Raw genomic sequence first — 281768 nt, forward strand, 5'->3', positions numbered from 1 at the left:
TTTGCATGAGCGCCTGGCCAGCCCAGCATCCTCGCCGAGGGAGTTGCCTCCCACCTCCTTGTCGCACAAACCCTGCACAATAGTCAGCAAGAAAAAGTTGGCATGGTCATGCATTAGAGCGGACTTACGCTCTTCAAAAGCTCAAAGCTGGAAGTAAATTCTCTAAATGAAGCTCTTGAAGTTAAAACCGTATTTTGGAAAATGTGTCTTGTTATTTTACATGTGTTTCGGGTTCTTTCTCGAGGTCACATCCCATAAGACGCAGTTAGGAAAATGTCTGAGACACTCGGAGGTTGAGTATTCAGAGCTGCTAATAGTTGTCAGTCTTCTCAAACGTTCATAATGAGCACCCAGCCGCTGACCTAGCAGCCAGCAGGGTCCAGGGAGAGTGCGATCTACACAAGGAGCAGATGTCCCTGAAAATGGACAGGGTGGCAGCTGCACTTGTCCCTCGAGTAGCCGGGGTTCTGCACTCCTCATCCTCCCCAATGTCCCCATCTCTGGCACCATGAAAGGCCCTCGCTCTGGAGCACTTGACAGTCCTGTTTCCACGGCTGGGCTCCATTTGCATTCTTCATTGTCCATCAGCTGTATGCATAAACAAGGGTCCGCATGCCCAACGTGGTCTTTCTTTACACTTCTGCAGCCGTGGCCCCTCGTCAGCTTCCCAGAAAACACTCCCCCACCACCACCCAAACACAAATGCCCAGGTCCCTGCTCTGGCTCTCCAAGCCTGTCTGAATCTAGCCTTGCATTTCTGCGCCCAACCTCATGCTCACACTCCCCCTCCCACTCCTGAAGGCCTGACTCCGTTGGCTGGTATTGTCTTTGGCATCGTCTAGCTGGGGGGACTTGGATGAATGGCTCAGTGCTGCCCATCTCAGTTTCTTCTTCGGAAAATGATGGGGTTGAACAGAGAACGGAAAGATCCCTCCCAGTTCGGAAAGGCTGCCGTACTCTGTATGTCGGTTTTCCCTTGTCAATATCCTTCCTGATTAAGAACAAAGAGGAAAGTGCTGGCAGCTCACACCTATGGAGCACCGGCTCTATGCCAGGCGTGGCGCTAGGTGCCTGACGAGCATTTTGTTATTTGACCCCCCCGACTGACATACTAAAGGTGAATGAAGTAACTCTCCCTGATCTGCACCGAAGAAAGACCAGAATGTTAGCTTAAGATGCCCAAAGTAATGAAGACGACAGCCAGGACTAGCCGTGGAGGCTGACCCTGGAGCTCACGCTTGCTGCCCTTCTGCTGTCCCACGGTAGTGTCACGAGCCTGATGGTCGGGCGTTGGTGCCAGGGTCCTAGTTTCAAACTCTGATATCACCATTTACAAATAAAGTTTTGAAAACAGCATCAGCATTTAGGAAACAACCAATTACTATCAGCTATCATTCTTGTTGTTCCCCAAATTCTTTCCTTATTGTTTCCTCCTGGGAGCAATAGATTCCTTTCAGCCTCAAGGGACGGAGATCAGCTCTTAAAAACAGACAGCACAGAAGGGGGAACTCCAAGAAAAAAGCAACACTAAATGAGTCCTTGGGGGAACTTTTTTTTTCAAATCTTGACAGAATTCAAAGAACTGATTTAACAAGCATTTCAGTTCCCACTACAACCTCTGTGCTGGTAGCGGCAAGCTCGTGCTATTGGGGAAGGAGGTATAGCACCATGTTCCTAGGCAACAGACCACAGCCACAAAGGCCGAAGCAAACAGCTCGAGCTCAGGGGCTGTGGATGCCACCCCTCACTTTGCTTCTGTGATCTTGAGCACGCCACCAGCCCCACGAGCCTTCTGCTCCTTATTCTGTTAAATGGGGATAACAAGTTCAGCCCTGTATGGAGAAGGCCCCTTCTAAAAGCAAGCTGCCAATAAAATGCATAATTAAAATGTGTAAAGAATGTTATTTAGCCATTAACATAATTGTCTCTCCATTAATATACATGTGTGGTCTTGGCTTTTATGCATTAATTATTAAGAATTCTTCAATCAGAATCTGGCTGAATATAAATTGGGCCAAATACGTGTTCTATATTAAGGTTGAAAAATATGTAAATCTCAAGGGATCCTAGGTCTGAGAGCTATAATTTGTAGGAGGACACAAATACCTTTGATGTAGCTGTCCCACTGTCCATAGTTATTTCAGACTAAATTAGCTTTAATGTAGATAAATCCTGAAAGCTATTTAATATCTCAGCAGGAAGGATGACCTGTGATGTCTTAAGTTTCATGCATCACTCCTACATAACTAATTATTATCATCATCCCTATTATCGACCATAAAATAACAAAGACCTGACTAATGACTTAATAGAGGAGTCAGGCGTCAGTAAATATTATTTGATTCAGCAGCGAACGTAAAGTTCAACCTCACATTGTGATGGAGATGAAAGGAAAAGAATTCAGCCGAAATTAGAGATAGGACCTGCAGAATTAATGGCCCTTTCCTTCTGAGCAATCGCTTTTGTAAAGACTGCACAGGGTTTGACCTGGTTATTTCTGCATTGGGGAAACTGGAGGGCAGAGAGACACTGAAAATGACCCAAAAGAAAACATTGATTCCTAAAGATGAATAACTAGCTTAGCTATTTCCTTTAGTCATGGTAGTAACTTGGAATTTCCCTCCTGTGTTTGTATTTTCTTGGATTCCTCCTTCTCGAGGACGCATGTGGGGCTTATGAGCACCTTTGGAAAAAGACACTCAGTCAGAACGTTCACCTTAAAATAGATGGTTGAGTGGGATCACCTCGGAATAGCGAATGAGAACAGAATGTGTCAGGACTTCCTCGTTTCCTGTGCTGGGTTTTTTGTTTGCTTCCTTTTCTTTTTTATCCTTTTTTTTTAAAAACAAAATAAAGCCACATTGATTTGGAACACTTCCAACAAGCAGCCTTGTATTTGGAGATTTCTCTTTCCTCATTTTAAAGACGTCTCTGGTGAGCAGAATGCTGTTTAAATCAAAGCGAGATGGAAAATGTTAATTATTATTAATGGACCTGTCCCTTCAGTTACCCAGATATAATTCATAATGGCCACTCAAAGCAGACGCTCTGTCATTAGGAAGTTAGTAATCTATATGCTGGAGGTATCAAGTTGAACAGTGAAGTCAATATTTGTCTTAGTTGACATATCAAACCGGAAAATAAAACAAACAGCTCTTGTTATAACAAGTGAATTGGTCTTGGTAATTTTGTTACGTTGTTTTGATAGGGGTGGGTAGGGCCCCGGAAGGTATTTGCCGAAGAAGTAATAAACGCTTTGCGTAAGATCTCAAGTATTAAGAATACGTGGTACATCACAGCCTGCAACCCAAACCTCCCATTCCTTACGTGTTGACAGACACAGACAAGCACGGTGCACTAAGGACTGAGGCTGCTGCCCCGTTTACGTTCAGGTACCACGGGAAATTATTTGCACGCAGGAGGAAGCACGGTGGTTCTAGCTACTGGCATCTGTCTCCGAGAGGGGGAGCCGAGTGACCTCCCCGGAAACCTCCGCCTTGCTTGCTCCCTCCCAAGTACAGACCCACCTCTTGGCGGGGGAGGGGGGGGCGGGGGGGGGGGGCTAAGGAGTGCTCCCTAAAGACCCTTCATCATAGTAAAGGCTCTTGAAAAGGTTCACTTTCCAAACAAGGAATTCCTCTATTTCCTAACAAATTCGCTCCACGTTACGGCTCGATCCAAGGCGTATTTGTGAGTTTACCCAGAGACTCACACGTGGAATGATCAAGGATTGTGCTTCGCTTTTGGGTGCCCTCAAGACGTTCTGCTTTGGGTGGCTATGTCAGACGACAAGGATGAAGAAGTGGTATCTCCTGCCCTCCTCCACCCGTGGTGTGCAGACCCTGTCTCTTCACAGCACTTTCATCGGGTCTTCCTTTTGCCCGAGAGACGTTTGTCTCAGTTGTCATTTTGTTTTCTTGTGCAGTTTTTTTAACTGAAGTGTAATTAACATAGTGTTATATTAGTTTCCGGTGTACAATGTAATGATTCAATGATTCTGTGCATGCTCAGGGTTCCCAGAGATAGGCATACCTTTAATCCCCTTTATCACCTCCCCCCCAACCTACATCTTCTGGCAACCACCTGTTTGTCCTCTGAATTTAACAGTCTGGTTTTGGGTGCTGGGGATTGCCTCTCTCTCTTTTTTTTCTTTGTTTGTTTTGTTTCTTCAATTCCACATATGAGTGAAATCTTACGGTATTTGTGTTTCTCTGACTTATTTCACTTAGTCTTATACCATCTAGATCCACCTGTATTGTTGCAAATGGCAAGCTTTCACTCTTTTTTATGGCTGAGTAATATTTTACTTTATCTATTCATCTGTGGAGGGACACTTAAGTTGCTTCCATATCTTGGCTGTTGGAAATAATGCTGCAGAAAACATAGAGATGCATATATCTTTTTAAATTACTGCTTTCATTTTCTTTGGGTAAATAGCCAGCAGTAGAATTACTGGATCATATGGTAATTTTATTTTTAACCTTTTGAAGAAGCCCCATATTGTTTCGCACAGTGGCTGCACCAGTCTGTATTCCCACTGGTAGTGCACAAGGGTTCCTTCTTCTCCACATCCTCACCAACACTTGTTATTTCTTCTGTTTTTTTATTTTAGCCACTCTGACAGATATAAAATGATATCTCATTGTGGTTTTGATTTGCATTTCCCTGATGAGTGATGTTAAACATCTTTTCATGTGTCTGTTGGCCGTCTGTATGTCTTCTTTGGAAAAGTGTCTATTCGGGTCCTTTTGCCCATTTTTAAATTGGGTTATTTGGTTTTTTGGGTGTTGAGTTGTACCAGTTCTTTATCTATTTTGGATATTAACCCCTTATCAAATGTATCATTTGCAAATATGTTTTCCCATCCAGTAGGTTGCCTTTTTGTTTTGTTGATGGTTGGTTTTGTGCAGGATAGTCATGGGCCCCAAATAGGTTGAAAAGTGGGTGTAGAAAGTGGGGCAGAAGGAAGAATGTGCATTGCAGCATTCCAGGGAAAACTTTCTGGTGCCTCTCCTCCATCAACCACCATGAGCCATCACCTTTTCTTCCTTTTGAGGGACCATAAACCTTTCGAGCTCTATGTACAAACTGTATTAATAATCTTGAAATTATTCTTTAAAACCTACGTGAAAGTATCATTGTTCAATTGAAATGCTTTTCTATCCGTGCACATTGGGCACCTTGGCACTGTTCTCAAACACACTCGAATTTTTCCTATTAAAACTAATGGAAATTTTTTTCACTTCATTGTTTTTCACTCAACAGCAGGATTTGCGGGAAGGAATGACATTCTCTAAGGGAAGGAGAGGTGGGATCTGGTCTGACTTTCGTCTATGTAAACGCATTCTTGCACCTTCTCAGTGGACTCTCTTCTGTCTAATCCCTAACCTGGTACCTTTCTTGCTCTCCCCCCCCCCCCAGATGGCTCTGTTTCCCCTGCCTTTTTCTCTTGGGCAAGTTAGTCCTGTTCCTTGGAGTTCTTTACTTGAGAACACCCTATCCAAATCATGCGTGTGCTTCCCTACCCTACTGGAACACATCCAACGGCCACTGCTTTCTCTGACATCTGGACTGTCTTACTGGTTGTGCCATTCATTTTCTTACACAAGCACATCTTGCCGAATGTTTCCAGAAACCTGGTGCACAGATCCAAGTCCTTCCCCCAGTGAGACTGCAAATTTTAGTGGTTCTCCCCCCGTCTCCCGCCGTCCCTCCCATCGCAACCCACTCTCATAGCACCTAGCTGGAAGCTAGTTAGATGTTCGATAAATATTTATTGAAGTGGAATTCAATGGGATTCTTGTTTTCTAGTCCTGCATACGAGAGGGGCCAAATCTATGCACACACAAATAATTTTTAAAGAAGTGCCCTGTGTATTTCCAGATAGTCTGAAAATGCAAAGCTTTTTTGCCCTATAGACACAGGCATGGATAATAGTAATGCCTGAGTGCTTGGCATTGGAGCCAGCTCTGAGTGGGGCCCCGGCTCTCCTACTGCCTGGCTGTGGCACACTGAGCTAGTTTTTCATCTAAGCCTCAGATCCTTAATTCACAAAAGAACAAAATGACACTTCCTTTCCTAGTTATTGCAAGGTGTAAATAAATGCCTTTCCTGCCTCTGTCTTTTAATTTTAGACCTACTTGCTTTAAGGTCCTTTTCAGATTGGTCCATTATTTTCATTTCTTTGGGAGCAAATTCCAATTGTTGAACTTATTCCCTCTATTTTAGTGTCCACTTTCTTCATGTGCCTTCAACTCCCCAACTGGGGAGTAGGATTTTTTTTAATTGTATTTGTCTTTTCTTCTTTCTGGGTTAACCTCTCTTCCATAAGCCACCTCTATGCTTCCAGGGAGAGCCAGATCTTGTCAGAGAATCCCAGGGCTTCTGCATTAAGAGATAGTGAGGATATTGTAGAGGCATCGGCCGAGCCTCCCACAAACAGTTGGACCCCTTCCTCAAGTGAGGCTGAGTTGGCCTCCTCCTGCCACTAAGGCACGTAACTTTATAAACACTGCCCTTCCAGACAGTATCCATGCATCCTTCAGCCTCTGTTTGTAGGCCAGGGATTTGACAGAATTCCCCAGTTGTAGGCACTGTGCCTGATTCACTTTTCATGGGGTATTTTGGTTGCAATTACTCCACTGACGTTAAACTGTTCTCTCACACCCACAGACCAGCTGGCCTGGAGTTGAGCCCTGCTCACTGCTTTATGTATCTGTCCTGTGTTCAGATCTAGAGAGGTCTTTGTCTTGTCTGGGCATGCCTTTATTATTTATTTTTATATTTAATAGTTTGCTATTTTCATGTATCGCTGATGTGCTTTTGAAGCTAGAGTTAGGAGGAGAAAGAAAGCCAGCGGATTGTGGGTGTTTGAAATCACAATGCCACCTTAACCTGCAGGAGTACCCAAAATGACACCCTAGGGATGCCCGCTGAACTGCGCCTGCGACCATGGATGGCAAGAGGTGAAGAAGGACTGGAGGCCAACCCTGGGAAGGGGCACGGGCTCCAGTCTGAAGGAAGAAACACATAAGCCGTATGTCAGAGATGACAAAGGGATTGGTTTTAGTTGGTACACAGTGTGTGTGTGTGTGTGTGTGTGTGTGTGTGTGTAAGGGGATGTTGTGGGAGTTTAGGCTGAAGAGGGAGAAAAGAGGAAAATCAAAGCCCAAAGAAATGAAATGACCTACTTAGGTTGTTGTGCTCTGTTCCCCTGTAGGCACCTGACGCTGAACTAAATCACAGCGAACCATGGTGGGGACAGACAGCCCTGCGAAGAGAAGCAGGGGAGAAGGAAGAGGTCAAGGGCAAGGAGCAGAACGAGAAGGAAGACTGGGAAGAGGAGAAGAGGAGAATCAGGAGGAGGGGTCGTACCCTTTCTGCAGGGAGCTTAGCCTTCAGATCTGAATGGGCAACATTCATTAATAGCACACGTGCAGATTGGATTCTCAACATCTTTTACAAAGCAACAAATGGTAAAAAGCAAATTGTGATAATCACGTGTGGGAGTGGAGGGGTATGCCGGGAAGACGAGAAGGAGAAGAAGGACGGCCAGACATATGGTTGATCGTGGACTCCCGCCTCCTTGATTTATGGTTGCGGAAACTCAGACACAGAAGGACATAGTGACCTGCCTGAGGTCCGCATATTCAGAACCAAGACTAGCCTCCCAGACTCAACATTTTTTTCCTCATTTTATCCTCAGGGAGAAGTGGGGTTAATTGAGAAATACTTGCAGGAGCAGATATGTTTGGAACCAAATAAAAGGAAGCAGTATTTATAACGTTGGTTTTGTAGAATACAAGTTGGTGGGTCTGATGATTTGTAAAATGTAATTGACGTGTCTTTTGAGCAAATAAAATGCATTCTGTATGAATACTCTATATTCTTGGAAATGGCGTCATGAGAGGTTCATGAAATAAAAATGGGATGGCAAGAAGCCATCACTGGTCACGGAGAATCATTATGGTCCTCCGTGATGATAGACCAAAAATGCAGTTGACTCCTAACTGATTTCTTAGACTGTCAACTCTGACATTCTTAATTTATCTGTTCACCTTTGGGACTGAACTCCTGAAGAAGCAAATTAACTTCAAAACTGGACCCTATTTTCCCCCGAAACATAACCTTCATGTGTGGATTTTGCTTTCTGATCAGAAGCTGACCTTCTCTACAAAGCTTGTATTCATTGAGTAGTATTGATTTTTGACACTTTATTAAACCTGGGTTTGGTTTCTAAAGCAAAATTCACCACTTCACACCTCCTTTAGGAGACACTAATACAATAAAAGAATGTGTTGCCCTATCCCATCCATTCTGTATTTCTAGAAATACCGTTATTAGTAAGATGATCTTTTCACAGGAAAGGCTGTGTGATTTTGATCATTTTTCAAGTTCTGTTTTTTTAAAAGAAAGAAGTTTAGGTATTTCAAGTTAGTAATTCTCTTTCTAACAATCCTAAGGAAACAACCAGAAACACAGGTATGCTCATCACTTAATCATCTAACGTAACACAAAATTAAAATCAGTCTAATTGTCAAGCTATAGTATGACAATTCTATTATTACGTATACATACACTGGAATATTAGGTACTGTGGAATCCATCTTTTGAAGAATATTTAAGGACATGGAACAATACCTCCTGTAGAGGGTAAGCTCCAGGGACACCTGGGTGGCTCAAGTGGTTAAGCCTCTGCGTTTGGCTCAGGTCATGATCCTGGGATCAAGCTCAGCAAGGAGCCTGCTTCTCCCTCTGCCTCTCCCCCTGCTTGGGCACTTTCTCTCTCTTGGTCAAATAAATAAATGAGATCTTAAAAAAGAAAAAGAAAGAAAGAAAGAAAGAGAGAGAGAGAGAAAGAAAGAAAGAAAGAAAGCAAGCTCCGTGAGAATAGAGACCAAGTCAGAGTTTGCTCAATATCGTATTCCCAATTCCTAGCACAGTGGCTCAGTGAATATTTGTTGGATGAATGAATAGATGGATGGAAATATTAAGTGAAAAAAAGAAAGAATTCTAAGCTATGCGTATATTGCAAATTATATTATTTCTTCTCAAATAAAAGACTCCAAAGAGATGTTGTCACTATCATCACAAACAAAAGCAATATTACCAAAAGCTTTTCCTTTTTGTGGCTTTATACCATGTAAACATAATTAAAATGTGTTCGTTTTTGAGAGCAGAAATATGTTTCTTGGGTGTTCAAGCACAGTTTTGATGCCCGCAATAAATGAGTTGAGACTAAAACAAAAGACAAAGAGTCTTTTGATCCTAATCAATTTTTTCTCCCCTAATTCTGTTATATAGCACCGTATTTTTCAAAATTTGTTCTTTGTTGCCATAGTGATGAGCTCCCAATGCGAAATTATATCACACTGGCTTTCTTTCAAGTTTCAATAACATGCTGTCAACACCCACTTCTCCTTCAAATCCTCTAATCTCGGAGTACCTTAAGAGCCTCACTTTTGGGGAGCTCAAGTGGGAGTTTGGGGGGGTGGTTAGGAAAGGGTTGTGTATGGAGAGTGAGTGTGAAGTGACAGGAAAAAAGTGAAATTTGAAAATAAATTAATTTACCATATAAAATAAGATTTGGCCTTCTCCGTACAGCAATGTTCTCTTCCCATCTTCTGAAATTTTCATTTTGTAAATGATATGTCAACAGGTGAAGGGAGCCTTAACTTAAAATGAGAGTAATTTGAGAACAAAGGTATATGGTCTGTATTAGAATTTATAGGTTATCTTTAATATAGAAAGAGTCTTAACAAAGCAATAAGAAAATGTGTTCCAAGAGAAAAACAGGGGAAACATATAGATAGGCAATTTACCAAAGAAAATAGTAAAATGCTCAATAAACACATAAAAGGATGTTTCACCTTGCTAGCAGTCAAAGAAGTAAAAATTTAAAAATGTGTCATCTGTCTGGCAACCGGTAAAAATTTTAAAAGATGATAGCTGCCAACATAGCTGGAGTTTATTGGAGAAATGGACATTCTTGTACACCGTGATAAGAATGTAAATTGATACAGACTTTCTGAATATCTTTTGAGTTAGGATTTCCACATTCAGGAATTTATCTAAAAAAGGGGGGAAAATGGAGAAATAGGGATCTATGTTCACAAAAACATATGCAATGATCCTCAGCTTTGTTTCATACAATAAATGGAGTCAACCTCAACGCCTCTCAATAGGGAATAGTTCTATCCATCACGATTTAACCACGTAATGAAGTGCTCTGAAACCATTGAAAGTGATGATGGAGATCTGTATTTCCTGATACGAAAAGTTTTCATACTGACATGAAAAGATAGCTACATAACATATGGTGAAAAAAAAAAGTGGGGATTAGGAAAACTTCTGAACACACCCCAGGAAGAATAAATGTGTGTGAGTCTCCCCAGAAACAGGTCTCGATGATGGTACATCAAAGTGTGGATTGTGGTTATTGCTGAGACAGATGCTTTCAAGCGACTTCTCTTCTCTAAATTTCTGTGTTGTATGAATACTTATAATTGGCAAGCTGAAATCAGAACACAATAGAGGTGTGTATTTTTGTCACACACCAAGTAAGTTTCTTACAGAATTTTTGAAACCTCAGTTCCCAGGCACAGAAGGCAGCTGGGACTGGAACGGTCCTTAGAAATCAGATGGCCCTACAATGAAATAATGATTGGGTTGGGGAAGGATTGTGGAAATGCCGGCACAAATCTGTTACTCAACCAGTATCTTTGGATAGGAACCTGGATTTAGCCCCTTATTTTATAAGCCAGGAAAGGCAACGGTGTTTGCTTCCGGTCACGGTCATGCAGTGAGGGAGGGAGGAGCTCAGATTTCTCCTTTTCTGGGTCTCTTGGTACCCCCGCCCCACATGCCAACCCCACTGCACAAAGTTCAGATGCCAAATCCGGCAAGTTCAGGTGACTGCCTATTTCGTAGAGCAAAAGAAGATTTTTTTCGTTGTATGATAAATCTTGAACAAAGAAAGACATGGCATGACTCAGTGAGCTGAGTTTACACAGAAATTACAGGCTGTGCTGCAGTTTGGTAAGAGTTTGGAACTAATTACAAGGTATTCCCAAAACAACACCTCTTCGGGCATCACATGCGTTTCTGAAGAATTCCTGTGGATGACTGCTGGCCAAGGGCATTTCCTCCGTGAAAATCCAAACATTGCTTGTTTATTGTTATGCTCCAGTGCAAGACTTCTAAGAATGTTTCTAGGAACCAAAGACTTACCAGGATGCGTAGTCTCTCACCACCGAGCTGCCCCACTGAGGGACCTATCTGGCTAAGGAGGCATTTCCATTGCTAGTGTCAGTCACCATTTCTGAATCCAAGGGATTCCAGTCTGGTTGTCTTGAATACAAGAGATGAGTATACATGGAGTCATATTAATGGAGAAAGTCCACATTTCTCCAATTCTTGACCTGTTCGTAGAGCATGGAAGAGAGTCAAAGGCTACATTTGAGGGTCTCTGGCTGGTGTCTCTTCTGGGCTCCCAAACCTGACCCCTCAGCACCCCCCAAGGAGGACCACCTTCACATTCTTCCCCTCTGCCCGGTCTCTCCTCTGATGCTTTTTGGCCTCAGAGACCCTTGCCTCTACCCTTAGCATCAACCGGAGGAAGGTCGGAGTCTGTTCTCAGGCTGCCTCTTGGATGCTGCCTAGTGTGCCGAAACTCCCTGGAGAGTCTGGTGACATGTTCTCTGAAGACTGGGGAGAAAGCATCACAGACTCTGGGTCACAGTTTATCACCAGGAGCTGAAGGGAGCTGACTCTCTTACCAACGACTCCACAGGGCCAGCAAGGTAGAGGCCTGGCAGGTGCCAGACACCCTCCCCATACCCCTATCTCTCCCCTAGGCACACCAGAATCTGCCTCACCTCCCCAATACAAAAATCAGACCCAGAGCCATTCAAAGCTTATGCAAATCACCTCTTAACGACCCACCCCCTGCTCTTCAGATTGGTCTGGAGAAGTCTTCATCTTCTAACAGGCTCAAGTAGGGATCTCAACTACCTGCATTTCCCTTGTCGTTTTATATTGCAAAGCAAAAGCCTGTTTGTGGAAAATAAAACCAATTTCCATGATGCCAAAAGACATGTAGCTTCCGACTACTCTAGGAGGGTCTCTTGATTCGGGTCAAGTTCATCGGGAAAGAAATGCAAAGCAACACACGTAAATATTTGAATGTGCAAACCAAGAAAGACCCAAGAACCAGACAATGAAAATGTCACCCCTTCCCTTTTGCTTAATTTTGTCTTTTGGCTGAAATTAGTCACAGTTGTCAGAGCAGATCAAATCACTGTTTAGACAACTCCTAAAAAGTTAGCAACAGTTTAAGCTTAATTTTATTTCAATTTTCAGAGTGAACTTAAAAAATGCCTTCCGGGGTTTCCACAAATGGACCGAGCTCTGAGCACATGTCGCAGCCGCTGAAGGAGAAGGCCAGGCTCCCTTCTGATGATGTGCGGCCGGGCCCGCTCGAACCCGCTCGAACCCGCTCGAACCCGCCCAGCTCACGCTCAAAATAATGAAGGGATTATCTCCGCAAACACACAAAATTTAGCACCGCTGAATTTGACCACTCAGACATAAATGCAACTGTTCTCAGAGGAGATCAATGTTTATAGCCTTAAATTCATTCAATATTTAATTTAAATGCAAGCTGGTTTATGCCTGAAGCCAAGGCCTGACATTTCAGGGTTCCTTTTCTTTTCATCACTGATAGGCCAACCCAGCCAAAAAGCATCATGCCAATTCCCAGGTGCTAAGGTCTCAGGGCCTCAAGCACAGGGCCTACCTGGCCAGAGGGTTCCAGAAGGAGGGTAGGAAGGCACACCCTCATATCTGACCCCCGTCGTGGAAAGCCTGCTCACTGGTAGCACCAGCTTCTTGTTTTCTCTGCTCCCCCTGCCCCTGCCGCTCCCCGCAGTGGGTTTCTATGGGGCTGCTGGGACCAGACTTCTGGGGGCAAAGACAGGAAATACTCAACCCACCATTTAATTCAAGACCAAGTTAAACATTGAGGAAAACATTTCCAAAGAGCAGAGGAGACATACTTGGTTGAAAACCAAAAGCAGAAAAAAAAACCCTCCGAACCAATCTAGAGCCAACTCTGACATTCTTTTCTTTAATCGGGTTTTGTTTTATTAGCTTGCTTTTCAAATGCCATGCACACTAAGTACTCAAAATTCAGAAATAGGCACAAGCAAAAAGAGTATCTTCGTGTTCACTACTTGCATCTCCTGGGATGGCGTATTTGTCCGTGTCCTTCAAGATTCTTCCTGGTAGACATACGTACATTCATATAGATCGTATATTTTACAAAACTGGACATCTGAAGTATGTGCTGTTTCGTTACCTCAGTGTAGGTCTGTGGATCTTGGACCTGACGGCACATTACAATCACCTGGGAAGACTTTTAATGACTTGATAGACAGGACTCACTCTCTACCACTAAATTATTAGAATTTCTGGAATGAGACCCAGGCATCAGTATTTGTAAGAATCCCTAGGTGTATCCAAGGTATAAAAAAGTTTAGAACAATGGTCTTGCGAAGGGTAGCACACTTTACCACCCCAAATTATGCATATGCATCTCTGGTAAAAGGATTATCTTGGGAAAGTGCAGACACAGGAGAAGCTTTGAAAACAGGTTAGAAGTTACCTTTCACTAAGGGACATTTATATATATATACATATTTTTTTTAATCTGCATTTGTAGGGGTGACTCCCTCTCTGCACCAGGAAGAGCTGGCTAACCGTAAGTCGTAAGAAACTTTTATCAGTGGACAAAGCAACCCTGTCATCTGCATAACAACCTTGAGCCCTCTTACTATGCTTTTCCCATAACCAGCTCCCCTCCTGCCCACTCCCAACACCTTTCTTTTGTCTTTAACCAAAGATGGTATTGAAGGGGCGCCTGGGTGGCACAGCGGTTAAGCGTCTGCCTTCGGCTCAGGGCGTGATCCCGGCGTTATGGGATCGAGCCCCACATCAGGTTCCTCCACTATGAGCCTGCTTCTTCCTCTCCCACTCCCCCTGTTTGTGTTCCCTCTCTCGCTGGCTGTCTCTATCCTGTCAAATAAATAAATAAAATCTTAAAAAAAAAAAGATGGTATTGAAGGTGGTGGTTTGGGCCATTTGGGGGAGAGTTACTCAGCTTTCCTGGGTCTCCCCCATGTATACGTGAGGTATACATGTTAATAAACTTCTGTTTGTTTTTCTGTCATTAACCTATTTATTATGGGGGGCAGTAATCAGCCAAGAACCTAGAAGGGTGGGGGGAGAATTATTTTTCATCCCCTACACTCACATGAAAAACTGGGATAAGAAGACCAGGTGTGGGGTAAGGTAGGGCAGGGTTGTTGGACTTTGCTGTGTATCCGGACCAGCTGGGGGACCTGGGGAACATGCCCAGTCCCTGGCCAGCTCCTATGAGCCTTGGACTTGGGTTCTTCACTAACTTTCTAGGCACTTCAGGTATACACCAACCTGGAGAACCATCGGTTTAGGGGACCAACAATCTCCTATTGTGTGATTACCTCTTAGGTGACCTGCTCGTCCCTCCTACTCACCAGACTATAGGCTTCAGGAGCTGCTCTTCTCTGTGGGGGGAGCCCCTACCCACGTGCGGCTGTGGAACACTTGAAGCCGTGGCTGGTTCACGCTGAGAGGTGCTGCCAGTGTAAAAGGGACGCTGGATTGCGAAGTCATGGTATTTTGGCTGCGTTGGGTTCCTTTCTTTTTTATTTCTATTTTCAGTGTGGCTATTAGGAAACTGAAATTACACATGTGGCTCACTTGAGATTTCTAGAAGATAGGCTGCCCTTGGGGACAGGACCTATGTCTGTTCTCTGCTGTCTTTCTCGCATGGAGCTCGGTGATTTTGCATGAAATAGGCACTCCGTTAACATTTTTCTGAACGAGAGAATGATTCAATGAATGAATGCGTGAACCCAGACATATGGCACACCAGGCATACACAGTGCAATTCCATAGACAATGAGAAACTTCTGGAGAATAGATGTAATTTTGGTTTGGATTCCCCCAGAAGCAGTCCCTAAGACAAGAATTCAAGGTAAGTGATGTGTTTGGGAAGGGATCTCCAAAGCACCAAGAGGGGAGTGAAGAAGTGCGAAGGGTGGGGGGCAAAATAGGGTGTGTTCTTGAGCGAGTTACCCCTGTGGGCAACTGCAGCTCGGTCCTGCGGGGGAATTTGAGGGAACAATACAGGATTTGTGGCACAGACTGATCTCCCCCACCTAAGTGAGAGAGTCAGGGTATTTGTACACCATTTCCCAGTGGTCTTTAGTTGCAGTCTGCTGGGAGGGCTGGATGTGTGAATCCCAGGCCTCTGTGCCACCGTGTGGGGCCGACGGACAAAGCCTGTTGGCAAAGAGATGTCAGTGCTAGTAGGGGGCATGTGCTATGGCCAAGGGGGCAGGGCCATAGCCAGCGATAGCCAATGACAGCTCTTTTCTAAGCAAGCCTTTCCTTCCAGCATCTAATAATTAACATTGGCACCATCATCACACAGGTCTACACATCCCTCAAGGTGGTCAGGAAAGCACCTTTGGGATTATTTGCCAGCTCCTTCCTTGCTGACCCCATTTCCCACTCTCCCACCCTATGCTAGAGGCACGTAGGGGACATGGGGAAGAGGCTTCCAGCAAGGAGCCAGGTGTGGCTTAAGATTTGCCCACACTGATGAAAGGTGGCCTCAGCTCCTCTGTCACCAGGGTCATGGTTCTACCCCTCATCTCCTGTTAGTTCACCCTATGCAGATTTTCTTTCTTTGGTTTCTCCATTAGGGTGCAAACGCACCCGGGGATGTGGCCGGCCCTTGCCTTTGACTTGCCCAAAATACACACACACACACACACACACACACACACACACACACACGGGACTGACCTGGTGGCAGCTGGAGGTTCGAATCAAGCATCTCAGATTTCCTGTTTCAGAAAATAGAACTTCACTTCATATTAAGTCATTTCACAGACACCAGACCACAGTGGTTCCGTCTGGGGAGGTTCATTCAGTCTGGTTCTAATTTGAAATGAATCGGGAGAGGCTCCAGCCTAATTTCATTAAGCGCAGTGAAGCAAGGCAAAGAAGCCGGAAGTAGTAAACACAATCAAACCAGGAATGGTTGCTGCTGTTCTGTTCCAGGGGGCGTTGCCCTCAAAGTGGTCCCCAGTTGTGACGGTAACTTCACCGCGACTCGATACCACAGAAATGTATCCATGTGTCCTGAGGAACCGTCCATTTCAGTCACGACCGTGATTTACTCGGGTCGGGCCAAGCCACCCCCTGGATGGGTCACGCTGGAGTTCTGCATTCAAGGCCCTTGCCCCAGTCTGAGATTCTGGTATTCCCTTTCTCTCGGGAACGAAGGTGATATAATCATTGAGCTTATTTAATTAAGCGTTTAGGTTATAAATAATTAGGCTATTTAATTTAGATAGATGATGGAGAGAGAGAGGCATGCACAGATAATCTTAGAGTCCTGCATATAATTGGGCCACCACAAGTTTAAAAACAAAACTAGATACTCTAATAAAAATATGACAAAAAGAAATGGATCCCCCAGGCACGTCTTTCTTCCTTCCTCTCTTTCTTTCTTTCTTTCTTTCTTTCTTTCTTTCTTTCTTTCTTTTTTTCCTTCCTTCTTCCTTCCCTTCCTTCCTTCCTTCCTTCCTTCCTTCTTTCTCTCTTTCTTCTTTCTTTCTTCTTTCTTTCTTTCAACAAACACATATGGATCATCAAGCCCCATTTTACAGGGCCTGGAGTACCGCCTGGCAGTGGGTTGGAAGTCGGTTCATCTGATTGTGACCTTGTGCTCTGATCGCCCTGCACACTGCCTACCACCCTCCTCAGCTCCCGCTGGACAAAGGAGAATGTGTCAAGGGGTCTAGTTTATGTTCAACAGTGACCTACAAAAAGGGCTTCCATTCAAGGGAGAAAAAGCGTTGGGAGAACACCGGAAGCAACTTCTCGGTTGTCCATCAGAAAAATGGCGTGCGTACCTCAACTAGAGAAAGATAGGTTTCTCCTCCGAGATCCTGCTGCTTTCGACATTAACGTCCCCGAAGACCAGAGGGATTTCATTTCATGGAATGTGTGTGGAAACTGAATTTTGGTTATTGATTGGCAAGAATAAAAACACAGCACTTTGCACCCACACAGAAAACAACAGCAAAGTTGGCTTCCCTTAAATGAAAATATTTCCTTGGCTTCCTCTTAGCTACATATTTTTAGCAAAACTTAAACATACCCTGCAAATCGTGCCTTCATTTCTTGGGTAGGGAATAGACTCATTTCAATCGAACTTCAAAGGAGCAGCCAGAAGACTTTTCTTTCCTAGCCCACTTTGAAACCCTCCCACACTATTTTATCCTTTTCCCTCTGTGAGTTATTTTTTCCCCCTCGTCAGAACGTAGAGTATGTGAGAAATCTGTACTGTTCTATTTTTGCTGAGGAATGAGTTTTGAGCTCAGAAATTGTTAGCTGTTCGATTGTATTTCTTTCTCTAGACCTTTATACCAGAGTCAATGCCCAGTCTCTCCTCTTCCTGTGATTGTAACAATAACATGAGAGAGAGAATACAAGTTGAGCTATTGTCTAAGACGACATGATGCCCTGTAATTGTAAATATTATTTTTCACTTTAATTATATCTCTATAATAGCAATCATCCAAGCCCACATAATTTTATGTGGCGATCATGACATCACTGATCAAATAATAAAAATAAACGCTACATTTACTCAGCCTGAATAGGGGCCATCCGTACCTTTAAGACTCCCATTAACTCTGTTAGATGCTAATAGTTGTCCCTGTTTGTCCTTTGTCGAAGGAGAAATCTGAGGTACAGAGGACTCCCCTATCCTGCCCATGTTTACACAACGATGGGGCTGAGATTCAAAACTGCAGAGACCATCTGTGGTCATAACGATGTGAACAATTCCCACTAAAAATGAGAAGGTTTTATTTTTTGGTTTTACTCTTCCTTCCTGGGAGTTCAAACAACATTCTACAGAGGCAGAACAAATAAACGCAAATATTCTAAAGGGAGATACTGCCATCAAGCAGGTGGCCTCGTCCGTCATTCAGGGGAGCTGCCAGCCAAAAGGACGCAGTGAATCTACCCCTAAAAAAATGATGTAATGAGGTACAGACTGAAGGGATCTTTTACCCAAACCTCCAGACCTTATGGACCCAAACAGATATTTCTCGAATGTAGCAAACTTGATGAGAAAACGTAGAAACAGAGCCTGACACCTGCCGTAGTCCGTTCAGCCTGCTCGAACAAAATACTAAGACTGGGGGGCTTATAAGCAACAGGAATTTATTTTTCCTGGTTCAGGAGGCTGGAAGTCCAAGGTCAGGGTGCCAGCGTGGTGGGGTGCCTGTGAGAAACCTCTGGCGGGTCTCAGAGTGCCGACTTCTCACTGTGTCCTCACGTGGCAGAACAGAGGAGCTTTCTCGAACCTTGTATAAGGGCACGGATCCCACTCACGGCCCCGGCTCCTCCCAGTACCACCACACCAGGCTTTAGGGTTCAACATATGAATCTGGAGAGGGGACACGAATTTGGGTCCCTAGCAGCACCCCACTGCACTCCCTCTTTTTACCAAAGCAACAGCAGAAGCCTCAGGGGGGAGTGGCTTACCCAGATTCACCGCTCTTTTTGCTAAAACTAGAACCATTTATCCAGGTAACCAATGTCTCTCTGTCCCTCGCAGCTCAAGTATAACCCAGAAACAAGAGCAGCAATGCAGCAGACGTCCACTTTCTTTTTTTTTTTAAAGATTTATTTATATTTGACAGAGATAGAGACAGCCAGCGAGAGAGGGAACACAAGCAGGGGGAGTGGGAGAGGAAGAAGCAGGCTCCCAGCAGAGGAGCCTGATGTGGGACTCGATCCCAGAACGCCGGGATCATGCCCTGAGCCGAAGGCAGACGCTTAACCGCTGTGCCACCCAGGCGCCCCAGACGTCCACTTTCTACGCGGCTTTAGAGCAGGGGTAACTCAGGACCTCCACATCTTTGTTCACTGGAACGTCTATACAAGACGCTCTTAAATTCTTCAAGATCTCACGGTGCTTTTTGGATCATTACAGGAAAGATAAAATTGTGGTCAGTGCCGTTTTGCTGTTATGCAATCTATTTTATTCTGTCTCTCCATATGGCATTTTATTTTGTATCTCCTAAGCTCCGGAATATACTTTATTAACCAGAGCAGGCGGGCTGAGCAGAAGCGGTTTAAAGTCGACAGAGCCGGGTCGTCTTGTCGCTCCAGAAAAGTCAGAGGGTTCTAAGCACAACTGGAAGAAAACTGGGGCAAAATAACAGAGAGGAAATAACTGTAATACAGCATCAAGGTCTCTCCGGCAGAGGAAATATTATCATTTGTGCTTTCGTGCGGGCGGGGGAGAGGGGGGAAGCTTCTCTGAGCTTTCACATGAAACCTCAGTAAACTTACCTTCTTCCACAAAAGTCAAGCTGTGAAACCGAGTCCCATGTTGGGAAATACTCAGAAAGAAGGTGGCCAGAGTCTTGCCGGAGAATCCAGGTGGCTTGGAAGGCATGGGGCCAGAGAAGTGAAGGTGGTCCTTAACAGAAGTCACGGAGGCCCCCGGGTATACGGTGTGGGGCAGGTGGCATTCCCCCGGACCCTGAGCTGAAGGGCTTGGCCTGCAGGAGCTCAGTGAGTGGTGCTCTTGAGATCAACATCTGAGGAAGAGAGGGGCAGCAGATAGGATTGGCAGGGGGAGAAGATGAGCGGAGGCCATAGACAACCCCACCGGGACATCTGAAACTGCGGTGACACGTTTAGGGTTGTCCCAAGTTCCTGCAAATGAAATGGGCCTTCATAGCCCACCTGCAGTGGTCCCTGAATGCAGGCTACCCCAGCTAAGGCCAGGAGGCTCTCTGTAGCCGAGGAAAGTCCCCCAGTGGGCTGACAGCTAAAGGTTTTCTGCCAGGAGCACATCCAGCGGCTGGGAAGGGCAGTCCTTCAGTCCTGGAAGGGAGCCACTGAGGGGTGCATCACAGCACCATCCCAGGGTTATCAACATGCTCCTTGCCTGGGAGCAGGCCTTTACAGGAGGAGGAAAGGGCATCAGGGCTGCTGTCCCAACACCTTCCATCTCAAGAGAAGCGATGGGGGTGGGGTGCAGGGTGCCTGAGCCCTGGAAAATGAATCCGGGCTTTACAACAGAGCGCACACTAGACTCGGGCCGGTGACGGAGCCAACTGGGGGCTACGTGAGTGCTAGAGGTGTGGCATGGGTCCCCAGCCCTGCTGTCTTCTCTCCTAGGCCAGCTTGGTAATAAGGAAACCCACGGAAGTCCCTAGGAGCCTGGCAGGACTATCTGGGCCACAGACTCACAGTTTGGGGGGGTGCAGCTAAATCCAGGGGTGCAAGGTGATTTCTGACACATTGGGTGTGGAGTGCGGTGAGCCTGGTGGGGTGGGGGTGTGAGTGGGGATGGGAGGGGTGTACATCAGTCTCCCAGCTTTAAGGAGATCAGGAAGGCAGGAGAAATCTGGGGGGGGGGGGTGGAAAAATAATTAATTGATAATACTTGACATAATCAGGGTATTTTGTATCTTACAAAATTCTATGTGTGAGAGAGACCCCATTTTGCTAGTTAGTTCCGCCCCTAAGATGTTTATACAAAAAACCACAGTGAACGAATGTGATAAATGCTTGTATCAAAGCCGATCAGAATGCACCCTCGCCCCTCACTGCCTCTCTCAGGCCTCCAGAGGTATGAGCAACACCCCGGAGCATGTGGTTCTCGTGGTGGCTGAGACACCGTCGATCTCCTTGGCCAAGTGACCCTTCTTGTCCAGGAAATCGCCTCTAGTCGACTTTCTTCTCTTCATCCCTCTTTCCTTCACAATGTTAAATGGCATCACCACTCTTTGGAGACTCACCCAAACTGTGAAGATGACAAGGTCATGTCACCATTAACCCCACTGGCCACAGCACCGTCAGGCACTCACGACAACCCTCTGATGTCTCCCTTCATGTCCAGGCTACAGGACTGAAATAAGCATTTTGTGGGAGAAAACACAAGATAGGGAAAGATAAGACCTCAGCAGTCATAACTGCTGATCAAATGTTGACTTGCAAGAAGTGGTGTTAGAACAGAAACTGAATGCCTACTCCTGTCCTCTTGCTGTGGGGTCAAAGCATAAAGTAAAAGGCAATTCTTAGGGTTGCCTGTTTAAAAAAAGGGGGGGTGGGCCACATCCCCATTGCTGTAGACTGGTTTGAACACCTGCAGGGAAGGCAAGATGATGGAAAATCATCTACACACAACTTGAGGGACTGATGGGAAACTTCCATTGCTAGCTGCCCATAAGTGGGTCTTTGAGGGGCGCCTGGGTGGCTCAGTCATTAAGGGTCTGCCTTCAGCTCAGGTCGCGATCCCAGGGTCCTGGGATCGAGCCCCGCATGGGGCTCCCTGCTCAGCAGGGAGCCTGCTTTGCCCTCTCCCACTCCCCGTGCTTGTGTTCCCTCTCTCGCTGTGTCTCTCTCTGTCAAATAAATAAATAAAATCTTTAAAAAAGAAAAAAAATAAGCGGGTCTTTGAGGTTCACATCCTTATTATGTTAACAGGAGAAACGCAACCCTTCCATGCCAATTAACAAATGCTTTATTCAGGTATTTCACGCTTCTAACTATCGAGGAATGTCCTTGCCCGGCAGCATCTTGCTATCTATTTTTAGGTACTTAATTAATGGCCTTGCTCCAGGATAAACACATCATGTTTTCAATAAGATGATGAAAGCTTTCTTTAAAAATGTATCTTGCATGCCATTATACTTGAAACTGTCCTTCAACATAAAATCGTGAACAATTACTTTAAACAAAACCATTGTATGGGGCGCCTGGATGGCACAGTCGTTAAGCGTCTGCCTTCGGCTCAGGGCGTGATCCTGGAGTCCTGGGATCGAGCCCCACATCAGGCTCCTCAGCTATGAGCCTGCTTCTTCCTCTCCCACTGCCCCTGCTTGTGTTCCCTCTCTCGCTGGCCGTCTCTCTCTCTGTCAAATAAATAAATAAAATCTTTAAAAACAAAACAAAACAAAACAAAAAACCATTATAGTAACAATTGATGAGGGTGTTAATTCTGTCCGTTCTCTGGCGACAAATTCGGCCCTGTCTAGCAGATGCTGAGAAGATGCTCGTGCTCTAAATTGAGTGCAGGACGGTGTGGTCTGTCACGTCACAGCAATACTCTCAATACCACTGTGGATAAAATGGTGCGATTCCTTTTTTTTTTTTAACAGCATATTTGACATTCACTTGTTTTCAGAGTATAATTCAATGAGGTTTAGTACATTTTATGATTCCTTTGAACAGCGATTATCCCTGATAACAGCAATTATTGAGCTTTTTCCAATCATGTGAATCATTTCCAATTTAGGTATTTTGGCGGCTCCCGTATCTAGGTTACTCATTCGTACAGAGCTCACAGTTCCTGCTAGCTAGGAGAGAGAAAGGCCTGGGTTTCCCTGATGACAGATTGTTGACAAATATCTGGTTTGTTAGATCCGTACTGTAACGGGAACACCGAGAAATCTGCCCGGCTCTTGCTATTGGACATCCCCGAACACTCAGAGGGCAGGCCACGATACAGTCGACGTTTGCAGTGCTGCAGGAGTTCGTCTTGTGCAATCATAGTTCAAAATGGTTTATTCCACTGTCCAAATACAATGCATGTAGCCATCATTAAATCAATTTTTCTCTGCTGTTTTGGCTGGTGTCCAGCCTATCGGTCATTGGCAAAGAAGGCCGTGAGGCATAATTTGAAGGTGTTGTAAAGTTTGTGCCTTGGGAACACCTGTGCATTGGTGTGTCTCCACGGTTTGCAACGTGTGTAAGAAGCTAGCTGATCTAATTTGACACTACTGCGATCCACTTGGGAAATAAATGGAACCGTGATGCTTTCAATTAACACGTATTTAATCAAAAGGGGAAGGAAGGGAAGGGAAGGGAAGGGAAGGGAAGGGAAGGGAAGGGAAGGGAAGGGAAGGGAAGGAGGGAAGGAAGGAAGGAAGGAAGGAAGGAAGGAAGGAAGGAAGGAAGGAAGGAAGGAAGGAAGGAGGGAAGGAAGGAGGGAAGGAAGGAAGGAAGGAAGGAGACTATCAAGGGAACACATTTGGAGGTAAATCGCATAGATAAAACTAAAGGGTCAAAGCAGCTTAGAGAGAGATCAATGGAGACCTTCAACATCAGGGGAAGTTTCATGGAGATAAGCAGACATGAGCCGGACCTAAGGGATGGTTAATATTCTTAACAGAATGTTTCCAAATTTGGGAATACTCTGGTATGTACAGTCATAATTTTGATAGAGTGGCATAACCTATATTTACATCCACCTAAATTGACTTAGAAAGAGCACGTAAATAAAAATGTCTCCGTATGGCTACACACAAAACAATGGAACCGAATGATATAATAAGTAATTTGCCAACAACTGGTGTTCCTCGATGTCTCAAGTTCCTGAGCGAAAACGGGGGTCTGATCACTCAGAGAGACCTGACTTACCAAATTCCTGACTCAGAGCACACCCCACACGTTAGGGTATTAAAGGTCTGAGAACTCGTGCTGAAGAGAAACTGTTTAGGTCTGTTTACTTTAGAATTCCCCAAGCTCACCTGACCATGGAATGTTCTTTCTCACCGAATAGACGTGTCAAGGAACTGAACTCCACGGGACACAGATTGGGAAATACTAATCCACGACAAAGACAAGCAAACAATCCAATTTTTAAAATGGGCCGAAGACCTTCACAGACACTGCACCGAAGAAGACATACGGATGGGAAGGGAACATAGGAAAACATGCTCCACGTGGTATGGCATCAGGGAAATTCAGACTAAACAACAAGACGGCACCACACACCTATCAGAATGGCCCAGACCCAGAACACCGACAGCATCGAACACTGGTGATGAGGGAGGGATAGGAATTCCTGTTCATTGCTGGTGGGACTGCGAAAGGGTGCAGCCCGTTCAGAGGACAGTTTCTTGCAAAACCAAATGCAATTGAGCAACCGTACTCTGTGGTATTTGTTGAAAACTTATCTCCACACAGATATCTGCACGTAGATGTTTATAGCAGCTTTTTTCGTAGTTGCCAGAACGAGGAAGAAACCAAATGAGCCTCAGTAGATGAACGGATAAATAAGCTGTTGTATATCCAGACAGTAGAATATTATTCAGCTCTAAAAGCGAATGAATTAGGAAACTATGAAGAGATGTCAAGGAAACTTAAGTGCATATTACCAAGAGAAAATGCCAATCTGAAAAGGCGGCATACTGTAGGATTCCAACTATATGACATTCTAGAAAAGGCAAATCTGTGGAGACAGTAAGCTGATCAGGGGTTGCCAGAGGCTGTGAGGGGGGGAAGGTGAATAGGAGAAGCACAGAGGATTTTTAGGGCAGTGAAACTATTTGTATGATATTACAATGGTAGATACAGGTCATAAATTGGTCCCGGTCCATAGAGCGTATGGAAAGAAAGAACCCTAATGCAAACTATGGATTTTGGGTGACAAGGATGTATCAATGCAAATTCATTGACTGTAACAAATGTACTCCACTCTGGTGAAGGATGGTGATGATAGGGCGTGTGGTGAGGACGGGGGTAAAGGATGGTGATAATAGGTGCGTGTGGTGAGGACGGGGGTAAAGAGGAAATCTCTGTAGCTTTGCCGCCATGTTGCTATGAACCTGGAAATGCTCTAAAAAATACAGTCCATTTTTTTAAAAATGCAATCCAGTCAGGCAAGCAGTGCCGAGTGGAATCTGTTCCACACCCCTTTTTTTTTTCTTGCTACTTTACCTGTCTAGTGCAAAGCTTTGTTTAAAACAGAACAAAACCAAGAAAAAAGGAAAAATTGGCATCGAGAGTTATTATATGGCCGTTTGAACAGTCAGTGAGTGGTAGAACCCAGATCTGCTCAACTGTAGTCTGATGCTGGCTCTACAAAGTTCTATCTTACAGAAGCCTCCTTATCTACATCCTGAAACCCTCAGAAGGACTGATGAACAGATTGGGACAATGTCACAACTGATCTTGAGAGGAAAAAAATAGAAGCCTAAAGTTCAACCTATTCAAATGTGGCCAAATATACGTTTTTTAAATGACGAAAGAAAAATGCCTTCTGGTTGCAAAAATGGCGAAACTGTTCAAAGGCATAGAGAGGGTTCCAATAGGAATTTACAATCACTAACAAATTTGGTAAGAATTTCTGGTCTCCTTTTTAACCATACAAATTTGTGGTTTCTCCTTACAGATTGCGACACTTCCACCCAATTCTTACCTTGAAATAAGACACATTAAAGAAATGGGACTGAACTCTGCGAACGGAGAAAAATCCAACTTAGTCAAACACACATAAGACACGCAGCCCCCATGTTTCATCATACCGCCTGTCACCTGCCAACCCTTTTAAACGTTTGTCTCCGATCTTTTTTTTTTTTTAAAGTACGCTCTGGGCCCAAAGTGGGGCTTGTACTCACGACCCTGAGATCAAGAGTTGTACGCCCTACTGACTGAGTGGTAGGTCATGTTTAAGTTTGATTCCTTTGTTAATGTCATGAATCATTTTAAATATTCTTGTTTTACAGGCCTCTATTTCATCGTCTGGTTATCTGAAGTTCTCAGGAAGGAAGCTATCCCTGTTATTTATTAAATCTGATTTGGAGTTTTGCTGCTTTGGGTTCTCGAGGGTTTTACGGTTTTCAGTTGTGAGGCCATCTTGACAACAGCGGGTTTAGTATTCTCCGTGGCGTGGGACGAGGGTAAGTCCAGCCCGAGGAGTGGACCAGTACAGGACCAGTTTCCTGGTATAGGTGACTTTGGACGAACACGAAGTATGCATTTTATACTCAATTCCATTTGAGAAGGAGGCCCGAGGTTACGAATTCTCATGCACTTTATGACAGATCAGCCTTTTGTCATTGGCCCGTGTAAATGGTGAATTTTTTGTCCATCTCTTACTGAAGGTTTGATCTCTTGGAAAGTGTTCTATCCAGAATTGCCAAAAGTCTCATCCCCTGTCTCACTTGGGTATTAAAAATGCAATGCCTTATATTGCTGAAGCTGACACCATCCCTAGTGCTGTCAAGATCCACTTATATCTTCGTAATTTTTTCTTTGGTTGTGTCTTCCCTCCTTTCTTTTGGGTGCAGGTGTGCATTTAAATGATGTTTGTTATATGTTATTCGTGTTTCTAGAAGCTCACTGCTAGAGAGTTTTGCGGTTCCTTATTCCATATGCTACCAGGTTCAAATGCCCTTTGGCCTTCACTGTGTGACTTCTGTTAGAGACCGAGGGAACAGCTTAAGTTGGTTGGATTTTGGTGTAACCCTTGCTTGGCCACTCTGAGAATACATAAAACTACCGTGAGTTCGAAGTTTTCCAATAAACTGGGAAAAGCTGTTGTGTATTCTTTTTGGGAACTTTTCCTATATGTCATAATAAAAAGCACTTGCAAGTTAACGGTGGAAGCAGCAAACAGTGAAGGGAGATACTTTTGGTTAAATTTGAGATCCTTAAAAAAAAAAACTCTGTGCAGCAACCCTGAGTGTCAACAAATAACATGCGTTGAGTGCCTCATACCATCCTTTGAAGCAGCACTGATGAATTACAAAGATTCTTGTTGCTTTAAGGAACTTAAAAAAAAAGATTTATTTATTTATTTTAGAGAGAGAGAAAGAGAGAGACAGAGGGAACGGTCGAGTGGGGGGAGGGGTAGAGGGAGAGGGAGAGAGAATCCTCAAGCAGACTCCCTGTCGAGCATGGAGTCAGATGCGGGGCTTGATCCCAAAACCCTGAGATCATGACCTGAGCTGAAATTAAGAGTCGGCCACTGAGCCGACTGAGACACCCAGGCACCCTAGGAACTTCTCTAAGAGAGAAGCGGGAATCAGCTCAAACCTTCTCAGACAGATATTGGAAAACTGCCTCTTGCCAATAACCCCTCAAAAGTCCTTCCAGACTCTTACTGTCCCTTCCACACAATTATTAGTGATGAACTGATGCTTATTTTACTCACCTACAATTTTATCTAGAATGTATGTTACTGTAACAGAACAGTTTGTGTGATATTGTATACACACACGCACACACATACACACCTGCCTATTCCAACGGAGTGCTGGTAGACCTGCGCAGTGCATTCAGGCCCATTTTATTAGGCTTGGAGCAGAATTTTACTGTTTTGTATTTTCGGAGTTATAGTTGCTGAGTCTTGGCTTTTATGACATAGTTTTGTTTACTGCCACAATTTATTTCATGCCAAACCCTTGGTCAGGAGGACAACCTCCAATTATCCCGCTCTTCCCATGGAAAAGCACTGTTTTATCCTGGGCTGCAGGATGCTTCCGTTCCCTGAATGCATTTTGGTTAAAAGCAAACACTGTCTGCATATCAGAAGATTATTGTAGCTAATTAATTACACTACAAGGCAATCAATCCAGGAGAAAATATTCACTGTGTGCTACCACGTGCCTAGTACCGTGCTTTTTTAGTATTAGCTTTTCGAGATATTCTGAAAGACATAAAACATGGACTTCTAACACTAGAGGGACCTACAAGTATTTTACTTTATTATATAAAGATTTATTTATTTAAGAGAGAGAGAGACAGCACTCGTGTGCCAGTGGGGGAAGGGGCAGAGGGAGAGAGAGAATACCAAGCTCAGCACGGAGCCCCACACGGGACTCGATCTCACAGCCCATGAGATCACGGCCTGATGCTTGACTGACTGAACCACCCAGGCACTCCAGAGCCTACAAGTATTTAAAAGGTTATATAAATGCTGCTTGTAATCAAGTACCTAACCAAAAACCATTAAAAGACACGCTAAAGGGGCGCCTGGGTGGCGCAGTCGTTAAGCGTCTGCCTTCGGCTCAGGGCATGATCCCGGAGTTCTGGGATTGAGTCCCATATCGGGCTCCTCTGCTGGGAGCCTGCTTCTTCCTCTCCCACTCCCCTGCTGTGTTCCCTCTCTCGCTGGCTGTCTCTCTGTCAAATAAATAAATAAAATCTTTAAAAAAAAAAAAGACACGCTAAAGTCACTTAAGATGTATTTAAGTCCACCGAAATGTAATTTTTTTTAATATATGGAAGAATCTATTTAGTTAATATTTGAAAAATTAATCACCTATGCAAAAAGTTAGGATAGGATGGGGGATCTATGTTTTTTAAACCTTAAGAAGGTGAGGTAGACTGGAGGGAATAGGGTGGGCTTGTGCAAGAGAGATGGGAAATGCATTTTCAACTATTGTGGCTTTTTTGGGTAACCCTGGTGAGGGACTATTTTTATTGATTGTGGTTGGAAAGTTCCATTTAGGGATTTCTTCTAGGAAACCAGCCGGAAATAACAGAAGACCCAAGTAGATCCTCTCCTTAAGAGAATTCTAAAGAAATGCAAAATGTGGCTCCTTCTAAATCATCAATCCCTGGGTTTGTCTTACCTTTATTCTTATCATGCAATAATCAAGTTAATGATGAGCATTAGACTATGAAAAGTAATCCTGGATTTCTAAGATGTTATAAACCCAGTGTAGTGTTCTTGAGGGGTATTTTCTCAGAAAACGTCATCTCAAAATTTCTTAAAATTGAGAGAAAATTACAGAAATACTTAAGCAGCAAATTAAATTACACCTATTATTCGTACATAGTTCTTTTTTTAAAGAGTAAATTTAGACTCACTAAGTCCATACAAGCAGAAAACACCGATTTTATAGGTGTGTAAATTTTAAGTTCTTGGTGGGAGAATACAGCATTGAACGGGTCAAGGATTATTGCTCTATTTGCAAATCTTCACACTGACAGAACCTTCTGGAAAGATTTATGGCAAGTTTGTCCTTTTAAAAAAGCGATGTTTCTATAAATCTTACCAAACTGCTATGAATAAGGCTGTAAATCACTTCACTGACTTGAGTAATGGGACTTGTATTTCATGAAACCATGCCAAGAAACCCAGAGGTTTTCATTGATATTGAATCTCCTATAATATTTAATACCTATCTGCCCCCCAAAAGATAGATGTTGATACTGACTGAAGATGTTTTTTACCATAATTTTTGCTGAAAGGAAAAAGAAATAGAAATCAATGGTATTAAGTCTGATGCTTTATTAGTCACCAGCAGAGGAAAAAAAATTAGAAGCAATAGAAAATAAGTATAACTACATTCACTGACTCGATGTGGCTAGAAGTTCAGATTTTAACTGCAGTCATGATTGGTACATCCAGTTCTAATGGATGAATAATCTTGAGTGTTTCTTTCTGGATGATTTTTTTTTTTAAGTCTTGCTTTGAATTTGTTTGACAAAGGAGAAACTCCTTTGAATGTTCTACTCTTCTTTCCAATTATGACCACACATTGTCATAGGGAAATGTAGAATCTGGTAGTTGACTGCACTAAAAACCCACCAGTGGGTAACTCCTGTGGGGAGAGAAGGGTACATTGTCCCACAAATTCCACATTTGCATATAATCATCAAGAGAGCGAAGTGTATGCAGTGTAGAGGCAGGCCTGTGTCCCTTGAGTTAGGGACCTGACTGACATTCCGGGCCATGAGTTTGACAAGCGCTGTCAAGGGTTACCAATCTTTGTCTCGGGTCCTGTCAGAACCTTGAAGAAATTGGGCCAGGCACAAAAGAACTCAGGCTATGGGCAAGAGTAAACTTTGTAGCCCCAGATGTTTATAATGTCCTGTGGCCTTTCAGATCCTGGTCAGTGATTTGTGTGTTTATTTACACCCTACTTGTCTTCACGAAGGATTTGATGGGGGTCAGAGAAGCATTCAATACCCCAGGGTACAATAAATGAAAACTGGAAAGAAGCTGAGTCAGAGGGGAAGTAGGGGTAGAGAAGTAGGCAAAATCCATGCCATGGGCTCTTAGTCTGACGTCATGTACTCCAGCTCAGAGGGCCAGGGAGGCAAACGTGAAGCCCTAATCTTTATACCCATGCACTACAAAAAAGGTGAGTCTGGAGCAATGGTGGGAAAAGGGGTCAGAAAGGTGCTTTGAATAACTCACAGTTCAGAAGGATGTGTGTAACCTGCATTTGGTATTTTGTTTGTACATATTCAACTCTACAATAGAAAACAAGAAAATAAATGAGATGGATGAAATTCATAAGATGTATTAGCATAGATAAGGAAGTTAGTAACCTATTAGACCAAGAAGACAGCAAATATTCACGATTTACACACAGGCGTGTAAGACACTCAGGATTCACGAGGTCTTAATTCACTACCCACTGGTGATGCCCGCTCTGGCCCCAAGAAACACGAGTAAAACCCACAGCTGCTAGTTAGTTCGTTAGTTAGTTAGCTAGCTAGTTAGTTAGTTAGCTGGTTAGTTGGCAATCTACAGCTACTGACCAGGCATACTTACCCCTCTGTATTTGCTTGGGTAGATAGTTTCTGTTCCCAAGAGTTTGCCAGAGAGCTCTTTCTAGTCCTGCATCCTGTTCCTAGGTGGCCTCATCTACTTCATTCCCTGGCCTCCCTGGTGTTATGCCAGAATCGCCCTGTCTATCCCCCGACCCCCATCTCACCTGGATATCATCTAGATGCCCACGGCACCTCAAACTTTGTATCTCCAAGACTGACCTCGTCTTCTCTTCCCCAAACAACTTGTCCACCTGTATTTCAGCCTACATAGCAGTAATATCTACCTAATCACTTAACCAAAAGCTTGGATATTGCCCTGACTCTGTCCTTTTCCTCAAGTACAAAGTCCTGCGATTTCTACCTCCTTAAAGTATCTCGTTGTTTTTTTCCATCCACCATCTCTGAGCATATGCCAAATTAATGGCGTAATGGACAAGTCTAATGGACAAGGCTGCCCAAATCTACGCTGGTTTACCTCTCCGCTCTTATCCAAGTCCTGGGCATGGTGAGAAAGACCCTTCCTCCCTCTGCTCTTACTTTTTGCCATTTCACTGCCTGAGCTCTATTGTTTAGAGCTGAATGATCCATCATCTACCTCACATCTGTGATTTTATCCTCACTATTTTCTTCTGTCTAGATGCCCTTCTCTCCCACCCTTAGTGCCCGCCAACCCAGTCACACATCACCCACCATTTTATTCTGCTGACTCTTAATCTTTTTTTCATGTTTTATTAGGATGTCAGCTCCTCTAGGAAATTTCCCTAAAACCCCAGGCTCACCCCATCATCACCCTCCACCCTTGGCCTTTATCTGAATCAAGTGCCCTCGCTTCGTGTTTTCACAGCAGTCTGAGATTCCGCTCTCATTACACTAGCAATCAAGGTCCCAGAGGAAGGAGATGCCACACTCTAATTAGGATGATTCAAAGAGGTGTGGGAGAGGTGCAGGGGATCATAAGGGATAGGATAGGAACCCAGCTTAGTAACAGTTGATCTGGCACCAACTCTAGGTCCAAATAGACAAGGTAAGAGAGTGGTTACCAACAGCCTGGACAGAGAAAATCATGTGGAAGAGGTTATCTGATGAAGAGCAGTGACCTTTGTTAGACAGTGATGAAGGCAACCTTTCTACAAGGAAAACAGGAGAGTAACTCTCCTGGCTTCATTCTCCTCCCTTCTATTTGACTTCATACCAGGGTTCCCCACTGGCCAAACCAACCAGCGGGCAGAGGACAAGGACATGAGTTAAAATAATCTCACAGCCCAGCCTTCCGACCTGTAAGGTTGAAGAAAGGTCGAGACTGGCTCTGTAGAGAAGTGAATGGATTATATCTAGCACAATCACACCGTGATGGAACTGTCTTCTTTGTTCATTGGGCTCCCTCATTAGACTGAGTTACTTGAGGATAGAGAATGTTTCTTTCATCTCTGCATCCTCACTATCTAATATATACTAGATAACACATGCTTATTGATTGATTCCGAGAACATGGTGAATTGGATATTACTTAGAGGACTATACTTTCTGAGCTTGCCACCTGCTTTTTGGAATCCAGGGAGAGTGGAAAACAGAATGAGCTTTATGATTTTCATTGTCTCACAAAAAAGAAACATCATTTGTTCAAGAGAGATGAGTTATCTTAGTGCTCAGTACTGGGAAGGATTGGATCCAGTCATGTGACTTCCTGCATAAGAGATGCTTGGCTGCATAATGGGCAATCCCTCCAAGGGAAGCCACAGGTGCAGAAACATTTTTCACAGGGCTGTTTAAAAACATGAGCCCCTTGGGGGTGCCTTCGTGGCTCAGTTGGTTGAGCGTCAGACTCTTGGTTTTGGCTCCGGTCCTGATCCCAGGGTTGTGGAATTGTGCCCCACATAGGGCTCCGTGCTGGGCATTGAGTCTACTTGAGATTCTCTCCCTCTCCCTCTGCCCCTTCCTCTGCTCCTGCTCAGGCGTGTGCGCTCTCTCTCCCAAATAAATAAATCTTTTTAAAAAAACTTAAGGGACGCCTGGGTGGCTCAGTCAGTTAAGTGTCTGCCTTTGGCTTAGGTCATGATTCCAGACTCCTGGGATCGAGTCCTGCATCCAGCTCCTTGCTCAGGAGGGGGCCTCCTTCTCCTTCTGCCTGCTGCTCCCCCAGCTTGTACCCTCTCTCTTTCTCTTGCTGTCGCTCTCTCTCTGGCAAATAAATAAATAAAATCTTTTAAAAAACTCCAAAATTAAAATATAAGCCCCTGTACATCTGAAACTTACATAACACTGTATGTTAACTATACTGGAATTAATATTTTAAAAAAGCCCTTGATAAAAACCAAAGTCTTTTATTAAAAAGTAATTGAAAGATGAACTGAGTTAATGTGGTCCACTCTGATAGCTCTTAGAATATCTTGCCCCCAAATGGTTAGGCCTTAGACTTCAAACCCGATCTCATTAATAAGCTTCCAGTGTAGTCCTCTCTGGATTCTCTCTTCTCTTATCAGCCAATAGAAGGGAAGAATCAACAAAGAAGTCACACGCACTGAGGGAACATGGATCCATCAGAGAGCAGAAACTTGGCTCCCTGAATGATTATGGGGGACAGAGCCTTCTGTCTACCTTTCTACCTCCTACAAACCTCTGTGCTGAGAGCAAGAAATGAACTTTTAATTTGTTAGAACTGTAAGTTTTGTTGGGCTTTATAGCCGCAGTTTTTTTACCCTAATACAGATATGAAATAATGTCCCAAATTCTATATCTGAGTCTGTTTTAAATGCTGTTTCGCCATGACTATCATAATCCATTGTCCATATTCGTAATAACTATTTTCATAGAAGTCCTTTCCAGCTTAAATCTCATTATTTGAGGATTACTGCATTGCTGCCTCCTATCTGAGAGATGCTTCCTAGAGCCCTTCTTGGTCAGAACATGACAGAAAATATACAACACCCTGATGTCTTTTATACAAAGCCCTATTTCATGTGATGTCTCTCTATATTCTCCCAGCAAATCTGAGGAATGTTCAAGGGTCTGTTATCGTCCCCTTTTTGCAGGTGATGAAACTGACACTAAGATTAAGTATGAAATGGGGAAAAAAAGTGGAGACGGCTGATGTACAGAGTTCTTTGAAGATGAAGCGAGAGAATAATTTAGTCTACCTGGCATCTCGTATACATTAAGGCTTTTCTTATTTTCTTTCTAACTCGCTGATAAGTTATCTATTGCTGTGTAACAAACCACCCCAAAATAATGACTTAAAACAGTAACAATCATTGATTCTGCTCCCAGAGCCCGCGCTGCGAAAACACAAGTTGCTGGCGGTGGGGGTGGGGCTGGAACAGCTGGCTTCCTTGGGTTTCTTTCTTTCTGTGGTCTCTCCGCATGGTCTCTCCACATGGCAGCCCCAGGGTAACCATGGCAGCTGAAGGCTTCCAGCAGGAACAGAGGGAGTGAGAGAGTAGAGCGAGAAAGAGAGAGCCAGAGCTAGTTACAAAGAGGAGGGTGAGGCAGAAGCTTGTAATGCCTTATGACCTAGCCTTGGAAGGACATTTTGCTGTGTCATTTCCGTCACATTTTCTGAGAAGCAAAGCATTAGGGCCAGCTCACGGTCATGGGGAGAAAAATTAGACTCCACTTCTTGATTGAATTTTTGGCCATGTTTTTTTAACTACCACATTTTTCTTCTCTAAAGTGCTTGCCTAAATTAACGCAGACACAAAGCTCGGAGTGTAAGGAACACATCCAAGGTCATTCAGCCCTTAAATGGTTCCACCAATATTGGAGGTCCCACCTCCATGCACTCCCCAGGATCCCGGAAAATCTCATGTGATTAGCACGCGGAACATGGTAGGCAAGACATGTTAGCCCCCAAACAGAGCTAATCCTCATTGCCTTGGAAAACACACTTACATTTATTTTGCAGGAAAAAGATTACCCAGAAAGCAGTCGTCCATGAGCACTTTCCAAGTTTCTCCCAAACATCTGTGTTTAAAAATTTTCCCCCCAACAGATGTATTCATTTGCATTTCCCCCAGATGAATCACTTTTTTGTTGTTATTTTTTGACTATATTTCTCACCTCTCGAGATCCTTTGGTATTAACTCTCAAACCCACCACTTAGGTTGGTACCCTCTCCTGATTTGGAACCTTCCCTTACTTCTATCATCATGAACATTTGCCCTTCCTGTGGGTCACTAAATGAAATGTTAAAAGCCGATGGTCTGGGGGCCCTGGGTGGCACAGTGGGTTAAGCATCCCACTCCTGGTTTTGGCTCAGGTCGTAATCTCAGGGTGGTGAGATTGAGCCACACCTTGGGTTCCTGCTCAACAATGAGTCTGCAAGAGATTTTCACCCCCCCCCCCCGCCCTTCCCCTGCTCTTGCATGCGTGCCTCCCTTCCTAAAATAAAATAAGTAAAATCTTAAAAAAAAAAAAAAGAGGACAGTCTGATATAAGGTCTGAGGGGCATTTTTTTTTCTTTTCTTTTTTTTTTTTTTTTTTGCTAGTAGGCCAACATTTCTACAGTTGAAACTTCTGTTGACCCAAAGAGAGTCTAAACCTCATTTTAGAAAATCTGGGTTATTTGAACAGTGATATAACTCTGAAATCTCAGAGGGCTCACATAGTGCCTACAATGCTCGGCAGTAAGGTAGATTTCCCTGTAGGTGCTTTTCTGTTTGGGGATCCCCAGGAGTCCCTATGGGAAACCATCCTTTCTGTTTCCCAGACCCAAAGTGTTGGTGGGAGCATGGGGTAAGAAGAAGAAAGAGTGGATGAGGAGTCTCCGGGAGATAGGAGGTCTCTGTGTAGACTAGCACACTCCTCCTTTGCCCCAAAGGTGGTGTTATATTTTCTAGTAGCTGCATTTTTAAAAGTAAAAGGCGAAATTAATTTTAATAATAGATTTTATTTAACTCAGTATATCCAAAATACTATCATCTGAACATGTAGTTATTACAAAAATATTCACGAGATACTTTTCATTCTTATTTCTTTACCAAGTCTTGGAATCCGATGTGCAATTCACACTTCTTGAACACTTCATTTGGGACGAGCCATGTTTCAAGTCATCAATAGCCAATACCGTATTGAAAAGCCACATAAACACTTCCTTTCTGTTGCTCATTGGTCCTCTGAGACCTCAATCTTTCCTTCTCTGTTTGCATACCTTCTTATCATTCAGATCTCAGCTCAAAACACCTATTCCGGAGAGGAAAGGCAAGTAATGCGACCCACTCCCTCCCTCCCCTTCTCTATCCCGTTCTCCTGTGTTACTGTCTCCATAGAACTGATTTCGTCTAAACTGGTCTTATTCATTTGCTTACGTATTTCTTTTCTATCTTCTCCACTAGAGTGTAAGTTTCACGAGGGCAGGGATTTTTAAAAATCCATTTTGGTCTCTGAGTTCCCGGTGCCGAGCACCGTGCCTGGCACACGCCGGGAGCTCGGTACACATTTGCCGGACGAAGGAATCGCATTTCTCTGGAACACGGCCCAACGGGGCAGCCGAGCGGCGTGCACAGGTGGGGCGCCCACGACGCGCGCGGCTGCGCTCCCTCGGCTCCAGGGTGGGGGTGGGTGAGTGGGTGTGTGCGGGGGTGTGCGCGGTAGAGCGCGCCAGCGAGCCCGGAGCGCGGAGCGGGGAGGAGCAGTCAGCGCTGCGCAGAACCCGCAGCGCCCGCCCGGCTGGGCAGCTCGGAGGTGGGTGGGCCGTGCCGCCAGCCCGCCCGCGGGGTCCCCATTGGCCGCCTGCCGGCCGCCCTCCGTCAGGGAGGCGGCGAGGAGCCGAGGGGCTGCTCCCGAGCCGGAGGGGGAGCGCCCGACCGAGCCGACGCCAGGGCGGACGCGTGGGATCCGCGCCCCCCATTCGCCCCCTCCCCGCACTCCTGCCGCCGCCCCGCTCGGTCTCCGGCGCTGCCGCCCACGGTCGGCCTCCGACAGCTCCGGAGGGACCCGGGCAGCTCCCGGGAGCCCGGGTGAGTGGCCGCGCGCGCTCCCCGGCTCCTCCTGGGCCCCGCCGCCTGCTTTTGCTTTCGCGGCGGCGGCGCGGTGCGGTTTGCCCGGGCAGCGCCCAGGGCAACCAGGAAGGCCGAGACGGGGGCGGCGGGACTGCGGGGAGAAGTGGGGTCGCAGCCAGGAGGCTACCCCTGCCCCGCAGGCCGGGTGGGAACAGGTGGCGCGGGGCGGGCCGGGCGCTTTGTGTCGGGGCGCAGAGACCGGGAGCGGGTGGCCGCGCCTCCCTCGGCCGCTCCCTTTCCTCCCCTGCTCCCCCGGGCGGCCGTACGCCGGGTCGGCCGGGTAACGGAGCGGGAGTCGCCAGGAATGTGCCTCTGGGGACTGCCTGGCTCGAGGGAGGGGAGGGGATGGCCGCGGTGGCCGGGGAGTGCGGGAGCCGAGAGGTAGCGCGGGGGCCGCGGTGCCGCCGCAGGCTGGAGGGGGATGCTTCCAGCGAGGCGCGTTCCGCCCGGGCTAGGGCTTCATTCTTCCGCGGCGCCCCCGGAGGTGGGGAGCTGGGTGGGCGTGTGTGTGGAGAAAGGGGAGGCGGGGAGGCCAGTCACTTCCGGAGCCGGTTCTGATCCGCGCGGAGCGCCGTGCTTTCGGGGACGCGGACCTTGGGGTGCGGTTGTGCCCGGCCCCACGCGCGCGCGGGCGATGCGGGGCTGGGGACGTCCCTGGCGCGGGTTTAACAAAGGGTGCTCCTCTCCACCCGGCGGGGAGGGGCAGCTGGGGAGAGGTGGTCCTCGGCGAGCCGCTCTTAGCTGGGGACGTCTCCTTCCTTTTCGGGTTGTCATTTTATTATTATTATTGCTATTATTTTAAAGGACTGGAGACTGATGCATGAGGGGCCCAAGGAGGCGCAGGAGCGGTGGTGATGGTGTGGGAAGCGGAGCTGAAGTGCGCTGGGCTTTGGTGAGGCGTGACAGTTTATCATGACTGTGTTCAGGCAGGAAAACGTGGATGATTACTACGACACCGGCGAGGAACTTGGCAGGTACGCGGGGTGCCGGAAGCGCATGCTACCGGGTTGTGGGAATGCATAATATTGGGGGCAGTGGGCGGTAAACAAATGCAGTTTGAATCAGGCGGCTCCCTCTCCCTTCCAAGAGATGTGCAAATGATAGAGAAAAGAGTTACTAACCCAGCGCGGGCTGGGGTCCGGAAATAAACCACCGATCCAAGGGGCTCTGATGGAGAGGCAATTTCAGTGTTAGATTGTGTTGCAAAGGGTATTGATCAAGACCCCTGGACAGGAACAGGTTTAATTGTTCGCAGTAATTCCGTTCCGAGATGAGGCAAAAGCTAAGATGTATTTGCATCTGGTGTTAGGTCTTATATGTGATTTAAACAGAGTACAAACTCATTAGTAGGCTTTTAAAATCTTAATACTTCCTGTCTTTCTGAATTTTCAGAGTAACATGAGCAAGTATTGGTAGATCACATATGGCGACTTGCCAGATGTTGGTGTTGGGTTTGGATTTTGAAACTTCCTCCAACCAGGGATTTAATTACCCAGTTGGTGTTAGTGGTTGCTTTGGTTTCATTTACAATGTTAAATTTTTAACAAATAAATGATCGAGAGTCTAATATGGCTATCTGGATTCAGAGCATACTTCCATTGCTGTGGGAGCTGTGACTCTTGAGTGCAAAGTCGTTCAGTTTCTAGGTGAACAAAGAATGATTATTTTGAGGCGTCTCAGGGCTGGCTCAGTTTCCCCTTGACTGGGTATTTGACAGGATGTGTTGAGCTCTGGTCTAAGTAAGCACAAAACCCAGTTTTCACACCTAAATGTAGATTCAATGTAAGAATTTGATTTTTGTGGATTTGTATTGAGTAAAGGATCTTGAAACAAAGTGTGTATTTACTTGCACTTGTATCAAAATATGTATTTTCCATACTTACCTGATGTCTGATCCTAAGCTTTTCTTTTTATTAGAAGGAAATTCAAAAACACCCACACCCTGCGTTACCTAATGGGGATTTCCAGTGTGGAGCTTAACAAAATTTTTTTACAAGTTCAAGTAAGAGTGGGGAATAAAAGCCATTTTTAAAAGGTTACTGTAACAGAGTATTTCTGTATGTGTTTAGTATCAACTCAGGACATCACTGAGAGCCTGCACTTAGGAAGGGCTTATGATATATTGGAGATTTACTGAAGGAATAAGGAAGAAGGAAAGCTCTCAAAAATCATATTTCACGGATATGTTTAAGATTAAGGTTTAAGGGTATGTGGTTGAAGTACTTGGTTTAACTAGAATTAAATCACTTTGTCCTGTGGTTTTCAGCAAGACGAGTGGTATATGGAGTTTTCCTTTGAGTTTCCCTGCTGGGAAAAAAAGGTGAAAAAATATATTTTAATGCCATTTGTGTAGTGTGGCCTGATTATATAAATTCTCTTAGAAAGAAGGGTGATTAAAATGAGGTGAGCCGATTGCTTTATGGATTAGGTATGTGACCTTATTTTCAGTAAGGTCTTTTGGTAGAATTATGTGTTATGAGAAAGAAAAAAAATGAAGCCTCCCTGAGGTGGGGGAGTTCTCAATCTTGACTTCGTGGGCGGGATGACAGGTCCTCCGCCTCTGAGCTGGGAGGTGGCTTGCTCAGTTCTCACTACATTTAGCTTTGATTTTTGTTTCAGTCTCCGTTTCTGTGTAGAACTTTCTTCCCACCGTGCCAGACTAATTGATACCTCGTTGATGGGCTGATTGAATTTGGGTCATCTCTGCATTTGAGAGAAGGGCTCTGAGCAAGTGGGAGCTGGGGTTTGTTTTAAATGAAGTCTGTATGTCCATCCATCTGATAGAGCTGCTTTTGCTTGGCCTAAAAATGGGGAAAATGGTTGATTTGAGGGAGAAGTTTTTTTTCCAAGCCCTGTGATTTTCACGTCTGGCTTGGAAACAGCCACTTCCTGAAAACAAGTCCTGACCGAAGATACATATGAAGGAAACTTTTGAAAGAGGCTGCTTCACGTGTCACAGAAATGGAAATGGGCAGATACTGAGCGCAAAGGCAGGGCCCTCCGAGCAGTGAGTTATGCGCAGACCAGCATATACATTCAACACCTGACCTGCGTGTCTCTAGGAATCATCTCAGTAAGAGCTACTCTTCTAACGTGTGCCTTTGCTGAGACCAAGGCCATAGCCAGGGGAGCGAAGATGGGTGCGCTCAGTATCACTGCTATCACGACTTTACTTTTAGGAAAACCAAGAGAGTACGTATGTAGGAGCGTGTGTGTGTGTGTGTGTGTGTCTGTGTGTGTGTTAGTGTGTGTCTGTGTGTACTGCCAAGGACTGCTAAAAAGCTCTCTGTCGCAGTAAAGACCTTTGTAAAGTATTCTGATTGGTGCAATAGTGATCCGGCAGACAGACCACTGGACAGAGATCCTGGTTCAGAATGTGGCTCTGCAGTGTGCTCATCACCTCCAATAAGTCCCTCCCCCTCTCTGACCCTCAAGGTCTTCATTTTTAAAGTGAGGGGCTTAGGGGTGCTTGGCTGGCTCAGTCAAAAGAGCATGCAACTCCTGTTCTTGGGGTCATGAGTTTGGGCCTCATGTTGGATGTAGAGATTACTTAAATAAATGAATAAAGAAAAACTAAAAAAAAAAAAAAGTGAGAGGCTTAGTGCTTATGTCATGGGTGTTGTGAAAATCACATGATCTAACACATGTCAAGCTATTTAAATCAGCAGTGAGGAGTGACACCAGTGCAGGTATTATCTGCAGGCATGTGGGTGTTCCCGGCAGGCTAATAACTTGGCCTGCAAGTCAATTTTCGTTCAGGTATCTGTTTACCAATTTTGGGAAGGGAGGCCTTCTGGGAGAAGTCATGCATGGGGGAGGCACACTGATGTTGCCCTTGGCCTCCCCACTGTGAGTCCGAATAAAGCAGCTCTGAACTCAAGCATGCGCTTGGAGGAAAAAGAACTCCTGTAGTGAGCAGCCCTCCTGCCCCGCTTGGAGGAAAAAGAACTCCTGTAGTGAGCAGCCCTCCCGCCCCGGTTGGTGACCTTTTGTGTTGACTCCTGGGGCCTCACTCTCGGTCCCAGGAGGTGAAACCAAGCACTGCTTCCGTCCCATGGAGTGATTTCTGCGAGGAGTGCTTATGAATGCAGATTTCTCCATCTGCCATTATACCTGGGTGCCTTAGCCACTCTCATCAGCTGCCCCTTGGGAGGCTGCAGGCTGGCTTGTCCCTCCATCAGGCTCCCCTTAACATGGCTGGCGGTGGTTCAGCCTCACTGATGAGCCTTCTGGACAGCTCTCTGAGCACCACTTTCCTGGGGAACTGGCCTTCTTTCCTCTCCCGCTGTCTGACCTGACATGATCTTAAGACCCAGGCCCTACCTCCTGAAGAAATTGCCTCCACAATGATTTCTCCCTTCAGACTTGCATTCTCGAAGCACTCTGCTCTGTTGGTACACGACTGACTGCAGACTGCGTCGTGCCACGCCGTGTCCTTGCTTTGTGTTGTATTCAGTATTCTTGTGGGCTTCTTGTCGCCCGCTTGAGCTTTCCTTCTGGTGAGCTCCGTGGTCTTTTCTCCCCCGGGCATATGCAGTGTGCTGTAACAGCAGGTGCAAGCTCGAGCAGAGCCTGGACAAGCTAATGCAGGTTGGCAGGTGTGGTATGGGGACCAGAATGGGGACTTAAGACCTAAATGATGATGCGGGTGCTGATGCTGATAGAGAGGCAATGTGTGGTGTGAGATAGCCTCAGTACATGCATTGGGAAAGTGGGGAGACACCTACCTTTATAAGGTGTTGTGGGAACGAGAGACCGTGGCTGTAAACACCTGACACGCCGTCACTGCCTCAGGTATTAGTTTTAACAACCTGTTGTCCCCGTCTGTTTACCACATTGTAGAGTCATTGTTTATTTGCTTACCTGCTTTCCTCGCAGGTTGTCATAGGATCGTGACCTTGGACTTGCTCATCAGTTCGTATCTCTAAAGCCAACTTAGATACGTGTCAGTAGGGGCTCAATAAATGCTTGCTGATCGGATGACTGGATTGATATTTGTAAAGCACCGTGAACGTGCACGCCCACACGCGCACACACACACACGTACATACGTATGGCCCTCACTAAGTGATGGCCCCGGTGGATTTGAGCTTAGGATGTTAAGGGCTGCAGCTCATAAGAGTAAAAAGTGCTTTTCCTTTGTGTTCTCTGTGATTGGACAGAAATATGCCCACCAGCCAAAATGTCCAAGCACAAGACCAGTTTAAACAAACCAAAGTGGAGCATGAGATAATTTACATCGGTTTGGGTGGTGGCTAGACGCTTAATAATTCAAATTTAAAACTTTCTCATTCTAGCATACAATCCGTAGGCATTTGAAATAAGTAGGGCTTTGTCCTAGGCTCCAAGAGTCAGCACACGTGTTTCGTTTGGGTTACTGGGGACCACAGGGTGGGTCCTAAGAATTACGGCAATCCTGTGTGAATGGCAGGAGGAAAGACTTCTTGGCCTGTTTTCCCTTTGGAAGGGCGAATCGCAGGCCTGCCTGGTTGGCGAGTGAGATAATCCTGTAGGACGGCGCTGAATGGGATTTTCTTATTTGCTTTTCTGCTTCCATGTACCCTCAGATGTTACCTCTGATAAGAGAGGCTGCAAAGTTTTAAGAGAGATAAGGCTCAAATATATGTATGAGAGGTAGTGTCCAGCGACTTGATTTTATGAAAGTATAGCTGGCACCCAATGTTACGTTAATTTCAGGTGTACAACATAGTGATTGACAGCTCTGTGTGTTACGGGAATGCTCGCAGGTGCGGCTGCCCTCCGTCACCCGCTGTACGACACTGTTACGGCATCACCGACTGTGTCCTGCATTCAGTGATGTTTGAGTTGCATGCATTTTAGGAAGGTCTAATAATGGTCTTCCAGGCTGTGAAGGGAGGGCACGGTGATGGTGGTGAGTGGCAGTTTGGCTGGATGCTTGCTTGCCAGCCCTGGGAGGCATCTCCGGACCACCCAGGCAGGCATGATTTAGAAACATAGGGGGTTGAGGTTTTATTGATGGGGAGCCCAGAAGCCTCGAAGCTGACTCTCTCATGCCCCTATGCCCTGTTACCCCAAGCCCGTATCTTACCGAGCCACTTGGGAACCTAAGGCCCCATAACATCGTCTGCCCCTACAAAGCCATGGAAAACTCACGGTAGGCTTACAGAGATGGACGCTCGGATTAATTTCGGTAATTATATATGGGGGTTTTATCAGGAGAGGTGATAGTGTCCACATGTCCTCCCACCTCCTGGCAAAGTCGTGGCCCCTGAAAGGCAAAGACCACTTCCTCCCAGGTGGAGTGGAGGTGGGGAGGGCATCTGGGTGCAGAGGCACAGACGTGTGTGGCTGGATATCCTTGGAGGTGGTGTGGGGGGCGCAAGGCCTAAGCCCTGTGAGCTACAAGGTCAATTACACTGTCTGACCTCTTCGAATACCCCCATCTTCCTGCAGGGAAATGTGTTCTGAACTTTGACCCTTAATTCTCGCCAGCTGCTGTGTGTACCTAGCTAACCAGGCATTTTGTCTAAATGCAATAAAACATGAGTTTAGTAGAAACTTATTACTGAGCGAGAGACAAAGAAGCTGCTTACTGGTGGAAAGGAGGGGCTTGCCTTGGGGAGGGGCAGCCCAAAGACCCCTCGGGACCGGGATCTGGAAGAAGCTGGAGTGATCGTGGGTCCTCCCTTCTCACTTCATCCTGTCGGGGCTTAGACGAGTCAGGTGTCTCAAGCAGCTGGTTGGTAGGTAGCAAGAGGTGGGCCCTGAACCCTGGCCAGGCCTGCTTCGAACATTCTTTACACTAGTTAGGATTTGGCAAGATGTTTGAGAGTGGTGATTTGGGCAGCCAGCTAATGCCAATTTTTAATATCTGCCTTGGAGACGGTGGTTAGAACAGCTGGGGGCCAACTTCACTGAAGGTTTTATTCTGCCCCCAGCCAGAGGCTTCCTCTGAGCCCAGAACTCCCCTGGGCACTTTCCTGCACACGGAAACTTCTTTCCTTTTCCCTTGTGCCCCACGAATGATGTTAGCGAGTGGCATAGTTTCACCCAACTCCCAAAGTTAATGGTTCAGCTTTTTAGAAAGTTCACAGAGCACTTTCATTATTATTTAACCTTTGAGTAACGTAAGGTGTAAGAGTCATGGCCCTGCCCGGTGGACCATCCCCTGAATATCAAACAGTTTCTCGTTTCATGAAGCGACACTGGTCTGTCTGGTGTAGGGCTGCTGTGTGATTGCCTGAGACTTCATGTGGAAGGCAATACTTAATTGTTTTGCTTTGGTTTTTGGAGGTGAATTATATCACAAGAGAAAGCCTCATCTCTCAGCCTTGAAAGAGATGATATGACAGTACAATTATTTATAGTAAATCCAATTTATCACTTTGTTAACATTCTAAATGAATTCCTTTAAATGTGCAGTGAGGAGAGGGAGGTGGAAAAAAAAATTGCCGTTCGGTTTTTCTACAATATCTAAATAAATGGGATTAAAACAACTGGGTCTGAATAATAAATCTTTCATAGGTAAACCAAAAAGTGCTATACCCCTCTCCAGGTTTAATGTGCCAAGAGGGTTTTTACAGAGTCTAAAACCTAAAATGGTTTGTGTCTTATTTTCAATCGCAGTCCAAAGCAAAGCAAAACAAAACAAAAGAAAAACAGTCCTGTGCTAAGTCACTCGTCTCTGGCAATGGGTCGACTGGTGTGATCCTTGGTGACTCCTGTTTATCGCCTCTCTCTTTTGTAGGTGACATTAGAAGCTAGTGTGGCTTACAGATCACTCTGTGGTTCCTTAAGTATAATGTCGCCTCCCCCCTGAGAAATGACCGTGGGGCTCCCCGCTCTGTCCTACGACATCTCCGGTGTGAGCTGGAGGAATTTTATTCAGCATCCTAATGTATGTTCAGAGATGTCAGGAGAGGAGGTGGGGGAATGTCGTTGATTTTTTTTTCCCTTTATAAACACGTTCAACTTTGAATGAGGAGCATGATGTTTGAGCAAATGACTGCTGGAAACTGCTGATCTCTGGTGTTTGAAAAGTTTATATTCATGTGCTTATATTCATAAGCCCGGTGGTTTTCAGCTGGGAAATTTGGCTCTGAGTGTGGCCTCTCTTTTGGGACACATTTTCTGTCAAAACTACCTAATTGTTCTTATTTAGATCTGATGTGATGAACGAGGCTGGTTTATCTCAAGTACAGTGGATATTGTAAGCGTTCACCTGCAAGGAAGGAGCTAATTCCCATTCTTCCCCATTGTTCAATAGTTCTTTCTGCAGCTCGGCGTTTCCTGCCTTTGAAACCACGCACACTTTTCCTTTGTAACTTAAGTCGGGAGTTTTGAGACTTCACTTCCATCTTCCATGTTCATGGTTGAGGCCCTTGAGGGTAGAATTTTCCAGTTGAAAAAGACATGTAGGGAAAATAATCAATGCCCCTTTTTTCGTTCTGTCATGAAAAGCATCAGCTCTTCTCTGAGCAGCACGTCTGCCTGGGACCAGGCTGTGTATGCGGACAGGAGGTGGGACTTGGGTGAGACAAGGAACAGCGACCGAGGGATCTGTTGGGACAGAGAGGGAGTGGCTTGGGGCCGAAGAAATCAGTACTTGGAGCGGACGGAGGCCTCAGCTTCCCACCCTCCTTTGAGAAGTTACTTTACCTCCCCTGTGCGGAGCTCCGTTTTTGGGGGGGGGGTGGTATCTGTGGTTTCTGGGTGAGCAGTGTGCATGTCTCTGGGAAAGTGATGAAAAAGGCCGCAACCTTTTGAGCGTAGTTTTTGATAGGCCGGGAGCTACAAGCTGCTTCGCTTTACAAACAGCAACAGCAACCCACGAAGCCAGGGCCACTGCAGGTGGCCGGATGCTGTCGAGAACAGACTTTCACCCGCCAACTGCTGAGGTCTGAGATGCTGAGTTGCACACGATACACAGAGGAGCTGTCTGGAGAAACTGGTAAGCAAAACCCAAACCAAAAAAGCTAAGAGGTCACCTGCTACCTCACCAAGACCATTTTATTGGTATACAGATCAGCATAATTGCAAGCAGAGCCTGCCAGGGGTTTCTCCTGTGCACCTGGGGCAGCTATCCAAAGCCGGCTCTCGAAACGTCGTCTTCGCCACTCAGAGTATCTAGAATCAGCAAGTGAGCTGCTCTTCGTGAAGCCAGAAACTTCCGCCGAGTTTGCCCTCAGGAGCTCTTCTGACGCCTGATAATCACGGGTTGGCTTCCTTCCCCACTGCACGGGATGAGTAGCCCCTTTCCCGGCTTGCTGACGCCACTCTGCACCCGGGGGCTCAGGGCAAGGCCGGGCTGACTGCAGGCACGTCTGCTCCTTTTCCTCCCGAATGTCACTTTTTCCACATTGTGCCGCTGGAACGAAGTGGATTCCTCACCTGTCATCCCATCTGGCTGTGAGCCTACAAAGTGACTGCTTGGGGCTCTGTTCTTGGCATTTCTTTGCACCGTAATTCAACCAAGCTTCGGGATAGCTGGGGGATATTTACCGTTTTCCCTTCTAGAACTGATGAGGGCTGGCTGTAAGGACCGTCCTCTATTTTCCCTCACGTAGAGCTGCAGGCCGCTGATTCAGTTGATGGGAGAGGAAGTGAATGAGTACAAGTGGAATATTTTCCAGGATAAAGTTTTATCAGTCTGTGCTCTCCCCACCCCTCCCTTGGCACAGAGGCGGAGGGCTCGGCAAATACAGCAGCGCACAGGCAAGGGAAACCTAGGGGTGATGTTTGGGGAAGCACAAAGTCCCTGGGCTTTGCCAAATGTGGTTCTGGCGTTGAATGAGTATGTCCTGTTTTCTGAATAGGGCGAATTAATAGGGACCACCCTGTGTAGGGCTCATCTTCAGAAGCAATGTTTTCTCTTTGATGAAGAGAATTTTGAAAAATTATCTGCATTAGAGAGAAGTTATCACCTGGAGAGATAGGGGCAATAGGAAACGACCTGGCCGTTGTCAGCCCACAGTCTTCTCCAGAGCACGTCCCCGGCGATTCCACCAGGAAGGCTGTCTTTCTTCTTTTTATGTTCCTTAACAGCTTGGAGTGAAGAAGTGGCCACTCTGTGTCCTTCTGCAGTTGGCTTCTGCATGTGATTCTTGGCTCTCCCTATAGATTGTACGTTTTCTGAGAGTAGAGCACATGGCTTTTTGTGTCTTTTCCATTGGGTGGGATTAGGCTCAGCGCACAGTAGGTCTTGTTCATTTGCCTTATGAAGGGACATATGCAGAAATTAGAATATGGTTCAGAGCTTTGGACCCAAATCCGTGATTCCACAATGCACCAGCTGCTACCTTGGGAAACTCATTGGACTCGGTTTTTTCATCCGTTAAATGGGGATAGTAATCATACCTATCTCGTAAGTTCGTTGTGAGGTTGTAGATAATATGGGTGAAGTGCTTGGTCTGGTACCAGGCACATAGTAGATGCTTGAGAAGTGGGAGCTGGTTAACAAGATGGAGAGCGTGAGAGGGACCGAGGGAGAAGGGGACTGTATAACATGCTTCTGAATCTATGTGACAGAACCCTACCTTGTCTCCATTCATTCCTCCTTTCCCTGCTCAGGTTCTGGCCTGGACACCCAGCAGCAGGGTGGGGGTGAGGGCTCACGCCTTAGTTCATCCTTCCGCCTTCTCTTCTCCATTCTCCTCTACCTTTGGCTCAGCCCGCACGGTGGGTCATTCTACCAAATTCGACTTTGTTCATCTGATCCGTCCTTACAGGCGTGCCTTCCCCATGCTGGTGGGCGCTGACCCAGGACTCGGGCTATGTCCTGGGCTCCCTCAGCGAGTCTGCTTCATGCTGTGGTAGATGGTTCTTCAAGTTCCTGAGAAACGAATTAGGAGTTTAGCTATGCATTCAGAAGTGGGCTGCTGGGGATAAGATGCCATCTTGAAAGTCCACCCAGGGGCGCCTGGGTGGCTCAGTCGGTTAAGCATCTGCCTTTGGCTCAGGTCATGATCTCAGGGTCGTGAGATCAAGTCCCGCATCAGGCTCAGCAGGGAACCTGCTTTTCCCTCTGCCCCTCTTCCTCCTCCTGCTCGTGCTCTGTCTCTGTCTCTCAAATAAATAAATAAAATCCTTAAAAAAAAAAAGAAAGAAAGAAAGAAAGAAAGAAAGTCCATCCAGATGCCATGGGAAGAGGGAGGGGGAAGCTTCCGTTAAGGAGGTTCTGTTAAGATGGAAAGAGATGTGTCCAGGGAAGCCAGGGTGACGAAAGCGGCAAGACAGCCACGTCAGCTGCTCAGAGACACTCCGGGGGATAGCCCTCCTGGCATCATCGGGAACCCGGGACATGTCAGCACGCAAATTCAGCTTTCACATGCTGTCCTGGAGTTCCTGAAAAGCCTCTTTCATTTTTCTCACTGCTTTTTAAGTTAAAACTTGTGCTAAGCAGCCAGATAAGACCCCAGGAATTTGATCAGAGACACAAACCACTGCTTTGTGTTATAGATCTTTATGGTACAAGAGGTCTGAAATGAGTGTGTGGGCCCCCCGAGTTCCTGAGCAAGACGAGCTTGCCGCAGAACACAAGACCTATGGCAGATCGAGCCTCCATTCAGCTCTGACACGTACTGATTGAAGATGTGAAAATGAGTGTTTGGCCAAGCCCAAGTTGCCCGTGCCAAGAAAAGCCTATTAGGTTGGTGGCTGAAAGACTGAATTGTTAGGACTCGCTTCATGGCCAGGAGACTCTGCCAGCTGCTGGGAGTGAATGCCCACTTACACACTGGAGTGCCCGTCCTTGTTCCCCTGGGCCGGGGTCTCGTTTGTGCAGGGAACATGGCTGCTGCCCAAGAGGCCACTTTTAAAGGATGCTTCCTTATTCTTCAGGCCCATTGAGTGGATAACTTTAGTTTATAAAAGTGACATTAGATGCTCACGAATTTGAAAAGGAAACTACTTGGAAGCTGGGTCTAGAAGGTGAGTTCAGGTGAAATATCAGGGAGTGACATAGGTAAGTATAAACAGGCAGTGTACGTAGACCGTTACACAGAACCATCACGCGAGCCGTACTATCTGTTTGTCATTTATTCCTTCCTGCAGGGTTGGCTGGACATGTGAATGACTTGCTGAGGCGTTTGGCAGGACCCTTTATCTCAACAAGTTTCTAATCACGCAGAGTAGACAGACTTTACACAGCCAACGATAACAGAAAGCCCAAGTAAGAAGTGAGAGAAATCAAGTACGGAAACCTGCTTTTGGAGTTCGGGCAGGGAAAGCTCATTCTGACCTAGAGGGGTCATTGATTCTTTTCGTTCATGTGTTCAGATTCTTGTGGGGATGTAAAGATGTAGGCAGGTGGGTGCCTGAGCGGCTATGTGTGTGTGTGTCTACCCATATATTCCCTGGAAGCAAGTGGAAATCAGGCATGAAGCAGGAGACAAGGAAACAGAGATTTACTGGGAACCATCTAGACCGGGGATTGGAGGGTAGGTATTGTCGTCCACATTTTACAGGTCAGAAAACTGAGGTTCAGAAAGACATCGGCCTTGGATAATGTGTATAAAATGGCAGAGGCGACGGCGGGTTGCCCAGGGTTAAAGACCTTGAAAACACCCAGCATAGTGCCCGCTCCTCTAATACCTTCAGTGCAGGTGTCCTTTGTTCCTTCTATACCAGGCATTTCTCAGCTCTGGCGCCAGTGACCACGTGGGTGGGATACGTCTTTGTGGTGGGTGCCGTCTGGTACACTGGGGGATGTTTAGCAGCTCCCCCACCCCGGCCTCCACCCACTGGATGCCAGTAGCGCCCTCCATCCCCCAAGTTGTGACAACCCAAAATGTCTGCAAACATTGCTACATGGCTGTTGAGGGGCACCCCCTCCCCACTGCCCATTGAGAATGACTGGGCTCCAGGATCAAGGCAGGGAAGTGTTGGCCAGCGGGCCTAAGGGTTGGAGCTGGTAGTAGGCAGGCAGGATCCCGCACCCGACGGGCAAAGAAAACACCCTTGAAGGAAGCTATTGAAATTGGTGTCCAGAGCTGGGGAATGAATAGAGCGGGCGGCCAGGTGCTGTGAGCAGGCGGTCTGGGGCAGGTGGTGTCTGACGTACTGTCCCAGAGGCCTGGCATGGGCCTGACAGTGAGGAAGACCTAGAGAGGCTGCTGGTCAGACTTCCAGATGTCCCTCCCCTGGGCATGGGAGCCCCCCGTGGCTAACGTCTTGGTTTCTTCTGTGCCGCTCCTTGCTGACCAGGCTGCTGGGGACAGCCAGGCTCCCACTGCTGCCTGACCTCCATCCACCCTGCTGTCTCCCAAGGGTGGCATGCTGCTCCTGTCTTGAGGACTGTTTTTAACCTGCTTAATAGGTGTTGTCTTCTTTTTTTTTCTTTCAATATACTGATTGCTAATTTTAAGTCAAAGCTAGAGAACTCCTACTTTTTATTCACTTTTCATTTCTATCAGCCCCTGGTTCCTGCCTCTCTAGCAGAGCGGATGGTATAGCATGCTGTGTGACTGTGGGGGGCCCATATGGCTGAGTTACTGCCTCGGATCCCTTCCTCCTAGCAGGGGCTTTGAAAGGTCGAAGTGCAGGTCTGCCCCCCACCCCAACAGGAGGTGTGACGAGTGCTCTTCCCAGGCTCCCAGCTCCCTGGGGATGGGGCACTTGTGTGGAAGTCAGCTGGGGAAGCTGCCCAGTGGGGGAGGGTGTGGAAGGCCCCCGGTTTGGGGGTGTTGTGGAAAAGGGAAATGTGTCAGTCAGGGTGCTGGCAGGAAACGAGCCCACTCCCAAGGGTTCAGGCGAAGGTTGTGGGATGGCCAGGTACACAGCAGTCTGGGGATCTGACACCTGCCGAGGCTGAGCTGGAGCCCCCAAGAGAGCTACCGGCACACACCATTTTAGGGAAGAAACACCCCGACTTCTCTCTCCTTCCCTCCAACCTCTTGCCAGTGCCTCCTGTTAGCCACCCACCTGCGGGGAGACACAGTGATGCCATTTATGGGGGCGGCCGCCTGGCCGCTTAGAGAAGAGTAAAGAACGCATTGGGGGTGCGGGGTGGAGCTGGACCGGTGGAGGCGATGGAGAAGAATCAGGGAGGGGACATCCATCGGTGACAATGGTGAACTGATGCTGCGTTTGTATGTTACTGTTCCGCTCTGTAGCGCAGGTGATCGGAACCTGCCTTGTCAACATGCAGGACCCTCCTCGCTCCGCTGGATGCTGGGTTTATATGCTCTTTCCGCCAGGGGTCATCCTGACCACCCCACTTCAAAGCCATGCCCTCCCCTTGTAAACCTGTGGGCCATTTCCTCTTTGGCACATTCATACAACACTTAGACTCCCCACCATTGCATTGTTGGCCATCTGTGTGTGTGTGTGTGTGTGTGTGTGTGTGTGTGTGTATCTTCCCTGGACTGGAAGCCCTTCAAGATGTCACGATTCTTTTGTTCCCAGCATCTTGCAAGAAGATGTTCCAGAAATACCTGTTGTGTGGTGATCAATTCCCTTAACTGGTCATAAGCACAAAATTCTGCATTGAAGGACTGACCGTAGCCATAGTTTCTGAGTTTGGAAGGTGGACCAATAATCGCTCAAAAGGTCCCTAAAATGCATCGTGTGTTTTCATCCTTGGGATAACACTGAGAGGTGACAGCCTCTAATGTCCCCATATCACACCACGCTCTGCAGGGGAAGATGTGGACAGAGCAACTGTGTCTTTTCTACTGTCGCGCAGTGATGATGTCCCCAGACTCTGCTGGTGCTTTTGGCCATAACATATTCTCAGGGTTCTCTATATTTAAAAATGTGAAAGCATGGGGGCGGGAGGGGAGTCTAGTGGGAATAAAACGGGGTTGACCCCATTTCAGTGACAGAAGGGGAGGTAGGAAGTGAAGGCAATGCGTACCAGGTACCGATCTATCCCAGGTCACAGCGAGCGTGATTCTCGGACAACGCAGCGCACGGGGACAGAGCCTCTCCAGCACAGCTGTGTGCCCTGGAATATTTGCAGTTTCCGAGTGGAAACCGAAGGGACTTGCTGTTAAACCTGCTTGCAATCTGCAGTTGCCCTGCTGTCATGTCAGTTCTGTCAGATTCGCTCTCTTTTTTATAATGCTTGAAAATTGGGGCTTCACAAAGGAAAAAGGAAGTCTTAACCTAGAATCGACTTCTTCCTCGGTAGATGTGAATTGATTCTAGTACGTGTAGAAAGGTGTGTCATGTGTTCTGAAAGGATAGGGTTCAATTATGGTTTAAAATTAGTTCTACGGGAAGTGCCTGGAATTCCACCCAGAGAGAAGAGACGGCAGCTCTGGTGGGATCGTGTAAAGGGTTGATGGGAAAACAGGCATTGGCCGCACACGTTTCCCCTGCCAGGGCTGGGGCTCTGAAAGCACCTGCGGATGACCCCTGGCTGACCCCTGGGACCAGCTAGAGACAGTTTTCAGTGGGGTACAGCTCTTGTTCCCAGGGCTGCACTTCCTCTTTGGTGACAAAGAGATCGCAGGCAAGAAGACAGGTGCTCGAAAGCCCCACGACAAGGGGGAAGTGGTTGAGAGCGGGTATTTTAAAATCAGCCACTGCGGGGTGGGAAGAGTCAGGATATTGGTAACAACTGGAATTGAGCGTCTTGTTTCTTCTCGACCCTGGAAGGTAGGTGGGAAGTGTTTTTTTATGCTGCTTTTACAGATTGGGAAACAGAGCTGAAGGCAGCAGAGTTCAGTTCAGTGGTAGTTGAAATACGGGCATGTGTGTATAGGCATACATGTGTGTGCGTGTAATATATGTACAAATGCATACACTTGCTATAAATTCGACTGATCAAGGACGTATAACGCACATTTATAAGTAATAAAATATGCATAGTGCATTGTAAATTCCACATAGCCAGTTGAATCTCACGGGATACTTCCCTTGATTTTTGCGTTGGCTGACCTATGGTCCACAGTGTTTTGCTAAATGGAGTTGCATCCCTGTCTGCTAATCCCTTTCCCGATAAATTTATCACCATTAAATTTGACATGCGATCTCCTGTTGGACTCTCTCATCCTTGTACAAATTATATTCATTAAACTCAGCCGTTTTTCAACTTCACTGCCAACTGCAGTCATGCTAACTATCTTTTTAGCTTTCGGTGTCATCGCAGGGATTGGGACTTTGTTTGATTCTATATTATTATAACAGTGGCTGTGTTTAACCAGCAGCTCTCCAGATTCCTGCAGAATGAACAGGGCGCTCTCGTGAGCTGGCACAGGCAGGCTGGAACACTTCCCCTGTTCCATTGTTAAAATCCGAGAAGGAGGTGCTTGCCTGTCTCACTCAGTCCCCAGGATGGTGCTGAATGTCTGGTTGGAAACTCAGAAAGTATTGGTGGCTTGAGTGAGTGAGGTTTCGAAGCTGGGACTGGGAGCCAGTTCTTGAGACTCCATTTGTACCCCATTGTCCTTGATGGGCGATGAGGAAACTCAGGAAAGAAGGGGGTCCAGAAACAGAGCGTGTCCGTGGTCGGAACGGGCTGACAGAGTCCTGCCCTCTGGTGGGATGTCGGCGCTGGAGCAGTGTGATGCTAACAGGAGGGGAGAGGACAGCATCTCCTTCTGTGTCCCTTTCTCTCAGCTCACGAAACCTGACATTTTTCTTCCCCATCTTCTAGGAAAGGGAAGGCCATTTCATCTAGCAGGGTGGTGACTTCCCTTAGTCATCAGTAGCCAGTGGGGGATGACCGGTTATGGGGAACAAGAGAGTTCAATCCCTTAATGTCTTCTGTTATAGTTGGTATATTCACATGGCACGGAAATCAAAGAGGGTGGACGGGGAGAGGTAGTGTCCGTCTCTCTGTCTTCCAGGCACCAGCAGCTCAGCTTCTTGGGATCCATCCAGATACAGTCTCTGCACATTTAAGTCAATAAACATATAAATATTTTCATGTTTTTTACTGAAATGTATCATGCTGTTTGCTTTGTTCTGTACTTTGTTTTTTTCTCCTTATAACATATCTCAAAAATGGTTCTGTTACTGTACAAAAAGGAGTGCCTCTTTCTGTTCTGGGGGTTTACCATAATTTGTTTAACTCTCCCAGTCTATGAACTTTTAGGGTTCTTTTCCAATTTTTGTATTACATATGATGCTGCAATGAATACCTTTGTGTAAAATGTTATACTTATCTGTAGGATAAGTTTCTGAAAGTGGAATTGCTGGGTCGAAGGCTCCAAGCCCTTGTCATTCTCGTAGATGTTGCCAGGTGGTTCTTTTTAACCACCGTGCTACCCACAATCGAGAGCCGATTTCCCTACTATCTCCCACAACTATTGGGTTCTTGCCATTTGTTGAGTATGGTTTCATTAATTTTTGAATATGAAGGAGTGTAAGCTGCTTTTCATGTGTTTAAAAATTGTTTGCTGTGAACTTTCAATTCATACTATTTGCTCATTTTTTGATAGGTCTGTAGACTTCTATTAATTTATAGAGGCCCTTTATATATGAAAAATAGCTTTCATTGGTGCCTGGGTGGCTCAGTTGGTTAAACGTCCGACTCTTTTTTTTTTTAATTAATTTATTTGACAGAGAGACAGCCAGTGAGAGAGGGAACACAAGCAGGGGGAGTGGGAGAGGAAGAAGCAGGCTCCCAGCGGAGGAGTCTGATGTGGGGCTTGACCCCAGAACGCTGGGATCAGGCCTGGGCCGAAGGCAGACACTTAACGACTGAGCCACCCACGCGCCCCAAACGTCCGACTCTTGATTTCGGCTCAGTTTGGGATCTCAGGGTTGTGAGATCGAGCCCTGCATTGGGCTGTGTGCTGGGCATGGAGCCTGCTTAAGATTCTCTCTCTCCCTCTCCCTGTGCCCCTCTCCCCAACTCAAAAAAATAGCTTTATGTCTAGGACATGATTTGTACGTCTTTTTTCTAGGCTCTCATCTGTCTTATGACTTCGTTTCTAGTGTTTTTCCTCCCATGGATACATTTTTGTACTTTGGTAAAATTCCGTGAAACAACATTTTCCATTTTGACCATTTCCAAGTGTGTAGATTATTAAGTACATTCACATTGGTTGTGCAGCCATCACGCTACCCAGCTCCAGAACTCTTGTCATCATCTCAAACAGATGTTGTTTTAACATGCCAAATTTATCAAATTGCTTTTTTTCACATCTTTTGTGGGTTTTGTTTCGCAGTTAGAATGTCCTTTCCCACTTTGAGTTTATTAAATAGTCTCTATGGTTTCTTGTAGTAGTTCTGTGGTGTGTTACTTAAATTTAAATAGATGATCCATCTGGAGCTCATTTGGGTGTAAAGGATGAGGTTTGGTTCCAAATATATGTTTTCCAGATAGTGAGCCCTTTGATGGCCACTTGGTCATCAAACATGGTTTGAGAACAAACTGGATTCATTTTGGGGGGGGGAGGTGGTGTCTGGCACCTCAGTAGCTGTAAGGAAACAGCCAAGAAGCCATCTTGAGTAGTCCATGTGAATTGTGGGGGGCTTCAGAAATAAGCCTGACCTAGATTGGAGAAATCTCATTCTAGGAAAATTCGAGCTCCCGGGTGTTTATGTTTGCTAACCTCAAATAGAATCACAGACACGCTCGTCAGTACTTCGTCTGAACTTGCTGAAAGACAGTCTATTTGTATCCCTGCTGACACAGTTGGATAGGATCTGTGCAGCACGCAGGACAGAACTTCCCGTCTCTCGGGCAAGGACGAGCACTTCGTGTCCTGCCAGAGGCTCTAAAGGAGGCTAGGAAGGGGCGGGCATCAGGTGATGCTCAGGGGCTTCTGCCTGGAAGAGGGGGCACCTGTTTGTCATTCACCCAAAGGCTCCAAATAGGCCAGAGGTGCCCTAACCCTAGAACCCAGCTTGCTGAGTCTCTTGCTGTGCTAACAAGTACCCTCCTGGATCTGTCCTCCCAGGCTCCTCAAGACGAGCTTCAAGGAGCACCCCTGCATTCCGGGTGTGCTGGACTGCTGAGCCCCTCACCCTCAGGGCAGCTGGCGGGGCTGGGCCATCAGAGCCCCCAGGCTGGTTATCGCAGGTGGCAGGCAACAGAGACATCATTTCTGTGTGTTCCATGAGGTGGGGTAGGAAAGGTTGGGAAGCCTCGAACCTGCATCTTTCTCAGAAGCCTGAGGTGAAGCAGGGGTGGGTTACCTGATAGAAGCACTTTGTCCACGAATTCCAGGGGACACCAGTTACAATCTATTCACATCCCGAACAGTGTGACTGGTATGTCCTGTGGTTTCTCTGGGGGTCCCCTTTTATCCCATGGTAGCCTGTGGGTGGCCCTATGGAAGCAATTGGGGTGGAGGAATATGTCTTTCTGTGTGGGCGGGGAGTTCTAGGACTTTCTGCACTCTATTTTTCACTGTGCTTAGCTCAGAAATGAGTTGAATGAATGAATGACAAAATGCCAAGTTCCAAAATAAAGTAGAAATAGTTCTTTTGTCAAGACAGCTGTGTCTAGGTTGGGAACTTCTGGTCTACCTCCTTTTCTGTGTTTTCATTTCTCCCCTCCCCCCCCCCCCAAAGAGCTCTCCAAGGTCTGATACTGGGGCTGCTTTGCTCATTCCCCAGCTCTCTGCCCACTGCCTGGCATCCCTGGAAGCTTGAATGTTTGAGGAGCTTAATTCCCTGTCCCTGTTGCTGTCACCATGGGGTGAGAAGTCAGTTGTTCCAAAGGACATGACCAGTCAGTCGAGCCATAGCTGTACAGAGAGATGTGCGTTTGTTTTGAAATATTAAAATGAGATTTACCTGGAAACATTAAATATTTAAATTCTTTGTTGAGTTTTGCTTTTTTTGGTGATTACTAGATTTTTTTCTTTTGCCTTTTTTTTCCAGGTATAATTTGCATGCACTGACGCTATACTTGCTATGGTGCCGTTCTAAGAGTTTTAACAAATGCATGTTGTCACGTGACCTCTAGCGCAGTCAGAATTTACAGCGGTTCCCTTATCTCCCCCAATTCTCTTATGCCCCTTGTAGCTAGCACCCTGCCTCCCCCAGCGTCTGGCAATCACCCATCAATCTTCCGTTCCCATAGTCAGTCTCCTTTTTGAGAATGATGTAGGAATGGAGTCATACATAGCATATGTGCCTGTAAGTCTGGCTCGCGTAATGCGTTTGAGGTTCATCTGTGTTGCGGAGATAACAGTTCATCCCTTTTCTCATTGAGCAGCATTCTGTTGGCTGAATAGGCCATCGTTTATCCATTCAGCAACTGCAGGACATTCCGGGTTTTCCAGTATATTATTAGTATTTTGACTATTTCCATCTGTTAGTGGGTGGGAAGCTTTCTAGAGAATCGCTGTGGTGCTAACCAATTATGTTTGGTATCTTTCTTCGGGGTAGAGTTTTTTGGGTGGCATCCCCCAAGACACCCTGCATGATTGTGCCCTGAATGGTCCTTCAAGATGATGGTGGTAGTAGTGGTGTCACCGTGCCCCAGTCTGGTTGACACCTCACCACCTCAGCCATCCTCCATTATTCTCTACCGCTCTCTCTCGTGAGTGACATACGTCCTTTGATGTGGAGGCCAATTAGAAATGTTCTAAAAGCATTTCCCTGAAAACTCGGAACCCAAACGAAACCATCTCCATATGCTGTTTTCTACTTCAAAGACGGTTGGAGGATAGTTGGACACGGTTTCTTTCCTTTAGAACAGGGGAAGGCTCTTCACCGTGGGGCCAAGGAGGAGAGTCTAGGAAGAACCCCCTGAGGACATCCGTCTCGGGCAGGCTGGGGAAGCGGACACCTGAAGGGAGGAGGGCCAAGGATGTTGTTGGTTGTCTGTAATTATTTAGCTGATAGAAACAGAATTCCGTAGCAAAGCCTGGTATCCGGCTGCACGCTCCGGAGAGAACTGGTGTCTGCATACTTCACTGACAGGTTGTATCATTTCGAGCGACCCTCTGTCTCCCAGTGGCTGGAAACATCCCAAGAGTGGCATTGAGGAAACATAGATTTTGACCATGACAGTGTCGTCTTCAGCGCTGTGCGTACTTCAGTTAGGATGAGGGCCTTGGAAGGGATGGGCCTCTTGGGTCTCTGACGCTGGTCTCACCCTCTCAGATCCCAGCACATGGCTGCTCTTTGCATCTGCTGCGTCTGAGTCCAGAAACAACAGCTCGTACCTCGGGAATGCTGAGCTGCCCTCACTGCTCACCCGGCGTCTTGGGGGGTTCGTGCTCAGTTGCGGGACAAGCCTTCGCTGGCTAAGCCAGCCTTGCAAGTACAGATGTGCGTGCTTCCGCCGAGGTGAGCTTGGGGGAAACTTCTCAGAATCCAGGCCTGTAAGGAAGGCGATCTGAGAAAAGATCCCCAAAGACTTGAAAAGCCCATTTTATAGGTGCAATGCCGTCTTCCATTAGCAAATATATCAAAACACACACCTAGTGGCTGTGCCATCAAACAGAGCTTCCTTCCGAGCCGTTGCTGGCGGCGCGAGTGGGACTTCCCTCAGGTGGTTATTTCATATCCTCCTTGTCTTGCAAGTGACGCTTGAAATACTTCTCCTTTGAAGCACGCATGGGAGGCCAGGAGAAAACCTGAGAACGGGATGGGATCTTTTGGCCAAGATCTTACCGGCAAGTGATCATTGGCCAGCCAGACTGCAGAAATCATTAATCCTCCTTTGCCACGACATTTCTAATGACTTGGGAATGGAAAGTCAGATTCCAGAAGTTCCCGCATAGCGCCGATACGTCCCCGCATTATTTTCGTGCACCTGTAGACGGAGAGAGTTTGAATTCTGTACATGGATTCATCAAGCCGTGTTTGCCCAGAGCGTGCTGGTAGCTCTGATACCGTGTACAGTGTCACATCCTCGTTTAAACGCTCACCCCCGTTCGTCGGATTTTCGAGAACTTCAGCATGCCTAAGGTCCCCACGCTCTGTCCAGTTGGAAGCCTATTGTCAGACTGCGTCGTCTGTTCCTTCTTCCTGGTCTGTTCCTTCTTCCTGGTGTGCTCTTCGCACGGAGAGCTACCCGCCAACCCTCACCTCTTTCAGCCTTTGCTCAAGTGTCACTTTCTCAGTGAAGGCAAACTTCACTGCCTTCTAAAAATCAGCTCTCACTCCGCATCATACCCCATTTCCCGCCCTCCTTTTCCCCAGCACTTGGCACTTCCTAACGTACTACTAACAAAAGCTAACTACCTTGTCTTTTAAAAAGTTAAGGGCGTCATTTATGGTGCGACTGTCTCATCAGAGACCTTTGTCTGTTCTACCCCAGGTGTCTGGAACAGGGCCTGACGCACAGGAGATGCTCCCTAGAAAGTTACGGAGTGAACGCACGCGTGCGTGAGGGGATGTGTAGCGGAGTTCTTGGGTTATTCGTTTGCTTTCATTTCCTGACCGCAAAGCTGGAGGGAAGGCTCAGGTTGCGTTGGAGGAGACGGAGCTTTCACAGCACGTGGGCTGAAGCCTCCATCCCTTTTCCTGCAGGCCCAGCTAGAGCAGAGAAGCCTCCAGCCCCATCGGGCTCAGGCTGGCCCAGGAGAGCCCAGGAGGAGAGCTCTTGGTCGCCTGGCCCTCAGAGCAGGTCAGGCTCGCTCTGTCCTGCTGGGATCGGGTCTTCTGCTGCAGATCACCTCTGGCCCTTTAAATCTAGGGTTTCGTGAGAAATGTTGGAGTGAGGGAGTATCTGATGGCTCCCTAACTTCCTCATCTGCAAAGCAAAGATCAAGGGAACTGCCTTAGACATCTGTGGACATTACATCAGAGAATCTGCTTCACTTCTTACTGCAGTGCTGTTCTTAATTTGGAAGCCCCCCTCCCCACTATTGTCTGGTATTTAGAATGAACAAGCCCAGCCCGATCTTGCCCCTCCTCTTTGTCCCAGGAAGAACCTGTATGGTTTTTCTCATGTTCTGTTGTGATTATTACCTTTAGCACAACTTACACCAGAGCAACACAGCATTTCCAGAATGTGAGAAGTAAGCTGAACATGTGAAGTTGTCACTTTCAGGCAGTGTCAGAAGTCCAGAGGCAGCGTGGAGAGCTCTTGTAACTTTGGACATCAGCCTCAGAGACACTGTGTTGCCAGCCCAGGGCATAGCATCAGTTTATGCGTTCGAGTCCTTCACAAAGTAGCTTGATTTTAAATGTGCAAGTTGATTTCAAGTTTGAACAATTGATATGAAGCACATTACCAACCTCAGTCCTTCTGAGGGGCAAATAATGTCTGTTTTTCTGGACCCATTTTGAAATTGGAAGAGAAAGTCTGTATTCAGCTCAGCTGCGTGCACTGCATTTTAGTTTTAATAATTAATGGATGAAAAGTTCTTTCATCCACTGTGCTTCTTGGAACATTCTAGAATAATTCTCTTCTGTCTGAGGAATAGTAATTTGGCTCTTTAAAAAGATAAACATGCTATTTAATTTTTCAGTGAACCTTCATATGAATTCTGACGTTTTGGGAACAGACTGAATGAGCCAATTTCCCTTTATGTCAGCTGGGTTTGGGTGGTGCCATGTGGAAAGAATGTGCAGAGGGAAACCTTCTTGTGGCAGGTGGGAACAGACATCCAAGGAAATCCCCCAGGGGCCCTTTTAAAGGTCAGCATCCCTGGAACAAAGTAGTCATTGGGGCCAGACCAGTGACCTCTTCATATTCATGCAGGTCTCCCTTTCAAAGGAGGTTTTTAAGTAATTTCCTTCCCCAGGGGGCTTGGAGCAGCTGTGAGCCAAGGATTAGCATCAGGCCTTTTAAAAATAGAGAGTAATGAATTTAAGAAATGCTTAGCCTTCAGAAAGTGAAGTAGAGCCATAGATATGTTTTAAACTATCTATCCATCCATCCATCCATCCTTCCATCCCTCTCTTTTGAAGACAAAGGAGAGTGAGGGAGGTAGGAGAGCCAGAAACAGAGGGAGACAAACAGAGTGGGGGGGGGTGCATTTATGGGAAGAGTAGGGGGTAGGGAGGAGAGGAAAAGGGAAAGAGAGAGAGACTTTGTCAAAACAAAATTCAGGGAGAAAATGGTCTGATCTTTTCGTGTTGCATGCAGTTGGTTAGGCTCAGTGTGCTTGCATTTCTATCCTACGATGGATCTGGGCTTGCTTATGAGCATCCCTCTCAGGGTCCCCTCAGAGTGGAAGGCTGTGCCCCTCAGCCCACTGCCAGTAAGTAGCGGGGCTGGAGTTCACTCCCCGTGCCACCAGCCTCTGGCCTGTCATTCAAAGAAGAAACAACGTTTGAAAACAGGGCTGATTTTTTTCTGCGGGCTTTCCTGCGTTTTCTTCATTGAGTATGGATTATTTTGTGATTGGGGAAATCTTGCACGAGGAAGAGTCATGAGGTGAGACGGTCTTTGTCTGTGATGGGCAGGAAGGCTGGGGTGAGCGCCGTTCCCCTCTGTGCTTCAGACCAGCGCAGACCTCCTCTGAGGAGTGACCCACGACCAGAAGAGACAGATGCAGAAGCCTGTCCCTTCAGCAGAATGCTCAGAAAGACACCTCTCGCAGCAGAGGGCAGGAAACCCCTCCGGATTCCATGCAGGGACTGTATATGGCAAATAATTTGAAAGCCTCGTTGCTTGGAAGTTCAGCTCTGTCTTGTTCCTATGGCACACAGGCACGTCAGACACTGTGGGACGTCGGAAGAGCTGGGTGTCTGAGAGGTGGCTGTCCGCTCAGAGAGATCCCCGCAGACTGTCTTACTGATGCACTTTTCCTCCTGTGTGCCCCCGGGGTGGGCATTTGTACCCCAGAGCTCTTATGGGTAATGCTGGGAGTTTCCAGGGTGGCTCTTGGTTTTCCTTTGGCGAGGCACTGTCATCATCACCAGCGCGTCCCTAAACAGGCTTTAGAGCCGGCGGAGGCTTGCTCCCTTTCTGGCCAAATTGTGATTCATGACACCTTTGATCCTCTCCTGTTGGAAGCACACGTCCTGTGATTCACTGGTGTCAGACAGGGCCAAGGACCGGTGTTGACATCAGGGGTCACAAAGTGGGCCTCTCAGGCCAAGTCTGGCCCATGGCCTTTTTTGTACAGCCCATGCGCTCAGAATGGTTTTCATGTTTTTCAGTGATTGGGAAAAAATCAAAAGAGCAGGAATATTTTGTGACATGTAAAAATTCCGTGAGATTCAGATTTCAGTTTCTGTAAATAAAGTTTTATTGGAACATAGCCACGCCCATTTTAGGGTTGGTCTCTGGCTTCGTTCACATTATAGGAGCAGAGCTGAGCAGCTGTGACCAGAGACCTGGAGTCCTGAAAGGTGAAAGTGTTTCATTTCTACTCTTTACAGAAAAAGTTTGCCAATCCGTGGTTTACATCACTGGGCGAGGCGTGCTGTGCCATTATCCTATGCCGAATTTGTAAACGTTAAATTAATTCCATTCATAGTATAATGTAACGATTTTTACTTTGGTAGCCCGTGTCACCCCCCCTCTAAGAATCCAAAAATGCTAGTCAATGAAAGAATGTCTAAACTCTTGAATATACATAGCCAGACATCTGTAATTTCTGATGCTTTCACAGAAAAAAAAAAAGATCTCATGTCTCCTTGACCACCCTCTTCTTCTTTTCGTCTAACGTGTTCTGAAATTTTTCAAATATACGGAGAAGTTGATAGTTGAGAAGAACTTTTCAGTGAAAACCCTATGCCCACCGCTTACGTTCTACAATTGCTGACGTTTTGCTTTGTTTTATCTACCACGTGTTTGTTTTATCCATCTTTCCAGCTCATTTCTGATGCATTTCAAGATCAGTGGGATTGCATGTGAACTACGGGTTACTTTTATTTGCACGTTGATTAGGCATAGCCCAAAGGGTCTGGAATATCTGTACTCCCTGAATGGGATAAGAGGGAAGCGTTAAGAGCAAAATACAATGTAATTAAAGCCTGGGTTTAAAAATATATACATGTGTGTCCATATGTATGCATGTGCACATTGTAAAATTTTGCATCAGTGTGTGTATACATATGTGTCTGTGTGTGCATAGAGGTATGTATATGGGAGTGTGTGTGTGTGTCTTTAAATAAAGGAAGAAAGCTGTCCATAAAGCAGTGGAGTCTTCGGAGAGCAGATTCGGGAGCAGCTGCTGGGACACACCCGCCCCGGGGCAGTGTTGGGAAATTAAAGGTGCCCCAGGCCTGCCTCTGTGCGCCCCGTTTCTGGCCAGGCTGTGTGGCTTCACCAGGCCATCCTTGAGTCTCTTGCCCTTTGCTGGTGAATCCTCGAGAGAAGCTTGAGCTCGGGGCCCTAGTGCTGTGGCTCCCTGAACCTATTTGAGTCCGCTCAGGAGAGTGTCCTGGGAGGGCGGCGGAGGGGCAGGAAGAGTGGCCTCTGTGTGAATGTGATCCCTGGGAAAAATGTTTGAAATCCATTAGGCAGCCTGTCACCTAAAGGGTCAGTGAGGAACCAGTGCTGATCAGAGAGTCCTTTTATGACAGGAACGCTGTATCCTTAGTTGACCCATTGTGTTCGTCATTTTCTTCCAGCTGTTCTGAGAGTCCCTGTCCCTGAGGCCTATTGAAACGCACGTTTGCGTGGTGCTTTACAATGTTTCAAGCATTTTTCATAGGTAGTCCTGGCCCTCACTAAGATCCCATGGGCGTTATCATCCCAATTTCTTAAGAGAATGTTTTTTTTTAATTTTGCAACCTGCTTTGAATTTTGGGGGAAAAATAGGCCATGGGCACTGGGTCCTGTGTATCTGTCGGTGTGCAGCCTGCTGTTTGCCACACGCGGCCTGAATGCGGACGGCTTGCTTGGCTGTTGTGTTTCAAGACTGCAGTGCTGCCCCGCTAGTTTGGCCTGGAAGTTTTTTGTTTTTGGAAGTTTTTAAATTGACAGTTTTTGCTGCGCTTCCACCCCCTACCCCCCACCCCAGCCCTGAATTCTTGTTCCTGTAGGCAAGGGTACCATGTTGTAAATCTGAAGACCACATTGGCTTTATTCAACAATTTGCCAATTGGGCAACATCCCATCTAGCAATAGAAAGGAGCTCTGCTGAGCTGTAGAAGTGGAAGGGGGTGGACACAAGAAATTATTAGCAAACAATCACTGTTTCTGGCAAGGTCATCCTCTTACGGGGAATAGAAGGGTCTCTGGGGTGGAGTATCTCCCCAGTGCTGACCAGCTAGTTCCACGTTGACTGGTTAAAGATCACATTCCCAAGGAGATGAATATGCAGTTAAGTTAGGTTTTAAGTCTTGGTTTGCTAATAGTGGGGCTTGGCATGAGAGACTCCATTTTGGGCCTGCTCTCTCCTTTTAAACAGACATTTCATTGGATCTTCCAAGGCCCTTAACCAGTGCTGATCCCCGTGCAGATACTCGGTAAACGTTCACTTTCCATTGGGTTTATTTTGAGTGACTGGTAGGATGCCTTAGCTTTGATTCCATTTCTGACCCAAGAATCAGCAGAAGGCACTTCAGGCATATACTCTCTGCTCTTGTCAGTGGGTACTGTTGTGGACAAGTTAAATATTTTCCTGTTGGATACCCTTATTTTAAATGTGTGTTCTGTTCTTGATTTATCTTCTTCTTTTTTTTTTTTAGATTTTATTTATTTATTTGACAGAGATAGAGACAGCCAGTGAAAGAGGGAATACAAGCAGGGGGAGTGGGAGAGGAAGAAGCAGGCTCATAGCGGAGGAGCCTGATATGGGGCTCGATCCCAGAACGCCGGGATCACGCCCTGAGCCGAAGGCAGACGCTTAACCGCTGAGCCACCCACGCGCCCCTGTTCTTGATTTATCTTGTATCATTGATTCAACTTGCACAAATGTATTTGTGTATACAAAATATACATTGTGTATACACAAATACATTTGGTGTGGTATATATAGTTGACCCTAGAATAACACAGTAGTTAGGGGCACTGACCTCTCATGTAGTCAGAAAGAAAGCTTAAGAAGGCAGGTTATTTGGAAGATTAAAGAGTAAGTAAAAATACCTCCTGATTTCAAACCATACTGCAAAACTATCGTAGTCACAACAGCATGGTGCTGGCAGAACAACACTTACACAGATGAGTGGAACAGCATAGGGAACCCAGAAATAAACCCTCCCATTTATGGTCCATTTTCAACAAATGAGGCAATAGGGAAAGGACAGTGTCTTCAATAAATGATGCTGGGAAAACTGAACTGCCACATGCAAGGGAATGCTTACACCAAGCACGAAAATCAACTCAAAGGGAATTAAAGACTTGAAAGTAAGACCTGAGACCTAAAACATCCAGAAGAAAACATAGGTGGTAAATGTCTTGACATTGATCTTGGCTGTGAGTTTTTAAATTTTTTTTTTAAAGATTTTATTTATTTATTCAACAGAGATAGAGACAGCCAGCGAGAGAGGGAACACAAGCAGGGGGAGTGGGAGAGGAAGAAGCAGGCTCATAGCGGAGGAGCCTGATGTGGGGCTCGATCCCGTAACACCGGGATCACGCCCTGAGCCGAAGGCAGACGCTTAACCGCTGTGCCACCAGGCGCCCCTGTGATTTTTTAAATTTGACACCAAAAGCAAAAATAAATAAGTAGGACTACATCACACAAAAAAAGAAAAGGCAATCTAAGGAATGAGAGGGAATATTTACAGATCATATAGCCAATACCCAAAATATGTAAAGAACTCTTATAACTCACTAGCAGAAAACAATCTGATTAAAAAATGGGCAGAAGAACTGAATAGATGTGTTTTTAGAGAAGACATACAGATGGCCGACAGGTACATGAAACGGTGCCCAACATCACTCATCATCAGGGAATGCAAATCAAAACCCCAATGAAATATCACCTCACACCTGTTACAATGACTATTATCAGAAAGATAAGAGCTCACAAGTGTTGGCAAGGATGTGGCAAGAAGGGAACTCTTGTGCACTGTTGCTGGAAATGTAAATCGGTGTAGCCACTAGAAAACGGTATGGAGGGGCGCCTGGGTGGCACAGTGGTTAAGCGTCTGCCTTCGGCTCAGGGCGTGATCCCGGCGTTATGGGATCGAGCCTCACATCAGGCTCCTCCGCTATGAGCCTGCTTCTTCCTCTCCCACTCCCCCTGCTTGTGTTCCCTCTCTCGCTGGCTGTCTCTATCTCTGTCAAATAAATAAATAAAGTCTTAAAAAAAAAAAAAACGGGATGGAGGTTCCTCAAAAAATTAAAAATAGGACTGCCATGTGATCCAGCAATCCCACCTCTGGGTATGTATCCAAAGGAAATGAAAATAGGATATCGAAGAGATATATGCACCCCCATGTTCATTGCAGCACCATTCACAGTAGCCAAGGTATGGAACAACCTAAGTTGTTGGATGAATGAATAAAAAAGTGGTCTGTATAGTTGACCCTTGAACAACACAGTGGGGAGGGGCACTGACCTCTCATGTCGTCAGAAATTTCCACATAAGTGGTGCCTGGGTGGCTCAGTGGGTTAAGTGTCTGACTCTTGGTTTCAGTTCAGATCATGATCTCAGGGTCATGAGATCAGCCCTGTGTCAGGCTCTGCACTCAGGGTGAAGTCTGCTTGAAATTCTCTCTCTCTCCCTCTGCCCCTCCTGCTCGCGTGCTCTCTTTCTCTCTAAAATAAATAAGTCTTCTAAAAATATATATAAATAGGGGCACCTGGGTGGCTCAGTTGGTTAAGCGTCTGCCTTCGGCTCAGGTCATGACGGGATCGAGCCCCGTATCAGGCTCCCTGTTCAGCAGGGAGTCGCTTCTCCCTCTGCCCTTCACCCTGTTTGTGATCTCTCTCCCTCACGCTCCCTCAAATAAATAAAATCTTAAATATATATATAAATCTTTTAAAAAAAAGAAATTTCCATATAACTTTTGACTCCCCCAAAACTTAACTATTAATAGCCTCCTGTTGCCTGGGAAGCCTTACTGATAACATGAACAATTGATTAACACATATTTGGTGTGCTATATGCATTATATAATGTATTCTTATAATAAAGAAAAATTTTAAAAAGCTGGAGAAAAGAAATGTTAAAATCATAAGGAAGAGAAAATGTATTTGCAGTACTGAACTGTTACTTACTGAAAAAAATCCTCATATAAGTGGACCCATGCAGTTCAAACCTGTATTGTTTATGTACATGAATGAGTAAAATACGTACTTGCATGAATATTACTCTGCCACGAGAAAGAAGGAAATCTTGACATTTGCAACAACATGGAAACTCGAGGGCTTTAATGCTGAAATAAACCAGACACAGACAAAAACTGCATGGTATCACTTATATGTGGAATCTAAAAAAAAATAAGAAAAAAAGAAAAAAGAAGTTAAATTCGTAGAAACAGAGAGTAGAAAAGTGTCTCCCAGGACCTGGGGGTGGGGTGGGGGAAATGGGGAGAGGTTGGTAAAAGGGTACAAGCTTTATGCTGTAAGAGAAGTGAGGTCTGAGGATCTAACGTATCTCCTGGTGACTAGAGTTGATAACACTGTATTGTATAATTGACATTTGCTAAGGTGGGACCTAAATGTTCTCACATACGCACAAGAAAAATAAATAAAAACTATTCATCAGTTCTTAGCTTGTGGAAACTGCGTGATGTAAATGGATAATAGATGACACAGAGACCGTGCCGTTTTGTGTGTGTGTTCTCTGGGTGTTTCTAGCCCCAGGCAAATCCTGCTGCTGCCTGGGCTTTATTATAATGGCCCCTGTTCTGTGGTCACCACGGCTTATGAACTGCATTGCCATTAGCCCCCCTTTCCTGGGCTTACTTGACCCTGCATCATTGTTCCCTCAGCAGCTTCAAGCAGGAAATCAGCACAGAGAGGCTTGTGAACTTGCTGCATCACTGACATTAAGACTGATTTCATTTTCAGTTCTAGTATTTTATATGAAAGTAATCTGTTTTTGGTATGGAGTTACATAAAAATTCTAAGCCATGCTAAATTTTGAGTGTGGTTAAAAAAAAAAAAACCTGTACATTTGAAACTTACATGGGATCAGCGTTTTATATTATAAATTACAGGCACTCAGAATAACTCACAGCGTTCAGTTGCTCCTAACTTGGAGTTCTCATGTGTGAAGGTCCCCTTTGATGTGACATATATAATGTTCTTTAAATATGACACTGGCTACAGATCTGATTTTTTTTTTCCCTCTGGGATAGGTAGTAGATTCTGTTCTAGTTCATTTAAATATATCGTCCTTTAGAGTTTTATTTCTCTTTATATCATAGGAACATAATCCTAGATATCTTAGAGTATTTCCAGATCCATAAACTTTCCCCACAATTCTTTATAAAATTATTTATTATTTTTATTTATTTAAAAGATTTTATTGATTTGAGAGCGAAAGGGAGCACAAGCAGGGGAGAGAGGCAGAGGGAGAGGGAGAAGCAGGCTCTACGCCGAGCAGGTAGCACCGGGCGGGGCTTGATTTTAGGACCCTGGGATAAGGACCTGAGCCGAAGACAGACGCTTCACTGACCGAGCCCCTCAGGTGCTGCTATTACTCATTTTTAATAAAATAGATGACGGTATAGTAAATACCCTTTGCCTAAGGCACACAGCTAAGGCAACTTAATATGTTTGTATGTAAAGGGAAAAAGATAGGATTAGACAAATATTACCCAGAGGTCCGTGGTGGTTATCTTTTGGCAGAAAATTACAGCTTGGTGATCTTTGTTTCCCTTTTACTCATCAGTTTTCTCAAGTTTCCACAGTGGATATTTTATCTTGGGAGTAAGAAGCAAAATGATACTTGTTTGTTCTTTTAAATAAAGTCATTTATGCGAGCCCTTAGCCTCTCTCCCCTCCCAAGTGAGTCAGGGTGTGGGTGTGTATTTTTAAGCTTAACTGAAGTACAGTTGCCAACATTGTAAAATATTTAAACTGTACCTTGTGATGATTTGCCATACACATACACTGTGAAAGGATTTCTCTCACCTAGTTCATTCCATTCATCACTACACACACACACTTTTTTTATTTTCTTTTATTTTTTGGTGAGACCATGCAAGTTCTACTCTTAGATAAAGTGAGTTATCCATACAGTGTTATCAACTGTAGTCACCGCATGGGTTTTAACTTACATTCCTCATTGTCTCTAGGTTAGGTTACTGCTCAGATCAATCCCCAGGTGCTCAGGCAGCTCACCAAAGTGACCCCAATGGCAGACACTAGTGTGGAGAAGACTGCAGGGCTCACTGGGTTTTAAGTCAACGAACCCCTTTTGGTTGGTTCTGGGAACCCCGGCGTGCAGAGAGCGCCGGCTTTGGCTCTCCTGCAAGGGTGTTATCAAGATGAGCCCCAGGAGGGGCGCCTGGGTGGCTCAGTCGTTAAGCGTCTGCCTTCGGCTCAGGGCATGATCCAGTGTTATGGGATCGAGCCCTGCATCAGGCTCCTCCGCTATGAGCCTGCTTCTTCCTCTCCCACTCCCCCTGCTCGTGTTCCCTCTCTCGCTGGCTGTCTCTATCCTGTCAAATAAATAAATAAAATCTTTAAAAAAAAAAAAAGATGAGCCCCAGGAGATGTAAATCATAGCACACGCCTACAAGTAAAGTTGGTTTTAAGATACTCATGGTATGAATGAGTGTGACCCAAAGGTTGTTGAATAATACAGATTCTTTGCTCTAGAGAAATGCTAAATAATTAAAGCTTTTGTATGTTTGTACTGATTTTGAAAACCAAGAGCCTAAGATTCTGACAGCTTAATTAGTTAAAAAAAAAATGCAGGTCATGTGGAAGTTGTAAAAAAATAATCAATACCTGATTTTTCCTATCACTCTACCTTCCCATCGCTCCCTGTCCTTGTCAGCTTTGGATGAAATTAGTATAATGCAATATTCAGTTCATTTTGCAAATTATTGCATTTATAGCTACTCTTTCTGAGCCATTTGGCTTTAGGGCAAATGATATCCTCTTTGAATATTTTATTCTTATTTAAATTCTGAATGGTATTGAATAGGCACAATAGCAATAAATTTTTTCAAAATCCAAGGATAGGAAAGAATTTTAATTAACCTGATCGTTGTATAGTTTCGTAAGGGAGTAGCAGTGTTAGTTTTATTATCTGGACAATATGGTTGCTTTAAACTAATTTTAACTTTGAAAAACTTGATATTGGAGAAATGAGGTTTTAACATGTTTTGGAAGCCTTATTTAAATATTACATCAGCACCCTGTCTTAGCTCACTCGTCTTGACAGGTTTGGTGCCCAGGGGATGTTTCCGGGTGTGCTATTGCGGGTGTCTCCTGTGTGTGGGGTGCATGTAATGCACAAGGGGACTGCACATGTCTGTGTGGAACGCGGCTTAGGTAGGATGTGATGTGTGGGGTACGTGTGTTGTGTGTGTGCAGAGTAGGTGATATATGGGGCGTGTGCTTGTGCTTGTGGGGAACGTGGTGGATGTGTGTGTAGGTAGAATGGGGTCCGTGTGTGTGTGTGTAGTATGTGATATATATGGTGTGTGTTCACATGTTTTCGGAAGGAGCAGTGGAAGATGCCACAAAAGAGGCATTTCTCACTCTCTGCTCTTAATGGAGGTTTTTCTGGAAGCAGCAGATGGTATGACACGTGCAGCTGTAAAGTTAGAAGAAAATCTCGGTGAGGACCAGATTGGTTCTGAGGCCAAGGAAGGAGTATCCTCGTAAAATCAGCCCTTGAAAACTATAAAATCAGATAGCAGAGCCCAAGGACCACCCAGGGGGTTCAGAAGAGCTGAGCCGAGCACTCATTCACAAAGGTAGTGGCGGCCAGCTTTCATCCACAATCCCACAGGAATTGCAGTTGCTTTACTGCTCTAGGACGCTTTGTGATTCCGCAGAGGGCTTGAAGAAGTCAGTATCTTCCCATTTTTACTTTAAGGTCAAAGGGATTCTAATTAAAGCTAAAGCTACAATCTCAGTGTCATTGTTTGAATAAATTCACCAAGACTATAGCTGTGGACTTTTTTTAGAGGCAATTTAAGATGTTAATTGCCCGCGGAAGTATGGGGTGCTAATAATTGAGCCAAATAATGACACTAAGGAATGACTTAAGAATCTGCTCTCTCGGAGTACATATTTTTTAAAGGAAGAGTTTTTTTCCCCGCTCATTATAAAAGTAATACATGCTCATTGAAAAAAAGGAAGGAAGGAAGGAAGGAAGGAAGGGAGGAAGGAAAAGAAGAAAAAGAAAAGAAAAGAAAACCCCACTACTCAAAGCAATCAGTGAAAATATCGGTCAATTTCCCAATCACATATGTAGATGTCTGACTGTGTGTAGGTGTGTGGGTGGCGGTGGGCACGTTGGTTTAATTTGCAGATCTGGGCTTCATGTTGTATGTATAAAGACGAATTTGTTTCCATTCACCTTGAGATTGTATTATTTCCTCACTTTAAAAGGCCTTTATCTGAAGTCCACTGAAAGCCTCAATATATCACGTGTTGGAGACCTGCTGTTAGAACAAAAATTTAAGCAGAATTCTATTAAAATACTGAAATAAAGAGAGACCCAGTATTTAAGCAAGTGTGACTCTCTGCCCAGCTGTTTTGTTGCTGGCTGGTTCTACAGCAGTTGGCCACGTAACGAAAAAGAAATTGCGAGAGATTAAAAAAACAAAACCTCCATCTGGTTAATTAAAAATTTAACGGTATCTGCAATATTAAAAACTTAAATTACAAAACAACAATTTATAAACTGTTGGCTTTGTTTTTTTTTTTTAATTAATTTTAACTCTGTTTTTAAAAGTAGGTGTTTTTAAGTCTTTAGCTGTGACAGATCTCTGTACTTGCTAGATAATGCTTTTGGACTCTGAGAAGGGGCCAAACCCAAGTTGGAGCGTATACCTATTTGGACGCATTTTATGAAGATTCTTTGTGTGTTAGCTAACATTACATCTTCCAAAAGTGATGAGACTTCTCTTAGGATGGTTACTGATGTTTAAGAAATATAGATTTACATAGTTTTAAGATGCATAGATGCAGGGGCGCCTGGGTGGCACAGTGGTTAAGCGTCTGCCTTCGGCTCAGGGCGTGATCCCGGCGTTATAGGATCGAGCCCGCATCAGGCTCCTCTGCTATGAGCCTGCTTCTTCCTCTCCCACTCCCCCTGCCTGTGTTCCCTCTCTCGCTGGCTGTCTCTATCTCTGTCAAATAAATAAATAAAATCTTTAAAAAAAAAAAAGATGCATAGATGCATAGTGTAAAATATATAGATTATGTGTGCTGGTGAAAGCTAAGTGTAACCTATCCCTGACTGCCGTTAAATCAGTTTAACTAGACAAGTAATGCGAGCTGATAATAGATGCAATAATTCTGTTATTACACACATTATACCCCAATACAGATACTCACTTACCTGTCCTTCCCCGACATTGACCCTTGAGGGGAACCTGTGTCTTAAACAATTTTAATCCCTAGGGCTGATATGTACTTGAGATAAAAATAATTGTTGAGTTAATGAAAGGCCCTCTCATTGAACTATTTTCTCTTGAGCCAGATTCGTTTGGACGCAAAAATCTGTTTCCATTTTCCATACCCACCTTAAACCTTATTCAGAAATGAGAGTAATTTGAAAGTCTTCGCAGGAGCCTTCGCGTACTTTATCATATTTTAATTAAAATACTCCAGATTTTCTAAAAGGAATAATATTTATTATGTATAAATTATGGAAACTGTTTTTAGAAAAGACAAAATCAAGCGTTCAAACAGAACACCGCTTTCCTCCACGCTGAATACCGGTCACTCCGGTGATGCCTTGATCCGCAGTTGCTGGTGAGTGCTTTTATCTTATCCTGTGTAGTTCCGTCCAGCTCGAGTCAAAGCGCGTCTTCTTCCCACACTCAGAGAATGATGGAGAAAGACATTGTAAGGCGTCAGAACAGACTGCTTCCTACCAGAAGAAACATAGGACTTGCAGAAAAGTTCCTCAAAACACTGAGGTTAACCATTGAAGAAATGCAGAAGAGGAAATGTGAGATTTATTTTCAAATTGAAAGTAGAAGTGAGAAGAGTTAGAACCTCTCCAGGAGACACTTTGGTGAACTACTGTCTGTGTGTTACGTCTCAAAAGGTGTTCTTTGTGATTCGTTATTTCGTGAACCACTGTTACGTACTACGGATCGACAGGTGGCCATTCCTGGTACTACCGTGATTGGCTCATTTTTCTCTTATGTATCTATCATGTATCCGTGCAGCCCATATATATTTATGTTTTTCCTGTTTGTTACAATTAGATTTTGTAGTTTTCTGCTGCCCTTTGTGTCTCAGGTCTGAGTGTCTTTGCTCTTCTTTAAAATAGTACTGATAGCCCTACGGAATTTTAGTATTAAATTTTATTTAAATATACAGTTGCGTTGATATTTAAATTAAGTTTAAATTAATTAATAGTATGAATTTTTGAAGAAACAGAAATCAGCAGATTTAGGGCCCCAAACTTAAGGACCACAGCATTGATTATAAGCCCTCAGCTGTGATGCGTGAGTCAGGGGCTTACAGGAAAATGGCTTACAGGATTGGACAGCAAAGTTTCACACTAATCTGCAACTAAAGGACCTCATAATGGTTTAGCTCACTTTAATCATGGGCTAACAATGAAAAATTAATACTGTGTTCTGTAAGGCTTGGAAATTACTTATTAATAATAATAGGTAACATTTCCTGAACACGTAGGCAAGCCAGGCAGTGTTCGTGTTTGGCAGTGCTTTCTATGGGTTAATTCACGTGTCATTACAACAATCCTAAAGGGTCTAGCCAGTTCTGCCCATTTTACAGATGAGCAAACAGAGGCTTGGTGAGATGAAGGGATTTGTCAGTGGTCACACAGGGAACAAGGGATAAAGCTGGGCCCTGAGCCGCGGAGTGCCTGACATCCTGGTCCCTGGCTCTGTGCTCCACCCACCATTGCTAACTGAGTCAACAGTCCTGCAGGAAAGTGCAAGCAGTGTGCGTGTAATCACGTCCTGAGAGCCACCCCATGCTGTAGGGTTTCCAGCTGGGTTTTCCTAGCCATGTCCGTTCTCTCTTTCGTAAGACAAATCAGTATTTGTCAAACACTTACTCTGTTGGTTGGCTTGTCACTGATTTGTTGAAGCCTCCGCAAACCCTGTGGGATAAGAAGGCTCTTTCCCATTTTAAGGATGAAGACGCTGTGACTGAGGCCAAGTCGCCTAAAGCGAGATGGCCAGTGAGAGGTGAAACCCAAGTCCGTCTGATGCCAAGACGAACACCCTTGTCCTTGTGCAGGGCTGCCTAGCTGCAGAGTCCCGGGGAAGCCTCTCCATGCGGGGTGCGCACTCCCTTGTTCTCCCCACCCCAGCATCACTGAAGTACACGGAATATCCTCAGGGTCATGAATAGATGTTCAAGTGACTTGGTTCATTGTTAGTAAATATCTTCATGTGACCGACCGAAGGGGTGACAAATTGGAAAATAAATGTTATTGCTTCTACAGTAGACATAGACATTTTGTAAGAATTCTTTTCATAATTAAATATTTAAAATATGGCATAGGTTGTGGAGAACAAGTTAGGGAATGTTAACATAAAAGAGGTTTGTTTTTTTAAAGGTTTTAATTATTAGAGAGAGAGAACTCACAAGCGGAGCTGCAGGATAAGAGAGAAGCAGGCTCCCTGCCGAGCAAGGAGCCCGATGTGGGACTTGATCTCAGGACCCTGGGATCATGACCTGAGCCAAAGGCAGATGCTTAACCCACTGAGCCACCCAGGTGCCCCCATGAAAGAGGTTTAAAAAGTACTATTTAAGATTTCACATTTATGTACAAAATATGTACTGCTTGGCTGTCCAGTTCTGTTTTTCTGGAACAACTGGTCTGATAAGGAACATGTCTTATCTCTGAAGTGGGGGCAGGGAGAGAAAGCCTTTACGAAAAAATAAATTAAAATTTTGGTGGCCTTCTTAGTGGGCATATGGTTGAGTCTTTCTCAGTGCTCCTCACCTACAGATCAGTTTTCACAATTTCCATTGCTCACCAGCTAAGTATGACAGTTAATCATTTAGTACCCAGTTTTTTAAAAACGCGCTGTTATTAATAAAAATTTTATGGCAGCAGATAAGTGGATTCTGACATAGTTTATAAAAACAACGCAGTCAACCAAGGATTATCCGTTCATTTCATAGAACTTTCTGCAATTTCATCATTTGTCCTTATCTGGGGTTTTTCTGAAGTTGCTAAATTAAGTATTGCATTGCTTGGTAGACGAGATTGTGAGCTGATTGCAAACTTGGGAAAAATGCAAAAGCCTCATTTTTTAAAATACCCAGATTAAATGCATGATAGTCTTGTGTGTTTGGGTTTTATTTATTATACCATTGTGCTATAGGTTTAAGGACCGAGAACTTGGAAGACTTCATGCGATCTTAATTAGCGATCTGCCATATTTAAAAATTAGGTCGTGTGGAGATAATGGAGATAGGAGTTGTAAATACATAATCCCTCCGGAGGCAAGGATTCTGTCCATAAAATCATTTAAGGTAACGTTTCAGAAGAGGAATATGCATGATTAAGTATATAAATTTATTAGCTTCGGAAAAAATACAGAAGTAACATAATTCATTATCCACATTTTGGGAAAAGAGGAGAAATCACCCGTAGCCTCATTATTTCAATGAATTTCTCTGATGATTTTGGGTTAGTAAATGCTTTTTGACAATGCAGATAAACCAGTGAGCTCACCACATTTTCATTGTTAAATATTGCATGCTTGAGCAGGGAGGAATTTTAAGTGCCATCATATTCAAGAGTATATGGTACTTGAGATACATGCGTGTGTACGTGTATGTGTGTATCCACGTACACACGTATACACATTTCAGAAAATTAGGGGCGTCTGGGTGGCACAGCGGTTGAGCGTCTGCCTTGGGCTCAGGGCGTGATCCCAGCGTTATGGGATCGAGCCCCACATCAGGCTCCTCCGTTATGAGCCTGCTTCTTCCTCTCCCACTCCCCCTGCCTGTGTTCCCTCTCTCGCTGGCTGTCTCTATCTCTGTCAAATAAATAAATAAAATCTTAAAAAAAAAGAAAAGAAAAGAAAATTTGTCTAATGTTCCTTCCAAAACACAACCTGCACCTTTTGCAAGTAAGTGTTTTTAGTGACCGTAGCCTTTATTTTTAATGGCAGGACTTGGGTGGTCCCCACGGATAGCACTGTCCTCCAAGCTCTCCCGGGATAGATGGATTATGTATGCATTGCCTCAAACAGGGAAGGCGGGAGGACTGGATAATGGTAACTTTTATTTTTTTGATTTTTTCAAAGATTTTATTTTGAAGTAACCTGCACCCAACGTGGGGCTTGAACTCGCAACTCTGAGATCAAGCATCTCATGTTCTACCAACTCAGGATAATGATAACTTTTAGATGAGAGTTTAAGGTTGACGCGAAGCGCATTTCCCCACCAGTATTCAAAATGCAGGAAGAAAGGCATTTTTCAATGGAATGAAGTTGAAAGATGATTTTAATTTGCGCCTCCCCCCACCCCAGAGGAACTGGCAATGCAGCTCTGCCTTCTCCAGAGAAATGACTTCATGCCCCTTTGCAGCCCATTCCTGAGCCTCCCACACTGTGGGTGGTGTCCCCGCACACTCGAGGTTATTTTCAGCGTCTCATCGCTTGCTTTTGCAATCTGCCTTCCTCTCTGAAAGATGGTATCAGCTGCCTCCATACTTTGCATGCAGGGACAGCACTCCTGAGGAGCCGGGAAGCTCAGGACAACTGCTAACATGCCCAACACCTCTTCTTCAGAAAATCAGAGGCCTCCAGTAGCCTGGCCTCCCTGCCTCCCTTGCCTCCCTGCTGAGGCCTTAGGAAGTGCTTTAACTTTAAAAATGGTTCCTGAAGCAACAGCTGAACTGTTTATGAATAACATCACTTGGAATGAAGAGATCTTAATGGCTGATTTAATTAAAATACAGGTACTACTGGAGACCACAAGCAAGAATCTAAGTCACTTATTAGTTTCTTTGAATTTTAGATGAATGTGGAGTGGGCTGAAAAAAATATGCCCGATAGACATCAGTCAGAATGGTTTAAGTTCAAATGCTAGCTTTGCCTCTGCCTGTGAAGGGGACCTTGGGCCAGGCAGTTCAGCCGCGAGGCGAGGCTGTTTAGCTCATTCTGATTCCACATGGTCCCTAAGAGGGACCATTCCGGTGCATTCCCAGAAAGTGTGAAAGAAGAGGGGTTTTGTTTTCTGCTTTTGTTTTGTGGTACTTACATCTCCTCAGTACCTCTCCCAACACAGTCAAATAATCATCCAGCTTCTTGGCTGGGAAATTGATTTTCAGGTAAATCAATTTGAGATTTCCTATGGTGAGACTGGGTGTGATCAAGGAAACATTTATAAAATACAGATTTTATTTTTCTTCAGGTACAGTGAGCCCAACAGGTGGGAGATGACTGCCCTTGAAAAAAGAGTTTGTCACTCACTGTTCCTGAGAAGCCCGGAAGCACCTGGTCCTCCTGGGGTGGGTCAGGAGGCAGAGGGGGTGAGGGGAAAATGTGGGCAAGAGCCTCCTGCGGTTACTGCAGGAAGGGAGGAGTGAGCAAGCACGGTGAACGGATGCAGGGTGGGCTGGTTTGAATCGTTTCTGAAGGCTCAGGACCAGAGGGAAGGTCCTGAGTTGTCTGGTGCCTGGCCCTGGGGTGATTGAGAGGGAGGAATAGTGGCCCCAGGGGTGAGAGCCTGGTAGAGGAGGGGAGGGGTTTGAGCTCTGGGTTGGGGTTTTGCATGGGAAAGGTACACTGGCCACTGAGGTGTTTATCTCTAGGAGCTTCCAGGAGCAAGGCCCCAGAGGCCAAAGCATCAGAACATAAAATTAAAAAGGCATGAGTACTACAGACAACGTGTTGACTTTGGATGACAAAATGCATGTCCCCTCTCTCTTCTGACATCCTCTGTCTCTGCACCTCCCTTTCCTTTTTCCTGCCCATTCTCCCTCCCACCTCGTCTCTTTGTTTTCCTGCCCTTCCTTTTAACAGAGGACCGGGCGCTGACTGGAGCAATCTGCATTCCACTTTCCTTTTATAAGTAAAAACTTCACAGCGGGTATTAAACACCTGACAACGACGACAACGAGGAGGAGGAGGATGTTGATAAAGCCAAGACCCACACTGGCGTGCTAACACACCTTTTACCCATGATCCCCTGGCTGCTTCCTCGGGAACAGGTTAATTTCCTTCCCTAGATGAACGCTGTCCGGTGGAACTTTCGGTGATGATGGGAATGTTCTCAGGCTGCACCGTGCAATCCGCTAGCCACGGGCCACGTGTGGCTCTTGAGGATTTAAAATGTAACTAGTGAGACCGAGGAACCAAATTTTCAAGTTTGGCTCACATAAAGTTAAATTTCAGTAGCCACCCGTGGCTGGTGGCCACGCTGTGGACAGCGCAGGTGTAGAAACAGTCCGCCAGACATTCTTCTAAGCACTTCACTGGGGCTCCATCAGATAAGAGCTGTCATTATACTTTCTGTAGAAAACCTTAATGGAGCACAGGGGAGGTCACTTGCCCAAGGTCACACAGCTGGTCAGTCAGGAATCACGCCCAGGCAGCTTGGCAACAGACGTGCTTTACCATCACGTCTTTTGAGCCTCCCTTGGCTTTGAGGGGCTAACTTCTTTCCTAAACGCCAACTTTTTTTTTTTCTCACAGGGGCAGAAGCAAGAAGGCCTGTGAGCCTCTCTGACCCTCAGTATCGTCATCTGTGATACAGGAATGATCATTTTCTCCCCATGGATTTTTTTCAGAGGGAATGGGTGAGAGGGTTCTTGCTTTTTGTTTTCTCTCTCACCATTTTGGGGATTTTTTCTTTTTCCTGTGTCCATACTGCAAAAATATAAGCTTGATGACGTTCTCAGTCAGAGACATTTGGTTATTGACAAGTTGAATTGATTTACATCCTTTTTTTGGGAAGTGAATACTAAAGTGCTGGAATTGTTTCTTTGATTTTGCAACAACCAGAGTTGTGTATTCAGAAGTCCCTTGCTTAAAGGAAGGCATGGCACTGTTCTCATTCGTGTATGGGTTTTCTTGTGCGAAACCATTTCTGAGCCCGTGTTCCCTGTATCGGCCTGGGGAGCGCGGTGCTGATTCTCTGCTTGGTGGGCGTGCTCTGGGCTTCTCAGCCTCCAGAGCTTTCCCCTGTGTTTCGGAGTCTGGTTCTGCTTTGAGGGGCTGCTGTCCTTTCAAGGTTGTAAAGAATGGACTTAGGGGCTCACCACCTGCTGTAAATTCAATCTGTATGTGGGTGCTTGGTTTGGGCTGTCCTCAGGATACTTAAGAATAGACACCTCTGAAACGAAGAAACAGTTCTCCGTACTTCCCATACCATCTTCTGGCTTTAGAGAAGCATTTCCCAGAACTTTAGTTTTACCAGTAGGTTAGAGTGGGAAAATGTTTCTCGTCCTGAACAGTGAATGTTTCAGCATAAAGTACTGTTCCCTTCCTCCCAGAGTTCAGTTTCCTCTTGGAACACCTTTTATTAACTTGGCTTTTAGACCCTTTGCTGGCAACATCGTGCGATCATACCGTCAGTGGAGCCCTGAAAGAGATCAGGCTGTGGGCCCGGTAACTTTTCCACACTTTATTTGGAAGAGTGTTAACTATAGACAGAAATTGAAAAAGAAAAAAAAAAAAGCATGTATCATGAGTTCCCGTGGATACATGACCTAGGTTCCAGAATGAACGTTTGACTGTATTTACTTTATCACGTATCTGTTCATGCATCCAGCCGTGTTATCACACCATCTTTGATTTTAATGCATTTCAGAGTAAATTGTGGGTATCAGTCCACCTCACGCATTAACACTTCAGTGAGCGTATCGTCCCCTGGAGTTCGGTATGGTTCTTTTTATGTGGAGTACATTTTACACATAATGAAATACGTGAATCCTTGGTGCACCTGTCAATGAGCTTTGACAAATGCATCCCCTGTGTAACCCAAACCCCGGTCCAGAGAATCACAGAATATTCATTTTGCCCCCAGAAAATTCCCTCCTGCTCCTTAGGCATTCCCATCCCCTGCTCCAAAGGAAACCACTGTTCTGGGTTTTTTTCACAGTACTTTTGTTTAACCTGTTCTAGAACTCGATGCAAGTGAAATCATAGAGAATGTCCTGTTTTGTGGGGGACCTCTGTTGCCAACTGGGTGACTTTGCTGGGCCTGCCGTAACAGAGTACCTGAATGGAAGGCTTTAGGAGCAGAAATGTGTTGTCCCACAGTGCTGGAGGGTGGAAGTCCAAGGTCAAGTCCAAGGTCAAGGCACAGGCAAGGCCATGCTGCTCTGAAGGCACTAGGGAAGGCTGTATTTCAGACCTCTCCGCCGCCTTCTGGTGGCTCCTTGGCTTGTGATGCGTACCTTCAGTCCCCCCCCCCGGGGCGTTCTCCCTGTGCACGTGTCTCTGTGTCCAAATCTCCTCTTTTTATAAGGACACCAATCATACTGGATTAGGGCCCACCTTGGTACAGTGTGACCTCATCTAAACTAATTACATCTGCAACGACCTCATTTCCAAATGAGGTCACACTCTGAGGTGCTGCGGGTTAGGACTCAAGCATAGGAATTTGGGGGAACAAAATTCAACCCAGAACACCAACAAATGAGTTTGAGATTTGTCTTGGTGGGCGCCTGTGTCCATAATTTGTTTCTTATTGCTGCGTAGTTTCTCATTGTGTAAGGGAACAGTTTGTTTTTTATTTTAATTTTTATGCTTTTTAAAAATTTAAAAAATTTTTGAGTGTCACTGACACGCAATGTGACAGTAGTTTCAAGTGTACAACAGTGATTTGACAAGTTTATACATTATGCTATGCTCACCCCGAGTGTCACTACCATCTGTCCCCATACATGTCTGTTACCTTATCCTTGACTGTGATCCTTAGGCTGTGCCTTTTATGGCCATGAATTCTTCACTCCGTAGCTGGAAGCCTGTACCTCCCTCTCCCCTTCGCCCATTTTGCTCAACCCCCACCATCTCCTCCCCTTTGGCAACTATCCATTTGTTCTTAGTATATATGGGTCTGATTTCGCTTTTTGTTTATTTCATTTTTTCAATTGGCTGCACCCCTTTACCGTTCCCACCAGCAGTGCATGAGGGTTTCTTTTTCTCCACATCCTTGCCAACACTTGTTATTTCTTGCCTTTTTTATTTTAGCCATTCTAACAGGTGTAAGGTGATATCTTATCGTGGTTTTGATTTGCATTTCCTTGCTGATAAGTGATGTTGAGCGTCTTTTCATGTGTCTGTTGGCCATCTGTCTTCTTTGCAAAAAATATCTATCCAGATTCTCTGCCCATTTTTAATTGCGTTTTTTTGGTGTCGAGTTGCATACATTCTTTATATATTTCATATATTAACGCCTTACTGAATTTATCACTTGCAAATATCTTCTCCCATTCAGTAGGTTGTCTTTTTGTTTTGTTGATGGTTTCCTTTGCAGTGCAAAAGCTTTTTATTTTGATGTAGTCCCAATAGTTTATTTTTGCTTTTGTTTCCCTTGTCTTAGGAAACATCTAGGAAAATATTGCTATCGCCAATGTCTGAGAGATTATTCCCTGTATTCTCTTCTAGAATTTTTGTGGTTTCAGGTCTCACATTTAGGTCTTTAGTCCATTTTGAGTTTATTTTTGTGTCTGGTGTTAAAAGGTGATCCAGTTTCATTCTTTCATTCTTTTCACATGTCCATAAACTACAAGTTTGTTTAGTTGTTATCTTATTGGTGGACACTCGTTTTGGCTATTGTGAATAAAGCTGCTAGGAGCATTCCAGAACAAGCCTTTTAGTGGATACATGCTTTTGTTTCTCTTAGATACATACCTAGGTGTGGAATGGCTGGCTCATCCCCTTCCAGCTGTCACCTCCTGAGATTCAGTGCTGAATTTCTGGGCTTCTATTTCTACATGTGTGGAATGAAGATTATTAGACTAAATAATCAGTAAGAAAATAGCTCAAAACATGTATATTTTTCTGTAACTACAACCAAGAGATGGAGAATTCCCAGCATGTCAGGTCCTATCAGTTGGTCATCTCCACAATAGTCCTTGAATATTTGCTGTGAAGACAAAGAGAAAATGAAAGAACAAGTGAATTTCACATTTGCCGGAAAATGGCTCCTATACAATGATTCATGTTTGGCCACAAATATTTCTTTACAACATGGAAGGTACTTGATGAAATAGTGAGAAGGACAGTTTCTACTTGACCGATGGTAAGGAAGATTCAGTAGACTTGGTGGGCCGGTGGCTGATATGCATCGTATTTAGTGAGGGTTAATTTTGCCGGGTAAATAAAGCAGCCGGTAGATAAAGCATCCGGGGTTTGGAGTTGGGGGGAAGTGTGCCACAATGACCTTCTTTGTCCTTCCCGTAAATGAACCTAAATGCATTTGAGTTTCTTTTGGACTGAAGCAGGGCTTGCTTTAGGACTAAGCAGGGGTGTGGGATAGGGTGGGGGATGGCGCATGTGTTCCATCCCCTGAGACCCTGAGGAGGGGCTGGTGTGAATGCCAGGACAGCAGGGGCACTGAGCTGTGAACTGAAGCTATTTCTCACCTCTGAAATGGAAGATTCAGGGAAGGGAGAGTGCTTCGAGCCGGGGAAAGGAGAGACAAAATGGGCTAGGTGTGACGGTGGCCAGGGACCTGAGCTGGGGTGTGAAGTAAGCAGAACCTGAGGGAGGCTGAAGATGCCCAGCTTCACCTGGAGCTGAGCAGAGCAGAGCTCAGAGATGAGCAGAGAATGACTGGCGGCGGGGGAGTGGGGGGCGGTTTCCCAGGACCCACGAGGGGGCAGGGCCAGAGGAGAAGCCTGGGCCAGCAGGGGCTCCAGACTTCCAGACCAGCAGAGGAGAGTCTGAACCCCTGTGTCGTCTCAGAGATCTGGGACCAGGAGCAAGGGCGAGCTGTCCCAGCATCCGGTGCAGCAGTATTCAGGAAGGCAAAGACAAAGGTGGAACTCTTGGGGAGCCTAAGCGAGAAGGTCCCCCACCCACATGGAAGCCAGAGGAGCTGGCCCCAGGGGTGGGGGCTTACCCTGGGGTAGATGTGGCTGGGGGTTCCTTCCCAGGCCAGAGGAGCCCAGCGAGGGGAGGGGGGCGTCCCCCACCTGCCGTGGGCAGCAGCCTCGAGCACTGCTGGGCAGAGTCCAGTCAAGAGCGGCAATTACAAACCACAGATCCTACTTCTTAAAGCTGTGCAGAGTGTCCAAGACTTTATTTAGGTTCGAAGCCAGGACCTAGTGGTCTCCCTGTGATGAAATCCTTAAAAACCCAGTGGCTGAGGGCCTGTTACCTGGGACAGCAAAGATGAAGGGAGTTGGGGAGATTGTTCTGGTTCCCAGGGCTGCCGTGACAGCTGACGAAGGAAGGGATGCAGCCACCATCCCCCAGAGCTCTGGGGAAAAGGGGCACGAGGAACCCTGGGCACCCTTGGGGGCTGGCTCAGCAGGATACCCCCTGCACCTGCCAGGGAAAAGCGATCAGCGCCAGGAACTCCTTCAGGGCAGCTCAGGCCCTGAAACGTGGGCACAGAGAAGCTGTAACAAAACCAGAGGCGTAGCTGCAGGACCCCGATGGAGGATCTCGAAGATAAGCATCAGCAGGTGTTGTTGTCCTATCCCGGGGGTGGGGGGGTGCGCTGTGGGTAGACACGCGAGCCTGAGGCCGATGTGGGGTTTCAGGTGCCTCTGTGGGACTGCGATCCGCAGGTGACTCTGGATGAACTGCGCTCCGGGTAATCTCAGCTGCCAGTAAGCCCGGGGCCTCGGGGCGGGGGTCTCTGTGACAACCGTGATCAAGTTCTGGGCCGACCGAGAGGGCGTGTAACGCTTCTGTCCAAGCCCCCCCCACCCGGTGGCTCACTTTTCAGGCTGCTAATCATGGAAACGTGACACCCTCCGGGACCGGCAGGGAGCCCAGGCAGCGGGCAGGAGATCCTGAGGTTCGTGGCCGCTCCTGAGTTGTGGGGAGTGGGTTCGATGAAGCTTTCTGGAACAGCGCACCTGTGGTCTGAGGCTCCCGGGGCTTTCTTCCCAGCCCTGCTGCCATCCCACAGAAGAGAGGGGAGACGAGTGTGTTGGCTGGGTAGTGGCAGGGACACCTGTGTCTGGCAAATAGAGGAAGAACCTTGTGTAGCATCAGGGTTTGTGAAACTTTTCGCCCAGCACGCATTTCCCCCGGTACCGTAGCAGATCTGGGCTCCAATAACATCTCTTTTTGCCAAAAACATTCAGAAAAATCAAGATAACTTTTTAAAAATTTGTGGTAAGATGTACATTCCATAAAATCGATCACTTTGACCACTTGTAAGTCTACAGTTCGGTGCTGTTAAGTTCGTTCACAGCGTCGTGCATTGTGGTGGTAACGGCCATTCCACTCCCTGCCTCTGAATTTAAGACCACTCTTTTTTTTTTTTTTTTTTTAAAGATTTTATTTATTTATTTGACAGAGAGACAGCCAGCGAGAGGGGGAACACAAGCAGGGGGAGTGGGAGAGGAAGAAGCAGGCTCATAGTGGAGGAGCCTGATGTGGGGCTCGATCCCAGAACACCGGATCACGCCCTGAGCCGAAGGCAGACGCTTAACCGCTGTGCCACCCAGGCGCCCCTGAATTTAAGACCACTCTTGAGAAGACGTCTGCGTCTTGTTCTTGACGTTGGTATTGAAGTTCCAGCCAGTCAGCTAAGCCAAGCAAGACCCCTCTCATCAGACTCTTCAAGTACCTTCTTTCTTGACTTTTTGTCTGTGACGGTGGGGGGGTTTGGAGGACTGGGACTGTTTGATGTCTACGCAGCAGTCTCTGACCTCCCCCAGCATTCTGTCCATATGCCTCTCAGTAATTATGACACATGGCAGGTTATCCACTTATGTGGCCTTTTCTTCCCTCTGACTCTGAGCTCCTTACGAACAGGGACCCTGTCTCATGTGTCCTTGCATCCCCAACCGAGAGCACTATGTCTGGTACACACGGGGCTCGATATTTATTTATTTTTTCTAAAGCTCCATAGATGAGGAGGAGGGGATGAGTCATGCGGCCCATGGGTGGAAAGGGCGGGGGGGGGACAGGAAAACACCCCCAGCGTGTGCCTTCCACCGAGTTTTGTCATGTTCAACGGAATAAAAGGTTTGGGTTGGGAAACTTAGCTATACGTTAAGTGAACTCTAAACTTAACAATTTAGGGGACACCTTTAAGAATAGCGTAGAGCTCTATACCCCCTTCTCAGAAGACTGGCCTCAGATACTCAAACACAGAGCCCACAGTCTCAGGCGACGCACAGACCCCCCCCAGGTCAGAAACCCCGTGCCAGGGCGCACAATGTAAGCAACATGCTTATTTTCATCTGAGCTCCGTTCATAAAGAGCTCCTGATTCACTGCGATCTCGCGCTTGGTTTTGCCGTCAGTCATCTCTCCAACAAGTGCAGGGAAGTCAAAGGAAGTTATTCTCGAATGCAGCTGCTCTGAGGCTTTGAAGCGTTCTTGTTGCTGACTGCCGTTTTTTAAATTATTACTCCCATTTTTTGCAATGCCTCAAGGCATTTTTTTAGCTCAATAGTGATCATTAATTTAAACGATTGTGAAATACTGGAAGAAACTGTAGAAAGAAAATGTAATACCAAAAAAAAAGGGCATCTTCACTTCATGTAGAAAATTTAATTTAAAGGAAAAAAACCCTTCCCCTCTAGGCAGAAGTGACTGAGGCAGACCGCTCCCTCTGACCCAGCAGGACAGTGGGGGGCCCAACCTACCGCCTCTGTATGCTAAGCCCCCCCCCCCCCCCGCCGCCATGTGACTTAGCACCCTCTTCAGGAAAGTCCCAGGTGGTCCTCAGGGGGGGCCTCCAGGGACTCCGCTGGTCTCCATGGCCACCGGGGCCCAAGCTCGCAAAGCCCATGGACCATGCGGGGCCTGTTGACTAGTCTGGGAGGAATGGAGGTCGTGGGTCCTGCCCTGACTTCCTGCCTTACCCCCCCCCCCCCCCCGCAGGACACCTAGAGCAGGAGACTTCTGCTCTCGGCTTCAGCTGGTTCTCCAGGAGGTCTTTAAGGGGAAGCTCAGCTGGTGACAAGTTCTCTGGGACAACCTGAAGTGAGGTTATGACTGTGTCTCCCCAGACCGTTCAGCTTCCCCCCCAGTGGAGTGGGTGGGGTGAGCCGTGTGCTCAGGCAGCCTCACTATGATGACTTTGAGGGACTTGAGGGGTTTACATAACATCCCCTTTTCTCAGCAAAGCAAGTTCCTTATTTCTGAACCTCACGGTCCCAGAAGACACGGTTCCTGATCTTAGCCGTCCCGTTAGAGCATTTCCGTAATACGGCAGACATTCTGGGGAGATGTTCCGTCAGGAAGCCGTTAGGTCACAGCTAGGCCTGGTCTTAACCTTCTAAAGCAATGGATCTGTCCTTCCTCTTGTCCCCTGTGTTCTCTCTCACAGACACAGGGAGAACATGGGAATGACACCCGGGGGTCATCTGGTACTGTTCCTCAGGAAATATTAGTAGCATGAGAAACAAAAACCAGTAAAGACGATTACAGGTCATGATCTCAAGGTCCTGGGCTCCAGCCCTGCGTCGGGCTCTCCTTCTGCCTGCCACTCCCCCTGCTTGTGCTCTTTCTCTGTCTCTCTCTCTCTCTCAGATAAATAAATAATATCTTCAAAAAAAAAAATTAAACCCCACATTTAAAAAACCAAGCATTAGCAGGACCTTAACATTTACTGTTAAGCACAAATATGCAATCCTGCAAAAGCACACTATTAAACAATTGCTGGCTACTGCAAGGTGGGCGAGTTCCGTATCAGTGCAGTTCAGCAGGTGCATGGGGAAACGATTACTTAAAGGAATGGAGTCAGCGTGCTCCACTGTGGGAGATAGTGCTTTATTCTTAAAAAGACAAAGAAAATGAGGTATTATGGAGGAAGAAGAGCACAGGTGGTCATCATCATGTCTGCAGAAGGGCAGAGGAGGGGCTGTGTATTTGCATTTATCTTAGTCACGCGGACTCATCGTGTTTTGGATGCAGGACCCTCAAACAGGAGAAGGCAACCCGGGGTAGACGTTTATTTCATCAGCACCGACCGCCGTGGTCGAGCGCCTGTGTGGGTCGGGCCCTGTGCTAAGTGCTTTTCCATGTGTTACCTCATTTAATCCTTACAAGAGCCCTGGAGGTGAGGTATGGTGTTGTTTTTATGGGCGAGAAACTGAGGCACGGAGAGGTGAAGCGCTTGCTCAGGCTTCCCTCAGGAAAGGTGGCGGCACTCGGAGCTTCTCGTGCTCCCCTCAGGGGCTGTAGTCACGGGGTGCCGGTGGAGCTGTGCCGTGCCCTGGTCGGCCTGCCAGCCCTGGGGCTGACCCCCTGGTGCTCGTGTGTGGTGTGGCAGATGTCGCGGGCAGGGTAAGGCCTGCCGAGACCCTGTGAAGCCGCCTCAGCTGCCTTGTCTCAGAGGGGAGCCCTGGGCCCGGAGGAGTGAAGCCATTCGCCCAAGGCCACCTAGAACACGGAGGGGAGGACTCCCCCCAGGCCTGTGCGGCTCCCCAGCCCAGCCCCTCGGAAGGAGGGCTTGCCTCCTCAAGTTTTTACTTCAAGAGGTGGCAGAGTGGCCTTTCCCTGTCATTGCTCTCAGCAGAGGACGAGGAATGCAGAGGACTTGCCCCCGCCTGGTGGCGTGTGGGAGGGCTGAGTCACACTGGTACCACCCGTGGGCTTCTGGGCTTCGTCGCAGGCCCCTTCTGTCAGGACCAGCCCTGTTGGCGGGGCGGGGTGGAGGCCAGAAGCGCTTCCCCGAGCCTGGTGGAGGGGGTGGATGGATGACCTCTGGCCTTTAGCTGCTTACATCCCCTCAGGGGTAAAAAAGAGGAAGACAAGACCTGGTCTCTGTCCCCACTCTCCGGCCCCACCAGCTGCTTTGTGGCGGGGGAGGGGCGGTGCCTTCCTCAGCGGTGTGGCTTCTCCAGCTCGGTGTCTGGCTCTGTGAGACCTGGTGTTCAAACCCTCTCTGGTCCCAGAGCCCTTTATTCCAAGAGATCGTTACCTGGCAGCCTCACATCCGCCAGGCAGACCTCTGAGGAAAGCAGAACTCCTCTGAGAAGAGTCCGGAAACCTGGGATCTGCCTTTTCTACCACGACTGAGCCAGGGGAGAATCGTTGCCCTTCCCTGCCCCCCCTGCTCCCTACTCACTCCACGGGCCACCTCCTCGTCCTTCTGAATGCAGAGCCTTTTTCTCATGAAGAAAATTACAGTTTTCTTTCTGTGGCTCAAAGAATCCTCTTTTGTGATCTCATGCAGATTAGGAAATTATAAATTTAAGGAACATTGAATGTCCATAGTTCTTATCGACAAGTGATGTTGGGGACAAAGTCATTAGATTTTTTTCTCTTTCCTACAGAATCCACTACTTATTACATTTGAATCATTACTCCTTGTGAAATAATCTATTAACAGAAAAATGTATTGGGTTTTTAAGAATACCTAATCTTTTAGCCAAGTGTGTCTTGGAAAAGTCAGCTAGCAATCCTTTGAGTGTTTTCCTTCCTTCGTTTTCCTGGCTATCATCAATTTTTCATTTAAATTTTAACAGAATTGTGAGGACGAGCCCAGCGTGGTAACTGGTAGTTGGCCCTCCCGCGTCTGCTGATCGCAGAGCCCGGCCCTTGGAGGCCTAGTGCAGGAGGCTGGCGATCTGTCATGGTCCCGGAGTCTGATGGCTGGTGTCCTCTCTGCTCATTGGGTCTCAGCCTGTCAGTACCTTCCCTGAAGCGTCCCAGGAAGACCTGAAACAAAGTGGGTCATGCCCTTCTGTCACAAACAGCCCATCAAGCAGCACAACTCGAGGGTAAACCCACAGACCCATGGGAGATACAAATAAAGTTAGCCTAAGAAAAGAAATTAAGAGATATATTTTAATAAATCACAAAAAACCTTAAATGTATAAAGGATCTTGGAATCTCTTGAATATGCTCTGTATGCCCAAACAGACGTGTACACGTCCGCACACGAATACACTGACCAGTGTGCTCACACGCATGAACGTCACACACACACATACACGTGTACACGTCCACACACGAGCACACTGACCAGTGTGCTCACACGCATGAACGTCACACACACACATACACGTGTACACGTCCGCACACGAGTACACTGACCAGTGTGCTCACACGCATGAACGTCACACACACACACATACACGTGTACACGTCCGCACACGAATACACTGACCAGTGTGCTCACATGCATGAACGTCACACACACACATACACGTGTACACGTCCGCACACGAATACACTGACCAGTGTGCTCACACGCATGAACGTCGCACACACATACATGTATATATGTCTGCACACACGCGCGCATGTATGTAGCGGATCTTAGATAAGCAAGGTGCAGGACGGCCTTTGCACATAAGCATCTCCTGACAGAGATGAACAATTCCTGGTCCTAGCTGGTCCCTGGGATTCTGCCGTCTCTTCCTGCAGAGCCCTCCTGGGGAAAGGCTGGGATCCTGAAGATTTCTGTTGACACGGGCAGTTCTTTCCTTCTGTGACTCCCCCACTTGACTCACTGACGGGCCCGCTGGAGCCATGAGGGGGCTCACTCAGAGCCTGTTCTGGGCTTCACCCACCCCTGTGGGTTCCCACACGTGGTTCCTATTCCTGACAGGCAGGTGGGAGAAGGGAGGCGGGCCCACCCCGAGCCAGGTCACTGTGCCTGGTGGGCTCCCTGGAGGTGCCGTCCTTCTTCAGCACATCCTGGGGGTGGGGAGGGTGGATGATGGTACAAGTAAGTGTTTGGTGTTCTCTCTCTGTAAGTAGTCACAAGTGCACGTGAGTTTGTGTGCGTGTATACACCAGTTGCACCCCCTTCCCTCTCCCCAGAATAATAGTGAATATACATTGAGCCCTTATTGTGGGCCAGACATGTGTGCCCTGCAAGTATGATCTCATTTACTACACTTAGGTGCTAATGCTATCCTTATTTTACAAAAGAGGAAACGGAGGCCAGAGGGAGGTCATATGTCCTTATTAGAACTCCCCAGATTCCCGCTGCTCCGGGAAAGCTTCTTTTCATCATAGTATAGTGAATAGAGTAGAGTCCGCACCCATCCTATGCTGTGGAGCTTTCTGTGACTGTGGAAATGTTCTGTGCTGTCCACTTTGGTGGCCTAGACGGCCTTTTTTAAGGCTGACTAATATTCCATTATATGTATGCACCGCATTTCCTTTATCCATTCACACATTGGTGGACATATGGGTACCCTTCTACCGTTTCCTCCTTTTCCTCCCATTTTCCTCCAAATATAATATGTAATTAAAATATCGAGATAATTATTTTATTTGATGATGAGCAGTTTGTGCTTATTTCGTATTTTAAGAGCCACAAAAGCTAAGCCTATATGCTTTCTCCCATCATCACCCCAAAGTGTACCAAATATGTTTACTCAGAGTGGGTTTTTAGTTTAATGAAACTGCCCATTGACTTTTAAGTTCTTTGGGTCATTGACTTTCCATAGAAAAAAGGAATTCCCCAGGCCTGCCTAGGAGATGCCCCTGTTTGGACGGTAGGTCGGATAGACGTTGCACTTGGGTAGCGTTTCAGTGTTAGGTAGTAGCAGTTGAGTCAAGTTAAGGTTTTCTCTCTACGAGAATGGGGAGGCAGTGTGACATGGCAGTCTCTCGGTGCCATTGGAGACTCAGGCTCGTCCTGGGTTTCTGCGCTGCTGGCCTTAGGGGTCACTGGCATCTGTGAGGTTCCAGTGGCCACTGGAGCTCCATCCACTGTGCCCCTGGTTTAGGCAAGAGGAAGAGAAGTGTGAAGGGCAAGGACGGTGCAAACTTACTTCATCGGCCCCCTTAAAGGGCTTTCCTGGAAGTGCCACTGGGGCTGTGTTCGCTTCTCATCAGCCAGACTGTGACACCACGCACCCTGACCCCAGCCCCAGAGCGTGGGAGAAGCAGCACCTTGCTGCCTGGAATGCAGGTTGATTCTGATAGGAAGTCAGGAGGAGGGGAGCCCTGGGCAGGCGGCCAGCAGCTCCACATTCTCCTGGTGGTCTTCACCATCCAGCCTCTTGGGGTTTCGGTGATGGTTCCAAGAATTTGGGGCACAGGCCCCTTTCAAATGGCTTGACCTTGATACTTAGAGGCATCTGACGGCTTTGCTTTTGCTGGAGCGTGCCAGCTTCCCTTTGTGAGTGCGAGCTCTAACTTCGTCCAAAGATAGAGGAACGGGGTGTGTTGTATCTCTGTGAGGTCTCCGTTTCTTTGTGTCTGGTCATGGAGAAGTGTGGGATAAAGTCGCGGCCTGCGAGGACTCCTCTGCCTGGGTCTGTTTTAAAATTCTCCCATTTAAATGGGTTTTATAATGCGAAAGGGGAAGAAAGGGTTGGCCCCTTGAAGAAGTCTCTTTCAGATGATAGTTCATCAAACTGCAGTTTAATAAAGACGCTCATTCATGGTGCTCAGGCCTTCATGAGAAAGGATGGGGGAGAGTTACTGGAGCTGGTTTGCAGAGCCTGCGATCGCACAGATACCCAGGGTTGGAGCAGATGTGTAACTCAATCCTTCTGGACGCTTCAGTGTGGGTCTGTGAAGGAAGGAGAGCAGGGCTTCTTGGGACTGTAGGAAGTCCTGGCTCCTTATGGAAGTGAAACAGGAGCTGGGTGGTTGGCTTGAGCCCCTGAGTGTTCAGTGGGAGCGCTGGAGAATCCAATCACAGCTTGTTTCTGAGTGGCTGGAAGCAGAGGCGTTAGCCATCCAGGAGCTGGCCTTTGGAGAGATGTAGCTGTAGGACCAGCGGAAAGAAATCTCCTGGGGAGACTCAGGCCCGGGAGCCCACAGACCAGCTGTGCAGAGGCAGAAAAGGCCAAGTTCAGATTCCGGGGGAGGAAGAAGGCAGGCAGGAACTGGGGCTGCACACCGTGCACACACTAGTGGTGGGGGACGGGCTCGTCTCCAGGATCTGGCCCAGGAAAACAGCCTGGGTTTTAGACCCGGGTTTGCTACTTACTCTAGGCAAGCGGCCTACCCTTTGCCTGTCAGGGTCAAGATTATGAATGAGATGGCCTCAGTGGGCAACATCAGTGTCCTCTGGTCCCATGATCCAGACTTGGGGATGGCTATCAAAGGAGTCAAGGCAAAGGTCCTGTTGTAGGGAAGGAACTTGATATGCCCCAAGCTCTTTCCCTTACCCTAATAACTTCTGCGGCTTTCTTGCAAGGAAGGGAAAGAAAGCAGTTTCCTAACCTCAAGGCAAGCAAGAAGAGAGAAGTAGGAGTGACCGGCCAGAGGGAAATGAGGAGTAGAGTAGTTCCTAGCATTTAAACTACTCTAAAGACCGGAGCCATCTTGCTTAAAATGACCCATCCCTTTCTAAAATATAGCAGTTAAAGATAGTTACATGTCCATCGTAGTTATAGTAAGCTAGGGTGGGCAAAGTCATGCCACTGTGTGACGAACAACGCCCGTGGCTAAAGTGAGCTCGTTGGAGGCTCTGTCTCACATGTTCTGACTCGAGGACCACAGCTAATGGAGCGTTTACCCTCGGGAAAATCTCAGTCGTGTTGGTGAAGGGAGACCTTGTGGCACATTGAGCACTAGCTCTTGAAGCTTAAATTGGGAACCAACACAGGTACTTCAGCTCCCATTTCATTGACCGAAAGGAGTCACATGCCTCCCGTCACTTGAAGAACATGGAGGAGCCCTCCTGCCATGTGCTGGTAGAAAGGACTCTGAATAGTGATGGATAGCATGGCCATGGTAGTTATTTTTGTAAAGAGTTCTATTTTTACAGCAGAAGGGTCAGGAACTGGGTCGGTTGCTAACCCATGAACCTACATTATTTACACCTGAAGAAAGTTGAGATTGCCCATATAACCTCTTACCATATTATTTCACTTAATCTCAAGCACAGTGTCCAGAAGGAGATAAATCTTGCCAAGTCTAACTCCTAAAATGATAGCTTGTCAGCCGCCCAAATTAGGAAGACAGATTGAAACAGCGGCCTGCTCCTGGCGTGGAGCAAAGACAATTTGCTCTATATTAAGCTTAAAGAGTGATTTAAAGAGGATTCTGCCTGGGCATGATGACTTGCTCTGCTTTTTTATGGAACCTAAAGCGGACGCTGACCTCTTAAACTTTTTTATGTCCTTCCTGACAAATGATGGGATTTGGAGTGAAGGTCGGAAGGAGGGGAGCAGTCCGCCTGGAGACTTGTTCCTGGTGAATTTCAGGCCAGACGCTCTTTGTGAAATGGTCATGTTCTTTTTCTCAGTCTTCTGGACATTTTCTATAAGCAAAAGAGACTTTTTATTCTTTATGAACGGTTGCTTTGAGCAGTCTTTCTTGGTAAGCTCCAATTCCTAAGTTTATGAGTATGTGCATTAGTGAGAATTTAATTAATCCTCGAGTTTATTAAGCACCCACTAGAAAGAACCATGGGAATCGCCATTGGGGGTACAAAGGCAAACAGGACTTGAAGCTCCTTGAATGCTTCTGAATTTAAGGGGCTCACAGATAAAGTGTGAACACAGGCGCTAATCATATATCTTTCCACTCGGGTGGATTGTAATAGGCATGGTCCCCAAGGAACCATGCCTCCCCGTGCCCTACCCCTTAGCAGTTTGGCTCCACTGTTCTTCCGCACCCCTTGAATCCAGGCGGGCCTGTGACTTGCTCTGATCAGCCGAGTCCTGCAGAAGGGATGTTGTATGACTCCTAAGGCTAGGCGTTGCTCTCTTGGAACTCTTCACCACCACGTAAAGATGATCTGAGTAGCCTCCCTGGGGAAGGAGACACCTGTGGAGTGTGAGGCCCAGCTGACAGCCAGCACGCACCACCAGTCAGTCCCCCTGGACTGCAGACCCGTGGATGAGCTCAACCAGCACCACGAGGTGTGGGTGACCTGCCCAGCTGAGGCCAGCCCGTGCTGCAACCCACAGGACTGGGAGCCAGTCACAGTTTTTATTTGGGCCACTGAGTTGAGTGGTTTTGTGCCCAGTGATTGACCACGATGGCCATACAGACCTTCTTACCATTCCCCAGTATGTCATGATCCTTGGCATCTTCTTGCACGTGTTATTCCTTCAGTCTAGAATGTCCTTTCTTGGAACTTCTTCCTCTCTTTGAGACCCAGGTGCCTCTCCTGATTCTCCAAGGCCCTCGAGACACATCTCCATTATTGGCACTTTCTCCATGGCCCTGTGGTTGTTGACAGGTTAGTATCTCCCATCAGATGCTATCCTCCTAGGGGAGGAGACTGTTTCCGGTCCTTCGCTGATTCTTGGGCCCCTCCTCAGATCCTGGCACACAGCGGGCATGGGGGTCTGGTGGGTGATAAGGGGTGGGGGGTAACTACTATGTGAGGGTGAGCACTGCTCTGGGTGTTGGGACGTGGCTGTCAAGTCCCGGGTATAAATGGAGACCATTCAGCAGTGCTTCTCAAACTTTATGAATGTGCACACGAATCTCCTGGGATTTTGTCAAATGCGGGGTTTGATTTAGTACATCTGGAGAATCTGAGAGTCCTGAGACTCTGCGTGTCTGACAAATTCCCACAGTCCACACTTAGAGTAGCGAGGCCACGGAAGATAAGTCATATGCCTGAGAAAGACGATCAGTGGTAACATAGGTCCTCGGTGGCTGTTGGAGAAGACTAATAGGGATGAGCCTTGACAGCCGTACGCATGGCCACACAGTACAGAATATGATGACTAAAGGGAACCTGATCATTTTAAAGGTGCTCCAACTGGACAGAGATGATAGAAGGAGATAAATATTTCGGGGGAAAGGAATACTCTAAATAAAGGTCTACCAAAAATAAAGTGGGGAGCATCAATTATATAAGTATTGTTCACTGCAGAATTAGCTAGATGATACCTGGCTGATGGTGAGACATATAAATACAAAAACAAAACAGTTTTTTAGACCTATGTTCTGAACAAGAAGAACGAGGATGGGATGGATAGATACACTGGCTGGGGACTTAGAAGGATGAGAGGACAGCAGGGAACACGAGGGAGTGGTCATATCAGGCCAACCTGATTTTCTTCTTTTTTTTTTTTTTCCTGAAGATTTTATTTTTTTAAGGAAATTTCTACACCCGTTGTGGGGCTCCAACTCACAACTCTGAGATTAAGAGTCGTATGCTCTACCGACTGAGCCAGCCAGGCACCCCCAACCTGATTTCTTATTTGCAAACAGCAGGGGACAGCTGAATAGAGAAAAGTCATCCTGGCACACAGAGGGTGTCAGTAGGGTACCAGCATCCTTCCTGGGACAGATCCTTGTGGTCTTGTATGGAAAGAGTGTGAGCTGATACCTGGACCCTTGGGTGACTGGTTAAAAAGCAAAATAGCAGGAAAGCTGGTTAATGACGGTTTACCAATGCAAAGAAGAAGTGCCCGGTTTATCCGACGGTACAGATGGACTACAGAGTTTCTTCCAAAACAAATTATTATGAGATTAAGATACACTCTTTGTATTGGCAAAGCAGGTGAAGGCAAAGTGGAAGGGATGTGGCGGACTTTAGAAATGCCTGGTATCTCCTCCAGCGGTTGCCGGTGCCAAGTCAATCTGTAGCTGATTATTGTCTTGAATATGTACTCAAATTAGCTGTGTAGCAGGCCATCTGCTGTCTCCTCCAGACTCGGTGGATAGGCCCTGGAAAGGGGAAATCCTGCCAAAATGCAAATAACCTACTAAACTGATAATATAGAGAAAGATAAGGTCTGCTGGGGGGAGGGGAAGGACTAAGGGACTAGCTTCTCAGCTCTTCTGTGTCTTTCCTTGCTTCTCTTTCTTCCTTTTGGGCAAAGACCAGGTGTGGTTCAGGAGACCTTGCTGGATCGGAGATGCTGGGTCAGTCGGGAAGTAAGGAGGGAACTGGGAGGCTTGGTTGTGAGAATGCATTTTGCAGCCTCCCAAACTAGTTTCTTTGTTTGGGCTCAAGAGTGGGCATCCTCTTGATTTCCACTGGTGAGCTTGGTATGCTCAGCAGATTTGCATTCTTCTACGCATGGGGTTACAATCTCTGCTTTCGTGGGGCTACCACCTGGAGTCCCCAGGTTGCCTTCTCATTAATCCATGACCCACTCCACTGGGACCGCCCTCATGGTGTCCCCGCCCAGGCATGACTCACGTTTTCAAAATGGCGGCCTTGAATGATTGAACAACTGTCATTTACGTATGCATACTGCTTTATAGTTTCCAAACACTTTCATATTCACATTTAGTTCCTTTAATACTCGTAAACACCCCGAGAAGCCATCACTGTTCAAATAGAATAGTAATGCTAAAGAAATGGAGGCGCCATCCCAGGAGGAAACAGCGGCCATTCCAAGGTCTCACGGCTAATGAAGAGAAGACCAAACATGTGATTACAGATGCCATCGCCAGTTCTGCCCTGTTAGGGTCACTGATGAAAGAAGAGTTTGCCAACTCAGATGCCTGTAGTAAAGTAGATTAGATATAAGGCAATAGGGAACAGTGAGGCCCGCATCCAGCTGGAGAGCACAGGGCCATCCAGAGGGGCAGCCATTTTGTACCATGTGATTATTCCGCCAGCTCTTCCAAGTCTAGGCAATGCAGAGAATTAGGTTTTAAAATGTTGAGAGTGGATTTAGTTCTTTTCAAAACACTGTGGCTCAAAACAAAAATCATCCACATAACCCTGCAGTTTGGTCAGTGGGTTAAAGTAACAGTCCCTGGTGAATGAGGCTTAGCCTCTTTTGAGGATTACTCGCATTTTCAAAGAGTTTTTTGAAGCAAATTAATTTCTAATGAATCCAGTCCACGGGGGAGATGTTTTCTCAAGCGTGGCACCTTCATGTGCCTGCTCTGGTCTCCTGGCTTCAGTGAATCTTGGCTAAAGAAAGTGGGAAAACGAGGCGCAGTGTGCATGGTGGTGCCCTGCCGCTAAACCATGCTTCCCGCATCCTGTCTGCTCCCGGGACTGAACCCCGAAGGTGGCAGCCTGCCAGGATACGGGGGAAGCGGGGGGGCTTTTGAAATGTAATTCGGGTCATGCGCAGAACTCGTTTAAAAACCATTTTCTCAAATTCCTTGGGAAGGGGGAAAAAGAGCTGTCTGAGCCCTAGTTTATACTTTGGGGTTGTCACAGAACAGGTGCACTTTTTCACTGTGCTTTGTTCCCGGTCTCTGCCCTGCGTGTGAAGGAGGAGCTCTCCACGGGAAGGCGCTCCTTCTGATCCTGGGCTGCGGCTGTGGGCTGACGATGAGCAGGCATCATACCGAGAAAGGAGTCTTCATAGGAACACACATCAGCTACCGAAGGGAGGTGTCAGCCTAGCAGAAGTGACTAGAAACACATTTGAGGAGAGGGAGCTCCCCTTGATGGGGAGACCACATTTAGGCCATCCTTGTTTTGCATAAACAGTGCGAGTTTGTGTTAGCCTCTGTGGTTCTCAGCCAGGGCTTCGGGGGGGAATCTACTGGGAGCTTTAAAAGCCACTGCTCCCTGGGACCAGCCTCAGAGACTAGGATTTAATTGGTCCCAGGACTGCCTGGGCACCTGCATTCTCAGGTGGAGAACCTCTACTCCAGATCAGAGCACCTGGCAAGCTTGTGAAAATGCCCAGTGCTGGGCCCATGGAATCAGCCCCTGAGGGAAGCCCCAGAATCTGTATTTTTAAAGGCTCCACCTCCAGCCTTGCCCCAGATGATCGTGAGCTTAGGTCCTGAGTGGCTTTTCGTACTCGCTGGAGTGGGTGCCCATCTGCAAACACTCATCTGTGCCATCGACAACCGATAGATAGAAATTCTTTAGTGTTCTTCTTTGGGCAAATACTTGAGGGGAAACTAGAGTTCCTGAAACAGATGTCGATTAAGGTACAAAGGCTGTGGTGCCCTAGTTCCTTCCTGCTGAGGAAGTGGGGTCCGTCAGGCGGGGTGCATGGCAGCGGCTTTCTGGTTAAACGGAGGCTTTCCCTGGGAGAGGTTTTCCAGCCCACTGACCTTGTGGCCTTGCTTCCTGCCCGGAATGGTCCTTTTCAGACATGGTGCCAAATAGCTGTAAACACAAGACTGAGAGCTATTTATTCCTTTGCTTTGTTCTTTTTAAGACTCCAGACAACTTTGACCAGTATGGTAAGTCGCGTTGTAATTATTCTTTTTGGCTTAAAGAAATCACCATAAAATACAACTTGGAGACCTCTGAAAGTCATGCTTTCAGTTCCCGCGAGAGAATGTTTGTGTTTCTGGGTCTTAATGAGTTAGGAAAACTTAGAAAATAAAAGCGGTCTGTTTTTCCTGCATCTGCCTTTTTTACCCCTAATCTTGAAGGTTTGCGTCGTACTTTTCGTGACGGTCCTTACCTCACTGAGTCACTTGCTAAAATTTGTTATTGTTGTTGCTATTTTGTGATAAGAGAAGAATTTTTGTGAGTTGCCGTCCAGGAAGGAGCAGGTGTAAACACTGCGGCTCAAATCACCCAAGGCCGTGTGGACTCCTGACCTCATTGCCCTCCTGTGTTTGCAGGAGGCAGACTTTATTCTGACTGTGCAGACCTCTCTGTGTATGAGAACCCTCCCTCCTGATTCCAGCCTTGTCTAATTATTAACACTGAGAAATACTACAAGTTGGTGGTTAGAAAAGGAGAGAAAACTTATGTTTGGGGAACCGATTTTATTACATCTCAGAAGTGGCTTTGATTTAAATCTACCACGTGTGTCTTTTTATATGTTGTCAAACACTCTGCTTTAATGCCAATAATCCCGTCCTTTAGTTGGGCCATGCTCTTTTCCATCCTTGTTATTATTTTGTTATGCAAGTCAACAGCCAGTTGCGCAGGGTATAAATAATAGGTTTTACTCTGCGGGGCTGTGGTTCCCGCACCTACAAGCTAAGGGCTTCGGGCTGGGGACTGAAAAGCTCGTGGAACACATTGCCTCCCACGTGTTTCTCGATGGGAAACAGTCACCATTCATGGCAGCCACTTAGGACATTTGATTCCAAAGACTGAATCTCTTGTTCTAGTGTCCGAAATGCCTGATTCTCCGGATCCTGGGGCCAGGCCAGGGAGAGAAACCATTCTGGAGCACATAGGGTCTTGGATATGAGTCTCAGTGATTTTTTTTTTTTCCCATCCAGAGAGACATATGCTCAATTTGTTTTCCTTGCTTACATGACCCCTAAACGTGCTGATAACAGAAGAATAAGTAAGTCAACACTCAGGTTTCGAGGCTGATAGAAAAGTCACTTGGTTTCAGGGGACGGGGCTGGAACACGAGCCTTTTGTTTGCTGTTGAAAGTTTAGCACTTGAATTTCGGGTTGGGCTGTTCATTTCATTAAGGAAAATGTGGACACCTCATGCCAACGCCTGTTTTCTTTAGTCCCGGAGAATGGAAGGTATTGTGCATTGGGTACACACACACACACACACACACACACACAAACACACAAAGCAAACAGTGACTTAATTGTGCCCTGGGAACAAAAGCTATTACCTGGGACAGGATGGGAGACCCCAGGCTTTGGCTCACCCTCTTTCAGTCTCTTATAAAGGCAGCATTGCTGGGAACCCAGGAGCAAATATCTGAACTGTTGCTGGTGTTTGAAATTGTAATCCATGGACTCGTTTCTCCCTGGCACTTACAGATGAGAGGAACGTGGCGAAGTGGGGCTTGGCTTACTCGGAAGAGACCGAGAGTCCAGGCCCTAACCCCCTGCCCCCCCACCCCAAGACAAAGATCAGGTGTGAAGCAGGAGGAGGAGATTGGAAAGGGAAAAGAGGGAGTTGGGTTTCCCCCACCCAATCTTCCTCTCTGCAGAGCCCCAGGGACACAGATTGAGGGCTGTGTCCTGTGGGTGCCCATCTGCTTTCCCGCAGCTCAGCTTTGGTTAAACCCCTTCAAAAAGCATTTACCCACGGTTCCATATCTGCAGGCGATTGGGTATGTGCCAGGGTGAGAATTAGGGGAGCATTCAGTGCTTCACGTAGATAAGGGCAGTCCCTTGATTTTTCTGTCACATGAATGTGATGTCATTCTATCTCCTTGAACGGTGATGTCGAGGTCAGAAGCCTCTTTTCTCCTGAAAGTGGCCAACGAGTTGACTTTGCCGTTGGCTTGATTCAGTGCAGTGGTTGATGACCTCAAATCCTAGGCCACTGTGTTTTCGTTTGCCTTTGGGGTATCCGTCAAGACAAGATTTCAAGTGTTTTTTGTTCACTGGGAAGAATGTGGGCTTGCTAGGGGTTGGAAATAAAATGTCTCAAGTTAAGAAGACTTGATTCAGAATTTGAAATTCTTACTCCCCCAGTGGTTCTCTTGAGTTTTGGAAAAATAGAGGCCGATGAATATGGCAGCTAATAATAACAGTGGTAACAAAAGCAAAGCTAGAATTGATTGGCCATTCATACCCTTCATGCCATGGCCTGTATGCACATTATGACTTATGATCTCACAATAAGTGGATTTTATTTTTAAAATGAAGCAAAATGGAAAGCAAGTACTTACATTGGGTCCCAGGACAATGACTAAATATATTCGTCAGCTCATGATGTCACAGACCTAAGCCAGGTTCGCTGTGCACGTAAATCACCCGGGATCTCGTTAACACGCGGAGTCTGATTCCGTCAGCCCGAACGGGGCTGGGAGTCTGCATTTCGAGTCTGTGTGGTGCTGCAGGTCCACAGAACACACTGCGTGGCAAGTTCCTAAGTCAGAGTTGCCAAAGCTGGCAGATCACTGGAATCGCCTGGAAGGATTCTGCAACGCGCATCTTCCCTCCCACCTTCAAGATGCTAATTCTTAAGACACCAGCCTCGCTCTTATAAAACAGTCAGCACAGTGGGGGCCCCGAGAGCATGTGAGAGCATCTGTGATCTCTACAAGATCACACAGTGAGAACCCATCCCCCCGCGCCGGGGCTGGGAACTCGCTCTTTCCTCACACTACCTGTGGCTGGCATCACGTGATGAGAGGTGCACGCAAGTTCATGTCTTTCCTCCTCCCCGAGTCTGTGACAGCTGACAGACCACCCTGGCTGCCTGGGAAGAATGAGCCCCCCCTTCCTGCTGGATAACCTGAGCTGGTCTTCTTCCCTGGCAGGTCCATCACCTGCTGCACGTTTCTCCCCGAGCACACGGCTGTGGGGAGGAAGGGGCAGAGAGGGCGAAGGTGGGGTGAGTCTGGGGTAGGCATATGTGGCTCGGAAGGAGGCCTGCTGTGTTTGCAGAGACGGGCAGCACAGCTGGGGACTCCTTCCGACCCAGCTGCACTGTTGTTGCCCATCCCTGACCAGGAAGGCTCAGGCTTCCAGAAGTGCTCCCAACCCTAGCCAGCACTTCGTCTCAGTGCCCTGTGGCTGCAGGACTCACACCTTCTGTGGTCACCTCTATATAGTTCCAGTCCTTCCAAGTGTCCAGGATCTCAACAAGCTGTAAGGAATGGTCCCACAGGATTCATTTCATGTCCCTAATCTCTGTGATTCCAACCCAAGTTGTCCCCTGGCCATTTGAGGTTTTGAAGGTTTCTTTAGAAGTATTTTCATGACTGGATTTTTCTTAGTATTTGTTTTGGCTGCTCGTGACAGAAAACCCAAGATAATAATGGCTTAAAGAAAGTAGGGGTTTATTTCTACATCACGTAGAGGGGTCCCAAGCTGGCATGGCAGGTCTGTGATATTAAGGACTTTGCCTCCGTTTACAATGTCACTCTGCCATCCCGAGAATATGATTTTCACTTCATGGCTTAATGTAGCTGCTTGTGCTCCAGCCATCACATCTTCGTTCTACTCAGAAAGAAGAGAGGAAGAAGGGCAGGCCCTTTCATAAGGATATTCCTTGATTGTTGTGCACAGTACTTTTGCTTGCATCCTGTTGTCAGGAACATAGTTACATGGCCACAGCGAGGTGGTTACGTGGCCATAAGAAAGCCTAGAAAACGTCGTCTTTGTATCAGGTGGCCAGATTCACAGCTAAAAATGAGTAATTCTAGATTCAAGACAAAGGAATGATCAAATGTGTGATATGCAACTGTCCCTGCCTCACCTGGGTCTTCCGGTCATTTTCAAACCCAGGTAACATTTGAATTAAGTCCAAATGTTTCAGATTGATGCTTCCATGCAACTTTATATGCCACAGGAGGTTTGGGGTCATGGTGGATCTCTTAAGCATTCTTCCAAGAGAGCCAGAGCTGTCCCCTTACAGACTGCACTCAACTAATTATGGTTTAATAATTTAATTAATTAGGGCTGATGTGGATTGCAGAAAGAAGGAGAAAATTGCTGTCTATATTCAAAGCTTAAAGGTCGAAGGAAAGACTCATAGATTCATGGCTGTTCCCTTGGTACCACCTCCAGCTTGCTGGGAACGTTTGTACGTGTGTTTTGAGCCAGGCAAAGAGATGAACAGCCACGGTGAGAATAGAAAAATGGACCAAACCTCTCGGCACTGAAAGGATGGTTGGTTCTGAGTCAGCATTGAGGGCTTTCTGGGACATGATGAAGCCTTGGAATCTTCAGGAGTGTTCGGGTGCTGAGATCCTTTTTTTTTTTTTTAAGATTTTATTTATTTATTTGACGGAGAGAGACAGCCAGCGAGAGAGGGAACACAGCAGGGGGAGTGGGAGAGGAAGAAGCAGGCTCATAGGGGAAGAGCCTGATGTGGGGCTCGATCCCAGATCGCCAGGATCACGCCCTGAGCCGAAGGCAGACGCTTAACGACTGAGCCCCCCCAGGCGCCCCTGAGATCCTTATTTTGTAAAAAGAAAGCCTCGAGCTGGAGGTACCGGGCATGTCAGTCTTCAAGGGGTTACAAAGGAGCAGTTGGAGGAATGGCATCTGTATTATTTGAACATGGTAGTGGAATAGATTTCTAGAGCTGGTGTGGTGCTGACAGGGCTATTCTGTGTTTTTTCTAAAATGTTCCATCTTGTTCCTAGAAAATACCTAGAATAACTTCAGTACAGGTGAAGACTCCTAAGTGGGCTGAAGGTTATCACCTCCCCCACCCAAACCCGCCCCCCCTTTTGTTTTTTGCCTAATAGCGAACACGGAGTTCTCCTTTTAGCATAGAATGTGCCAAGAGAGGTGGAAGAAGAAGAATTTTCTTCCACCCAATCATCCCATACTTGAAGAAAACAACCCTCACGTTCACAGGCATCGAGGAGCTCCCCTGGCAAGTGAGATCTAGGGCAGAACAGGTGGGGGTAGGATGTGTACCCGGGGGGTGTGGAGGCGGCCCCGGCCATGCTTCGGGAGGGAGGCTGTGAATACAGTTAAGTCCTGAAATCAAAGTAGCCAGATCTCACACGTGTACAGCAGCTTTCCACGGTTGGGTGCTTTGCCTTTTGTAACTCGCTCGGGGTGTCTGTTTTAGTGTAATCCTCTTCAGTGTTAGTGTTCAGTGTATTTTAAACCCGACTGGATTTTGAAGGGTTCATTCTTCACGTACATAGACGCACACCGGCCAGAGGCAATGAAACTATGTTTGAATTTGTGATAAAGCCAGGGTGAGCAAATCTTTTCCTGTACTGAATGCTTGCTTCTTTCCCTGCACTAAGAATTGTAATAATGATGATAATAATAATAATAGCAATAAAAACCGTAATAATCTCATATCTGCTCCGACGTTTTCCCCATATTATTTAAGTGCTGTCTTTTTAGGCAGCGTGACGTTCGCCTAGAGGAAAGGTTTTTTCTTAGTCCAGTGAGTGTCTGTTCTCAGAAGGAAAAAGCCAGGACTTGGATGTTTGACAAGCCTTGGATGGTTGCTTCTCGGCCTCCACCCCTTATGAGCTGCCTGTCCCTGGCAAGTTACCATTACTCTAGATACCACTTGTCATTTTCCTACGATAGAAATGGCTATGCCGTCCTCACAAAAGCAGGGAATGAGCTCTAGAAGACGCGAAGGATTTCATTGAACTCCTGGTTCACTGCAGCTGCTCAAAGAACGGGCATTTCCTTTCTCTGTCTTGATTTTCCCTTTGCCATCTTTGGTAAAGAAGTCAGTGTTTGGGGGCAGAAATAATAACCTGGTTTGTCACTGAAATTTATCTGAGAACTTGTTGTGGAACTCAAGGTCACCAGGGCAAATCCTAGTTCTCAAAGCATGGTCAAAGCAGTAGCATCATTACCTGGGGCCCTGTTACAAATGCAAATATTTCAGGCCCCTTACAGACTGAGTGATCGGAACTAGGCGCAGAGCCCGTGATTTGTGTTTTAACTAGGCTTCTGGATGATTTGAATGCATACTAACATTTGAAAATCACTACATCTACATCTGGAAATTTCTTAGACCTTTGATTTCCCCGGAGAGCATTTTAAAATACTAACCTCAGGGCCCTGCTCCCAGAGACACTTAATTCAGCAAGTCGTGGATAGAGCCCAGGCTTGGAGATTCTTAAAAAATTTCCATGGGTGATTCCCAGTGCACCCAGGATTGAAACATTCTGCTTTAAGTGTTTCTGTCTTGTTTTGTCTTTCTCCTGCCTTCTTCCCCTACCTCCTCCTTTTCTCTCCTTCTTCATCTGGTCTTTGGGGTGGGGTGTTGGAAATAGGGGAAGGATTCTCTTGTGACTTGAGCTCAGAGGGGCTCCTGGGGATGAGGTGAGGTGCTATCCACAAGCCATAGAAAAGTTCTACTGCCTTTGCCTCATTCCTATGGCGCTCTGGTAGGTACTCTTAGCTGGGGGTCTTCTAATTTTAAATGTAAAAAGTTTGAAAAAAACCTCCGTAACTTTGAAGGAGAAAATAGAAATCTCCCGTAATCCTGTTCCTCCAAAGATCTGTGAAACGGTAACACTTTGCTATGGTAGCCTCATCTCCTACTTATATGTCATTGCTAATATAAAATTAGGATCACAATGATAGTTGCACATCTTGCTTTTCTACCCCACATTCTATTATGATAATTTCGCACGATATTCCTTGAACTCCATTTTCAAAGCGCGCATCAGCTCACACCGTGTGGGTTTGTCGTCATTGGCTCAGTCATTTTCCAGTTGTCTGTCCCCAAAGTTCAGATACCTTTGTAAATAAATCCTCGTTTTGCTGATTCTTTCCTTAGGATAGATTCCCGGAAGTAGGATCAGGGAGAGAAAGTTATAAATGTTTCCGAGGTTCTTGTGACACTGCGCTCCGTTTGTTTCCGGAAGAACCCTACCCTTTTCGCTCCTGCTCTGGGAGCTGCCTGTTCCCCTGTACTGTTGTTGACATTGATTATTATCTTAACAAACAAACAAATACAGTGTATCATTTTGCTGAGCCAAGTGGTGGTGTCCTTATTCTCTTGGGGTTTCTGGGCGTGGGATTTCTTTTTTCTTTTTTTTTTTTTTTTTTAAGATTTATTTATTTAGGGGCACCTGGGTGGCACAGCGGTTGAGCGTCTGCCTTCGGCTCAGGGCGTGATCCCGGCGTTGTGGGATCGAGCCCCACATCAGGCTCCTCCGCTATGAGCCTGCTTCTTCCTCTCCCACTCCCCCTGCTTGTGTTCCGTCTCTCGCTGGCTGTCTCTGTCTCTGTCGAATAAATAAATAAAAATCTTAAAAAAAAAAAAGATTTATTTATTTATTTTGGGGTGGGGGGAGGGAGGAGCAGAGGAAAGAGAGTCTCGAGCAGACTCCACACTGAGTGTGGAGCCCGATGTGGAGCTCGATCTCAGGACCCTGAGATCACAACTTGAGCTGAAACCAAGAGTTGGACGTGTAACCAGCTGTACCACCCAGGCGCCCCAGCGTTGGGATTTCTAAACCTACGTGTCTTTATCTTTCTTTCATTTATCCTTTTGGGATCATGTTTATGTTTTCATATCTGACAGCTCTGGTTTGGGGATTTTCATCTTATCTTGGGATTTCAGCTCTGCTCTCTTGTAACTCCGTCTTCATTGTGTCTGGGTTTCATCTTTAATACCTTTGTACTTCTAACCTGTTCCTATGCCGTGCACATCAGTGCTCACCAGGAAGACGTTCGGGACAACACCTTCAAGAGACCCTTACTAAATGCTCTGAGATATTGTGGCAAGGGCACACATAGCATCACAGTCAAGGCTAAATTATCTTAGATCCCAAGGTGTATGTCATCTGTTATCGAAGTGATACTGCACCCCACCCAACACACTCACACAGACACACACATACACGCACACTCAAGTGAACTTTTCAGTGCATCAAGCGAGGAAGTCTTTTTGGACCCCCAACTAAAATAGAGAATCTCTTTCCTTGGCCTTCCTTGACAAATGATATTTGATTGAAACACCAAATGACTTGTCATTGTGCTTTCGTTTCGAACTAAATGTACCTTAATCTGGTAGAGGAGGCGGTTGAGAACATTCCCACTGTCCACATTTAACATTTTGCAGCCATCCCCACTTGTCACAGCGGTTAAGCCATCTTGATGCAGCCAAGATAACGTGTCTTCAGGTTTGGGTTTCTCCTAGGAAAGCTTCCTGCAGGAAGGCCGTGGAAAAGTGTCATTGTTCTAATCCATGAGGCTTCTTCGGGCATCTTCCTCTCCTGTGTGCCCTACCTTTGAAAGTGTAGATGCCTGCTTGCCAGCCTGGATTCAGGCCTTAGCTGAGAGCACCTGGGGTCTAGGGAGAATAACATCAGAGGCCCCACTGTTGGTGACATCCAAGAAATTGGGCATTATTTGAGAGGTGGGGGAATTGGGGAGGGACGGGGGCAACAAGAAGGATTGAACCCTTCTTCTCCAGGGTCAAGGCCACATCTTTACACATTTCTTCTATTTCTTTGCAAAAGTGTTTCCACTTCTTCAGTTTGGGGAAATCAACAAACTAATGCTATAGGAATGAACTGATGGGCTTACCTTTATCCCTGTGGCTCCTGAGTGTGTCTGTCCATCCATCCATCCTTCCAATAAAATTTTATTGAACACCTGCAACTGGAAAGCAGCTGTGTTGGTCCATGGTTTTCTAGAGCATAGTGATAATGCCTGTGTATGTGAGTGTGTGCTAAGTATCCAGAAACCAGAGGTGACCTGGTGTGGACTCACTGGTATAAGTAGAGGTCTTTGTTTTGTTTTTTTCATTTAAACTGGACAAGATGACCAACAAATACAGAATTAGCCAATAATAAGCCCTTATCTGTTCAAAGACAGCGGTTGTAGCAGACATTAGCTATTGAGGAGACAGGCAGGGAAAACCTTTGCCTGGGGGTAAGAACCTCATGGTTATAAGGTCCCGTCTGCTTTTCCTTCTAGATAACTCCTTTTAGTTCCTAATTTTAAAAGTAAATAAATAAGAAGGTCTGTGATTATGGTTAGTTCGTTTGAGGGCTGTGGTAGGCGTAGATAATGGCCCTTGGTGATGTCCTCCTCCTAATAAGGCCTGGAACCCGTGACTAGTGACCTTGCATAGCAAAAGGGACTTTGCAGAGATGGCAAGAGGAAACTATCTGGGGTGGGGGGTCTAGTGCAGAAGCAATCTCAAATACTTTGTCCTCGTAAGTATAATTTGGTTTTTAGACTACATGCCCTAGTTTAGGTTTAGAAAATGAGATCTCCATAATATATACACAGTCATGAATTCTGTCCTTTATCCGTTTACCTTTGGAGGAATTTCTTTTTTTTTTCTAATTATTTTTTCATTATATTATGTTAGTCACCATATAGTACATCCCTGGTTTTTGATGTAAAGTTCGATGATTCATTAGTTTCGTATCACACCCAGTGCACCATGCAATACATGCCCTCCTTACTACCCATCACCAGCCTATCCCATTCCCCCACTCCCCTCCCCTCTGAAGCCCTCAGTTTGTTTCTCAGAGTCCATAGTCTCTCATGCTTCATTCCCCCTTCTGATTACCCCCCTTTCTTTATCCCTTTCTTCCCCTACCGATCTTCCTAGTTCTTATGTTCCATAGATGAGAGAAATCATATGATAGTTTTCTTTCTCTGCTTGACTTATTTCACTTAGCATTATCTCCTCCAGTGCCGTCCATGTTGCAGCAAATGTTGAGAACTCGTTCTTTCTGATAGCTGAGTAATATTCCATTGTATATATGGACCACAACTTCTTAATCCAGTCATCTGTTGAAGGGCATCTCGGCTCCTTCCATGATTTAGCTATTGTGGACAGAGCTGCTATGAACTCCAGAGTTCAGTTCATCAAATATTATTGAGCACTTACTGTGTACAAGGTTGTATCCAGGGCTAGTGTAAGTGTGACCACAAGGATTGATATCCGCTCCTGATCTAAGACTTCCTCTGTTGTGACTCTCCACGACATCTCAGTAGTGATCAGATGGCTCTCCCAGCTAGGACTGAGAGGTTAAACTTCTAAAGAGGTTTTCTGAAGTTTTAAGGAGAAGCAGGGCTGGGAGTGCGGTTCGAACAGCCCGTGAGGACATTTAATACGAACACTTGATCAGGATTTCGGTGTGTGGCCTTCATACAACGTGGATGTGGTCTCCGCTCTACAACGTAGATGACACGGAGCTCTGTGGGACCTCTACACTACTCCCCTAGGTCCAGAGTCGATGCAGACGGAGCGTCTGCCCCAGTTAGATAAAAATCAGGTAACTTATCCTCGTTGTTTCTCTCCACTTCTTTCAGACTCATCATGTAGCACTGTGGCGTATGGGCTGGTTTTCACTGCTGTCCAGACTAGCCTTCATAAACACGCAGCTTTTGGAGATGCACGGACATACTGCTTAGTGCTTGGACACAAGCTGTAGTCTTCAAATTGCATACTTTTATTATGCTTTTGTTTCCCTTTTTCCATCCAAAGGGAGGAGCTGGGAATAGCCATGAGTGGTGGTCTGGCTGGGATTTGCCTTCTGGCGCCGTCATTAGCACCCTCAGAGCTCTCGCGTCTGTAGGCAGATAGACTCAGGCCACTTGAGCAGGAGCCATGATGATGGCACGACGCTGTGACTTTTTAAAGAACATAGTTAATTTTACTTACAACAATATCCTGAAATCAAAATGGATATAAAATTGCACGGTTATCATTATCAGTAATAACGAATGCTGACTCTAGAGCCTGTGTTTCTGGAGGTGTGTAAGCCCATTTCAGTTGCGAGGCCCATGTTTTCTGCGTGTATTTGTGGCTAGGTTGGCATGTAAATTAGAACTGGATTCTTTTCCTGAACTGCTCCAGTTCCCTTTGGCCATGTGGAAAATAAGCTGTTGTGGGTCAGAAGCAATGTGCTCACATGACCAGCCTGCAAAACAGAGCCAGCCTTAAAAACCGGCCTGCCCGAACCAGCCTGGAGACTTGGAGACGCTTCACCGGTGGGGAGAGGGTCTGCGCCAAGGGAACAAGCCAGCCATTCATCTCACGTCCTTCACCTGGAGTCGATCATGTGCCTGGAGGTCATGTGTATTTTTCAGCATTCGTTCCCTCTCATTTTCGTTAATTTGAAACTCCTGGGCATACCGTAAAAAGAAATTTTGACCGAAATTTAATTTGGACGGGGGCTCACGTTGAGTCTGGTACTCTACAAAACATAACTGCACCTAAAAGCAAACAAATCTAGGAGGCCTTCAAAAGCTGTACCACTTAAAATCATTAACTTTATGTTTTCCACAAAGATGGGCTTTGTGCCCTGCTGGCATGTGGCCCCGTACCGGGTACGTCCTTCTCCGGTGCCCCTGTTAACGAGCTGGAGGATCTGGTAGGATCTGCAGTCCGTGTGCATAAAGAAATAGTGGAGGGATTGCTGGCATCCTGGCAGCCTTTCTGATTGTACCAAATGATTGAAAGCCAAGGGAGGTGGGAGGTGTGTATGAGTCAGCTCGGGCTGCCGTAACAAAACACTATGGACGGGGCTGAAACGACAGCAGTGTGTTTTCTCACAGCTCTGGAGGCTGAGAGTCTGAGATCGGGGTGCAGGGTGGTCCTGGATTACAGATGGCCACCTTCCTGCTGTGTCCTCACATGGCAGAGAGAGAAAGGGGGAGGGAGAGGGAGAAGAGAGAGAGAGACACAGAGAGAGAGAGAGAGAGAGAGAGAACAAGCTCTCTGGTGTCTTCCCTAGCAGGGCCACGGATCCCAGCATGAGGCCTCCACGGTCATGACCACATCTGAGGCCCAGAGGCCCAGAGGCCCCACCTCAATAGCCATCACACTGAGGGTCAGGGCTTCCATACACGAATTTGGGGTGGTGGACGGCAGAGTTCAGTCCATAACAAGGTGGGGTGAGTTTAAAAGTTGGATGTGTCCCAAAAACCCCAGTAAAGAAGGAGCCATCATCATTAGAGGCTCTGGGACTATAGCATCCAGCCTTTTGAGCCCAGTAATGGTTGACATCCCATGACAGTCTTCACTGCTCTTCAGTACAGGGGGAGAATCCTAAGAACTGTGGCCAGAAGTGGCCAGAACATCGTTGAGCACTCCATTTGTGTTGCTGCTGCCATGTTCTTGACCATGAAGATTTTCTCCCTACCACGGTCACACTTGTAACCGCCCCCACTTCTAATGGGGTCTCTGTGCTAGAAGGGTTCTTGTTGGTGAGAACCACAGCGGCCGCGGCACGGAATGTTCTCACTCTGTCAAGAAGTAGCTGATCCCCGGAATCATGGGACCTGTCTCCTCCTAGTCAGTGGTGGGTACAGTTGGCCGCTTTTAAAAATGGCGTGACGCTCACCTTTGTTATTTAATAGGGAGAAGGACGGAAGCAAAAGAATGGTAAATAGGGAGAAAGACTCCTAGAGATGGTGATTCTCAGCCCGGAGAGGGAAGAATAACATTTCATTGTTACAGATGCCCCCGTTTGGTGATATTTTGGATATTTTAAGACATTTTAGGAGCTATTTTAAGAAACAAAACAAAACAAAACCCAAACACCATACTGTGTCTGACATGGAGACAACGCTCACGAAATGCTCATTGAGTGAAAGAATAAATAGGTGCAGGTAGCAGTTACCCAGACTCAGGCAGAGAGCCCTATGGTACCCCACCCAGCATACTGAAACTTGCCATTGGGCTGGAGCACTGGGTGCTCTAAGCACAGGTGCCTATGCGTCCCGCCTGATAGGTTTGTTAATTCCCATGACTTTCACCAACACGGAGAAATAATGGACATCAGTACCGTGATGTCTCACCAGCCAGGTAGAAATGAATCAGCCCTGTATTTCAGAAATGTGGTGCAGAGGGAGGGCAGAAGTCTGTGAGCTGGGAAAATCTGGGCACGCAGACTTCTCTTTCACCTCCCCCCGCCCTCCCCCCCCACCCTCTTGTCACCAATTTTTACTTCCTTGCAGATGATGTAACCATTACCCTGCCCCTTACTTTTGGGCCCCCTCATTTTCCTCTGCTCCACATCACCTGAAAATCAAAATTATGATTGCTGATGGCCATTCCCATAGCACCTGCTCCCCTGACTTGTCCACCCCTTCTTCTGTGACCACTCTTTGGTCTCATGGGAAACTTCCAGTCCAGCCATTACTTTCGCTATCTAGCATTGCTCTCCTTTCTGTAGAGGAGCAGGGGGTGACTGTGAAATAAATAAGATCCACCTTGACTCTCAATTTACCAAATGGGATCAAACTTTTAAAATCAGCTGAATTGTAACCTGTATTCTCCGTGGGGCAGGATACATTGTAGCCTCCTGTAGAATACCGCTTCGAAATCTGCATAGAAATCTTTGCTGCCTAGAAATCCTTCTTGGAGTCATAAGCTCGTCTACACGAACCGGTGGTTATAGTGACAAGAATTTGCTAGAGAAGCTGAAAGGAGATTTGGTAAATGCCTTCAAGTACATAACCACTGGTTAGAGCATGTGGGTTGTCCGATTGACTTCCCTGCTCCATACGGCGGAATGCTTTTAAAAGGAAAACCATTTTAGTGCATAGAACTGAAAAGTTGAAAGTATAATCATATATTTTCAAGATAAAAATATCTAGAATACACGGTCTGGGTTTCCGAGAGACATTTGGTCTCTTTATTCTTCTAATAAGGTCAGCCCTAGTATCTTTCTTCTTCCAGTGATTAATGTGCCAGAGTAGCAATGGTTCACCTTCCAGTGACTTCACAACTGTCTTTTCCCCTTTCCTTCTGTAAATAAAATAATCAAGCTAGGTCCCAGTTTTATATTATAGCTATAAAATTAGCGTGAAGCTGTGCCGTTTGTCACAACAGCCATGAGCCGCTTGTGGGTGTCAAGTACTTGAAATATGGCTCATCCAAACTGAGATGTGATGTGTGTATAACACACCCACTGGGGTTTAAGTGCTACCCTCCACCCCCAAAATTAGTAAAATACGGCATCAGCATTTTAAATTATTGACTACATGTTGACATTATAATAGTTTGGTATGTTGGGATAAATAAAATACATTCTAAAAGTTCATTTTACCTGTTTCTTTCTACTTAATGTGGCTACTCAAAAATTGAAAATCGCACATGGCCGTGTACATTTGTGGCTTGCATTGTATCGCTTTTGGCCAGCTCTGTTCCAAAGAAGTCATTGTTTTAGTTTATAAATGTCCGTTGCTTAAAGCTTAAGTGTGCGTGTATGTCCTGATTATGAAGATTACATACTTATAATTCACTTCCTGTAGCCGAAAATTACTGGCCACATCTCTGAACAAATAACTGACACTAGTACTTAAACAGATTAACAGAAATTGAATTGACTTTAATATGGTCAGATTGTAAGTGTTCTAAGCTTTTCCGACCTGAAATTTTATTCTGTTTAAGTACGTCTGTTTGGAACCAGTGCAAAGTTCAATTCTGTTTGCTTTACCCTGAACCACTAACATGAACCCTTCTGAACCAGCTGTAGAGTGACATGTCACTCAACATTTCTAGAGTTAATTCGGCATCCTAAAAGTCACCTTCTTCAGCTTGCTTACATATGTCTTTAGCAAATTCTGTGGGTCTAGAGATGGAAAACATCCCATTAATATTCTTTTTAGTCATTGGGCCAATGAATCAAAAATTAACTAGAGAAATTTGGAATTCCAAGGCTGAACAAATCAATTCGTCTATCCCTACAGCAAACATTTGCTGGCGGAAGAGGGTGGGAAGGTGTGCGTCCTAGCAGGGTCAGAGCTCCCTCCTTGTCCTCATCGTGTGAGTTCCATGGATTTGTAGGCAGAGCGAAAGGTGTCGATTTAGGAAATGTGGGTTGTTCTAGTAGCTGCTCACATTGCCTGACTCATCGTTGTCAGGCACATGTGGACAGTTTCAAAGCTAGCTGGGGGCGTGGAGCTTTCCTCCATGTTTCCTGCCTTCGTTGCAGATGGATGGTAGTGTTTCACATTTACTCTGATAAAATGGAAGAACTGGATTATTTGGGGTTTTTTGTGTGTTGAGTTGTATAAATTATTTATATATTTTGGAAAATACTAATTCAAAAGAATATATCCAGAATATATTATACAATATATAATATTGTAGCATTATTTACAATCGCCAAATTATGGAAGCAGCCCAAGTGTCAATTGATAGATGAATGGATAAAGAAGTGGTGTATATATACATATATATGTATATATATATGTATATATACACACACATGTGTATATATATATATGTATACACACACACAATGGAATATTACTCAGCCATAAAAAAGAATGAAATGTCGTCATTTGCAATAACAGGGATGAAGCTGGGGAGTATAATGCTAAGTGAAATAAGTCAGTCAGAGAAAGACAAATACCATATGATTTCACTCATGTATGGAATTTAAGAAACAAAACAAACAAAGGGAAAAAATAAAAAGAGACAAACCAAAAAATAGACTCTTTACAATAGAGAACAAACAGGCCCACCAGAAGGGAGGTGGGTTGAGGGGGATGGGTGAAATAGGTGATGGGGGTTAAGGAGTGCATTTAGGCGAATTGTTGAATCACTACATTGTACACCTGAAACTAATATTTAACTGCATGTTAACTATACTGGAATTAAATACACACACGCACACACACACATACACACGATACTAATGGAAGAAAAAACAAGATTAGATCATTCTCTACTTTCTTTGCATATTTAAAATTTTCCTTTTAACCCTTCGTTTTCCAACAAGGAGCATTTCTGGAGAATGCTAATCTTATTTTTCTTATGCATGATGAATGTTGGGCTTGAGTGATCAAAGTTGCAAAGTTAACTGGAGAAATTTGAGCCTTCTTGGAACACGTGCAAACTTGAGTTAGCGACAGCCTCAGATGACCTCAGTTAGACTTTTTGCTCCATGGCTGTCCAAGAGATGGACCAACAGCCCATACTTGTCTTGGGGTGGGATCGCCTCATAGAATGTGACCATCCTCTCACTCCTGAGGCTGTTAGGCCAGAAAGACCTCGCAATATCAATTAAGGACCCAGGATGTGGAAATCTGCCATTTTTGTTCTCATACTTCCCTTCTCTTTACCCTGAATAGTTCAGTATTTTGTAAGTCCAAGCAGTTAACACCATACCCTTGTGCTAAGGTGTTCTGAAACCAGCAGCCTTCACGGAAGGTGCACTCAGCAGCCTGTGCTCAAGAAGGCTTTTCCAGAACAGGGTGGGGAAGAACTTGATAGGTTTTTCCTTCTCTTATTTTCTCTAATAGGACAATATACATGTCTTGACATGTGCCTGGGAGATGTAGATGGTTTTAAGCAATCATATGCAATAATAATAATTCTAATAGCAGTAGCAAGCATTTGGTCCATATTATGAGTCAGGCAGTATTGAAAGAGTTTGACATGTATAATTCATTTAATCCCTATAACAACTCTTTAATGTAGGTGCAGTTGTTATGCTCAGTGTGCTGATGAGAAACCCGAGCTATAGAGAGGTTGAGAGGTTGCCCAAGATCACACAGCTCTTACGTGAAGAAGTCAGAATTCAAACCCAGGCCCTCTTTCTGTAGAGTTTATGAGTCATAATGTCATGCAGAAGATTAATTTAATCTGTCTAGATATTTAATTTTGAGTTTGGGAAGACTTGAATTGGATGTTTCTAAATCCTGTTTCAAAGAATCCTTTCCTGGGGTGCCTGGGTGGTTCCGTCGGTTAAGTGTTGACTCTTGATTTCAGCTCAGGTCATGATCTCAGGGTTGTGAGATTGAACCCCATGTAGGGCTCCATGCTGGGTGTGGAACCTGCTTAAGATTCTGTCTCCCTCCGTCCCTCCCCCCACTTGTGTTCTTTCTTTCTCTCTGTCTCTTTCTAAAAAAAGAAGAAGAGAAGAAGAAGAAGAAGAATTCTTTCCTTCCTGCTTTCATATTAGAGACTGACCTGAACCCATTAGGAGTCTTTGGACATAAACATGGCGGTTTTATTCCCAGCTGTGATATCACTTAAATACTTCCAAATATTGATGTTATATTTGTTTGATAGTATGGAGTATATAAGACACAATTACATCTTTTACCACTTTTGAGTCTTAGAGCAGTCCTGTAAAGTAAGCATTATTGATCTCAATTTCTTTTTAATTTCCTAAATGACCACATTGAGTCTCAGAAGAGGCACTGAAGGATTAGATTAGCATTCCCACGGCTAGATGGCCCAGGGGTCAGTTATCTTGGGGCCTAGCACTCTATCCTCCCCAAGATACATTTCTGCTCAGGTTGCGGGTACTCTCTTGTCACTTTACAAAGTTAATCTTAAGGCACATGTGCATAAAATATATTTCTAAAAAAAGCCTAGAGCAGCTAATGGAAATATACTTTGAGTTTCAATACTTTGCGTTTCAATCTGGGGAGATCTTGAGGATAGTAGAGATTTAGAAAATGCATAGGGAAGAAATTCGGTCATAGGATTTCAACTGTACTCAGCCATATGTTTTGTTTTAGTTAAGTGAGAACAGTACAGCAGAGCCTCGATTTTTGCAGCCCATAGAAGCAGAGCATCTTAAGATTAGAAGGGATCTAAGAGACCGTTGTCCCACCTTCCACTCACTCCGGGCTGATGGCCTAATTCCTCTTGACAACCTTTCAGATAGCGACAATTCTCCTGCCTAGAAGCCAGACCTCCTTGTTGCCCTGCCCCCACCCCCTGACTGCCACCTACACTGAAAGCATCTTTCTTAGCAAGGGCAAGTGCCCAGCCTGGGGCCCAGACTCAGACTGAGTGCAGGAGCATTGCACCCTTTAAACCTGCTGGTGCCACACCCGTGGTGTTGGCAGTGACGTGGCTTGTGCCATTTGTGATCAGCTAGAACTGTCCGGTGTTTTCTGTATGAGCTGTTGTCATGTGAGGTTAATTTCTTTGAACATAAATATAGGGATTTGTGTTTTTCTTTCTTATAGATTTTCTTATTCAGTTGGGATCCCTTAGATCCTAGGTTCTATCAGTGAATATAACCATTGCTCTTAGACTAGTTCTTAAAAAGTGCAGTAAGTCTGCCCTCATCTGATATACTGAGAAACGTCTTACTAGGACAATGCAGAACTCAAGAGCTCTCTAGCTTGCCGCATGGTGAATCACCATTTCATCGACAAAAATATCATGAAAAATTATGTCACAGGCCTTGCCGAAATCAAAACATTTTCCTTGTCTCTATCATTCCTATTCCTGCTCGTCTTACAACCCAGTGGGAGGCGGGGAGAACGGTCTTGCTGATTGTGCTGTTTTGAATTCATCTGATCAATAATTGATTCTCGGTTTTTGCTGGAGACTAATAGCAAGCTAATTGATCTTAGAGACCGAGCTGGCTTGGTCTTCTTTTGAACATCGGTATAGCGTCGTTCCGTAACATTAGTCCAAGATTGCCAGCAAGGATTTGAGATTGCTTCGGCCACCCTGAGGTTTGACATTCTCAGACCTACGGACTGGAATTTCTGTTAAATGCCCAGCCAGGCAACCTTTCATTATCCCTTTTATTTACTCAAACTTCAGTTAGTCCCACCTTACCAAAGTTTTCCCAACCCTTTCCTAAGTAAAGATCATGGACCTCACATGTGAAAAAATGGAAGCTCAAAAGAAGTCATTTATTTCCTACTATGATACCATCCACTCTTAGCCCTTTTCCGTCCATCTTCTGTTAACGTGTTGATTTTTTCTTTCTTTCTCAGATCTTAGTTCATTCGGGCTTCCTGAATAATTTGTGCTCTTCTGTTGTATTCCTAGAAGATCGCGAGCCTTGCCTTCCTGTTTTCCATTCTTTAGGAATCTGACCTCATGGAGTTTGCAGATTGCATTGACCTCTCAAGGGCCTATGATTGCTTAATGCTATCGACAGTTCTTATTTAAAAAATATTTAGGTCGTGCTCACTTACCTAAAGTTATGGCCTAAGGCATCTGCTTACGTAAAACACTTAGGCCCAAGGAGACCTTAGCTCCAAGGAGACCGGGAGAACTCCCTTACGTGTCAGTAGCCCATATGAGGACTGTAATATACCTTTGCTTTTCAAATGAATGTGCAAGAGCAAATACACTGTCCCCTTGACAAGTTTCTGAGGCAGGTAGGCAACTGCCAGGGGGCCCGTTGGGACTGAGCACATGCCCGGAGCCCAGTAAATAAATGACGGAGGAAAGTGGATGCACATGGACTTCTCAGAGCTAGAGTATTCTTAAAGCAAATGATGAGACCTCTTTTGTGGCATTTCTAATTATTGGAGCAGTTTTTCTTCCAAGGGTAGAGGGTCAATGGAAACATTTAAATAGATGGGTAGTCAGCATATAGTTTTATTTATTTATTTATTTATTTATTTTTATTTATTTTTTTTTAAAGATTTTATTTATTTATTTGACAGAGATAGAGACAGCCAGCGAGAGAGGGAACACAAGCAGGGGGAGTGGGAGAGGAAGAAGCAGGCTCATAGCAGAGGAGCCTGATGTGGGGCTCGATCCCATAACGCCGGGATCACACCCTGAGCCGAAGGCAGACGCTTAACCGCTGTGCCACCCAGGCGCCCCAGCATATAGTTTTAAGGTGACCCATAAGGTCATGGAGTCAACAGGTACAGCTGACCCTTACACAACACGGATTTGAACTGTGTGGGTCCAATTATGCATGGGTTTATTTTTCCTCCAATAAGTACAATTTTTCCTCCAATAAGTACAGTGCAGTACCTTAAATATATTTTCTCTTCCTGATGATTTTCTTAACACCATTTCTTTTTTCTAGCTGACTTTATTATAAGAATACAGTATGTAATACACATGATATCCCCAAAATGTGTGATTCGACTGTGTATGTTATCGGTGAGGCCTGGTCAACAGTAGGTCAACTATTGGTAGTTAAGTTTTTGGGGAGTCAAAGTTAATACTTAGATTTTCAACTCCACGGGGGCCGGGGGGGAGGGTCGCTGCCCTAACCCGTATTGTTCAAGGGTCAACTGTATTAATTAAAAAAGGTTACTGAATACACCATATTAGACTCCTGGGTGTTAATTTTCGGAAAGAATTCTATGTACAGGCATGATAGGAACAATTTTTTTAAAGCTAATCTATTGGTAGAGTGTTACGAAGGGGATTAAAACTCACATTTGGTGAGCCCATTCTTCTAGTGTTACTTCTTTGTTGTTCTGAACAGAGTAACTAGTAGTGTATCTCTTATATTGTAAAGTAGCTGGAAACACGGGCTCTGTTGCTGTGCCAGTCGCTTGCTCAGTGGAAAACAAGCCGCAAATGCCATGTGTTGGCCTCTTACAGCTTTTTAGCCTCCCTCCCAATGTTCACCGTCACCGTGAAGCCACCTAACTCTACTGCGGACCAGCAGCCCTCACTTCTGGAGTTATCTAGAAGCCCTGGAAGTCAGTGCCTGGAATGGAAAGCCTAAACAAGCCGCCTGAGGTCGTGCGCCTGCCTCGGGCCATCACGAGTGTGTGTTCAGTTCTTGGCTGCCCCAGGCCTGTAGCCCTGGTTTCCTGTGGGCCTCATTGCCTGTGGGCAAGTTGTGGTGGATCTGAACGGGGTGGCCTGCCTGGCCTGGCTGTTTCCATGTGAGTGCAGAGAGGCACGGGCTCTTGATCCGAGTGGCAGGACCATGCAGGCCCTCGGGGGAGGCCTTTTGGTGGCCTCACGCAGCTCTGCGAAGTCAGAGGCCATCCGTGTGGTGAGGGGTGCGGGGCTCCCCAGCCCCCCACGCTGCAGCTGAGGAAGCGGGCACCCACAAGCAGAGGGGCTTCCCACCACACCTTGACAGGGGCCTTTGTAGAGGTCGGCGCCCCTTCTCTCGCGCAGTGCCTCCCTCCCCTGCCCTCCAGGAGGCTGTTTCCTATCAGTTTCTGAAGCTCTCTGTGGCCGATCCCTCCGACTCCCCCTGAGTTCAGATTCCACATTCTCTTAGGGAGTGACATCCCGCGAAAGGTGGTTGGGTGTGCAATCCCTGCTTCCGGAGGTCTCGCTTTCACCCCGTGAGGTGCTTTTCATTTTCTCTAGAGTTTGACCCAAGACCTGCTGGTGCCTCGTGCTCCTCAGAGGTCCCACGTCCAGGGAGAAGTCACGTCGTCTGTGTGCTCCGTCTCCCGGCTGAGGAATGCACAGCCCTCCCCCGCCTCTGATGATAATCTGCGAGCTTGCTCAGGTCCGATCACAGGGGTGAGGTCAGCCCATGTGGCAGGCTTCCAGGGACTTCTGCTTCCACCGAGGGAAGACTCAGACTTCCCGGGAGCTTGGGTTTCTCTTTAACTTATCATCTTTCAGTTTTATCTGCGTGGCTCTTTCTTCAGGTAACTCCAGCAGTGACTTTCCCTGCCAGCCTCTCCTTGCCTGGCCTGAGGTGACCCCCTCGGTCCTCTGCCTGTTTTCTCCTCTCCCCACACTTTCTCTGTGAGGTGAGTCCCCACCTGGTTTGGAGCCAAGGTGGTGGATCTGTAGGCATCCCGGGAAAGGACTTGGCCAAGAGTGCCACGAAAAGGATTCCTCCCAGCCGGGCTGATGGCCAGACACCACTGGCTGCCTTGTTGAGACGTGGGCCTGTGACTCTTGCAAGCCCTGGGAAGAAGAACCGTGAAGAAGCCTCTCCCCTCGGTTGTATTTAGTCTCCAGAGCCAGACGGGCCTGTGTACAGTGTCTCCCACTCGCATCGGTCATCAGAATGTGCTGGAAGCCACATCACACCGAGCATATTTGAATTTCTTCCAAAGGCACTCAAGTCCAAACCCTTCAGTATAGACCTGGCTTCTTGGGATAAGGTGGAGCTAATTCTTCCAGGGACAAAGCATGGCAGAGGGTCCCGAACCTGCCCATGACATGCTTACCTCGAAAGCACATATACCAAACCTGCCCATGAAAACACACAGGCAAATAGTGTTTCTACCTGAGCCGAGAAGGGAGATGTGCAAACATCCAGGCATCTTCGTGAAGCGCCTCTCATGCTCCAGAAACGGGCAGAGTACATATCAGGGAGGATTATCACCATTTCTAGAAGCTTCATTGAATCTATGCAACTCAGTGTATTTGCACAATTACGACGTGTGCCCGTTAGACTAGACTGAACTTTACCTTTCTTGTTACCTTTGGCTAGTTTTCCCCATCTTGAGTCTCCGCACTTTGAACGAATCTTTCTTTTTTCGTCATGGGATAAGGGACTTCAGCTCCGCTCGTTTGTCTTCCCTGCCCCATGAAGTTACAGGGACCTCCTGCTCTCTTTTTTAGCTCTTTTCCCCCCGAGAGCAGCTTGCTGGAGGACAGATCGTACCTTATGACCCAGTTAACTTTAGCCCAGAAGCTGAAAGGGGATGATATGACAAAGTCAGGCTGATCGCATAATGGGATTGGCCCAAGGCGTGCTGAAGTTGGAATGAGTGAGCAAGGGACTTACCCGTCCGAGTCTCAGCTGAGCAACCCAACCCCCCCTCCCACCCCATGTCTCGGACACAGTCTGGGGCAGGAAGCCCAGACCTGTAGTCCTGTTGTGGTCACCATTGGTTAAATGGGAGGGCTGAACCTGGCGTGACACCCCTCCTTACAAGGGCTTTGTGCTGTCCATAATACTGGACTCGAAGGGCAGTCCCGGTTCCAACGTGGGACTTGCTGTATTTGGAGAAAATATTTGGAGTATTGTTGTTTTGTCTGTTGAAGGTCGTCCTCTTTAGATTGTGTCAAGTGATTCTTTTCCAATACTTGTTTTCTTTTTTCCTTTCCCTTTGGCTTTAAAAACAAAAACCAGACACCAAGCATGTGTTCTGTGCCCAGCCCTGAGTTCGGTAGCCCAGGTGGTGCCAGTGGAGTGGGTGGAGTTGCCCCCAGCCCTCAGCTAACGCGGGACCCCCGCTCGCTCTGCACACCTCCGTCCATCATATGTACTCGCGGGTGGGTTACATGGAAATGTCCTGTTAAGCCCTGTGGGTTGTAAATTCCTAAAGTCACAGACCACATCTGAATCAGGCAAGATTAGGTATGGCCACAAGTGACAGTAACCAAAGGAGCTGCCCCCCCCCCCCCAGAACAAGATGGCAGTGCTGCTTCTAGGCCCATTTAAGTCAAGTGCCTGGGTGGCTGCTGAGGACTCGCTCTAAGGGGTTTGCAGGGTCCAGGCTCCTTCCCCTCATTGCCACACGCTTTCAGTGGTGGCTGTCATGGGCCAAGGCAGCAGGAGTTCCCCTGTGAACTGACCAGCAAATAGTACTGCACTCTGCCCTGGGACCTCCTCTCTCCACACCTACCCTGCCAGCTCTCAGTTCCTATGCACAATAGCCAACGCAGCTGACCATCCGAAAGAAAAGGAAACTTAGGCTCAAGCGGTGCTGGGCTTGTATCAGGACTAAGACACATTGTGCGTTTGCCGCTCTCCTCTAAGCAGCCAGACCAGTAGCCAGAAAGCAGCAGAGGAGCGCTCCAAAAGCAGCAGGAGGCTTCCTCTCCCTGGCCTGACTCAGTTGGTCCCCACCCTTCTAATGGACCAGAGTCCCAAAGGGTCTGAACCCTCCCAATGCCAGCTCTGCACCCAGCTCCACCCGGCCGCACCCCGAGGGGTTGTGCCTTGGGCAGCAACCTCAAAATGCAGCTCTGGGTTGAAAATTAAAGGGAAACTGTGCATACAGAGTCTAGTCCCAGCTCTGAAGAATTTAACTGGGAGAGAAGAATAAAGCAGACTTTCCTAAAAATAACTGGATTTCAAAATTTCAAAATGCTCCATGACAAAAAACAAGCAAAAAAAAAAAATCAAGAAAAGGTTTTGTGGTTAACAACCCAAACCCTCTGAAACGCTCAGTGCTGTCCCCGCTCTGCTGAGTCCTGCGTACAGAGACCTGTGTGACTCTCTTTACACGGTTTTCCCTAAACTTGCTTGACCACAACACCCTTTCTCCAGCAGCATCTGCTTATTTGGGAAATGCACTTCCAGGTGGATCTCAGACCTTTCCGCCCAAAGAGCTATCCCAGGGACAAGCGGAGTGAGCAAAGGCACGCACTGCTACCTTTCTAATCTTCCTTATTTCTGAGTCCTCCCTTGCTGGGGTTTGCTGATTCCTTAATTATAATGAGGCTGCCCGAGCTGCCCGATACTCTGTGTATTTGGTTTCTTTGACTCACTGGCAGCACCGCACTTGTGCTGGACGCCAGATCCTTGCCCACCCTTGCCTTGGGTCCTGGCTTTTGCCCTCTTCTCCTGGGCGTGGATTTCTCTGTGTGGTTCTGTCCTCCAGGAGGCTGCTCTCCCCAAGGGACCCGCTCTCTGCTCAGCTCTGCCACCCAGTGCGCTGCCCCAGCGTCTCCCAGACGCCCTTGGGCAGCACGTCTCCTTTGGCCTCTCACTCCTGACTCCGTGTGTTGTTCTGGTTCCTGGGGTGACAGGCTGGTGTTTACGCCCTTGGTAAACCCTGCCTCTCCCCGTCCCTACCCTGGCAACCTGCGCTGCTTTCTTACTGGTGGGGGAACCCTTCTTCTTCAGATCAGGTGCCATTTTTAAAAATTATTTATTTTTATTTGGGGGGGGAGGGGCAGGGGACAGAGAATCCTAAGTAGGCTCCACGCCCAGCGCAGAGCCCGATGCAGGGCTCGATCTTAGGCCCCTGAGATCATGACCTGAGCTGCAATCAAGAGTGGGACGCTTAACCGACTGAGCCACCCGGGTGCCCCGATCATGTGCCCTTTGGACGGAGCCTTGGTGGCGGTTTAAAATAATTTTTGAGGCGTTGTGTGTTTTTAACTATCATCACGATCACTGGCTTTGATGTTTTTGTAACAAGTGTTTTGTCCTGTCGCGTGTAGCTTCTCCCAGCGCAGAGAGAGGCAGTTCGGAGTGTGGGCTGAACCACGGAAGCCTTCCAAGGGAATTGAACTTGGTGCTGCAGTTCCCAGTCCCCAGACGGGGTGGGCTTCACCGTCTGCTGAGTTCCGTGCGCTGCTGGATGAGGATGGACGGGGAGGCTTCCACGGGGCGGGGTGAAGTGCTTCCTCCTCGGGGCGCTCCCGTGGGAACGCCCCGGGCGTGTGGACCGGTCGGAGCAAGGATTAGGTAGCAGCGTGTTCACAGAGGCTTGTTGGGCCAGGGGGTGTTGTGTTTCAGGGTGGGGACCTGCGTCCCCGCGGAGACTGGAGGAGGTGAACTGGAGCCGAGGGCACGCACAGCCCAGTCGGGGATCTGGGAAGGCATTGCAGCGAGAGCCTCTGGAGCTTGTCGTTGGTGTTTGGTTCTGACGCAGCCCTCCTCGCTGGTGCAGAGCTTTCCTTGAAAGATAGGGAACTGCGGCCAAGACGAAGCGTGAAGAACCAGAAACATGAGCCCCGCATGCGGGTGTGGGCCCGGGTTGGGGGGGGGCTGCCTTCAAGATGGCCTGGACATTCTTGCTCCTTCCCATGCCCTCCCATCATGCTGGGCTGTGCCCCTGGTCACCTGCTGGCCTCTCAGCCTCGGTATCGAATCCTTCCCCTATACAGCTTCCCAGGTCGTGGGTCAAACCCATCATCCCCAGTATTTTCGTGGCTGTTCCACCTGTCCACTGCCGCTAACAAATCACGCCAAAGTGGGCAGGCACAAAGCAGCAGGTTGCTGTGCTCTCTCATGCTTCCGTGGGTCGCCCGAGCGTTCCTGCTTGGGGTCTCTCGCGAGGTGGCACTGTGCTGTTGGCTGGGGCTGGAGCCATCTGAAGACCTGATGGGCCAGACGTTAATGTCCACTCACCTGGCCAACCTGTTCCAGCTGCTGTCGGCTTGGAGGGAGCTGCGGATGGGAACACCTCCACATTCTTGGGCTTCTCCCAGGGTGGTGGTGGGGTTCCAGGAGCGACGCCCAAGAATGTGTGCCCCAAGATCCAGGCAGAAGTCCTGGAATCACTTTTGCCACATTCTGTTGGTCAAACAAGGCTCAGATTCCAGGAGACCAGAATGAGAGTCCATCTCATGATGGGAGAGACGAGGTCACACGGCAGGAGAGCATGTGAGCTGGAAGACGTGACTGACGCCATCTTTGCAAAGGACGGTTTGCTTCCCCTCACTTAGCTGTGGACTAAAACTTCAGCATCTAAGTAAAGCCATAAGGTCTTTTTTTTTTCTTTTGTAAGATTTTATTTATATTTATTTATTTGACACAGAGAGAGAGACAGCCTGCAAGAGAGGGAACACAAGCACGGGGAGTGGGAGAGGAAGAAGCAGGCTCCCAGCAGAGGAGCCTGATGTGGGGCTCGATCCCAGAACGCCCGGATTACGCCCTGAGCTGAAGGCAGACACTTAACGACTGCGCCACCCAGGTGCCCCAAGCCACAAGGTCTTTTGAGGAGCAAAGGGGACAAATCAAATAGGTTTCATCCAAAATGGTTGAGTCCTAATGGGGGGAAAAAGTGTAGATACTTAATGCTGAGATTTCACAGTTGTTGCTTAGAAATATGCCAAGAAGAAGTTTGGTGCTGCTTTTCAGCCACTGAAACACTGTCCTCTGGGCTTTCTTGAGAACTACCAAACTGAGACAGCTTGTTAATTTTCATCCTTTACATGAGCTCGATGTGCTTAGAGATGCCGGCTCACATGCATGGCCTCATTTCGTGTTGGCATCACCCTCACACAGATGGGGAAACTGAGGCTCAGATGATGTTAGGGTTGGCATTGCTCCGTACTGGGCAGGGCCCTGTTTGTGGGCTGCCCTCACACTTCTCCACCACTCCCTCTTCTCTCAGAGGTACGGAGCAGTCTCTCTCATGCCTCTCCAGCTTGGCTCCCACTGTCTCGTCCCGGACCCTGTTCCTCCACACACTTTCTTCACCTCCCAGCTGGCGCTCAAACTTCAGGACACAGCCCAACCTCATGCTCTCCCCTGGAGCCTCACAGTGGCCGTGTCCTTTTTATGGCCCTTCCCATGCTATGGTGTTACGTGCTTGTCTGTCGCATTAGTCTAAACCCTTTGGGGTCTTTTCCCCTGCCATCAATGTGAACTCGTCCTTGAAAAATCATTTCTGTCACCTCATCTCTTATTTAAGACCTGTAATTCCAGTGTTCAGGCAGGATTCAAGCCACTGACACTCTTGCAAGAAAAATAAATGGTCCTCACATTGTGCCGGGGGTTGATACATGAATTCAAAAGTAGAAATTATTTTGCTTTAATTAGAAACCTTATTGCAAAGCCTTGGGAGGAAGGGAGAGATGGAGCTGATCATTTGATTGAAGCCAAATCTGTTTCCAGCATTAATAGAGGGAATTCATAATAATAAATAGTTACCATAAATAATTTTTTAACTTATATGTGCTGGGAAGAGACATATTTAAAATCAATGAAAAAATGGTATGCTGTTTTAGCCCCTTTGTTTTGAATTGGCACCTACCTGCCCGGGTGGGAGCTTGTTCCAACGTGGTGTCTAAATCAAGGTCAGCGATGGACATGTTAGTCCCTAGGTTAGGTGCCAGCACAAACGTACCCCACATCGTTCAGCCGGATTGCTCTTCCTCCCTTCTGAAAGCAACACCTCTGTACATTCATCCCATCTTTCCCCAAGTGAGCAAAACTCCCACAAATAAGTGAATTTGAGAATAAAACCCGACTGGATTAAACAGGGTTCAGCAGCTTTACTTGTAATGCGTTATGAAATATAATGGACCTGTGAAAGCCCACGAGCTTCACAGACGCGTGCGTGCCATCCTTGTGAGCTGACCTTGAGAATCTTTTGCGTCTTTCTAATTGTTAGTGTATGCTTCTGAAGCTCACACGCAAACATGACGAACTCTTTACTGCAGAGCACTTCAGAACGTGGTGACACAATGGTTTTAATTACTGAAAACACTCCCTGAGTCTTCAGGGGGGGAGGAGAAGGCAGCGCTGCCCAACTGCATTCAACCACAGCCCTCCTCTCTGTGCCTCCCCCTCGCAAAGCTTCTTCCTGGAATGATTTCTAGACCCGTCTGTAACTTCACAGGGGGGTGGCTTATATTTCAAACAAAATGGACACAAGCCCGGGACAGCAGCGGGGTTCAGTGAATAGAGCGTTGGAGGCAAATGCCCCTGGGATTCACTTCTCAAGTGTGGAACTTACTTGCAGGAAAGATTTGAGGCAACCAGAGGAAAAAATCTCTCTAAGGCTTGTTTTTTTTTTTTTCATTGATGGAAGAGTTGATGCTGATGTGAACCTCATAGGGTTGTGATAATAAACAAGGTAATATGTGTAAACCTCCTTGTATAGAATTCTGGTTACAGTTCATTGACTGCAAGGTGATCCAATTAGATACATCAGTGAGTTGGACAAAGACGTTAGATGGCAGGTGGTTCTTTATGAAGTTCTGCTCCTTTTATCCAAAGTTTTCTTTTGTTGATAAAATTTATGATTATTTTTGAATCAAAAAATTTTTTACTATAAAACTCTTTAAAATGGGATGTATCTCATTGGCTTTGTATGGATCTAGCCATTCGTGGTTAATACGTGTTGATTACATTTAACTGAAAGCTTTTGTGTCAAAATGAATTGGGCTGGCTGTACCTAGTCCAACAAACTGCTCCGTCAGTTATTAGGTGACGGAAAACGTGAGTACATTTTTAACAAACAGCATACAATCGATTCTCATTATTTGTGGTGTAGTTATGTTCGATGACTTTACCGCAAACACTAAATTAGCAAATAGTGGACCATTAGTTCTAGAGAAAATACAGGATTAAGTTTCTGTGAGCCTCTGTTCATAACGTTTCCGTCATCAGATCAGTGCATAACCTTGTCTCCTGTGTGTTTCTGTTTAAAGGGTCTTATGTCATACACATCGTTGATTCCTTAATGTTGGACTCACGGCCGACAGCACTGATATCCCTGCCCAGACAAGCTTATCTGTCCATGACACGTTTTCCCCACAAGTCCATCACAGCCTCTGTGCTTATGAGCACTGGACTGCACACTTTGGGGGCTATTTTAAATAGTGAAATCACCAACAAAAAGCAAAAACGAAAAAAGCCTGGCACTAGACAGACTATTGAAAGGACATTTGTTTACTCTACGGAAGCTGGCTTAGAAGGCAGTGTCGCCTTGGCCTGCCTCAGCTGGGCACGTGCACATGGGGTGACTCGGATCCTCAAACGACCGTGACCACACTGCCAGTGCCGATTGTGAAGTTACGAGTACATTTCAGCGAGGAGGAAGAATTTGCAGATAACGGCTCCTGTATTATGTGTTGTCACTTTACATGTGCTGGTATACAGTGAGTCTCTGTTTTCCAGGGACGAAGCTGCGTTCCCCCACCCGTGGACTGTCACTGCCGCTGTCGGGGGGGGGTGCTCGTTGCTGAGGAGCCTCCGGTGTTTGCAACAGGAGGGAGGCTGGAGCTCAAGCGGCCCCCCCATGTGTGCAGCCCCTGCCCCAAGGCAGAGCTGGCCTTGGCTTCTCTGTGTGCATTTAGTTTCCTCCCTGCCCAGAGCTCACCTTGGCAGCTGTATTGGATTGTTTCTCTAGGATCCCATGATATATAGAAGCTCTTGGCCAAAAAAGCCTACGCAAATTGGTTTTTTTTTTTTCTTTCAGTTGTTATTATTGGGGGAGGGGGATCGGGGAAGAGGAACTGGCCCAGCAAAGTGGGTATGAGGGAGCTGGGGGGGCCAAGGGCCAGCTGCTCAGGAAGGAAAGGGTGGGCGCAGCAATTAACCACCAGTCCAGCTCAAATTAGGCCTCACGAAGCAAATTACTGTGTTTAGAAAAGAATCTCTTCTCCGAGGAGTCTGCCTTCGGTTCACTGCAGATGTTGGGTAGTCAGATAAATAGGAAAGATGTCAGGAGAGGTGTCTTTAAAGAGGTAGCATTGAGATGGGTCTAGAAAAGTGGTCCTTGAAATGAGCCTACACCGTCTAGACCATGTGCAGCCAAGGTTAGTCGGGACACTAGCCACAGCTGTGGGGGTTAGAATCACACCTTCTCCTGGGCCGGGGAGGGTGTCCCATCCCACCCGCAGGCCGTGATCCCTGCCTGCTTTCCCTTCGTGGGGACCCGGAAGTGTGAGTGAGATCGACTGCCTGGGGAAGGAGTGGATTCCAGATGTTTGGCTGCAAATGTGGGCAATGCGGTCCGCTTGGGCCTACGCACACACTCCTGGCCTTGATGCACAGGCTTGCAGTGCCTCCCCTTGGCCCAGCCGCTAGGGTAGGTGGCCCTTGATGCTTTCGCCTTCCCATAATTAAAAGGGGAAAGGTCAACATGGAACATTTGGCGGGAAAAACAGTTTGCGATAGTCTTCGAATTTCGGCTTGCATTTACGTTCTTCGCCTCTCTTCTGGCTTTTTGGTTTTGTTGTTCAAAGCAACGTGATTCAGACCCGAGTCTGCCTGGAAGCTTTACGGCCCCTGAGAAAAGTCACAGTGCCTGCGTGAGAGGCGTGCATGGGCCCAGCCCCTGGAAGCATGGGTTGTGTGGGGGTCGGAGGTCCTGGGTTGGACCAGTGCCCTGCCCCACCGTGCATCCTGGGACCCTGGGGAGCCCTCAGCTGGGACGTGATACCCTCTTTGTGAGAAGGGGTACCATAAGCCCCACTTCACCGGACTCCGAAGGAGTAGCTGACTTTATTCTGTAGTCAGGCTGTTTTCCTCCCCCACCAGCCGCATCTCTGCTTCCCACCTCCACCCTCCAAGAGACAAAAAGCCCAATTCTTTGCTCTTCAGAAAAACGGAAAATGTCGTAATAAAGTCATAACAGATCCCATGGCGCTTTAAGGTCGTGAGTTTACAGGCCGTTGATGCTAGCGTTCTGGTGTGATTTCTCTCAGCCTCACTGCTATTCTGCTGCAGAGGGAGAGAGAGCCTTAACCTGTCCTGCAAAAATTTGGCAGTGCTAAAAAAATAATCCTTTACTATGTGTTTTTTTTTTCACTGACCCCTGCTGCTAAAGTAAATGAGTAATGTATTAAAGTATCCATTCTTTCACATTGAAGTGTTACTGTTCATTTGATTTTCTCTCCCCTTTTGTCTTCATGTGAGAATAAAGCTAGTTAAAAATAACTGTGATAATTCTCTATATAGCAGTTCTCCAGCATCTGCGAAGAAATATACAGATCCTGTGATGGGTGGATCCAACCTACTTTGGGCTCTGGGGAAGAAACAGGGTGCCAGCGTTGATACAGGAAAGGTTCTTTGTATTGTGTCTCACTTACTTCCAGGGTAGCTTACTTACTTTTCAAGACTTCCCCTGCTTACCTATTTATTTTATTATTTTGTGTTAGGTTCTGTTATTATATTCTTTTATACGTAGGTAGGAGGCTCTGGTTACATGCCGTGGCACAGGATATGGGGTGCTTTCCTCTGCAAGAAATTGAAAGCCCAAATCAAACTGGCTGTAGCCGTAAAGGGAAGTTATTGGCTTCTGTTGCTGAAAAATCCAAAGGCAGATGGCTTTCAGGCTAGGGTTGATCCAGCCATTTCACAGTGTTACCACAAACCTGGTTTCTCTTCTTCTCCTGGCTCTGCCTCTGCAATGGTTGGCTTTAAACCAAGAGTGGACCTCCTCCTGGTCCCAAGATGGCTGGAAGCAGCGACTGGGATCACGTAGTTAAGTGGTCACCTCCAGAGAAAGAAGAGTCTCAGAAAATGTCTTTGTCTCTGCATTCTCCAAAAGGTCTTATTTTGGTCAAGTGCCTGTCCCTGGAGCCAGGAAGATACAGTACCCCGATTGGCTTAGCCTAGGGCCACACAGTGTATATCTATCAGTGGGGGTGAAGTCAGCTTCCTCAGACCTGCAGGGCCCCTAGAAAGGAGAGAAGGAGGTGAGGCTGCAGAAGCCACCAACAAATGTCAAGTGTATATGGCTAATCAATCCCCGAGGTGTGGACAAAATACATAGCTTTTTTTTTATATTCTGGTTGTTTCAATCGATAAATATTGGTGCTAGAAATAGGTCCTTGAGAGCAGAGCTGTATATATGTTTCTATCAGTTCGCTCATCTTGATCCCCTGTTTTCCCTGGACATCCAGGAGAAAGGCTTGTCAGCAGGCCTTCCTGCTACCCCAGAGTCTGACATGGGAGGGAGGAAGGAAGCATGGAAATGGAGGCATCATTCCCCAGTCAATAAAATATTCTTCAAAACCAGAATCTGTACCGCTTGCAACATTATTCATAAAGAAACAGGTTTAATGAAACAGAAACGTAATAAGAAAGAACCCTGCTTAATTTGTTACCTTCCCACACCGTGGACTTTCGTACTCACCATCCCACGGCCCCTCCTTGCTCATGCCATGCCACATCCTTGTCATGTCCGTGCTCAAAAGCTGGGTTTTGTAGTGAGCAATAGAGAAATGTGCAAACGACCTGTAACCTCTCATCTTCTGTCTGCAGTGGGCAGTTTGCAGTGGTGAAGAAATGCCGGGAGAAGAGCACTGGTCTACAGTATGCCGCCAAGTTTATCAAGAAAAGGAGGACGAAATCCAGCCGGCGGGGCGTGAGCCGCGAGGACATCGAGCGGGAGGTCAGCATCCTGAAGGAGATCCAGCACCCCAACGTCATCACCCTGCATGAAGTTTACGAGAACAAGACAGACGTCATCCTGATCTTAGAACTGTGAGTGCTGTCCGTGTGGCTGTGGCGGGGCCGGGGAGGCACCGGCTGGGGGTCAGGGCGGTTGGGGTCAGCCCCGAGCCTCGTCAGGAATGAACTCCGCTTTGCCAAATTCGAGAACAGCCGTGTGCTGCCTGCCCCAAGACCCATCTGTGCTTATCTAGAATGATGCTAAGGAGCGGCTTCCATGAATGTAGTCCCCCCGACTTGGAAGAAGGTCCCCAAATCTTGGGGCTCCTCTTCCTTTGTCATGACGTCATCTGATTCCTGAGCCGTCTGATCAACTTTAAGCTTGTGTTCCTTTTCTCCTCTCGCTGTCCCTATGCCTTCCTCGGTTTTTCTCCTTCTCTTCTTCCTCCTTCCATCTTAACCCCCCACCTCCATTCTCAGCTGTTGGAACTGTCAACACTAATTACATGAGAGGGTAAAACTGAACCAGCATCACTCAGGGGTGATTATAGGCCTTGTTTTTAAAGCCTTTCGCTTGTTTTCTCCGGCAGGCCCTGCCTGTCGGATGTGGTCGTGGGCAACGGACTGTAGCGTGTTGTTCTGTGATGCGTCTCTGTCCCCGGGCCCCTGGCCTGAGTGCCCCACCCCTCGCAAAGAGGCCAGCGGCCGGGGGAGGGAGGAAGCTCCCAGGGGCACCTGGCTGGGAATGCCTCTGGGCTATTGGGACGGAGGGGAGGCATCAGTGCCTCGAGGGCAGGAAGCACGGATGGAGCAGAAGAGGCCGAGGTGACACACCAGTCCCGGGTGGTTCTTAAGTGTCCATAGGCCCTGCTCATTTCCTGGGGCCTCCAGAATTCAGATCTGCTCTTCTGCCAGCCAAACAGCTCCCCGTGTTTGCACATCCCTTAGGGTTAGGAGGGGATTTTTGAGACCAGATGGGATGGAAGGAAGTGAAGGGGGGTTTATGGAGGGCTCAGCCTAGCCCCGGGAGCAACAGGGGATTGGGGGTGCCAGCAGCTTCTCATCTGTCACGGGGGGGGGGGTACTTTTTCTATGAGTCTGAGCAACAACTTGCTTAATTATAAATTGAGATTAATAAGAGCTACCCCCGCAGGGTCTCGAGGAAATGAGTGAGTTAAGAATCTGACAATACCTGGCATAGTGTCTGATTCGTGGACATGTGTCCTTCCTCCCTTTAAACCAGAAGGTCTCCGCCTCTGTGCCCTAGAGACTTTGGGGGCTGGGTGATTCTTTGTCCAGGGGCCATCCTGGGGGCTGTGTGGTCTTTAGCAGGGCTCTGGCTTCTACCCACTAGGTGCTGGTGACGCCCTGCCCACGGGCTGGGACAACCAAAACAGCCTCCAGACAAGGCCACGTGTCCTCTGGGGGCAAAACACCCCCCTTCTCCCCATTGAGAACCCCTGCTTTACGGAAGAGCGGGGCTTTAAGAGCACAGGGGATTAAGGGGCTTGCTGGGGTGCAGCACAGGAAAGAGACGTGTCGCAGTGTAATCCTTGCTTTATGTGACAACTCGCGAACCAGACAGAACTGAGATCAAAATCCGGGCCAATCTTTTACCGTCCATAAGCCTGCATTTGCTTTCTTATGGCTGTTATAAGAGGCCATGAATACAAAATTCGTGGGAAGAAACGTTACAGATCACAGCTGTTTTGTCTTTTCAGAGACTTACTGGGTTGTGCCCAGTGACTCAGGAATGTCGCTTATCCTCTTTATACCCCGAGCTGTATGGTGATGCCTGTGCCTTCCAGCCCTTCTGGCTCCCCCCTGCCCATGCATGTCTGGACTCCGCTGCTGATGCCTGGGCCCAGCCCATAGAAATTTCCCCTAAGGTCCATTTATTCTGTGCATCGATTGGGTGACATACAATTACTTTTTTTTAACTACTTGATTTTTACAATTTTTAAAAAATATCATATAATTAATCTGATGCTGGAGGAGGGAGGGTTCAGAACAGTCCCGTTCCCCCCAGCTCCCTGTCTCATTCCTTTATACTCACACCACCTTCCGCCCCCTGCCTCCTCGCAGCCGCTAAGCTGTTCTGTCTTAAAAATGCCCTATACTGTGGTCCATATATACGATGGACTATTACTCAGCTATCAGAGAGAACGAGTTCTCAACATTTGCTGCAACATGGACGGCACTGGAGGAGATAATGCTAAGTGAAATAAGTCAAGCAGAGAAAGACAACTATCATATGATTTCTCTCATCTATGGAACATAAGAAGTAGGAAGATCGGTAGGGGAAAAGGGGGGTAATCAGAGGGGGAATGAAGCATGAGAGACTATGGACTCTGAGAAACAAACTGAGGGCTTCAGAGGGGAGGGGGGTGGGGAAATGGGATAGACCGGTGATGGGTAGTAAGGAGGGCACGTATTGCATGGTGCACTGGGTGTGATACGCAACTGATGAATCATCGAGCTTTACATCGGAAACCAGGGATGTACTGTGAAATAATATAATAAAAAAACATTTTTAAAAATGCCCTATAAATAGAGCGGTACAATGTTCAGCCTTTTGTGACTGGCTGCTTTCACTCAGCATATTACTTTTGAGATTCAGACACGCGTGTTTTGCTCCTTTTTATTGCTGAGTGGGATTCTGCTGCAGGGATGCGTGTTTGACCACTTACCCCCTGAAGGACATTTGGGTTGTTTCTAGTATTTGGTGATCATGAATAAAGCTGCTATAAACATTCACTTACAGGCTTTTGTACGATCTTAAGTTTTCATTTTTTCTTTTTAAGATTTTTATTTATTTGAGAGAGAGAGAGAGAGCAAGAGCAGGAGGGAGAGGGGGAGGAAGAGAGAATCTGAAACAGAGTCCCCGCTGAGCACAGAGCCCGCCACGGGGCTCAATCCCACGACCCTGAGATCATGACCTGAGCCAGAACCAAGAGTCGGAGGCTGAACCAGTGAGCCACCCAGGCGCCCCAAGATTTCATTTATTTGGGATAAATTCCCATGAGTGCATAGCTGCATGGTTAATTTTAGGAGAAACTGCTGAGCAGTTTGCTGAGTGGCTGCATGGATAGAAGTCCCTCCAGCAAAGGCTGGGAGGGCCAGTGGCCCCACCAGCACTTGGAAGTGTCAGTATTCGACAGTGTCCGCTCTAGGATGTAGTGGTTCAAGGAGGTGCACAGTGGCGCACAGCCTTCATCGTGCATTGCGCGGTGACCTTGACTAAAGGTTGAGCGAGCCCACCGAGAATGGCCGTTAGATGGAAAGAACAGAAGAGGCCCGAAAAGACGTCCCTTCCCCATGGGGTCAGCTGCATCTTTCTCCTCCCTGAGTATCTGCTCTTCACAGCTTCCAGCACCCCCGTGAGCAGATTGTCCCTGTCTTCACCTACCGGGCATGTGGGCGGTTGTGATGGTGACCTTTCTGTGTCAGTGGGGATGTTTGATCCAACATTATTCCGGGCTGTGTCTCTGAGGGCGTTTCTGAATGAGATTAACGTTTGAATCAGTAGACTGAGTAAAACAGATCCCCCTTCCCCAGGGTGGGTGGGCCTCATCTAATCAGTTGAGGGCCCCAGCAGCACAAAATGGAACCTTACCCATAATAAGAGGCATTTCCTCTTATCTGATGGCCTTGGAACCTAGGACATTGGTTTTTTCCTGCCTTAGGACCGCACTGGACCATTTGGCTCTCCTTGGTCTCTAGCCGGGTTCAGCCCACTCACCCTGCAGATCTGGACACTTGTCAGCTTCCATGATTATGTGAGCCAATTCCTTAGAATGAATCCCTGCTCTCTCCACGTATGTACACGTACCTCCTATTGATTCTGTTTCTCTGGAGACCCCTGACTAATGCAGTTAGGGGAAAGTATACGCTTATTTAGACAGCACAAGCCTGTCCCCTTTGTGTGTATTTACTTTGCCACGAAGAGGTATTTTAATTTTTAATAGACAATTCAAAATATTGGGTCTGCCTAGGAGAGACCTCAGTCATCTTTGTCTTGGAAGAAATTATCATTCTAAGTTCTATTAGCTTTAAGGGAAGATTAACCATCAGTGACACATTCCATCTCCTCTTTTCTTTCTTAAGAATGTTGAGGCAGGGGGTGCCTGGGTGGCTTGGTCGTTAAGCATCTGCCTTCGGCTCAGGGCCTGATCCCGGCGTTCTGGGGTCGAGCCCCACATCGGGCTCCTCTGCTGGGAGCCTGCTTCTTCCTCTCCCACTCCCCATGCTTGTGTTCCCTCTCTCGCTGGCTGTTTCTCTCTCTCTGTCAAATAAATAAAATAAAATCTTTAAAAAAAAAAAAAAGAATGTTGAGACATAGTGGTGGTTCAGGAGAGAATCAAATTTGAAGAATTTGTGAGAAAATAGCCCTATGATGGACTAGTGGCCACGTGTCTGAATCCCTGGGTTCAGTAATCTTTCAGTGGCTGTATTTGTCCGTGGTAAGAAGAGCTTCCTTCAGGCTTTCTGATGAAACGCGTTCCCTCCTTGAGACTTGTGCCTGATGGCACTTGTATGTGTAGCTGTCACCTCCAGACTCCCGGCCCGTCCTTACAGCTGAGCTGAAGAGACCCCAAACCACCGCTCTGCTTCCTGTCTTGCCAGCTGCCTCCTGTGACCTGGGTGGGGTACGGAAATGGCATCTTTTCTGTCGTTTGTGAAGAAACGACTTGGTGTCTGTGTCAAGGGCACAGTTGTCAAATCCTAGCCGAGGATCTGCCCTTTAAGAATTTTGTAAGCCTTGAAAGTAGCTTTAAAGAATATAGTCCCCCAGCCCCCGAACTTGTTCTGCTGGGAAAGCAACGTTTTTTTGTGGCTGACCTGCTTTTTGGCTCAGCACAGCACACGCACAAAGGAGGCATGTGTGATGTCTGATCACGGTTACGTGTCTTCCGCACCCCATTGTTCCCTATGAAGCCATGCCAGTCTGGAACTCTCCTCTGGCTGTGCTGTCACTCACCTGCACATTGTCCCGTGGGCAAGCCACTACGAAACTTTGAGGTCAGTACTTGACTCATTTCTTTTTTTTTTTTTAAGATTTTATTTATTTATTTGACAGAGACAGCCAGCGAGAGAGGGAACACAAGAAGGGGGAGTGGGAGAGGAAGAAGCAGGCTCATAGCAGAAGAGCCTGATGTGGGGCTCGATCCCATAATGCCGGGATCACGCCCTGAGCCGAAGGCAGACGCTTAACCGCTGTGCCACCCAGGCACCCCAGTACTTGACTCCTTTCTTAACTCTGTTACCTCATAGAAAGGGAAGCTAAGCTCTCAGAACTTAAAGTCAGTGCTAATCAGAGCCACCGGCTTCTAGAATTTTGTTCTAAAACTTGCTGTGTAGAAACAACCACGTATTTTAGGGTGTAGGTTGTGATGCATTTTTGTCTCTAGCTCTCCTCTCTCCAGACGTGGTTCAAGCCCAACGGCCGAAGGGGCCAGAGGGGTGATGTAAGTGAGCAAGTGTGGTCTGTATGAAGCCTCAGGGTTGGGGAGGCATCGGGGAGCAGTGAGGACTGTGGCTCAGCCAGAATCCCAGTGCTTCACGTCGGACCAGTCGGTTGACTGCTGTCATATGGAATTTTGGATTTAGTGTTGTCAAATCTTGTAATTTTTTCCAAGAAAAGTCTGTAATCTAGGCTTTCAATGTTGGCAGTTCACGGTATTCATTAAACAGAAAAACTAAAACCTATCTGAAGGCCACAGCTGCAGAGACCTGAGACTCCAGTCTGTTCTATTATAGCAGTGAGTATTAATTGATCACTGCCGTGGGGGAAGCAATGCGTGATGAACACCGTCGGAGACAGCCCAGAAGGGCAAGACGCACACTTGGCGTGGAAAATGGTTTTGTTTTGTTTTGTGTTTAATGTATAGTGTGGTTTAACACGGTGGCTCTCACACGTCAGCAGGCATCAGGATCTCCTGGAAGGCTGTGGAAGTGAACAGTATGTGGCTGCACTTCTAGAGTTTCTGACTCAGTGGGTCTGAGGGGGACCCAAGCATTGGCATTTTAAACAAATTCCCGGCTGCTGCTGGTCTGGTGGTCACCTTCCAGGCAGCTGTTATGGTTGACTTGTGGGCCTCCCGGTAAGATGTGTTGAAATCCTAATTCCCAGTACCTCAAAATGTGACCTTATTTGGAAACAGGATCTGTGCAGACGGATTTCGTTAGGACGAGGTCATTTTGGAGTAAGGTGGGCCCCTCCTCCACTATGGCTGGAAACATTGTAAGGAGGAGGCGTGTGAGGACCGAGACACGGGGAGAAGGCCATGGGAAGAAGGGGGCCTGGCATGATGTGTCCATAAGCTACGAGGAGAGAGGCATGGCGCCGCGTCTCCCTCAGAGCCCTCAGGAGGAAACAAGACGCCTTGGTTGTGGACTTCCGGCCTCCACACCCCTGCGAGGCCATCAGTGTCTGTGGTTTTCAGCCCCTCGGTATGTGCACCTTGTTAAGGCAGCCCTGGCAAACGAACACAGAAGTGCTAGTCGAGTAGAAAACTGCACTTCCTAGATGGGGAGCCACTCACATGTGAGTCTAAAGTTCTGCCAGCAGGTCAAAACTGGAACAGAACACCTGAGCGTGGCGGCTCCGTCTGGCGACGGGGCCACCACGTGATGCGTGAATCTCGCTCTCGGCTGCAGGCCTGGGCAGAAGAGGTGGCAAGGGTCTTAAGGCAGGAGCAGACATCACCGCATCCCCACCTGCTTTGGGATAGCCCTCCCCGTAGCTTTGAATCACCTATCTGAAAGTGACCGTGTAAAGATTTATAAAGTAAAAATGCTCTCAGGGCCAGGTAAGTAGTGGCGCCATGGGCTGTGACGGGGAATTCGACCCGGTGTGGGTATTTTCCAGTCTTACATTTTTCTCCGTATTTGTTCTGCTTGGAACTTAGAGCAGGTCTTGAACTCAGAGTAGCCTTTTCTCCGCAAGCTTGCATGCTCGCTTGCTCTCTCTTTTCCTGATGGGAGATTCAGTTTCATTAGTGCGCTGTGGTTGCACCCAAGTGCAGGCGCGGAATGAATAATGCATTCTGTTACTAATATTTTTTTTTAAATATTTTATTTATTTATTTGACAGAGATAGAGACAGCCAGCGAGGGAGGGAACACAAGCAGGGGGAGTGGGAGAGGAAGAAGCAGGCTCATAGCGGAGGAGCCTGATGTGGGGCTCGATCCCAGAACGCCGGGATCACGCCCTGAGCCGAAGGCAGACGCTTTAACTGCTGTGCCACCCAGGCGCCCCTGTTACTAATATTTTTTTAAACGTAGAAATGTAGATTATTTATTTTCTTTATTGGGTAAAAAACACGTGAAATTGACCCTCTGAACCACTTTCCACTGCGCAGTAACGTTAGTAGTTTGCACACTGTTGTGCAGATCTCTAGAACTTTTTCATCCTGCAAAAGCGAAAGTCTATGCCTTGGAAATAACAACTCCCCTTACAAGCTGACTTTTTGACTTTGGCCAGGTTAATAATTGCTGGAATTCAGTTTGCTCATTGCAAACGACCGCTGAGTTATATTCAAACATTTGTGCCATCTCAGGTCACTTTAGGCAGGATCCTTGTTAAGTTGGCTCCCTCTCTCTGTCATGGCCAAGCCGAGATGAATTTTTTTTGGTCATATGTCCGCACGGTGTATGCGGATGAACTCATGCCACACTGACCTCCACAGGTCTAGAATGACAAGAGCTCTTCAAAAAGAAAATGCAGTGATTGGAGCCATGGTCTCCTTACCTTAAAAGGGGCAAAGTTGTATGACGCAGAATGCAGTTGTACGGAAGTGTAATGCTGATAAGTGAGGTGTCTCTGATGCTGGGGGGCTGGCCAGCCCCCGCCCCCACCTATCCCCCTCCGCTGCTCTTGGTTCCACTCCTCTCCGGGTCCTCACAAGACACAAAAGCACACTCAGATTTCTTCAGTGCTTTTTTTTTTTTTTTTCCCTCTCTACCGCGGCTACATTTGTTCCCTCTTCTCTGAGCTCGCGGCAGCTCTTCTGACTTTTTGAACTTTGGGTTTTATTCGGAGAGGTAATTTCAAGAACTGTGCTGGATTGTGTTTTGGCACCTTTCTCCTCAGAGAGCTGCTAACAGGCAAGAGCGGAGCACCAAAGTGCATTTGGGCCGCAGCCTTACCTTTCCCAACAGAACGGGATCACATAAAATAGGTTTTTTCCCATTCAGGCGCTCTCTTGAGAAACAAAACCCTGCACGTACGTCTCCCCCCACACTCTCTCTTCTTGCTAGTGCGGTTGAAAAGTGTTCCCTTAGTGTTTACTCAGTGGGCATTTTTGCTCATGTAAGTGGGGTATTTGGTTGCTGGAAGGTCTTAGAAAATTTGGGAAAATGGAAATTATAAAAACTTCGGGTGGCATCTGAGCTGAAAGATCTGTGGTTTTTTTTTTTTTTTTTTAGATTTTATTTATTTATTCGACAGAGATAGAGACAGCCAGCGAGAGAGGGAACACAAGCAGGGGGAATGGGAGAGGAAGAAGCAGGCTCCTAGTGGAGGAGCCTGATGTGGGGCTCGATCCCAGAACGCTGGGATCACGCCCTGAGCCGAAGGAAGACGCTTAACCGTTGTGCCACCCAGGCGCCCCAAGATCTCTTGTTTTTATCACATATTCGTTCGCTGAGCATCTGGCTTGGTGTTCTCTGTGCCGTATACGTGAGTTAATCAGTATTTGCAATCTTTGCGTACCTCCAAGAAAGACCTATAGTGGCTGTGGTCTGGTGAATGGGTAGCACCGCCTCCTGTCAGCCTTACGGACGTCTGCAGCTCTGCCGACAGGTCCCTGGACCCCTCCCCAGGGACCACAGACTACTTTATGACACTCCGGGGTAATCCACATCCCTGGGAACTGTCCACCCTTCCTCTTGGGAGCCACAGAATGAAATCTTATTATTCTTCCTGTCTCGGTCGCCCACTCCACTAACCAGCACTTTGAGAGGATGGAACAGGGGACATCCTGTGGGATTGTGGCTTAACTGGCCCCTCAGACATTCTGATCGCCTCTCTCATCCCATTCCCACTTCCTGCTGGTCTGGTTTCTTCTCTGTGTGGCTTGGGCCATCCCAGGGACGGGTCACAGGCTCCTTGTGCTGCTTGGCTTCCTCTCTGCATCCAGAGACAGGTTCCTCCCAGGCCAAGGGCTGCCATTTTGGTGCTCCAGGCTCAGCCCAAACCTTCCACCTGGCTTTCCTCCATGCTAGCTGTGTGGCACCCACATCTAGACACACTGCGCTCAGAATTCTGGGATGGTAGTCGGGTTCAGCTTGGAGACAGGAGCCTGGGGGATCTCATCCCCAAAAGGGAGAGCATCCCAGCTCCAGGACCTGGGTGGCAGTCCCTTCTTAGGCCAGTGTCTGGGGCAGGTCAGTAACAACCACTCCCGATCATCCTTGCGCCTCTTAGAGCCTCCTTTCTGCCTCATGTCATTGCAAAATGTTGCTTAAAAACAAAGGGAAATACTTCTAAAACAACCTGGTATTTGCTTTTTCCTGCTAACTTACATTTTTGAGTAACTGAATGTTACCTGACCGTCTGATGTTTAGCGACTCCTTTTCTTTCCGTGGTTGGAACTTGTTTTTAATGCAGTCAGAGTCCTGTACTGAAGACAAGGGACCGCAGGGCTCCGGTGGCGTGGCAGGCGGTATTTGCACGTGCCATCCTCAAATGCCAGTTTCCTCTCCAGGCTGTGAACCAACGCGGTTCCCACGTGTGGCCACAGTGTGACCCGAATACTGCTGTGTGGACCAAGTTAGACGTGAGACATGGGCTCCCGGATCTGGACTTCCCTTGGTGACAAAAGTGTCGTGGGTTTTTTCCCCCAATATTTGGATGGGGAAGTTCAAGTAGCGTTGATCGTTTTGGAAACGTAGGGTAGGATGTTCACTTCTTCTAAGGTCCTTCCAGTTTGGTGTGGATCTTCGCCAACCGTCTGGAGAAAGAGGATGTAGGTGAAGGACGAGAGAGGCTTTTCTTGGAGAAGAGAGGGAAGCTGCACTTCACTTGACTCATTGGGTTAGCTGCGGTGGGACCCCTGCCTGGCGTTACCTCATTTCATCCTTGGGTGCAGCCCCAGATTATCGTCACCACCCTGCAGATTCGGGAAACTGGGTCCGTTCTGTCCAGATGCAGGCGTGGGGGATTCTCATTCTCAGACAGTAGCTTTTTGGGGAGGAAATATTTTTTGTCTGAGTCCTAAAATTCTGCCAGGCCCCTGTAGGACTTAGTCTACAAGGCCCATTGCCCATCTTTTAAATGCCGTCATCTTTGGAGGCTGTGGGGGAGGTGAAGGACATAAAGAAGATCCCCTGGGAGCACGAGGGCTCTCCAAGCCTGCCCCACTCACTGTCCTCCTCATCTAGGGCCCGGCCAGTCACCCTGACCGTTACCCCTGGGCAGTGATTCTCAGTTTTCAGTGGATCTAAGAGCTATATTTGCTCCTCCTCAATTTCCAAGCAGTGACGTTCTAGCTTTTGGACGCTAACCTGGACTCGGTGGACCTTTCTGTTTCTCCAGGGCTGCTTCTCCGGCAGCCATGTTGTTCTTGCCCCTCATTTCATAGCCTTTCCGCGACGCTGGGAGAGGGCAGAACATGGTCTAGTGTAGCTGGGTGGGGGGGCGGTGATGGAAGTCTGGGAGGCGGGATGGCCGTGTGGCAGCTTTTGGTATTATAGCTGCATGCGCATATTTGCCCCCCCCCCCCAATATGTTTTTTTGAGGGCAAGACCATGGCCTCCTCTGGCACGCACAGCCTCTAAGACTGTGGTCCAATAAATGTGGGAGAGTCAAAAAAGAGCAAGAAGAACATCATGGTGTAAGGCAAGGGTCACGGGGCTCTCAAAAGCCAGTTGACCCCTGACGTAGATTTTTTTTTTTTTAAAGATTTTATTTATTTATTTGACAGAGAGAGAGACAGCCAGCAAGAGAGGGAACACAAGCAGGGGGAGTGGGAGAGGAAGAAGCAGGCTCATAGCGGAAGAGCCTGATGTGGGGCTCGATCCCACAACGCCGGGATCACGCCCTGAGCCGAAGGCAGACGCTTAACCGCTGTGCCACCCAGGCGCCCCTGACGTAGATGCTTTTATTTATGAGTTGCTGATCTACTTGCTTGGGCTTCAGGAAACCTACTGTTGACTAAGTTTCCGAGAGCGTAAGGAATAAGACGTAGAATACGGCAGCCAAAAAGTGGAAGCAACCCAGTGTCTATCAGCTGATGAATGGATAAACACAACGTGGTCTGTCCATACAATGGACTGTTATTTGGCCATAAAAAAGAATAAGGTACAAATACTCGCTACACCATGGATGAACCCTGGAAATGTTATGCTAAGCGAAAGAAGCCAGTCTCAAAAGATCCGTCTATCGTATGACTGGATTGATAGGAAATGTCCAGAATAGGCAGATCTGTAGAGACACAAACTAAATGAGTGGTTGCCGAGAGCAGACGGGGTAGTGGTGACGGGGAATGGGAGTGGCTACTAATGGGCACAAGGTTTCTTTTGAGATGATGAATATTTCTAAAATTAGATTGTGGTGATAGTTGCACAGCTCTGCGAATACACTAAAAACCACTGGATTGTACACTCTCAGAGAGTCAGTTGCATAGTATGTGAGTTATGGCTCAATAAAACTTTAGAAAACATCTCTGATGGCTCCTTACCTCCCATAGAATGAGGCCATGATCCATAGAATGGTGTAGGATGTGTGAATCCATGTCCCGCCTCCTCCTTATACCCAACCATTTCTCCACGCCTCTCACCTCTGTCCCTGATGCTCAACCCACAGAGAAGCTCTTGCCTTTACTAGATTATTCCATGTTCTTACCCCCAGTCCATCGTTTATGTTTCACCTCTGCCTGACATCCCAAACCTTCCCCACCTGGAGAACTCCTACTCATCTCTCAAAGCCCAGCTCACACATCGTCCTCTCTCTCTTTGCCTAACCCACCTACCCCAGTTAGATTTAATTGTTTCCCTAATGTGTGTTTTCGTCAGCTTTTAGAAGTGTGTTGATGGTAGCACTTCCATACCATATTTTAAATGTTTGTGTGTATTTCTCCTGCAAGGGACTGTGAGCTTTTCAGGGGATGTGCCAGCCTTTAACGTATTTGTCTTTCTGCCTCTGTCTGCCTCTCTCTAGAAGACGGCATGAGTACTAGCACACAGTCCATGCCCGGTAAGGGTGGTTGAAACTGCATTCAGTCAAGGAGACCAGCAGGGAGATCCTGATGAACAGCAATGGGGGCCTTTCTAGAATAAGGACAGTGGGGATGACAAGAGGGAATGAGCTGAAAGTTCTGCATCATTTGTGATCTGCTGATAGTAGCCTCTCTCCTGAGAACAGAGCAGTGTGTCGCCCTACCCGATTTCCACGTTGGGCCTGAGAGGGCTGGGCCATCTTTGCGAGCTGGGTGCCTGGGATGAAGAAGGAGTAGACTGGAAGGGTAGCTGGTGGGATTCTGAGGGACAGGAACCTACGACGTGCCTGGCATTATGATGCTGGACATCAGTGACAGTCAGAAGTGGGCAGTTAGAATTAAAGCAGCGATTGTCACTGGCATCTGGTATCATAATGCCCATCACATGGCAGGGACTCAATCAACATTTATGCAAAAGGAAAAGAAAGAAAGAAAAGAGAGGACGTGAGCTCTTCGGACAATCAGAAGTCACCGTTGCCCAGCATAGCATTCCTTATAGAGCCAACCTTGCTCAAACCCTGGCATGGCCCCAGGCTGACTGTGCTGTTGAAAGAGATCCAGATCTCATCTGCATCTTTCTTAGAGGCCTCGGGTGGGGGTGGCTCTCTGCTCTCTGCTTCCTTTTCCAACAGAGCAGGGTTTCGGGCTCCCCCCCCTTCCCCTTCCCCAAGGTGTTCAGTAGGAGGCAGTCAGCTCTGTGCCCTCCTCTGCCCCGATGCCTGGCTTCTGCCAGTGGCTAGACTCTTTAGCGCTCCTGGAGGGAAACTGAGGCGGGAGGTGGTCTGACAGCTTCTCTACCTGCTGAGTGAATGTCCTCTCTTTCACCTTTCCCTCCTCTTCCTCTTCCAACTCTGCCAGCTCCTCAAGTCCATCCTGGGACTCAAAGGAAGGACCACTCTGCTTTAAGCCCATTTTCCGTCACAGCTTTCCATGTCTTGGGAGGTGGCTCAAGGACGGGCACGCCGTCCTTCAGATTGGCAGGTGTATCCGCTCTGATGGGCCAGTGGTCTATCATCCTGGGCTTTCCACGTCGTTAACAATTAGCAGCTTTCATCTGAGGCCTTTGGGCTGGATTGTCAGGGAGAATAAACCCTGTCAAGGAGTAGGAGGAGAGCTGGGTCCCTGTGCTTCCCTAGATAATAGCCGTCCGTTGTTTTCAACTAGGCGGGACTGACTGATTTTGGAATAAACCTCCATCTTTGGCTGCGCCGGCTTGGTGTACTTCCCACTGGCCTTTTGTTCCAGCACCTGTTTTAGTGGCCCGGGCTGAAGAGATGTCTGGCTGCCCCGGCGTTTCCGTTTGCCCCCATTTTGATTGGCCTCGTTATTTCTCTGGGTCTTCAAAGCTTGGATTGAAGCCATTCAAGTAAAAAGAGGCTGGGTGTATGCTGTTGAGTTTATTTCCCTTTATGTGAGTACTTTACTTCAAGACATCTGTGTGGACCGGTTGGAAGTAGAGCTGGCTTCTCTCTCAGCCCTTTCTCTCCCACCCACGTCCCCACCGTCTTGCCCACGGCAGCGCTTCTCATCCCTTGTCGTGTCATGTCGGTGTGCTTGCCCGTGGCCATTTGTTCGGAGCATGGGGGTAAATGGTTGAGGGTCTTTGTGGCTGGAGATGGCCACCCTTAAGGTTCAGCCAGGCACCCCTGGGCTCCATCCAGACACCAGAGGGCTGGGGCCCCCACACCTCTGCACGCTTGTACCCCATTTGTGGTACCCAGGTCGGCAGGCTCAGCCACTGAACTCTGGGATGCCATACCCAGAAGGCCATGCGTGGCCTGTCTCATGGGCTCCCTGCCTGAACCAGCCCAGCCAGGGATTCCTCCCTCTCTGGGGCCAGATGTGCCCAGCATTCCTGCATCTCTTGGCCACCCTAACGTCCCAAGGACTGGACGGTGTTTACAGCCAGCCTTGTGCATATCACCTTCATTGCTGGTGTGGCATTTCCCGAATGTTCTCCAGGATCCACATCTCTCTTGAAATGTAGGGCCCATGACTGTCTGCAGTCCTTAGGATGTTGGCCAGTGGGGGATGGGCCTCATGCTTCAGGTTCTAAATCCCCACTGCATTCCCTGCACTCGTATAAAGATCTGCTCTGACCCTGCGTTCCCTCTCCGGCATGCCAGCACCTGCTTTTTCCCATCTGAATTTGCTTATAATTTCACCAGGCGTGGGTACTGCTGACTCTCCTGCTTTACCCTCCCTTTCTTCTTCCCCACCACTCCCATCAGAACGGAAGCCTGAGTGTCTCCAGGTCCCCTCCTCATCACTCTAACCCAGAAACCTGAAATTCTGCAAGTGCCACACAGGGCTCCCAACACCGCCCTTTCTTGCACATTGTTCTCTCTCTTCAAGGGCGTGCTTTGGTCTCATGGAATTATTTGGGAAGCACATTGAGCCATTTTCTACAAAGGTTTTCATGCCTGTGGTCTTCCACTTTTCTCCTCTTTCCCTTCCTGAACTGATGGACTCCGTTGTCTTTGTTTCTAGAAGTTTTCTGGAAGCTCTAGACTGATTTTATCACTGTGGCATATTTTTATGCTCCCTCCTCCATCCGTTCCTCTTTCCCATTCTCTCTATCCAGGATGGAAACAAAACTGCACGTAGGGAATGAGAAAACAAGCAAGTGCTCAGAGTTGGGGGGAGTGCTGGGGAGGGAGCTGTGACAAACGGGAATCCGCCGTAGGAGTGATGACCACCTACGTGAGACATCCCGTGGGTGTGACGTGTCACCCCATTGGCTGGTCACCCAGAAAACAACCATCAGCGTTTTCTTCTCCAGGGAGCTGGCTCTAACCACCCGCGTCTCTGAACCATTAGCATGTTTTCCCGGGGTGCAGTCCTTTTGATCTAGTCCGTGGGCAGGGGGCAAGTCAATCCTGTCCCCTGAAAGAGGAAGAGAAACAGAATTGTTTTTGGTTTGTTGGCTTGTTTTATAAATGCTTCACTATATTCCTCATAAAGCTTCTTCAATTTAAAAAAAAAGTGGGTTTTTTCGGGGGGGGGGTTGTTTTGTTTGTTTTAGTAGCTCGTCTAGCTGAAACCCGCAGCCTCCTGTTTGAAAATCGGCCTCAGCACACCGTGGCCTTGGATTTGAGCATGCTGTCATTTAAGCGAGGGGGTGCGTAGTCCTGTATCAGGGAGCACTCGGACCGGAGCACAGCTGTCATTCAGCGGTGGCCACGGCCACCGGCCCCTTCTTCCCAGCTGGGAAATGCGGTCTGCTCCTGCCTGCTGGTATTGATAAATCATGATGCTTTTTTTTCGTTACCAGCCCAGTGTTCTGCTTCTGTCTCGGGCAGTAAAACAAATAGTCATGATTCTGCTCTTTCACTAATGAATGAAAGTGATTGCTTTCAAATGTGCATTTTCCCATGGAGGCCATGCTTTGATCCAGCTTCACAGAGTAGCCCCTCATGAGGATAGAAGATCAGATTTTTGAAGCAAGGGACCTTGGAGATCCCAACTTATTTCCAAATGTGGGTCTTTCTACAAGATTGGAACCTTCCTTTTCCCGCCCGACACTGGCAGAAGTCATGGGTTTGTTCCCTCACACAGAAAGCATACATCCCCAAAACCATATAGACCCTCTCTCCGTTTATTATTCAATACCATTTCAGGCTTTCTTGCCAATGACAGCCGTCTGTCCCCCTTGAATTGTGGAGGCCCCCATCTTGGCAGATACAAAGGAACTGAAATAAAATTAGCTTCTGGAGAGTTTGAGGATCAGACAGAGCCACCCAGATGGAGTGGTTACATGGTGGACTGGAGGCGGGTCGGGAGTGGAGGCTTGAGACAAGTTAGCGCTTCTGTGGAGGTTTCTGGACATCGAAGTAGAAGGAGTTTTGACGTTTCCCCAGCAACTACTATATGCCGTGCTCTGTGCTACGTGCTTTTCATTTCATCTCGTTTAATGAAGAAGCCCCGAGAAGCATCAGCCTCTTCAGGAAGCTTGGCCTGAGAAGCAGAACCTGTCGGATAAGGAGGTGAACCATTTCCCCTATACCTGGAAGGGAACTCAAGCAGCTGTGTTTTTTCTGAATAATTGCCATTCGTGGAGAACATTTTATGTGCCCTGTGTTGAACTGAGTACATTCTAAATGGCATGTCATTCAGTCCTCCCCGAAGCCCAAGGAGGTAGGGTTCTGAAGGCTCCATTCAGGGTGTCTTTTGCTTTATAACCAACCACCGCAAAGCTTCACGACTCGAAATGACGGCCGTTATTTGTTTACATCGTGGCTCTGCGGTGTGGGCGCGGGTTGACTGTGCCAGCTCATCTCTGCTCCCTGGAGCTGCTGCGGGGTGCTGCGTGGGGCTGGGTGTCCCCTTCCAGGGTGTCTCCCTCGCCTGAGCGGCAGGTGGTGCTGACCGTGGGCCGGGCGTCCGGTCAGGGGTGCTGGCTCTGCTCTGTGCGCACCACTCCCAGTGCAGCTCGGGGTCACCCACAGCAGGGCAGCTGGGTTCCTCGGCCAGGTGGTCCAAACAGGAAATGCAGGCTGTCGGCGTCTTAAGACGGACGCGGCATCACTTCTCTCATCTTCTGTCGGTCAGGCGGACACAGAGCGGCTCAGGCTCGAGGTGAGGAGGAAGAGACCAGCTCTCCATGGGTCGTGTAAGAATTCGTAGTTATTTTATTCTGCCAGAGGCCCAGGAAGGTGAAGTGCCTTGCCCTGAGTGCCACAGCAAGCACGTGGGTAGGTTCCCCTTCTTAGGGATTCTGTGACGCTCCTGAGTTGGCCTGAGCGCCTGACTGACCTCAGTCCAGATTTCTGTACCTTTTCCTGCCATGACCTAGGCCTGTATATCAGCCTCACCACATCTGCAGACACCCAGTAAAAAGCACATTCTAGAAACATTCCTAAATCACTTCACTTGGATTTGGAATTGGCTTTAGGAGCAAGCCCGGCAGAATCCTAGGCTTGAAAAGCAAAGACCCGTCTTTAGATTTGGGAACGATGACGTGTGGGTCACAGAGTGCCTTGTGTTCTGTGACCGTGTTGTTCCTGAGCAGGGCTTGGCGAGCTGCAGCCGGTGAGGCAAAGCCTGCTGCCTATTTATGCACAGCTCTGGGGGGCGGGGGGGGGGAGCTCTATGTTTTTAAATGGTTGAAGAAAAAAGCAAGAAGACTATATAGCAGAGTCGAAAAGTTGCAGCAGGGACCAAACAGTCCACAAAGCCTCTGACAAAAAAGTTCATTGACTCCTGTTCTAAAAGATAGGATCGGGACCTGTGTTACCAAAACTAGATTTCAGGTCTACGGAAGAAGGACTTTCCTGGCTAGAGTCGTCCGTGAGGAGTTGCAGCTCACAGCTGAAGGTTATGCAGGCAGGTGGCCGTGCCTAGGAAGCTATAGGTCTGTGGTGAGCTGGAAAAGAATGTGGTGAGCTGGAAAAGAATGTGTGACAGCCGGCTCTCCAGGCAAGGGAAGCCCTGATTTGTAATGTTTGTCTATTGCTATGGTCCAAATCCCACCATGGCCAGTTTCCAGTTCCAGCATGATGTCACTCCAGGCAGAGTGGGGAAGAGAGGCACTGAAGAGGCTCTTGGAGCCCCCGTTTACCACTACGACAGGTTCAGGAGATCGGCAGCATGTCACGCTGCCCCGCAGATAACTCCCAGTCTAGGGACACACGCGGGTTTGGGGAGGAACGATAGTGCTGGAACAGCCTTTGAAATTCCACCTGCCTCTCTGAGCTCACAGGCAGCGCTTGCTAAAATCTGCAAACTCGGAAAGATGAGGACTTGCCCCGGCTCCCCAGCTGCTAAGCTCCACCTGCTATTTCATTGTCCACCCATTTGGTTTCGAAAATCTTGATTTCTACAAAAAGTGATAAGTTTGACTGCATCCGAATTTTAAACTTTTCTAAAGCAGCGAAGTTACAAGACAAATGACAGATGGGGAGAAAACATTGGGAATCTAGAAGAGATCAAGGTGTAGAGTCGAGAGGACGATGGAACACTTGCCTACTGAATAAGATTAAAAAACAATTGACAGTCCAGTAGGAAAATGGGCAGAGTGTGTGGACAGCTTACACTCACGCAGATACAAAAGGCTGATAAACGTGGAAATTGAGCCGTCTTTCGATCTGAAAGAGCAGCCGTCTCGCTGCGAGCAGGGACACGTAGGGTAGGACAGTGAGTCATTAATGTCGTCCAATGGATTGGCCCAAAGTAATGCTACGAAACACACGAGGTTGTGAAGCCACAGCACGTTCACCTGCTACGAACTGAGGCTAAACACAGACATATCCCGGGGCCTGGGTGGCTCAGTCGGTTAAGCATCTGCCTTCAGCTCAGGTCATGATCCCAGGGTCCTGGGATCGAGCCCCTAGTCGGGCTCCCTGCTCAGTGGGAGTCTGCTTCTCCCTCTGCCCCTCCCTCTGCTTTCTCTCTCTCTCTCTCTCTCTCGCTCTGCACTCTCTCTCAAATAAATAAAATCTTTAAAAAAAATAAAAACAAGCATATCCAATGACCTAGAAATTCCAAATCAGCTATACATCTGAGGGTCTAGAAAAACTCTCATATCTTGAGGAGGCAACTACGCACACAAAAATCATGGCCTCAAGGGGCGCCTGGGTGGCACAGCGGTTAAGCGTCTGCCTTCGGCTCAGGGCGTGATCCCGGCATTGTGGGATCGAGCCCCACATCAGGCTCCTCCACTATGAGCCTGCTTCTTCCTCTCCCACTCCCCCTGCCTGTGTTCCCTCTCTCGCTGGCTGTCTCTATCTCTGTCGAATAAATAAATAAAATCTAAAAAAAAAAAAATCATGGCCTCGTAGTTTGTGACGTGAAAAATTAGAAACAACATAAAGCCCATCAGCCAGGGAATGGCTAAGAAAGCACAGGTCTGGACATCCTATGGCTGTCGGGCAGCAGCGAAGAAGGAGAACGCAAGAGCTCCGTACCGACGAGCATTGCCAAAGTGAGATAGCAGCTGGCGGAATGTATAGTCTGATACCATTTGTGTTCTTAAAACGTAGTGCTGTGTAGTTCACGAAACATACAGAGAAAGTGGTGGAGGGCTACTCAGCCTGTACACTTTGGAGGAGGGGGAGGGGGAGAGGGCCCGGACTGGGGAGGAGGGGAAGAGTCAGAAGGGACTTCAGTTTTATATATGGCTGTTTTCATTTTTCTTAAGGAGAATATATTCTTGTATTTCTTCAATAATATTTTTAAAAGACCAAGTCGAAGGGGCGCCTGGGTGGCTCAGTCGGTTGAGTGTCCCACTCTCAGTTTTGCCTCAGGTCATGATATCAGGGTTGTGAGACCGAGCCCTCCATCAGGCTCCGCACTCAGCGTAGAGCCTACTCGAGCCTCTCTCTCTCCCTCCGCCTCTGTCTCTCCCCCCTCACGGCGCTCACACTCTTTCTCTCTCTCTCTTCCTCCCTCAAACAAATAAATCTTAAAAAGAGAGAGAGAGAGAGACCAAGTTAAAGTTCTGTTCTGCCCAAATGGAGTGGCTTCTGTGAGAGAATGTGCCAGCTCCCTGAGTAAGCACAGACCTGTTAAGGTGGCCATCTGGGGGCTGCATGGCAGGGCGGGGGAGTGTCTGGGTGTGGGGGTCACTTTGGCCCCTGAGACTGAACTTCCCTGGAGGACTGTCCCTCATCACCTCTCTCACCTCCACACAGGCCTTGGTATTCCCTTTACGCTCTTGACTGAACAAGAAACCACTTTGTCCTGAATCTCCTGTTGCATGGGACCATGTCAGAGAGGTCTTTATTTGGCAGGAGAGAAATGGTCACAGTGAGTGGACGGTGTTGGGTTGGGACTGCCAGCATTTCTTCCTGCTTGCCTGCGCCCGCCTCCCCCCTCAGCACGCACTTTCTCCCGTGCCCCCTGGCTGCCCTCAGGCCCATCTAGGTTCCTCTGTGTCCAGACCTAAGGAAACAGAGACAAGGCCCACCTTCCAACTTAAATGTCTAAGAGCCCCCCTCTTCCCCAGGTTCGTGGTCTCAGGGACTGTCTCCTCATTTCAGGGAAACCTGCTTTTTAACCACAGTGAATAGCCTCACTGCCACATCAGAATCTCACCCCATAAGCTGGCATCTGGACAAGAGACCCAGCGAGTAGCTCACGGGTTTTCCTCACCAGACACCTGCGACTAAGTGCAGTGAAGGCCAGGGACAACTGCCTGGCGTAGTCATACACTTGCTGACTCATATCCTCAGTCATATTTGTCTCCTTTCATCTTCGTCCCCAGTAGTGATAATGAACGGTAGGTATTATCATCCCATTTTATAGACAGAGAAACTGCCTCTGAAAGTCACTTAACCTATCTGAAGTCACAGAGCCCAGACTGACCCAGAGTGCCTGCCTCCAACGCCATTTACAGTGTGAGTGAAGTTCTTCCCATAGGGATTTCATTCCAGAAACCCTCAGAAGGCTCCTCCCTGCTTCCGGCTCCGCCTCTCTGGGTAAACTGAAAGATCACCCTTCCCCCCATGAATTTTGAGTGCCAGCCATGCTGTTCTGGGAGAGTCCCCAGAACTCCTTTTAAGTTGTTTCTTGAACTTGAATTTGAGGTGAAAACAGAAAATGTATTTTCAGATACAGCTTATGTTTTGGAGTCAAAGGAGGCAGGGCTAATTCAGAGGAGGTGTGAGGATTAGGAACTCTTTGATGCTATTTATAAGGTGCATCCCAGTAAATAAGCAGAGAATGGTGTTCCCAGGCCCCCAGTCTACCGCAGGTCTTGAATTCACACCCATTTCACAAAATCCAGAAGGAGGGTATTGTATTCACCTTGCCGTCGGATTCCCAGCTTCACTTTTGCATTCCCCAAAGTCCTTAGTTACTCAGGGGATTTCAGTCGGAAGGTGAGAGGTCAGAGTGTGGAAACCCTCCAGGGCTCTCCCTAGATTAACAAGAAAGAACATTCTGCAAGTAGTGAAGACAGTAGAGCTCAGAGCTCTGATTTTTATCCCCAGGCAGAGCCGGGAAGTGGCTGGGCACTTGCCCTCAACCTTGATGTCACATCTGCTATGAGAGTCTCATCACATCGCAGTGTTGGGGGAATTATTCGGGACAGGACCAGATATGCATTTCTCCCCCCACATTTGCCGGACTTGGATTTAAAAGTTTTTCTAACAATGTGTGAAGGAATCCTGCCTTCCTAGGGGAACGTGAAAGCGAGGCTAAGGGGAAACATCAGGGGATTCTAATTACTTGCGCTGAGTCTCACTGGCTCTAGCCATCCTGTAACATTTTGCTTGCAGCCCGTGGGCTGCTGTCCATTAGGGGTCAGATTGTACCCCCCTCCCGAAAAAAAAAGAGAGATGTTGAAGTCCCAACCCCCAGCACCTCAGAATATGACCTTCTTTGAAAATAGAGCCTTCATGGATGTCGTCAAGGGACAATGAAGCCGCTAGGGTGGGCACTCATCCGGTCGGGCTGGTGTCCTTATAAGAGGGGAAATTGAGGCACAGACACAGACATGCGCAGAGAGACGGCCATGTGAGGGCAGAGGCCTGGAGTGGTGCATCTCCAGCCAAGGACACCAGAGGTTGCCAGCACACCGCTAAGAGCTAGGAGAAGCAAGGAAGATCCCTCTAGACGGTTCAGAGGGAACACAGTGCTGCTGACACCTTGTTTTTGGACTTGGAGCCAAAGAAACTTGAGACGAGAAATTTCTTTTTTTTTTTTTTGTAAGATTTATTTATTTGAGAGAGAGCGAGAACAGTGGGGGGAGGGACAGAGGGAGAGAGAGGGAGAGACTCCCAAGCAGACTTCCTGCTGAGCGGGGAGCCTGTCGAGGGGCTCGATCCCACAACCCATGAGGTTACGACCTGAGCTGAAATCATGAGTCTGTCACTTAACCAACTGAGCCACCCAGGTGCCCCAAGAAATTTCTGTTAATTTGAGCCACCTGTTTGTTGGTGTGATCCTAACAAATTGATATAACTACTGTACCTCAGCCCTGTAAAATGTACATTTCAGTGAAGTAAGATCGAGCATTTCAGTTCGTCAGTCATAGATAATGTGACATTACATTTTCCAAAGATGATTGCAGCATCCTCTCCTGTCCTACGTATTGTCGAGAGCCTTGAAGCTACCCCATCAAGAGAAGAGTACTAAACCCCATCCTCTTGAATCTGGAGGAGCTGTGGACTTGCTTTTAGTGCTGCGTGACTGCTGAGACAGCTTCCATTATGTTGCTAGGACACTGGTCCTGGAGCCCGGAACTTCCGTGTCAGCGGTCTCCTTGTCTTGAGTCCGCCATGCTGTGAGGAAGCCCAGACTAGCCCAAATGGAGAGGCCGCATGGGGCCGTGAGTTCACATGGAGCGAGGTGCCCAGACAGCCCCCCCAAGGCGGTCCAGCGTCTCTGTAGTCCCAGCTGCTGCTCCTGTCTGCTTGCCACCCCTGTGACAGACCCTAAGCCAGTGCTACCCAGCCAAGCCTTCCCGGATTCCTGATCCATAGAAACCGTAGGACATAAGAAAATGATTATCATGTTTAGCGTACTGTGTGCTCTGCATTGGTTGTTTTCCTTTCATTTTAATTTTAAAAATACATTGTATTCTTACTTCTGATTAAGTAGATTTGTATTTAGAGCAGATGGAACAAAATTGCAAAATCTCGGTGGCTTAACATAATAGGATTTCTCTCTCCCTCAGAGTCCAATGTGAATGTTACAGGTTGGGTGGCTGTCCTCCAGGCAGTGACTCAGGGATCCATATTCTTTCTTCTTAATATCTCTGCTGCCTCTGGTCCCCCTCGAGGTCCTCTGCTGGGTCATTGGTGTTCAGGTAGCCAAAGAGGGAGGGGAGAGAGTGCGCGGAGGATAGTACGGGATATGACGGGGGCCAGACCTGAAAGTGGCAGTCAGCATTTTGGTCCACATTCCACTGGCTAGAACAGGCTGTGGCCTCAAGAGCGCTGGGAGGTGCAGATGAGCTGTGTGCCCGGGCGGGAAAGGCAAGGATGGTGTGAGCACAGCGGTAGCCCTGCCGTACCCCCACACTGGCTCGCAGGATCTTAAGTTGTCAGAGGCGGCCGGGTCTGAGAGAGCTGCTTCTCTGAGTGCGGTCCATTGGCACCAGGATCACTGGAGTGACTTGTTCAACTGCAGATTCTGGGGCCCCACCTGCTGAGTCAGAACCTCAGGAAGTAGGTTCTAGGAAATTCTATTTTTACCAAATTCCCCCAGTTATGATGCACAGGAAGGTTAGAGAGTCACTTGGCCCAGTTGTTCAACCCTCTCATTTGACAGATGGCAAAGTTGAGGCCCAGAGAAGTGCTGGGAGCTCCATACTTTCCTCCACGCCACCCACAGCCTAGGGCCAGAGCCAGGGTTGGGGTCCCGCGTGCTGAAGCCCCTCCAGCCCTCTTACCATGCCACCTCCCAGGGCCCGTGTCATAGCAGGCCAGGACCCTGAGAGTGTGCCCTCAGTTGCTCCAGTGGCCCCCCATTCACCAAATGGGGAAACGAGCCCAACACTGATGAATCATAGCATATGCCTTGAAATAACTCATCGGGTGTACTTAGCTTGTAGCCAAGAGTCCCCTGCAGTTTAGCTTATGACCAGATCTAGTCCAGGAGACACCTCGGACAATTCCTAGCAAAAGCCAGGAACCCTGAGTAGTGTTATAAGTTAGAAATTGGAATTCTGTAATGATTTCTCTATGTCACTCTGAAGGCCCCCTTTGTTTTTAAAATTCTCACGTGTCCTCACTACATTCCATGACAGCTACCTTTTAGGGGAGGCATCGGCAGTAGAGGAAGGCATGGGGAGGAGAGGGAACCTTCCTATTTTCCAGCTTTCTTGGTGAACACAGCAATGCTTATTAGCATGCATTTCACACAATTTCCATGATAATGCTATAATTTCAAACACTCTGAGTCAAAGACCTAATAATGGAGGTTAGACTGGCTTTCTCATTTTGCTGCACAGATTGCTCACCTCTCTCTCCCCATCAATCTTCCTTCTCCTAAGCAAAATGTAAAATTTGAAACAAAGAGTGGAAATATCATGGTTTTGGCTGATCTTATTAACATTACCCCGCTGTTCGCCAACAACATCGTAAGCATTTGTGTTCTGGTTCTGAGCATTGATATGGAAAAAAAATCCTCTGGTCACTTTCAACCCTCTGAGATTTGGGGCGAAAATGAGGTAAAATAGCCAATAATGCTTATTGTGTCCCCAAACCTTAGCTGAAGTCATTTAGTGTTGATTACCTCAATTAATGACTAAATATTGCTAAGTTATATTTAAAATGGATGGATAGACTATGGACTCTGGGTAACAAACTGAGGGCCTCAGAGGGGAGGGGGGTGGGGGAATGGGATAGGCTGGTGATGGGTAGTAAGGAGGGCACGTATTGCATGGTGCACTGGGTGTTATACGCAACTAATGAATCATCGAGCTTTACATCAGAAACCAGGGATGTACTGTATGGTGACTAGCATAATATAATAAAAAATATTATTATAATAAAAAAATAAAATAAAATGGATGGCTAGAACATCTGCCTTCCTGTCCTGGTGTGAAGGAGAATGTATATATGTGTCATGGCCTTCAAGGCAGCAGGAAACCAGTGATGGGTCCAGGCGCAGTGAGGTGGGGGCCCTCCCAACACTGCTGAAGTCCAGCTGAATGATTCCCTGGATGAGCCACAGCATGGACCTTACCACGAACACCATGAGATTGACCAGTGCCTGCAGAAGGGTGACGGAGAAATCAGACATGACTCATGCCTCCTTCCTCTCAGTCTTGGTCAGGCACTGCCACTTTGCAGGCTGGTCCCTCACTCTCCTTCACTCTGTGGGCCCCAGAGTTGTTCCTGGTTCTCACTAATGTGGTCAGGAAGCACTGCGGGAGTCGAGTTGCTGAAGACAGCAATACTGAACGGGGCAAGGGGTGACCAGGCCCAGAGAAAAGCAAACCTGGTTTCTGTTGGCTGAACCAGGTAAACAGACCCAGTTCAAGATAGTGTTCTGGTCACTATTGCTGTGCAGCAAACTACCCCAAATCTGGTGGGAGGCAGGGTAGGTTCCCCGGGAAGCAAACTTTGAGATGGAGAGGAGTGTACAGGATGTTTATTAAGAACTGCCCTTAGGATCAAGACATGGAACAGAGGGGAAGGGGCAGGCTGTGTTGGCTTACAGCTCAGTGTCAGCCCCAGCGGGCCCAGCAGAACATTTTGTGAGTCAGGAATTCTAGAAGGACTCAGATGGAGTCTGACTTCCATGGCGTCGGCTGGACTAAAGGATCCACTCCCAAGATTTCCTCCTTGCCTAATGCACCTTGGCCTCTTTCTGTCTTTATGGGGCGTCCCGTCTTCCGGGGTTTCTTCATACCGCATGGCGGTTTGGGGATCATCACACTGCTTCGTGAGGGCTTCAGCGTGTGGTAGCCACGGGCCTACGGAGACCCACACCGAGGCCGGCAGAGTCACTCTGCCGTGTCTTATTGGTCAGAGCGGCCTCAGGATCTGCTGAGAGTCAAGGTGGGAGCCACAGAGGCACCATCACAGCTCCGAAGAGCCTGTGGCAGGACACGTCCTTGGAAAATACGGACTGCTTCAGTGGGCCCCGTAGCTGGCTCGCCTCGGTCACAGAGCTCCTCGTGCTTCCCGGCCCCACGGTCACCATCATCCCGAGGGTGGCTTGAAATGGCCATGAGAGGAATAGGACACCTCGGGAATGGACTGGACTGGGCCTCGTCCCCGCCCCCAACCCCAGAGAGCCCGTTGTTGACTATGGACCAGTACACCACTGCCACTGTGAAAGGCTTTTAGTTTGAAGCCAGAGGAGAAGAAAAACAGTATTTATTGAGCGCCAAGGGGCTCTGCGTGCCCTGGCCCCTCAGAACAACTCTGTGGTATGCGGTTGTGTCTTATTTTACAGAAGAGGAATCCCAGGCTCAGCGAGGTGGGGTCATGGGACAGGATTTGAACTGGGGTCTCTTCACCCCCTACTGTCCTGTCTCACAGAGCCTAGAGCCCTCAGGAGAATGAAATGGTTGCTCTTCACTGACCCAAAGGAAGCTCAGGTCAGATGTGAGGTGGGGAAAGCTGCCTGAGAGAAAAGGAACAAAAGACTGGCCTGGAGTGGCAGCGGGGTTTCTAGGAAAGACCTAGGCCCTCACCTTGCACCGCGATTTGGGGTACTAACGGGTTCACCCCGTCACCAGGCATCCAACCCCCAGCCACTTCTCACTGTCGGAAAACTTCGCGTGTGTCTAGAGGCATAAGTGGTCCCTTCTTTTCCACCCCGCTAGAGTTGAAGGAATCCCTCCCCCTGTTTTGTTGGTTTTAAGAGGAATAAGAAGACAGGAAAGTGAGGAGTGGTGGGCACCCAGTGTGGAGTTCATGGCCAAGGGCTCCATGGAGAGGAGAGGGCAGCAAGGCCGGGGGCGCAGGCAGGGGAGGCCCCTACCTCAGGAGTGTCGGTGCCTCCTGCAGGCCCCTGCTGTCCGGGTGGGGCTCCTGGCCTTCCTGGCTGGCTCGGGCTCCGGGGTCTGCTCGGGTCCCAGGAGTCACCTCGCCTTCTGGATAAACAGCCAGATGTTAAATATCAGAGGAAGGCCATGCATCAGGAGAATGCAATGAAAACTTTGGAAAATGGTCCTCACTTTTTAGTGTGCTAAGACTCCCCTGGGGCGCTGGTTAGATATTCTGCGTTTCTCCGTTCCCGTTCTCGGAAACTCAGGCAGCAGGCTGGAACGGAGGTCCAGAATTTCCATTTTTGAAAGACCCCAAGCAGTCCTGATGCTAGTGGACCTGGGGCCAATCTAGGAAAAGCAACAACTTAGAGGATGAAGGGGCAGGATCTGACCCTTTTCTTTAAGACGTCGGCTTTTATGTCAGTAGAGTTGAATCTCATAAGCACCAGTTTTCTTTTCTGGATGCGGGAGTGGTAGGTATGTTTATGGAGCTGTCTTGCTGAAAGAAAGATAATGAACGCAGCATTTATGCGCATAATTGCCGTTAATTATTATGTTGTGAATGTATGGTTAAACTTGAGAAAAGATGAACTTATAAAAACTCTTATTAAAAGTTCCCTGTTATTTGCCGTTAATTACTGCCGTGGATTTCTTCGGGGAGTTTGAGTTTGTTCGTTTACCCACTGGCTATAACAAGGTTTTGAGCTCTTGCTGTGTGGCTGGCACAATGTGAGGACCGGGGCACAGCCGGGGGCTGACCTCTGCCCATCAGGGATTTACAGTCTGGCCAGGGAGACCGAGTCATAAATCCCTACACATAAATCCCTCGTGCATTTCAAATTAATATATGTTTATTTTTATTAGTGAAGGTATTTGTTAAATTCATTACTGAATAGGACTGTTTTATAAACATACAAGTATTTATGTAAACAGATACAAAACAACAATAAGAAAATCCTTGTAGGCCATATATTGTGATTTGGGGCTTAAAAGCATTGATTAGCATACAGATTATGAACTTTCCAGGCATTCTCTGATTGCACGAGGAAGATATGTTCTATAAATTCTGCACAAAGTTGGCTTATCGTTTTGTTTTTAAATCAGTGAGTTAAGACTTCACCTGTACGTATGTGTAAGTAAGATGTTTTGAAGATACGTTTCTCCCCCCATCACATCTCTGCTCCCTGCCCGCACCTGTGAACCCAGCCAGCACATGAGAAGCATGGTACCCAGGTGCTTTCCAGCACAAATGTACCTGGAGGCCGAATTCCCATCCAGGGGTGAGAAACGGGGAGAATTCTGATCCTCGCTTAGCAGTCTCAGCTTGCTGTTCTCTTGCCTGACATTTGAGCACGCCAGTCGTCTACATAAGAGAACAGATTGGTAGGAAACCGAACTGTCCCCAGTAACCTCTGCTTCCTGGTTTTCAGAGTTGCAGGTGGCGAGCTGTTTGACTTCTTGGCTGAAAAGGAATCTCTGACTGAAGAGGAAGCAACCGAGTTTCTCAAACAAATTCTGAATGGTGTTTACTACCTGCACTCCCTTCAGATTGCCCATTTTGATCTTAAGGTATGTTTTGCTGAGTGTGAACCTGAAAGAAGGTTATGCAAATCACAGCATTGGTTGGTTGGTTGTTAAGAAAAATTGAGGCATCTGAAAGACATACTTTTTTTTTTTTTTTAATCCTGTGTGGGTGTAAAAGATGGAATTAGGAAGATAAATCAGCAGGTATGTCGTGCATACCTACTCAAGGATTCTACCCTTCTGTGGGATAGAGGCTGAAGATGAATGATGACATTCAGGAGTCCTTGGGGAAGAATCAAAGGGTTTTTCCAGCCGGATCTCTAAGCAGCGGGGGGCTGCTGTTGCTTATGGGGTGTTTTCAGCCTAGAGTGGCCCCTGGCTGCCCAGTTGCCGACCCCTATAGCTGCCGGGCATGTAAGGAGGAAGATGTCTTTTTTTTTTTTTAAGATTGTATTTATTTATCCGACAGAGATAGAGACAGCCAGCGAGAGAGGGAACACAAACAGGGGGAGTGGGAGAGGAAGAAGCAGACTCATAGCGGAGGAGCCTGATGTGGGGCTCAATCCCATAACGCTGGGATCACGCCCTGAGCCGAAGGCAGACGCTTAACCGCTGTGCCACCCAGGCGCCCCTGGGAGGAAGATGTCTTGATCTCTCCTCTCCCTCTTGAGGCAAAGGCCCGACTCTGTCACTGGCAGTTGATCAACACAAACTCTGAGATTGGCTAATTGGGGCCTTTGCCTGCTTGGAGGCAAACCACTGTGGGAGATAAAAAGGCATGTCACTCTTGTAACTGTCGGAGAAGTTACGGTCTCTTGAGGAAAGGAAGGCATATACACGAGCAACAGAATGTAAGATTCAAGGTACAGTCCAAGGCATTGAGAAGTGATCACAAAGATGGCCAAGTGAATGATTCAGGTCATCGGAGCTAGGACGAGACTGCAGAGGAGGGAGGACTTTCTCCATATTTATTGTCGCAGAGCTGTCAAGGCCCCATCCGGATCCCGCCAACACTCTCTAACACACACCCCGAACACTGCTGTTGCACACTCTTGTGGCTCTCCGCCTGCCACCTGGTTTCTGGCCCCGGGAGCTGCAGGTTCCAGGGTAAATGCCCACAGAAGCCGCTCTTAGCAAGGGAGGTTGGGGAGATGGTGGGTAAATACCCTGACTCCCTTGTGCTTCAGTTGGAAAACTCAGTTCTACTCCCCTTGTCGTCCCCCAAAGGGATTGCCCTCCAGTCACCCCCCACCTTGACAAGACACTGTATATGGCTTTCCTTCCTCCTGCTTCCTGTCTCCCCGTCCCCTACCAAGTAATCCCTGCGGCCCCCTCCCACATAAGCCACTTACACCTGAATCCTTCTCACGGGTCTGCTCCTGGGAGAAGCTAAACCAAGACATTCCTTTTTCCTGGCGTTCTCTTGCAACGACCCTTTCGTCCTCCCGTTTTGGTGGTTTTTTCAGGGGAGGAGACGAATAATTCTGCCACTTCGTCTTCAGCATAATATATCAGCGCTTTTTTTTTATTGTGGTAAAGTGAACATAGTATAAGAATGACCATTTTAACCATTTCTAAGTGTTCAGTTCAGTGGCATTAAGTATGTGCACACTGTTGTCCAACCATCACCACCATCCATCTCTAGAACCGACTGGTCTTCCCAAACTGAAACTCTGTACCCGTTAAACCCCAGCTCCTCATCCCTCCTCCCGCAGCGGCTAGCAGCCACATCCCTACTTTCTCTCAGTGGATTTGCCCTATTCCAGGTCCTTCTGATAAGTGGAATCATAGAGTATTTGTCCTCTGTGGTCTGACTTACTTCAGTTAGCAGAATATTTCCAAGGTACATCATGTTGTAGCATGTGTCAGAATTTGCTTCCTTTCTAAGGCTGAATAATATTCATACACACACACACACACACACACACACACACACACATACATATTATCCACTGATCAGTTGATGGACATTGCATTGTTTCCACCTTTTGGTTATGTGAATACGCTGTTTTGAGTACTATTTCTCTCTCTTTTTTTAAGCCCGAAAACATAATGCTTTTGGATAGAAATGTCCCGAAACCTCGGATCAAGATCATTGATTTTGGGTTGGCCCATAAAATTGACTTTGGAAATGAATTCAAAAACATATTTGGGACACCAGAGTTTGTTGGTAAGTTTTTTCGCTCCTGGGCTCCTTTATTTCTCATAAATAAAATGAATTTTGCTGGCAAAATGTCCCCTGTTGTAACATCATCTGTTGCCCTGGTGCATATTTCTGGTTTATACCTGACGATAGAATCTGTTGATTCACTTTCTTTCAAAAACGAAACACGTGTTTGTTTCCTCCTAGCTCCTGAGATAGTCAACTATGAACCTCTTGGTCTCGAGGCAGATATGTGGTAAGGAGCATGCCCTTGATGCTGTCATCTTTCTGATTTACTTTTCAATTCTTCTGACATTTGCTTCTGTTTTTGTTTCTGTGTCTAGGAGTATTGGGGTAATAACCTATATTCTGTAAGTACCAAAATCCATGTCTCATATTCTTTTCCTCTTTCTTTGAGACCATATGTCTTATTAACCATCTATGTGTCATGTTGATCTCTTCAGTTTATGCATGCTTTTTATGTAAACATATTCATTTTACACCCCCAGAACACGTTTAGTTTATACTAATTAAACATTTTCTTCTAATTCGCAATGAGTCATCAGAAAGTGCAGCATGATTGCGGAAAGCCAGCGTGGCTGTCCATCACTGCTGAGAACATAGGAAAGGGATGTTTTTTTTAACACTAGATGCTGTTCCAAATCGACTTTTTAAATGCATCCTAGGCATTAAGCTGGAGCTTTTGTGCATGACAATTAAATGCCCTATAAAATGTAATTGGATTCTGAACTAACTGCCCAAGCACCAGATTATAACCTAATACTTCACTTCCCTTATCAGCTATTATAGGAATGGCATGATGACCCAAGAGGTAATTATTCATGTTCTGCACCCCATTTTATTAACAGCCTAAGTGGGGCCTCCCCATTTCTCGGAGACACTAAGCAAGAAACGTTAGCAAACGTATCGGCCGTCAACTACGAATTTGAGGAAGAATACTTCAGTAATACCAGTGCCCTAGCCAAAGATTTCATAAGAAGACTCCTCGTCAAGGATCCAAAGTGAGTGTCCGTTATTCCTGAAGGGTACCTGGCCGTGGCTTCAGCTGGACCAGGGCTGGCACCTGTGCTGTGCGTGCGGCCACGTTTACGAGAGCCTGGTTGGTTCTGCGTGGCAAAGGAAAGCATGCCGTGTGGAACAGCTTTGGAAAATGCAGGCAGGGCCCTTTGGACCTGCTCAGTCAGTCCCTGCAGGCACAGTAGAATGGTCACAGAAAGACCAATGTTCTTTCCGGCTTTCTTCCATGAAGCAGGCCCTGAACTGCATTTTCCAGAGCATCTGCTTAGTAGGCCCAGCCGGCATGGAAACAACCTTAGTGTTTGCTTCTATGGTCACAGCATTTTTTTTCTTTCCCCTCCCCCTACAAAGGAAGAGAATGACAATTCAAGATAGTTTGCAGCATCCCTGGATCAAGGTAAGTTGCCTATTGTGATTGGTTTGGTGTTACAAGGCATTCTGGAATGCATTTGCCCTAGGGTATTACTAGTTACTCTGGGGTCTCAACACAGATCACGTCTGGAGTATTGGTTTTGATATCGGCGCCATATTTGAAGATGGCTGACAGATGGGAATGTCCTAATGATCATGGAGGTGGAGAAGAGTAAGCTGTCACAATGCAGGATTCCAAACAGGGAGTTGAAGGTCAAGTCTACTCAACAGCCATATTTGGTTTGACCTATGGGATGGTGGCCCAGAGAATATTTTGAATTTTTTGGAATTGATTTCCAGCATAAGTATCATATCAACTCTGGATTTCCCGTGTCTGTTGTAAAATCTAAAGATCTACCAATACTGGGCCCTCATTCCATAAGGTCATCCAAACCCTGCACAGCTGTCTTTGTGCCAGAGCATGTGGCCGCCCCTGGCATATCTGTATTCCCTGAGACACCCATTGGCATTTGGGTTAAAGAACTGAAGTTGCTCCAGCTAGAGCAGAAAGGACTAAGGGTAGGGAATATGGCAGTTACAGAATAAAATCATGCAACTGGTAAGGGGATTGCAATGTAACAACTTGCATTGGAGAAGTAGGTTTAGGGCATCCAGAGAGTTCTGCTGTGTGAACTCCTAGCAGTTGTCTGGGCTCCCTGAGGAGGCAATGGTGTCTCCTTCTCTTGCTAGTGGAACTAATGGCTTCCTAAAAAAGATGTGGTACAAGGGATTCTAATGCTGTCAGACAGTCCAGATTTGCTGACCAATGAGTCCCCTGCCCGCTCTCAATTACTTGATAATATTAAGTTCACATGACCGCACCATGAATCTCGCCATTCCCAAACCCTCCGTGTGGACCCAGACATTCAGCCTGGTCTAAGCTCAACTCTTCAACTTTTCCCAAGATCCAGTCTTTATGGATTTTATCAAACCCTCAGCCACAAGAGTTGGCCTCCAGAGAGTCGATCCCTAGCTCTGTGTATTATCCCAACTTGAGTTATTTTAGTAAGGTGAGAGTGTACGCAACCCAAATAGTTAGAGGTTTCCAGAAGTTGTCATGGAACACATTTCCATCGTTTGAGTGCTCTAAATTTGCTTTTTGGACTTTGATTTTAGCCTAAAGATACCCAACAAGCACTTAGCAGAAAGGCGTCGGCAGTCAACATGGAGAAGTTCAAGAAGTTCGCAGCCCGGAAGAAGTGGAAAGTAAGAGTGTTTGACAGGGAAGGATTAACTAATTTCTTTCCTCTGCGGCACTGCCTCTGGCCAGTCTCATCTCTTCCGATACTGGCCAAACAAAAACGCGTCCTTTTTTTGTCTGTTTAAATTTACTCTATAGTCTTCTGTGCCGTTATGCTATTTTCAAAAGATAAAGCAAAAATATTACTTCAGTCCTCTTTAACTCATGCTTTCATATGTAATTTTGCATTTTTTTAAAGAATCAAAACCATTCCCAAGGCAGATTTTTAAATCGGCACAGCAAAATTATAGTGCAGTCTTTTCCTAAATACAACAAGCCACATTTTAAACAAATCTGTTCTTTGTGGTAAGCAGCATGGGATTGCATTTATAGCAGAACTTGTGTAAATGGCTCTCTAAATCCAGCCAGTCTGTGAATGGTGGGGCTAGGCGTGGGGTGGGGCCATGAGCATTTGTGGTCGCTTGTACTTTTTCAGTGTGGACGGCCTCTGTAGGGGCTGTGTGGGGCATGGCCCTAAGAGGCATTCCAGTCAACCTTGAACAAATAAAAATTCCAGGTTAACAAGGTGACAGGATGTCTTCCTAGGCCCAGGGCCATGTGAAGCCCAGAGGAAACAGGTACCTGCCATGCCTCTGAGCACTGGGCCAGAAATGTACCTCATTTTCACACCCATCAAGTTCGGGGTGACGTGATAGGGCTGAGGAGGGCCACAGCACTAGGTTACTTAAGACTTAACACTTGGTCTGAAGGAAGCCCTGAGAATAGGCTTAAAATGTAGAGAGAACTGCATAAGTTTCTCTCTTTTTTCCCTCTTTTTCTCTCTCTCACACACACACACACACACATACACGTTATTTATTGTTGCTTTTGCCTTTGAGAGTAAATGCAGGGGTGTTTGTCCTACAGGCTAAGGAGTTCCCCACTCTGTGTTTCCAACAACTATATGAATTTTGATAGTCACATTACTACTATTACTAGCTTACCTGGGCGGAAGGACATAGGATAAGACCCTTGCATACCATGCTTCTCTGAGTGGAGATGTGCAAGGGGTTTGTTAGGGTAAGATCCCACTGCTCGAAAAGTGGAGAAGAATCTATTAAGAGAAGGGATGCAGGCTGTGCGATTGCAGAATTAGTAACGAAATGTGGAAGGAGACTCTCTCTCCTGTTGTTTTGATTTCTTGAAGCAAATCTAATCCAACCTGCTTAGAAGACCTCCCACCCCTGAAGAACATGCTGTCAGCAGTGAATGCTAGCTCAAAGACTTTGCCATTTGCACTAATTTAAGTATCCTTATATAAGCTCTCTTTCTTCCTCTCCCCCTGCTTTTTTTTTTTTTTTTTTTGCCCTTTTTCTTTTTTTAAAGCAATCCGTTCGCTTGATATCACTGTGCCAAAGATTATCCAGGTCGTTCTTGTCCAGGAGTAACATGAGTGTTGCCAGAAGCGATGATACTCTGGTAAGCGAACCTGTTTGCCTTTGTGCGGTTCTTTCTTAGCCCCGTGTATTTCACATGTTCAGGTTGTTTGATTGTTCAACAACCCAGAAAACCTGAAGTCACGGAAGCGTCAGGCTTGTTCTTCCTCCGCTCGAGGGAGGGAGTTGGGTGGCTGATTTGATGTACTCTGTTGATTCTTTTGTCCTTTTTTCTCTTTGTTTGGATTGGCGCTATACCCACTCCCACCCACTACCTCTAACACTACCCCCCCCACTCACACTTTGATGAGTGACTGGCCAGCAGAAGAGGAAAATTTATTCTAATTTTCATGAATAAAATGAGAGTCCTCTATTGCCACTGACCTTGGAAAATACTGGGTCGTGATAGTACAAAAGGGGCACACACTCCTCCTGCCAACACACACACGCACGCACACACACCCAAAAATCAGGGCAAATACTGTGGGGCTTGCTGAGGGAGTTCGTGGTAGACCAGAAGGCCAAACCCACTTCCTCTGTTGACATTGTATTAACTGTGTAATGCCCTTGAGAACAAGTCCGTAATTTTTTCCCCTTAATCCCGACTGAAACCTAATCACAGATTAACTCTTCAGATATGACTGGACACATCTGAATTCACTAAGACTCTCCCCTGACAGACAACAGGGCTTTGGGAGCCCTGGAGGTAAAGGGAGCTCCAGAGAAGGCAGAAAGGGTGGTTCTGTGGGAACCAGCCTGCTCCCATGACTACATAGTGAGTGTTTCCTGAGCGGCTCCGGGGACTCCCCGGGCAGGATCACACATCAGCAGACACCAGCTCTTCTTTTCCTCCTGACGCTAGTTGCTTCGCTGAGGCTCCAGGTGTAGCCTTGCAGAGTAGAAAGAGATAGAAAATGTTAGGAAGAAAACAAGAGTGGGAGAGAAGCAAGGTCGGAAAAAGAGGAGGTGGAGGAGAAAGTTTGGGTTTGGGAATTGTTGGAGGGTAACAGTGGAACCAGAGACAAGACAAAAACTATTAATCTAAGTAAGATGAGAACAATTACATGTTATAAATCAAAATCATCTTGAATAATCACCTAAGGGAAAATCTAAGTGTCGTAATGCGAAGTTTAGGGTAGGAGAGGGCTTTGGGGTGTGTGGGGGCTCCGGGTGGGCTGACCCCTCCCACAACTCAGGTTCTTTCATCGTCCTGATGTCCTGCTAATCATGGGGACCACAATCTGCTTCTTCCTCCCATTCACCCCATTTCTCTTGACTGTACTTTCATGCAAATGTCTCTTAATCATCAACTTGAATTGTGATGGAAAAGCAAGACCAGTGGCATTCTGAACATGGGCTCTGTACGAATATTATTAAAACCCTCATGAAGTTTGTTTGGATTCAGACCCATAGAGAAGAGAAAGCAGAGCCCAGAGAAATGCTTCTACTCCATTCTGCCCCACAAGCAGAGTCGGCCTCTGTAGATAGCGTTTCCAGATTTGAAACATTAGAAGCCATGTACCCCTGTGAGTCCAGAGATTTTGTTTGGGAGTTTTTGGGCTTATTCCTTAGTTTTAATGTGCCATATTTGGTAAATATCTTATCATTATAAGAAAACTTTGACAAAGTGGCAAAGATTTAACTAAATTGTTGTTCAACGTTCTCTAGTTATTTTCTCTTCTTAGTGAGAAATGCATCTGTTTTCCCTTTTCTGGCCTTTATTTTCATACTTCTCCCTCGCTAGGGTCTTTTTAAATGTATATCTATATCTTTATCTGTCTATCTATCATCTATCTGTGTTGCACGTTAGTTGTGACCAGGTTTCAGAGAATGCCATGTTGTTCTACATCTAGAGAAGGAGGAAATTCCAGTGATTAGAACAGAACACTTCTATGATTGGATGAATTACAAATTAAGACTATAGAATTCAGGGGCACCTGGCTGGCTCAGTCGGTAGAGCGTATGACTCTTGATCTTGGAGTTGTGAGTTCAAGCCCCAGGTTGGGGGTAGAGCCTACTTAAAAATAAACTAAAATCTTAAAAAAAAAATACGGTAGAAGTCAGAGGTATCATTTCCTTGGTTCTACGGTTTTTAAGAGTCTGAGTTATGCCTACTATTTTCTACAGTGGTTTTGGGACTATCTATTTTGAAAGATTTCTAAGATAAACACAGAGGGTAGTTGGTTATCAGCCATTTTTCTACGTCTGAGTCTTGAAAGCTGTTTGCTGTGTGGGTTATAATGCAAGTGACATGAAGACACAGGTAAACAGAAGGTGGTGTTAGTTGCCACCACGGCAGGAGCAAAAAGTAACCTCCTGCTTCCCTTCGTGACCAAGTGGATTTGGGGAAGAAGTGGCTTACTTTCCTCTGAATGCTTCTCTGGACCGATGAGCATTGATTTCTCTTATGTTGATAAAAGGATCGTGGCCAGCAAGCTAACTCCTCTTCCCTCTTCACGGTCCCTCTCAAGGATGAGGAAGACTCCTTTGTGATGAAAGCCATCATCCACGCCATCAACGATGACAACGTCCCAGGCCTGCAGCACCTCCTGGGCTCATTGTCCAACTATGACGTTAACCAGCCCAACAAGGTCTGATGCTGTTCTACGGGGGGAGTGGGCTGGGGAGTCTCTGTGTCTGTATCTCTCCAAGTCCAAGGTGGAAAGGATCTCCTCTACTTCTCCATTCCCCCTGGCTGTTTCAAACGCTGTCCTGTGGGGAATCACTTCTGTGTTGAGAGTGAATCGAGTTAGAAATGAGATGGCGGGGGCGACTGGGTAGCGCAGTGGTTAAGCATCTGCCTTCAGCTCGGGGCGTGGTCCCAGTGTTCTGGGTTCGAGCCCCACATCAGGCTCCTCCACTAAAAGCCTGCTTCTTCCTCTCCCACTCCCCCTGCTTGTGTTCCCTCTCTCGCTGTCTCTCTCTTCAAATAAAAAAAAAAAAAAAGAAAGAAATGAGATGGCGGGCACTGAGGGCCTTTCTCCATGCCACTCGCACACCTCTAATCACGACACCGTCGATATGCTGATCCGTTGATTATGAATCCAGCAGAGAAGGGCTGTGTGTTCTCCTGGCTGTCCCCATTCCTGTGATGCAGGCGTAGTTGTGTGTCTCTTGAGACATAGGAAGCTGTGTGGTGTGGAACAGCAGTGATAGCTGCTTTCCTTTCCTACCAAACTTGAACAAAGTTTTCTTCCTTGCCTCTTGCAGCATGGGACACCTCCGTTACTGATTGCTGCTGGCTGTGGGAATATTCAAATCCTACAGTTGCTCATTAAAAGAGGCTCAAGAATCGATGTCCAGGATAAGGTCAGAATTCTGTTTTATTGCCACTGAATTAGCTTTCAAGTATTTCCAACCGTCTCCCTATCTTAGAGGTAGCAGAGAAGAATAATGTGGGCCCCTGACTTCATTTCTCCGTTTCCTGCAAAGGAAGATGAACTGCCTAACAGGCTGGTCCCGTCTGACCTGTGGTATAAAGGAGAGGCAGCCACTCCCCTTCCTCTTGGCTCTGTTGCTGGGCACCAACCTGCCTTTCCTTGTGCTACCCCGGATTCAGTCCTGACTAGTTACTTTTACTCAGCAGGGTTATTACATGTCACATTTGGCAAAATTTTCATTATCTAATCTCTTCAGAAATACATTTGCCTCCGTGTTTATTAGGGCAACAAAGTAAGGACGATACATATGCTTTGAGGGATAGGTCACACTGGAAGGATAGACACAATTGCTTAACAGCCAATAGTCATTACAGTGGACCTGCCATCAGCTTCTGTAGATTTTCAACAAAACTATAAATCGACTGGATCTGATCCTTGAGCACAGGCAAAGTTCTAACCAGAGATTGAAATAAGGGTTTTAAGAAAAACAACATTTTGAAACAATTCTAGATTTATCAAGACAGTTGCAAAGATAGGACAGAGAGCTTCCCAGAATGTCAACATCTGACATAACCTTGGTCTTTTTGGAAAAACTAAAAAATAAAACGGGAGTTTATTCCCCTTGGCAGTTGTTCTTTTGAAGTCGCTGTCACGTAGGAAGGGAAATAGCGTGAGTCTGAGTGATACATGCATTTGGATCTGGAAATGTGACTTGGTTTTTATACAGGGCGGATCCAATGCCATCTACTGGGCCTCTCGGCATGGCCATGTAGACACCCTGAAATTTCTCAATGAGAACAAATGCCCTTTGGATGTTAAAGACAAGGTAAGGCCACTTCTTTTCTTAGGACCGTGGGAAACGGTAAGAGGCTGCATATGAGCGTTGACCTGCCGTATGCGTCGGGACCCAAAGCAAAAGGGTTCACGACCAAAATCTTCCTGCAGAGAATTTGAGAAGTTTCTTTCTGCTGCTGGCTTGGTCTAATACCAGAATCTGCCAGGTAATTGCCATAATATGCAAGCAGTGAATTATCTTCCCCAGAACATGGAAACTCAAGGTTCTGCTAGAGACACAGCCAGAAACCGATCCGAGTCCTGATTCTCTTATTGAATTACCACGTGTACATCTCTTTTCCCTTCTCCTCTTCTCTGAAATAGCTGCCAGTGCAGACCTTACAAGCACGGGCACTGGAAGGATTCATGAGACTACATGTAAAGCGTGTATAAAAATTATTGATTTAGCAAGATAACCTAACTTTCGTATATCTTGTTGTTTCATTTGGTTCACACAGTAGTCACGTGACTTAATTGGCAGGGCTGGAAAACGTACCTAAGATTCTTACTTCCTCGTCCATTATGCATTCTACTGTGCAACCCCTCTCGGCTCCTAATACTTGTAGACTGATTTGTCATGTTCAGTCAGGACTGCCACATACAGTTGTATGGACTGTGCACTGCTTTATATCTAAGGGATGATATTCACGTCAAAGACACACACACACATATTATGGCAGTTTTTAGTCAGGTAGCAACGAGTATCTTGTTTTGTTTTAAATCCGTTTATACTCACAAGTTTTGGGCAGATATAAGTAAACTATCCTAAGGAAATTGCATGTATTACAAATCCACAGAATGCGACTGTGGGCTGATAGTGATTTTTTTAGAATCTCTGAGAACATAAGAAATAACTTTCTAAACGTAGACAATAAAATCAGAGACTTGCTCATAAATAAAACTGTTTAAATAGCATAATATTAAAAAAGGAGTTTTGTGTTTTAAAAAAACAATCACATGGCTACGCGCGTCAGTATATAGTGGGGATTGAGAACCGCCATCACAGACGAGGAAAGCGTTCTTACGTAGGAAGTTTTGTGACAAGCAGGAGGAGCTGTGTGTGTGGGTTTAACACTAGCTATGTGGGACACGTCGTACCCCAGGGTCCTGGGCCCAGTCACCAAAGGGGCATCTGGGCTGAGGGTGGTGGGGGCCCCAAAGGGGAAGCCATGGAGCCCGGCGCGCCTGGGATCTGGCCTCCAGTCCTGCGCATTCAGTTTCCACAGTCTGCTGAATTTGGCCGTTTCTTTCGCAGTCTGGAGAGACAGCCCTTCACGTGGCAGCTCGCTACGGCCACGCCGACGTGGTACAACTGTTGTGCAGCTTTGGCTCTAACCCCAATTTCCAGGACAAGGTGGGTCGCGGTAGTCGATGTCCTTCCATTTGCTTGCTTGCCGCATGGATGTCCACATGGCCATCGATATGGTTGGGTCCTTTGGGTTTTCTGCTTCGATTTCAGAGGGCAGAGACTCGAACAGAAACACTCACATTCATCATTCATTCCTTTACTCCTCTGGACAACCCTATGAGTGGGTTGCCAGAATTATCATCCTCATTTTACAGAAGAGAAGCCTGAGGCACAGAGAGGTTCAGTGACTTGCCCCAGCTCACACAGCTCCTAAGTGGCGGAGCCGGGGCTCAAACCCACACGGTCTGGTTCCAGAGTCATGCCGTGAGCACTACAATGTAATAGCCTCTCGTAGGCAGGCATACATGTCTGATGATGCTGGTGAACATACAGGTCTCGCAGTCCTATAGACCTGGCAGCCAGCCCTGCCCTTGACCTGTTACAGCCCGATTATCGCGGCACCTCTTTGCCCCTGCAACAGTAAAGTATGTGACTCCTCTGTATGTTATGTGGCAGCCTCCTGGAGGGGTTACGACTGTTGCAGGAATGCTTGCTCGGAGAAGTGCTCTCCTACAGATGAGGTAAACAAGCACTTTCACGAGAAAGAGGCTGTAAACCCACCCGCACTGGGGCTCCCTGGTTCAGAGCAGCCGAGCCGACGGTTCCAGGGGGCTCCGGAAAGTCAGTTAGTAACCTGCAAGGAAAACTGCATCTGTCCAACACCAAGTGTGGAAGGCAAGAAAACTCACGAAGGAGAGACGTCAGACCCGCGTCTGTTGTTTCAGATGAACATTTTGCTCCAGTGGCCACGAGCTCTTTTCTCTGATGGTTGGAACGCAGCGTGCGCGTACTTGCCTATCGTTGTGTCCGTCTCCTCTATGCGTGTGTCTCTTTGGCCAGGAAGAAGAAACCCCCCTGCACTGCGCTGCCTGGCACGGCTACTACTCTGTGGCCAAAGCCCTTTGCGAAGCCGGCTGCAATGTGAACATTAAGAACCGAGAAGGAGAGACACCCCTCCTGACAGCCTCTGCCAGAGGCTACCACGACATCGTGGAGTGTCTGTCTGAACACGGAGCCGACCTGAATGCCTCCGACAAGGTGCTTTGGGGGTAGACGTATCATACTCCCCAGCAAGTGATCTGGGGGGCTGGTGGGACCACAAGCCTCCTCCATTGATTTACCTAAAATAAGAAACTCAAATGTAGCAAATTATAATGATCCTTTGTCTTCTCTGTTTCAGAAATTCTGCGGCCTTTTCTAGATTCTGTTTAGTAATTAATATTCATTTGTGGCATGTAACACTTTATGGTCCCGTGACTCAGGTGTCTGTTTTATGTTTAACCTTTTTCTGCTTTGGAGCAGGTTACAGTGATGATCCCTGAGCCTGAGACAATCTTCAGTTAGGACTAAAATTGGCAACTCACTCTTACTTCGTAGATAAAGAAAGAGGTGGTTTATTTACTTTCATCACCAGCTTTTGTAAAAAGATGAAAACCGCCCTTATTTGTCTGATCATTGCCATTCTGGACACGGTGTTCCTTTATTAATGATGCAGATGCAGCGTAATCTGTTCTTATTGTGAGTTTGTACACACATGAGGCTATGATATTACTCTATGTATTCAGGCTTGGAACGCTGTGGTTAAGTTAGTAACTGCCGATTGTGGAGTATCTTCTTAGTACGGAGAGGTGGTTCTCAGTTGGGAGCAAGCTTGCCCCCAGGAGACATTTCGTAATGGCTGAAGACCTTTCGTGGTTGTCACATCCCGGAGTCCCCACACCGATGTCCCCATACTCTCTCCCCAACTCAGGACAACATGTCTGTTCGCCAGGGACTCCGTAACGAGTGGAGGGAGTTCTAAGCCCGGTCTTTTGGGGGATGCCTGGGTTCAGCAGGTTGTATTTGCCACCAATATACGCGACAGTCCTTGAGCACATCATTTCCCATGGTTTTCTCAGTGTTTCCCAGGGTGAGATAAAAGAATAGGCTTTCTGCTTAGGAAGTTAGTTAAGACTGCTGAGCAAATGTTTTTAAAAGTAGTTTCAGTCAGGCTGTTGGTCAGTTTAGTCTGTGGTTATTCAGAGTGGGGTGCACGAAGCCTGTCCCCCACCCGCCAGGAGTAAAGTCTGTGTTGTAATCCTCTGTCAGGCTTTGCACCAGCAACGCCGTTACCAATTCATCTTGGCCCGGCAGCGGCTGGAAAGGCCAGCGGCCAGCCCCGCGTGCCTAAGGGAAAGACCTCACGGCCCCCGGTGCTTCTTGCAGGATGGACACATTGCTCTTCATCTTGCCGTGAGACGGTGTCAGATGGAGGTCATCCAGACTCTCATCAGCCAGGGATGTTCTGTCGACTTCCAAGACAGGCACGGCAACACCCCCCTCCATGTGGCCTGCAAAGATGGCAACGTGCCTATCGTGGTGGCCCTCTGTGAAGCCAGCTGCAATTTGGATATCTCTAACAAGGTAACGCCGGTGGGGATCTCTGCAGGGGCCAGCACGTGTGTCCATCCACCTGCCTGTGGGTTTGGGCCAAGCTTCTCTTTGCGTCTCATCATTGTTCGACGTCTGTGTTACTCATGGGGACCTGTTCGGTCTTACAGGCTCTCTACTTAATGTCGTATTTTACATTTGGCTTTTGAATAACTTCATGAAGTAACAGAAAATTATTACATTAACGAGTACTTCCTACCTAGCCAGGTTGTCACTTACGAACATCGAGAGAGGGAGAGAGAGAAAGCGGGAGTGTGTGTGTGTGTGTGTGTGTGTGTGTGTGTGTGTGACCTCTTGGAGAGGAATCCCAGAACATCGGTCAAATGAGAGCATCTTTCTGGAGCACTAAGTCTTCAGGAAAACACTTCATTGAGAATCCGAGATCCAGATTTCTGTTCTTAGCTTCTAGAGTTTTATGGTCAGGCATTCACAAGCCTTTTTTGTGCTAAATTAATTTGGTAAGACCGACGGAATGCTATCATTTGGCAAATAAAGAAATGGAAATAAACAATTACATGCTCCAAAAACCCCAGATGTTGACTTCTAGAAGTTAGCTAACACCTTCCCTTTTCCCTGAACGCCATCTAGCTTTTCATTACCAAATAAGACAGAAGAGTTGGGTGTTCCTGCGGTTTCAGCCATGTCACTGTATGAAAGGCAAACACTATTCTTTTGTGATTGTGTTAAAAAGAAAGTCCAAGTAAAATTAAATTTTTGAATGTAGGAAGTGTTTGTTTATAAGTGGCAGACACGATGCCACAGAATTTTATTATGATTTGTTTGAAGTAAGAGAATTAATATCTGAAGCAGTGGGAAAATTACACTCCTACAAAAATTATTCCTCTCGCCTATTACGTGATTAATTCTAATGAAAATTGAAATTGGCAGTCTTCGCATTCTGGAAATTTGAAAGCACAGTATCGTAGGTCTTAGCCATTAGCTGCTGTGCTGGTTGCTTTCTTTGTTATCCGTTCTGATCCTGCCAAGTCCGTTAGATAAGTGGCTTAAAGGGAAAGCCAAATGTAATATTAAGCAGCATCAAGACCTCGACTTTCCTTCCAGGAGTCTTTAAACAAATAAAAAGTGGCTTCGAGGAACATTGTAACACTTATTTGAATTCCTTTGGCCATAGCATGCACAGCTGGCTGCTGTGAGCACAGCCTGTGAGATGAGCTGTCTCCTGGGGAAGGTGGAGGAGCAGAGCGGGGGACTCAGGGTTCTTTGCACTCAGTTAAAGAAGGGAATGGGTGCAAACAGTGCATTTGCTAAATATGCTCTTGAAAATACCCCGCAGGCGGGGTGCTGGGGGGCTCAGTCAGTTAAATGGCCGACTGTGGATTTTGGCTCAGGTCATGATCTCAGGGGCTGCTGTGGGCCCTGTGCTCAGTGGGCAGTCTGCTTGAAGATTCTCTCCCTCTCTCTCTGCCCCTCCCCCTGCTCTCACACCTGTGCCCTCTCTCCCTTGCTCTCTCAAATAAATAAATAAATCTTGGAAAAAATAAAATACCCAGCAAGATAATCCTAGACTTTCATGTTTAAAAACAGGTGGCGTATTGAATGGGAAAGCCTCTCCCTTTTTGATGCTGCGATGGTCGTTCAGACGTGCCCACGTAGACTTGTTTGTACTGCGTACGGCAACACAGCAGCTCAGAGAGGGCGTTCAGTGGGTGATTTGGTCGTTGGCTTGAGCTCGGCTGAAGCTGCAGGGTGTGAGCCTCCTGGAAGTGGATGATTGTGCAGCAGCCACTCTGCGCGCTTGGACCGCACACGGGCTCCCCAGGCTGCCGTCGGTGCCCAGGGGTTCAGCACACCGTGATGTGGTGTGTCTCACGCCTCCTTCAGAGGACGGGGGACATCTTTGGTTTTTTCTCCCTTTTCTAGTTTTTTGTTTTAAGAAAACGATGGAGCTCTAGAGGAGTTTGAATGATGGGAATTCGTAAGAGGAAGGAGTTGTTCGCTCGGAAAGCGCATGTGGCTCTCCTTGGCCTCTCCCGTGTAAGCCGCTGTCCAAATGGACACTGGCACATGGCGGCCCCTGTCCCACAGGCAGACGGTCACTCCTTTCTCATGGTGTGTCCAGCCTTTTCCTCACCTGGATTCAGTTTGCCCGGAGATGAAAGTGGCCATTCAGATCCCACCCCTGTCCTCAGTATGTGACAGCAATTTGTCACTATCTTTGACTCATGAGAGTGAAATAGATATTTCTCAGTCTTCACTCGTCCCGTGGGAAAATCAGGAGAGTGGCTGTGAAAATGGGCTGTGCTGGGAAGCACAGGGAGCACAGAGCTGGGTGGCACAGAGCCTGCGAACCCTAACACTTCTTCCTCGGGGATGGCTCTTCCTTATCAGCGAAGATAGAAAGCATGTTGTGCTCATACACACACACACACGTACACACACACGTGCACACACACACAGATGCACACATATGTGCACAAATGCACCCAGACCAGCACAGACACATGCACCCACACAAACACACAGAAAGACGCACCTTAACAGATATGCACACATGCAAACACACAGATGCAGATACACGCACACGTGGACGTGCACACACACACATGCACACACTCGCACGCACGGATGGGCACACACGCACACACCCATGCACACATGGATGTGTGCACACGCACCCACACGCACATGCACATATCCAAGTGCATGAGTGAGAATGCCGTGCCGGTCAAGTGTGTACTGACGCCTTTCCGGCGACGCTGTGCCCGGTGCGGTCTGAGGGGCTTGTGGCCAGCAGAGGGAAGGGTCCTTGCCCGCGGGCTGCTTTTCGCTCCAGCCGCGTCTCCTGTTGCAGTCCCTGCTGGGAAAGCAGCACAGGTGTACGGCAGTGCGGACCTCGGCACAGGAGAGAAACTGGGAGGGCTTTTCAGAGGCATCTGGGGCTTTGCTGGATGAAGAAGAGGGAAGTATTTGTGTATGTTTGGGGACGACTGTCTGGATGCACCGGCCACTGAGACGGGGTGTAGGTATTGAGGGAGGCAGACAGTGGGGCGCAGAGAGAAAATGCAGGTGGGAGGGGATCTTGGGTCCAGATGGTGCAAGACCTTGACTCCAACGCTTAGAAATTTGGGTTTGGTTCTGTCAAAGGTTGGAGCCTTCAAAAGCGTCAGCTTCCTAGTCCTTTTTGTCTTTTTCTTTGTTGTCCTTCTTCCCTTCCATAAAGCAGTGACTCCCATTGCCAAGCTTCTCTCCCTTCCACATAAATCCAGACACTTCATCACATCTTTACAACCCCGACTTTCCTTTCTCACTTCATTTCTTGGGTATTTGGAAGCTTCATATCTGCTTTCTAAAGCACTCAGATGGCAGTAAATGAAACATAGACGTGTATGCACATTGCAGCATGATCTATAAGGGCGAGGAATGGAGCCACCATGAGTGTCCGTCCTCCGAGGGCTGGCGGAGTGAATTATGGCATAGCCACACATTGCGTATTACTCAGGTATCTGAAAGCACATAGTAGACTTAGTGACGCGCATGGCAAAGTGTCCGGCCATGTATTGTTAGGTGAACGAATAAAGTGGAGAATGATGATGTCCTGGGTTTTCAGATTGTTTCCTTTTATGGATTCAGAGCTAAAAGCTCGGAAGGAAAGGCACCAAAGGGGATCATCAGGACGTGCTCTGAGGAGGGAGCCTGGGGGAGGGGACAGAAGGAAAGGAGCACTTCTGTTTTCCACCCCACCCGGCCCTGTCCTTGGCACATTCTCAATCAGCTGTGTTAACTTCAGAACAAAAGCTTACAATTGCAAATAAACGGCCTAACACCTGATAACCTGAACTGCTTCAGCCTCCCTTGTCCTAGTGTCTCAGAACTTTTTTTGTGGTCCCCCAGAGCAAAAGAAATACCTAACCGTTCTGTTTGTTAAGTGGTTTGGTCCAAACAACCTAGTAAGAATTTATGTCGTGGGAAAAATCATCCACATAAATGGAAAGAAAATGGATATTTTTATTTCATTCTTCCATAAACCACAATGGGTACCACTGTGTGATTGCTGGGCCCCTCACAACCCCTCAGACCTTGAACTCAGGTTGGACACTCCCACTCTTACTTCCTGTTCTACCCTGATGTCCTCAAGATACTGGTCTCTTGGCGCATTAACCTCCAAACACCCATTGTGCTAACATGATGTCATTGAAAGGAAGGCAGTGAGATCTAATGCTGAGATCTAATGAACTGCCTGGAGCTAGTGAGCTCACTTCATGTCTGAACCTGCTGGTTCCATCAAAAATGTAAAATATTCCTCAGTACCCCATGAATTCACTGCAGCACCCTGAGGTGCCTGGGCACACAGTTTGGGAACCACAGGCATAAACAATAGGGAGCATGGTGGGCATGGCCTTGTTGCAGGGAGTGACTTTCCATCCCTTTATCCCTTGCAGTGTCTATATTTGAACCGTGGTGTAGATCTTTCTGGAACTTTGGGACCCTTTGTAAGAGCCCTGACTCAGGCCTCCTTTCTGCCGGCACAGCAGGAGACTTGATTTAGTTATAATAAGCCTCCTACTCTTTCATCCTCTAGAGTTTCATTTCCAAGTTACTCTCTTCCCCCGTTCTGCTGGGCTTGCCTCCCTCAGGAGAGGGCGAGTTTCTGGAGAAGGGAGCCACACCTCCTGTGTCTTCGGGGGATCCCAGATCCCTCACTCAGCGCTGGCCCATGGTGTAGACTCCCAGCAGGGCTGTCCTCAGCAACGATCGTGAGAAGGACTCTCTTTGGGTTTTTGTGTTTTCCAGTACGGCCGAACACCTCTGCACCTCGCAGCCAACAACGGGATTCTGGACGTGGTCCGCTACCTCTGTCTGGCGGGCGCCAACGTGGAGGCCCTGACCTCGGTGAGTCACCTTCTGGCAGGAGAAAGCCATAGAACGCGATAGAAAACGTCTCAGGCCGCAAGGGCTGGAGGGGAAAGGTATTGCTTGGCAACTGCGTCTCCAGCAGACAAGCTGCTGTTAAGCTTTGCTCCTACGCTGTGGTTACAGAAACAGGTGCCCACGCAGAGTCGGGGTGACAGCTCGCTGTGCTGCATCCCCTGCGCGTTTCAGGGCCCGCGCTGTGTCCCGTGGTCCACGGCAGCGCCTTGGCGTGTGCGGTTAGCTGTGTGTGTTTTCCTTTTCCCGATGCTCCCCTTCCCCTACCCGGCTCTGGAGATGCCTCCGGGTGGGGCTGGGGTGGGGAACCCCTTAGGAGAGCTGTTTTCTCTTGTTTAAAAACTCTGGCTTGACTCTTAGGCCGGCCTAATGATTTTGCAGGAGATGCTTCAGTTCCCCTCGCCTCCCGATTCCCCAGTCCACACCCTGCGGGAAAGGCCCTTTGATTTACATTTCGTGAAATACCAAAGAGGAAGAATACAGAGACTAAGGAGATAAGGTTGTCATTTTACTGCTACAGTGCAATATTGTCATTTGACTTGCTTCTGGCCTCATGGTGGGTTGAGTCTCTCACTCTGCTATGTGGGAGATCCCTGAAACTCTCTAGTGCTCTGCTGACATAAAGTGTTTGCCTAAGGAGATCCGCTGGAGTTTTAAAATATGGCAGCCAATTGTGGGAAAATCAGGGCCTTAAGGCTGGAAGGCCTCATTTCCTGGAGAGGCATGCAGAGGTTGGCAAACTATGGGCCACAGGCCAAATCCAGCCCGCTGCCTGTTTCTGTAAATAAAGTTTTATGGAGACCCCGCCGTGCTCATTATTTACATATTTATGGCCACTTTCATACTATAAGGGTGGAGTTGAGAAGTTGCAACAGAGACCCTTTGGCCTACAGAGCCCCAAGTATCTACTCTCTGGTCCTTTGCAGAAAACGTTTGGTGACCCCTGGTGGAGGACATTGCCTCTCTGAAGGCACTGATGTTCCTTTGATGTCTTCTGTCCCCGCGAGTAGTGGGCCCGTTCTCTGTAGTGTTGAGCCCTGAGCTGGGCTTTTCTGCAGGCCCAGGAATGCCAGTTTTCCAGATGGGAATGTCCCTTTCTTAGGGCACCTCCCTGCCCATCACAACACCCCACATGGCCATGCGTGGGCTTCTAGGCCTGATGTGCCATTATCAAACCCTGCCCAGCCATGCCTTGGCATTCAATTCAGTTACTCCACAGTGCAGTATTTATATGCATTTTTATGAGGAAAAGGGTTTTTTTTAAGTCAAAAATGTTGCTTCATAAAAAATAAACTGTCAAGGACGGCTCTGAAGATACCAGATGCTGAGTCCGCCAAATGCCACAGTCAGGTTGGGGCAGTAGAACGTATGGCCCTGGCCTCTGCTGGGTGGTTGGTGCCACCCCACGGCCTCTGTGAGCCCTGGGTCCTCTCCCTTTGTCTTTGCCCACAGCAGCCGTTTCCTTGCTTCCCGCCAGGGGCCTTCCCCTGCAGCCCACCCTCACCTGTATCTCCGTGCTCACACTCTGCTTACGACTGTGCCTCCCTGGCACCTGGGAGTCCACTCCCGGGCCTCACTTGTGTCTTCAGTCCCCAAATACTAGGCACATACTGTGTACCGGCACGGCTAAGACCCAGGAACACAGTGGGGCCTGGACGGATGAGCCCCCTCCCTCGGGGAACTTCCAGTGTAAGGGGGGGCGGAAGGGGGGAAGCAGACACCCTGCTGCGTGCTGACATCGCCAACACAGCCATGACGCGTGCAGCATGTGTCATTCTAAATGTTCGAGAAGCCGCATCCAAAAAGGAAAAGAAACTGAAGAAATTAATTTCAGGAATATATTTTGTTCAGCACAAAACATGCCAAATGTTATCATTTCGACCTGCAGTCAGTATTTTAAAGCTATTGAGATATTTCCCATTCTTCGGTTTGTACTGTCTTGGAAATCCGGTGCGTGTATTACACCCACAGGCATCTTACCGGGGCCACGTTTCAAGCACCGAGTAGCCACGGGTGGGGAGGGGCCGCCTGCTAAGAGTGCCCGCCCCTTGGTTCCGCTGCTGTCCCTGCCTCCTGAGCTGGCTGAGTGCCGCGTCCTTAACCCCAGCCCGCGACCCTGCGGCGCCCCCTAGCGGTCGCTTGCTGTCCCATTCTGGTCTCAGCCCCAGTTACCTGGGAAAGCCTCTGAATGCCCTGCCCTCTTTTTCCTGGGCTCCCGCCCCCTCCCCCGCTTCCTCCCCACCCCACCCCCCACAGCCCCTCCTGAACGCTGTGCTCTCTGCCAGTAACCTCATGGTAGCTCTTGCCTTCAAAACTTTTTTTATTGTAAGATAAAACACAGATTTTTTTTTTTGGTACAAAGCCCATGAACAAAAGTAAAGCTTGCTGAATTACTGTTAAGATCCGCACCTTTATAACCCACTCAAGGTCAACAAGTAGAACTTTCGAGGTCGCCCCAAAAACCCCTGGGGCCTGACTCAGTCACTGCGTCTCCTTCCGCGCAGTGTAAGCCCGCTCTGACTTTTGGGGTAACCATGCCCCCGCCGGTCTTCATTGTCCTCCTAAGTGGCAGCAGCTTTTCTGAATCCTGGTGCATTAGCTGTCTCTCCAGGACTTGCACTTCTGCCCCTCTCTCCCGCCTTGGGTAAGAAAACCCCACTTGCTCCTGCCTCTGCTCGCCTCCTCCAGCCCCATGTCCATCCCAGTGTCCTCCTGCCCTCTGCCCCTTGCCCTCTGACCACCCTGGCCTGCTGCTGCCCCGGCCTCAGGCCCACGTCCTTGGCTCCAGCCCCACTTGCCCAGGAGCGCCCCCTCGCCTGCTTTCTGGTGGGCACCAACTTCGGAGAGCCCGACCTCCACGTTCATCCTCACCCTCGGCCCACCCTTCTCTGTAAGCGTCTGACCATTGCAGAGGGCTGCAGCAGGTGTCAGGTCACTGGGTCCAGGGACGGGAAAGCTCTGCTTGTCTCTGCTCCCCTGCATCCTCTTGGGGGTCATGTCCCGGATTCTTCTTGGTCTCATAGCACTCTGGCCTCTACCTGGTTAAGGACTCCAGTGTGTGTTTCTCCCAGGACCAGCTCAGCCTCGGATCTGGTCCCTTGATTGTAGCCATGGCCTTCCAGATGGTTCCATTCCATCACCACATCTGTGGTTCTGGAAAAGCCGATCAACTCCAACTTCTGCTGCCTGGCACCCTCTGTGCCCAGCCTCACCCTTCACCCTGTTCCCCCTCAGCTGTACCTGGCAGAACAGACTTCTTTGCAGGTCCTGGGAAGCCCTTCGCTTGTTCCCAGCTCACCAAACTGGCATATGCTCTTCTTTCCCTCTGGAATCTCCTCTGTTTCTACTCCCTCCCTCCCCTGCAGAGTGCCTGCCGCACACACACCCCTGCCATAAGACATAACGAGCTCCTTCCTTTAGTGTGAGAGACTTTCAACGCCTAATAGCAGGCTTGCAGGCACATAGTCACAGATGACATGAGGTGCAGGAAGATTCTGGAACACTAGCTCCTTCTCATCTTTCAGTATTCAACTGGAACCCCGGACAGCCTTCTCTTTTTCAGCCCCCTCTAGCAGTTATGATTTGCTGTTCCCCTTTCTTGCTCTGTTGGAACTGACTGCTGATCCCCCATGAGGCTGTGAGCCCTTGGCCATGATCATGTGCAATCTGTCCCAGTCTCCTAACTGGTTTCCTTGCTTCTTCCCTCACCTGCCCAGACTGTTCCTCAGGCAGCGGCTTGTGTGACTCCATTGAAATATAACTCAGAATGTCCCTCCTCTGCTCAGACCCTCCATCAAGTTAGAAGTCCTTATGATGGGGGTTCCCTTAAAGATTGGCCCCTCACATTGCCTCCCTGACCCCCATCTTTTGCTCCATCTCCTCCCTTTGACCACCCCACCCCCACCCCCAGAACTACATGAGCCATATGAGCTTCTTTGAAACTCTTCAAACATGACAGTCATCCTGCTGCCTCAGGGCCTTTGCACTCAAGGCCGTTTCTGCCTTGCAGATGAAGAAGCCCAGGTTCCAGACGGGCCAGTGACTGCACAGCTGGCAAGGGGCAGATTCAGGACATAAACCTTGTCCTTCTGATTCCAAAGGTCAAACTTTCCACCACACTGGCGGGCCTTTCTTTTGGGAGCCTGAACAGTGTCTCTTAGGGCAAAATTTTGCAAACTGTAAAGTGCTCCATAACTGTAGGATATTTGATTGTTGGTGGTTATTCTTGTCACTGCAGAGGCTCCGTGATGGACAGTAACCTTTGTCACTGAAGGTCCTCTGCCTGTGTAACGTGCCGATCCCGGGCCTCCGAGAGAAATGCTATGGCCGAAAGACACCAGAAGACAGACAACTTTAGTCAGGGCTCAGATTTCTCCCAACTAGGACAGTGGTCCTCACACCTGGCTGCACGTCGGAATCACTGGGAGCGCTTACAACTGCTGTGTCCTTGTCACCACCAGGCTGAGGGAAGAAGAGTGTGCAGAAGGGAGTGGGCGCGTGCAGCCAGCAGGGGGTTCTTAAAGACCCCAGGGTTCCAGTGTGCAGTGAGGTTTGGGTACCGCTAACCTGAGGCCTTTTCTTGTCATGTCAGTAAGGATCTAGGCAGTTTGGCAGGAATCCCTGGTTGGGGTGTGGTGTCTTGACAAGATCCCTGATTCACCCCAAAGCAAGAAGCCCTTCCCTGCCCACTGGAGACCTCTGGGGACCCTAGGGGAGAGCGATGGGCAGCGGGGCTATAAAGCCTCCTCCCCGCATTCACGTGAGCTTCCAGCTTCAGCCTAAGGCAGTGGTTCTCCACTGGGGTGATTTGGCACCACCCAGGGAACATTTGGCAGTGTCTGAAGACACTTTGAGTTGTCACGGACTGGGGAAGGCGATCCTTGCAGAGACCAGAGACAGAAGCGCTCAGGACCCTGCAGGGCACAGGACAGCCCCGCACAGCAGAGAATTGTCTGGTCCAAAATGTCAGCAGTGCTGAGGCTGAGAAACGCTGGTCTCGTGAAACCCTAAGCATGTCTCGGAGGATGACTTGAGCTGAGAAGTTGGGAGATGTGCTGGGGAGATGTGCTGTTAGTCAGACTCGGGCCTCTCTGAGCTTCCGCGGGAACGGAGCTCCAACTGGGACTGGTAAACCCCGAGTGAGAGAGAGATGGGCCCAAATGCTTCTTACTCTTATTGAAAAGAGATTGCTTTTATTTGCTTTTATTGCTTCTCGCCTTTTCTACTTCAAATCTGTCATGACTTTAAAACTGTAGCAGAACAGTCCCTAAGCCTCTGTGTCCTCCTCGGTGGCCCATGAACAGCCAGAGTTCCCGCCTCTCCCGAGGGACTCCAGGGTTCCTGCGTGCGAAACATGGACAACTGGACCAGGCTTGCGATGTTAGGAAGTGCGCGATGCCTGTTAGCCAGGGTCCTGCTTATCGCGGGCCCAGAAAGGAAAGTGAATTTGCTCGCTGTGCAACTGCAGCCTTAGGAAAATTCTCTCATTAAAAGGTGCTGTGAACTCTGATTTCCTCCTCTTACGTTCACTGAAAATCTATAGATCAAAATTGTCTGTGAAACTAAGGCTTTTCTTTGAAATGCACAGTAATTACCAGTACCTAGCATCCTGTATGAGCGCTCAGGTTTGTCCTGGAAGGAACTTAAGACATTAGCTGGCACTCAGTGGCATTTGGCATCTATGAAAGTCTCCATTGTCTGCTTTATGGGAAAGGGGGTCAGCATTTGGGGTAATCCGCCCGCCAACGAGGTGCGGAGTGTGATGAAAGCCTGTGGGTCTGAGACATCTCACTGACGGACTTCAAGACACCGGTGCACAATTTTTTCTAATTCTCATCTTCCTTCCCTGGACAACCAATAAGGAAATGAAATAAGGACTGTACAGAAGGAGAAAGAACCCAGGACACTCTGTCCACTTTTGTCATTTCTAAAGCCTGTTAACACTTGCTTCTGCCTCTTGCAGCGGAACTCGTGTATGGACAGACAGCTGTCCTGTGAAGGAAAGACACTAATCCTTTCTCTCCAACAGGACGGGAAGACAGCAGAAGACCTTGCTAAATCAGAACAGCACGAACACGTAGCAGGTCTGCTTGCAAGACTCCGAAAGGTGAGAAATTCTGCTTATCGGTCTGAAATTCTCTGTTTTCTATGAAAAAGTCTGTCTTTTGACAGATGAACAATGAGATGAACAAAATGAGGCTTTGGACACACAGGCTGTAGGAAAGGCATCGCTCCCTGTCCTGTGGTTTGCACACAGTTACCGTCAATGTATCAGACACCTGTCAGTTTCTTCTTCTGTGTTTGGACTCGGACATCATTTGGCCTCCTTACAGTTTCTGTGCCTGGTTTCCCTCCTCCCGCCCCTTCTGTAATAACTGTTCCCATAAAGTAGACCGGAAATGAGAAAGCTGACTGCTTCTTTCCTTCTGAATGTGAGCTCCAGGACATCACATGATATGCTCGGGGTTAGGAAACACTGTTGCTCTAAGGTTTAAGGAAACAGGGCAAATATAAGCAAATGCAGGGGTGTCTTTCAAGCCCACATCACAGCAGTGTGTGTCAAGAGTCTTCAAAAGACTCACACCCTTTAAGGTAGGGACTCTTGCCTAGGACTCTATCCTAAAGAAATGAAAGAAATGCAGGAAATAGTGTTTTATGCTAACAGATGTTCATTGAGTGTTATTTGTAATACAGTAATAAAAATCAGAAATGTCTGATGACCAACAGTAATGTCTAGCAAATTGCTGTACAGCTATAGGATAGAACTGTTTTTGACCACTAAAATATTTTTGAAGAGGTTTTAGCAGGAAGAGTTTAATGCTTAGGATATTCCAGGGCTTCAAAGCAGAAGATAAATGATATGTACGCCCATTATAATCCCTCCTGTGTTTTTAAAACGTGCATAAAAAGAAAGTAGTAACAGTGGTGTTTTGGGATTTTGGCACCACCCAGGGAACATTTGGCAGTGTCTGAAGACACTTTGAGTTGTCACGGACTGGGGACGGCGATCCTTGCAGAGACCAGAGAGAGATGCGCTCAGGACCCTGCAGGGCACAAGACAGCCCCGCACAGTAGAGAGTTGTCTGGTCCTAACTTCTTGCATTAAACAGGACTGCATTTTTTCTTAGTTCCGTATAATGTAGGTGACCCTTGAACAACACGGGTTCGAACTGTGCAGGTCTGCCTCTATGCAAATCTATGGTCCCTTCCTTCTGATTTTCTTACTAACATTTCCTTTTCTCTAACTTACCTTATTGTAAGAATACAGTGTGTAGTCCATATAAACATACAAAACACATGTTAATCGCCTGTTTATGTTACCGGGAAGGCTTCTGGTCAAACAGTAGCTTGTTAGTAATTAAGTTTTGGGGGAGTCAAAGATACATCTGGATTTTCAACCGTGTGGGGGTTCAGCACTCATAATGCCTGTGTTGTTCAAGGGCCAACTGTAATCATGTAACAATTTTTTGAAAACAAACTTTCAAGAGATGAAAAAACAGCCCAATTTCAGTGCTCAATGGAAACGTATTATCCAAAATAAGCTCCAGGTATCCCCCAGAAGTCCCGCCACATAAACTGCAAAGTGCCCTGGGAGGGGGATCCCCTCTTACCCTCCACAGCTACTGAGAGTCTGAATTTTCCTAGGGGTCCCAGGGTCTGGCTGTGGTTGGGGAGGGGACACGGGTGGGAGTAGTTCGCTTTCCCAGTGCCTGGAGTTGAGCTGGGAGATAACGCATCTTGACACCTTTGTGATTTGGAGCCCGTGAACTGGCTACAAAGGTACTGGGAAGAGAGATGTCCCAGGCCACTGCAGGGATTCATTGTGCCTTTCCTTCTGGAAATTCCAGGAGGAGAACAGTCTGGGAAAAAATGTCCCTCGCCGTACGCGTTCTTGCAGGGAATGCGTGCGTTCGCTGTGGACTTGTTCTCCGACCTGCACCGCCGCCCACTGTCTCACTGTGGGGGAGAGTTTGGGCAAGACAAACAAGGGAAAGTGTTTTTGCTTACGAAGGGGGTGGAGCCTGAGAGTCACTGTCAGCAAATCAACAAGGAACTTTCACATAAAGTCTCCTAATCTTTAAATTTCTCTTAACTTGAAGCAGTATGTCTGCCAGCACATGGAAGAATGGAGCAGTGTGCAACACGGCAACAGGCCACCTTGGCTCAAGTGTTTGCAGCCTTTGACTTTGGGTGGATTTGATAGCCAGGTGCCCTGCATTTGAGGGCAGAGACTTATGTTTATTTTATTTAGTTATTGATTTGAAAGAGAGAGAGAGAGAGAGAGAGAGAATGCTCACGTGAGCAGGGGGAGGGGCAGCGAGAGGAGAGAAGCAGACTCCCTGCTGACTGTGGAGTCTGATGGGGGCGCTCGATCTCATGATCCTGGGATCATGACCTGAGCCAAAATCAGGGGTTGGACGTTTAACCGACGGAGCCACCCAGGCGCCCCCATAGAGGCTTACATTTACAGGCAAGCGGTCGCAAGACAAGGGCAGTTTTAAGTCAGTTACTAGTGACAGTGCCATCTACAGGGAAAAGAACCTGACGTGGAGTCTGGCCTCCCCCGTGGCTCGATGAGGATGCACTTTTCCTGTTACTTATCAGATCTCTCTCTTACAGCCCACTGGGGGAGGGAGAGATTCCATTAGGCCGAACACCTTACAAGTGCATACACGTGCTGGGTCAGGGATTCTCGGGTTCCCCCCATTCCACAGAGGACGACTGGGACCCACACCCCACTCTGGGCGCCACCACCCGAATCTGAGTGCCAGCGTCGCCCCTGCTGTGTGTGGGCTCAACAGTCCCAGCCAGCATGCTTCTCACAGTGAGGCGTCTGGCATATCTTTCCCGGCTTGGAGTGCTGCATACCATCTCAGAGACTTCGCACAGAGCCCGGACCCCGGGAAGGGGCGGCCACTCGTTTTTAAGCAGCAATCAATGGCAGACCATGAGCCGCACTCGGCCGGGGGGTCACCCGGGAGACATCATCCTCGGGCAGAGTGACACAGCTTTCCCTTGGGCTGTGCTGTGTTTAACTGCCCGTCTCCCCTTCAGGAAAGGTCCATGCTTTTATTTAAAAGTGGATTGCCAGGCTGGGTGCAAAGCCAGGTCATTGCAATGATGGGTCTGAAACAGTCAGTAAAGCCCAGACAGAGGACAGGAAGGACAAGCCCTGATGTGACGGCCGAGGTGGGATCAGACTGGTGGGGTTAAAGTGCTTTCTCCCTTAATCTGCTCCCAGATTCCCTGCCCTGTGCTTACATTGCTTTTGTAATTGGAAGTATAAACACAGAGAAGCTTGTGTGGTGCTAATGCTGACCCCCTGCGCCCAGGGGAGCTGGCTAGCTGTTCTCCAGCCTAGAATCTTTACATCGGGATAGGCAGGCTCTTGCACTGTCCCAGTTTCAGGTTCCTTTATTCTGTCTCACCGATTGGCACCCCTGTGTTTTGGTGCCTAGACTGCTAAAAGAAGGATGGGATAGAGAATATTCCAATGTCTAGTATTTTACCATTATCCTGGGATTGTTCTCTAAGGAGAGGTCAAGGCAAAGAAAAATCATTTTAATTCCTGTGAGCAAAGGACATCGTTCCTGTTGGTGCCCTGAATGCACAGAGGCAAAATCTAAAGTGGTGACCGAGGGCCCAGACTCGGGCGTCAGACGGCTCCGGCTCAAATCCCAGCACTGCTACCTTCTAGCAGCTCTGTGCCTCAGTTTCCTGTTCCTCAAATGGTGTAATTATTGTGCTCCCTTGTGGTATGGCGGCAATATAAATGACGCCTTTAGAACAGCGTCTGCACACAGTAAGCACCACGTGTTGGCTCTTGTTGCTGTCCTGCAGACCCCTCCCTGAGTCCCCAGGGAGACATAAAGATTTCCCTGTGGTGGCCCGTCCTGTGGTCCAGCGCCCAGGAGCAGATGTGGGCGTGTCTACAAGGCCCCCGGCAGCTGTGGCAGGACAGCCGTCCTTCAGTCCTGGAGGTCATTTTAGGACATCCCGGACATGGAGCTGTTCCTGAAGGAAAAACGGGCTCACTGAGGCTGAGCAGAGCTCATTAGCTCAGCGCCCACATTCAGGCCTGAAATAGAAATGTCCGCTTCCTGTGCCCTCAGTGGGCTCTGGGCGTCTGTGCTGATTCCTCCCAGCCTTGGGGAGGGGGTCCTTCCCCCGTGTTGAGCTCACTTGCTGCGTGGTGAGCTCCGATCTCCTTCCCGGGGTCACCAGGGCCTGCTCGTTCAGGAGAATCTCCTGGACTCCGTGGTCAGTGCGACTCAAGAGGTTGTTTGCCTCAGACGTTCCCTCAGGGGGCTCTAGACCCCAGCTTCCTGATGAGCCAGAGAGGGAGGAGTTGGCTGCCATGTGTTTCTAACCACATTCTTTTTTTTTTTTTAAGATTTTATTTATTTATTTGCGGGGGGGGGGGGTAGCGCGCACAAGCAGGGAGAGAGGCAGGCAGCGGGAGAAGCAGGTTCTCCGTGGAGCAGGGAGCCTGATGTGGGGCTCGATTCCAGGACCCTGGGATCATGACCTGGGCTGAAGGCAGACGCTCAACCGACTGAGCCACCCAGGTGTCCCTCTAACCACATCTTTTTTTTTTTTTTTTTTTTTTACATAAATGAATCTCCCAATAAGCAGCTGCTTGGGGCTTGGGGACACGCAGTACAGGCATCTGGTTCCTGAAAGTACTGAGTTGTCGCAGGAGCGACCCTGGGGAATGGTCAGCAAGGACTCGTGGTAGGTGGTCCCAGGGGCAGGCACTCCCCGCAGAGAAGGCAAGGCAGTAGACGTGTTTCAGTTGTAACTGACGTCACGTGGCCGAGGAGCGTAATCACAACCGGTAAAGACACAGAAGGGAAGGGAAGAGAGCAGTTTCTACTTAGGAGCCTCTTGTCCCCATTTCCTTCCCATTCATTTCCTCCTGGATGCTCCCCCTGTTTCTCTCCAGGGTGGGGTGGGCATTTTGGGGTGGGGGGACTTCCTGTCCTTGCAGGCCTTGTGGACCCTCCAAGCAGCTCATGTCATAGCCTCCCCTCCCCCATTCATTGTGAAATAAAAAAAATCACCTCTATGCATTTCCTGACATGCCCTGGGGGGAGCCGCCCTCCATAAGACCCCCTCATATGGATCCTGAACACATTCCTGGGGAGAAGTCTGTGTCTGCACAGCCAGGGGTGGCCTTACCTTGCCTTGCCATTCCATAGGCTTCCAGGTGGGCCTGATTAGCAACAGAAACGCCCCCTTGTCTGCACCTCGAATCAGTTGACAAGTCTAAGAAGGTCCCCTAAGGAAGCCATGGGACTCCCTGTTCCAGAAACACAACCACAGTCATCTTGTTGGCCTGCAGGGGGCAGCAGAGCACTGGCCGGAGCAGAGTGAGAGACTCCCTGGGTCCTTAGCGCCAGGGGCCTGACCCTGGGGAGAGGAGACCTTGCCCCCAGTGCGTCTGGGCAGGGTGGGGGTGAGGGTGGCCGAGGCCAGAGCTTGTGGGGGCGGGAGGAACACGGGGCAGGTCTGAGCTGGGCGAGGTACGTTCCCCCAGTTCCCCGCGAAGTGAGTGGGGGCAGGGGTGTGCGGGAGCCCCTGGTGCTGTCCCGAGGAGCCCACCACATTGCTCAGTCTCCTGACATTGGGGGCTTGATTGTCCTTCCAAATAGATTTCCATAAGCTGATATTAAAATAGTTGCTTTTCTTACGCCTAAGATGAGACAGTGGAGAAAGGTGCCTAAGAATACTTTGGGAAATAGAAGGAAGAGTTTGTCCAGAATTTAAAATTCAGCACAGGTAAGCTACATTTGCATAATTAAGAGTTGCGGCTCCTCTCTTGCTGGGTCTGACTGCAGGGGAAGCCACATCACCTCAGCTTGCTCTTATCTGGCTTTGCCAGATTGCCCATGGTCTTCCCTGTCAATCCGCTGATGTTCAGTCCTGTTTGCGGATGAGAACATGAAGCTAAATTGCCAGGGGCAAAGGTGCAGGAAGAAAGTTAACTAGAAACCAGGATTCACCAGGGTGTCAAAGAGCAATGCAGTTACCAAATAATATTCATTTAAAAGAGATTCACAGTGTCTAGATATGCTAAGAACCGTTCTACGCACAGGAGAGACCACAGTGAACAAGAGGCAAGATTCAGGCTAGAAACAAATAAGAAAAATGCCAGATGGGGTAAGTCAGGGGTTGGCAGACAATGGCCTGGGAGCCACAGTCAGCCCACCATCTGTTTTTGTAAATAAAGCTTTATTGGAACACAGCCATACCCCTTGATTTCCTACTGTCTATCGCTGATTTCTGGATACAGGAGAGATCACCTGGCCCTTCACAGAGGATTGCTGCCCCTGCTATATGTGCAGGGATGAAAACAGGGTGAAATAAGAGAAGGGAAGTGGGTTACTTTCCATCCACTGCTCAGGGGACACCTCTCTGCTGGTGACATTTAATGTCTAAATGTCTCCAAATATTGGAGACATTAATGTTTAAATGTCTCCCAAATATTGGAGAGGGAGGCAGCCAGAGGGGGCGCTGGGGGAAAGCAGAGGGAATAGTGAGTGCAAAGGGCCTGGGGCAGTAGAGAACTGGGTGTGTCGCAGGAACCAGACCAAAAGGAGGGGGGAGGAGTCTGGCACTGAGGCTTGAGCAAGGGGCTCTTGGGGAGAACCCTGCCCCATCAGAGAGGTAGGCGGCTTGTCAAACCTAGGTCAGGAGACTGAGTTTGGTCCAGCTGTGTTCAGCAGGTAGGAGGGAGCAAGACCTGACTCTGATTTTGGGACTTTGCTTCTGACTGCCCAGAGAGACCAGGTCGAAGGTGGTCTTGGCAGCCAGGTGAAATCTGACAGCATTCGGACGGGCTGTCCAGGCTTGTTACTTTGTGAGTGGTGGGCAGGATGCAAACGGAGGCCCCCATCCCTGGGTAAATATTTAAAGTATAAAGGTAAAGCAAACAAATAGGGAAGCTATGTTCTACCTCCGACTTACACAAATACACTTTCCGACCCCCTGGAAGGCGGGACTGGTTTAGAATTTGCATTCCTCAGGTTCTCTGCCACTTTCCCATTTCCTGAGCCTGGCAGCCCTGCCTGCAGGAGGCCCACAGCCATGGACTCTCCAGGCCTCACCTCTGCAGCCAGCCACACGTACCTGCCTGGGGCTGGGGCTGGCCGGGAGGGTCTGGGAGGGTCGGGGGGGGGGGGGGGGGTGGATGGATATACACAGGAGACTATTTCGAGGCAGGAGCCAGAATTTAGGAAACACCATGGTCCCAGCTCCTCATTCCCCAGGTATCACTGCTGGGAGAGTCTGATCAGGTGGGGCTTTGTGGCCAACCGGGGCGCAGGTGCTCTTGGAACTCCTGGTAGATAGAGACCCCAGATGGACTTGTGTGCTCCCTCCTAAGAAATCGGTATTCTACCGCCTTCAGAGCAAGCCAGGAGCCACTCACTATCCTCCTCAGACCTTCTCTGCATCAAAACCCCAGTCAGGTTGCTGGCAGCCCCTTTCCCCAGACACTGGTCCACGCCCACACCGGTCCCTGTGCCGCCACCTAGTGGTGATGGGAGAAAATGCGCTGCCCATCAGCAGTCTGGGAGAGATTTCAGGACCTTCTTTGTACTTCTTTTTTTTTTTTTTTTTTAAGATTTTATTTATTTATCTGACAGAGATAGAGACAGCCAGCGAGAGAGGGAACACAAGCAGGGGGAGTGGGAGAGGAAGAAGCAGGCTCATAGCTGAGGAGCCCGATGTGGGGCTCGATCCCACAACGCCGGGATCACGCCCTGAGCCGAAGGCAGACGCTTAACCGCTGTGCCACCCAGGCGCCCCCTTCTTTGTACTTCTAAATCAAAATCAGCTGTGTTCAGATTCTCCAAGGCTCTCTGTGAGCAGGAAGAGGGATCATCCTGCAGGACCAGGTCAGGTCTCCTTAGAGAGGAGAAGACTCCTGTTCTGCTGTCTTGCCTTATGGCAGATCTGAGATCTGTCCATCTTGATGGGAAGAACTGTTTCCACACTTATCTTCCCAAAGACAAGATGAAGGGTGGATGAGTCAGTCCCAGGCAAGGCCAGCAGGGTGGGGCTCATCTACGCAGGGGAAGCGGAGAGGACCACTAGCAAGGGCCTTTATGGGGGATCACGGTGGGGTATAAAAGGAATGTCATTAGCATTTGAGTGTCACTGGGTTAAATTTGGGGGTAAAGACATGGCTTACCTTATCACCCTGATATGCCTGGGCCACTGCTCAAAGCCTATTTGTGGGGATGTGGAGGCAGCAGGAAAATAAGAGTGTTAAAGGTCACGATACAGCTACTCAACAGGATTCTTGCCGAAGGCAGGCCAGGCAGGGGACCACATATCAGGGAGGGGTGAGAAATTTCATTACATAGGAAGGAGCAGAGTTTTTACTAAACTGACCAGGCAGGATTCTTGCTAAAATGGAACTAACTTGGCCAAGGACAAGGCCCAAGTTCAGAGCCTTGACACAAAGCACTTCGACTAGAGTTAGGACAAAAAGAGTCTTTGTCCCCACCTGCCTCTGTCCTGGGGCTCGCCCAGGAGTCAGGCAAGCACATTGTCAGCAGCTTCTGGCCCCCACTACCCTGCGTGGAATTCAAAGGAGTGAATTATACTCAGGCAAGGGCAGCGCTGAGCAAGGCATAGACACGAAGCCCCCCAGCTGCCAGGAACACGCCAGCCGTGGGTCAGAGAAGCTTCTGGAAGCGTGCTGGGGCAGCAGCAATGCCCCATGGTTACCATGCCTCTAGTCTTCTCAGAGTGCAAGGGCCTGAGGAGCTCAGGCAGAGGGGACAAACATACCCTCAGTCCTGCACACAGGACAGATGTGGTGGCCAAAGTCAAGGTGCCAAGATCCACAAGGCATAAGGGCAGAAAAGGGCCATGAGCCAATTAAAATGGCACAGTGCACCCAGGACCCAGCAGTTTGATTACAGGCAGAAGCAGGTTTTCTGCCTTTCCCTTGTCCCAGGAGAAGGAGACACTGGCTTCACACAAAGAACTGGTGTGTTAGTAAGTTGTGTCGTCACCAAATAGGTGGCGAATGTTGTGATCTACTCGGCGAGACTCGTGGACGGTGATGCTCACAGGATGGGGTGACTGTAGCTCAGACCCTTCCCGTGCAGGGGAGGTGGGAGCCGGGCCTGATTTAAAGGGAAGGGAGAGGAAGGGCTGGCCTTGAGGGTTGACTTAGAGTGAGGGGAGGCAGATGTGCTTCAGGGGGTCGAGGGCTTATCTGCAGTAGTATCCGGCATCGAGGAGAAATCCAGCGAGCGCCCCAATTCTTCCAGCCTGGTCGGCAGCATGAGTAACTGTCAGAACAGACCATCTCCAGCCTCTGCGCTGACCTGGGTCAGAATCCAGGGCAATTGCTGGCAAGATCCAGCTCTCTCCCTCCCCGGCAGCACTTTGTGTCTGAACCTACCGAGATTTGAGGCTCAAGGAGAAACCGGAATAAGGACAACCTCATGCTTTACAGAGCACTGCGTGGGGTGCGGTTTGTGACCCCAGCCCACCCAGCAACACCGGCCACACACCCTTGCCCATGCCCCCTTTCCTCACCCGAATGAAGTTCACAGGAGACAAGTCCCTGCAGAGGTGGTTTTAGTGAATGGGACGCCCTCCCTGTAACAGAACAAAGACATCAAAGGAAATATCTATAGTGAAATAATACGTGTTTCAGTGTGTCAGTACCGGAGCCCAGGGCATGAGGGTGCGTAGTGAAATTGGCAGATATGGGGACCCATCCACAGTCACGTAGGCAGTGCCCACAGACGCCCATGCGTCCTGGAGTCTGGGATGGCGTGCGGCCACTGGGGCCGCCTGCTGACCTGATTTGCAGAAGTGAGGGTAGGAGCTCATGAAAGATTATATGTAAATATTTTTACGAGTTTATCGATTGTCTGCATTCTTGGAAATCTCAGTAACTGTTAAACCATACTCTCCAAAACATGCCCTTAAGTCCTAAGGTCACATAATCATAAACAAGTTTTTTCTCTTATATAAGTGCTCAGCAGACACTCAGAGGTCAGGTGGACCCAGGAATCATTACCGTGCAGGACACTCTGTGAACCTGTTTGAACACACAGCACCCACATCCAGGAGCACCCCCAACATCCTGAGCTGAAGCTGTAGCCGCCCATTTCCAGCATGCCCGCTAGGGGGCAGTGTTGCCACGTGGAGAAGGAGAGTCAGGGTCCCACACAGAAATGGGGGAGGGCAGGGAGCCTTCAGCAGAGCTGTCTACAGGTGAGCTTGCTGGGTGGTCAGTGCAGGAAGCCACAGTGGCTGTGCGGGGAGAGAGCAGCAGCAAATCCCCCCTCCCGGGGTTGGAAGTGGATGCAGTGTCCGCCAGACCTGAGGTCACAGGAGACTAAGAGCAGGCAGTTCCCTCTGAGAGGGTCCTGTGTGGTCCCCCCGAATCCTGTCATTTCTAGCGCACTTCTTTACTGAGCACCTCCCTGCCAGGTGCTGGGGACACTGTCCCTCCCCTCAAGTTGGTTCCCGGTCGGGAGGGAAGAGTGTCCCACATCACCCTACAGTCTGACAGGGGCACAATGGGGAACGCCACCTGGGCCAGAGCCTCCTGGGGAGGAATGTTCCTGGAGAGATCCCAGCAGGAGGGGTCCCCTGGATGCATGCAAGTCAATAGGTTAGAGCAGTGGGACCATCCTGGGTCAGGAAAGGAATCCCCCCGCAGCTGCACCCCACAGCTCCAAGGGGCCCCTGTTCTGGAGCCGGGAGTAAGCTGGGGGTGGATAACGAGGCTGCCTGTGGGGCCGGATGGAGCCAGGGGCCACGGGAGTGATGCATCCCTATGCAGCCTCGCGGGGGGATCTCTGGCTGCACAGAGCACCTGCCCGCACCGTCCCGAGCGCTCTTGTTATGTTTGGTGTCAGTGTTCACACGTCTGTGTCTCCCCAGGACATGGATCTGCCCGGGTCTAGACCTTCTTGTTCCCTGCACTGTGTTTAGCCCATGGGCTGCTCCAGAATGTCTGCTGATGAGCGAGTGTGTGAGTCTGTGAATTCTCCTGCTTCTCCCTGCAGGGCAGAGAGGGAGGACAGCGGGAAGGCTATCGGCCCCCCGGCCCTGTCCCAGCATTTGTGTTTGTACTCATGATGCCCTCCTTCTCAGCATCCAGTACCATCACGGTGTCGGGAGGGAACCAGACCCCTCCATGCAGAGGAGCAGGTGTCCCTGGCCCGTCTGACAGGCCACCCCAGGTTCCCTTTTAAATCGACGGCTTCACAGGAGTTACTCCACCCTTCCTCGCGCACCAAAATGCCACGGACCTACGCACATGCGTGGCCACAGAGAGCTGAATTTTGGTTCCAGGGGCTGGGTGGGGAAGGGAGCAGTGACTGCGGATGGCCTTGGGGCTTCCGTAGGTGATGGAAACACTGTGGAACCAGAGAGCCGGGCCAGGCACACACATTGTACACGTAGTAACGCCTGGAGCATCAGTCCTCGTTAAAACGGCTGAAACAGGGAATTGTATGTTACTTGTACTTTACATGAATTTCTTTTGTAGATACAACGGGATAGAACAAAACTCATCAGCACCATGGGTAAGAATCGAGGACCAGGGTACAGACTTCCAGTTACAAAACAAGTGCCAGGATGTACACGACAGGACCACAGTCAATAACACTGTATTGCATATTTAATAGTTCCTAAGACAGTAGCTCTTAAAACTTCTCATCACAGAGAAATCTCAGATCAAGAAGGACCCGGCGAGAGTGCCAAACCATGAGAATCCGCATCGGCAGTTTGCTCAGAGCCTTCTCTTTACTGTGACTAATTCAGCCCTTTCCCTCCGTGTTTAGGACGCTCACCGGGGACTCTTCATCCAGCAGCTGCGACCCACGCAGACCCTGCAATCCAGAATCAAACTGAAGCTGTTTGGCCACTCGGGCTCTGGGAAGACCACGCTGGTGGAATCTCTCAAGTGTGGGCTGCTGAGAAGCTTCTTCAGGAGACGCCGGCCCAGACTCTCCTCTACCAACTCCACCCGGTTCCCGCCCTCGCCGCTGGCATCCAAGCCGGCAGGTAGGCACCTGCACCCCGGCCCCCGGCTCTCCACTCGGTGCTTGCTTTTGTGCTGTCTGGTGTCAAGATCTAGTGTGAGTGGTGGCTGTGTGTTGGTTACCTGGCCTGTGGTGACCTGATCTCACTGTCTTGTTGGTTTTAGGGGTGGTCTAGCCCTGGTCTGGGCCCCGTGACCCCCTTCTTGGCCTGCATCGCAGATGGCCCAACAATAGCAAGGCCAGGGCCTCACCGAAATCACGGTCACAGACACAAAGGTCCAAATTGCAAATGCGCAAATCCCAGAATGGTGTCGCGTTCTACTCTAAAATGGTTAATTTGGTGAATTGCATGTTATGTGCACTTTACATGAATTTATTTTAGATACAGTGGGACAGAATAAAACATATCTGCTGTGTGGGTAACAGTCACAGACCAGGGTACTCGCCCTTGAAGACAAAACTCACATGGACAGATACAGGTTCCAGACTATACACATGGAATATTGGCCCCAGGATGGGCTCTCCCCCTTAGGCTTACTTCTTGGAAAGCTGGGCATTCATAGCACGAGATCATAGCAACAGAATTCGATTCCATCTCTGTGCGTCTTAGCGTTGGCTGGTGATGTTGAAAGGCTCCCTAATGATATCATGGTGGGTTCGTCACGTGGAGCCTGACTGGGAGGCGAGCTCTGCTGTCTTCCGCGTCGTCTTAGACACGGTTGTGGGTGGATTCCGTCCAGACCTCCAGCGTGCCTGTCCTTTCCCGCCTCCCCCCACCCTGGGGAGAAGCACCACGAAGAACACTAGGAATTGTGCCATCTGGAATGTTGTTCCTCCCAAGTCCCCCTGAGTGAGGGAAGTATATTTTGCAACGATAAGACTATAACCCTCCAACGAGTTTCCTCAGTCTCAATTTTGAGCAAGGATCCATTTCCTCTACATGATATTACAAGGTGTCCTATCAGTTCCCCACATGGCGAACGTGATTTTAAAGTTTCGTTTCCATGTTATCCCTCTCTCCCTGAGGGAGGCTGTCTGGGGAGCATTCTTCGGCGCTGAGGGACTCTTGACTGAGAGTCATGTGCCCTTTACAACTTCTTTTCTCTGAACGGCAGTGGACGTGACACCGGGGGAAGATGTAAGAACCACAGTGGATTTGTGATTAGTCTGAATACTGTGTTGCTGACACGTAGTGTGAGTACTCTCGGAGCGCAGGAACGGCACAAAATGTGGTACACGCGACACTCGCTGAATCCACACAACAGCCTACAGGGCGTCTCTCCAGCATTTTCCTGGAGCCTAGAGGGGGCAGGGGGGCTGCCCGTCATCACCCAGCTGAGAGTTCACGAGTCTGACTCCTAAGCTAGTGCTTAGTGACGATGCTTACAACTCCCTCTGCAGTAAGGGTATTTTCAGGCACACATTTTCCATTGTCGTCCGTAGTTTTGGCTCAGTTTGGAGATGCAAGATGGCTTTCACCTTCTCTGAAGCCAGTAGTCTTCCAGACTTCATCATGACCTTCAGCCTCTGTGTGGGGGCCAGTCCAGTGTTTCTAGTCTGTGTGTGAGAGACAGAGGTAAAGGGGGAGAGAGACAGAGACAAAGAGATCTATTTAGATCTCTGATCTGGAATTTCTGTAAGTCCTCACTGGGTGTGAAGATTATGCCCCAGGAGCCCAGGAGCTAAACTGAACCAGCCACAGACAGATTCTGTCTCCTGCTCAGCCTTCACCCCTCAGAAGTAATGTCTCCATTCATCTTCCACATCTGGAAGAATCTGGAAGTAGGTTCTTAATAAAATGTGGCTCAGGAAGGCCGTTTTATCAGCCAGGGTCATGAGTGTAGCGGAGTCCCTCAGCCAGCGCTTATGGAGACTTGGTCATGGGGCTCAGTGCTAGAAGATTCTGTCAGGATGATGTCCACTCTGAACCAAAGAAGCCGCCCCAGCTACAGTCAGCACAGAGATGGAGCGGGTCTCCTGGGGACGGTGCTTCTCCTGTTTTCTCAACCTCCCTTGGTTCAGAGCTGCGTCTCCAGGCTGAACCCTCAAACCTCTGTCAAGATAACAGGTGAGTAGGGCCCGGCTTCCCTGACAGGATTGGTAGGAAGTAAGCTGCTCTCTCTGGTGTCCCACGTGAGTCCATTCCAGAATCTTCCTGATTTCCCAGCATCCCCGAGGACGCTGGCTTTGCTACCAGAAGGAGCTGAAGGGAGGAACCCCTCAAACTGTACTCCCTTCTCCTGGGAGCAGATGGCCTTGTTCTCTCGGGAGGCACAGCTCTGCTCTCCGTGGTCACTTGTGTGAAAGGAAGTCCCCTCAGGGATTTGCGAGACTGAAGAAAGTGACAAATGCTGGAAAGACACAAGAGAAGGCCAAGAAGACACCCAAAGGATGTCCAGCTGGCAAAGTGGGTGCTCTCCGGAGAAACCACAGTAAGACCTAGAAGCCAGGAAGCGTGGAAAGCAGTGTGTGTGTGGCTGACATCCTCTGTGCTGAGCTGGGTTTGGGTCCTGCACACGTGTCATCTCACTGGATTCTCACGAGTTGTGAGGCTGTGTCATAACCCGCCGCAGAGAGAAGTAACCCGGGGCTCAGAGACATAACGTGTCTGCCTCAGGCTGAGGCTGAAACCCAGGACCCGGGTGACTGCCGCGCTGTGTGTTGTGAGTGTTGTGGTGGGAGCGGGGGCAGGGAGGAAATAGGATTAGCAGCCAACATTCACACCTCAGAAGGTTCCACTGAAAAGCTGGATATTGGGTCTCTTGTGGAAAATTGGCAACTTCAGCTACACTGGGGTCACGTTGCTGCCTGAGGCTGGTTAGTGGGGAGGAGGGTGGCTGCCCCAGACAGAGGGGCACGGGCTCTGCATGTCACCCCCTCTCCCCCCAGCCCCCCACCCGGAGTTCCCTAGACCAGGACAGGGGGCTCAGAAGCAGGCTGCCCACCCCCATGTGTGAAATTCTGCCCTGTGACAGAAGTGACCTTTCAGGGGTGCACTGGAGTGTGTGACCCTGGGCTCAGGTACCCCCATCTATGCCAGAGGTGGAGTTCAGTCCCAGATCTGAGGCCCAGAGCCCGGCGGTCTCCCAGCTGCAGTTCAACGTAATCGGCCTGAGGCTGGGGAGAGCTGGGAGCTGCGTCTGCATAGCATGCTCCCTCCTGCCCAGCGAGAGGCAAGCATGCCCTGGGCTGAGGGGTCCCGGCTGGGGCAGCAGCGCGTGGAGCCCGGAGCCTGCCAGGCCTAGAGCGGCCAGCTCACTGGCCACCCTGATGCCCACGGAGCAGTATTAGGGCGGTTGAGAAAACAGACCATGGTGCACGTGTGAGGGGCCATGAGAGCCTCCCAGGGGGATGGGGTTGGTGGAGGGGGTGTGGGTTGGATGGGGTAGCTGTGGCCTCCAGGGAAGGGGGTCTGGTTATGGACACAGCAGCTCTGTCATTGCAGAGAGGCTCTGCTGTGCCTGGGGGGCCGTGCTCTGCTCCCTCCCAGGCCACAGGTCTGGTCCCCCTGAGCCCTGCGAGAATGGCCAGGCCTGTTGCCTTTCCCCGGGACAGATGTCCCCGTGGCACAGTGATATCACCAGACAGCAGGCGGTGGGTTCGCCTTAGACACCTGGCCCTTTGCGCCGTCATCTCCTGAAAACGCAGGAGGGGAAGGGCCGGGCCAGCAGGCAGGATGCAGGAGCAGGGGACGTGTGGATGCCGCTGCCTCCGTGTGCAGACCCTCAGGGCCCGTGGGGTCATCCCCACACGGCTTGTCTGGCCGCCACGCACATACTCGCTCCGTGGTCCGCAGAGTGGCGTGGCTGTCGCCTTGTGGAGCTGCAGCAGGACGGACACACCCAGAGCAGGGGGGCAGCGGGTGTCCAGGAGGGGCGCTGCAGGGGGGGCTGCCTGCTGTCCCCAGAGAGCAGCCCAGGGGAGGCAGTGTCTCCTGCTCAGGCACAGAGGCCACTCCTCCAGCGGGCCTGCCGCTTTCCACCACTAGGGGTCAGCACTTAGCAAAAGTTCATGTTTCCCCTCTAGGATTTCGAGTCTCCCTGTGACACTATTACTTTCATGATACTGTATACAAACTCTGTCGGGATGAGAACTCCTTGGGTTCAGGAATGCCTGTCATTTATCAAATCCTGTCCGCTCTCCCTGGACAAGCCTGGCCTGCTACTGTGTAGACTTGTTTTGCAGTCATCCTGACCCAATTCATGGACCAGATTGGGACGGCTTCATCTGCATCAGTCAGCATCCCGGTGGGGACATTAACGGAAGGACAGTGTCATGGGCAAAAGTCAGGGGAACATCCCACAGACACTGAAGCATCCAGGGCCTGGGACAGAAGGAAGCCATTCCTTCCCCCGGGCGGAAAGACAGAGGAAGATACCCTGTTCCTGAGACAGCTGGAGCCGGGGGGGGGGGGGGGGGGGGGAGGGGGCGGGGGGGTGAAGCCTCTAGGGGGTCTAGAGTCACAGACACACAGCTGGTGTCAGGGAAGCAGCAGGGAGTGAGGGGGGAGGAGGTAGCTGGGCCTTCTCCCCGCAGCCTGTCCAGTGCCTCCTGTTGGCTGACCCCAACCAGAAGCCAAGCAGCAGGGGCGCCCGGGAGATGCAGTCCCTGGGGTCCGCCTCTAGGGCACCGAGCAGTGCAGGAAAGGGCTGTGCGAGGTGCAGCAGGCAGGAAGACTCAAGGCAACGTCCCCGACCCACAGCACAGAGCACACGTGGGGGGCCCACGGCGCCCAGCCCGAAGCAGCAGGGGGTGGGGACGGGAGTGTCCCGGGAAGGGACGAGGCTGGGCCGGGCGGGAGGGGAGCAGGCGCGCAGGCCGCCCTGGTCTCACCGCGTCCCGTCCACCTGCAGTGTCCGTGAGCATCAGCAACCTGTACCCGGGCTGCGAGCACGTGAGCGTGAGGAGCCGCAGCATGATGTTCGAGCCGGGCCTCACCCGAGGGACCCTGGAGGTGTTGGTGGCCCCGCCCCAGCACCCGCACTGCACAGCCGACGACCAGTCCACCAAGGCCATCGACATCCAGAATGCTTATCTGAACGGTACAGTGGCCCACGCGCCGGTGTTTTCCTTTCTTAAAAGCGGAGTGTCCTCCGAGATCCCGGAGCCGAGGGGGCATGTAGCTTAGGGAGAGGAGCAGCCTGTCCTCAGTACCCCTTGCTCACCTGGCTCCTCCCCAGCCCCTTCCCTGCCCCGAGTCCGGCTCCCAGGGCTCCCCCTGCTGGAGGAGCTATGCCTGTGCTCCGGAAGCCTTCACACTGATGTCTCAGCTGCCAGACCTTGGAGTCCTGTCCCCAGGGGTGCCTGTGCTCCAAGAGGAGGCTGCAGAAGAGCCCTTGAATCTTTCAAAGTAACTGTTGACTCAGAATTTCAGGCCCAAATAAGCACAAGGGGAAGAATTAGGGAAAGGGAGCTTGAAATCCTACGACATAAGTGGTCCTGCCTGGTTGCCCCAGAGGCCAGTGCTTGGGTGGTCACCGTCCTGCTGGGATTGGCCTTGTAGGCCTGGGGGTGCCTACGTGTCTGGATGGTCACTGGGAGGTTCCAGGTGCCTTAGGAACTAAGACACTTCCAAGAAAACCCTCTGTACCCACCGCTCAGGTACGAGACAGCAACTGCCCCCAACACTAGGGCACACAGCCTTCTACCCTGCTTGACCCTTCCACTGCCCCCCGCTCTGGGTGAGTTTATGGACCCCTCGTCCTCACAGTGCCTTCCACCGCCTTCAGACACGGAACTGCCAATCAACTGTTGCATCTCTCACCTGTGCACACAGCCTGCTCACTTCTGACCTGGCTGAGCAGGTCGCTTACTCACCTGCGGAAGGGGAATGTAGTCGTTCTTGAACCTACATTCAGTTACATATCTTAGTGACTTTTACATCCAGCATTGGATACCCCGTCATGTTCCAAAAAGAATTGATGCTTATTTGACGATATGGAATCTTACCACATTCGTTCTCACACTGTGAGTTTGTTGATGGGGAACCCGACGTCAGCAGGTGGCTCCAACTCCTTCCTTGTGAGGAATCATCCCTGTGGGGAAGGGGGGAATGTCTGTGTCTTGAAGAGGCACAGATAAACAGGTGGACATCACTCTTTCCCTTGGCTCTCCCTAAACCGCTGAGAAGATCTGTGATTGGCGTTTGCTGGTGGTGTTTCAGATAGTAATCTTTCTTCTCTCTGTAGGAGTCGGTGATTTCAGCGTGTGGGAATTCTCTGGAAATCCTGTGTATTTCTGCTGTTACGACTACTTTGCTGCAAACGATCCCACGTCCATCCACGTCATCGTTTTCAGTCTGGAAGAACCCTACGAGATCCAGTTGAACCAAGTGATCTTCTGGCTGAATTTCCTGAAGTCTCTTGTGCCAGTTGAAGAACCCATCGGTAAGCTAGCGCGCCCCGGTGCGTGAGCGCCCTTCCCGCTGGGCGGGTCTACGGCTCGGGCCCAACAGTGAGGCTCCCCTGGTCTCTCCCTCCTGTGATAAGATTCCCACTCTGGATGGTTCCTGAACCTCAGCTGCTCCCTTAGTCCACAGGGAGTTATTACATGATCATGTTTTCCAAGTCTGAGCAACCCCTTGAGAACCATGTCTCGTGCTCTCCCCACACGTTAGCGCTGTGGTCCCTTTTGTTGGGTGGAAGTGGAATTTGTCCTTTGATGGCCTCTGTGCCTCTGCCTGTGGTACGTGAAATACAGGCAGAGCGAGCCCTCCCTCGTTCTATAGTTCCAGCAAGAACGGAAGGGACCATATCGAGTGAACGTATCATCTTAACTTTATTCCTAGAGAAGAAAACATTACGGAATACACTTTTGTTCCTTTGTACAAAACAAAAAGGAGCAGCCTTCCATGGTAGACAATGGGCTCTCCATTTTTTCCTTTGAAATTCATAGAATAATCAAATCATTGGACCTAACCTCCTCAGGGTACCTCCACTCTGCCGTCTTCCTTCTCATTCTTTTCGGTGTGTTCTTCCTAAACACTCCCCTAAGGACAGGCTGTCTGCGTGCACGGCAGGCGGTTCTCTCCGCCGTCTGGGGTGCTGCTGTGTTCAGAGGGCTTTCTCTGTCTTGTAAAGGGTGCGCCTGCTCAGAGTTCGGTTGCCCCTCACCGTGCAAGCAGGGAGGAGGCAGAGCGGAGAAGCTCCCTCGAGTTCTGTGGTGTGAGCCCAGAAAGCAGGCTCATCCCGATGTTGGCCAGGCCTGAGCCTTCTCGGGGTGAGCCCGCATGGTGGGCAGGTTGCACATCCAGAGGCCAGCACGGCCCCCCTCACCCAGGGATGGGAGGCAGCCAGGAAGGAGGACCCCCCTATGAAACGCCTGCTCTCTGCCCCCAGCCTTCGGCGGCAAGCTGAAGAACCCACTGCACGTCGTTCTGGTGGCCACCCACGCCGACATCATGAACGTGCCTCGGCCGGCTGGAGGCGAGTTCGGATATGACAAGGACACGTCCTTGCTCAAGGAGATCAGGAACAGGTGAGGGCGTCGCTGGTGCCAGGGCCATCCCACAGAGCTCACGGACACCAGAGGAAGGGATCAGAGGCCTCCTTTGCTTGGCTGCCTTTTGTGGTATAGTTTTTATTTTTATCAAAACATTGAAAATAGATCCAGCAGAAGTAAAGAGCACGGGATAAAAAACAACAGACTCTGCACTGCTTTCCTCACCTCCCGGGACCACAGCCCCGGGGGAGCGTCTGTTAGGGGTTTCAAGCACTGATGTTCCACTTTCTGGAGGGAAATCTAGTTGACAAATAACCTCATCAGAGACTTAAGCCCGCGTCGTGGAGACCTGACGTCCGCCATCCCCATCTAGCTGGCTAGCGCACCCACACCTTTCATCTCTCTCTCTCTTTTCTCCTCGTTTCTATTTTTATTTTTTGGTGAGAATGTTTCTCCCCTAGAAATGTTTAAGTTCAGCCCTTACCCAATGTCCGTCGTGTAGCGCGGTGTCGCCAACTGTTGTCACCGTGGCTGATGTAGACTCTTGGTTCTTTTTGTTGCTTTAGCCTCGAGTCTGATGATTGTCTTCGTGCCCCTGAGCGGCACTGCTCAATGTCAAGGTTGCCGCTCACTCGTGGCTCGTGACAGTCCCTTGGGGTCCTGACCTGGTCTGGAAAGTGGGAGAGGCTGGAGGGGGAAATACCGGCATGACTTTCTTGGCACATGCGTTGATCATTGTGGACGTGCACAGGTCACAGTGTAGGAATACGTATTTTTACGCAGTGTCTGTCAAAAAACCTTCGAAGCTACAGCTCCGTATAATCTGCTGGAAATGTGACTTCTCGGTGGATTGACTGTAGACACTTCCTGTGGTTTCCTGATGGGAAAAAGAGGGCTCATACTAATATTTTCTATCTAACATATGGCTCTCCGGCCCATGGTCTGCTCTTACGCCATCACCCTGCAGTGGTCTCTGCCCTCCTCGCTTGCAAGGAGGGGGCACAGGCCCCACCCGTCCTGCGTCAGGGGACCTGAAATCTTCCCATACTGTGTTCCTGCCGTTTTGTGGGACGGGAGCCGCCCCCTGCCCCTCCGCTGCCTTTGCCAGTTCACAGGAACTTTCTGGCTTCAGACCAGCTTTTCAGGCCAGCAGGAGCCTGCCGTCTGTGGGGACACCTGGTGGGACGGCAGCACCCTGAGGAGGCCCGTCCTCTTCCCTTAGGTTTGGGAACGATCTTCACATTTCAAACAAGCTGTTTGTTCTGGATGCCGGCGCTTCGGGCTCTAAGGACATGAAGGTCCTTCGAAGTCACCTGCAAGACATCCGGAGCCAGATTGTCTCGGTGAGTGAGCTGGGAGGCCGCAGGCCCGTCTTTGCCCACACATCCAGTCACCCCGGAGCCGGCCTCTCGTGCTGTCCGCGTGGTTAAGTTCAGTCCGCAGGGGCCCTGGGACGAGGCAGCTGCGTGGTTGTGTCTGTGTCCCATTGCTCTGGGAGGAGGAAGGAAGGGTAAGAACAAGGAGGTGGCCTGGAGATGAGGGGGGTTACGGGCACGGGGGCTGCTTAGTGTCGATGGGATTCTGACAGTTTTAGTGGCTGGTCTACGAGTAACAGGGCCTTTTACAAATCACAAAAGCTACCCAGAAGTGACTTATTGTGAAACATTTAGAAAATGCAGAGGGGCATCTGCATGGCTCAGTCAGTTAAGTGTCCGAACTAGGTTTTGGCTCAGGTCTTGATCTCGTGGGTCATGAGATCTAGCCCCACATCGAGCTCCACGCTCAGCCCGGAGTCCACTTGAGGATTCTCTCCCTCTGTCCCTCCCCCCACCCTCTCTTTCTCTCTCTCTACAATAAGTTTATTTTTTAAAAGATTTTATTTATTTATTTAAGACTGAGAGAGAGAGAGAGAGAGCTCGCACACTTCCGTGAGCGGGGGGAGGGGCAGAAGCACGCTCCCCACTGAGCAGGGACCCTGATGCCGGGCTTGGTCCAGAACCCATGACCTGAGCCGAAGTCGGTTGCTTAACCCACTGAGCCACCTAGGCGCCTCTATAAATAAATAAATTTAAAAAGAAAGAAGGGCTCCTCTTAGTACAGTTAGTACAGTTCTAGCATACATCTTATGGGAATGAGACAATTGGGTTGGGTTTTTTATCTTGAAATTTCAATGGAAGAATAAATAAAACATATTATAAAGGCTGTGTAATTAATAAATCCAAAATCAAAAAAATCAATAAGTACAATAAGCGAGTGTATAAGTAAATCACAACATCTACAGAAATTTAGTAGAAAACAAAGGTGTTATTGCAATTTTGGGGAAAATGTGATTTCATCCATGATCTGACACAACTGGCAATTAGTCTAGAATGAAATGAGATTGAATTCTACTCACTGCGAATCCCAGAAATAAATTCGAGGTGGATTAAAACTATTAAATGTAAAAAAGAAAAAGTAGGAGAAAAAAACCCGCAATACCTTGAATGTGTTTTTAAAATAACTTGGTACTGCTTCTGAAAACCTTTTAGGCAATATAGCGAACCGTAGGAGTTTTCAAAGAAAGTATACCTATTTGACAACATAAAAACTAAAATTTCTTTCCTGGCAAATATCATGAACAAAGTTAAAAGGTGAAATAGACTGGAAAAAATATTTTCAGTGCCTCTGACCTGTAAAAAGTTGCTACTCTTTAATATTCGAGAAGTTCTCCCGAGCTGCTGCAAAAGGGTAAACATCCCAAGGGCAGAATGCTCCCTGGAAAGTTCTTGCTGCCCGAGCCTGCGTGTGAATGAGGAAGCGTGTGTCTGTCCCTCCCCTGGTGGCGGGTGGGTGGCCCCTCCAGTTAGAGGTTCCTGCTTCCCTGCTGGGACACGCCCTCATTCACGACACCAGGCTCCAGTTCCAGATATGTTGTATGAATCTTCAGGAAAACTCTGGACTCTCCTGAAGGCCAGTGCTTGCCTTCTGATGGGGGTCCCAGGAAAGCACAGTCAGTGAGTGGGGAGTAGTCTGGCGAGGGGGTGGGGGAGGTGCTCAGAGGAACCCGGGTACAGAAACCAGTGGGCAGCAGTCGGGGAGTGTGGTCTGTGAAGGACCCCAGCACCTCCCCACCGGATGGCATTAGGGCCTCTGCTCCGGGCTCTAGAGAGTCCCCGAAGCGTTTTGAACGGGGGTGTGGTGAGAGAGTCTGCTTCACATTCCCCAGCCGAGCAGTTGGAACCCTTCAAACAGACTGCCTTTTTGCCTGGGAACTTTATTTTACGAATAGGGAGTGGAATTTAGCCGAGATAAAGGCAGGATTCGAGAAGGGACTGCCTGATTAATGATGCAGGGCAGTGTATGGCTGGGGTTGTTTTTAATTAGGCTGGTGTGCGGATTATCTGAGTCTGTCACATAGATGATTTATCGAATCAAATTTAAAGATTAAAAACCTATTTCAAGGGGAGTGGGGGGATGGGCAAAGTGGGTGAAAGGGGGGTGGGAGATACAACTTCCCAGCTTTGGAGGGAATCAGTCACAGGAATAGAAGACACAGCACAGGGAATAGAATCAATAGTGTTGTAACAGTGTGTGGTGACAGTAGTAGTTACACTTGTGGTGAGCCTAGCATAACCATGGACTCGTCCAGTCCCTGTCGCACCCCTGAAACTCACATAACATTGCGTGTCAACTATGCTCAAATACAATGTTTGGAAATAATTTAAGAAAGAAATCTATTCCAAGCCCATTACCAAGAATCAGTCTAATTTAAATTGTACGTCCACAACAGTCCCACGAATACCTAATTTACTGATAAAAACCCACTGTAATATTGCTAATGACGGCAGTTCATCTTTTCCTCTCCCTTTCTCGTAATGTGACCATCTTCCAGCTGAAAGAGTGGCTCCAGGGGAGGGAGGGAACACACAGCATTCAGGGTTAGAGGAGCCCTATGATTCAGTCCCTATTTCAAAACCGTTGTTTAACCGGTAGCAATAGAAATGAAAGCATCCGTACCATTTTACGCTTGTAAATGGGTTTCCCGGGAGAGGCAACACTTTAAAAAAAAAAACTAACCCAGCAGGCCCCCCAAAAAAGCACTAACTTCCTCCCGAGTGTTTCTTGCAACGGGGCGGAAAAGAGCACCGTCCTCTCCACCTGGGCTTCTCCTCGGCCACAGGTTGACCCGTCCTGCCCTGCGTGTTCTAGGTGTGCCCTCCAATGACGCACCTGTGTGAGAAAATCATCTCCACGCTGCCTTCGTGGAGGAAGCTCAACGGGCCCAACCAGCTCATGTCGCTGCAGCAGTTCGTGTACGACGTGCAAGACCAGCTGAACCCGCTGGCCAGAGAGGGAGACCTCAGGCACATCGCCCAGCAGCTTCACAGTGCTGGCGAGGTGGGGGCTGGAGCCCTGGCGGGGGTGTGGGAGGGGCTCCAGGGGCGTGTGTCTGTCCCCTCTCCCAGGGTGCTTTGAGCCTGGAGAGGCGGAGTGGGAACTACCCGACCACCCATAACCTATCCAGACATGGGGCTGTCACGCAGAGGCGCAGGTGATTTTCTGACCTGCGGTTCTTGGCTCCCTCAGCGCCCCCCCCCCCGAATGCTGTCCTGTGGTTGTGTTCAGATTTGTTCGTTTTCCAGCTCGTGGGAGTTAGGGAGCACAGTTCCTGCTGCACCGGGCGGCTGGGCCTCTCTTCTCTCCTCCCGGGGCACCTGGTGCTCAGCTGTGATTCCTGCAGCCTCTGGATTCTGCTCGGCATGGGCTGTTATCTGCTCCAGACAGACCTTGGGGCGCACAGATGACCAAGAAAAGGCAGTGACGAAAAGATGTCCGGAGACACTACGACGCAACATACAGTGTCCCCAGAAATGACTGAGAAATGGGGATCTTTGCCCTGGCGTGTGTGGCATTCAGCATCAGGGTGCAGCTTGGGAATGCTGTTCTAGTTGCCTCCTCTGCCTGTCCCCAGAGAGGGGACATAGCCTTCGCTCTTCTCCATCTGGGGACATCAGGGGACAGTTAGGCTAGGCTGGGCCAGGAAGAGCAATTCTGAACATGAAAACCCAAAGGCAGTTCTGAGAATTTTAGACCCCAGGAGCTTCCTGTCCAGTCCCGGTGTCCCCCTGACTCGAGGCCAATTTGTGTGGATCAGGGGGGCTTGACATTACCACTGAATCCAGTGACCCTGAAAGCTAGCGCGTCAAGCAGTGAGAGCGGGAGCCGCTGAACTCCGCTGCACTACCGGTAATCTACAGGCCCCTCCAGCTGCACTTGAAAGTGATTGAATCCAAGGACTGGAATCCAAGCTAAGATTAACCATAATAATAAACTCATTCCATTGGCCCAGTATTTTCTTGCCTTCTGGTATTTGACCAGCAATTTCTAGAGCAAGGATATAATCCACTTTATTCCGCATCACACCCCTCCTTGCCCTTGAGTAAGTGAGTAAGTGAGGATCTGATGGTAGGGGTAAGGAAGGGGAATCGGCCACTCTGCTCGGCCACCAGCCCCTCCCCCGGTGCTGTTACTGCCGCTGGTGAGGAAGCTCTTAGGCACATGTCACCTGTTGTCCTGATGCCGGTTTCTGCTCCGGGACCCCTCACTGCACAAAGCCGTCTGTCCCCTTAGTCTTCTCCGGTGTGGCCAGTGTCTCCGTCTGTCTTCCCTGACCCTTAGGGGACAGCAGTGTCCCAGGGCTGATCTGCAGATGGTGTCCCCCATCCCCCATATGCCTTATCAAGGAATAGATGTGCTCTGCCCTCCTGGAATTGTCAATCTGAGGATTGGTTGGAACAGACTCGTAGGCAGAGGGGGTCTCAAAGCTGTAGCTGGAGTGTGGACTAGACAGGAGTCCTGGTACCAACAGTCAGGAGCCTCAGCCTCCGTGTGAGAAGGGAACCCCCCGTGGGTCCGCAGAATGTGCAGGACTGGCCCGGAGTGTGGAGAGAGGAGAGGAGGGGAGCGCTGCGCCCAGACCACAGCTGCCTCTGCGTGTGGTCACGTTTCTTTCTTGCAGACTTTTGCTTTTTAAAGAAATACAGGTAATAGGTAACACTCCAGGTCCCCCGCAGCCTCGTTCCTCCCTCCTCCTCCCCAGCATCACTTTTCCTACGGGCAAAACTTTCCAGACCTTTTCTTCCGTGTGTGTTAAACTTTTACATGATGGAATAATATAACAGTTGGAAGCTTTTTTGAAAAATGTGAAGCCTTCAGAGAAGTGGTAAGAATAGCTCAAAGTCATCATCCGCTTCACACTTAAGTTAACCAAGTGTTTACATTTTGCTCCATTGGTTTTTCTCTCTCTTCTATTTATTTGCTTATTTATTTTGCACATATGACATTTCACCCCTAAATAATATAACCTCTAGCTCCTAAGCCATGGGGTATTCTCCCACTGGTACAGGGTGGAGGGACAGTAAAGTAGCCCCAAACTGAGACCAAAACACGAAGCAGGCGTCTCCTTGTCGTTTACACAGTTTTTGGGGGACAGCCTACAAGCAGGGGAGACGGGGCGGGCAACGACCCAGCCATGCTGCTGTTCTCCACAAAGTCTGGACGGTTGTCTACAGATCTTATGGAGCGAGGGGATGCACAGAAGGGCAGTGAGAGCAAAGGGTGCGCATGCCCCTCACTGACATCTAACATTGAACTGGGTCCCATGGCAACACGTGTGTGTCAGGAAGGGGAGAGACTTTGTTCTTTGACAAATTCATGAAGGACCAAAGCAAGCTTCCCCCCCTCCAGGCCGTGGTGGGTGCTTCTCAGGTTGGTATATTACTCTGCAAGAGTCCCCGGCCCACGTAGCTGAGGGCGTCAGCGAGCGGATGTGAACAAGACAGAGGGCTAAGGATGGAGTCCCGCACGTTACCACAATATAATTATGTTCTAGCAACACAGCAATGATGTAATACTACGAGTGACTAAGTAGTCCTCGTTTGAGTGTTTGCCGCTTGTCCCAGTCATTTCTTTCATAGCTGTTTTTATTCATTTGTGTGTTTATTTGGGGATGTGGTACCCAGTCAAACCTTACTCCTTGCGTTTGGCTGCCATTTCTCTCTCTTTTTTGTCTTTCATTCATTACGTTGACCTTTTTTTTTTTAAATGGTCAAAGGTAGGCTTTTCAGTGTCTCCCGTAACCTTCTCCAGCTGGTGTTTCAGGTCAGTGTTGGACTTCCAAGATCCGTCCACGTGGATGCCCTGGGTCAGTTTTTGCAACATGTGCAGAGATTTTATCATTGCTCGGGTCATCTAGCGCTCTGAACAGCTGGCGCGTCTGGCCATCTCGGTCCCCATGTGTGACCTCCTGTTGTCCCTCCTGGCAGATCAACATCATGCAGAGTGAAACCGTCCAGGACGTGTTGCTCCTGGACCCCCGCTGGCTCTGCACCAACGTCCTGGGGAAGCTGCTCTCCGTGGAGACGCCACGGGCCCTGCACCACTACCGGGGCCGCTACACCGTGGAGGATGTCCAGCGCCTGGTGCCCGACAGTGACGTGGAGGAGCTGCTGCAGATCCTGGATGCCATGGACATCTGCGCCCGGGACCTGAGCAGCGGGACCATGGTGGACATCCCTGCCCTGATCAAGACGGACAACCTCCACCGCTCCTGGACGGACGAGGAGGACGAGGGGAGGGTGTACGGTGGCGTGCGCATCGTCCCCGTGGAATACCTCACCCCCTTCCCGTGCGGCATCTTTCACAAAGTCCAGGTGAACCTCTGCCGTTGGATCCACCAGCAGAGCGCCGAGGGGGACGCGGACATCCGCCTGTGGGTGAACGGCTGCAAGATTGCCAACCGTGGGGCCGAGCTGCTGGTGCTTCTGGTCAACCACGGCCAGGGCATCGAGGTGCAGGTGCGAGGGCTGGAGACGGAGAAAATAAAGTGCTGCCTCCTGCTGGACTCCGTGTGCAGCACCATGGAGAACGTCATGGCCACCACGCTCCCGGGGTTGCTGACGGTGAAGCATTACCTGAGCCCCCAGCAGCTGCGGGAGCACCACGAGCCCGTCATGATCTACCAGCCGCGGGACTTCTTCCGGGCGCAGACCCTGAAGGAGACCTCGCTGACGAACACCATGGGGGGCTACAAGGAGAGCTTCAGCAGCATCATGTGCTTCGGCTGCCACGACGTGTACTCGCAGGCCAGCCTGGGCATGGACATCCATGCCTCGGATCTGAACCTCCTGACCCGGAGGAAACTATGTCGTCTCCTGGACCCACCCGATCCCATGGGGAAGGACTGGTGCCTTCTCGCCATGAACTTGGGTCTCCCCGACCTTGTGGCAAAGTACAACACCAATAACGGGGCTCCCAAGGAGTTCCTCCCAAGCCCGGTCCACGCTCTGCTCCGGGAATGGGCCTCCTACCCCGAGAGCACGGTGGGCATCCTCATGTCCAAACTGCGGGAGCTGGGGCGTCGGGACGCGGCAGACTTTCTCCTGAAGGCGTCCTCTGTGTTCAAGATCAACCTCGACGGCAATGGCCAGGAGGCCTATGACTCAAGCTGCAACAGCGGCACATCTTATAATTCCATTAGCTCCGTCGTGTCCCGGTGAGGGCAGCCTTTGGCTTGGGCAGGGTCTCCTTGGACTGCAGAACGGGGGACGCGGCCCCTCTTTCCCATTGGAAATTCCGGGTGCATCCCTCCCCGCGCCCACATACTGAAGGACGCCACCCTCCCTCCTGCTTTACCAATTTCTCTGCCACTACCTCCCTCCCGCTCACACACTCCACTGTATGTGAATGGTCTTTCTAGTTTCAGAGCAGACCATGCATACCCTGTCCTTTGGCCATTTGAGAAACTAGCGTCCCTCTTCTCTGTGTTCTGGATCCATCTCCCATCCTCCAGCACCTTGCTTCTTGCTGATAATTTTACTGGAATTCCTAACTTTCAATGAAATTTTTTAAACTACTGTATGGATTGTCCTTTAAAGAAAAAAAAAAGCACACATTTATCCAAAATGTGTATTTCTTATACTCTTTTCCTTGTTAGACCATGTCCTTAACCTCTCTCTATGATATTTGTAGGAAAGACTCCCATGGATGGAATCCCACTGTCTGACTGATGAACAGACAACATGTGAGTGCCTTTGCAGAAGGGGGTGTGTCTGAGACCATCCAGGTCAGCCAGGAGCTGTCGCGACGGACACGCTCCCTCTCTGTCCCTTGCTGTCTGCTGATCAAAGCCAGACGTGCTTTACCCTGAGTTTTTTTTCCCCAGTAATTTCTGTGTTTCACTTGGCAAGGAAAGGGGAGGAAGGAATCCTCTTCTAGAGTCATTTTATGGCCAGTGTTGTTTTCATGGAAAGACGTGTCTTTGTTGCTCTTGTTTAAACGTCAACGTGCTCGTCCCCGTGGCACCTGCGGACGGTCCCCCTGCATCGTTCCTGCGCATCTCAGGTAGAAGGTGCCGCAGCTGCAGGTGAGGAAGGCCTGTGGGGAACTCGGAAGACCCCTGACCCATGATTTGTGGCAGTCCGTTGTCATTGGTGCATAGCAGGTGATTTTCCCATGTAGATCCTGGTTCCATAAGTCGGTATACTTGAAGTCCACCAAGATAAAGGAAGCCAGTTTCCTCGCAGTGATTTTAAATTGTGATAGAGTTTTAAGTTGATATGAGGGAACGTGTCCTAATTCTTCTGTCCTGAGAAGCATGTAATTTAAATGTTACATTACACGTGTGTATATGTGTGTATATATATATATATATATGCAGTATGTATATACATATATATGAATACAGGTATTTTTACTTAATCTATACAATGTAGTAAAAAGATGTTGGGTTTTCTTTTCTGTTCTCTTTTTTCTTTTCCCTTTTTTTAATATAAATAAACTATTGCTTGTTGCATTTGATTGTTGGTCTTTCATTCAAAAGGGATCCTTTATCTCTGTTTCGTTTTCACCCAGCAACACCCACAGAGCAGGACAGACCACGCTGAAGTCCAGAAAGTCCATGAACCTGAACCGGGGTATGGAAACACCCAGCTTATTTGGGGGAGGGGTGTTATTACTAAAAGTGGGAAGGGTACAGGGAAATGCGAAGAGCCCAGATGGTTTCCACGTTTGTTCTCACTTGAAGAAGGAAGCCCCTTCCGTTGTCCTTGTGTGACCCAAACACACATGGAATCCTGGAGTCCCGGCGCGGGCACACGGGGAGCTTTCTCTGCACAGACGTGCGGGGAACGGCCCGCAGGAGTGAGAAAAGCCTACCATTGAAGACGCATGCTCCTGCCCTTCCTTCCGCACAGAGCCCACGGCCCCGGGCTGGAAATGCCAGCTTGACCTGCATGGTAGCGCTAAGTGACAAAACCTGCATTTAGGGGGCGCCTGGGTAGCTCAGATGGTTAAGCATCTGACTTCTGCTCCAGTCATGATCTCCCGGGCCTGGGATCAATGCTCAGGGATCAGCCTGCTTCTTCCTCTCCTTCTGCCCCTCCCTCTGCTTGTGCTCGCCATCTCTCTCTGTGAAATGAATAAATAAATATAAATAAATATATTAAAAATGAATAAATAAAATATATTTTTAAAAAAACCCTGCCTTCAGTAAAATCTCAAGACAGTTTTAAACGAAAGAAAAAAGATTTGAAGGAAAAGACTAAAATGGTAACGATTTTCTCTGTGGGGCTGGGAATACAGTCCACTTCTGTTTTCCCCAAATTGCCCACAATAAACATGATCTATGTTACAATGAGAAAAAGAAATATAAATGAAACAAAATCAAAGCTACATGGAGACATGCTGGAAAAAACAGCACTGAGATTGAAGCTGTGGTCGCCTCACAAGAGGGGACACTGTTGTCTTGTGTCACCTCCGTCCTGATGGTCACTTCGCTCTCTCCTGCTTCAAAGAGAGCGTCACGGGGAGGGATGCGGCACAAGGACGCTGGGACCCAGAGGGTTGGTCTCTGGCAGCCTCTGTATGTAAATCCCAGAGAAGGATCTGGTCCCGCATGGGCTCCGGAACAGCCCTGCACGGAACATGAGGGCGGGGAGGTGGAGTCCGTGATGGTCTGGGCCCGGGGAGCCTGGGTTGAGGTTGAGAAAGGAGCCGTTCTTCCCAAGAAGGATGTTCTGTTCACAGGGTAAAGGGGCGGAGGGAGGATGCTGGGCAAAGAAAAGCGAAGGACCGCAAGAGTCTATACTTGTCTTTGATGCAAGTGCTGGGATGGGCACATGTTCCGAAGGATGTGGGCCACCTGGGCTCCTGAAATGTTGAAGCCATAATGGGAATCATTAAAACCCAAATCTGAATTGCTTAAGGACCACAGAGCTCCCTGCCCCATCCTGGTAAAGGCCATGGGGGACATCCCAGGGGGGTTATGGGGTCTCAAGAGCATGAACTCAGATGAGGAAGGAAGTGTCTGGCAAAGTCCACCAGGGGCAGCCAGCCCCACCTCTTGCAGGAGGGAAGAAACCAGAACACAGCTCCCCTCCTGCGGCCACAGTGAGACTCAGATGGCGCAAGGTCCTGGGAGCCACAAAGACAAGCCTCATGGGATTTTTGTCTTGGTGTTGCAGGGAAGGGCACTGGGGAACAGTCTCCTCATCCCCTCTGGGCAGCGCTGCCCTTGGTACAAAGCCCGCTCCTGGGCTGCCCTGTGGTGCCTGACGTCTCCATGTGGACAGGAGCGTCCCAGGGCCCGAGGCCTCTGTGGGCTGAGCTGGAGGCCACTGTGGGGGTTCTGCTTGGTTCAGAAATCCAGATTTCCCACCTTGGAAAAGGAATCAGAGCCGTGGGTGGGAATCCGGGCGGACAGTTTGCAGAGCGGGGTAGAATTACAGCTGCAGGATTCCCCGAACTGATGAAATGGATCGTCCCCACCATGTCCTGAGTCCCCGCGGGTCTAACTGAACCCCGAGGGGAGGAAAAATTCCTCTCTACCCTCAAGGTCTTCCAGCTGGACTAAGAACTAAATTGACACGAGACAGATGAACAGGAGAGAAAACCAAAGTTCTCTTCTGTGCGCACCGAGGCCCAGTAATGAGAGGGAGCCTACGGAGGTGACCGAGGGGGCAGTTTTTATACTTTTTAGACAGAGACCCACTGGATCTGGGAGGAATTGACAGGACCAGGAAAACCTAACTCTGGGAGCTTCACTCACGAAGGAATTCTGCAGAGTGTCGGCTGGGAGGGAATGAGGAGCAAGGAGCAGGGCTGTTCACCCAGCCTTCTGGGCTCGGATTCTCCCGTCTCTGGTGACGAGAGTGTCTCTGTCTCCGGGTCCAGGGAGGCCACCTTCCACAGGGACAGTTCTTTCCTGCTCTTGGGGGACGGGGGGAGGGCCTGAGGGTCTTAGTGTCTCTTGAGCAACTTTATTTATCACAATCAGTATGCCAAAGAGGCAGCTTTCGGGGCAGCCGCCCTTGGCCCCTGCGCCCTCCTGCCGTGCCCTGGACAAGCCACCCCAGAGGGAAGGGCCGGCCTGGCTGCTCCCCCGTAACCGGCTGCTGCTGGCAGCCAGGCTGTACCCAGGGGACATGAGGACATCCGCGTCTGAGAGTGGAAGGCCTTCCTGAACAGTGAAACGACAGTTCCAGTCTGGAAGATGGAAACGCTCTGGGGACGGATGGCGGTGACGGTGCCCAGCGCCGTGTGTGCTCGCTGCCCCCGCGCCCTGCAGGGAGACGCGGCTCCAGGGAGCGGTCTCGTGCTAGGCCTCTCTTGCTGCAATTTTAAGGAGTTAGTGTTTCACAGAGTTCAGTTTGAGATGAGGAACATTCTGGAGATGAATGGTGGTGAGGGTTTCACAGCAATGTGAATGCACTAAATGAAAGTGGTTAAAGAGGTCAATTTTGTTATGTGTCTTTTACCAAGAATTTTAGCAAGAATTCAGCTTGCTTCCCAGTGAGCAGGCGAGTGTGGAAAGCTGTCTCACCCCCTCCTAGAAAAAGAACAAGTTGGGCACAATGGCAGTAGGTGGTCTCAGGAGGGCAGTGCTGACCCCGCAGGAGACGAGTGGGAGAGCAAGGCGTGTCCAGCTCCCTGGGGAGTGTGACCAGCCAGCCGGGAGCTTCTGCCGCCCTTCCTGTCTGGATCATGGGCTCTGAGCAAGCAGGGCTGGAGCGGGCCGTGTATCTTACCTGCAGCGGCGTATTTCCTGTCTGCCCCCTGCAAACACTTGTGCACTGTGTGCACTGCCCCAGGGGGCCTGGAGGAGGGGGATGGGGAGTCACGGTTCACCTGTGTTCAACCAACTGAGATTTTTTTTTTAAAGATTTTATTTATTTATTTGACAGAGATAGAGACAGCCAGCGAGAGAGGGAACACAAGCAGGGGGAGTGGGAGAGGAAGAAGCAGGCTCATAGCGGAGGAGCCTGATGTGGGGCTCGATCCCATAACGCCGGGATCACGCCCTGAGCCGAAGGCAGATGCCTAACCGCTGTGCCACCCAGGCGCCCCAACCCACTGAGATTTTAAGGCAACTGTTCATTCACGTTTGCTGGCAAGTCCAGTTCGCCAGGACCAAATGGAGAGTGAATCTACCTGAAGTCGAGAAAGTCGTGTTTCACTTTCCTGTTATTTTTCTGAGAACATGAAAGAGAAGAGGGGAAAGAACACCAGCTTCCTAGATGGATCTCCCATGAGCAAGGTTCCTAAGGCAAGTCCTGGGCTCAGTGGTACATTTTGTCAACATTCTGCCCACTGGTGACCTATTTTAATGCATCGTGCACATTTGGGGGCTGAACAAGCAAAGAAACGCGGGGCAGAAAGCCATGAAGATGGAAGCTGGTTTAGTTGAGGGTCTCCGAGGGCACCTTAATCCTTGAGTCTCCATCCAACCTGGAGCACAGAGCGCCCCTGAGGCAGCGTGTTGGAATGGCCCCAGCTGAGAGTTGTGACCTTGTGACCCTAATCCCCTGTCTGTCTCTGCTGGTCCTCCTGTGCTCGGCCCTCCCCAGACCTCAAGGCCTTGTCATGTGTCCTATGATTTCTGGATTATCTGATTTTCCAAAATTTTCAGTGATATATCTTAAGCTACGCTCCAACAAGGGTGTCTTCACGATAAGGGCCCTGTTATATTCCAGAACATCATGAAGAATAATAGTAGCAGCCACATGATAGGGACTGTATGTAACCACCATATAATGCATCCTTTATAAGTCCTCACAATAGGCTCAGAAGTAGGTATTTTTAATCCCCTTTGACAGATGAGAAAACGGAGTCCTTGGGAGGTGAATATTCTTGCTCAAGATTATATCACTGTTAAGAAGCAGGATCAAGTTTTTTTTGTTGTTTTTTGTTTGTTTGTTTTTTTAAGATTTTATTTATTTATTTATTTGACAGAGAGAGACAGCCAGCAAGAGAGGGAACACAAGCAGGGGGAGTGGGAGAGGAAGAAGCAGGCTTCCAGCGGAGGAGCCCGATGTGGGGCTCAATCCCAGGACCCTGGGATCACGCCCTGAGCCGAAGGCAGACGCTTAACGACTGAGCCACCCAGGCGCCCCCAGGATCAAGCTTTGAACCATGAAACCGTTCAGTTCCAAAATTAGTGGCCTCCATTACTACACATTTGTTCATTGGATTCGTGTCTGCCTTTGCCCAGCAACCATCGTGTCCACCGCTCACCTGACCTATGATGGGTCCTAAATAAGTATTTGTCGAATGAATGGATGCTGTCTCTCGTCCACACCTAAGGAACAGGGCATATGGTGGAATGGCGGGTCATTGTTTGATAGGTCCTTCAAATATCAGGGCCAGTTTCCCATGGCCTTGAGGAGTCCAGCCAACCCCGTGACCCCTGCTGCAGACATAGAAATCGTCCTTGCCCTGAAGAAACAGTCCACGTCGAAACTTTTGTACAATTTCTTATTTCCTTTTTTTAATATCTGTACATGCTAGATCAATGAGCTCAAGTCGTTATAAAGGTGGAAAATCTGTATTTAGAAGTAAACATGTCCAAACAGCTTTCAGAAGGTGAAAACATACTCTAGCCTCAAATGGGAAATCTCTTGCCTCAAATAGCAAAGTCTTTGAAAAATATGGCCAGCATTGCTTCTCCTACAGAAAACTAAAACCACTTGTCTTTTTCAGAGACGTTGTGACAAGCCTCAACCACCAGTGGTACGTGAACTTTTCTCTTTGATCTTGTCCTTTCTTTTCAGTTTAGAAAGGTTTTCTGGACAACGCCCTTCCCAACAGCTCCCTCCTGTCCTCTGCCCACCACTCGCCTTTGTCCTCTGTGCTTCCGGTACATTTTCTCTGGGACACTGTGGCCACACCGAGCAGAGGTCGGAAGTCAGACTGCTTCTCCTCTCCCAGAAGCACTTTGCTGTGGAATACGTCCTCTGTGAAACAGCAAAGCCACTTGGTATCCTTTGAACATACTCATGAAAAGGAGATACTAAGTCTTTTTTCTTTTATTTATTATTTTTTTTAGAAAGAGAGAGAGAGAGCAAAAGGGGTTGGGGGGAAGAATCATAAACAAGCTCCACCCCCAGCACGGAGCCCTATGCCAGGCTCTGTCTCATGACTCTGAGATCATGACCTGAGCTGAAATCAAGAGTCAGACGCATAACCCACTGAGCCACCAGGTGCCTCTCTGAAGGTCTCTTTAATAGTGAAAAATTCATTGTCGTCCATGAATCAGTGATCAGTTTCTGGAAAGGTTTTTGAATCTTTCTATTACCCACTCAGGACAGAACTGCTGAAGCACTCGGGAGAGTAAATGAGATGGTCAGATGGAGGAGGCTGGTGGCTGTGGGAAGGCTCAGCAGTGGCCCTTCGGGGCTGTGTCAGTGTGAGGAGAAGGCCCCACCCCCACCCCCCAGGCAGGAGGGAGCAGCAGGGCCTTTCCCTCAGATCCCATGTCACCAGAGAGAGGACTTGACCTTCCTCCCACAGGTCCAAGCTGTTATTAATCAAGTGAGAAGGACGGGATTCATTTCTGCCCCTCACTCCACCCGCTCCCCCACGAAGAGAACCCCAGAGTGGTGTTGGATGGTCCTGAAGCTCAGAGGCATTTCAGGCAAATGTTTTACCCATTTCAACCTTTGCTGAATATTCTCCAACAAATTCTCCAACAAATGAGGGTAGGGATCCTGTGGAAATGGGGCCATATGTGAAGGTACCTGAAGGGACACGATGGGACATGATGGTGTGGTGAGTGTCCTAGTGACTGTTCTCGGCAAATTTAGGCTGGCGGGGTGGGTTTCCGTTCCTGTACCTAAGTAAGGAAAGCCTTCTCATCACTGACTCTAGCGGGAACAGTTACCAACCAGAAGCCTCCAAGGGGCTGTTCAGTCAACAGGATGATTCTAGTAGAGGAGGAAGTGATCAGCATTACTGTTCACGTGAGCTCAGCGCTCCAGGGCTGCGCTGTTGCTAGGAGTTTACAGCAGCTCCCCCAAGAGTTGGCCATCTTATCCAAAGCAGGCAAGGCCAAGGTGGTAAGAAATAAAGTATGTCAACACGACTGCCTTAGTGGGAGGAGGTGGGAGAAGCAGGAGGAACCCCCACAGGCGAGAGCCCCAGCACGTGGAGGAGTCTGTCTGGTCGGTCAGAGGGAGCTCCATTTCTTCAAGCTCCGGGTTTGGATGATGTCCTTGATTCTTGCCCTCAGGTTCAGCCCAGGTCCCACTATGCCCACTGCGTCATTGAGCTCTTCAGTCAATGCTGACAACCACCAAAGGGCTGACTTTGCCAGGTGGCACGTGGCAGAAGAGCTCACAGCTCACAGCAGGTGTTTGTAGCCAGGGCCTAGTAACATGTCCCTGGTGCCTCACCTGGTGCCAGAGGCTGTGACAGCCACTCTCACCAAGGCCCAGCCTAGTGACCAATTCAGACCCACAGGGTGGGGCACCCAGTTCTTCCAGCTCTGCAGCCAACATCCCCAAGGCTCCTTTTCCTATTCCTCCATGAGTAACAGGGTCATGTGCCACCATGATGGCTGAGGAGTGTGTTCCGGCAGCTGGAGGGCCAGAGTCCAGCTTCCTGGCCTCTTCAGCCAGGCCGGCACTACAGGCATGCTGCCTCTGCCTCCCTCTCCTCTCTCTGCCTCTCTGTGCTGGGAAAGGAGGGAAGCATCAGTATTTCTCTCAGACTCCCCATTAAGGAGATCCTGATGGACCAGGCAAGGTCAAAGCCCCCAATGGAAAATCTGAGCTGTTCAAAGGAGCACCTCCAAACCCTGCACCCTTCAAAGCTAGAACCCAGGCCAATGTTGGTATCAATAGCCAGTAAGTAAGTACTAAACAGGGACAATCTTCCAGGCGAGGGAAGCAATTAATAAGGCATAGAGGGAGGTAGGAATGAGAAACCAGAGATTAGAGACCAGAAAGTTCCACAGTATTAGCTTCTTTTTTTTTTTTTAAGATTTTATTTATTTATTTGACAGAGAGAGAGACAGCCAGGGAGAGAGGGAACACAAGCAGGGGGAGTGGGAGAGGAAAAAGCAGGCTCCCAGCGGAGGAGCCTGATGTGGGGCTCGATCCCAGGACCCTGGGATCATGACCTGAGCCAAAGGCAGATGCTTAACGACTGAGCCACCCAGGTGCCCCTCCACAGTATTAGCTTCTTGTCTTTTACTCCAGTCAGAAGAGTGTGACAGGATTTCTCCAATTATAGAAACCCTCCTGGGGCACCGGGGTGGCTCAGTCAGTTAAGTGTCTGACTTTGACTCAGGTCATGATCCCAGGGTCCTGGGATGGAGCTCAGTGGGGAGTCTGCTCACCCCTCTCCCTCTGCCTCTGCCCCACTCCCTGCTTGTGCTCTCTCTGTCTTTCTCTCAAATAAATAAATAAAATTTAAAAAAGAAAGAAAGAAAACCTGTGTCCCTCAATTCCCCTGAATCCCAGGAACACGTCCTACTCTGGAGGTTCTCCTCGCTTTTGGTCCCCGTCTCATTTCTGGCCCAAAAGGCCAAAGACAATGGAAGGGGTTCCTGGGGCAGCAGGTGGAGCGAGAAGGGTGTGGTCACGGGGATTTGGGCCACTGACACCACACCTTCCTGGCACTTCAGGATTTCATGGTCAAGACCTCTGTTTTGCTTTTGTGCCCCCCAGCTTGTACGTCATCTATCACAGAACACCCCAAAGTTATAGGAGCACAAATTCAAATATCATATCGAACTGTGTTCTATATGTTCTGACTTCTTCTCCAGGGAAAGGACGCATGAAGAGCAGAAGAATCACCAACCAGTACTTTCCTGCAGCTTTTTGTTTTGGAAATCTCCTCTCCGATAAGCTAATGCACCATATTCATTGTTCATCTCTCAAAGGGAAGTAATATACCTCATCCAATATATTTCCCCAAATACATGTGAGAGAGGGAGAGGATATATTAATTTTATTTCCAGAGCAGAAAACGGAATTATGAGAAATGTTCCCAAAGATTTTCCATATGGGAGAATCTAGGTTCCATCTTCTTTTCCTGGTGGTACACTTTCGATTGAAGTAGAATGTTTATACCTCACACATAGATGAGTCTTGACAAATCTATTCACATGTGTGAAATACACCAAACTCAGCACAGAAAATTTCAATCCAGGCAAAGCGCACCCACCGCACCTTCGGAGCCAAGCACTGCTCGGATCTCTTTCACCACATCACTGGTGCCTGTTTATTCATTCGTATCAGTGGAGTCACACTGCAGGCACTCTTTTGTGTGTCTTGCTCTTTCACTCGACATAATGTCGGTGAGATTCATCCACAGTGTTGCCCCGTCCTTATTTAATAATTGGCTTCTGAGCGCAGGTAATAAAACTTACGTTTTTTTTCTCCTGCTAATCTGTCTTCTATAAATGTAATTCTTAATCCATCTGGAAGACACCGAGGGTACAGTTTTCCCTTCCCTTTTCCAGCTATAGCTTCAGCAGCAGATTTTGTAATAATATTAAAGGCAAGTTTTTGATCTTGGCCTCGTTCACATCAATCCCTAACCTGGGAAATGGGGATGGGCCAAAAGGCATGAATCCTGATGGGGCGAGCCACCCGGTGGGTCCTCGTTAACTCATGATACAAGGTCAGGGGAGACAACCAATGAGATGTTGCATTTTGCTTGTGCAAAGTTCTGGTGCAGTTAGATTTTTCCCTAGCTTGGGATAAAAGAGGTTACCCCCCTTCCCCTAGCCATGGCCTGGGAGACTCAGGAAGAGGACCCCATCCTTCAAGGCCAAGAGCAGAGCCAAGGCAAGGAAAGCAGCACAGAGGGCTTGTTTAGGTTCAGTGACAGTATGAAGTGCTCCGCTGTCCTGGGCGGAAGCAGGGGACCCTCTGTGTCTCCCCTTCTCTTCCCGGGGGGCCTGACTCAGATGTCTCCAGCATCCTTGAGTTCCACAATAGTGTCCGAGTCAGGAGTACTTCGTAAGGTCCCGTTCAAGGCGGGAGGCCTTTACAACACTCTGTCACCTACTCTGACAGTGACTGCCGGGTCCTTTGACTTCAAATCTACGAAGGCTTCTTTCCCCTGTTGATGATGGGTGTGAGCATCAGACATTAGACTGACAGCAGCTGGTCCCCAGCCCGAGACAGCAAGGGTCAGCAGAAGGTGTGTCCGGACAGGATTCTGAGACATTGGTAGGGTTCTTGTGAAGGCTCCTAGGACTCGTCCAGTAAAGCGGGTGCCTTGATCCCTGGAGAGAGTGGAACGTGCACCCCAAGTGGGAAACACATTTTAATAGTTTATTTGGTTACCGGGAAAGCATCAGCCTTGTGACAAGGACAGGCTCTAACCCCTCTGGAAATGAGCGTACAAGACCAAGAAAAATACGGATCACACATCCTAAGTGGCGGCGGTTCAATGAAGTCCCGTGGCAGGTGTTACACTTTCCTAGAAGTCCCTACACCTATGTCTGTTTCTAATTTGAGTCAGGGTCGAACGTTCTTGGAGGCTGAAGGAAGGCAAACAGCCGAAGAAAGGGGCTTGTCAGGGAGCCAGAAAGAGCCAAGCGGCTGTCTTGGGCTTCCAACAGCCTGACTGTTTATTGAATTTACTTCTTTGTCCATTTTTTGTCCAAATTAAGGTTTTTTCCAAAAGCTGACTGTGGGTATGTCACGAGGACATCAGATGGCTAACGTCTGGCAATGAAGGGGCATTTTCCCAGAAGCAAAATTGACTTTGTCTACAAGTGACACAATCTGACAGATATAATAGAATAGCTTAGTATTATTTCACAATATTTCCCGTGTAATTTGTATATTAAATCGGCCTATTTACTGTAACAAATCTTTTGGAATATTTCCATCCAAACGAGGCTGTAAAGCACTTCCCAGACCAGGATCACAGATCTTTATGAAACTTAGACAATCTCAGACTAAAGGCCAAGAAATCTTTGTCTTTTTAACAGAGAAAAAACTGAATTGCAATGCAACAGATTAATTTCATATTTACATTTACTTTTTACTAAATTTATTTTAAACTTAGCCAGCTTGATCACACATTTAAAAAAATTTTTTTACTTACCTCTAATTGTTCCACATTCTGATATTGTTTAATGTTTCCTCTTCCAACCATACTTATTTTAGGACAAAATTACTTTTTTTTTTCTTAACAGAAAAGTGTATCTCTATTTCTCATGTCTTTTTTTTTTCTGAAAACATATCAGTTTTCTTGGCGGATGAGGATATTTCTCTTATCATTTTTAGTAGTCTTAATTACTTATATTAATTAGAATTTTTACCTTTAGAAACCTTGACTTCTAATGAAAACTAAGCAGCAAACAGTGGTGATCAATCTATCATCTCAACATTTTCGAATTTGCAAACTTAGGGAATATTTAAAATTTTCTGGAGGCGTGTGCTTTTTAAAATTTTCTTAATGTAACATGAACTTTTCCAAATATTTTTAGTTTCTCTGTAAAAAGAAGCCAAAAGTAGATACACCTATGTTTAGTAATTAATATTCTAGTATTTTGTCTTATTTGGAAATGATCTAGATTTTTAAAGAATGTAAATTAACTCATTAGTTAAGTTAGTAAAACTTAAAAGGTTTTAAGTCATCAAAAAGACTGAGGGAAACTACTATGTTTTTTAAAGAAGCCTCAAATTTTCTCACTTTGACTGAATTCCCAATCTGGTGCCTAAGACAGGTCCCAAGCGCAGTTTCCGCCTCCCCACGGGTGTATTTTTAACCCGTGAGCCAGGAAGTTTTCAGTCTAGTCCAGTGAGTCTGCCCCTTGGGCTCTCTCCATCCCCCCCAAGGAGGCGAGGTAGTGTGCTAGATAAGCAACCTTGCTTCTCCCCCAGAAAGACGCATTGCCAGAAACAATCCTTTTCCTTTGTTAATAACCCTTTGGCTACCACCTTCTTCTAGAAAAACCTTCCATTTTGTACAACTCCTGGGAGCAGCTCTCTACCTGCCTGATGGGCCCTGCCTGATTCATGGAGAATTTCATAAAGCCACTTAGATCACCAAACTTACTTGGTTGGATTTTGTTATTTACCAGGAGGAAGAATTTCTTCTGTTCTAAACATTTCTTTTTTTTTTTTTAAGATTTATTTATTTATTTATTTGAGAGAGAGAGAGAGCTTGAGCGTGAACATGGGGAGGGGCAGAGGGAGAGGAAGACAAGCAGACTCTCCACTGAGTGGGGAGCCTAACCTGGGTCTCAATCCCAGGACCCTGAGATCATGACCTGAGCCAAAATCAAGAGTCAGATGCTTAACTGACTGGGCTACCCAGGTGCCCTCCTCTGTTCTTTAAGATCCTTCAAGTTGAGCTAAGAATCTAATCTGAGGCAGATTGACAGGAGAAAATAAAATTTGGTTTCCTACATATAGGGAATGCCCATAGGCCTGGGCTTCTAAGGATGGGCAAGCAACACAGGGCTCATAGGACATTCAGAGGAGGATGGGCTGGGGATCCCAAGGGAGAGGGGTCAGGGCTGGCGATACAAACAGGTGGGAGACCATTAGCAGGCAGGAGAGCGGAGATGTTTGGAAAACAAAGGTTGTCCTGTTGTGCACGTTAGTTTCTCAGGTAAGGAGGAATCTGTGAATGATCTCTTCCTGCTAAGGCAGGCAGGGGAGGGACAGGGAAAGAGTTTTTCCTGAATCTGCTGGGTTTTGATTGCTTTATCTCAAAAATAACTTCTACACCAATGTGGCCCATCTTGGGGCAGCTTGTCCTTGGCCCCTGCACTATTTAAAAAATTTACCCCCAAATCTGCTACTTAATCTACCTGTCTTAAGCAATGATGTGTAGATTGTTTACAAAAGGGTTATTAAGCACTAGACAAAGTCAGTCCTTATTCTAAGCTATTATGTTTTTATAGTTGATGATAGATTTTATAAGAAATAACAAATTTATTTGGCTAGTCATCTCACATAGAATAAAAGTCTTTATACTGGCTGTTGATAACTCTAAGGGCAAGCTTGGGTTAATTAAGCCATCAACCTTCAAGCACTTTTAGTATCAAATAATTTCTTAGATCACATGAACTTGAAAAGCACTTGGGTTCAATTCTACCTATTGGAGTTTTAGAATGCTCAGTGCTTCCTGTCACCTGGAATTCCTAGAGGGTGTAAACGGTGCAACTTTTACAAGAGCAAGAGCGACTCCCAAAGATAGCCCAAGAGAGAGCTGAAGCAGGTGGAAAGCCAAGCCACGTTCTTACGATGTAAAACCAGAGAGACCAGAGGAAATAGTAATTCCAGGACAAAAGGATCCATAACCAATGGGTCTGGACTTGGAAAGGAAGGGATAATGTGAATTCTTATCTCCCTCTCTCACCTGGGCTCAGGAGGAATTGATTTAAAAATGAGACAATCAAACAAACTCTGGGGACCCTGCCCAGGTTGGAGAAATGTTTTCCTGTGGTCCTCAGTTCAGTCCTTGGTCAAGGATGCCAGGCATCTGGGGAGGATCCCCTGTCCCCTCAGGTGGTTTCCTGTGAAAAGGTGAGTGTCTCTGCAGGTGGAAAGGCACGTGAGGTGGGAAAGTAGCAGACGGAGCCCTCAAGGAAGAGAGGATGGAGGAGCCCTAGGAGACAAGTCACTCTTACAGTCTTTTGTCTCAGGTAACTCTCCTGTTTTTAATTGTTCAGTAGCCTTTTGTAATGAACCTTTCAATGTGACTATTCTGGAATCTTGAAGCCTTTTGGAGGCTTCTGCATTTGAATTAAAGTAGGCATCCCATTCTGTGTGTTTAGATTGGGAACCCTGACTGGGGTTCTTAAACGAACAATCCTGTCTAACTAGAATGTTCCCCTTAATGGCCACTGTAACTCTAGGTTGTTTTTTAATTATTCTTTTCCGTCTTTCTAGATATGCTTACCTTCTGTGATTACAATTCTCAGACTTAAATAAGCACGTGTACAGTAGGTATTGCACTTGACTACATAGCCACCCAGCTAAGGCTTCGGGTTTCTAGGAGCCCGACTCATATTTAGAAGGGAGGGGCCACAGGGTTGGGGACTGGGTGCCAAGTCACAGGGTACCTAGTGGCAGGCAGATTTTCTTGACGCTGGTGGGTGACCTAGTTTCCATGTAACCTGCTCCGTGACCAACTTATCCTGTTATGGGAGACTCCTTGAGGTGGCAGGCCATCTAACAGCCTTTAAATGCTGGAATCGTGCCAGCCAACTTTTGTGGCTTTCTGGCCTCCGAGACCCTGCTAGCAATAGGCTGTATGTACACGAAACCAGACAAACTAGCATGTGCCTTCACGTGGCAGCAGAGCTGCGTCCTGCCCCTGGGAAGGCCCTGTGAGCGCCAGCACCCTGTCTGGGACCCGTGGATTTCTTCCTCACAGCCCTCACAAGAAGCAGTATGACATGAGCCCTGCTCTGTGCTAATGCCTGACATGTGTTAGTGCATTCAGTCTCACAGAATCCTCTGAGGAAACTCTAATCACTGCCCACGTCCTCCATGAGGAAACTGAGGCTGAGGGCCCTGGGGAGCCTGCCAGGGGGCCCCCAGCCGAGAGCTGCAGAATGCCCCTCCCGGCCCTGCCCTGACTCCCAGCCCCTGCGCGGAATCCCTTGGACACCGCCCTCCCCGAGCAGAGAAGGGCTGGAGACGAGGTGTGAGCAGGATCACTGGGGGTCTCAGGGACATGAGGACGGTCACTCTTCCTGTGTTCTCCTTTGCAGATAGCACAGGGCCGTGGGGGCATTTGGGGACATTCTCGTTTGAAGTGCCCGATTTGCCCACATTTGTAACAGGCACCTGGGTTCCTCAGGTTGACTGGACGGCTTGTCCTTTTAGGGCCGCCACGAGAAAAACAGCTTTCTCTTGTTGTCTCCTTTCCTTTTCCTGGGCCTGCTGTGGATCTCTATTAAAGAAGATGGAATTAGCAAGTCTTCGGGAGGCCATCTAGGGAGCTGTCAGACCGATGGCCATCTTTTGCAATTTCCTCCAAATATTAGGAGCCCATTGAGTTACAAACTTAGGTTTTAATATTATTTCTCCCTCTGGAGTATCCGGGACCAGAGAGGTATGTTGTATCAGAGCCTCGCTCAGTCTCAGAAGGTAGAAGAGGGCTCGAAGGGCCCCTGAACTACACGGGCCATCTTGGAATAGTTTAAAGGCTTCGCCCTAGCCCAAACCTTCTAAAACACATGCCTTTTGTTTCCAGATTCCCAAGGAATGATCATAGTCATGGGGTGTTCTAGAAACCGCCTGTTTACCAGTTGGGCAAGTCTCTTCACCTACTCGTGTTCCTCCCCATACATGGGTTCATCCCCGAGGGGGCCAGCAGCCTGTAGGGCAGCTTGCTTTTCTGTAAAAATCGACATTCATCTTTCCAGTCTAATTCAAACATTTGAGTCAAATTTTGAAATGCTTCAATATATTGGTCAGGGTTATGGGCAAATTTTCCCAAATCCCTTTTAATCTGTTTAAAATCTTGGAGACAGAATGGCACACGTACCTTAACTGGGCCGAATTCACTAGGCACGTCAGTTAATGGACATAACGAGCGCAGCTTTTTTCATCGGGGAGACTTTGGTCCCCATCATCCCGGAGTAAGGAGGGCAAGAAGGCTTAGAGGGTGATACAACGGGGAAGGAACCTCAGGGACTGAGTTACTAGGTATTTGCTTTTCTTGGTCATTTATGGAGGCCAGGAGAGTGGGGCCCAATTTATAGGTCTTCCATAAATCTGTCTGCTCTCCCAGAACAAAAAAAGCCTTCACGCGAGGAACTTCTGCTCATTTACCCTCTCTTTTAACAGTAAGATAGTATTATATTTAATACTTCCCCCTGGGGGCCAAATTTCACCATGCTCCAGGCAACATTGAGGCCAGGCCTGGGAACAGAAAAAATTCATGCATTTCCTTTTAAGCGTCTGTGGATCAAACCTTTCCCAGGCTTTCAGGATGCATTCCAGAGGAGTCCCTGCGGAGGATGGTGTGTTTCCCATCTCTCGATCCCGGTAGGAGTGTCACCCTGGACCTGTTACAGAGAGGGGACTATGAATGTGTCCCTGCATAGCAGCTCTCTCTTGAAAGCCAAGGCGCCCCTTAGCTTGCCTACCCAAGGTGAGAGGACGGCCTAACGTCTTGGGTTGAGGAAGTGATCAGGCCAGCAGGAGCAGCCATCCTTACCTGCTCTGGTCACCTGATCCCCCTGGTCTCCTCTGGATTTCCCAAAAAGTCTGGCCTGATCATGATGGGTTTAACAAGGTCAACAGTTTAAACTCTGATATTCTTTTAGAAGGCTAAGAATGCCGGCGAAACAGCTAAGGTCTCTTAATGGAACGTGTGTGCTGCTTATGGATGAAGCTTCCCTGGGGTGTGACCCCCAGGGCCGGTCTCCATCCTTTTATGTGTCATGGAAACCCCAAGGTCACCAGTGGTGACCAAAGGTCAGGTTCAGAGCACTGGATTAAACAATCCTGTTGTGTGCTCCCTGGATGAACCTTAAACAAAGTAAGGAATCCTTTTTAATGGCCTCATTCTTCAGAGCTCTCTTGATTGGGCTCTCGGTGTTTGGTCACAGAAATTCACTTGCATCCCAGCCTAATGGTGCCTGATCAGTCAGGCTAATTATAAGCCAGTTTCAATTACGTGTCCTCACCTGACCCCTTGAGCACTTTTTCTGTCCGTATACCTGATGTCTTATTTGCAAGTGTGGCCCTGTTGAGGGGTGCAGGCCCTGAGACTGCCATCATCATAGTTCCATAGTCTTTGCTGTTGTCACAAGAAAGCCTCAACTCTATGACCCATTAAAGCCCCAGCCACTAATGCAACCAATCGAGCAGTTGGCCGGGGGTTTGTAATTCCCGCCTGAATGCCCAAAGAATTCCAAGGAGAGTAAACGCCCAGGAGACACCGGGCTGCCTCCAACTTGTCCCATAAAGAGATAGCTCTTACCCTGCTTGCCGATAATTTGGGTTTTAATTCCTGGCTGTGACTGAACCTAAATTGTACCTAACAGAAAAACATATGTCTTACCATGCAGCCAAAAATGAGGGAAAGGTTGTTCTTCCTAAACTGAGTTCTCATGAGAGACACTTGAAGAGAGAAAGTCTTATATCTACACAGGCAACACCTTCCCCCAGACGACAAAGTCGGCGGGACCACTTTCGGAACCGTTGAACCCATGACATTCCCAGGTGCTTAGAGAAGGAATTGCCGAGAATAAAAAGTGATTCTAAATCCTGAAATGAATCCCTGATTAGAAGGGTGTACTGATCATTGGGGGTTGGAAGGGCCCTACTGTAGGCAAAGTCCCTGAGGTGGGAGAAAGCCAGTTAAGAGACGTCAATGAACAGAAGGCAGAACTGGGTAGAGTTGGGCCAACGTTCCCTTCTTTTGAGGAAGGGGGATTGACCAAACCTTTGTCCAGAAGCCTGTGCCCTGGGACTGAAGACCGGCACAGGTCTTTAACCAGCGAACAGGTGCCGGGTTTGTTGCTTATTAAAAGGAGACTTTATCCAAGGGAGAAACGTCTCCCAGGAAAGAAAATTAATTACTCACCCTTCAGTGGGAGTGTTCCTGGGTTTTGGCCCCAAAATCAGCCCTGGCGGCAGTATTTACACCACAGGAGTCAGCAGGCATTGCAAATCGGGGTGGGTGGGTTTTTGTTTTTGTTTTTGCCCCCAGCAAGCTGGGTAACCAGCACACATTGCTTTGGGGTGTGGGGGAGCCCCATGGGGCTCAGCTTGGGTGGTAGGAGCCGCCTTCTTACAACAAGGAGCGGCCCCTCCAACTCTGCCTGGCTCACCCCACCACGGAGCAGGCGCAGTGCAGCTGTACACACCCGCCCAAGAACTGTGCTTCCCAGGAAAAGGAGGGGTGCTTGTTAGGACGGCGGGGAGGGGGCGCAGGGAGATTTCGCCTCTGCATCTGTGTTTACTCTCACTGCAGGTCCCCTCTGCTCTGACCTTAGCATCCTAGCTGGGGAGGGGGAGTAGGATGTTAGCTTATTTTTATTTTGTTTGATTATCCTCCTAATCAGATTGTTTGTAAGCTGATATTAAAGTACTTGCTTTTTCTAAGCCTAAGGCAGCACAGTGAAGAGAGGTGCCCAGGAATATTTGGAAAATAGGACAAAGTGTAGAGTTTGCCCCAAATTGAAAATTCAGCCCAAAGAAGCTGCGTTTGCGTGTTGCTGCTCCTGTGCTGAGTCTCCGAGCATCCTGCCAGGTGGGGAAAGCAGCGTAAGCCCTCCGCGCTCTAGCCGGGCTTTCCCAGAGCTGAAGGTCTTCCCCTCATCTGTGGACACTTTTGCTAATGAGAAAGTGGAGCTAAATTGCCGGTGACAAAAAGCACTGAAGAAAAAAAAGGGAAAGTAGAAACCGAGACTCACCAAGGCTTCAAAGACGAATGCAGTTACTAAATAATATTCCCTTAAGTACAGTGTGTCTACAATATGGCAAGAATTGTTCTAGGCACAGGAAAGACCACAGTGAACAAAAGAGGTGAGACTCAGGCTATAAACAAATAGGAAAAACACCTAATAGGGTAAATCAGGGATTGGCAGACAATGGCCTACAAAAGCCAAAGCTGGCCCACAGCTTGTTTTTATAAATAAAGCTTTTTTGGAACACATGACCCCTTTCATTTACTACTGTCTATGACTGGTTTCTGGGTATATGGCAGTCACAATAGAGACCAGCAGTATCTTTACAGACTGTTTTGCTGCCCCTAGTGGAAGTGCAGGGATTCAAACAGGGTGAAATGAGAGAAACGGGGGTGGGGGCTACTTTCCAGTGACTGCTCAGGGGACACCTTTTCAATGGTGACATTTATTTTTATTTTATTTTTTTATTTATTTTAGAGCAAGAAAGGGCGAGTGAGCGAGGAAGTACACACATGAGCATGGGGGGAGGGGCAGAGGGAGAGGGAGAGAGAGAATCCCAAGCTGACTCCCTGCTGAGCATAGAGCCAGACATGGGGTTTGATCTTATGAAATCAAGAGTTGAAGGCTTAACTGACTGAACCACCCAGGTGCCCCTCCAATGGTGACATTTAAACCAACTTGTGAAGGACAAGAAAGAAGAGAAGATGCAGCCAGGGGGGGAGCTGGGAAGACAGAATAGTGAGTGCAAAGAGCCTGGGGCACTGGAGAGTTGGGTGTGTCCCAGGGAACAAACCAAAAGGAGGGTTGATGGGGGCTGGCACCAGGGCTTGCGCACGGTGGTCTGGGGGAGAACGGTGCCTGAGGGGATCTGATCAGAGAGGTAGGGGCTTTGTACACCCAAGTCAGGAGACTGGGTTTGGCCCAGCTCTGTTCGGCAGGTGGGAGCAAGATCTGACCCCTGTTTTGCGACTTTGCCTCTGACTGCCCAGAGAGACCAGGGCGAAGGTGGTCTTGGCGGCCAGGTGAAATCTGACAGCACTCGGACGGGCTGTGCAGGCTCAGTTACTTTGTGAGCGGTGGGCAGGAGGCAAACGGAGGCCCCCATCCCTGGGTAAATACTTAGAAGTACAAGGTTAAAGGGAGTAAACAGGGAAATAGTACATAACCTGCCTCCACTTACACAAATACACTTTCTGACCCCCTGGAAGGCGGGACTGGTTTAGAATTCTGATTCCTCAGGTTCACTACCGCTTTCCTATCCTCTTCCTAAGCCGGCAGCCCCGCCTGCAAGAGCCCCACAGCCATGGACTCTCCAGGCCTCACTCTGCAGCCAGCCACACCAGCCTGCCTGGGGAGCAGGGGACACACAGGAGGATGGTTCAGTGCAGGAGCTGGAATTTAGGAAACACCATGGTCCCAGCTCCTCACTGCTAGGAGGGTCTGACCAGTGGGGCTTTGTGGCTAGCCAGGGCACAGGTGCTCTTGGAACTCCTGGTAGAGAGAGACCCCGGATGGACTTCTGTGCTCCCTCCTAAGAAATCGGTATTCTACCGCCTTCAGAGCAAGCCAGGAGCCACTCACTGTCCTCCTCAGACCTTCTCTGCATCAAAATCCCACTCAGGTTGCTGGCAGCCCCTTCCCCAGACACTGGTCTGGGCCCCCACCGGTCCCTGTGCCGCCACCTAGTGGTAATGAGAGAAAACACGCCGCCCATGCTTCAAAATTGGCTGTGTTCAGATTCTTGGAGGCTCTCAGTGAGCAGGAGGAGGGATCATCCTGCAGGACCAGGTTAGGTCTCCTCTGATGAAGAATACTCATGTTTTGCTTTCTTGCCTTCAACATTATGGCAGATCTGTCCATCTTGATGGAGACAGACTTTTCCACGCTTATCTTCCCAAAGACAAGGCGAAGGGTGGATGAGTCTGCCCCAGGCTAGGCCAGCAGCTCCTGATGGAGGGGAAGGGTAGCCCAGAGGACGTGGGGAGGCCCTGCAAAGAGGGGCAGGAGGGAGGGTGGATGGATGGCAGCCCCTTTACCCCTTTAGCCTGGAGTTCCTTCTCGCCCCTGATTCCCTTTGTCCCACTGGGAAGGTGAGAATGTGTGTGTGTGTGTGTGTGTGTGTGTGTGTGTGTGTGTGTGTGTTTATGATCACCCAGACCTGAGGACATCATAAGAGCTGAATGGTATGTCCAGTAGAGCAGTGTTTTCTTGGACAAACAAGGTTCCTTAAGGACGGTTATTACTAGGGGAACGACAGGTGAGCTTGTAACTGGTCCTGAGATGAACACAGCCCCTCCTCATGAGGTACAAACTGTGTCTCTGATAAGGAACTGAGCTCCCCAACCCCCTGCAGCTCCCCAGGGACCCTGGGGATTTCTAACTCAGGCCAGTGATCCCTGCATTTGGTTTGGGAAACCTCGTACTATAGTGAGATGTGCCCTTTGTCTGCAGGGATCGAGAGCAGAGAGGGCCCTTGTCCTTCTGCTTGCCTTCTGGGTAGCAGGGACAGAAAGCTTACTTTCCATGGAGATGTCCCCGTGGCCACCCTGCCATGGAGACCTGGCACTGCCTGGGAGGGGACTTCGGTAGAGAGGAAGTGGAAATACCATCAGCTTGGCTTGGACCCCAGCAAGGACAAGTGGGGATGTGGAGTCACGGAGCAGGTGGGTCCGTGGATGCAAATTGCTAAAAGGAAACACCAAGGTGCAGGCTTTTTGCCGGACCCACTGCTTTGCCTTCTTCTCTGAGCTGCTCAGCCAGGTGCGGCCCCAGGAGCAGGCCGAGGGGAGGCGCACACGGAGTTTCTTACCCTCACAGGCTCAGAGAGTGGTGCTCACAGGGTGGGATTCCATCCAAGCGGGGAAAGCAGGGAGGACCCCTGGCATGGGATCTTATTGGAGATCAGGTAGGGTACAGCAGGAAAGGCGTGAGGGGAATTCACTGGTCTGTTTGAATGTCACCGTTCTCAGCTGTGGTGTAGGTAGGAAGCTTGCCTAGGGCCCCCTTATCACACTGGTTGCTGGGATAGCGACTCAAACATGGCAGGAACATAGTGACATGATTTTCCAAAGCAAGGGACAGAGCTCAGTAAAGCTATATATATATATATATATATATATATATATATATATATATATAAATTTTTCCAATTTATAAAAAAGTTAGCTTTTGTAAATACGAGTATGTATTAAACCATATTTTCCCCCAGACCTGCTGAGTTCTCTGTAATATGCGTTGTCCTAAGCTCAGATAATCAGATAATCATACAGTTTTTCTCCTGTATAAATGCTCAGCAGACAGAAAACAGGCAGCCCCAGGAGATTCCAAATGGTGGGACATTGTGTGAACACAGGGGCACATGCCCCATGGGTGGAGAAAGCTGCTACCCATTTCCAGCATGCCCGCTAGGGGGCAGTGTTGCCGCGTGGAGAAGGAGGGTCAGGGTTCCACACAGAAACAGGGGGAGGGCAGGGAGCTTTCAGCAGAGCTGTCTACAGGTGAGCTTGCTGGGTGGTCAGTGCAGGAAGCCACAGTGGCTGCGCGGGGAGAGAGCAGCAGCAAATCCCCCCTCCCGGGGTTAGAAGTGGACGCAGTGTCCGCCAGACCTGAGGTCACAGGAGACTAAGAGCAGGCAGCTCCCTCTGAGAGGCTCCTGTGGGGTCCCCCGAGTCCTGTCATTTCTAGCGCACCTCTTTACTGAGCACCTCCCTGCCAGGTGCTGGGGACACCGTCCCTCCCCTCAAGTTGGCTCCCAGTTGGGAGGGAAGAGTGTCCCACATCACTCTACAGTCTGGCAGGGGCACAATGGGGAACCCCACCTGGGCCAGAGCCTCCTGGGGAGGAATGTTCCTGGAGAGATCCGAGCAGGAGGGGTCCCCTGGATGCGTGGAAGTCAATAGGTTAGAGCAGTGGGACCATCCTGGGTCAGGGAAGGAAACCCCACAGCTCCAAGGGGCCCCTGTTCTGGAGCTGGGAGTAAGCTGGGGGTGGATAACGAGGCTGCCTGTGGGGCCGGATGGAGCCAGGGGCCACGGCAGCGATGCGTCCCTATGCAGCCTTGCGGGGGGGGGGGGGGGGGGGTCTCTGGCTGCACAGAGCACCTGCCCGCACCATCCCGAGAGCTCTTGTTATGTTCAGTGTCAGTGTTCACACGTCTGTGTCTCCCCAGGACATGGGTCTGCCCGGATCTAGACCTTCTTGTTCCCTGCACTGTGTTTAGCCCATGGGCTGCTCCAGAATGTCTGCTGATGAGCGAGTGTGTGAGTCTGTGAATTCTCCTGCTTCTCCCTACAGGGCCGAGAGGGAGGACAGTGGGAAGGCTATCGGCCCCCCAGCCCTGTCCCAGCATTTGTGTTGGTATCTGGTGAGGCCCTGTTTCTGGGCATCCGGTACCATCATGGAGTCGTGAGGGAACCAGACCCCTCCACACAGAGGAGCTGGTGCCCATGGCTGCTCTCACAGGCTGACCCTGTTTCCCTTTTATACTGATGGCCTCATGGGAGTTTCTCCACCCCATTCCTGTGCACCAAATGCTGTGGGCATGGGCACATCCTTGGCGACGGAGAGCAGACTGGGGGTTGTCAGGGGCTGGCAGGGAGGAGTGTGACTGCTGATGGCTGTGGAGCTTCCTTAGGGGATGGAAATGCTCTGGAACCGCAGAGCAGGGCTGGGTGCATGCATCGTACATGTAGTAAGGCCTCGGAGCTTCAGTCCACTTTGAAATGTTTAAAATGGGGAATTTAATGATATGTGCACTTCATATGAATTTTTAAAAAGATTTTATTTCTCACTTATTTGACAGAGAGAGAGCACAAGCAGGGGGAGCAGCAGAGGGAGGGGGAGAAGCAGACTCTCCACTGAGCAGGGAGCCTGAGGCAGAGCTCGATCCCAGGACCCTGGGATCATGACCCGAGCCGAAGGCAGACACTTAACCCACTGAGCCACCCAGGCGCCCCCATATGAATTATTTTTTGATTCAATGGGACATATCTGCAACATGGGTAACAATCTCAGACCTGGGTACAAACTTCCAGAAACAAAACAAATCAATCCTGGAGATGTGATGTACAGCGTGGGGACGACTGTTAATGATACGGTACCATGTGTTTGAAGGTTGCAGAGCATCGACCTTAAAAGGTCTTATCACAAAAGAAGAAGAGTTTGTCGTATGTGTGGTGACAGATGTGAACTACACTTATCAGGGGATCATTTCACAATATATACAAATACGGAATCATTACACTGCGTGCCTGAAACTAACATAATGTTCTATGTCAATTATACCGCCAAAAAAAAAAAAAAAGGCAGGAAGAATTGGAGAGCAGGAAGGAAGCAGCCAGGATCCCGAACATGAGAACGAGCATCGGCAGCTTGCTCAGGGCCTGCTCTCTCCCTGCGAGGAACACGCCCTCTTTCATCTGCGTTCAGGATACACAGCGAGCACGCCTCCTCCAGCAGCTGTGACCCACGCAGACCCTGCAATCCAGAATCCAAGTGAAGCTGTTCAGCCCTTTGGGCTCTGGGAAGACCACGCTGGTGGCATCTCTCAAGTGTGGGCTGCTGAGAAGCTTCTGCAGGAGACGCCGGCCCAGACTCTCCTCCACCAACTCCACCCGGTTCCTGCCCTCGCCGCTGGCGTCCAAGCCGGCAGGTAGGCGCCTGCACCCTGGCCCCCGGCTCTCCAATCGGTGCTTGCTTTTGTGCGTCTCGTGTCAAGGTCTAGGGTGAGTGGTGGCTTTGTGTTGGTTGCTTGGCTCCTGTTGACCGGATCCTGATGCCGTGGTGACTTTCGGTGTAGTCAGCCCAGCTGTGGGCCCTGTGTCCACCCTCTTCTTGGCCTGCACTCGCAGATGGCCCAGCAGTAGCAAGGACAGGGCCTCACTGAAATCACGGTCACAGTCACAAAGGTCCAAATTGCAAATATGCAAATCCCAGAATGGTGCGGTGTTCTCCTTGAGGAAGCTGGGGGCGGGGGGAGGGGGGTGGACTCAGCCCTTGGAGACACAACGAGCTTGGATGAGCGCAGGTTCCAGGTTGCAAGGATCCAGTATTGGCCCCAGGATGGGCCCTTCCCCTTAACCTTTTTTCTTGGAAAACAAAGCTGGGCACACGCAGTACCTTGAAAGCAGGGAGCAGCAAACTGGGTTCCCGCGCCTGCCCCGTCCCTGCACATCTCAGCGTTGGTTGGTGGTTTTGGAATGCTCCTAAATGAGGTTTCAGGATGGGACGGCCCACTCACATGGAGCCTCTTTGGGAGGGAGACTTTGCTGTTTTCCCCCTCCTTCTGCAGACAGGGTTATGTATGAATTCACAACCAAAACTGAGGGTGCCTGTCCCTCCCCAGGGAGAGCCACGTGCAGTGAGCATGAGGAAATTCTGCCATCTGGGATGCTGTTTCTCCGGAATCCCCCCCGAGTGAGAGAATTCCATTTTGGGAAAATAAGGATATCGCGTGTCAAAGATTTTCCTTAGCAGTTTCAATTTTATGGGTGAGATTCACTTCTGTTCATTTTACAATCCTGTCATATCTGTCCCCCACGTTGAAAACAATGGTATTATAGTTCGTGTTGCTAAGCGATCCCTCTCTCCGTGAGGAAGGATGTCTGGGAAACATTTGTCTGGGTTGGGGGACAGTCGACTGAGATTAACATGTCCCTTTCCACTTATTTTTTCTGAGCACAGGAGAAGAATTGATCCTTGGGGAAGAAATAATAACCAAAGTGGATTTATGACCATAGCGTTGCTCACACATATTGCTAATACTTACTGAGCCCTGGAGTGTGCCAGGACAAAATATGGTACGTGTGACCCCTCATTGAATCCACATGACAGCCTATAGGGTATTTTCTCCACCATTTTACTGAAGCCTTGAGGGACCCACGGGTTGCCCAGTGTCACACAGCTGGGAATTCATGACGTGCCTGGTTCTTCAGCCAGGGCTCAGTGATGACACTTAGAACTCCGTCCGAGTAAAGGCATTTTCACGCACACGTGTTCCATTGTCTTCTGTAATTCTGGCTCAGTTTAGAGATGTACGATGGGCTGCACCTTCTCTGAAGGCCGTGGTTTTCCAGATTTAAGGATTAGGTTCAGCCTCTGCATATGGACCAGGCCAGTGTTTCTAATTCAGTGAACTTCCCCTGCAGTTCCGGGTATCCCCGCTAGAGGGAGCCAGCTCTCCCCTGCTGTATTTTAAGGTCTGTCCAGTCTGAACCACTGGGGCTGGGGGGCGGGGAATAAGACGTGTGTGTGTGTGTGTGTGTGTGTGTGTGTGTGTGTGCGCGCGCGCGCGCACGCGCGCGCGTGTGTGTATGTGACAGATTGACAAAGAAAGAGAAACAAGGAAATCTGTTTAGATCTGTGATAGGAATTTTTCTAAGTCCTCATGAATATGAAGAAGACTATGCCCCAGGAACTCAGGAGTTATACTGAACCAGCCACACATCAAGTGACACATGGCTCCCGGGAGGGAGAAATGTTATTTGCCGCTCAACCCTCACCCCCCTTCAGAAGTTTTGTCTCCATTCATCTTCCTTTTGGTCAATTTCCCCCAACTTGAAGATTCTGGAAGCAGATTCTTGATAAAACATGCCTGGGTGGGGGGCGGGATTATCCACACCTGAGACGGTGTGTAGCAGTGAACTACGGCCCTTGCTTAGAGAGACTTGGTCAGTGACAGAAGGTTCTGTCAGGAGGACGTCTGCTCTGGACCAAAGGAGCCGCCCCAGCAGCAGTCAGCATAGAGACGCAGTGGGTCTCCTGCGGAGGCGGCTGACCAGGGTTCGGGTCCTGCACACGTATCATCTCACCGGATTCTTACAATGTTGTGAGGTTGTGTCATAACCCACTTCAGAGAGAAGTAACCCGGGGCTCAGAGATATCATGTGTGTGGGGGAGGGGGGAAGAAAATTGGATTGGCTGCCAACATTCAAAACTCAATAGTTTTCCCCCACATGGTTGGATATTTGGCTTCTTGTTTGAAATTGAGGCTCTGGCCACACTGGGGTCACGTTGCTGCCTGAGGCTGGTTGGGGGAGAGGGTGGCTGCCCCAGCCAGAGGGGCACGGGCTCTGCATGTCACCGCCTCTCCCCCCAGCCCCTCACCCAGAGTGCACACACCAGGACAGAGGGCTCAGAAGCAGGCTGCCCCCCACCCGCATGTGTGAAATTTAGCCCTGCGACAGAAATGATCTGTGCTCTAAAAGGAAAGTGAATCAAATCTGATTGATTTGAAAAAACGAGTAGCAAACTTCTAGGCTCAGCTGTGAGGAGCTGAGTTGGGGTGGGGGGAGGAGAGGAGGCATTCTTCGTTCTTTCCCCGACCTTCATCTGGGGTTCTGACTTCACAGCAAAGCCTTCAGGGATGAGGGAGAATTCCGGACAACCCTGGGACTGGCTCTGGACCCTAACATCACTGTGGACGGCAGATGGGACAGGAGCTCGGAAGGAGGTGAATGGGCAGACTCCAATCAACTCTTTTCAAATCAGAAGATCCAGGTGGATTCAGCTCCACAGACCATGACAAATAGCCATGACGAATGTGACAAGTTGCGGCTCCAAACTCACTTTCCCGTAGCTCACTTTCCAAGGAGCGTGGAGCTCAGTGTGCAAGGGTTAAATACAAACTGTTGGCCTCGCTGCTTCAGAGACATTCGATTCCCCACTCTCTGTTTTCTAGGACTGATACCTCTGCTGTTTAATTAGATGCTCTGTTCTCTCTAGACGCCAGTGGATTTTGGCTAAAAGGCCAGTCCAGAAATATCACCTGGAGATTCCCTGCTGAGCAGAAAACTCCAGAGAATTGCAAAGTGGTGGAGGTGAAGGAAATACCATTAAAATTATGAAGAGACACTGTGATTATGTAAAGAGGGCTCAGATCAATGTCCTTCTCAACATTGTCACGGAATATGGGGCCAGTCTGCCCTTTGTGAGTAATATCCTAGCAACTTCGCTGTAAAACCAAACGTTACCCTTCTTTAAAAGTGTCATGTTCCCTCTAATAATTTTTCTTTATTTTCACAGTCTTGCATGGTTTCTAATAGCTTTTTTTTGCAACTAATTACATTTTTATTTGACTTGGATGGGTTCAATAAATTGGGCTTATTTCTAATTCCTGGCCACATATGGATTCTGAGAACCAGGCCCTGGAGCAGACTCTCAAAGTGGACCAGCAGCATCAGCATCCCCTGGGACCTTGTTAGAAGGACAAACACTCGTCCCCCCACCGCTACCCCAACCAGGCCTATGGAGTTGGAAACTCTGGGCCTCCAGAAAGCTTCCAGATGAGTCTGAGGCATGCTAGTTTAGGAACCACAACTCTAAAGCATGAGTTCTTAAAAATCTTCAGAAAAGTAGAAGGTTTTTTACTAAAATCTTTAGTCTTCACCATTGAAGCTTCTGAAACAGCTTCATTCGGTCACCAAAAGGGCCACATTTTCTGTGTATGAAACCAGAGCTCTGTCCTGCTGATTTCTCCCTGCCCAGAGGCTGTCCTTCCTCTGAGCTGTGGTCCTGCAGCCCCCATGCAGCCTAGCACACTCTCCGTGGCCTCTGGGCTCTGCGCTGGGGCTTGAAGAGAACCACTCCTTCCCCACTGGCTTCACTGGCTTCTAATAACAGGTAGAACTTTTTGGCCTAAAGAAATAAGAAAAAATACTTTCTAGATCACAAGACTTCCCTCTAGCCATTGCCCTATCTCCGTCTTCATCTAGATCCTGGCGTCTAGAATGTCTGTGTACACTAGCTATCTTTCTTCTCCTGCCCCCACTTCAGGCTGCCAGATATGACCCCATCTACCATCAAGGGGGAGCACACTGTCCAATCCTCCTTACCCTACCTTTGGGCAATGTTGGGTCCCTTAGCTACTGTCTTCATCTTGACATGGGTCTCTCCTGAGTTCCGATTTGGGGCTCTGCTACTTATAATACCTTGCAGTAGCCTCCTTAAGCCGGCTCCCTCCCCTCCGCCATATCCTCTGATATATACCACCCTGGATTCGTGTCTGTGTCTCCGAGCCTCCTACCTTGCAAACAGTGGTCGCTTTTCTGCCTGTAGACCTGCATCATTTGTCTTCTCAGATCTCCGATTGAGTTCTTGGGTCTTCAGAATAATATAACTAACTAGTTGTATTCGAGAGATGAGACAAACTTAGAGTCCCCCTACTCCTCTGCCACCTTAACTCCCCTCCCCTCACAGGCTTCTATTTAAATAAAAAATTCTTGGTCTACCTGTCTCTGAGAAATGTTTCCATCTGGAGACATTGGTACCATATATAGGACAGTCTGCGTATCAGCGCATATCGTAGATGTGGGAACAGCCACGTGGTAATGATCTAAGCAGAGAACTGTGCAAGGCTAATACCTCTTAATGACAGTTCTCAAAGTTTGCAGATACAAAGACTACAGTCTAAACTGTGAGTAGTAAGTATGTTATGTCGTTCCCCTGAAAATGTTCAACTTTGATAAGAGAAGGAGCTCCGTTGACCAGTGCATGGTACGGATCGGATTGCTCCGAGTCCAGGCTTCTGCTGTCCTTCCCATACTGGAAGGCATAGTTGATCAGGCCACCACGGCAGCCCTCATGGCCTTTAGACAGACAGCAGTCCACCAGGTTCTGCTCACTCCGTGCAACAACGTCTGCCAGTTTTCCAGAACATCTGTCCTTCAAGGGCACCCGTTGCATGAAAAGCCCAACCAACACAAGCCACGAAAACCCTGAAACCAAATTAAAAAGCTCTCAGTCTACAAAAGCAATAGCAAGATTTGACAACAGTGCACACATCTGAAAACTTTTTTGAAACAGAGAGAACATATACATGTTTCTCAGCCGACCATAGCAAAGACACGGATTCCTTTCACCTTTACTACTGAGGGTGACCTGCTGAATCCTGTCTCACCTGATCCTTCACAGGGGTTACGTAGTCTTTCTCCCTCCAGTCCACAGATGAGGGGGTCTCAGCAAAGAGAGGTGCTTGGATCACGCTCCCCTCCTCATGCTTCCGCATTTGAAGACATTCATCACCTGCCTGAGTTCTTCACTGGTCTTCAAAGAAAAGCAAATAGAATGCTGACAAGCAGGAGATTTTTTTTGTAAAGTAACGGGTAGAGGAAGCACAAAGGTTCAGTAATCCACGCCACACTCACCAGGTCACCAAAGGCGTTCATTGCCAGCATGAAGCTGTGTTGCCCTTGGCTGTATTCCTCATTGTGCTGGTCAATCATTTTCATATTCTTCTCCCACACTGCTCTCCTCTGTCCTTTGTTCTGCAGAAAAACAAACTATCGTTTACTTTTATGTAAAGCCAACTCACCTGCACCAAGTGGATGTGCTCACAGAGAGGAGGAGAAACTTGACCAGGGATGGGCTGGTGCTCTGGGAGCTGTTCTCCAGCGACCACACAGGACATATGCCCACATCATGTGCGGTCACGGTGCCCTGCTTACTGCCTTGGTCAGAGCAGCCTCAGGAAGCTACTCTCTGCTGGGAACTACCACCAGCATAAAACATTCCCCGGGGGGCTCACTGGACAGCTCAGATGTTACCAACCTTGTCATACAGTTTCCCGTGTGCCGCCTTCCAGTGGGACCAGTGCGCATCTAAGCTCTGATCGAGTCGTGAAGCCGCTGAGGCCATTCCCAGGCAAAGGGCAGCCAGGAAGAGAGAAGGATGCATGTTCCAAAACTTAGGAAAGGAAAACACATGAGTTTCTGATTAAACCAAACTGTATGAAAGAGCCATCCTTGTTTCTTCCGTGATGTTAGAGCCACTAAGGTGGAATACAAATATAGAATTTATCCTCCAGGGACTGTGGAGGAAGGCTGAGGGTGTGGGATGTGCAGGGGACTTGCAGCCTTGTTCCCCACCCTGCATCCCACCTGCAGCTTCCGGGGCATGTGAACAGGAGCGCGTGGCACCACCATCTTGTAGCCTGGCAGGTGGGGTGTATGATGGGGCCAGGCCCAAGGGCAGCACTTCCAGCCAGCCCTGAACCTCGACCCAAAAGGTGGTGGCCAAGCTGGTTTGGGGGAATGGCTCTGCCTCTCGGGACCGGCCTTGGCCTCACCTGTGGCAGCTGCAGCTACACTGACCTAGTCACAGGTGCAGGTCTAGGGGTCTCCCAGGTTGGGTGAGGGTCCCAGGCTTTGCATGGAAGGTTTTTCCAGGGCCAGCCCCAGCCCCCCGTGTGCCTACACTATGATTGACTCTCCCTGTCTGTGTGCAGAACTTCTGACCCTGGGCCTACTGGCAGGTGACAAGGCACCTGGACAAGTGGTGAGTGAGTCAGTTGACCTGGAAGAAGGGAAGCTGGGGGACCAGGGACAGTGCTGAGGGGAGGTCCATAGCTTCTCTGGGGACCCACATCAATTAATTACCCTGAATTCATGTGCTGGCAGGTGGTTCATGAATAGAAGTCACAGGGAGCCCCAAGTGCGTTTGCGGCCTCAGCCTGCATGTCCTTCTGTCCTAGAATTATGGGCTAAAATTTCTCTGAGGATTGAGAACACCATAATCTAGTCTAGTGGTCCCTGATTATTCCAGGTAAAGGTGGGGGCAAGTGGAGGAAACCAAGCCCACAGATTTATTAGCGCTGTTTCAGGATGGGTTACCTCTGGGTTTTGGGCAAATCTGGAATGGACTGGCAATCCCCAGCACTTGCCCAAATTCCTGGAAGGAAGGGGGACACACGGAGGAGTGTGCGAGGAAGGCATGGTGCTCTGCAATTCTCCTTTTTTTTTTTTTAAAGATTTTATTTATTTATTCAACAGAGAGAGAGACAGCCAGCGAGAGAGGGAACACAAGCAGGGGGAGTGGGAGAGGAAGAAGCAGGCTCATAGCGGAGAAGCCTGACGTGGGGCTCGATCCCAGAACGCCGGGATCACGCCCTGAGCCAAAGGCAGATGCTTAATGCCTGCGCCACCCAGGCACCCCTGTAATTCTCCTTTCCTCTCTCCATTAGACAGGGATTCTTCCTCCCTCTCAAGCTTTTCTCAAAGCCAACAGAAATGTTTTATTTCCAGAAAAATAGGGTTTAATAAAACAAGGAAAGGTGAAATGTAGAAATTGCTTCTTCCTCCCCACTCTCTGCATTATGGATTATTATGTTCCTCAGTATCCAATGTGCTTTTCTTGAGATTTAATTTCACAAAGTTAAGAAAAACAGCTATTTCAAGCAAAAAAAAATTGTTCATCACAAGACCATGAATTTGCCCTCTGAACAGTTTTGCTCTCCTTAGAAACACGATTCCACACTTCTAGACAGTGGGTCATGCCCCCTTCTCCGGACCTACACCTGTGAGACCCCCCAGTGATCCTGCTCACACCTCGTCTCCAGCCCTTCTCTGCTCGGGGAGGGCGGTGTCCAAGGGATTCCGCGCAGGGGCTGGGAGTCAGGGCAGGGCCGGGAGGGGCATTCTGCAGCTCTCGGCTGGGGGCCCCCTGGCAGCCTCCCCAGGGCCCTCAGCCTCAGTTTCCTCATGGAGGACGTGGGCAGTGATGAGATTTTCCTCAGAGGATTCTGTGAGACTGAATGCACTAACACATGTCAGGCATTAGCGCAGAGCAGGGCTCATGTCATACTGCTTCTTGTGAGGGCTGTGAGGAAGAAATCCACGGGCCCCAGACGGGGTGCTGGCACTCACAGGGCCTTCCCAGGGGCAGGACGCAGCTCTGCTGCCACATGAAGGCACATGCTGGTTTGTCTGGTTTCGTGTACATACAGCCTATTGCTAGCAGGGTCTCAGAGGCCAGAAAGCCACAAAAGTTGGCTGGCACGATTCCAGCATTTAAAGGCTGTTAGATGGCCTGCCACCTCAAGGAGTCTCCCATAACAGAATAAGTTGGTCACGGAGCAGGTTACATGGAAACTAGGTCCCCCACCAGCGTCAAGAAAATCTTCCTGCCACTAGGTACCCTGTGACATAGCACCCAGTCCCCAACCCTGTGGCCCCTCCCTTCTAAATATGAGTCGGGCTCCTAGAAACCCGAAGCCTTAGCTGGGTGGCTATGTAGTCAAGTGCAATACCTACTGTACACGTGCTTATTTAAGTCTGAGAATTGTAATCACAGAAGGTAAGCATATCTAGAAAGATGGAAAAGAATAATTAAAAAACAACCTAGAGTTACAGTGGCCATTAAGGGGAACATTCTAGTTAGACAGGATTGTTCGTTTAAGAACCCCAGTCAGGGTTCCCAATCTAAACACACAGCATGGGATGCCTACTTTAATTCAAATGCAGAAGCCTCCAGAAGGCTTCAAGATTCCAGAATAGTCACATTGAAAGGTTCATTACAAAAGGCTACTGAACAATTAAAAACAAGAGAGTTACCTGAGACAAAAGACTGTAAGAGTGACTTGTCTCCTAGGGCTCCTCCATCCTCTCTTCCTTGAGGGCTCCGTCTGCTACTTTCCCACCTCATGTGCCTTTCCACCTGCAGAGACACTCACCTTTTCACAGGAAACCACCTGAGGGGACAGGGGATCCTCCCCAGATGCCTGGCATCCTTGACCAAGGACTGAACTGAGGGCCACAGGAAAACATTTCTCCAACCTGGGCAGGGTCCCCAGAGTTTGTTTGATTGTCTCATTTTTAAATCAATTCCTCCTGAGCCCAGGTGAGAGAGGGAGATAAGAATTCACATTATCTTCCTTTCCAAGTCCAGACCCATTGGTTATGGATCCTTTTGTCCTGGAATTACTATTTCCTCTGGTCTCTCTGGTTTTACATCGTAAGAACGTCGCTTGGCTTTCCACCTGCTTCAGCTCTCTCTTGGGCTATCTTTGGGAGTCGCTCTTGCTCTTGTAAAAGTTATACCGTTTACACCCTCTTGAAGGATGTCTTTTGGGACCATGATGTTGTGTAATATTGCCATAAAGTGTTACTGTTTTTCCTGGCTAAGATCTGACGATATAGTTTTAGAATTTTAATGACTCATACTAAAAAATTTGGCCAAATGAAAAGCTGATAATCAGAGCCTGATTGAATTTTTTAGTTTTTAATTTTCTTTCTTTTTTTACTTTTTAGGCCTTTTCTGTTAAGCAAAATTTACTCAGAGGAAGACTTTCTCACAGGTGGATGGGCGCATCAGTCCTTTGATATTATTAAAGAAACAAGTCCATTCTTTGATAAACTAAAAACCGGTGTCCTTGTTTTACAAATCTAGCCTTTACAGCACACAAGGTGTGGTTCCAAAAACAATTCAAAGAACACCAATCCTTTTTACCAACCCCCAAACCTCCATTATTTATCTCAATAGGCTTATAAGTATTATAAAAGTCTTTCTAGAAAGTGCTTGTATTTTTTCCTGTGCCTTCAAAATATAAACATTCAGCGTTCTGCTCATCTTCCCCAGGAACCCCTTATGTTGCTCATCTCTTCACAATGAAGATTCCAGGGAGATTATTCGTACCAACCAAACATGGAAGGCAAGGCACTTAAAACTTGATTTGCTGGGGCGCCTGGGTGGCTCAGTCGGTTAAGCGGCTGCCTGTGGCTCAGGTCATGATCTCAGCATCCTGGGATAGAGTCTGCATTGAGCCCCACATTGGGCTCCTTGCTCAGTGGGGAGCCTGATTCTCCCCTGCCTGCAGCTCCCCCTGCTTATGCTTGCTCTCTCCCTCTCTCTCTCTCTGTGTCAAATAAATAAAAAATCTTAAAAAAAATAAAACTTGATTTGTCAACAAGAAATACAAATTTTAAGTGTCTTCTCCACAAATATTAAAAACAAAAATATCTTGGGGCGCCTGGGTGGCACAGCGGTTAAGCGCCTGCCTTCGGCTCAGGGCATGATCCTGGTGTTATGGGATCAAGCCCCATATCAGGCTCCTCCGCTATGAGCCTGCTTCTTCCTCTCCCACTCCCCCTGCTGTGTCCCCTCTCGCTGGCTGTCTCTATCTCTGTCGAATAAATAAATAAAATCTTTAAAAAAAAATATCTTTAGCCCTCTAGACCAATAACCTTAAGTTATTCCATCTACCAGAGAAATAAAAACAGATCCAAACTTAAAAGTTGGTTTTTTTAAGCTTTTATTTTTTAAGTAATCTCTATACCCATCATGGGGCTGGAAACAACAACCCCGAGATCGAGAGCCACATGCTCTACCAACTGAGCCAGGAGGTGCCCCCAAACTAGGAAGTTTTGTGCCTATTTCATGACAGTAATTTTACAATAGAAGCTATAACATCTGCAACTCTCTGTATGGTCATGGGCATCTGTAGACGTGTTGTAAATGCTTCTACCTTCGGATGACATTGCCAAAATTAATTTGTGGAAGACCTCTATTTAGTTGGTTTGAAGGCGAGTGACTGTAAGCATTGGGCATTCTAAAACTCCAAAAGGGAGAAACTAACCCAAGTGCTTTTCAAGTTCACATGATCTAGAAAATTATATGATATAAACGCTACGTTAAGGCTGATGGCTTAACTAACACAAACACGTCTTTAGAGTTACCAACGGTAAGTATAAAGACTTTTATTCTACCTGAGTTTACTAACCAAATAAATTATCTCTTATAAGCTCTATCATCAATAATAAAAACATAATAGCTAAAGATAAAATTGACTTTGTCTAATGCTTAATAAAGTTTTTGTAAGTGAACTGCACATAATTGTTAATACAAGTAGATTAAAGATCAAATTTTGGAGTAGATTTTTTAACTGTGTAGGGGCCAAGGGCAGGTGTTCCAAGATGGGCCATTTTGGCATAAAGATTGTTTTTGAGTTAAAAGCAACCAAAACCCAGCTGATTCAGGAAAAACTCTTTCCCTGTCCCTCCCCTGCCTGCCTTAGTAGGAAGAGGGCATTCACAAATTCCTCCTTACCTGAGAAACTAACCTGCACAACAGGACAATCTTTGCTTTCCAAACATCTCCTCTCCCCTGCCTGCTAACAGTCTCCCTCCTCTTTGTATCCCCAGCCCATCCCCTTCTGGATGTCCTGTGAGCCCTGTGTTGCCTGCCTGTCTTTACAATTTCATGCCTACACGGATTCCCTGTACGTAGGAAATTAAATTTGATTTTCTCCTGTAAACTGCCTCGGATCTATTAGATTCTTAGTTCAACTTGAAGGATCTTAAAGGACAGAGAAATCCTTCATCCTGGTAAATAATAAAATTCAACCAATTAAATTTGGAGATCTAAGTGGCTTTATGAAATGTTTCATGAATCAGGCAGGGGCCATGGAGCAGGTAGAGAGGTGCTCCCAGGAGATGTACAACACGGGAGGTTTTTATAGAAGAAGGTGGAGACCAGAGCGTTATTAGCCAAAGCAAAAGATTCTTCCTGGGCGCCTGGGTGGCACAGCAGTTAAGCATCTGCCTTCGGCTCAGGGCGTGATCCCGGCGTTATGGGATCGAGTCCCACATCAGGCTCCTCCGCTATGAGTCTGCTTCTTCCTCTCCCACTCCCCCTCCTTGTGTTCCCTCTCTCACTGGCTGTCTCTATCTTTGTCGAATAAATAAATAAATAAAATCTTAAAAAAAAAAAGATTCTTCTTGGCAATGCCTCTTTCTAGGGGACATAGCAAGGTTTCTACTTCACCTCTTTGAGCGATCAGAGGACCCAAGTGCCAGACTCATTGGACCAGATTGAAAACTTCCTGGCTGACAGGTTAATATTACCTTTGTGGGGTAGGTTGAAAGTGCAATTAGGTCCTGTGTTAACCAGCTTGGGTACTCAGCTGAAGTAACATTTTGGCTTTAATATGATTACTTCTGAAAGTATTGCAAAGATTATAGAGGATAAATTACATGGTGGTCAGCATATAATCTCTAGCATGAAGCTGCTACTATTATTCTTAATGACGTTCTGGAATTTAAGAGGGCCCTTATCATCAAAACACCCTTGTTGGGATCCTATCTTCAGATATGTTATTGAAGATTTTAGAACTGTCAGACAATCCAGAAATAATAGGACACAGGACAAGCCCTTGAGGTTTGGTGAGGGAAGAGCACCTGAGGTCATAGCAGTCAGCAGAGATGGACAGAGGATTAGGGTCACAAGGCCACGACTCTCAGCTGGAGCCATTCCAACATGCTCTCACAGGGGCTCTGTGCTCAGTGTGGGTTGAGGGTAAAGGACAAAGGTGACCTTGGAGTCTCTGAACCAAACCAGCTTCCATCATCATGGCTTTCTGCTCTGCGGTTCCTTGATTGTTGAACCCCCAAATGTGCGTGATGCACTGTGGGGAGATTTTTAGGCAAAATGCAATGTTGCCTCCTGGACTCGCCTTAGTGAGCCTTGCTCATGGGCATTCCAGCTGGGAAGCCGGTGCTCTTCCCCCTCTTCTCTTGCATGTTCTCGGAAAAATAACGAGCAAGTCAAAAACAACTTTCTCCACTTCTAGTGGATTCACTCTCCAATTGGTCCAGCCAAATGGGACTTGCCAGCAAACATGAGGAACAGTTACCTGGTTCGTGAGCAATCATGTCACATGTTCCTTATGTTGTGTCCCTGGGGATGGGGCAGTAATGCATCGTTGCCCTGGCTGGTCTCCTCCCATTAGAGCTTTCATGAAACCACTTGGTAGTGGCTGTTTTTAAAGATTCTTAGAGGGATCTTGGCCATTGTTTTTCAGCAATTTCTTCTGTTACTCCTTTTTCTTTTTAATTAAAAAAAAACTAATCATTATGAAGATTTTACAAAGTTCTGGTAAGCAAAATTAGAGGAAAAAAAAAAAGACAGTATCCAAAATCCCAATCTGCTCCCTTGTGCCTTCTTAAAACCAATAGACAACTGGGATTTTTGGCTCACTCAGGAACACTACGCTTTGATTGATGGCCTTTGATCACCATAATAGCCCTTATCTCATCTTACTGATGAATGAACTGAAGCTTAGAGAGGTTTGGGAACTTCCTTAGCCAGTAAGCAGGGAGCCAGGAGCTGGTCTCAGGAGCTGTGACTCCAGACAAGGCAGCACGTCGAGTTGCAGAGTTGGGCTGGACCCAGGGTTGAAGACTGGCTGTCTGTGAAGATAATGGAAGAGACTTGCACAGGACAATAGTTAATGTTTTGTACTGCGGTCCAAGGGACTACAGGCCCACCCAAAGTCCTCCCCAAGGTCAATACCCCAGGCACAGTCCCTACCCTCTGCCTCTGTGTCTATTTAAACGTTTCTGGAAAGCTTTTCCTTATCTGCGACTGTGCACTGACTTCTGGGGAGGTCCTTTCTTCTCTCTACAGGAACCACCACCCTCTTCCCCAGCAGAAGGCCCTGTCCACCCTCCACCACTCTTGACTTGCTTCTTCTAGGGTAGGTCCTGGGGTTGGGGGGATGCTCAGGGAGGAGAGACTTTCAGATGCCAAGGGGAGTCCTGTAGCCACCTGCTGACCTGTGTCATGTGTGACACAAGGGAACTGATACTTAATGAAAATCTTAGTGTTCTTTTCCCCTTTGTGTTCCTTTTCTAGGGACTTGTTCCCTCTACAGTCAGAGGCTTCCTTGTCTTAAAGAAGATCAGAATTAAATAGATGCAAAGAGGAAAGAGTTACCATTCAGCGCTTGATATCGCAAACTGAATTCCTGAGTCCACAAGGTTCCTGAGGGCCAAGCTTTGAAGAGAGAAGATAGGGTTTCCTAATCTCAGGGTCCAATCTGAAAACCTCCCATAAGGTTGCTGTCATCAAGGAATGAAGTGTCCATTGCCTATGGAGTGTGAGGAAAAGGGGAGAAGAATGTCCCAACCCTGGGAAAGGGGCAGGGTTTCTCAAAAGCTGAGGGCAGTAGCACTCATGCTGTGCAAGGCTGGTCTAGAGAAGGTGGGCTCTGGAAGATTCTCAGGCACAGCTTTAGTAAGGAGGGGAGCAGGTCACAGATTCTGGGATGACCAAGGGCCACAAACACAGACTGTTCATAAGACCTCAGGACCCTTGCACAGCCATGGGGAGAGGCTCCCTGAAGAATGCAAGAGACTAGATTCAGCAGGGTGGCTCCCAGTCAGACTTATTTTAAGAAGAATAAAGGGATATGATAGTTCTGGGCAGTGTGGACAATAATTATTCCCAAGGGCAGGGTCATAATCATTGTTGAATCTGAAAGGGGCTAATTAGGTCCCAGAACTGGAAAGAAATGCAGAGGGTTGCTGAAAACTGGGGAATGGACGTTTACAGTTTCTCCTTAGGCTCATCCTTCAGTTCCAGGGGACTCACTTAACTTTTAACCCTACTCAGCCACTAACATGGATGAAGGTTGAGACACACAAAAAAGAAAATACTACAGTCTCTCAAATGGGTTAGGACATTTTTTCCACATCAGCCATGTGTGCTCAGCTTCGGGTTCCTGCGTCCTCGCTGGGGAACTCCTTCCCTACGCCCCACTCCCCTCCACCCGAGTTTTGTGCACTCCTGTTGCAAAGGGGAACTGTTCTCATTTGATGCCCCATAATTGCATAGTGGAGTGCTCGGTGAGCTCAGAGGAATCCAAGCAGTTGCGCAGAAATCCGATCCAGGCTGTGCCAAATACTGTTGCTAGAACGGTCAGGGCTTGCTGTCAATGATCGGGAGGAGAGCCCGACCCCAGGAGCACAGGGCTTTGGTTGAATGCAGGTGAAACATGACCCCACAGCCCCCTCCTCCAGGCACCCTGGGGCAGTGCACACAGTGCACAAGCGTTTGCAGGGGGCAGACAGGGAATATGCCACTGCAGATAAGATACACAGCCCACTCCATGCCTGCCGGCTCAGAGCCCATGATCCAGACAGGCGGGTGGCAGAAGCTCCCGGCTAGCTGGTCACACTCACACGACAGCCAGGGAGCCGGACACGCCTTGCTCTCCCAGTAGTCTCCCAGGGGTCAGCACTGACCTCCTGAGACTACCTACTGCCATTTTGCCCAACTTGTTCTTTTTCCAGGAAGGGGTGAGACAGCTTCCCACACTCATCTGCTCACTGGCAAGCAAGCTGAATTTCATTTCACCATGGCAAATTACACATCACAAAATTGACCGTTTTAACCATTTTCATTTAGTGCGTTCACATTGCTGTGCAACTGTCACCACCATTCATCTCCAGAATGTTCCTCATCTCAAACTGAACTCTGTCCCCATGAAACACTAATTCCCCACTCCCCTCTCCTCCCAGCCCCTCAAATTCAACTATGATGAGGTTGATATTTTTGGAGGGTTTATGTTCATTTTTTATTGACCTTTTTATATGCAACCCACCCTTGATTCATCCAGAAGCATCCATTGCCTTGGGAAGGTCAGGAGTAGTAAAGGAGAAATGAAAATACAAGAGTCAAATGTTCAGTATTTAACTTGCAAAATCAGATTCTTGAGCTCCTGGCTTTCAATAGAAATTCAAGCTTTGTAGGGAAACATAGTGTCTTTCCAAATGCCAGAAACTCCTGGGAAGCTGTGGGCATCTAGGATGCCCCGACTCACGCTCATCTGTCTTCCTTGTGCTCTTTTTCAGGAGACGAAGGAATCCGCAAGCAGCATCATAACTGTGTTAACACATGTTTACATGGTGACTGTGGACGAGGAATCCGGGTTTCTATATATTGACCTGGAGGCAGGACAGGGATGGGAAGTTCAGGTCCAAGTGTTAGCACACGTATGAATTAAAACCTGCTCTTCCCATTCTCTGTCCCTGGGTCTGTTGGAGCAGAGACCACTTCCCCCTGTGTTTCACGACAAAACCATGGTCACATGTGTGTGACTCCAGCTTTCCTCCTAACGCTGAGATCTGTGACCATGTTTCCAGAGCAGCCAGAATCACGGTGCTTCCCAAAGTGACACCCTGCCTGTGGAACATGGGTGAGTTTTACAGTGTCAGAGGATGGAATCCACAGGGCCAAGAAAGATTTCATGGGAAGGGGCCTGTGGGGCTTGCCCCCCAATTCTATACACAGAACACAGCAAATGCTTCTGGACAATCAAAATAGCAATAACTTTAAAGCCATATTGCCCACAATGAACTAGTTATTACTCTAGAAAAATTGAGAAATAAGGATTAATGGATGATTTTTTTCTAAGATTAAATTACTCAATTGAAATAATGTCCATTGTTCTGAGACTCAAAACTTTCTTAATTTTTTTTTAACTTTCTTTCTGTCCTTTTTTCTTTTTTTTCCCTCTTTTTGGGATTTTTTTTTTGGCATTATAAAAAATTGTTTAAATTTTTTTTTTTTGTAATGACTGGTGATAGTGTTGGGCAGTTTTTGCTGTTTCTAAGTGGCCTTACTTTGCAAAACAAAGTGTCAGTCCCCCATGTTCTTCAAGAAATCTTACTATTCTATGAACATCCCAAAGTGTGGGAACCACTGGCACACAGTAGGACTCTCAGGATTCAGGCAGCAGTAAAATGAAAAGCTGCTTTTCTTTGGATTGCAGCTTTAAGCTACAGCCTTTGGGGGCAGAGACAGTAAAATTTATTTTTATTTCTTATCTTCAGGATAATGTTCTTGCCAAAATGATGAATGAAAATCTAATCAAGCTTTTATTCCACGTTTCTCTGCTTTGTGGAGGAATAAATTAAATGCCACCAGGAGAAAGCAATTAGATAAAGCCACAAATCAGAACATTCCACAAGATAACCTGTTTTGCATGTCTTCCCTGGGGCTGAGTGTTCTCAACATGAAAGAGTTTTTAGTGAGGTCCTCACTATTTACAGCCTGTGTTGACTGATAAGGCCCCCCAGTAGTTTCCTAGTGCCAAGGTGGGCAAGGCTGGACAGGGGGCTCCCAGGGGCAGGGATGCGAGGAGGTTGGACAAGTGGGAACCTGAGCTGGGATGCAGGGGAGCCTCACACAGAGAAGAGCCCAGAGCCGTAGTGAGGCAATGTCTTCAGTGAGGGGAGCCTGCACAGAAATCAGACCCTCAAACCAGACAAAGAAGAACATTGACCACGAGAAACTGATTAATGAGTTTGTTAATTCAATAAGCATTTTTAAAAGACTTTATTTATTTATTTATTTATTTATTTATTTATTGGAGAGAGAGAGCAGGAGAGCACAAGCAGGGGGAGTGACAGAGAGAGAGGGAGAAGCAGGCTCCCCACTGAGCAGGGAGCCCCATGTGGGGCTCCATCCCAGGACCCTGGGATCATGACCTGAGCCAAAGGCCGATGCTTAACCGACTGAGCCCCCCCAGCGCCTCTCAATGAGCATTTAAGGTAAGTCGGTAGATGAAAAAACTTGACATGTCACAAAATTCTACAGCTTGTACTTGTAAAAAAAAAAAAAAACTCAATAAAGTAGGTTTAGAGGGAACATACCCCATCATAGTAAAGGCCGTAGATGACACACCCACAGCTAACATCACACTCAATGTTTAAGTACTGAAAGATTTTCCTTTAAGATGCGGAACAAGACAAAAATGTCCAATCTTGCCACTTTACGCAACATTGTACTGGCAGTCCTAGGCATAGCAATCAGATAAGAAAAAGAAATAGAAGGCATTAAAATCAGTAAGGAAGAAATAAAACTGCACTATTTGCAAATGACATGATACTATATATAGAAAACCCACCCAAAAACTATTGGAACTAATAAACAAATTCAGTAAAGTCACAGGATACAAAATTAATATAGACAAATCTGTGACATTTCTGTGCACTAATAATGAAGTAGTAGAAAAGAAATTAAGGAAACAATCCCACTTACAACTGTACCAAAAAAGAAAATGAAATATCAAGGAATAAATTTAACCAAGGAGGTGAAAGACCTGTACTCTGAAAACTATTAAGACACTGATGAAAGAAGTTGAAGACAACACAATCTAGTGGAAGGGTACACCATGTTCATGCATTGAAGAATTAATATTGTTAAAATGTTCATAGTACCCAAAGCAATCTGGACATGCAATCCCTATCAAAATGCCAATGATATTTTTCACAGAACTAAAGGAAACAATTGTAAAATTTATATGGAAGCACAAAAGACCCTACATAGCCAAAGCAATCTTGAGAAAGAACAAAGCCGGAGGCATCACAATCCCAGATTTCAAGATACGCTACAAATGTATAGTAATGACAGTAATACTTTACTGGCACAAAAATAGTCACATAGATCGGTGAAATCAGATAGAAAGCATAGAAATAAATTTACACTAACACAGTCGATTAATGTGGGGCAAAGAAGGCAAGATATACAATGGAGAAAAGACAGTCTCTTCAATAAATTGTGTCAAGAAAACTGGACAGCTACATGCAGAAGAACAAAACTGGACCATTTTCTTACACCATATACAAAAATACACTCCAGATGAAAGACCCAAACGTGACATGTGAAACCATAAAACTTCTAAAAGAACACAAGGGCAGTAATCTCTTGAATATCAGCCTTAGCAACAATTTTCTGGATATGTCTCCTCAGGCAAGAAAAACAAAAGCAAAAATAAGTTGCTGGGACCACACCAAAGTAAAAAGCTTTTGCACAGTGCAGGGAACCATAAACAAAATGAAAAGGCAACCTACTGATGGGGAGAAGACCTTTGCAGATTGCATATCTGGTAAGGAGTTAATACTCAAAATATATAATGAACTAATAGAACGCAACATCAAAAAAAATCAGAATAAAAAAAGGACACAGGACCTGAATAGACATTTTTGCAAAGAAAACATACCGATGGCCAACAAACACATAAAAATATGCTCCACATCCCTCCTCATCAGGGAAATGCAAATCAAAACCACAATGAGATATCACCTCATACCTGTCAAGAGGGCTAGTATCGAAAAGACAAGAAAAAACAAGTGTTGGCGAGGATGTGGAGAAAAGGAACCCTCAAGCATTATGGGTGGAATTGAAATTGGTGGAACCACTCTGGAAAACAGTATGGATGTTCCTCAAAAAGTTAAAAATAGAAATACCGTACAATCCAGTCATTCCACCATGAGTATTTACCCAACGAGAATGAAAACACCAATTTGAAAAGTTATATGCACCCTATGTGTCTTGCAGCATTATTTACAATCGCCAGGATATGGAAGCAGCCCAAAAGTCCAATGATAGATGAATGGTTTGGTGTATATATATGCAATGGAATCTTAGTTACTTAGCTATAAACAGGAGTAAGATCTTGTCATTTGTGACAAGATCAATGGACCTACAGATATTATGCTAGACAAATTAAGTCAGACAGAGAAAGGTAAATACCGCATGATTTCATGTTTACGTGGAATCTCAAAAACAAAACAAAAGAACAAAGAAAAAACAGGAATAGACTCCTAAAATAGAAAACAAACCAGTTGTTGCCACTGAACAGGGGGGTGTGGGGATGGGCGAAGTAGATGAAGGAGATTGAGGGGGACAAACTTCCAGTTATAAAATAAATAAATCACAGGGACGGAAGGACAGCATGGGAAATACAGTCGATAATACTGTGATAGCATTGTGCGGTCACAGACGAAGTACGCTTACGGTGGTGAACACTGTATAACGTATAGAGTTGTCCAATTACTATGTTACACACCTGAAACTAACATAACATTGTATGTTAAGATTATAAATTTTTAAAAAAACTGGATAGACATTCCTGATTTAAAAATAATCTTTAATATTTATACGGCATTACCAATGCTGAGCTTTGAAGCGGGAAGTTTTCAAAACTATCAAAAACTATATATTAACTCATGATTTTCATCTCTCATGATGGTGGAAAGATTGAATTTTCATTCCGTTCGTGCTCAAATAGTGATATTCTCAAAGCTGTGTTATTAGCAAAATCTGTAGTAAATAAAGTATTAACAGACTGGTCCGAAGGCTAATAAAATAATGTTTTCTCCAGGAAAAAAGAAAACCAGACCCAGAGCAACACACATGTGATGTGCTCAGCAATAAAGGTTTGTCTCCTTGCATTTTAATTGTCTTGTGACAGAAGCCAAAGAAAAAGGAGTTCAATGTTCAGTCAAAAATACAGAAACAGAAAATGTGCATAAAAATGTTCATGCCAACTTTACTCATGATGGGGAAATACGCTTCAGTGTCTCAGGGTCGGGAACAGGGACGGGCATCGGGACATGGCCACACCCTGAAGTATGGGTGGTTAGCACTGATGTTTCCAAAGAGCTTCTAATACCATTGAAAGTCAGCGGTCATAGTGTTAGGTTTTTTAAAAAGCAGTGTATGCAATTGTACATTTTGCATGATTTCAGTTACATTAAAATATGTCTAGAAAAAAAGGCAAAGGGATAAAACTTCCATTGCATCAAATTGCTGCGAAAGCCAAGGGGGTTGTCCGAGCCCCAGTGAGGCCTGGCCCGGAAGGCCCTGGGTTTGCTGACTCCAGCACAGACGCAGTGTCCCTGTCTGTGAGGGAGACGACAGTCCTCACCCCACTCTGCGGGAAACACAGTCATGTCCCAGTCATGCATCGGTCAGGTCAGGGCTCTGGGCCAAGAGAACAGGTCTTCAGGGCCAGAGAATCCGTTATCTCCGGAAACACACACATACGTACACACATTTATACACAACACACACATATACACACAACAACAGCAACGTCTGTGTATATACACACAGACAGTTACACATAGGCACACATACACTGTTCATACACGCACACGCACACAGATGACACGCGTACACTTACGCACATACACGTATGCACTTAGACACACGCACACGTATGCATACACACTTCCACAGTACACACATATACGTGTACACTCGTGACACACACGTACACACACACTACATTCTCATGTAAATACTTAGCACAGAAAAATAACGGGCCCCCAGGTGTGGGCAGATGGCCTGATCCTGAATTGTTAATAATGTGATAGAAAGATTTTGTCTAAATCTCTTAAACCCTTTGTTTCCACACCCCAAAGAGTGAGGTTGAAGGAAACCATCTGGAACTATCTCTTAGGTGGAAAATTCTGATTTCAGGGCACGAGGCACATTATCCACCAAGAAGTGAATTCAGATCCTGCTCTGTGCTCCTGACAGGAACCCCACGGGCTAGAGTCACAGCCGTGGGCCTCTGGCCAGGCCGCCTCACCAAACATCAGCCCCGAGGCTGAGGGCACATCAGAGCCCCATCCCGGGGGACCTCTGCTGTAGATCCTTGTGGAACTTCTTTCCTGCCCGTCTTCTCCGCGCCCAGTCTTCTTCATCGTTTCAGAGCAGAGACTGGGGCCTGTGAACAATAGTCGCCACCAGCCAGCGTCTGAGGCTGGGGTTCTGGAAGATTAGCGGCTGTCCCCTGGGGCATCTCCCACTCTGCCACACGCACATTTCCAGGGGAGCCCATCGGAGGGGGCTGACTGCCCCCTTAAAATCCCCTTTCAGGGGCTTCTCCCTGGCCCTCCCTCCTTTGGGGTGTTCAGCGGGGACCTGCCCTCCATCCCTGGCCCACTTCTGGAAGCTTCTGAGCCCCAGGCCTGAGGGGTTTGAGGTTTCAGCGGCAAGGCAGCGCATGACCTCTGGTTGCAAAGATAAAGTCTGACCTCACCTCAGGAGGTCGCCCAAAGCACAGCGCAGTCTCTGGAAATAGCCCCCAGGAGCCGATTCTTCAGGCAGCTGCTGACCTGAGCCCCGTGACCAGCCCGGTGAGTGGATGCATGGTCACCTGTCTCCGTGTCCCTGTCGTGAGCCCGGGGCTGGTGTCCATAACAGGTGCTCAGCAAGCGTCTGGAGATGCTGAGTCAGATAACTGCACTCCTAGTACACGGTGTGGCCTGATGGCGTCCTGGAGAACCCAGAGCTCTGACAAGACTATGGCGCCATTCCCTACGTGGACTCAAACTGGGACACAAACCTGGACAGCATACTAAAGAGAAAAGAGCCACACAAAATTCTGAACTCCTTTCCCTGTGATAGCCCCTTTAAGATTCTTCTTTTGAAATAACAAATACCAAATTCTTCCAAGCAGCCATCTATTGTTTCCCTCTCTCCGTGCTTTCTGGAAGCCTCTACACGCAGCGGGTACTCCTGGGCCTTCCTCCGCAAGCTTTCTGTCACCTGGCTATTCCTAGGTTTCAGGTTTATGGATTTTTACCTCCTTTTGAAGAAACTGTGGCAAGAGAGGCCTAGCACGAGACCGCTCCCTGGAGCCGCGTCTCCCTGCAGGGCGCGGGGGCAGCGAGCACACACGGCGCTGGGCACCGTCACCGCCATCCGTCCCCAGGGCGTTTCCATCTTCCAGACTGGAACTGTCATTTCACTCTTCATGAAGGCCTTCCACTCTCAGACGTGGATGTCCTCACGTCCCCCTGGGTACAGCCTGGCTGCCAGCAGTGGCCGGTTACGGGGGAGCAGCCAGGCCGGCCCTTCCCTCTGGGGTGGCTTGTCCAGGGCACGGCAGGAGGGCGCAGGGGCCAAGGGCGGCTGCCCCGAAAGCTGCCTCTTTGGCATACTGATTGTGATAAATAAAGTTGCTCAAGAGACACTAAGACCCTCAGGCCCTCCCCCATTCCCCCGAGAGCAGGAAAGAACTGTCCCTGTGGAAGGTGGCCTCCCTGGACCCGGAGACAGAGACACTCTCGTCACCAGAGACGGGAGAATCCGAGCCCAGAAGGCTGGGTGAACAGCCCTGCTCCTTGCTCCTCATTCCCTCCCAGCCGACACTCTGCAGAATTCCTTCCTGAGCAAAGCTCCCAAAGTTAGATTTTCCTGGTCCTGTCAATTCCTCCCAGATCCAGTGGGTCTCTGTCTAAAAAGTATAAAAACTGCCCCCTCGGTCACCTCCGTTGGCTCCCTCTCATTACTGGGCCTCGGTGCGCACAGAAGAGAACTTTGGTTTTCTCTCCTGTTCATCTGTCTCATGTCAATTTAGTTCTTAGTCCAGCTGGAAGACCTTGAGGGTAGAGAGGAATTTTTCCTCCCCTCGGGGTTCAGTTAGACCCGCGGGGACTCAGGACATGGTGGGGACGACCCATTTCATCAGTTCGGGGAATCCTGCAGCTGTAATTCTACCCCGCTCTGCAAACTGTCCGCCCGGATTCCCACCCACGGCTCTGATTCCTTTTCCAAGGTGGGGAATCTGGATTTCTGAACCAAGCAGAACCCCCACAGTGGCCTCCAGCTCAGCCCACAGTGGCCTCGGGCCCTGGGACGCTCCTGTCCACATGGAGACGTCAGGCACCACAGGGCAGCCCAGGAGCGGGCTTTGTACCAAGGGCAGCGCCGCCCAGAGGGGATGAGGAGCCTGCTCCCCGGTGCCCTTCCCTGCAACACCAAGACAAAGATCCCAAGAGCCTCGTCTTTGTGGCTCCCAGGACCTTGTGCCATCTGAGTCTCACTGTGGCCGCAGGAGGGGAGCTGTGTTGAGTTTCTAAGTCTCGGGGGTTTTACGGGCTTGTTGGTGGGCTGTTTTTTCTGATTAACCCTCCATGTGCTTGTCACCCAATCAGATTACTGTCACCTATCTATCACATGGGAAAGGGTGGAGGGCTCCTTCCAGGGTGGTGTAAAATCCTTTTAAGGATGGTTTCCTCTTAGGGCGGGGGGGGGGGGGGGGGGGGGGGGGCTTGTCCCTGCCTGCCTGCCAACTATCCTTCATCAGTGGGCCTTTGTCTGACAGTTCCAGCCTCACCCAAGTTCATGTACTCAAGACCCCAAAGCCCCCCTTGGATGCCCCCCTTGGCCTTTCCCAGGATGGGGCAGGGAGCTCCGTGGTCCTTACGTTCTTCAGATTTGGGTCATTCTATTCCTACTATGGCTTCAACATTTCAGGAGCCCAGGTGGGAACTCATCCTTTTGAATAGTTGTCCATCCTGGCATAGCCATAAAAAAGAAGTACAAAAACTCTTGCAGTCCTTTGCTTTTCTTTGCCCAGCATCCTCCCTCTGCCCCTTTCCATTGTCAACAGAACTCACTTCGTGGAGAGAATGACTACTTCCCCAACCTCCCCTCAGGATCCCCAGGGCCAGACCATCACAGACTCCACCACCACTTCCTCCACTTTGTATGCAGGGCTGCTCCATGATTCTCTTGGGTATTCTTATGAATTTTGCCCATGACTCTGCCTATCCATTGATGTCCCCACCTGGACCCTGACTGATGCTGGTTAGGCAGGTACCACTCTGCTACTCGAGATTCTTTTAACTTGAGGGCAAAACCATTGTAATGGTAGCAGGCCATGGAATTTGATGATGCTGAATCCCACAGTGAGAAAGTTATTCCTGTTGGGGGCAAGAATTCCTGTCCCCGCCAAGGTCCTGCTAGCCAGATTAAGAATCCAATTGGGGGTTAAGACTGATTACTAGGAAAAAATCAAATTTTACAGCGGATGTATGAGGAATCCACACAGACATGGAAATCAAAGAGAGTCAGGCAAAATGAGGCACATATATCATCCTGAACTAAGGAGAAGGAGGTGGGGGTCTTGAAATTCCGAGGAAAGGAGTGCAATTTACAGGAAAATGAAAAAGAGTAAATGTTTGGTAAACAAATATTGGCTGGGCCACTCAGAAACAATGGGACAGAGACAGGACCCTGATCAAAGCGGCTTGCTAGCTTCCTCCTGTCTATCACAGCTAGTTCACGTCCTAATGCAGTTCTCCACAGTGATGGCTCTCTTCCTGGAGCAGGTCCTCCGTCTAAATTCTTTTTAGGGGGTTGAGGGAGAGGTAAAGAGTTTTCCCTGAATTGGCTGGGTTGGATTGCGTTTTAACTCCAAATAGTCTTCATGTCAGAGTGGCCCATCTTGGAGTAGCCTGCCATTGGTCCCTACGGTTCCCTCCTCGGAAACTTCCCTGAAGTTTCACATGTTAAAAGTTGAGCTGGTCGATGATTCCATCTCTTAGTCCTGACAATAGATTCGGTTCATTCTATTAAACTCATTTCAAGAGCTGATGATGTGGGTGTGCTCTCAAAGTCAGGCCCGTGGTTCAAACAAGCAGGTATAAATAAGAGGCATTTCTATGGAAACAAAAGGAAAATAATGATAGGATCAAGTTATAAACCAGTTTTGAGGGCTGAGGGTAGCCAGTCGAGATTTCTGGATGTCAGTCTGGAAGCATCCTCAGAGTGAGAGCGGGCAGTGACCGTCTGACCGATGTTCCTGGTTTGCAGGTCAAATGTCTCTGGTGACCGTTTTTAGTGGCCCACAGAGCAACGGGCATGAGGATGGTCTGTACGTGAGTTGTTGTGGAGATTTCTCTGACGTGTACCTCATGTCATTTATGTTCAGTTTGCAAGGCCTCAGGGAAAAGGGCAGTTTTTGTTCTCAAATGATTCCAAGTCTGAAAAGTGAAAAAAAAATTTAAAAATATTAGTTTGGAGAACTGTTGCCGGGCACGGAGGGACACGTGTAGAAATCAGAGTCTCGTTCAGCTTATGATGAACAGAACTAGAATCTGCCGTCCCCAAAGGCGTGTTACCGAAACACATTTTCTATAATCACTCTCATTTTTACCAACGATATTCAAATTAACATTAATTTACTTGCAAAATAAGTCTAGTTTTAAAAAATAACTGGGCCTGATTATTTACGTAAGTGCAGCAAGAATAGTGATTGATCATAGAGGCCCTTTAAAACCTGCTTTGAGGGGCGCCTGGGTGGCACAGCGGTTAAGCGTCTGCCTTCGGCTCAGGGCGTGATCCCGGCGTTCTGGGATCGAGCCCCACATCAGGCTCCTCCGCTATGAGCCTGCTTCTTCCTCTCCCACTCCCCCTGCTTGTGTTCCCTCTCTCGCTGGCTGTCTCTATCTCTGTCGAATAAATAAATAAAATCTTTAAAAAAATAAATAAATAAATAAATAAAACCTGCTTTGATGGAACTTTTCATAAGGAATTTCTAGACTGAACGTTTAATAGCCTCTCAAGGCCAGGAGCCAAGCTAAATACTTGTTGTCAGAGTTCTCCTGCAATACCTCTGGATGGGGAATTCCTCTCTTCTCACGGTTCCCCAGATATCCTGAGGTTCCTGTACTCGTCAAGAAGTGACCTTCCTTACTCACCCAGTAAGGCTGCTGGGAACTCTGTCGGCAAGGTACCAGGCTGATATCTTCAAGGATTCCTGTTATAGGCCCCATAAAATCAACCTTAGTTGCTTAAAGCTGTCTGGTCATATCTGAGTCTGGGCATGTCTTTCTCAGATAGGACAGTGCAGTCAAAACCTTGGTAATATAACCAATGTTTCCAATGTGTCCTGTTGCAAGGAAAACAGATTCTTATTGAACTTATGTAAGTAAATATATTGCCATGAAAAATATAAGAATACTCACTGAGTTTCTGAATTTTGGAGGGTTCAGGTGGGGAGAAAAGGTAAACGTTTCCATCCTGCTTACAACAGTATAATGCATCAAATTGCTATAAGTCAGTCTGCTTAAAAGAGAAGTTTCCTTAAATCTGGAAACACAAAACATTTTTTTTTTAGTGAGCATAGAGTCATAAAAATGATACCAGTCCTCCTCGGTTCATTCAGTCCCATGCTATGAAGTCTTGTTTGCTTGAATCCAGTTTTCCCCCTGGTTCTGGGTATTTTTACATAGCTCGGTTTCAGGATCTTAGGATTATCATAAACATACGCTCAGAGGTTTGCTTCTGGTTTTGTTCTTATGTTTTTCATGAGCCTCACAGAAGACGAAGCACATTGGCAGAAAGCTTTTATGAAAGTATCTGAGTAAAAGTATAAATGTCTGTAAATGATAAAAGGCTGAAAAGGGCCATGATTACAGAGCTGGTTATTTCTGTGACACACAACACTTCAAGACAATAATATACCAGGACATCAGATCTCTGTGGGCTTTATACAATTTTTGGAACACTCATTTTTTTTAATACACATTTTTTAAAGGTTTTATTTATTTATTTAACAGAGGGAGAGAGAGAGAGCAAGGATGACCAGGGGAGCAGTAGGCAGGGTTAAAGCAGGCTCCCCGCTGAGCAGGGAGCCTGATGCAGGACTCGATTCCAGGACTCTGGGATCATGACCTGAGCCAAAGGTAGACGCTTAATGACTGAGCCACCCAGGCGCCCCTGGAACACTTATTTAATAATATCTGTACCCAAATATAATCTAACAGGATTTAGCATCACTCACTTGACAATGCTTTAATTTATGCCATTTTTTAACACAACAAGAAAGTCTAATTAGTTTAATTTCTTATAAAATCCCTTTATTTTTGTGAGAGTTTTCTGGAAGATTTCAGTTAGATTGTGGTCAAAAGATTTGATTTCAGAATTTTATTTGGGGAAGTTTGTAAAACTTTAACCATTTGATTAAGTGGGATCACAGACCATCATGTAACAAAAGTCATCCATTTAACCGAAGTAATGGTAAAAGATGTCAAAGGCATTTATGCCAAAGGTTAATAGTTGTGAGCAAAATTTAGCTCTTTTAGTAGGAAGAGTCAGTTCTTAAGTAATCAAAGACCTGATACACATAGAAAATTATTTTCACAAAATATAGAATCCTTTTTTGGGGGGGCAGATAACTTTAAAGGTAAAGAAAAATACTGGCTTGTAATTTTTAATTAATAGTCAACCAATTGTTCAAGAAAACTTTGTTCTTTTAACAAAGAGAAAGCAAATTTTGCACCAGGCTACTTTTACTATTAAAATTCATTTCTTACTTAAATTTATCTTAGTTTTAGCTAGTACTGATCACACCATTCCTTTTCCATAAAACTTTTACAGCTCTCCTTCTTAGATTCAGAAGTTGTCCTAAGTTTTGGGGTTTTTTTTCCCCAAAACAAACAGCCTCACGTTAAAACAAATAGTACTTTTCTTTCTTCTAAGTAAAAAATATATCTCCATTCATCATACCTTTTTTTTTGACAAATTTTGCAACAGAGCTAGCTTGAACTTCTTTGACTTTTATTAAACACACACGCATAATAAAAGTCTCATATTTAATGCTGATAATTCTAAAGACATGTGTATTTTAATTAAACCAACAATGTTAAATTACCTTTAGTACCAAATATTTTCCCAGATCACATGAACTTGAAAAACATTTCAGTTAGTTTTTATCTTTCTGAGTTTTAGAATGCCCAATTTTTATAAGCACTTACCTTCAACGAAATAGTCTCACAACTTAACAGAAGGGATACATCTGGGGGAAGGGAAAACGTCTCACATTTATGACATACGTGAGACACGCACACAGACAAGATAGTAAAGACAATACTGATATTTGTGGAGAGGACATTAAAGGCACATGTTTCAAATATCTCCCTCTATCTTTTTTTTTTTCTGATGACACTCTTTTCCCTACAGTTTGCATTTCACAGAATGGCTTTTAGATCTTGGAGAAGATGGGGTAGAAAATTTATATCAGAAAAGTGCAGAGACTATCTTAAGTTTTCTCCAAGGTAGAAATTTAGAGCATATCTTTCTGTTATCAGAGGTGCTAGAGTCTGGGCACAAGGGCCCTTTTAGCAGTTTGTATTTTTAAAAGGTCTCTAAATAAATGAATGAATGGATAAATAAATAAATAAATTTCTTTGAAAGGCTACTTTCCCTTTTTTTTCCCCCAGTCTCGGGTGATTCTGGTCTCTCTTTACATTTTAAAGACAAGATTTATCATCGTCAGGACAGAGAAAGAATGTACATTTTTCCCCCTAGAGTTTCAGAGTAATTGTTATTTAAAATGGATTTCTTTTCTTTTTTTCTACAGAATTCTTTTAACAATTTATTTATTTATTTATTTATTTTACAGGGGCTGGGGGGGCAGAGGGAGAGGGAGGAAGAGTCTTAAGCAGACTCTTCACTGAGCCAGAAACCCAACACAGGGCTCGATCTCACGACCCTGAGATCCTGACCTGAGTTAAAACCCACAGTCCGACACTTAATCGACTGTGCCACTCCGGCACCTCGGATCTCTCTTTTCTTAAGTACAGGACAATTTGTTCCAATATTCTGATCTTTTATAATATCCACAAAGATTTTGAGAGGAGGAGGTGAGTTTGGGGGATTAGTAAGTGTATGTGGGCTTTGACTTGTTTTTAGGGCTGCGTTTCTGTCTTGCCGAGATTGGGAAGACAGAGATAGTTGTTTTTAATTTCCCAAAGAACGGGATTTCAGCTTCAATATCAAGAGATCGGCCCATCTTTTTAACTAAATTTGTTTTTGTTTTTGCTTTTTTATATCACAAAGATTATTAACTGAAATGGGAATCAAAAGATTTTTTTTTAAAGATTTTATTTATTTATTCGACAGAGATAGAGACAGCCAGCGAGAGAGGGAACACAAGCAGGGGGAGTGGGAGAGGAAGAAGCAGGTTCCCAGTGGAGAAGCCTGACGTGGGGCTCGATCCCAGAACTCCAGGATCACGCCCTGAGCCGAAGGCAGACGCTTAACCGCTGTGCCACCCAGGCGCCCCTAGGGAATCAAAAGATTTATCCCTTTCTGAAGTCTGTATAAAGCGTTTTAACAAAAGCTATCTTTCTGGGCACACAGCTGAACCTTGGCTTCTATTAGCCCCTGAATATTGGCCTTTTTCCGATCATTTGTAGGAGGCCCCAGGGAAGTTTTTGGTCCTGTTTCTCTGCGAAGGGGGTGTTAGTTTCTAATTTCTCTCTAAATCTGGTATGGTATCTTAAAAGCAGAGGCAAGGGGCTTTATAATTTAAAAGATCTGTTGGTGTCCAGAGGACATCAATTCCTTTGTGGTGGGGCTGCAGAATACACCTGCAAAGGACATTGCATAGGAAAGTCTGGAGCGGGCAGAGTCTGATCGTAGAGCCCTGGAAGGTGGGTGAAAAGTGGGCCTTATTGCCAGTCTCAGGTGCTTTTGTTAAATGCATTTTCTAGCTTTCAGCATTTACAAACTACCTGTATAATTTGAACCTGGAGATTGGGTCCGAGGGCTCCTTGTAAACTTTTTAGGGACAGGGAAGTCATAACAGGCAAATGAGGCCAAACTTGAAGCAAGTCAGGCCCTCCCAGCCATAATACCCGGAGAGTCAGGATCTGGGATCACGGTGTTTCCTAAATTCTGGCTCCTGCCTTGCAAGAGTCTCCTGTGTGTCCCCTGCTCCGCAGACAGGCAGTTGTCGCTGGCTGCAGAGTGAGGCCTGGGGTGTCCATGGCTGTGGGCCTCTCACAGGTAGGGCCGCAGGCTTGGGAAGAGGACAGGAAGGAGCAATGAACCTGAGGAATGGGAATTCTAAACCAGTCCTGCCTTCCAGGGGTCAGGAAGGTGTATTTGTGTAAGTGGGAGGCAGAACATGACCATTTCCCCACTTGTTTGCTTTAACTTCACACTTTAAATATTTACCAGGGATCGGGGCCTCCGTTTGCATGCCTGGCCATGGCTCACAAAGTGACTGAGCCAGGACAACCCGTCCAAGCGCCCTCAAATCTTGCCTGGCCGATCACCTTCTGTCTGATGTCTCCGGGAAGCTGGAGGGAAAGTCCCAAAACTGAGTCAGATTTTGCTCCCACCTGCTGAACACACCTGGACCAAAACCAATCACCTGCCCTAGGTTTGTAAAGCCGCCTACCTCTCTGATGGGGCACCGTTCTCCCCAGACCACCCGTGCTCAAGCCCCAGTGCCAGACCCCTCCCCGCCTTTTTGGTCTGGTTCCTGGGACACACCCAGTTCCCTTCTGCCCCAGGCCCTTCGCACTCACTATTCCCTCTGCTTTCCCCCTGCCCCACATCTGGCTGCCTCCCCTCTCCAGTCTTTCACACGCTGATCTAAATGTCACCATTAGAGAGGAGCCCCCTGAGCACTCAATGGAAAGTGGCCATGCCCCACACCCCTTTCTCTCATATGACCCTGTGTGAATCCCTGCACTTACACCAGGGGCACGTGGTCTCTCTTGAGACTGCCATGTGTCCCTAAAGCAGGCATAGACAGTAGGAAATGAAAGGGGCGATTATGTTCCAATAAAAGTTTATTTACAAAAACAGGTGTTGGGCTGGCTGTGGCTCCCAGGCCATTGTCTGCCAACCCCTGACTTACCCCACCTGGCATTTTTCTTATTTGTTTCTAGCCAGAGTCTTGCCTCTCCTTCACTGTGCTCTCTCCCATGCCTACAACAGTTCTTGGCATATCAATTCAGCCTCCTTGTCTCATCCCACAACTGACTGACTTAGCAGGTTCCCAGGGAAGACCAACGGGTCTGGGGGAGAGGGCTAGGCTTTCTGCACCAGGCAGGATGCAGGAGACCCAGCGGGGAAGGAGCTGCAACTCTTAATCACGCGAATGCACTGTTTGTGGTGATTTTTAAATTCTGGGCGAACTCCCAACTTTGTCCTATTTTCCAATATGTGTCTGGGCATCTTTCTTCACTGTGTTGTCTTAGGCTTAGAAAAATTACTGCTTTAATATCGGCTTCTAAATCATCTGATGAGAAGGACAGTCAAAATAAACATAAGCTAACGTCCTGCCCCCGCCCGCCGCCAAGCTAGGATGCTAAGGTCAGAGCAGAGGAGAACTGCAGTGATAGGAAACACAGATGCAGAGGCAAAATCTCCCCGCACCCCCTCCCTGCTGTCCTAATAATCACCCCTCCTTTTCCCTGGGAAGCAGAATCGGGCTGGCTAAGCAACCGCACAGTTCTTGGACGGGTGTGGACAGCTGCACTGGGCCTGCTCGGTGGTGGGGTGAGCCAGGCAGAGTCGGAGGCGCCGCTCCTTGTAAGAAGGTGGCTCCTACCACCCAAGCTGAGCCCCGTGGGGCTCCGCTACACCCCAAAGCAATGTGTGCTGGTTACCCAGCTCGCTGGGGGCAAAAACAAAAACAAAAACCCACTGATTCGCAGTGCCTGCTGACTCCTGTGGTGTAAATACTGCCTCTTGGGCTGATGTCAAGCCCCAGTGTGAGAGCTCCAAGCACGCTGTTGGAAAGAGACACTGTGGTGGGCTCCGAGGGACAGCGCAGGGGCTCCAGCCCACCCCTGCCCCCATTCACTTCCCAGGGAACTGGGGGAACAGACCTCGCCCAGCTCAGACCTGCCCCGTGTTCTTCCTGCCCCCACAGTCTCTGGCCTTGGCCGCCCTTACCCCCACCCTGCCCAGATGCACTGGGGGCAAGGTGTCCTCTCCCCAGGGTCAGCCCCCTGCACTAAGGACCCAGAGAGCTGCTCACTCTGCTCCGGCCAGCGCTCTGCTGCCCCCTGCAGGCCAACAAGATGACTGTGGTTGTATTTCTGGAACAGGGAGTCAGCCCCATGGCTTCCCTAGGGGACCTTCTTAGACTTGTCAACTGATTCGAGGTGCAGACAAGGAGGCGTTTCTGTTGCTAATCGGGCCCACTTGGAAGCCTATGGAATGGCAAGGCAAGGTAAGGCCACCCCCGGCTGTGTAAAGACAGACTTCTCCCCAGGAATGTGTTCAGGATCCACATGAGGGGGTCTTACGGAGGGCGGCTCCCCCCAGGGCGTGTCAGGAAATGGGGAGAGGTGTTTTTTTTAATTTCGCAATAAATGGGGGAGGGGAAGCAATGACATGAGCTGCTTGGGGTCCTCATGTCTCAAAGGTACAGGAAGTCCTACCTGCCCCAGAACATGAATTTTACTCTGGTGACACGAGTTATAATTACGCATAATTACGCACAAACCCATTATCTTGGCCTTCTCTGCAGGTCCCCCTGCTCCTTGTGACAAGCTCCCAGGGAGTCAGCGCCTGGCTCAGGGGCACAGGGTAGGGCAAGGCCAGAATGCAAACACCCAGCTCCTACCCTGTTCCCTCTGGACAGAAGCCAGGGAGTTCTGGGACATTCTGAGCCCTCTAGTCATAATTACGGCCACTTGCTTTCTCTGCGCCTGGCACTCTGCGGGCTCTTGTCACTTGGTTTTCTCCAATCTGCTCAAGTCCCTGTGTGGTGAGGGTGCCCGTTTCCGCCTTGCAGGTGAAGAAGCCCAGGTTCCAGGAGGCCCAGGGACTGACCGCACAACTGGCGAGGGGCAGATGCAGGACGTAAACCTCGTCCTTCTGACTCCAAAGGTCAAACTCTCCACGACACTGGCAGGTCTCTCTTTTGGGAGCCTGAACAGCGTCTCCTTGGGCAAAGTGTTTTGCAAACTGTAAAGTGCGAGCATTTGGTTGTTGGTGGTTTTCTTGTCCCTGTGGAGGCTCCATGATGGACAGTAACCTTTGTCACTGAAGGTCCTCTGCCTGTGTAACGTGCCGATCCCGGGCCTCCAAGAGAAATGCTGTGGCCACAAGACACCAAAAGACGGACAGCTTCAGTCAAGGCTCGGATTTCTCCCAACTAGGACAGTGGTCCCCACGCTTGCCTGCACGTCGGAGTCCCTGGAAGTGCTTACAACTGCTGTGTCCAGGTTGCCCCCAGGCTGAGGGAAGCATAGTGTCCAGAAGGGAGTGGGCGTGTGCAGCCAGTGGGGGTTCTTAAAGACCCCGGGGTTCCAGTGTGCAGTGAGGTTTGGGAACTGCTAACCTGAGGCCTTTTCTTGTCGTGTTAGTAAGGATCTAGGCAGTTTGGCAGGAATCCCTGGTTGGGGTGTGGTGTCTGATAAGATCCCTGATTTACCCCAAAGCAAGAGCCTTCCCCTGCTCACTGGAGACATCTGGGGACCCTAAGGGAGAGCAAGACATGGGCAGGCTAGGAAGGCCACCTGGGGGAGACCGTGTTGGAGGAGGGGGACAGACTCCTTGGATTGACTGTATAGGCTCCAGGGAAGGGGGTCTGTTTAATGGACATAGCAGCTCTGTCATTGCAGAGAGGCTCTGCTGTGCCTGGGGGGCCGTGCTGTGCTCCCTCCCAGGCCACAGCTCTGGTCCCCTGAGCCCTGCGAGAATGGCCAGGCCTGTTGCCTTTCCCCGGGACAGATGCCCCCGTGGCACATTGATATCACCAGACAGCAGGTGATGGGTTCCCCATAGACACCTGGCTCCTCCAGCTGGCCTGCCACTTTCCACCACCAGGGGTCAGCACTTAGCAAAAGTTAATGTTTTCCCTCTCTGACTTCGTTTCCCCATGAAATCATTGCTTTCACGATGCTGTACACAAAGTCCGTTCTAACCTTTAGTGTCCCAATTAAAACTCGGTGCGGTGTAGGAATACCTGTCGTGGAGCGGTCTGGTTCGTTCTCGGCCAGCACGCGGCGCACTAGGCAAGTCTGTTCCTGACTACCGTCCTTCCGACACGGGTTTCACCGCAGAGGGAGTAACTCATTCGAAACCCCATAGCCTCTGTCAGGCTTGGACTAACAGTCTGCAAAGAAATACACGGAACAGCGCACTACATTGACATTCAGAGTTGAGTCATTTTGCTTTCTTACATTTCGATTTGCCAAGTGTCCCACTTTTATACTGAGAAACAGGTATATTCAAGAGTAAGCGTTCCTGCTTTTCTCCTTCCGCTTGGATATTCCCGTTGTCCGTGTCCTCAGTCTGTGGGTGTGACCAGCCCGCCAGGACCTTCTGCCGGCCCCTCCTGTCTTCCCTCCTGCGCTCTAAGCAAGCAGGGGTGGAGCGGGCTGTGCATCTTACCTGCCGCAGCTTGTGCGCAGTGTAGACTGCCCTAAGATGCCTGGAGGACGGGGCAGTGGGCTCACCTCTCACCTGCGTTCAACCCAAGCCCTGTGCTCCTGGGGCCGGGCTTCCCTCCTGTACAAGTGATTGTTGGCACCACGCCTGAGCATTCTAGTAACAGCATTTGGCTCCGCCTGGGTTGGATGTGTGCCCAGACGGCTTGGGTTTTGAGTTCAGTGAACTCTGTACTAAGCTAATCGTGGGGCCTCGACCTAGAACAGTTGCCCTGTGCCGCAGGAACGCACACAGCTCAGGGGAGGAGAAGGGGTTCCCCAGCCAGGACTGAGACACTACAATCTGAGCGCATGGGGCAGATGCGGCCAAAATGTCCGAACCTATTACAGAGACTCCAGCATTTTCTTTTAATGTTTGCTAGCCCTAATGTTGTTAGTATCCGAGTGGAAGTGGAAGTTAAGGTGATTCCACTGGAATCACAGGAGAAGACTAAGGAGAATGTATACAGCTCAGTCCCCACAATGCATCAACCATCTGCCACTTCCTGCCATTTTCTGTGAGCTCATCAGCCGTTTTCATACTCAACCACGACCCTAACCCAGACTGTCAGCATATTTACTCTCCACACTATCAAGAACTGTCATATTCCTTTATTCTTCTTAAAGTAAACGTGACTTAGAGCCCCCAGTACAGAATCTAGGCTCCTTCATGCATGAGACCTCCCCTTCTACCCACGGCTGTGCAAGGTTCTCTGGGGTTTTACAACAATTTGTGCATGTGCAGCCCTTCGTCATCCCAGGATGTGTGATCTGGGCCCTCCCTGCCAATGGTTATGCCTGGGGAGCCTCCGGAGCCCCCCCTCTCTAGACCAGCCTCGCACAGCATGAGTGAGAGCAGACTGTGGCCCTCAGCCTTTGAGATGACCCTCTCCCAGTGTCGGGCAGACTCTTCTCCTCTCTTCCTCCCACCCCACTAGGCAATGGGCACTTCATTCCTTGATGACGGCGACCTTATCAGAGGAATTCTCTCTCCCTGGGATTCAGAAATCCTTTTTTTTTTTTTTCTTCCACGTTTGGCTTTCAGGGTCCTTGTGGACTCAGGAATTTTAATTGGGTTGTCAGGTGCTGAACAGTGACTCTTACTCCAATTTGCATTCCTGCTGTTGAAATCCTGATTGTCCGTGAGACAAGGATGTCCCTGGCCGAGGAGGGGACATGTCCCTAGAAATGGAGCACAGACAGGAAAAGAACACTGACATATTCAGAAAGAATCATTCCCCCTTGCCTCACACGTGGCACAGGGTGCAGATGTCTACAGGGCCCCTCAGCATCTAAATACAGTCTCCCTGCAGCCCTGACAACTGCACCCCAGGACCCGCTCTAGAGGAAATAACTCAGGAGTGGGAGGTCTTCTGCTAGGGCTAGAGAGTGCTGGTTCCTGCAGCGAGAAGAGAGGATCTCCCCAGGGTCGTGCACAGTCACAGAGCACAGGACGCACTTTCCAGAAATGTTTAAGTGGACACAGTGGCAGAGGGTCAGGGATTGTGCCTGGGGTAATGACATGGGGCTCCAGGGAGGAGTGTGGTCCCTTAGCTGCTGTCCCCAGGACAGTAGCATGAAACAGTAACTCTTGTCCTCTGCAATTCTCTTTAATGATCTTGACTGATGGTCAGCCTTCAATCCCAGGTCTGGCCCAGCCCTGGGTGCTGCCTTGTCTGCAGTAACAGCTCCTGAGATCAAACCCTGACTCCCCGCTTACCAGCGGGGAAGCTGCCAGACCTCTCCAAGCTTCAGTTCATTCATCTGGAGCATGGGATAGGGATGTTATGGTGCACAAAGGCCATCATCCAAGCAGAGTATCTGTGACTATGTCCCAGGTGTCCACTGAATTTAAGGGGCCACAAGGAGGTTGGCTGGGATTTTCATTGCATGTTTCTCCCATTTTGCTTATCTATACTTCCTAAAGTTTTCATAATGATTACGTGTTTTTTTTTAAAGATTTTATTTATTTATTTGACAGAGATAGAGACAGCCAGCGAGAGAGGGAACACAAGCAGGGGGAGTGGGAGAGGAAGAAGCAGGCTCATAGCAGAGGAGCCTAATGTGGGGCTCGATCCCATAACACCGGGATTACGCCCTGAGCCGAAGGCAGATGCTTAACCGCTGTGCCACCCAGGCGCCCCCTTGTTTTGTTTTTTTTTTACTAAAAAATTAGAAAAAGTAACAGAAGAAACTGCTGGAAGGACAATGGCCAATGTCCCTCTGCGAATCCATGAACACAGCTACTACTAAGTGGGTCATGAAAGCTCTAATGGGAGGAGACAAGCCAGGGCAATGATGCTTTATTGTCCCATCCCCAGCAGCACGACATGGGAACGGGTGACACTGTTGCTCATGACCCAGGCAATTGGTTTGGTTAATTGTTGCCCTTGGTAGTGAAACATTCACACTCTTTACTTTTACAACAAACCACGGCATTTCCATTAGATGATGGACAGGTCCAGGACATAGAGACTGATTTAGTCATGTTTTCTGGCAAGTCCAATTTGCCAGGACCATTCAGAGAGTGAACCCACTGGAAGTGTCCAAAGTTGCTTTTCGCTTGGTTTATGAGAACACGCAAGAGAAGAGGGGGAAGAACACCAGCTTCCCAGATGGATCACAGATCAGCAAAGCTCACCGAGGCAAGGCCTGGACACAGCATTGCATTTTGTCACCATTCTGCCCACAGATGACCTACTTCAGGGCATCATGCACATTTGGGGGCTCGACAAGCAGGGAACACAGGGCAGAAGGCCATGGTGATGGAAGCTGGTTTGGTGGAGAGACTCCAGTTCATCTTAGCTCTTGAGTTTCCATCCAACTTTGAGCACAGAGCACCCGTGAGGCAGCGTGTTGGAATGGCTCAAGCTGAGTATCTGTGGTCTCGTGTTCCTAATCCTCTGTCCATCTCTGCTGGTCCTATGACCTCACGTGCTCCGCCATCCCTAGACCTTAAGGCCTTGTCACATGTTCTATGATTTTTCTCTGTTGTCTGATAATTCTATAATCTTCAGTGATATATCTAAAAGTCTGACACCAACAAGGGTATTTGATGGTTTAAGGGCCCTCATAAATTCCAGAGCATCATTAAGAATAATAGTAGTAGCTACATGCTAAGCACTGTATGCTAACCCCCGTATAATGTATCCTAAGAGATAGGCGTTTTTAATCTTCCTTGACAAGGAAAAATGGAGCCTCTGGGAGGGTTTTGACCAAGGTTATATGGCTGTTAAGAAGCAGAATCAAGATTTGAACTCAGAATTATTTAATTCCACAATCAGTGGCCTGAATTACTACAGATTTGTTCATTTGATTATTGTCTGCCTTTGCCTAGAACCATTGTGTTCACCACTCACCTGGCACATGATGGGTCCTAAATAAATATTTGTTGAATGAATGAATGAACGCTATCTCCCATCCACACCTAAGGAACAAGGCATAATGGCGGAATGGCAGATCATCGTTTTATTTTATAGTTTATTGAAATATCAGAGTTGCCTGTGGCCCCAGCCAACTCTGTGGCTCCCTGGTACAGAAGTGTGAATTTCTCATTGCATTCCAGAAACACTTCATGTTGAGACTTTTTATAGGATTCCATTATTCTTTTAAAAATATTTTATATGTTAAATCAGTCAGCTTTAGTTGTTCTAAAGCTGGGAAGGCTAAATTAAGAAGAAACATGAACAGAACATTTTTCTGTAGGGGAAAATAACTCTCGCCTCAAAGAGGAAATATCGTGGGCAAAATATAAGTCTGAAAAATATGGCTAGCACAATTTCTCCTACAGAAAACGAATGCCAGTTCTCATTTTCAGCAACATAGAACGACTTCTTTCTGACACATCTCAACAACCTTTCATACATCAGCGTGTGTCCTCCTTGATTTGATCCTTTCTCCTAAGTTGGGGCAGGTTTCCTGGAGAACGCCCCTTCCACCTGCATTCCTCCCTTCCTCCACTGAGCCCTGTCTTTTCCACTTGTGTCCATCAGGCACAGTTTCTGGGCTGACACTCTGGCCACACTGACCAGATAGACACGTCTTTTATTATGCATGTATATTAATCCTAATTTTACGGAGACAAAAAAATTTGGCATGAGAAATGTTTCCATACGTTTACCATATGGGAGAATCCAGGTCCCACTTTGTTTTAATTGTGGTATATGTTTAATTGAGGTGAAGTGCTCCTATCTTGCACATGGATGAGTCTTGATAAACATATTCACTTGTGTGAACAACGTCGAGCTCAGGAGGTAGAACATTCAATCCAACCAGCACCATCCATTGTGCTGCTTTTCCAGGCAATGCCCCCCCAACGCACCTTCTGAGGCAAGCACTGCTCAGATCTCTTTCACCACATCACTGGTGTGTGTTTATTCATTCGTATCAGTGGAGTCACACTGTAGGCACTCTTTTGTGTGTCTTGCTCTTTCACTCAACATAATGTCAGTGAGATTCATCCACGATATTACCCCCGTTAGCAGTTCCCTCCTCTCATGGCTGGCTAGTACTCCAGGGCAGGGATATCCACAGTCATCTGGGCGTTCTCCTGTTGACGGCCGTTGGGAGTCTTTCCTCCTTTTGGTCATTACGAATAAAGCTGCTCTTATCATTCTAGAGCAAGCTGTTCCGTGGCCACCTGCTTTCATTTCTCTTGGGGAAACACCTAGGAATAAATCGCTCAGTCATGAGGGAGACCTATAATCTAATTTTCTAAGAAACAGCCTATTTTCCAAAGTGGATGCATCATTTTTAACTCCCACCGTCAATGTAAGATTTTCAGTTTCTCCGTATCCTCACCATCTGGTCTTGTCAGGCATTTTAATGTTAGCTATCTTAGTAGGTAGAATGAGGGATCTCAGTGTGGTTTTAGTCTGTATTTTTTTAAAGACTAATGATGTTGGGTAGCTTTTCATGTGTTTAGTGGCCACTTTTGAGAAGTGTCTGTTCAAAAGAGGGAACGTTTTAAACTTTGGTTCACAATCCAGAAAATAACCACTTGTTTATTTTAAGACAAGTTCCATTAACGTGAGATCAGTGTAAAACAATGCCACAAAGCATAGTTCTATTAGAAAAGGTGGTTGCTAATAATTCTAGCTAAAGTTTGGTCAATCTCACCCTTATTTTTAAGGCTTCAATAACCCTCAACATAGTTGCAGAGTTTTGGCCATGATTGTGCTGTACTGGCCATGATGCATAGTGCCCTACAAGTCTGTATTTAGAAGCCTGGTCACTAAACTCCTTTCTTGTCAAAGGGACCCCCTGGTTTACTTGTCAGCTCAGATTTCCACCCCTCACTTCTGAGATAATCCTGGCTGATCCTGAATAACTAGTAACCAGTGCAGCACAAACCAAAGTCCAAAAACGGAAATATACAGGTATCCGTGTAATAGGAGACGTTCAGCCCTGGCCCCTCAGGCCATCTGAAGATGCCCACAGATCCTGTGTCATGATAATGCTTTTAAAAGTTTGCAATAAAGTACTTGAAATTACAAGGTGATCAGATATTGAAATACATTTACCAAGATACAAATATGTTGGTAACATGATAATACATGTGCCTGCAATGGTGGACCCTCTAAGTGCTGTAATTCTGAAATAGTGACAAGCATAAACAATTTCCTAAGTTTATGGACCAACTGTAATGTGATATGAAACATCTGATTTCTCATGATGACAAAGTCATGAGTACTGCTAATACCCTGGTCTGTGAGTGACATACATACTTGAAGGGAATGTTTTGATTCAAGTTCGGAAAAAAATAAAGATGTTCTTTTCCCTTTTATAGATTCGTAGCCTCTGCCATGAATTGTGTACCACGCACAGTTCAGTGTTAAAGGTCTAACCCTCAGTGTGACTGTGTTCGGATATACAGCTTTTAAGAGGTAATTAATGTTAAATGAGATCCTCGGAGGGGGGTCCTAATCTAATAAGATTGGTGGCATTATAAGATGATATAGAGAAACCGATCTCTGTCTCTCCCCATGCACATACACAAGGAAAGTCCATTTTGAAGACACGACAGGAAGGTGGCCATGTGCAAGACAGGAAGGGATCTCTCACCAGAAACCTAATCAACCATCACCTTGGTCTTGAACTTCCAGGCTCCACAGCTGTGAGAAATAAATTTCTGTTCTTTAAGCCACCCGGTCTATGGTATTTTGTTATGGCAGCCCAAGCACACAAAGACAGGACCTACCCCTACCTCCCTCTATGCTGTAGCTTAACTCAGGTCTCAGCAGGCCCCCAGAGGTGAGGTTCAAGGTGAACCCATTCAGAGGTGCACTACACTCCAAGGGACCACTTGAGTTTTTTAACTTATACAAACAGCTCTGGGAACATGTATGAGAATGGATATTAAGGGTGTGAGATAGTGGGGAGAAGAACATGAACTTGGGTTAGGATGGATTGGTTGATATAGGCTCCCTAAGAAGAGGTTCGGCATTTAATGCTGCTGCCTGGGGACTCAGAACGAGTCCAACAGTGTGTTTGGTTGGTTGTGAAACATAGACCAAAAGTGGCCCATAAAGAATGAGCTGGAAATGCCAGCCCTGTCTTGGTTTAATGTAGAGGAAGGGATTCACAGGTGAGGCCGATTGGAATGTTAGATTGGACTTGTCACTGAAGACATTCTCACCCACACTGGGAAGATGCAGAAGACATACTTTGTACCACTGTGTGAGAAATGAATTTGTGAGGGACCAAGTGGCAGCACTCAACAGCCCAAGGCAGGGAGTGCATGGTCACTGTAACGCACAGCAGAGTCAAAGCAGCAGTCAGAATAGTCTGACTCACGCAGACCTGTGGTGTTGGCTAGTTGATCACAGTGTTCCTAGAGGTGAAATAAATTTTAACCCAGAAGAAAAGTTCCAGGTCAAGGGAACAAAAGTCTAACCTGAATCATGAAAGAGAGTTGCATCCCTTAATCAATTCCCAGACTTGAGCCAGTTTACAGACCCAGGACCCTTGAATGAAGGGGAGTCCAGGTACCCTTGAGGAAGGATCCTGGTAACTAGCAAACAATTTTCCTGCTAATCTTTCTCCAGCTTTTCCTAAAGGTACCTTTGGCTTTGACCAAGGTAACTACTTTGGAAATAATCAGACATTTCAGGGACTGCTGGACACTCACTCCTAATCGACACTAATTCCAAGAGACCCAAAATGTCACTGTAGTCTACCAGAGTGTAGGCTTACGGAAATCAAGTGATCAATGGAGTGTTAGGACAAATCCATCTCCCAGTGGGTCTAGTGGGTCCCCATACCCATCCTGTGATTATTTCCTCAGTTCTGAAATGTATAATTGGAATAGATATACTAAGCCCTGTGTTTGGCAGAATCCTCATATTGGTTCCCTGACCTGTGAAGTGAGGGATATTATGGTGGGAAAGCCAAGCAGAAGCCACTATCATTGCCTCTACCCAGGAAAGGAGTCATCCAGAAGCAATGCCACATTCCTAGAGAGGTTGCAGAGGTTACTGCCACCATCAAGACCTTGAAAGACACAGGAGTGGTGATTGTCACCGCATCCCCCTTCACTCCTCCTATTTGGCCAGTGCAGAAGACAGATCGATTCTAGAGAATGACAGTGGATCATCATAAACTTAAGCAGGTGGTCACTTCAATTAGATCAGATGTGGCTGCATTGCTTAAGCAAATTAACACCCCCTGGTACTGGGGTATAGCTTTGATCTGGCCAAATGCCTCTTTCTCCATCTATGCCATAAGCCCAACCAGAAGTAGCTTGCTTTCAGCTGGCAAGGCCAGCAGCACTCCTTCCCTGGTCTATGTCAGAGATATATCAACTCTCCAGCCCTATGTCATAATTTAGTTCGCAGGGATCATGACTGCCCCTCCCTTCCAGAAGATATCACAATGGTTTATTACATTGATGACATTATGCTGATTGGATCTAGTGAGGAAGAAATAGCAATGACTCTAGACTTGTTGGTAAGATGTTGTGTTAAAGGGTGAGAAATAAATCGGACAAAAATTCAAGAGCCTTCTATTTCTGAGAAATTTCTAGGGACCAATGGTGTGGGGCTGTCTGAGGGATCTCTCCTAAGAAGAGGATATGGTATTGCATCAGGTCTCCCCACAAACCAAAAAAGATGTGCAAACTTTCCTTTGGGTTTTTGCATTTTGGATTTTGGAAACAACATATTCCTCCTGTGGATGTCATGTCCTGCCTATTTACTGAGTAACCAAAAACACTGCTGGTTTTGAGTGAGGTTCAGAAATAAGAGGAGCTCTGCAACAGGTGCAATAGCTGCATGGCTGGTCTGCCACTTGGGTCACATCCAGGGGTGCTTGAAGTGTCAGTGGCAGATCGGAGCCTTTGGCGGGCCCCTGTAGATGAATCACAGCACAGACGCTGAGGATTTCTGAGGAAAGCTGTGCTCTCTTTTTGAGAAAGAGGTCTTGGCCTGCTCCTGAGCCTTAGTAGAGACTGAACATTTAACCCCAGGTCATCTGGTTATAGTGTGGCCTGGTTTACCCCTCATGCGTGGATGTTATCTGATGCACCAAACCACAAAGTGGACATGCTCAGCAACACTCCCCATCAGATGGAAGTGGTATCTGCACAATTAGGCCCAAGCAGGCCTGAAGGCATGAGCAATTTACTTTAGGAGCAGCCCAAATGCCACGGCCCCCACCCTTGCCTTCTCTCGCCCAGCCTGCTCCTACGGCCTCACTAGGAGCTGTCTACAGTCTATCAACAAAGAAAGATAACTCAGGCCTGGCTTACAGGTGGTTCTGCACAATGGACAGCGTTCACCTGGAAGTGGACAGCTGCAGCCCAACAGTCCTATCTGGGACATCTCTAAAAGACAGTGGACAAGAGAGAGTCTCCTCAGGGGCAGAACTTCTAGTTATACGTCTGGTGGTTCATTTTGCTTGGAAGGAGATATGGCCAAACGTGTTGTTATATTCTCATTCACAAGCTGTGTCCCATGGTTGGGCAAGATGACTAAAGACATGGAAGGACCAAGACTGGATAAGTGGTTCAAAGGAAATTTGGGGGGAAATCTGTGAAAAAACCTTTCTGAATGGGTAGTGAGTATGAAGATATTTGTGTACTGTGTGAATGTTCACCAATGGGTGAGCTCAGCAGGAGGATTTTAGTAATCAAGTGGGTAGGATGACCCATTGTGTGCATAGCAGTCAACCTCTTTCCACAGTCACCCTTGCCATTGCCCAATGGGCTCATGGACAAAGTGGCCATGGTGACAGGGGTGGGGGTTATGCATGGGCTCAGCAACACAGACTTCTATTCACAAGGTTCCACTGTCGAGTGCCCCATCTGCCCCCAGCAAAGACTGACACGGAGTCAGTCTGACAGTCAGAATGACACCATTCTCCAGAGTAATAAGCAAGCTACCTGGTGGCAGGTTGGTTACATTGGACCACTTCCATCATGGAGGGGGGAAGCCTTTTGTTCTTCCTGAAATAGACAGTCTGGATACAGATTTGCCTTCCCTACATACAGTGCTTTTGCCAAAATGACCATCCATTCACTACAGAATGCTCTGTCCACCATTATGGTATCCTACCAACAGAGCATTGCTCTGTTCCAGGACTTTCACTTCACAACCAGTGAAGTGCAACAATTGTCCCATATTCATGGAATTAAGTGGTCTTATCATGTTCCCTCACATGTAAAACAGCTGGCTTGATAGAATGGTGGAATGGACTTCTGAAGTCTCAGGTACAGCGCCAGCTTAGTGGTAGTATCTCACAGGACTGAGGAAAGATTCTCTAGGAGGCTGTATGTGGACTGAATCAGCAACCAGTATGGTGCTATTTCTCCAATCACCAGAATTCAAAGGTCCAAGAATTAAGGGGTGGGAATGGCACTACTCACTACTACCTCTAGTAATCCACTAATAAAATTTATGCTTTCTGTTCTTATCACCTTATTCTCTTCTGCCCCAGATGTCCCAGTTCCAGAAGGAGAAATGTTCTCACCAGAATATACACAACGATTCCATCGAACTGGAATCCAGTTAAGACTGCTGCCTAGACACTTACGGTCTTCACACAATTGAGTCAACAAGCAAAGAAGGGAGTTATGATGCTGGGAGTGGTGAATGATCCTCCCTACAAGGAGAAATGGACGGCTACTCCACAATGAAGGCGAGGGAGAGTGTGTCTGAAATACAAGAGATACCTTAGGGTGCCCTGTGATTAAGGTCAACAGAAAATGACAGCAACCCACTCCAGCTGGGTGGTTATGGCCCAAGACCCTTGAGGGATGAAGGTTTGGGTCAGCACACCAGGTAAAAAATCACGACCAGCTGAGGTGTTTGCTGAGGGCCAAGGAAATACAGAATGCTCCATCTCCAGTATCGGGGAAGTGGATGGAGCTTGTAGGACCACGTAACCAGTTTCAGCTCATTCATCCAGAAATGAGCATTTCCTTCCTATTTTGTCATGAATATGTATGCATATGTGTGCATAAAACATCTTTGTCTTTTTCCCTCTCTTATTCCTTTACCGTGTAACATGAGCTGTATTGTCTTCATGTCATAGTATTTAGTATTGTTGATTTTACGTCACAGTATTTTAGTTACAGGGTATCGAGGAGAAGAATAAATATCCCTCAAGAACCTTATATCCTCTTCAAGGAAAGGCCTTAGTGCATTTTTGGTTGTGTCAGCTTAGTTGGATCTTATTAGGCAGAATTATGGCCTTGTTATTGTCTTTAATTGGAAATCATGGTTGGAGAGGATGTGTATATATGCCAGGTGGGCAAGGACTTGAACTGTGATGGTTAAATTTATGTGGCAACTTGACTAGGTCAGAAAATACTTGAACACATGTTCGAACATTCTCAGTGTGTTTGTGAGTGTGATTTGGAGTGAGATTAACATTTGAACTGGCATACTGAGTAAGGCAGCTTGTCCTCCCCAATGTGGGCAGCTGTCATCCAGCCAGGTTAAGGCCTGAATAGATAAAAACAAAACAAACAAAACAAAACCACTGACCCTCTTCTGAGTAATGGGGAACCCCTCCTGCCTGTCTGACTTCTAGTTGGGGTATTGGTCTTTTCATGACCTTGTACTGGAACTGAACTTTTGGCTCATCTTGGGCCTGGACCAGCCTGGAACTTGGACCATTGGCTCTCCAGG

At 48.0% G+C, this 281768-nt stretch overlaps 1 protein-coding gene and 1 pseudogene across 5 annotated transcripts; one reads left to right on the forward strand and one right to left on the reverse strand.

Annotated features, from left to right (window-relative positions):
* The first annotated feature begins 35621 nt into the window (after positions 1-35621).
* DAPK1 (death associated protein kinase 1) lies at positions 35622-212488 on the forward strand. Of its 5 annotated transcripts, none has more exons than XM_048218266.2 (27): positions 35622-35942; positions 37242-37411; positions 129779-130000; positions 157947-158085; positions 160081-160210; positions 160391-160439; positions 160528-160554; positions 161053-161205; positions 161573-161618; positions 162749-162838; positions 164199-164291; positions 166720-166839; positions 167459-167557; positions 168356-168454; positions 169718-169816; positions 170711-170908; positions 172076-172273; positions 177053-177151; positions 183216-183293; positions 195016-195238; positions 200070-200258; positions 201405-201602; positions 202554-202692; positions 203879-203999; positions 206845-207033; positions 209961-211189; positions 211666-212488. In XM_048218266.2, exons 2-27 carry the CDS (start codon positions 37350-37352, stop codon positions 211697-211699), a joined length of 4323 nt encoding a protein of 1440 aa, XP_048074223.1. In that variant the 5' UTR covers positions 35622-35942; positions 37242-37349; the 3' UTR covers positions 211700-212488. The 5 variants fall into 5 exon arrangements, with proteins under 5 accessions (XP_048074223.1, XP_048074225.1, XP_057161669.1 ...); XM_057305686.1 differs by lacking the exon at positions 35622-35942 and adding an exon at positions 36128-36395; XM_048218268.2 differs by lacking the exons at positions 209961-211189; positions 211666-212488 and adding an exon at positions 207279-207987 and having other exon boundaries at positions 35703-35942.
* Positions 212489-236031: 23543 nt separating this feature from the next.
* Positions 236032-241990, reverse strand: LOC113269862 (procathepsin L-like; annotated as a pseudogene).
* Positions 241991-281768: the final 39778 nt, after the last annotated feature.

This window comes from Ursus arctos, unplaced genomic scaffold (genome assembly GCF_023065955.2).
Source record: "Ursus arctos isolate Adak ecotype North America unplaced genomic scaffold, UrsArc2.0 scaffold_33, whole genome shotgun sequence".
NCBI lineage: Eukaryota > Metazoa > Chordata > Mammalia > Carnivora > Ursidae > Ursus > Ursus arctos.

Bases quoted from the DNA above. Each gene is read 5' to 3' on its own strand.
- DAPK1 (XM_048218266.2), top strand. From the start codon at position 37,350: ATGACTGTGTTCAGGCAGGAAAACGTGGATGATTACTACGACACCGGC. The intron at 170,909-172,075 runs GTGCTTTGGGGG...TGCTTCTTGCAG, and splicing joins ACCTGAATGCCTCCGACAAG to GATGGACACATTGCTCTTCA. The intron at 183,294-195,015 runs GTGAGAAATTCT...CTCCGTGTTTAG, and splicing joins TGCTTGCAAGACTCCGAAAG to GACGCTCACCGGGGACTCTT.